General features: G+C 42.7%; 4 protein-coding genes and 1 pseudogene across 8 annotated transcripts; all 5 read left to right on the top strand.

The window, feature by feature from the left end:
* The first annotated feature begins 23,168 nt into the window (after positions 1-23,168).
* On the top strand, positions 23,169-37,695 carry LOC117530140 (glutamine synthetase-like). The gene is made up of 7 exons (XM_034193104.1): positions 23,169-23,273; positions 25,704-25,881; positions 26,041-26,202; positions 26,288-26,434; positions 33,491-33,618; positions 33,731-33,930; positions 37,161-37,695. Exons 1-7 carry the CDS (start codon positions 23,184-23,186, stop codon positions 37,468-37,470), a joined length of 1,215 nt encoding a protein of 404 aa, XP_034048995.1. The 5' UTR covers positions 23,169-23,183; the 3' UTR covers positions 37,471-37,695.
* Positions 37,696-60,459: 22,764 nt separating this feature from the next.
* On the top strand, positions 60,460-80,681 carry LOC117529098 (glutamine synthetase-like). The gene is made up of 4 exons (XM_034191799.1): positions 60,460-60,477; positions 79,886-80,063; positions 80,226-80,387; positions 80,473-80,681. Exons 2-4 carry the CDS (start codon positions 79,892-79,894, stop codon positions 80,679-80,681), a joined length of 543 nt encoding a protein of 180 aa, XP_034047690.1. The 5' UTR covers positions 60,460-60,477; positions 79,886-79,891.
* A 28,740-nt stretch (positions 80,682-109,421) lies between these two features.
* arrdc1b (arrestin domain containing 1b) lies at positions 109,422-188,132 on the top strand. Of its 2 annotated transcripts, none has more exons than XM_034193102.1 (8): positions 109,422-109,626; positions 151,622-151,732; positions 167,362-167,412; positions 177,740-177,894; positions 178,262-178,444; positions 179,712-179,888; positions 181,621-182,089; positions 186,977-188,132. In XM_034193102.1, exons 1-8 carry the CDS (start codon positions 109,509-109,511, stop codon positions 187,039-187,041), a joined length of 1,329 nt encoding a protein of 442 aa, XP_034048993.1. In that variant the 5' UTR covers positions 109,422-109,508; the 3' UTR covers positions 187,042-188,132. The 2 variants fall into 2 exon arrangements, with proteins under 2 accessions (XP_034048993.1, XP_034048994.1); XM_034193103.1 differs by lacking the exon at positions 109,422-109,626 and adding an exon at positions 150,429-150,457.
* Positions 187,175-188,494, top strand: LOC117530141 (annotated as a pseudogene).
* A 9,476-nt stretch (positions 188,495-197,970) lies between these two features.
* ehmt1b (euchromatic histone-lysine N-methyltransferase 1b) lies at positions 197,971-280,465 on the top strand. 4 transcript variants are annotated; one of them, XM_034193099.1, is made up of 26 exons: positions 197,971-198,037; positions 229,398-229,488; positions 229,580-230,082; positions 235,317-235,713; positions 235,851-235,999; positions 248,786-248,947; positions 249,234-249,299; positions 249,481-249,583; positions 253,024-253,188; positions 260,197-260,465; positions 262,461-262,687; positions 263,748-263,963; positions 265,691-265,773; positions 266,761-266,867; positions 267,008-267,130; positions 267,385-267,486; positions 267,693-267,797; positions 267,882-268,036; positions 272,532-272,702; positions 272,866-273,010; positions 273,097-273,174; positions 273,624-273,739; positions 274,101-274,187; positions 277,235-277,313; positions 278,966-279,141; positions 280,008-280,465. In XM_034193099.1, the coding sequence occupies exons 1-26, from the start codon at positions 198,017-198,019 to the stop codon at positions 280,168-280,170; spliced, it is 4,059 nt and encodes a 1,352-aa protein (XP_034048990.1). In that variant the 5' UTR covers positions 197,971-198,016; the 3' UTR covers positions 280,171-280,465. The 4 variants fall into 4 exon arrangements, with proteins under 4 accessions (XP_034048990.1, XP_034048988.1, XP_034048989.1 ...); XM_034193097.1 differs by having other exon boundaries at positions 229,398-229,500; XM_034193098.1 differs by lacking the exon at positions 197,971-198,037 and adding an exon at positions 218,535-218,802.
* Positions 280,466-288,358: the final 7,893 nt, after the last annotated feature.

The following is a 288,358-nucleotide window of genomic DNA, read 5'->3' as shown; positions in this document are numbered from 1 at the left end:
GGTGTGAATGCCAGGTATCATGTTTAAAGGAAACCAGGCACCATCCCTACAGTGAAGCATGGTGGTGTCAACATCATGCTGTGGGGATGTTTTTCAGTGGCAGGAACTGGGAGACTAGTCAGGATTGAGGGAAAGATGAATGCAGCAATGTACAGAGACATCCTGGATGAAAACCTGCTCCAGAGCGCTCTTGACCTCAGAATGGGTCAACGATTCATCTTTCAGCAGGACAATGACCCTAAGCACACAGTCATGATATCAAAGGAGTGGCTTCAGGACAACTTTGTGAATGTCCTTGAGTGGCCCAGCCAGAGCCCAGACCTGAACATCTCTGGAGAGATCTGAAAATGGCTGTGCACCAATGCTCCCTGTTATGGAGACTAGGATTTAAAGGACTCTACAGGGTTGGCTCGTGATGGTAATAAGCCTCTTTCACCCCCGGGGCGTCGGTCAGGACACAATAACAGGAGATAGTGGTTCAGTTTAGGCAGTTTACAGTTTAGTTTCTCTAAATGGACCACAGACTCTACGTGGGAATGAAACACACATTATTGAACTGAAGAATACACTTACATTCAACAATGACGCACACTGGCACTGCACAATGAAGAGTTTAGTGAAGAAATGAAGCTGACTTGTCTGTGGTTAACTTCTCCGGCTGCTGTTATCCCACAATGCAAACCATCGCTCTCTTAAGGTGGCACCGGTAAACATTGCACCTCCGCTCTTAAGGTGGACTACTGAGGCACGTAATACAACAAACATAAATATTGAGAACCTTTCTAACAGCCGCCCCCGAATATACGAAGTATATTTGCTCCAGAGAAAGGTGACAAAATTTTTAGCGTCTCTCACTAAGAGGTGACGTTCACTGCAGTGCTGTCTTCCCCCTCACCAGTCGGGACAGCTGGCAAAACGACCAGCCTGGCAACTGGCCTTGTATAGTCACGATCTCCGATCTTCACATCCGCTGACCTGATATGACCATCAGCACTGGGGTGGACTCTTGTGACACGTCCAATGGGCCACAAGGCCCGGGGAAGCTGTGGGTCCATCAGGTGCACAACTGAACCATCCATGAGGTCAGCTGGCGTAGAGTGCCATTTTGGACAAATCTGCAGGCTAGGCAGATAGTTCTGCAGGAAGCTGGACCAGAAGAGGTCTGTCAACACTTGGGAGTGTCTCCAGTGACGGCGGCTCAAGAGTTCAGACTCAGGGTAGACAATTTGGGGCAGGGATCCATCTAGCCGCCCCATGAGAAGGACATTGGGGGTCACTGGATCGAGGTCGGTGATGTTAGACGAGGCATACCCTAATGGTTTTGAATTAAGAATGCCTTCCACTTCAAGCAGCACAGTTCGCAGGGACTGGCTGGGATCCCACTGTAGTATACAGGGCTGCCTTTACGGAGCAGATCTCCCGTTCCCAGACTCCTCCAAAAGTGAGGTGCTGCGGGAGGGTTGAAGTGAAAGCTGATCCTTTGTTTGGCAAGTTGCTGCTGTAGATCTGGGGACAAGGTAGCAAACGCCTCTTGCAGCTCCCTTTCTCCTCCACGGAAATTTGTTCCCTGGTCAGAGTATAGCTCAGCTGGTGTCCCTCGGCGGGCGATGAATCGCCTCAGGGCCATCAAGAACGAATCAGCATCGACTGCGTTCAGGAGATCTAAGTGGACACCTCAGGTGGTGAGGCACTTAAATATTATGCCCCACCTCTTCTCCATGCGCCTTCCGACTTTGACTTGAAATGGCCCAAAGCAGTCCATCCCTGTTGAGAAGAAGGCCGGCTTGAAGAGACGTAAACGGGCGGGCGGCAGGTCTGCCATCTTGGGAACAGAAGGTCTGGCCTTCCATCGCCGACACGCAGGTGTGCTGGTGGCGGCGTACGGCTTCACAGCCCTGCAAGATCCAGTATGAACGATGGCTTTCAGCAAACACCCTCTCAGGTCCTAGATGATGCAGGCAACTATCAAAGTCCTGAATTAGGAGCCTGGTAGAGGGGTCAGGAGGGTCTAGCACAATGGGATGCACTGCTGTCTGTTCAAGGCCTACAGCCCGACGAAGTCTGCCGCCGACACGGATAATGTCGGCGGCAATGATTCTTGTTCATTCATCTCAGGTGACAAGGTGAGCAGTCGGCTGCTGGGTGAGATGGGTTTGCCTGCCTTAAGGAGCTGCAACTCATTCGGAAAACTCTCCTGCTGGGCTTGCTGGAGTATGAGGATCTCCGTCCTGCGGTAATCGTCAGCAGTACAGCTGTCAGTCTGACCTGCCGCCCCTTGCAACTCCTGTACAGTAGCTTCTAGTAGTTCCTGCCAGGTAGTATATGCTTCGTCGCCTTAGCTACTGTGCCGGGTGCATCGGAGATGATGCCACAGAAGGTAGACTTCCGGTGTTCGTGCCATCATCAGAGGTCTCGATATTGCACTTGACAAGCCATTTCTCTGGGGGTTGCAGGAGGAATGGAGGGCCCTAAGTCCATCTGTTGGGCTTCCTAAGGTCTTGCAGTGTCTTCTAGTAATGTCATCCGCAGGGTTACTCGCTGAATCCACATAACGCCAGGCACTGGGGCTTGTTAGTTCTTGGATTTCTGCTACTCTGGTGCCAACAAAGATCTTGAAGCGACAGGACTCTGACTGCAGCTACGTCAGCACTGTTGTGGAGTCTGTCCATAGGATGGTCTGGTTCACCTTCAGCGTAAGCTCCCTTTCCAAGAGTTTAGCCAGCTGAGCTCCAGTGACCGCTCCACACAGCTCTAGTCTGGGCATAGAGAGAAGTCGCTTGGGTGCCACTCTGGATCTGGCTAGCAGGAAAGATAGATGAACTTGGCCTCGACCATCTACAGTCCTCAGGTATGCCACAGAGCCATACGCTTGTTCAGATGCATCTGTGAACACATGGATTTCACGGATCACGGAGGACTGATCCACCTCAGCAGGCACATATGCTCGTGGCAGGATGACTTGAGGCAGGAAATGTAGTTCTTCCTCCCATTTGTCCCAGGCTTGTAGGAGGTCTTGGGGGAGGAGAGGATCATCCCAGCCTCTGTTTTTCTCCCAGAGGCATCTGACCAACATTTTGGCTCAAGTGGTGTAGGGTATGATGAACCCCAAAGGGTCACACTGACTCACTAAGACCCGACAGATGGTGGGCATTGTGGGAACGTCGTACTCTATGGGTCGGCGCTTGTAACCTATGACGTCAGTTTGACAGTGCCAGCTAAGTCCAAGTGTAGATTCGGGGGAATCAACTCTGTCTTGGGCGAGCCAGAGCTCAATGCTGTCTGACCTGGCCTCCTTGGGTAGGTGTTCGATGACACTTGGCACGTTACTTGCCCACTGGCGCAATTCAAATCCTCCAGATGCAAGAAGCTCCCAAAGTCTGTCTACTAGATGTCTGGCGTCTTCAGGCTTAGGAAGGCTTTGCAGTAGATTGTCTACATAGAAGCACCTGTCGATTGAGAACCGCACGGCGTCTCCTGGCTGGCTGTGATCAGCTACGTGGTGCTACAGGGCAAATGTGGCACAGCATGGACTGCAGGTGGTGCCGAATGTTAGAACCTGCCACTCAAACACTGCTGGAGGGTAGTCTCGGGTTACATCACACCACACAAACCGCAGGAGGGCACGGTCTTCGGGCAGGAGGCGGACGTGGTGGAACATTGCCTTTATGTCGGCACTTAGGGCAACAATGTGTTCCCGGAAATGCAGCAGCACTCCTAGAAGTGAAGCCCCAAGAGTGGGTCCAGGCAGCAACGACTCATTCAGGTTTTGGCCCCTGTACTGATAGGAGCAATTGAAGACAACCCAGTTCTTGTTGTTGTGATTCACCATGTGGTGAGGGATGTACCACTCTTCTCCCTCTCGGTTGACCTCTCCAGGGTTTAACCTAGTGATGGAACTCGCATCCACTAACTTCTGGATCTCGGTGTTGTAGGCCTTAGCCCGTTCTGGATCTTTAGCCAACCGTCGTTCAGTACTCCGCAGACTCGACATGACTGCTTCTTTGGTGGCATGAAGTAGAGGCATATCTACCTTGTGTAAAAGGGGGGTGGCATAGCGCTGGACTCCTGCTACTTCTACATGAATGGTTTTTGCTTCCAACAGAGCCACAGCTGCCTGGTCTTGCCTCAGCCTGGTTATGACCTTCTCACTCTTGTACGGGAGGGTGTCCAGCTGCCATAGCCTCTCAACGTGCTTAAAGAGCTCTGATACGTGTGGGGGAACAGATGTCACCAGACACTGCTAGTGGCGTAGAGGTTGCTGGACGGATCTTGCTGGTCCCTGAAGAGTCCAACCCAATCTGGTCCGAACAGCAGCGGGCCCACCTGGAGGACCTATTCTGACTGGCTCAATGGAGGTGATCAGATGTGGGTGATCAGAATTGATAAGCACCAGGGGTCTGACCTGAAAGGACTTGATAGGCAAGCCACCTAGGTGGGTGTACCTTTTCTGGAGACTCTCTAGTGGGTAGGACTGGTCGGCTAGACCAAGGTGGGATGAGGTGAAGGCCTTGGATATGAGGAATCTGGTCTTATGTTGATCAGCGGGAGAGACACGCTAGAGCCATGGAGAGTCTGGACATCCTGCCGGATGGTCCTCAGGGGCTGGTCTTCTTGGTTGCCTTGGAGGCCAAGCTCTTGAGCTGCTGCTGAGAGAAGCATAGTCATCCAAGATGGCGTAGGTATTTATTGTGCGACTTCCATGATGAAGGAGCACCTGACAACCTTCAGTAGGACCCGGTGGTCCTCTGGTGGTCGGTCAACATAAACGATCTCAGTGGTCAAAATCACTAGACAACTCTCTTCTTTGTTGTCCAGTCTCAATGAGCTATCATTGACTTCGTGTAAGACCAGTAGATGTTTCCCTTGACATAGGCTGCAGGACTTCTTTAAGTCACACTGGGCTGCCTGGTGAGGCCTTGCACAGCACCAGCACCTCCTGTTGGGCTTTATCCACTCTGAGCTGTTCCCTTGAGATCTTCTTCACTTCAGTACACTGACTGACAGTACACTGATTTTCACAGAAGGGACAGTAGGGCTTGGCTCTACCCTTCTTCCCTTTGGAGCGTCTTGTAGGAGCACTGTTCCGTTCGGGCTCCTGAGCTCCATGGAGGACTGCCACAGACTTCCACCTTTGGTAACCGTCTGATCTGGGGATGTGTTTCTCACTCTGCCCTCCGGTTAGTCTCTGCCCATCAAGGTCTTGACACCAGGATTCATATTGTAGCCACTGAGCAAGATCGTTAAGCGTAGCTACAGCACCGGGGTGTTTAAAGGTGCACCGACGGAAGTCAGCTCTTTGCTCGGGAGGTAGTTTGCTTAACAACCTCACTACATGTGATCCGCAGCAAAGTTCCACGTCCCCTTCCGGGCCTAAGGTCTTCAGAAAGCCAACCAGCGACTGTACGTGGAGGGCGAACCGCTCAAATGCTGCAATGTCACCACGGCGGATATCAGGTGAATCTAGGATACTGGTTATTTTCTTGAGGGCTATTTGGTGTGGCTGACCAAATTTATCATTAAGGGCTGACATGGTGTCATGGTAAGGCATAGGGGAGTTCAAGTAGGAGTCTTGTATCAACTTTGCCTCTTCCAACTTCAGGTGATCGACAAGAATCTGGTACTTGAACAGCTCTGTCCCCTCGACAGGCAAGATGTTTTCTAGGGCTATTTTTAATCCTGCCCACTCACACGGGTCACGGTGGCTGAAGTTAGGGATGGTTGGGCGTGGATCCCTGTATACCTGTTCAGTGGCTGGTGCTGAGTTATGGTGCAATGGAATAGGGGTATGCTGGTCATGACTCTGCATCCATGGAACTTGTTGGGTGGAAAGTGGAAAGGTGGCAGGCTGCTGTGGTGTATAGGCTGCTGCATATGATGGTGCTCGTTGGGGTAGAGGCTGTGAGTATGCAGGCTGGTGGAAGTTTGGAGGCTGGCTAGGTGCATAAGCAGTGGCATATGATTTAACTGTGAGGGCAGGAGGCGGAGCTGCAGGTTGATATTGGTACTGAGGCTGCTGAGGTGTAGAAGCTGCAGCGTGGATTGTAGCTCTCTGATATGGAATGTATGCAGTTTGTTTAAAGTGGTCAGGAGGAAGTGGAGGTGAATATCGAGCGGCATAATTTGAACTGCTGGATGGAAGAGGCCGTGAGGTCAGGTCCTCCCGGTATCGGCAGTGTTCAGGGTAAGTGGCTGCTCTCTATGCTGGGTACGTCTCCTCTCTGCCATTATCTGGTGCCCCACATAATTGACTAGGCTCAAAATGCAGAGGTGGAGGGCCACGGGCTCTATGCAGTGATGTCACATGACTCTTCGCTGACATGGCCTGATCCTTAATTAGCTGGAGCTCCACCATAAGGCGATCCAACCTTTCCACCATTGGTTGCTCTGATGGCTCCTCGCTGACTTCCATGTCAGGCCACGGTGGGGGGTCAGACCACTCCTCTTCATCCTCAACACCAGCAGCCTCAGCACAAGGTGGTGTATCCTGCTGAGGACTATTCACTGTGCCAGTTAGCCTCCCCATTTCCGCTTGAACATCACAGGGTCTCTGCACATTAGTATGTGTGATGCGCTGTGACTGTAGCATGGCACTCTTGCTGTATTGCTCGGCTTTCCTCCCTCAAGGTGCGTTCTTGGCTTGGGTGGGGCAGTGTTAATGGATCTTGTATCCTTTCCCTTGGTTCCCTCTCTCTGCACCATAGTTGGGCTAGCTGGGTTTCCGGACTGTACCTCTGCCACTCTCTGTAGTACAGGTCCACCTCATCTGGAGTAGCATCCCTCTGGTGGTGGTCGATATAAGGATTTTAAGGGGAATTCAGGGTGATCATTGTGGTCACTCCCTCTTCATTAGATGACTGCACTCCCTCTTGCCCATGCCTGTCTCGCTGCCTGTGCCCGGTGTAGTTGACCTCATAGTCATTGAGGTGGGCTGGTGGACATGTCAGACGCTTAGGCCGTGCTCAGTAATAATGCTCTTCAATCTCCATGTTGTCCAGGGGTAAAGGGAGCTATCCGGCTTGAAGGACCATAAATGTTATGGAGACTAGGATTTAAAGGACTGTATAGGGTTGGCTCGTGATGGTAATAAGCCTCTTTCACCCCCGGGGCGTCGGTCAGGACACAATAACAGGAGATAGTGGAACAGTTTGGGGAGTTTACTGAACAGTTGCAGGCACAGGTGAGTTACAGGCATAAAAGGGTAACTGGGGAGGAGAGTGCACGTGGGGGTCTGTGTGTGTGTGGTTCTAAGAATACAAACAGAAAATAGCAATAATGAGTATAACAGATTCTATAACTTCCGCCATATAATATGCAATGCTGTTGCATTTATACTCCCCAGGTTAACATGTAATCAGAACTCAATAATCTAAACTAGTGAAACAGCTGAACAATAAACCCCAATCAACCATTTCAGCATCCTTACAAACTACATAATGATGTAAACAATAAACCATGGAGGAAAAGTGATCTCCACAGCCGTAAATGGTGTTAACAAGCGTAATTGCACATCAAAGGAACTGCGGCACGTACCTGTCAATCAAACACACCATTCTAACGCACTCACAAACGCATGTTATATTATCTCTAAACGGACCACAGCCTCTATGTGGGAATGAAGCACACATTATTGAACTGAAGAATACACTTACATTCAACAATGACGCACACTGGCACTGCACAATGAAGAGTTTAGTGAAGAAATAAAGCTGACTTGTCTGTAGTTAACTTCACAATGCAAACCATCGCTCTCTTAAGGTGGCACCGGTAAACATTGCACCTCCGCTCTCAAGGTGGACTATTGAGGCACGTAATACAACAAACATAAATATTGAGAACCTTTCTAACACTCCCCATCCAACCTGATCAAGCTTGAGAGGTGCTGCAAAGAGGAATGAACAAAACTGCCCAAAGATAAACTTTCCAGTTAGGCTTTGACATTTAGTCATGAGTGTTGACCTTTGATAGTGACTGTTTGACTTTTATGCTGATCAGTGCTATTTCGTCAAAATCACTAAGCTTTAATCCTTATTACTGACATTTTAATCTGATTGATTACTGATCGGTTTTTCTTCCTGATAGGTGAGCATTGATCTTGATTGACAACCTATTATCATAAGTGTTGACCTGTGATTCCGATTGTTGGCCTTTCATCCTGATCAGTGGTATCCTCCTAATATATATATATATATATATATATATATATATATATATATATATATATATATATATATATATACACTCAACAAAAATATAAACGCAGTTTGAACATAATAGTTTTGAGTTTGTTGCGTCAACAGCAGACGCTACTATTATTGTGAACACCCCCTTTTCTACTTTTTTTTACTAATAGCCCAATTTCATAGCCTTAAGAGTGTGCGTATGTTGTACCCAGGATATGGGGTAATATGCTGCAGTACCTCTGAAAATATGAGAGAAATGATCACGAGAGTTATTTCGGGTTGTTTCTCCCACGCAGAGGTTTATTGCAATGAGGAGAAACCCCGCGAAATCACTCCAGTGGTGTGGGAAGACATTACAAGTTGTAAAAATAAAGGATCCCCCAGGATTACTAGACGATTTCCGAGAATGCGGTCACAATTCCTTTGAATAGAATTACAAAACATTTAGAAAAAATAAAGAATAACATACTTTACATACTTTTAACCAACTCTTAACTGTATTTATATTGTTCTGAAGGCTTTTATGTAAATGTATATTTATTACAACCCTTTTTAACATTTTAAGAACTTTCCTATTTTTAACTATTTTTAATATGACATCACCTTATGAGTTATCATTATTTATTGGCGCTGTCCTGAGCATAGTGTTTAAAGGCGTGCTATCCTTCTAACCTATCACACTCTCCCCCACTTGAAAAAAATGTCGTCCCGACATTATAATCAAAACATTTACTTTTACATGTCAAAACTATCAACATTCTATATTTACCCGTTAGTCCATAAACTTGAAAGCAAACCATATCTGTGGGCTCTAGCCATCACTTCACTACAGATCAGGTCTGAAGACTGAAGACTAAGGAGTCAGTAAGCAGTCTATTGTCTGTGTTTATAACCATAGAAGGAAAAGTCTCGATGGCAGTCTGTAGATGCATCACTGGAGAGTGTCGTACCCCTGAATATGGGGTAGTGTGCTGTAGTACCTGTTTACTGTAGTCCATGCATACCCAAGGGCTGAGTGTAGTATGGCTGCAGCGTAGGGAACCATGGGGCCAGACCTGGGTACACAGGCAGCAGAGGTGGTGCAGGCTGGACACTGTAGCAGGATGGGGTCCCTAGGTAGTCGTAGGTCATCCGTTTCGGCGGGTGTCTCTCTCGTTGAGGGCGCTGGGACGTGGTCTCCTCTGCTCCCTCAGATGCAGCAGGCAACGAAGGGGCTGGAGGATCGCCAGCAACTGAATCCATCTCCTCACGAGTTGCCTCCTCAGCCGCAGGGTGACGTGCTTCCAGATGGTCTCCACCGGTTGGCCCTGCTGGAACAGCAGCAAGGGCTGGTGCTGGAGGCTGATGTCTCACTGCAGCAGGTTCTTGTTTCGTTTCAGAAAGGTCTGATGGCTGGGAACCAGGCGGCTGAGGTGGTGCATGGTAAAAGCTGAACTCATCACCACTCTCATCATCAGACACATGAGTATCTGGGGCAGTTTTGTCTCTCCTCTTCTGTTTTACAGGGTTGTCTTTTTCTGGGGCTGGTTCAAAAGGTAAGTGGTCACATGACATGAGTAGGTTTCTGTGTAGCACCCTAGAGCGTCCTTTGCCTCTCTCTGGTCTCACTTCATAGATTGGGAGGTCAGGCCCCATTTGTCTGTCTACCGTATGAATAGTGTCCTCCCAATAGTCTCTGAGTTTCCCTGGGCCTCCCCTTGGAGTCAGGTTTTTGACCAAGACTCTCTCGCCAGGCTGTAACACAGAACTCCTTACTTTCGTGTCATAATGTCTTTTGCTCTTGTCAGCTGTTTTCTTGGCATTCTCATTTGCAATGGTATATGCTTCATCCATGCCCTTTCTCCATTTTTCAACATAGTCTTTGTGGTTACTAAAACCAGGGTCTGAATATAGTCCAAAGAGCATATCTACTGGCAATCTGGGTGAGCGCCCGAACAGTAGATAAAATGGAGAGTAAGCAGTCACATCACAACGAGTACAGTTGTAGGAGTACACCAGCTTGTTGATAGAGTCCTTCCAGTTTGACTTTTCTGTTTCAGTGAGTGTCTTAAGCATTTGTAACAACGTCCTGTTCATGCGTTCGACTTGACCATTCCCCATTGGGTGATAGGGTGTTGTTCTTGAGCCGGCCATGCCACTGAGTTTCTTAAGTTGAGTGAATAACTGATTTTCAAATTCACCGCCTTGGTCATGGTGAATGCGACAAGGAAAACCAAACTTCAGGGCGTAGTCATTGAAGATGAGGTTTGCAGCAGTTTTCCCTGACTTTGAAGTAGTGGCATAGGCTTGTGCAAAGCGTGTGAAGTGATCAACAATCACTAAAATATATTCAAAACCACCTTTGCATTTGTCAAGATGAAGAAAGTCTATACACACAAGTTCAAAAGGCTGTGTTGTTACAATGTTGGTCAAAGGGGCTCTTGAATCGCGACTGGGTTTTTTCTGTTTGACACAGGAACACACACGGGTCACATAATGTTCGATGTCTGTCTGCATGTAAGGCCAAAAGAAGCGGTCACGTACTAAAGACACGGTGCGGTCGACACCTTGATGGCCCATTTTATTGTGCAGTTCGTCAAGCACTGTTTTCTTAAAGTGTTCTGGCAGTACCAGCTGTTTGCGGACAGAAGTGGTTCTGTACAAAATGCCATCACTATCTAGCACTAGCTTGTCCCATTCTCTGAATAAGCATTTTGTTTTTGGACTGCAAGTTCTTAGCTCTCTGGTCAGTGGCTTTGAGTCTGACATTTTGCTCTGTAATACAGGGCCAATAACAGGATCAGTCTTTTGTGCTTGGCTTAGCTGTTCTTTTGGGATGGGTGTGAGTGATGCTTCGGCTGACACACCTTGTGCTGTGACTGACAAAGCTGTGGCCAACATAGACCATGTGGCAGGGGTCTCCTTTTGTGCCTCTATGGCCTGGATAGCAGCTGCAATAGAGTCAGGAGGGAGTTCCTCAGAACAGTCTTTCATTAGAGTCTCTACATCAAGGGGCATTCTCGACAAAGCATCAGCATCACCATTTTCTTTTCCTGGTTTGTACTTAATAGTGAAATGAAAGTCAGCGAGCTCTGCGACCCATCTTGATGTTGTTGCATTCAGTTTGGCAGTGGACAAAATATAAGTTAATGGGTTGTTATCACTAAACACAGTGAATGACGGGGCATAATATAAGTAGTCTCGAAATTTGTCTGTGATCGCCCACTTTAAAGCTAAAAACTCGAGCTTGCCTGCATGAAAGTGGTAGTTTTTCTCAGCTGCTGTTAATGTGCGCGAGCCATAAGCAATAACTCGCAGCTTATCATTTTGTCTTTGGTACAGCACTGCACCGAGTCCCTCGTGTGAGGCGTCAGTGTGTACAATAAATGGCTGGGTGAAATCTGGAAAGCCGAGCACTGGTGGGTTCATCAGGCAGTCAATTAGTTCCTCGAGTGCACTTTGGTGTTTGTCAGTCCACATTATTTGTGTGGATGAGGGCACAACGGGACTCGTCTTCTTTTGCTTTGTGACTCTCGTGGTCAAATTTTCGTTGTCCTTGTCTGCTTTTAACAGTTCATATAGACAGTTTGCTTTTCTGGAAAAGTCCTTTATGTATTGCCTGTAGTATGATAGAAGGCCTAACATCTTTCTGAGCTGACCAACAGTTTGCGGTTTAATGTCCTTGGGTGCTCTTACAGCTTCAAAATCAGCAGGATCAACTTTGCTGCCCTCTGCTGACACTCTCCTACCCAAGTAGCGCACTTCAGGTTTAAAAATGTCACACTTACTTGACTTAAGTTTAATACCAAAGTCTCTTAGCCGCTGGAGCACTTTTCTCACATCCTCCACATGACTTTTGAAAGTTTTGCTGTAGACCAGTGTGTCGTCCAGGTAGGGGATGCATATGTTGTCGCGAAGTCCCTCCAAGCACTCCTCCATACAGCGTTGAAATGCTGCAGGGGCATTCATGAGTCCAAAGGGGATGCGTACCCACTCATACAATCCCCAGGGGGTCACAAAAGCAGTGAGTGGGCGGCTTTCCTCTGACATGAACCCCTGGTGGTATGCTTTTCCCTGATCTAATAGTGAGAACCAGGAGTTACCACCTAAACTGTCCATAATGTCCTGGACACGTGGGATGGGCTGGCGATCTGGATGGGTTTTTCTATTCAAGTCTCTATAATCTATACACAGTCTCAAAGTGCCATCCTTCTTTCTAACGCATACGACTGGTGAGGAGTATGAGGAGTTTGACTTCCTGACCCAGCCTTGTGCGATTAGGTCATGCAGGTAACTTTTCATCTCCTGATAGAGAGGGCGTGGTACTGACAGATATGTGCGTTTGACAGGCTCATTGTCCTTGAGTGAAATAGTCATTTGCAAGTTTTCAATGCAGCCTATGTCATTGTCTGTTATAGAAAAAGAGTCACATTCTTCTCTGAGCATCTGCTTAACTATGACCCTCTGTTCTTCACTGAGGTGGCCAAGATCTACAGGAGGATCCCACTTCTCATTAGAGCGAGATGAGGGCTGTGTGCTGGTGGGATTAATTGTAGCTACAGTGGCTTTTTCAAACATCTGGGCAGGTAAAACAGCCGTTATAGTCTGTACCGTTCCAACTAAGGTACGACCTACCAGAACAATGTCGTGGTCAGTGGGGTTAGAGACATCCACAGTTATGACAGGTAAAGTGCCCTTTTTAACTCTGACCAGAGTGTCGAAGAACTCGAGATTGTCTGGCCACTGAGGGTTTAAATCTGGCTCAAATAACATAGTCATGTCTTGTTTAAATGGCTGTGCTGCTACACGGCATTCCACTTGGATATGCCTTTGTTTAGGAACAGTAATACAGTCTTTTTTTGTTTTCACTTGAAACTCATCTACTGTATTCGCACTGACAGCCTGAATGAAAGCTTTCACCTTGTTCCTTTTGAGGCTGGGGAATGCTTTTCTCACTGTACTGAATGCTTTAGCTCTTTCAGTCCTTTTCAAGATGCATTCAATGACATTGTAACCTATAATGGGGTGCGACAGGTAACAACCTTTCATTACCAACATGGGAATGATCATTTCCTCAGGTGGTTCTGCCCCAGAATCAAGTTGGAATGTAGTCTCAATCCACCCGAGGTATGGCATGTTGGTCCCATTGGCTGCAGTGAGGCTCAGTTCAGTGGAGTCCATCATCTCGGCAACATCTCTCAGCTTTAGGTGTGGCAAGTAGTCCTCTTTCCATCTCTCGTCAATGATTGACACTTGTGAGCCTGAGTCCCACAAGGCCTGAAGTCTGTGGCCATCCAGGAGACACTCGACCAAACACTGTCTGCCCACCAGAGATGTGACCTTGTGAGGGGTGTTCACCTGGACTGGTGGCAGTGGGATGTGGACCATCTCATTTTCATTGTTTATCTTTAACTTGTTGTATTGTCTCTTATGTTCAATCCAGTTTTGCTTCTGACATGCTTTAGAACAATAGAATGTCTTTTTACACGCTGAACACCGTCTCAAGTTCATGTCTGGATCTTCTTGTTTGCAGTGGGCACATTGTTGGGACCTGTTGCTGTCAGCGATGGTTAACACTCGTCCCTCAGTGGTAACCGTTGCCCGTTTAAATGTCTCTCTCGAGGTGATTTTGTGCCTCTGTTTTTGCATCCAGCTCGGAAGTGTTCCTCACTCCCACAGAAGAAGCAGTGGGTGCAGCGCTCATTAGTTACGGACTGCTGGCAGGCATGGCACCTCCTTTCTGGACGAGCTGGGTGACCTTGGTAGTGCTGTGGTGAATACTGAGAGGGTGGTGGTTTTTGGCGGGGGCCCTGATAGAAGTGAAACTGCTGTGGGTCCCGGTCGTACTGCATAACTGGCGGCTGAACGTACAACTGAGCACTAGACACTGGCTGTTGTAGTGTCTCTTTAATTTGCGCTATCTCTGCACTGAGACCTTTCAGGGAGGCTACGTCTGTCTTTAGATCTGCTAGTTCTGTGACTAGTTCAGGAGGGATTTTAGCTTTAACTTCCTTTACTAAATTTTTGACAGGCCCGGCATCTACTGACTGAACTGCGCTCACACTAGTGGCTGACTGTGAGGCTAAACACCCTTTCTTGTGCTTCCTCTCTGCTTCATTAGCACAAGCTATGTTTAATCTTTCTAGCAGGAGCTCATCGGGAGTATCATTGTCTAAGAGCAGTGGCTGCATGTCTATCCTGACACTGTCACTCTGAAGGCCTGTTAGTATGGTGTGCAAGCACATACGCTGCACTAGTGCTGGGTCATACTTAAGACCTGACTCTGACTCCTGTGATGCAAATAAGACTTTCTGCTTTAAATCGAGGACCCTCATCAGGAAATTCTGGGCAGTCTCTTTGGGGTTCTGTACCTCTGAAGCGAGTTGTTTGTAGAGTTCAGTGGCACTCTTCTCCTGGAAATGAGAGCGAAGAATGCGGCGTAGAGTGGGCAAAGTGAGCTGGGCCTTCCCCTCCAGGTAGCTGCGTAGTTGTAGACCTGGCAAGATAGCCCTGATGACAGCATCTACAATGTCAAACTCTGAGTAACCTCTGCTCAGTCCATTTTCGATCTGATGGGCAAGACTGGAAAATGTCAGTTTATCCTTCTGGCCTGGCTCTCCTATTTGGCCTGATATTTTGAAATCTTTGTGCCAATAGGCGCCTGGTTGCTGTTGACTGGGCACACTACTCACAGGGCGGTTACTTGTTTGGGACTGAATATTAGCCACTGCGCTTCTCACTGTATTAACTGTCTCTGCTACCCGTGGAGTAGTAGTTGGCTGGTCTGTTCGCCCTGAGTCTCCTCTTTCATTTACATTTTCTCCAGGTAAGTCATTTTCAACACTTATTATTTCAGCAATCTTATTCTTCAGTGACAATAGTTCAGACATCCCTTCATCCTCCAATTCTTTCATTTCTTCTCTTTCAATATGCATCTGGATGTGCGTCAGCAGGGACAGGCGTGTTTTTGTGTCAGCCTTTATTTTCCCTGCTATACCAAGAAACTCACAGATGGACACTAACTGTTCTTTAGGCAAAGTGTGCACTCCATGCACGATTTGTTCTTGTTGCTGTTCCAGCAGTGACATTTTGGCAGTAGACAGGAGGAACTTTTGCAGGTACAGGGGAGACCAAGCTGTGGGATCCGTGCAGCTCCTGGTGATCTCTGGTCGGCCTCAGGATGCGTGGACTGGAGCACAGCTGCCAGCTCTCCTTAACCGCAACACCTTCCTCACTGTAGGCTGCCTGGGTGATGTGGGGGATTTAGCAGGCTCAGACTACGACGTACAGGCTGTGGACATCGGACATCTAAGCAGCAATCCCAGCGGTGCCTCCAAATGTTGTACCCAGGATATGGGGTAATATGCTGCAGTACCTCTGAAAATATGAGAGAAATGATCACGAGAGTTATTTCGGGTTGTTTCTCCCACGCAGAGGTTTATTGCAATGAGGAGAAACCCCGCGAAATCACTCCAGTGGTGTGGGAAGACATTACAAGTTGTAAAAATAAAGGATCCCCCAGGATTACTAGACGATTTCCGAGAATGCGGTCACAATTCCTTTGAATAGAATTACAAAACATTTAGAAAAAATAAAGAATAACATACTTTACATACTTTTAACCAACTCTTAACTGTATTTATATTGTTCTGAAGGCTTTTATGTAAATGTATATTTATTACAACCCTTTTTAACATTTTAAGAACTTTCCTATTTTTAACTATTTTTAATATGACATCACCTTATGAGTTATCATTATTTATTGGCGCTGTCCTGAGCATAGTGTTTAAAGGCGTGCTATCCTTCTAACCTATCACACGTATCATGAATGCTTGGTCTTGTTGGATTTGTGAGAATCTACTGAATTTACTGGTACCTTGTTTCCCATGTAACAATAAGAAATTACTCAAAACCTGGATTTATCTTTTTAGTCACATAGCACTACTATTATTCTGAACACTACTGTACCAATAAATAAATAAATAAATAAAATTGCAGAATAAGTAACTGGTAACCAACTTCACTCTGGTTGTTGAGGCCACACACTTGGTGGGTGGTTGTTTTGCCACACTGATGTGTAAATCCTTGCATTCCTGAGTGTGCATTTTGTTTGGGTGTGTGAGCTTTGTGTTACCAGCACTCTAGAGGCCACACACCCAAGTGCAGCATTAAGTCTGAAGCCTGGGGAGATCGGTCCCCTTGGACAGGTCCTGCCACTCCGGGCAGTGACGCAGACACACACACACACACACACACACAGTGACTGTTGTTGGTTTTGTGCCCTGCAGCTGACTGTGGGATGAGCAGCCTGATGGAAAGTGAAGTCTCTAATTGTGCTTGCTGAGCTGCGAGACTCAATGTGTTCAGCAAACAGCACGCAGTCACCATCAGCAGATGGCCTGGGACGCACAGGTGGGTGTTTCTTATTTCTCACACGATGGAGAGTTTATGTCCGCCTCAGCTTTACTGCTGCACTCATTTGAGGGCTGTTTATTCTGTCTTTAAAATAATTTTCACTGGCCTCCCTCGTATGGCTTCACTGGATTATAATCTCTCTGCAGATTAAGAATATACGTAATGTGAATCTGTCTGATTTTCTTTCAAGATTGAGGTGTTGAAGAAAATGGGGGAATGAATGAGAGTGTGTCTTAAATGTATTTCATTAAAGTCTGACTTATAGTGACTGTATTTGTAATGAAATGAATTTATTCTTAGTGAAATCTCTGTCAGAGACAACAGCATAGTGGCTCAGCGGTTAGCACTCTTGCCTTAAAAGGTTCTGGGTTCACATTCTGTGGGGGGGATACACACACACACACACACACACACACATTTGTATATAATATCAATTCAGTTTGTACAACGCAAAATAGCTGACGTGCTGAAGCAGGCACATTTGATCAGTTTTTAAAACTAGACTTAAGACTCTTCTGTTCTTGAATCTTTTTATTATATATATATATATATATATACACACACACAGTGAGGAAAATAAGTATTTGAACACCCTGCGATTTTGCAAGATCTCTCACTTAGAAATCATGGAGGGGTCTGAAATTTTCATCTTAGGTGCATATCCACTGTGAGAGACATAATCTAAAACAAACAAAAAAAATCTGGAAATCACAATGTATGATTTTTTTTTTTTTTTTTATAATTTATTTGTATGTTACTGCTGCAAATAAGTATTTCAACACCTGTGAAAATCAATGTTAATATTTGGTACAGTAGCCTTTGTTTGCAATTACAGAGGTCAAACGTTTCCTGTAGTTTTTCTCCAGGTTTTCACACACTGCAGCAGGGATTTTGGTCCACTCATCCATACAGATCTTCTCCAAATCTTTCAGGTTTGGAGTTTCAGCTCCCTCCAAAGATTTTGTATTGACTTCAGGTCTGGAGACTGGCCAGGCCACTCCACGACCCTGAAATGCTTCTTACAGAGCCCCTCCTTAGTTGCCCTGGCTGTGTGTTTGGGGTCATTGTCATGCTGGAAGACCCAGCCATGACCCATCTTCAATGCTTTTACTGAGGGAAGGAGGTTGTTTGCCAAAATCTTGCAATACATGACCCCATCCATCGTCCTTTCAATACAGTGCAGTTGTCCTGTCCCCTTTGCAGAAGAGCACCCCCAGAGTATGATGTTGCCACCCCCATGCTTCACGGTTGAGATGGTTTTCTTGGGGTTGTTCTCATCCTCTTAACATGGTAAGTGGAGTTGATTCCAAAAAGCTCTATTCTGGTCTCATCTGACCACATGACCTTCTCCCATGCCTCCTCTGGATCATCCAGATGGTCACTGGTGAACTTCAAACGTGCCTGGACATGTGCTGGCTTGAGCAGGTGGACCTTGCTGCCCTGCAGGATTTTAAACCATGACAGCATCATGTGTTACTAATGTAATCTTGTGACTGTGGTCCCAGCTCTCTTCAGGTCATTGACCAGGTCCTCCTGTGTAGTTCTAAGCTTTCTCAGAATCATCCTTACCCCACAAAGTGAGATCTTGCATGGAATCCCAGACCGAGGGAGATTGACAGTCATCTTGTGTTTCTTTCACTTTCTAATAAATAATCATAACAGTTGTTGTCTTCTACCAAGCTGCTTGCCTGTTGTCCTGTAGTCCATCCCAGCCTTGTGCAGGTCTACAGTTTTGTCCCTGGTGTCCTTAGACAGCTCTTTGGTCTTGGCTAGGGTGGACAGGTTGGAGTGTGATTGATCGAGTGTGTGAACAGGTGTCTTTTATACAGGTAACAAGTTCAAATAGGTGCAATTAATACAGGTAAAGAGTGCAGAATAAGAGGGCTTCTTAAAGAAAAATTAACAGGTCTGTGTGAGCCAGAATTCTTGCTGGTTGGTAGGTGTTCAAATACTTATTTGCAGCAGTAACATGCAAATAAATTATAAAAAAAAAATCATACATTGTGATTTCCAGATTTTTTTTTTTTTTTTTTTTTTTTTAGATGTCTCTCACAGTGGACATGCACCTAAGATGAACATTTCAGATCCCTCCATGATTTCTAAGTGGGAGAACTTGCAAAATTGCAGGGTGGTCAAATACTTATTTTCCTCACTGTATAAACGTGCAGTGAAAAATGACAGTAATATTCATGAAAATGCACAGCGTAAAAAATACTCATAAGTCAAGTTATACTAGGCCTATTAACAAAATCTAAAAAGTGCTATAAAGGTTGAAGTCTCCATGTTCAACACGCACTCAAAGGGAGCCTCAGAGTGCAGCAGACTGTCACATCTGCTTTATTAGGTCATGTGACTTTTTATGCGAGGGCGCGCCATTTGACTCCAGAGGGTTAAACTACAGCTGTCCTCCCCTTAAATGAGGCCTGCCCACCAGTGTACACATTTAGTCACATTCCTCGTGATGCAAAGCAAGGCAGGGGTGTTGCTCTTCTTTATAAATCTAGGTTTAGTTTATTAGCTGTTGGGGGTCACAAATATAACTCGAGTATTACACAAATATAACATCTGATTCTCCACTCTTCCCACAATGCTATGTATTGCTGAGGTCAGAAGAAAAAAAAAAATCAGACGTATTACTTTGTCACTGTATATAGGCCCCTGGGCCCATACTCTGAATTCTTAGATGAATTTGGTGCATTCATCTCTAACTTGTCAACTACTGCAGATAACATTCTGATTATTGGTGACTTTAATGTTCATGTAAATAAGCCTTCTGATCCCCTCTGCAAATCATTTATGGAAATTGTGGATGCATTAGGATTTCAGCAATGCATTGACACACATTACTGGAAATATCCTGGATTTGGTTCTCACACGTGATATTGCTGTCATGAATATTGACATCATGCCTCTTGCATTGGTGATCTCTGATCACTCACTTATTAGGTTTACAGTTTCGCTGCCATGTTTAGTGGAACAACAACATTATTTATCACTGCGACGACGCATCAATGCAACTACGACTGAACTCGAAGCTAGACTGCCTGATATCTTTGCTTCACATTTGGAAAATGCCCAATCAGTTGACAGCTGGGGGAGGTGATGGTCTTGTGGTTAAAGTGTTGGGCTTGAGACCAGAGGATCCTTTGTTCAAATCCCAGCCTGACCAGAAAATCACTAAGGGCCCTTGGGCAAGTTCCTTAATCCCCTAGTTGCTCCCGGTGTGTAGTGGTCACCTTGCATGGCAGCAGACTGACATTGGAGTGAATGTGAAGCATTCATGTGGCTCTACTCTCTCCTAAATGGCTCAACTCTACTCTTTTCTACTCTCCTATTTTACTCTTCCTTTTTAGATATTTAGATATACCTTTGTATACTGGCATAGTTCCACCTTAGAATTGGAATATAATATATAAGATATACCTTACTGAATTTTCATGTGTAAAGCGCTTTGAGCATCTGATTCAGATGGAAAAGCGCTATATAAATGCAGTCCATTTATTTACCATTTAGACAGTCTTGTGGATAGTTTAAACTCAGCACTCAAAACGACAGTCGACGTGATTGTGCCACCTTTATTAAAACCATGCCCCCCAAAACACAGTCACCTTGGTTCAGTAATGACTTGCGTGACCTCAAGCATAAGGGTAGAGGTCTAGAACAAAAATGGCGTAGCTCAAAATTAGAAGTATTCCACCTCCTGTGGTGTGATGCCATCTTACACTATAAGCATGCACTAGTGGCTACAAAGTGCACCTTTTACTCTGATTTGATCAACAAAAACAAGCATAACTCAAAGTTCTTGTTTGACACGGTGGCAACACTTAATCATGGACAACCACCTGTAAGTTGCTCTCCTTTTACAGCACAAGTTTTCTTGGATTACTTGGAGAAGAAAATAGACAACATTAGGTCAAACATATCTCAGCATGCCTTAACCAAGCCGCTACGTCCTGCTATTGAGGTGGGTACCATTACTGAGGTATTACCTAGATTTACAAAATTTAATAGTATCTCACTAGGCATGCTGACGAAACTCGTAACAGCTACAAAAAGCACAACCTGCTTATTTGATCCTCTACCAACAAAACTGTTTAGTGATTAAGCCATTACTTAAGAAATCTAATCTTGACCCTAGCGTATTGAAAAACTATAGGCCGATATCAAATCTATCATTTTGCTCTAAAATTCTGGAAAAAGTGGTTTCACGGCAGCTCGTGGACTATCTTACTGAGAATAATCTTTTTGAGCGGGCCACGACCTCAACTTTATCTAAATTCTGGGTCTTTTAGTTAAGCTTAGGGCTAGTGGCCAGTGATCACCTTAGTATTTCTTCTGTTTTTCTTGTTGCTTAATGCTGACTAATTATACTGTATTTGTTGTCTTTCCGACGTCTGATTCTGTTTTTTTTTCTCTCTGTTTGAGGTGCGGCTCCATCCAGGGATGGGTGTGGTGTCTGTTTCTCTAACTCCCCTATCCTATGCACCGGCAAAATTTCCTATATATTCGTTTTGTAAATTGTTTTGTAAATTGTGTCAGTAGCATGGCCCAAGCAGAAGGTCACCCCTTTGAGTCTGGTCTGCTTGAGGTTTCTTCCTCAAATCATCAGAGGGAGTTTTTCCTTACCACTGTCGCCTGTGTGCTTGCTCTGGGGGGTGGTAAGGTTAGAACTTACTTGTGTGAAGTGCCCTGAGGCAACTTTGTTGTGACTTGGTGCTATGTCAATGAAAATAAATTAAAATTAAATTAATTAAATTAATTAAATTTGCCGTTTAGTATGCTTATGTATGTTGGGTTAAGGATGAAGGCCGTCAAAACGTAACATTGATAGGACTAATATTTTTGGAGAAACTACAGATACATATTCAGTAACAACACAAGCGTGCGTGCGTGCGTGCGTGTATGATTTTATTTAGTAAGTTCAATGAAAGTACATAAGATAATTGTAAATGCGTTAAAAATACATAGATGACACGAGAAAGTGAAAACTCTAATTTCAGTTATGCTTCATTTGAAAATCAAATGACAAAATAGAAGTAAAAGTAAAATAATAATAATAAAAATACTGACAATGATGATAATGATAATAATAATAATAATAATAATAATAATAATATTACTAATAATACTGTATATATGATCACAGAATATCTGAATAATTTATCAATACATTAATTTAGTAAATTAACATGAAAAATTACATAATTAACAAGCTGTCTCTGAGAAAATCAGGTGGGTGGCCATGTAGGTGTCCGAATGGCCCGACTCGGATTTTGATTAAATTTTCACCAATTACTCTTCAAATAGACTGATTAAGCATGGTAAAATTTGTTTGTTTGTTTTTTTTCATCAGACAAAATTGTACCCCATTTTTGGTCAATTCAGAATTTAATATCAAAACACCCAGAGAATCCATTACATGGCCAAATATGTATCTGTGTTAAAAATTTCTTCAAAATCCATGAAGTAGTTTTGACGTAATCATTCAAAGCCTATATAATGTGAATCTTGATCCAGAATCCAGACCTGGATCTGGATCACCTCCAAAATTCAGTAGAGTCTTCCATGTCCTAATATCTGTCTGTGTTGAAATTTGGTGAGAATCCATCAAGTAGTTTTGACGTAATCCCTCAAAGTGTATATAAAGTGAAACTTGATCCAGAATCTGGATCTGGATCCAGATCACCTCCAAATTTTAATGGAGTCTTCCATGGACTAATATGTATCTGTGTTGAAACGTTCGTCAAAATCCATGAAGTAGTTTTTGCGTAATCCTTCAAAGTGTGGAAAAGTGAAATCCGGATCAAGAATCCGGATTCGGATCCAGATCACCTCCAAATTCAGTGGAGTCTTCCATGCCCTAATATCTATTTTTGTTGAAATTTGGTGAGAATCCATGAAGTAGTTGTGACGTAATCTTTCAAAACCTATATAATGTGAATCTTGATCTAGAATCCAAATCTGGATCTGGTCACCTCTGATATATGAGGAATTTCAAGTTTCCCACTCACCAGGATTTGGCCCTAAAAGTGTCTGCCTATAAAATTCAAAACGTGTTTATTATTGAAATATAAGGAGAAGTTCCACCACACGGGCAACGGTTTACAGATGTTTTGAATTGACCAAAAATGGGGTAAAATTTGGTCTGATGAAAAAACAAACTTAACCATGCCTAATCAATCTATTTGAAGGGTAATTGGTGAAAATTTCATTAAAATCCGAGTCGGGCCATCTGGACACACCCACTTGATTTTCTCAGTCAGCTCGTAAATAAGGGTTGAGTTCATCTTCTAAAAACTGTTGAGGTCTAAGGTTCTAAAAACATTCTGTACTCACACGCCATTCCAACTCATTATACAAGCTTTGTATAATTTGTTACCACCCTTGAAAAACATCAGATACCTATTTTATAAACACCACCCAATCTCGAGCCCATGGATCCCCACGGACAACATGATACTTTATCTTTATTTATCTTTACATGAATGATGTGAATGTTTCATTGACTCTGCCTCTCTGGTGTTTGACGTGATTACCTGTCATGGATATCTTCATGACACATGCACACGTCCACAGAGAGCTGGAAGAATGTGCACGTGACCCAGTGACATGCACACTCATTTGCATAAGCGTTTAAAGAAGACAGCTGACAAGTTGAGGCAGGAATCTGAGCCCGGCTTCAAACAGAAACTTCACACAGTAAGTTCACACTTTTCTCACTCGCGTTCTTACTTTGGGATCAATTCTATAAGTATAACTTCTGTTGAATTAGTAAAAAAATAAGTAATAATTTCTGAGTCATCACACCAACAGCAGCACAATTATTTGAAATAATTTGTTCTGTATTTTAAAGTTAAAGCTGCTCTGAGAAGGATTGAAAAGAACTTTTTTGTTATGGTTCCAGTTCAAATTAAAAAATTCTGTGTAAAAACGTTTGCGTGATGACGAAATTGATTTTTATACATTGAAGAAGTGGGATCTCTAATTTTATAACAACGCTGTAGTGGAATTTTAATATAGAAATGAATACATGTGAAATAATGATGCTAGGAAACCCTTCATTATCAGCAATGTAAGTTGTCAAGTCTGGGAGTGTGTACTGGTGTCACGCTTTGCCACATCCACAACACGCCTTGGGGGCTGGATGGCAGCCACCATCGCAAACAACACACATCTCTGAAGTTTTTAGTTTAACCATTATTTAAGCAGATTAGTCCCATTGAGATTGAGATCTCTTGTCCAATGGAGACCTGGACAATTCTAAAGTTTCCAATTCAGCTCGTCTTTAAATTAGTGCAGCGGCTAAGAGGATATTTAGAGCAAAAACATGCAAATGGTGATGCAAGCACCAAAGTTGGCACAAATACTCCTTAGACATTACTCTTCTGAACAAACCGACTGGCCACTTGAATTTTCAATAGGCAGCCAGGTAGGGGTCATTTGAAGAATTACACAGGGGTCAAAAGAGCAATGTCTAAGGAGTATTTGTGCCAACTTTGGTGCTTGTATCATCATTTGCACGATTGTTTCAGTTTTCTGCTGCGCTAAATGTGGGAGGAAACTGCAGCACCGGAAGGAAACTAATGCAAACACGGGGAGAACAGGCAAACTCCACACATAAAGGCCACAGGTGGGAATCAAACCCATGACCTTCTTGCTGTGAGGCAACAGTGCTAACCACTGAAGCGAGGGCGTCCCCTTGGCCTTCTTCAGTCACCATGGTCTTCAACACTCTGGCATCTGGGTGCTGGATCGTGCAATGTCAAAACTGACGCTCCCTCAAAATGAAAGTGATACTCCTCATCCTAGTCTCCCTCAGTAACCAGTCCTTTGACACAAAGTCATTCCAGCAGTATCCAAGGATCCTCTGAAGAGACCTGGCACCAAAGACTTCCAGCCATCACTATAGGTCACTGGTTAGCATCCAGATCTCACAACCATGCAGACAGGTACCACCAGGACCCTAAAGACTTGGACCTTTGTTCTGCCGCAAAGATATTGGCATCGCCAGACACGTCTGTCCAGTCACCTCATGACTCCACAAGTTCTTCCCAGGTGCCTCTTGTTCGCAAAGGTCAAGGATCCAGAGATATGAACGTCCCTGCTGAGATAATTGAACATCTCCACAAGTTCAACACTTTCACCACATGCTTCTGATGGCCAAATCCAGGAAGTCATTACTCTTGATCCAGGACAATCTCAAACGCAGACACTCTGATTCCTTACTCAGCTTCTCAACTGCTGCACGATATCCACTGATTCTGCAAAGATCACAGCATCATCTGCAAAGTCAAGGACAGTAAACCTTTCTTCAACAACAAAAGCACTCAAGTCACTGAATTCCACAACCCTACCCAACACATAGGCCATGCAAGCGTGGAACAGTGTTGGAGCCAAAACACATCCCTGGTCACGAACTTTGGGTAATGACTGGAAGGGTATTCTTGCAAGGATAAAGAGCGGGTCTACTGTTCCATGACCAGGATGGAACCCGCATTGCTCCCACTGAATCTGAGGTTTGACCAACGGTCTAAGTCTCCTCTCTCATACCCTGGCATAGACTTTCCCAGGGAGGCTGAGAAGTATGATTCTTCTATAACTGGAACGCACTCTCTGGTCCCATTTTTTTAAAGATGGGGACCACCACTCTAGTTTGCTAATCCAGGGATAATGTCCCTGACTTCCATGTCACGTTACATAAGTGTCAAGCCATGACAGCCCAACAACATCCAGAGACTTCAGCAACTCAGGATGAATCTCATCTGCCCCCGGCGACCTGCCACCGAGGAGTTTTTTTTACTCCCTCTGTGACTTCTGCTCATGTGATGACACCAGATCCACCAGAGTCTTCCAATCCTGTCTCCCTGATGGAGGGGATGTCAGTAGGGTTGAGGAAATCCTCAAAGTGTTATTTCCACTGTCTCATAGACCTGCTGAACTGAGGAAGTGATGTGATGTAAAAAAGTGTGTCAGCGATCAATATTTTCAAATAAGAATTCAAAGTCAAATATGTCTGTACTCATCAATATGGAAACTCTGTAAAGATATTTGGAATATGACATGAAGCTACAGCAGTGATAATTCAGTACCTTTGCTGACTGATTGATTGACATGTCTCCTTGCCTGAAGGAGAAGATGACCTCTTCGGTGTCGGTCAGCTCTCGCCTCAACAAGGCGGTACTGCAGCGGTACTTGAGCCTGCCACAAGAAGGAAAATCCCAGGTCACCTATATCTGGATCGATGGCACCGGAGAGGGACTTCGAAGCAAGACACGAACTCTGGACAGTGAGCCAAAAAGTGTAGAAGGTAATTTTTTTTATGTTTTGCTTTGAGGCTTTATTTCAAGATAATTCTGAGATGTGTCTCTAGAAACACACACCCTGCTTGATAGATGCAAACAAAAAACTACAATAAACATGAAATCGGACTGGAGGAAATCTTGCTGCTAAACGTCTGTTCTTTCAGACATTCCTGAGTGGAACTTTGATGGTTCCAGTACGTACCAGGCCGAAGGTTCCAACAGTGACATGTACCTCATTCCAGTGTGCATGTTCAGAGATCCCTTTACACTCGACCCCAACAAACTGGTTCTCTGTGAAGTCCTCAAATATAACCGCTTACCCGCAGGTGAGTGAAGCTTCTCCTCCTTCCTTCTTGGTTTTCTGGTCCTGACCAAATTTCCAATAGGCTCTGGTTCTGGTTGTCTGTGTAGTAACTAACCATCGCAACAGCTGCAACAAAGTGATGGAGGCAGTGAAGGAGCACTGTTTGTGGTTTGGCATGGAGCAGGAGTACACACTGTTTGGTACAGATGGACATCCCTATGGGTGGCCCGCCAATGGATTCCCGGCACCACAAGGTGGGTCAGTGGCATCTGTGTTTCAAACTTATCTCTCAGTTAGTCAGTCTACAGGAACATATTTAACAAGGAAAGTAAGTGATTAACAATCCAACAAAATCAATCAAAGAAAACATTTTTGATTTGTTCCATTTTCTCACATACATAGTAATTTGCTCTGTCTTTTAGATTTAACTGGTTTAAAATTGTTGTACATCAGGGATGAACTCACTGAATCTACTTTAAGCCTCATCAAATGTGTTCAAAACTGGTTTTACAACACACTTATATATGTTTTTCATAGTCAAAGGTTTTTGAAATGGAGAAATCTCTCCACCTAGTGGACAATTCAATTTATTTCCTTTATATAGCGCCAAATCACAACAGAGTTGCCTCAAGGTACTTCACACAGGTAAGGTCTAACCTTACCAACCCCCAGAGCAACAGACCAGAAACCTCAAGCAGACCAGACTCAAAGGGGTGACCCTCTGCTTGGGCCATGCTACAAACATAAATTACAGAAATAATTCACAGAACAATTCACGGACGAATATACAAGAATTGCTGTTGGTGCACAGGACAGGAGGGTCGCCAACACAAACACAACTCCCATCTCTGGATGGAGCTGCACCTTAAACAGAGAAAAACAGAATCAGGCATCAGAAAGACAAAAAATACTGTATAATTTGCCAGCATTAATCAACAAGAAAAACAGAAGAAATACTAAGGTGATTGCCAGCCGCTAGCCCTAAGCTTCACTAAAAGACCCAGAATTTAGGTGAAGCTGAGGCCGCAGACAGTTACCATGAATGCAGATCTAATACATTTTTGCCAGGAACTCCATTATACACACACTTTATATATACAGTAAACACACACACATATACAGTCGGGGAAAAAGTATTTGATCTTTGTAGGTGGGAAAACCTGCAAAATTGACAGTGGATCAAATACTTACTTCCCCTACTGTGTATACACACACACACACACACACACACACACACACACATATATATATATATATATATATATATATATATATATATATATATACGAGGTCTATTAGAAAGTATCCGTCCATCCATCCATCCATTTTCTTCCGCTTTATCCAGAGTCGGGTCGCGGGGGCAGCAGCTCAAGCAAAGCCACCCAGACCTCCCGATCCACACACACCTCCCCTAGCTCCTCTGGGGAAACCCCAAGGCGTTCCCAAGCCAGCCGAGAGATGTAGTCCCTCCAGCGTGTCCTGGGTCTTCCCCGGGGCCTCCTCCCAATGGGACGTGCCCGGAACACCTCTCCAGCGAGGCGTCCAGGGGGCATCCGGAAAAGATGCCCGAGCCACCTCAACTGACTCCTTTCGACGTGGAGGAGCAGTGGCTCGACTCCGAGCTCCTCCCGAGTGACCGAGCTCCTCACCCTATCTCTAAGGGAGCGCCCAGCCACCCTGCGGAGGAAACTCATCTCGGCCGCTTGTACTCGCGATCTCGTTCTTTCAGTCATGAGCCAAATCTCATGACCATAGGTGAGGATTGGAATGTAGATCAATCGGTAAATCGAGAGCTTTGCCCCCCTACTCAGCTCTCTCTTCACCACGACGGTCCGATACAGCGACCGCATCACTGCAGATGCTGCACCGATCCGTCTATCGATCTCACGCTCCATCCGTCCCTCACTCGTGAACAAGACCCCGAGATACTTAAAATCCTCCACTTGATGCAAGGACACTCCACCGACCTGAAGAGGGCAAAGCATCTTTTTACGGTCAAGAACCATGGCCTCGGATTTGGAGGTGCTGATTTTCATCCCGGATGCTTCACACTCAGCTGCAAACCGCCCCAGTGCACGCTGAAGGTCCTGATTTGAAGAAGCCAACAGAACCACATCGTCTGCAAACAGCAGAGACGAGAGTCTGTGGTTCCCAAACCAGACCCCCTCTACACCCTGGCTGCGCCTACAAATTCTGTCCATAAAAATAATGAACAAAACCGGTGACAAAGGGCAGCCCTGGCGGAGGCCAACGCGCACTGGAAACACGTTTGACTTACTACCGGCAATGCGAACCAAGCTCCTGCTGCGGTTGTACAGGGACCGGATAGCCCTTAGCAAAGGACCTCGGACCCCGTACTCCCGGAGCACTCCCCACAGGGTGCCCCAAGGGACACGGTTGAACGCCTTCTCCAGATCCACAAAACACATGTGGACTGGTTGCGCGAACTCCCATGAACCCTCAAGCACCTGATGGAGCGTGTAGAGCTGGTCCAGTGTGCCGTGACCAGGACGAAAACCACACTGCTCCTCCTGAATCCAAGGTTCGACCATCGGTCAAATTCTCACTCCAGTACTCTGGAATAGACCTTACCGGGGAGGCTGAGGAGTGTAATCCCCCTATAGTTGGAACACACCCTCCGGTCCCCCTTCTTAAACAGAGGGACCACCACGCCGGTCTGCCAGTCCAGAGGCACTGTCCCCGATCGCCACGCGATGTTGCAGAGGCATGTCAGCCAAGACAGCCCCACAACATCCAGAGACTTAAGGTACTCAGGATGGATTTCATCCACCTCAGGAGCCTTGCCACCGAGGAGCTTTCTAACCACCTCGGTGACTTCGGCCTGGGTAATGGATGAGTCTGCCTGTGAGTCCTCAGTCTCTGCTTCTTCTTCGGAAGACGTGACGATGGGATTGGGGAGATCCTCGAAGTACTCCTTCCACCGCCCGACAACATCCCTAGTCAGGCTCAACAGCTCCCCACTTGCACCGTAAACAGTGCTGGTGGAGAGCTGCTTCCGCCTCCTGAGGCGTCGGACGGTTTGCCAGAATCTCTTGAGGCCGACCGATAGTCCTCCTCCATAGCCTCCCCGAACTCCTCCCAGACCCGAGTTTTTGCCTCTGCGACCGCACGGGCTGCGGCACGCTTGGCCTGCCGGTACCTGTCAGCTGCCTCTGGGGTCCCACCTACCAACAAAGATAAGTAGGACTCCTTCTTCAGCTTGACGGCATCCCTCATTTCCGGTGTCCACCACCGGGTTCGGGGATTGCTGCCGTGACAGGCACCAGAGACCTTGCGACCACAGCTACGAGCAGCCGCATCGACAGTGGAGGTGGAGAACATGGTCCACTCAGACTCCATGTCTCCAACCTCCCCCGGGATCTGGGAGAAGCTCTCCCGGAGGTGGGAGTTGAAGACCTCGCTGACAGAGGGTTCCGCCAGTCGTTCCCAGTAGACCCTCACGATACGTTTGGGCCTACCAGGTCTGACCGGCTTCCTACCCTCCCAGCGGATCCAACTCACCACCAGGTGGTGATCAGTCGACAGTTCTGCCCCTCTCTTCACTCGAGTGTCCGAGACACATGGCCGAAGGTCAGATGATACGACTACAAAGCCTATCATCGACCTCCGGCTCAGGGTGTCCTGGTGCCATGTGCACTTATGGACACCCTTGTGCTCGAACATGGTGTTCGTGATGGACAAACTGTGACTAGCACAGAAGTCCAACAACTGAACACCACTCGGGTTCAGATCAGGGAGGCCGTGCTTGCCAATCACCCCCCTCCAGGTCTCACTGTCGCCGCCCACGTGGGCGTTGAAATCCCCCAGGAGAACAATGGAGTCCCCAGTCGGAGCGCTATCTAGTACTCCTCCCAGGGACTCCAGGAAGGTCGGGTACTCTGCACTGCCGCTCGGTCCATAGGCCGAGACAACGGTGAGAGACCTGTCCCCGACCCGTAGGCGTAGGGACGCGACCCTCTTGTTCACTGGAGTGAACTCCAACACTTGGCGACTGAGCTGGGGAGCAATAAGCAATGCGACCCCAGCTCTCCGCCTCTCCCCATGGGCGATGCCAGAAAAATGAAGCGTCCAGCCCCTCTTCAGGAGTTGGGTACCCAGGAGAAAAGTATCCGACCTTATTATTTTTTTCCAAAAACCATATGGATTTGAATCACATGTGATTGCGTCGTCCACGTCTTTTCACAATTCCTGTGCTAGTCAGACGACGTCCCGGATAAAACACAGCGTCCAGTTTGGAAATGAACGGCACATTCCACTGTTACAGGAGTTTTTGTCATGGAAAGAGGAGCGGAGGCATCGCGTGTCGTGGCGGTGCCGCATGGCGCAAAGCAGCGCCGTGATGAAGCCTCACAGGACATGTTCTGGCATGTCCAGTCACATCCACAATTTCTCGGCTAATCAATCCATGGAAAAACCACAGACAGCTGTCTGAACGCCATCTCAAAGCCATCCTGTGAGACCAAAACGGAGGTGGTTTTGTCTCGCTCCAGTAGCGAATCCATCGTGATGCGCGAAGCCTCCGCTCGGCTTTCCATGACAAAATCTCTTGTTAAAAGTGAAATCTGACGGAAAATGGTTGATGTCCAGCTCTTGTGATAACCAGAGAAATGGCACACGATGGTCACGGATCCAGACAGCCATCCGTTTAGAAATGAAATGGTCGTTCAGCCTGTCGATGGCGGCTTCGGAGTGTGGCGCGCCCCACAGCCGCTGGGGGCCATCCTTAAAGCGACAGTAACACTCCTTATTCTCTGCCAAGCCGGTAACATTTTCACTGAAAGCCAGATAAATATTTCTAATGTTACCAGTTGCCAGTCTCTAACAGTTTCTGAAAAAATTCTGATGGAAAAAAAAGCCCAAATCATTCCGCCATTTCCTGGCAATGAAAATCCGCCTAGGGGGCTGGACCACTGTTCACTCAAAGCCTGCTCACAGGCGAATGACGCAACTGACAGGCGTGGAAAAACTCACGCATGCGCAAGAGGGTTCAAGCTTGTCTGACGCAATCACACGTGATTCAAATCCATATGGTTTTTGAAAAAAATAATAAGGTCGGATACTTTTCTAATAGACCTTGTGTGTATATATATATATATATATATATATATATATATATATATATATATATATATATACACACACAACCCCTGACAATAATTATGGAATCACCGGCCTCGGAAGATGTTCATTCAGTTGTTTAATTTTGTAGAAAAAAAGCAGATCACAGACATGACACAAAACTAAAGTCATTTCAAATGGCAACTTTCTGGCTTTAAGAAATATTTTTTCCCTCTGCTTGGTCTAAAAAAGTAACCGTTACTGACTGCCACAATTTTTTTTTTCCTGATTTCTTATAGTGTTTCTTAAAGCCAGAAAGTTGCCATTTGAAATGACTTTAGTTTTGTGTCATGTCTGTGATCTGCTTTTTTTCTACAAAATCAAACAACTGACTGAGCATCCTCTGAGGCCGGTGATTCCATAATTTTTGCCAGGGGTTGTGTGTATATATATATATATATATATATATATATATATATATATATATATGTATACACAGTAGTGTTCAGAATAATAGTAGTGCTATGTGACTAAAAAGATTAATCCAGGTTTTGAGTATATTTCTTATTGTTACATGGGAAACAAGGTACCAGTAGATTCAGTAGATTCTCACAAATCCAACAAGACTAAACATAAACATTCATGATATGCACACTCTTAAGGCTATGAAATTGGCTATTAGTAAAAAAAAAAAGTAGAAAGGGGGTGTTCACAATAATAGTAGCATCTGCTGTTGACGCAACAAACTCAAAACTATTATGTTCAAACTGCTTTTTTAGCAATCCTGTGAATCACTAAAGTAGTGTAACCACAGTTATTCATGATTTCTTCACATCTGCGAGGCATTAATTTTGTTTGTTTGGAACCAAGATTTTGCTCCTTTACTAGTGTGCTTGGGGTCATTGTCTTGTTGAAACACCCATTTCAAGGGCATGTCCTCTTCAGCATAAGGCAACATGAACTCTTCAAGTATTTTCACATATCCAAACTGATCCATGATACCTGGTATGCGATATATAGGCCCAACACCATAGTAGGAGAAGCATGCCCATATCATGATGCTTGCACCATGCTTCACTGTCTTCACTGTGAACTGTGGCTTGAATTCAGAGTTTGGGGGTCATCTCACAAACTGTCTGCAGCCCTTGGACCCAAAAAGAACAATTTTACTCTCATCAATCCACAAAATATTCCTCCATTTCTCTTTAGGCCAGTTGATGTGTTCTTTGGCAAATTGTAACCTCTTCTGCACATGTCTTTTATTTAACAGAGGGACTTTGCAGGGGATTGTTGCAAATAAATTAGCTTCACACAGGCGTCTAACTGTCACAGCACTTACAGGTAACTCCAGACTATCTTTGATCATCCTGGAGCTGATCAATGGGTGAGCCTTTGCCATTCTGGTTATTCTTCAATCCATTTTGATGGTTGTTTTCCGTTTTCTTCCACGCGTCTCTGTTTTTTTTTTGTCCACTTTAAAACATTGGAGATCATTGTAGATAAACAGCCTATAATTTTTTTCACCTGCATATAAGTTTTCCCCTCTCCAATCAACTTTTTAATCAAACTACGCTTTTCTTCTGAACAATGTCTTGAACGTCCCATTTTCCTCAGGCTTTCAAAGAGAAAAGCATGTTCAACAGGTGGTGGCTTCATCCTTACATAGGGGACACCTGATTCACACCTGTTTGTTCCACAAAATTGACGAACTCACTGACTGAATGCCACACTACTATTATTGTGAACACCCCCTTTTCTACTTTTTTTTTACTAATAGCCCAATTTCATAGCCTTAAGAGTGTGCATATCATGAATGCTTGGTCTTGTTGGATTTGTGAGAATCTACTGAATCTACTGGTACCTTGTTTCCCATGTAACAATAAGAAATATACTCAAAACCTGGATTAATCTTTTTAGTCACATACTAGCACTACTATTATTCTGAACACTACTGTGTATATATATATATATATATATATATATATATATATATATGGCAGGCACAGAAAGGGATTGTTGCTTCGAGACCCAGAAAAAGAAATGAAATGTATTTCAGATGCATCATTTCAATGGCTACGTCGTATTTTCAGATGGAGACTTCAAAATGTATTTATTTATTTATTATAAAACACCTGGTGACCTATGTTACATTATTAAGGTGAACATTTTCACCCCTTTAGCGAGTTTCCTGTCTTTGTCTCACTTTTATCCGGTATTTGTCCCACTTTAAGGCCCCTACTACTGTGGCGTGGGTGCGAGCAATGCTTATGGGCGTGACGTAGTGGAGTGCCACTACAAGGCATGCTTGTATTCAGGGATCAAAATCTATGGCACAAACGCTGAAGTCATGCCATCTCAGGCAAGTACCTTTACAATGCATGGGGGGCGGGGGGTGTTCTGTGTTCATGCTGGCAGGGTTCCTGGCACACTTTTTGTTCCTTCACATTCCTGTTTTTGGTTTCTGATATCAGTGGGAGTTCCAGATCGGCCCCTGTGAGGGCATCGAGATGGGCGACCACCTGTGGGTGGCACGTTTCTTGTTGCATCGAGTGTGTGAAGATTTTGGCATCATCGCCACAATGGACCCCAAACCAATGACGGGGAACTGGAATGGTGCTGGCTGTCACACAAATGTGAGCAGCAAAGAGATGAGGGATGAGGGGGGACTGCAGTAAGTAAACTTTCCAAAAAAAAAAAAAAAAAAAATCCACAAAAAACGTTTTTCAGATTCCATCCACTCCTGTCCTGAATTAATTATGCCTCAGTTCAAATCTTATAAAGCTGTTAGCACATTTTGCCATTTTTAAAGGTCATGTAATTTCTATTTTGCCAGGCTGCCAAGGCACCACATTCTTATGGTTCAGTCTTTTATGGGTTTTTATTTTGACCTTTGACCTCAGATAAATTATATCATTATTCATTCTCATGTTCCCCTTTCCATTCTGGGCATAGTTACCCACGATGCCTTGCAAAATACCATTTTGTTGGGCAAACCAAAAGCCGAAGCAGAAACGTTCAAAATATCTTTTAAAAACACGTAAGCACCTACGTTTTGATGTGGCACGCACACTACTGCGATTCTTTGGATGACGTACCATTTGCTCGCTACAAGTACAGAAGCTAAAGGCGTTTGACTGCATCGACCTTTACGATGTAGAACCTTGTGACTGGAGTTTGGACGTTGTTTTTCGTTATGACAAAAATATTTAAAGCTTTATAAGCAATGTGTTTTACAGATAATGTTCAATAGTGTTTAATATTCCCAACAAATATTACTAGCTCAAATAAGTCAGAAGAAAATATCACATTATTTTTCAATAGGTTGTGAGTCACATTGCATCACAGAAACATCGACCCCTGAACACATCGCCTCATCGTATTATCAACCCACAACCACAGTTAAAGTGTGACGATTGAAATCAGTTCATCCATTGTGTTAAAGAAATGGTTGTGTATATTCTTGATGAAATTTGACATTTAAGGTTTGGGTTTCGCCGCGGAATGGTTAGCGGGTTAACCAGTTAGCTGAGTTAGTGGCAACTTCACTCCACTATATTTCTTTAAATTAAATCAAGCTAAGTTTCACAATATCTCTAAAGCTATTCAGACACACTGTATTATTTGTGCAAATGCATCTGATGATCACAAATAGGTGAAGAAAAAAAAAATTAGGGTCCGCAAAATGCAATGGTAAATAGGAGGGACAATTGACCAAATTTTACTGTTTTTAGAGCTTGCAATCGTTATATTATTGCATCTTATAATACTTTACTTGTTCCAGAATTATCCACCAGAAACTAGAGGTGGGCGATACTGGGAATTTTGGTATTGATCCCATACCAAGTAAATACAGGTCCAGTATCGCCAATATTCATACCGATAACAATACTTTTTCATATTTAAGCTTCATAGATCCAAAGGATCCAAAAGACCTAGGATAGAATTTCACCAAACATTGTACGTGACAACAAAATACTTTATTATCACAGTCAACAGTTTTGTTTAAAAAAAAAATATCACTTAACACAACTTAAAAACAAAATCTCCTGAGGTAGAGGAGAGCACTGAGTGGGCGGGCCAGGCTGAGCCTACCTGCAAGGCTGTTGGCTGGTGCTGCTGAACCACATGACGGCACAACAACAAAAGACCAGAGGGGGGAGGGTGCGCTGCTCTGTGTTGTGTAACACAGCGCAGCCCTGCTCTTACAGACAGAGAGTAGACGTTGATGAATCTGCATGCGCAGCAGTCAGTGCGTGCAGGAGAGAAAAAAGCTTGAGTATCATCTTTTTACACAAGGATCGTTCAATATCAATACCAGCGTTGGTATCGATATTATTGATATTAGCCCCTTAACGCCTGAATTTGTATAGCTATATATAAAAAAAATGTTTTGTGTGTGTTTTGCCTTTAAGTAGATGGTAAATAATGTTGAGATTATTAATTTCACTTTTGCACAAAAAATAAATAGTAATTTTGTTATTTTGGTAATAATTTATGTTATAATGTTATAATAATAATACTGGTATGTTGCACATATGCGACAACAGGCATACTGGTCAATTTGGTATGTTGCATATTTGAGTCAAATATTGTAGCATATATGCGACAATAGGCGTTAAGGGGTTAAGATCGATCCGCCCACCTCTACCAGAAACACTTATGTGAGATGAAATGCTCAGAGCACACTTTGTAATACCATTCATTCGGTTTTGGTTCATTATTGTCCAGCGGCAAACTCCAGTGTTAAAACATGAAGGCACAGCAGAGTGAGATAATGTGTCTTGCTGTGCTGTTGTGTGATCAGTTACAGGATGAACCCAATAGACGCAGGCAGTAACCACACAGGAAGTAAAGGGAAACAAAGGTGCTTTATTTAACGATGCAGAGGTCCAGCCCAGCAAACAGAAACGGTAACAATGGGAGGTGTCAAAGAATAATTGGCAAACTCAAAGAGGAACAGTGCAGTACTAAATAATGACACAAATGAACAGATGAGCGACAAGTGGTATGATTGGTAAAGTGCAGCAGCCGTGGGGAAGACCGGGTGACAAAGACACGCCTACAAACACACAGAGAAACTGACAAAGACCAAGTGCCAAGGAACCTCAAGGAACCCTGTGGATGAGTAGAAAACAAACTAAAAGGTGAACCACAAGTTTAAAAAAATCCACAAACCAAAGAACAAAAGCAACAACTACGGTAGTACTCAAAAGGGGCTGAAGTGTGCAAACACAGAAAAATAGCATGACTAACAGCTAAAACAGAGATAGCTAACACAAGGACAAAGGATGCAGACAGGGGACAGTTCACAACATGTGCAGTTGATTGTACAAACAGACCATCGAAGATGTCTGTTCTCCATTATTTCTATTGAGTGAAATTTCATTTTTGTATTTGTATGCGAGCACTGTTAGCACTATTTAGCAGATATTAAGCACTTGATGAAGTTATCTCGATTGTTACTCTGTTCGTGAAGCAATATACTGGTTATCTATTTTAATACACATACATAAGCCAGCCTTAATGAAAACCACTGCTGTGCCCACAAAAATAAGCATTTGTCAAACTTCTGAACCAAACTTAGCCTGTTAGCATTAGCCTACTTGGTAACTATGAGATAGGTGGGTGTCTTCAGGCTTCATTTGTCCCACCTAGGTTCCGCTAGTTTGGCTCACACTACACCCATTTACCGATTTATGAGCTGGCCAAGAGTAACGTGGAGTTAAGTACTGCCAACATGGCGACATCTACAGCTGTGCCAGCTTTAAACTCGCTCTGCAGAAAACATAACGGTGAAGTCACAGAGGATTTTACAGCAGCATTACCAATCTGGACAAAAATGAAAATAAAATGCAAACCAAAAACAATCAAATATCATTCTGCCTTTTTGTCCTCTGACAGATACATCGAGCAGGCCATCGAGAAGTTGAGTAAAAAACACGCCGAGCACATCTGCATGTATGACCCCCATAAGGGCCAGGATAACCTCAGAAGGCTCACGGGGAGCCATGAGACCTCCAGCATCCATGACTTCTCTGCTGGTGTGGCCAACCGAGGTGCCAGTATCCGTATCCCTCGACATGTCGGGCAGGAGAAACGAGGTTACTTTGAGGACCGCCGCCCTGCTGCAAACTGTGACCCATACGCCGTCACCAAGATCATCGCAAGCACGTGTTTTCTCAGCAATGACAATAATCCACAGTCCCAGTAATAACAATAAAGGTTAAACCATAGTCTGTAACAAATTTGTCTTCAGTGTTTGATGAAGTATAAAGATAGCTGTTTGGGAAATAAAGCTCTGTGATTGCTTTATTTATTGATAACTGTGGTAGTAATTCTATTTATTGATCAGACTGTACCAGGTCAGGTCTGGGAGAATGCATATGCCTCATGTTGCCACAATGAACACACTATGGAACAGCCCTGGACCCTGGTTGGCAAACACCCAAGCAGAGACCCGGTCTATCCTCACCTCCTCAAGGTTGCCAGCTACTACGGCAAGGGCGGTCACATCTCCTCCTCCTCTCTCCTCTCCTCTGTGTTTCTCTATCTCTGCTACAACCTTCAAAGTCCCTACTTCACCAGACTGTGAATTCTTCAGACTGGAATAATCATGGAATTGATTTGCTGGTCTCTGAACACTATTGATACCATTTATTCCAACAAGGAAATCAGGGCTACATGGGAGAACCTGCATGCCCAGATGGAACCTACCCTGCAGGCTATGTTCTTGACGCCTGGTAGAAGTGGCGCGTCGCGTGCTTGGCTCCACTCTCTGTGGAGGATGTCGAAGATTTATTTTATCTCCTTTTATAGTAGGAGGGCTGGTGCTTATTGGTTTATGTGCTGCCCGGACCTACCCGAGAATTGGCAAGACGGCTGCTACCAGAACCATGACCCTTCACCTGTCCATCATGATTAATGAGGTGGGCAAAGCCTTCCAATCTCAGACTGTATTAACCCTTGAACTCAGACGCAACTTGGAAAACATCTTGGAGCAACTGTCTGCCTTGCAAAGGAAGATATCAGAGACCAGGGAATACTCCTAAATTGGATTTGGTCGGTCAGAGGAGCCGTAAATGTAATTTTTGCATTTCTCTGCTTAACCTTAAACAGGGCAGGCTTATCAGCCACCGAAGGTCAAAACGCCCCATTTGTTTTCCTCCCGAAGAATCTCTATGGCCTTGGTGAACCATTCAGCTCCCCCTCTTATTATTTCTGCTTCCCCTACAGATGTTGTCAAGGCAACTCAAGACATTATGCACACACACACGGACAGTAACTGATTTACTGTCGTAAACTTATCTGCACACTCAAGCATGACACACGCCTCCCCTACCAAGATTTCTACCAACTGCCCCCTTGTGTCTCTGACCCACCCCCCCACCCCCCCCACCCCCACACACACACACTGATATTGCCTCAATTCAGATGACAGACTGTCTTAAAGTTTAGCGTAAAATAAACAAATTATGTGCAGTGTTTTAATTCTGATGTGTGCCATTATTACATTCAACTAGTAATAACTGTGGATTAATTGCTGTATTTTTGGTCTGAGGTAATTGGGTGTGATATGAATTGCCCTTTTAGGGATCAAGAAAGTTGTTTGAATGTTGAATATTGAATCTTGCCACTGTGTTGGGTTCTAGCTGCTGCTCTGTTCCATGCTTGCATGGGCTAGTTGTTGGATAAGATTTTGGAGCCCAGCAGCTTTGTGAGGAATGACTGAACTTGACTTTGTGAATGTTGCTGTGATATTTGCAGAATCTTTGCAGCACTTGGGAAGCTGAGTGATAGTCTGTAGGTTTTGATTGCCCTGGATCAAGACTAAAGCCCCTTTCACACCAGAGCCAACAGAGGGTTACCTATTGCAGCGTACTGACTACGGCGAGCTATGGTAAATGGTAAATGGACTGCATTTATACAGCACTTTTCCATCTGCATCAGACGCTCAAAGCGCTTTACACATCAGTGTCTCACATTCACCCCGATGTCAAGCTGCTGCCATGCAAGGTGCCCACGACACACCAGGAGCAACTAGGGGATTAAGGACCTTGCCCAAAGGACTTTTGTGATTTCACGATCAGGCTGGGAATTGAACCGAGGATCCTCTGGTCTCAAACCCAGTGCTTATCCACAAGACTGTCACCTCCCCCTATGCAGCTCTACACTGTATTTAAGAAGCTCTACGTCGGGTTTTTGCTCCCCTATGCAGCAGTATGCTGTGGGCTTCACGAGATTGACGCAAAAAACAAACATGTTTAATTTTTCTCAGTGTAGAGCACTTGACACAGAAAGTATGCAGTTTTAAAGCGAGTCTACATAAACCTCCACAATTGTATGTAAATCTACACAACAATGCGCTACTGTACACCAAGCCTCCACAATTCTACACAACCCTACACCAGGGCAAAAAACCTTTTGTCAGTACATATGCTACCTAGATTGATAGATTTTATTAATCCCGCTGGAGTTTGCTGGCAGTGAAGCTTCAAAACCACGGAAGAAGAGGCGGGCCAAGCTTCCACATTCAGAGGACATGTCCACATCCACTCTTCATGGACAGATTGCCAGCAAGAGGACATGTCCACGTCCACCGTTCACTTCTCATGGATGGATCGAGCGTACAACCGCCGGACTCAGCTCCGCTTTGCTTTCACTTCCTCCAGTTCTCTCAAGATTGTGGTAAGTTAAATAAAGTCCATTAATTCCTGCTCATGGACAGATCGTCAATGAGAGGACATGTCCACATCCACTGTCCACTTCTCACGGACAGATCGCGTGCGCCATTGCACTGCAGCTTCTTTCACCTCCAAGTTCTCTCACGATTGTGGCACATTAATAAAGTCCATTGACTCCTGGAAATAAAGTATTCTGACTTTTTACAATGTATCAAATCCATCTGCATGTCCAGGCAGCATCATCAAGCCAAGCTTCTCACTGCACACAAGTCTCTCTCTTACATCTTTCTCTCTCTCGCTCTCTCTCTTTCTCTCTCTCTCAAAATATTGGATTTATATTTGTTTATGTGTTTCCCCAAACCTCAATGCAATACATCATATTTGGGACAGGTAATGAATGCTGTATCGTAACTAACGAATGCTGGGAGACGAAGTCTTGTGTTTTGTACAGAATCGGGATGGCTTTTGAGATTTTAGATTTTAACATAATTTATGTGTTCTCCATCTTAATTTATCATTAATAAAAAAACTCCAAGAAATTTGGTTTTGGGTACATTTTCAATTTCAGCATAATTCAATAATAAATTTCTACTTATGTTCCTGGGCTTATTTCGAAATATAATGCACTTTATTTTACCAAGATAAAGCAATAATTTGTTTGAATCAAACCATTGTTTGAAATTTAATAGTTCCCTCTCCATCATGTCCAAGAGCCATCCCAAATGATCCCCACTACAAAACGCAGTCGCATCATCGGCAAACAAAATATAACTCTCAGACTTGGAAACCAAACCTATATCATTAATATACAACAGAAACAACAGCGACCCAAGGACTGAACCCTGGGGCACCCCACATGTAATCCTCAAAAATTCAGACTTTATCCCACCAATATGGACATACTGATACCTGTTATGTAAATAGCTAGCTATCCGATTAATAGCTAATCCTCTAATCCCATACTTCTGTAATTTATCCAATGGTAAAGTGTGACTTATAGTAGAGATAGACCGATATGGGTTTTCAGGGCAGATACCGATACTGTTGTCAAGGAGGCCGATAACCGATATTTGGAGCCAATATTCATTTGCAGTAAAAGTAAAAATATTGGCATCAAAATTTTGAATTATACAAACTCCAACACTTAACTCCATTTAAATGCCTTTAAACGTATGTTTATTAAACAGCTTTTCAACATGTTTTTTAAAAAAAATCTTAGACAAACATCTTTGTTTTAAAATTCTCACAAAAAGTGCGGGGAGCTCCCAGTTAGGAGCATGTCTTGCAATGTTAAATGAAGTCTTCCTAAAGTTTTCTACAGCAAATATACTGGTATACAAATATTTAGAAGTTGTCTGCTTCAGAAAATGTGCTATTTATTATGGATTTTGGCATGCTAAATTCAAATATGACAATAACAATGGCTACTGTTCCCAAGATATACAAGGTTTTACATTTTGCGTCTACATAATTATATTAACAGTAGAGTTTTCATGAAAATCATAAACATATGTCTTTTTTATGTTTCTCTGACTGTATAATATTTCACCTGTTCTCTTTTTGTAACTGTCATGTATTGTGTTTTGTCTTATATTGTACTGTTGGGTTTTGTTTTTGGATTATGTTATTTTTCTGGCTGGGTGTGTTTTGCTTGGGTTTTCTGGTCCCCATTTCTCTTGTCTACCTTTCTTTGAGCTTGGTGGGGGCGTTTTGCTCCGGTTGGGTCACGCCCTGTTTTGGATCTTTCCACACGTGTTTTCCTATCTACAGCTTATCACTGGGAGTATTTAAACACCACTGGTTGCACTGGTTTTTCGCCTGATCGTTGTGCGCTGTGCCATCGCTTCTAGCTCTGTTCCTTGTTCATTCTAAGTCCTGTTTCCACGTTGTGTTTTGACCACCTGCCTGTTATATCGACCATGCCATTGCCTGATGTTTTTGATTTGTTTGCTTCTCTTGGACTGCCTCTCTGTGTACTGAATCCTGCTGAACCTTTCAGTAAATGCCTCATTGAACCAGAGTTACACTGTTGAGTCCTGCATTTGTCTCCAACCTTCTTTGTATGACAGCCTTGATAGAACGATCAGACCAACAACGGAGCCAGCGAATCTAAACCCGTTCCAGTCGGCGGTTCGTCACCATAGCCGCCAACTGGCGGAACAAGAGGATCGTATCACTGCATTAAGCGCCGGAATCTCAGACCTGGCCAAGAGACAGGACGCCTTCATGACCTCAGTAAGCACGCAGATCGACCAGCTTATTACCACCCTGACACATCAGGCTCCGTCTGCCGCGGCTTCCACCAACCAGCTGCTTCCAGGACCAAGTGCTGCCCTGCTGGCACTTGCAGCTGCCCCTGTTGTCTGTGACCAGCTGTCTCGACCTGAGCATTTCTACGGAGAATCCGGAGATGTCAAGACCTTCCTTACATAATGTGACCTACATTTTGAGTTAATGTCAGCAATGTTTCCATCCGACAGGAAGAAGATAGCATTCATCATAACTCACCTCACCGGCCGGGCAGTGGCGTGGGCCTCGGCAGAGTGGAGCAGGCAATCTCCAGCGTGTGGCTCACTCCAGGCGTTCAAGACTGCACTCCTCCAGGTCTTCCAGCACACGTCACCGTGTAGTGAGGCAGCCCGTTCCCTGATGCGTCTTCGGCAGGGAAGCAGATGTGTCGCCGACTATGCCATCGATTTCCATAGAGCGAGTGGAACCCGGCAGCACTCCATGATGTTTTCTTCCAAGGGCTTTTGACGCAGATCCAGGATCAGTTGATAGTGGTCGATCTCTCGGAACAGTTGGACAAGCTAATCGCGCTAGCCATCCGCACCAATCACGGGCTGGTGGAGCGGCCCTGACGAGACGTGCGCACCTCGTCCCAGTGCTCAGAGACTTCGTCCGCACATCACACCGGATCCTCCTCCTCCGGCTCCAGCTCCTCTAACTCAGCTTCAGAAGAACCCATGCAGCTGGGACGAACCCGGCTATCCACCAAGGAGCAGCAGCGCCGGAGAGACCAGGGCTTGTGTTTCTATTGTGGTCAGGCTGGTCATGTGGTCACTGAGTGCCAAGCCAGGGGTGCCCCTACACGGTCACAACCGGTACGACGGGTGGGTCAAAATTCTATTACTTCTGTTACTCCTCAAAATGTGATCATGGCCAGCTTTATCTCCGATCATTCATCATGCTCCGGTATTTATTGATTCAGGTTCAGACGTTAATTTATTGCAATCCTCTCTCACCAGGTCTTTACACCTTAAGCTGTACCGTCTCTCACGCCCGCTTGTTATGCATGCCGTTGATGGACATGTGCTCGGTCACATCACTCACCGCACTCAGTCTGTTCAGCTGATCATAGCTCACTCAGAAACAATAAGCTTTCACGTATTTGATAAAATGACTCACTCCACCATTTTGGGGCATCCCTGGTTAAAACAACATAGTCCACAAATAAACTGGTCCAACGGACAAATCAATTCCTGGGGCTCCACCTGTGCGGGGTGCTGTGTCGTGACGTCTGCGAGGATCGCTAGTTCCCCAAATCCTGATCTGACTGGGCTTCCTACTGAGTATCACAATCTCACAGAAGTATTTAGCAAAGCCAAAGCTAAATCGTTGCCTCACAACATGCTTATGACTGCGCAATTGAGCTACTTCCAGGCACCAGCCCCCCATGGGGGAAACTGTTTTCTCTGACCGGCCCAGAACACATCGCCATGAATGAATATATCCAGGAATCCTTAGAGACTGGTTTGATTCGTCCATCCTCATCTCCCGCAGGGGCAGGGTTTTTCTTTGTAGAAAAGAAAGATAAATCACTCCGTCCCTGTATTGACTATCATGGGCTAAACGACGTCACTGTTAAAAACCGTTATCCCCTGCCACTGATTGCTTCTGCATTTGAACGACTAGAGGGCGCCACAATCTTCACAAAGCTCGATCTCCGCAATGCCTATCATTTGGTGCGGATCAGATGGGGAGATGAATGGAAGACTGCTTTCAATACTCCTACCAGCCATTATGAATATTTAGTCATGCCCTTTGGCTTAACCAATGCACCCGCAGTATTTCAGAACCTGATCAATGACGTTTTACGTGATTTTTTTGAATAAGTTTGTATTTGTGTATCTAGATGATATCCTAATCTTTTCCCTGGACACAGAAACACACTCTCGACATGTGCGTACAGTGCTTGAGACCTTGTTACACAATCAGTTATTTGTTAAAGCGGAGAAATGCGAATTTCACAAATCTACCGTATCGTTTTTGGGATTCATTATTGCACCAGGGTCGATCCAGATGGACCAAGTCAAGTTAGCCACTGTGCGTGATTGGGCAACCCCAAAAGACCGCAAGGAGGTCCAAAGGTTTCTGGGATTTGCAAACGTTTACTGAAAGTTCATACGAAATTTCAGTTCGGTTGCAGCTCCTCTACATAACGTTACCTCATCCCTCCAGCCCTTTTGCTGTACACCGGAGTGTGACGAAGCTTTTCAGGTCTTAAAGAAATGCTTTACAATGGCCCCTGTACTACTCCTCCCTAACCCCACCCAACAGTTCATGGTCGAGGTGGACGCCTCCGAAGTGGGGATCGGAGCCGTTTTGTCTCAGATCCATCCTACTGATATGAAATTACATCCCTGTGCTTTTTTGTCCCGAAAACTAACTCCAGCTGAGCGTCATTATCACATCGGTGACCGCGAACTGTTGGCGGTCAAAGTGGCCTTGGAGGAGTGGCGCCACTGGTTGGAAGGGGCACAAGTACCGTTTTTGGTGTGGACCGATCATAAGAATCTCGAAAACCTGCATTCGGCGAAACGATTCAATTCCAGGCAAGCTAGATGGTCAATTTTCTTTACTCATTTTAACTTCATATTATCATACTGGCCCGGAACTAAAAATGGTAAACCCCATGCTCTCTCCCGACGGGAAGAAAGGTCGGAAAAATCGTCAGAACCTACGTCCATCTTGCCTTCATCCTGCTTCCTTTCAGTCTTTACCTGGGACATTGAGACCAAGGTTCGGTCCGCAGCATGCAGCATTCCTGTACCTCAGGACTGTCCTCCGGGGAGGCTGTACGTGCCAGATGCTCTTAGGGGAAGTGATTTGTTGGGCACACAACAGCCGTTTTGCTTGCCATCCAGGCATCAGAAAGACCGTCACTATCATCCGAGAAAGGTTTTGGTGGCCTCGATTACTCACAGACGTAACGGAAGGCTTTGGTCGTGTACAACTTGCGCAATGTTCAAATCCTCCACTGGACCACCTACCGGCAAGCTCCATCCATTACCCGTCCCCACCCAACCTTGGTCACACATCTCAGTGGACTTTGTTACTGGATTGCCTCCCTCCAAGGGACATACTGTGATTCTCACTGTTGTTGATTGACTATCCAAGATGGCCCATTGTGTACTGCTACCTAAGCTGCCAACAGCCAAAGAAACCGCTGAGGCCTTGTTAAACCACGTGTTTAGATTGGACATAGTGTCTGATCGAGGTCCTCAGTTTATCTCTCAGTTTTGGGGGGAATTCTGCCGACTGTTGGGAGTCACCTTCAGCCTTACCTCCGGTTATCACCCTCAGGCGAATGGACAAACAGAGAAGGTCAATCAGGAGTTAGAGAAGGGCCTTCGGATTCTCGCCTCACAGCACCCTGTCTCCTGGTCATCCCAGTTAGTATGGATAGAACTCGCACACAGCTGTTTGACAATTGCTTCTACCGGTTACTCTCCGATCCACGTATCACATGGTTATCAACCTTCTCTGTTCTCATCCACAGACTTAACCTCACGGATGCCCTCAGCTCTTTCCCTTATCCTCCAATGTCAGCGGACCTGGGAGCGGGCCTGTTGGGCTTTACTACGATCTTCGGCGGCCAACAAGGATGCGGAAGACAAGAAGAGATCACAGGAACTGGTCTATTCCCCAGGACAACGAGTTTGGCTCTCCACCTGCCATCTGCCCATCCGTGGTCTGCCAAGGAAGCTTTCTCCCAGGTTTGTAGGTCCGTTTTCCATCGCTAAGGTTGTTAATCCAGTCTTGGTCTGCCTGCAACTGCCCAGATCTATGAAGATACACTCCACCTTCCACGACAGCCATGTCAAGCGTGCCCGGTCCAGTTCCTTGTGCCCTCCGGCCATTCCCCCGCTGCCTGCCTGGTTTGTGGACGGGGGGCCGGCGTTTACGGTGCGGTGCCTCATGGGGTCTCGGCGGCGTGGGAGGGGGATGCAATACTTGGTGGACTGGGAGGGGGGCATGGGCCAGAGGAACGCTCTAGGATCCCCTCCCGTTTCATCTTGGACCCTGAACTTATCACGAACTTTCATGCTTGGCATCCTGATTCCCCTGGGCCGTCAGGTGCTGACAGTTGAGGGGAGCTCTGTTCCTTGTTCATTCTAATGTTTCCATGTTGTGTTTTGACCACCTGCCTGTTACAGTGAGGAAAATAAGTATTTGAACACCCTGCGGTTTTGCAAGTTCTCCCACATAGAAATCATGGAGGGGTGTGAAATTTTCATCTTAGGTGCATGTCCACTGTGAGAGACATAATCTAAAAAAAATCCGGAAATCACAATGTATGATTTTTTTAAATAATTTATTTGTATGTTATTGCTGCAAATAAGTATTTGACCCCCTACCAACCAGCAATAATTCTGGCTCTCACAGACCTGTTAATTTTTCTTTAAGAAGCTGTCAGAGTTGAAATCTGTAAAAAGCAACTCAGTTAACTAACACAGAGAATGATCACGCCAGAGACTGAATTTCATTTCCTGATCAGGGAGAGCCAGCGTGACACCTCGTCACTGTCCGTCAGTCAGCTCTGAAGGGCCCGCCCACTTTGCTCCTGAATTTATTACCACACAGACATATTACAGAACAATATACAAGGCACAACTGTGTTTCTTCAGTCATTTCATTTTGTATCACTTCGCACCTGGAAGGCACCCTGCAGTCTTGCTCAGACAGATAGTAATTGTTCTTCAAATTGAAACATTACAGCGCCAGCCTCGAACTAGTGTATAGGCTGTTATTCTCTGCTCAAGGCCGAAATATTAATCTGTGCTCGACAAAAACTTAGCTTTAGCAAAACAATCTGCAAATTCATTCACCAACAAATGTTACTTTTCTCTGTGTTCAGCATTCAGCAAAAGAACAAGTGTTATTTTCTCATGGGAGCAGTTGTAATGATTACTCAACAGTTTAGTTTATATTACTGTTTTAACAATGAGTGATTATTTAGAAGAATAGTGGTGCACACACACACACACATATATATATTTATATATATATATGTGTGTGTGTGTGTGTGTGTGTGTGTGTGTGTGTGTGTGTGTGTGTGTGTGTGTGTGTGTGTGTGTGTGTGTGGAAAACAACAGAATCAAAACAAAATGAAAGGCAGCATCAAAGTAAGGGCATCAAAGTAAAGACTCCCTCAGCCCCAACCAGTCCCAGCAGAAGACTGCCCCTCCCTGAGCCTGGTTCTGCTGGAGGTTTCTTCCTGTTAAAAGGGAGTTTTTCCTTCCCACTGTAGCCAAGTGCTTGCTCACAGGGGGTCGTTTTGACCGTTGAGGTTTTACATAATTATTGTATGGCCTTGCCTTACAATATAAAGCGCCTTGGGGCAACTGTTTGTTGTGATTTGGCGCTATATAAAAAAAAATTGATTGATTGAAATTGATTGATTGACAAAGACATTTATATTTGATAACAAAACAGCTTTAATTGCACAGAACATCAAACATGCAGGATCACTGAAAGTGAATTGAAGTATCTTTTAGCAATTTATCCCAGAATAGATTTGTTGGATTAATCAATGCTTAAACACCAATAATAAATAGAAATGATGACAGAATCTGATACATGATCAATGTTTGGTTCACAGGAATAACTATGGGTCAGGATGGACAACAATCATGTGAAAAGTTGTCCAACAATCTCTATCCTTTAAGGCCTAACTTAATCTGCATACATCAACTGATAATTAATAAGCACTTCATTGGTCATCAATGCTTTATGAAAGCCTGCAGCTTCTTGTTTGATTTGCAGCATGGGTTAGTTGCATCTCATGAGAGTTCACATTATTTCAATCGGAACACAGGATGATCAAAATATTGAATTATTATTATTTGTTGCTTCTACATTGCTGTCAATTCACCCTCATCAACATTAACGCTTTCAACAGGAGCTCTATAAACATGTTACAATAATCAACATAGTCTCACTGTTCACGCACTGTACAACCTTCTGCTTTGCTCTCCGGCTGGAGTGATAAATTACACTTTGTTCCCAAAACAAACCACGCTTCAAAAAATAGAACACTGAATGTCAATGCAATGTAATGCAAAACAACATTAAAGCTGGAATTGATTACATCAAATAAACAATATCTCTCTAAATTTAACAGTAACAAACACTTTTAAAACACTAGTATCAATTATATGTAAGCAATTACATGTAAAACCCCTGTATCTTATGTGTTAAAGCACAACAAAATATCCCTGCAGTGTTTCTCAATTTCTCAAGTTGTGGGGGTGTGGAGCGGCAGGGAGAGGAGGAGGGAGGTGAGCATTTAGAGCTTCCCTCAGCAGCTGTGTGTGTACACGCTCCTCCTCCAACACCCCAGACCAACACCACACAAAAATATATCACACATCAATAAGTCCAATCATTAATCACTCTACTGAAATATAATCTTGATCAGCTTTGCTTAAAATCTGTTAAGTAGGTGAAACTAACCAACTTTTACACCTTATCCAGTGTACAAAAATCAACCATATTTTAACCACTTCATCCCAGTTACATGATCATTCAATATGGAAAGTAGGAAGACGATAGTATTTATTGTCTTTGAGTTATCATCTTAACAAGATGAAAAGTTTTATTTCATCAACAGATCTATTTCAGAATTCTCCCTCAAAATACTCTATCTTTTACCCTGGACACCAACTCACACTCATATACACGTACAAAATTGATTAATGTGCACTTATTTCTCAGTATCTTAACTCCACACTTTAAAATATTTGAGGAGCCAGCAACTATGACCTTGACAGTTTTATCTAAAACAATTCACAATAATTACACACAATGTGTCTATATAGCGACAGCAGAATAAAAGTAAGGAAAAATTGATAACAAGTATAATCTTCTAGAAAAGAAAGAACTGCAACCTTATTTGTACATAAACAAAATTCATGTTGAAAATGCAGAACTTTTATCTTTGCGAGTGTGTACATTCACGCGCAAAGTATCCATTCTTCCCACACTTCCAACATGTCAATTTCCTCTTTATCTCACGCCCACGGGCTTTGCCTCTGGCCGCTCTGCGGCGCTGACCTTTGCCCTTTCCTGCAAAATACACTTTTTCCTCACACATCATTATGACTGCTCCGACAGGTTTAAAAACTGCTGTTTGGTGCAAAAGCATGGTCTGGTGTATTTTTCACTCCACATCTCTCTTGCCCTTTTGTAAAATCACTGGTGTTCTCTTTTATGGTATCAAATACTTTGTTGTGGAGTTTAACTATAATTTTCCCGAGAAGTTAACTGTCTCTCGCCACATTTTTAAGTGTTCAGGTGATGCTGGATCTTTGGTCATCGTCTGTGGTCTGGTGAGTGTAGGGAGGTGGAGGAGGCACACTTGCTGTAGCTTCAGCATTATCTGCGGCTGGGTAAAGGGCTGCGCCTGCATTCAGTGGAGGGGGCCTCTGGCTCCCTCCAGGTGTCTTGTTATCAATTTCATTTTTATTATAAAAGACACTCTTAAGGTCGTCTTGTCCCTGCTTCAGTTTGTTTTTGACTTTATTCTCAGCCTCACGCCACTTATAGGCTTCACTTTTCCACTTTAGTGCATTTTCTAACCCACACTTTTTTTTTTTTTTTGGCTTTTTTGCAGAGTCCTTAACTTTCCTCTTTATATTATCCACTAATTCTGTTGTTGTTTAGATGACCCGGGAAATTTAACCTCCATACGAGGTCTATTAGATAAGAAACCGACACTTTTATTTTTTTTTTAACTATATGGATTTGAATGACGTGCAATTACACCAATCATGCTTGAACCCTCGTGCGCATGCGTGAGTTTTTTCACGCGTGTCGGTGACGTCATTTCCCTGTGGGCAGGCCTTGAGTGAGATGTGGTCCCGCCCTCTCGGCTGAATTCCTTTGTTTCACACGCTGCTTGAGACGGCGCGCGTTGCTTTATCAAAATTTTTTCTGGACCTGTGAGGAATATCCGAGTGGACATTATTCCAGAAATTTAGCTGGTTTTCGGTGAAAAGTTTAACGGCTGATGAGAGATTATGGGGTGTTTCTGTCGCTGTAAGGACTTCCCACGGAGCGGGACATCGCTCAGCGCTTCCAGGTGCCGACGTCGGCCTGTTTCGACCTGAAAACATCCTAATTTAAGGCTTAATTCACCCAGGACGTCGTGAGAGAACAGAGAAGATTCAGAAGAGGCCGGCATGAGGACTTTATGCGGACATTCCACTGTTTAAGGACATTTTTTAATGAAAGACGTGCGCGCACAGATTCGCCGACAGATTCGCACACAGATTCGCCGAATCGTCACGGAAACGACTCGGCGAATCTGTGTGCGCCGCGACAGGAAAAACACCTCCGTGTTGAAAACCATTTGTAAAATTCAGGCGGCTTTTGATGGCTTTCAACAAGTGAGTAACTGAGAAATTGTTTAACAGCTTGGGCATGTTCCAGCTTGCCCGTTAAGGTTTCCAACGGAGGTGTTTTTCCTGTCGCGACCCCCCGCGGTCGGGTCCGGCCCGACATGGACTCTGCCCGCACGGTCTTTCATTACAAAATGTCCGTTAACAATGGAATGTCTGAATAAACTCCTCATGCCGACTTCTTCTGAAAGATCTCTGTTCTCTGACGACTTAGTGGGTCAACAGAGCCAGAAATGTGGAAGTTTTCAACTTGAAACGGCGAGACGCTGCCGCCTCGAAGCGCAGATCGCCATCAGGTGCCGTGGGCCGTCCTTAAAGCGACACTACCAGACCAAAATCTTACCCATTTCAGCTGTTCATGGAGTTATCTCATAGGGAGATCTAAACGAACAGGCTGTTGTTCTTTTTTCACTGTTTGGTCACCGATCAGTTTGAAAAGTGTCACCACTTCGACCTCTGAGAGGTGGGTGACCTTGCTTAGGGCTTCTTTTCAGACTCGCAGCTTCACAAACAGGTGTGGTGCATATAGAACGCTTACAACCTACTTCACAGACAGGGCTTCGTTTCTGCCAGTGGGTTAAAACTGGTGACAGGCCCCCGCGATTTAGTTGCGTACGTCCTCAGTCATAAAAACACACATTCACACAAACACATTCACACTGCTGCGCTTCAGCTGTTATCACGTTTTAGCTCCGCTGTTATCACGCTTTCTGCGCCAACCAGTTTTTATATCAGAATTTATATAATATATTTATATATAATACATTGGAATTTTACGGCTCGCCCACCGAAGGTTTCACCAACTTAACACTGTACAGTTTTTTACGCGCTGTTCCGGACCCGAAAGTGGTCTTTTAATTGTCTCTTGCTTCTTTTAATTGCCTATTGTAACCGCTGCCGGCTCAATCTGGAGCCAACAGCCACATCAGGTGTTTGACATAGCGGGAAATGCAGCGCGTGCACGCGGCTCCGTAACAGATGGTCTTTAACCGCTGTGCAACCTGACTTTTCTCTTTTTCTCTCAGAGAGTAAAATTCAATGCTTTACAGCCAGGCGTTAGCCTCACACCTTACGGTGTTTAAGCCAAGAGACAAATCAAAAAGACATTACGGGGTTTTTCCTCGCGGTGGTCCCGGCCACACGCACACACGTGCACGTAAAGAAAAGCAGTCTCACCCGTGATCACACTCTGTCACCACCGCTGAAGTCCGTATGCCTTCACCCCATTAGGCGCCAACCCGTTAGGGAGGAGACCCGTCCCCCCGGAAAAGGGTCTGCGGGAACTAGTCCCGGCTGTGGCCACGATCTCCACGGGCATCCTCCGTCACAGGCCGACCACCGTTCTGGTCTGTTGGCATCCGGCTCGAAGGACCAAGATGTCAGAGTTGAAATCTGTAAAAAGCAACTCAGTTAACTAAACACAGAGAATGATCACGCCAGAGACTGAATTTCATTTCCTGATCAGGGAGAGCCAGGGTGACCCCTCATCACTGTCCGTCAGTCAGCTCTGAAGGGCCCGCCCACTTTGCTCCTGAATTTATTAACACACAGACATATTACAGAGCAATATACAAGGCACAGCTGTGTTTCTTCAGTCAATTCATTTTGTATCACTTCGCACCTGGAAGGCACCCTGCAGTCTTGCTCAGACAGATAGTAATTGTTCTTCAAATTGAAACATTACAGCGCCAGCCTCGAACTAATGTATAGGCTGTGTTATTCTCTGCTCAAGGCCGAAATATTAATCTGTGCTCGACAAAAACATAGCTTTAGCAAAACAATCTGCAAATTCATTCACCAACAAATGTTACCAGTCAGTATCTGGTGTGACCACCATTTGCCTCATGCAGTGCAACACATCTCTTTCGCATAGAGTTGATCAGGTTGTCAATTGTGGCCTGTGGAATGTTGGTCCACTCCTCTTGAATAGCTGTGCGAAGTTGCTGGATATTGGCAGGAACTGGTACACGCTGTCGTATACGCCGGTCCAGAGCATCCCAAACATGCTCAATGGGTGACATGTCCAGTGAGTATGCCGGCCATGCAAGAACTGGGACATTTTCAGCTTCCAAGAATTGTGTACAGATCCTTGCAACATGGGGCCGTGCATTATCCTGCTGCAACATGAGGTGATGTTCTTGGATGTATGGCACAACAATGGGCCTCAGGATCTCCTCACTGTATCTCTGTGCATTCAAAATGCCATCAATAAAATGCACCTGTGTTCTTCGTCCATAACAGACGCCTGCCCATACCATAACCCCACCGCCACCATGGGCCACTAGATCCCCAACATTGACATCAGTAAACCACTCACCCACACGACGCCACACTCGCTGTCTGCCATCTGCCCTGAACAGTGTGAACCGGGATTCATCCGTGAAGAGAACACCTCTCCAACGTGCCAAATGCCAGCGAATGTGAGCATTTGCCCATCAAGTCGGTTACGATGACGAACTGGAGTCAGATCGAGACCCCGATGAGGACGACGAGCATGCAGATGAGCTTCCCTGAGACGGTTTCTGACAGTTTGTGCAGAAATTCTTTCTTTATGCAAACCGATTGTTTCAGCAGCTGTCCGAGTGGCTGGTCTCAGACGATCTTGGAGGTGAACATGCTGGATGTGGAGGTCCTGGACTGGTGTGGTTACACGTGGTCTGCGGTTGTGAGGCTGGTTGGATGTACTGCCAAATTCTCTGAAAGGCCTTTGGAGACGGCTTATGGTAGAGAAATGAACATTCAATACACAGCTCTGGTTGACATTCCTGCTGTCAGCATGCCAATTGCACGCTCCCTCAAATCTTGCGATATCTGTGGCATTGTGCTGTGTGATAAAACTGCACCTTTCAGAGTGGCCTTTTATTGTGGGCAGTCTAAGGCACACCTGTGCACTAATCATGGTGTCTAATCAGCATCTTGGTATGGCACACCTGTGAGATGGGATGGATTATCTCAGCAAAGGAGAAGTGCTCACTATCACAGATTTAGACTGGTTTGTGAACAATATTTGAGGGAAATGGTGATATTGTGTATGTGGAAAAAGTTTTAGATCTTTGAGTTCATCTCATACAAAATGGGAGCAAAACCAAAAGTGTTGCGTTTATATTTTTGTTGAGTGTATATACAAGGTGTATTAGAAAAGAAACCGACAGTTTTATTTTTAAAAAAAACTATATGGATTTGAATCACGTGTGATTACATCAGCCAAGCTTGAACCCTCGTGCGCATGCGTGAGTTTTTTCACGCCTGTCGGTGATGTCATTCACCTGTGAGCACGCCTTGTGGGAGGAGTGGTCCAGCCCCCTCGTCGGATTTTCATTGTCTGAGAAGTTGCTGATAGACTGGCGCTGTGCTTGATCAAAATCTTTTCCAAAACTGTGAGGCACATCCGAGTGGACATCATTCGAGAAATTCAGCTGGTTTTCGGTGTAAATTTTAACGGCTGATGAGAGATTTTAGATTGTTTCTATCGCTGTAAGGACTTACCACGGAGCGGGACGTCATGCAGCGCCGATGCGACGTCGTCATCCTGTTTCAAGCTGAAAACCTCCAAATTTAAGCCTCTGTTGACCCAGGACGTCGTGAGAGAACAGAGAACTTTCAGAAGAGGTCGGAATATATATATATATACGAGGTCTGTTAGAAAAGTATCGTAACTTTTTATTTTTTTCAAAAACTATATGGATTTGATTCATATGTTTTTACGTCAGCCAAGCTTGAACCTTCGTGCGCATGCGTGAGTTTTTCCACGCCTGTCTTCGCCTGTGGGCAGGCTTTGAGTGAGCACTGCTCCACCCCTCTCGTCGTTGTTTCATTGCGAGGAAATGGCGGAATGATTTGGGCTTTTTTTCCATCAGAATTTTTTCAGAAACTGTTAGAGACAGGCAGCTGGAAACCATTCGAAAAATTTATCTGGCTTTCGGTGAAAATTTTACGGGCTTCACAGAGAATAAGGAGTGTTACTACAGCTTTAAGGACGGCCCACAATGGCGCATGGTGCGCCGCACTCCGAGCTGTCATCGAGAGGCAGAAACCAGCAGATCATTTCTAAACGGATGGCTGTGTGGAGCCGGGACCGCCGTGTGCAATTTCTCTGGTTATCACAAGAGCTGGACATTAGCCATTTTCCGGCAGATTTCACTTTTAACAAGAGATTTTGTCATGGAAAGCCGCATGGAGGCTTCGCACTACCGATTCGCTGATGAAGCGAGACAAAGGAACACCTCCGTTTCGGAGTGCCAGAGGACAAGTTGGGACAAGCCCAGCTCTCCACAATTTCTCTTATACTCACTCGACTGGTAAGCACTGTAAGCCGAGATAGGCTTGATGATGACTGTCAATCTCCCTCGGTCTGGGATTCCATGCACGATCTCACTTTGTGGGTAAGGATGATTCTGAGAAAGCTCAGAACAACACAGGAGGACCTGGTCAATGACCTGAAGAGAGTTGGGACCACAGTCACAAAGATTACATTAGTAACACATGATGCTGTCATGGTTTAAAATCCTGCAGGGCAGCAAGGTCCCCCTGCTCAAGCCAGCACATGTCCAGGCCCATTTGAAGTTCACCAGTGACCATCTGGATGATCCGAAGGAGGCATGGGAGAAGGTCATGTGGTCAGATGAGCCCAGAATAGAGCTTTTTGGAATCAACTCCACTTGGAAACATCATACTCTGGGGGTGCTCTTCTGCAAAGGGGACAGGACAACTGCACCGTATGTATTAGTCGTCCTGCACCAATACAATACACCGCCCTTTGTATTGCAAGATTTTCCAGCATGACAATGACCCCAAACACACAGCCAGGGCAACTAAGGAGGGGCTCCGTAAGAAGCATTTCAAGGTCCTGGAGTGGCCTGGCCAGTCTCCAGACCTGAACTCAATAGAAAATCTTTGGAGGGAGCTGAAACTCCAAACCTGAAAGATTTGGAGAAGATCTGTATGGAGGAGTGAACCAAAATCCCTGCTGCAGTGTGTGCAAACCTAGTGAAAAACTACAGGAAACGTTTGACCTCTGTAATTGCAAACAAAGGCTACTGTACCAAATATTAACACTGATTTTCACAGGTGTTCAAATACGTATGTGCAGCAGTAACATACAAATAAATTATTAAAAAATCATACATTGTGATTTCCGGATTTTTTTTTTTTTTTTTTTTAAGATTCTGTCTCTCACAGTGGACATGCACCTAAGATGAAAATTTCAGACCCCTCCATGATTTCTAAGTGGTAGAACTGGCGAAAATCGCAGGGTGTTCAAATACTTATTTTCCTCACTGTATATTGACCACGCCATTGCCTGTTGTTTTTGATTTGTTTGCTTCTCTTGGACTGCCTCTCTGTGTACCGAACCCTGCTGAACCTTTCAGTAAATGCCTCATTGAACCAGAGCTACGTTGTCGAGTCCTGCATTTGTCTCCAACCTTCTTTGTCCGACAGCCTTGATAGTAACACCTTAAAAATCACCAAAAGGGTTATATATTAATTAGTAGCACAGTAGTAGCATTTCTTAAAACTACAGCCAATCAACAATTTCAAATAACATTTTCATTCTCTTGGCCCAAAATTAGTAAAGTTGATTATGTTTATTTCAAAGCATTATTATTTCAAAGCTGTGCGAACCCATCACACCCTCTTGCGGCAGGTGCCGGCCAAATTCCAGGTGACACACACAAACATCTAACACCACTTGCATGGCACTTAGAAAATGTGTGGCCAGTTGCGCTCTTCACACGACAGCAGACTGCAGACGACCACTGTTGTACTGGCAGAGAAATTTGTCTAAATTCCCCATGAGTGTGGCTTTGGTGTTTGCGCTGAGAACTGACAGGAGGTGTGGCTATGACAGAAGCAGCTGTGGTGATCTGTCATTCTGGACATCCCAGCTAGACAACACCTACTGTGTTTGTTCGGACATGGACTAACACCTGTCCACTGTGAGGTGCATGTGTCTGATTTCTGTGCTTACGTGGACATAAATAAAAACATATACTGCCACGGCAACAAGTTGCAGCAAGCGTGCGCGCGCACATGGAGCGGACACTGACAGCCTGCCAGGTTGAAAAGGACCATCAGATCAGAACACGCAGCGGGCGATCTGATCGTCACATCACCCACTTGAGCTCTGTTCCACATGACGCGGTGTCTGTACTGTGGAGCACCGTCCACAAGACACACGTGTTGGGCAGAACACACACGCGGCCGACTGGACACACCTGACCAGTACATGTGGACATCAGAGTACCCTGCTTCTCATTCATGTCATTTCATGACTGTATGTCTGTGACCATGGGTCATCACCAGAGGAACAGACGGATTATATTTGTATTTCTCACTTCATAAATGCAGTGCTTTTATATATTGGGATTTTAATTTTTTTTGTAATACTTCCATGTCCTTCCTCATATGAGGCAGATTCCCGCAGTTTTCAAAGAACAGCTCCATAGCTCAGTGGTAAAGTCTCTGACTGGTAATCAGAGCTTTTGGAAGGCACAAGTTTGCATCCCATGGGTGGTATTTTTTTCTTTTTTTTTTAATTCCACATGAGCGGCGCATTGTGGTCCCACAGGTACCAGCTGGTTTTTAATTTTTATTTATTCTACATATGTGGCGCAATCATGCGGTGCATCTCGCACTGTTCATGCTCAACAGACACGGTCGCGTGCACGAACTCTTGCACCGGGCTCATGCACGCCTGCCCGTCGGTATAATGTTTTGTGGTGCACAGATTCAAAGTGATTTGCGCTGTTTCGCCGTTTTCGACCAGACATTGACCAAACTTCGCACTATTCGCACTACTTTTTTTTTTTTTGTCAGGTGTTGGTTGATGTACACGTCTGTTCCTCTCAGCTTTTTTGACTGCCGCAGCAAATCATTCTTAATGTTTCTGTTTACGAATTGGATAATAATGGCTGGTTTGGACTTGTCTTTCTTTTGGAGTGAGTGACAGTCTGCAATATCATTGTTGTTAATATAAATGTCATTTGAGGAAAATAAGTTGATGATCTCCTGGTCCAGGGAGTGGGTTTTTTCCCGGCGTTTCATCCGTTAACGCTTTTGCTGCTGGATGGTGCCCTGGCGTATGACCGATGTCTGGTAATTAACAGAAAATAAAAGGGTTGAGTTTGTCTTCTAAAAACTGTTGAGGTCTAAGGTTCTAAAAACATTCTGGACTCACACACTATTCCAACTCATTATACAAGCTTTGCATACTTTATTACCACTCTTGAAAAACATCAGCTACCTATTTTATAAACACGACCCAATCTCAAGCCCATGGATCCCCCCGGGCAACACGCTACTTTATCTTTATTTATCTTTACATGAATGATGTGAATATTTCATTGACTCTGCCTCTCTGGTATTTGACGTGATTACCTGTCATGGATATCTTCATGACACATGCACATGTCCACAGAGAGCTGGAAGAATGTGCATGTGACCCAGTGGCATGCACGCTCATTTGCGTAAGTGTTTAAAGACAACAAACAAGTTGAGGCAGGAATCTGAGCCCCGTGTTCTGTCGAGACATGCGGTCTTGTCCAATTGTGCGTGTCGTTGCATAAATCGATAGTTCCGTGTCCCGACTATATTGTGCTGTAAATACAGCGTACACATGTAAATTTTAACATTTTAAAATTGACAAGACACTTACGAGGTCTATTAGAAAAGTATCCGACCTTATTATTTTTTTCAAAAACCATATGGATTTGAATCACGTGTGATTGCGTCAGACAAGGTTGAACCATCGTGCGCATGCGTGAGTTTTTCCACGCCTGTCGGTTGCGTCATTCGCCTGTGAGCAGGCTTTGAGTGAGGAGTGGTCCACCCCCTCGTCGTTGTTTCATTGCCAGGAAATGGCGGAATGATTTGGGCTTTTTTGCCATCAGAATTTTTTCAGAAACTGTTAGAGACTGGCAGCTGGAAACCATTAAAAAAATTGATCTGGCTTTTGGTGAAAATGTTACGGGCTTGGTAGAGAATGAGTGTTACTGTCGCTTTAAGGATGGCCCCCAGCGGCTGTGGGGCATGGCGCGCACCGAAGCCCCCATCGACAGGCTGAACGACCATTTAATTTCTAAACGGATGGCTGTCTGGATCCGTGACCATCGTGTGCCATTTCTCTGGTTATCACAAGAGCTGGACATCAACCATTTTCCGGCAGATTTCACTTTGAACAAGAGATTTTGTCATCGAAAGCCGAGCGGAGGCTTTGCGCATCATGATGGATTTGCTACTGGAGCGAGACAAAACCACCTCCGTTTTGGTCTCACAGGACGGCTTTGAGATGGCGTTCAGACAGCTGTCGGTGGTTTTTCCATCGAGTTATTATCCGAGAAATTGTGGATGTGCCTGGACATGCCAGAACATGTCCCATGAGGCTTCATCACGGCATTGCCTTGCGCCATGCGGCACCGCCGCGACGTGCAGAATTCCTCCGCACGTCTGTCTCAATGTGCCGAAAAAGTGCTGATGTCCACGTCTTTTCACAATTCCTGTGCTAGTCAGACGACGTCCCGGATAAAACACAGCGTCCAGTTTGGACATGAATGGCACATTCCACTGTTACAGGAGTTTTTGTCATGGAAAGAGGAGGCATCTGCTGGAGGTTTCTTCCTGTTAAAAGGGAGTTTTTCCTTCCCACTGTAGCCAAGTGCTTGCTCACAGGGGGTCGTTTTGACCGTTGGGGTTTTACGTAATTATTGTATGGCCTTGCCTTACAATATAAAGCACCTTGGGGCAACTGTTTGTTGTGATTTGGCGCTATATAAATAAAATTGATTGATTGATTGATCCACAATTTCTCGGATAATCACTCCATGGAAAAACCACCGACAGCTGTCTGAACGCCATCTCAAAGCCGTCCTGTGAGACCAAAACGGAGGTGGTTTTGTCTCGCTCCAGTAGCGAATCCATCGTGACGTGCGAAGCCTCCGCTCGGCTTTCCATGACAAAATCTCTTGTTAAAAGTGAAATCTACCAGAAAATGGTTGATGTCCAGCTCTTGTGATAACCAGAGAAATGGCACACGATGGTCACGGATCCAGACAGCCATCCATTTAGAAATGAAATGGTCGTTCAGCCTGTCGATGGCGGCTTCAGAGCGCGGCGCGCCCCACTGCCACTGGGGGCTGTCCTTAAAGCGACAGTAACACTCCTTATTCTCTACCAAGCCCGTAACATTTTCACTGAAAGCCAGATACATTTTTCTAATGGTTTCCAGCTGCCAGTCTCTAACAGTTTCTGAAAAAATTCTGATGGAAAAAAAGCCCAAATCATTCCGCCATTTCCTGGCAATGAAACAACGACAAGGGGGCTGGACCACTCCTCACTCAAAGCCTGCTCACAGGCGAATGACGCAACCGACAGGCGTGAAAAAACTCACGCATGCGCACGAGGGTTCAAGCTTGTTTGACGCAATCACACGTGATTCAAATCCATATGGTTTTTGAAAAAAAATAATAAGGTCGGATACTTTTCTAATAGACCTCGTATTGCTGTTGTATTTTCATGTTAAGACAAAACTTGTGTATTTCCTTCAGTGGATACCTCACCTCCAAGTGTGAATGTTCTGTTAAGCTGTCAAGTTCAGCGTCCCAACAATATTGTCCTGTAAATACAGTGTGCACATGCAAATTTTAACTTTTTAAAATTGAAAAGACACTTATGGCTGTTGTATTTTCATTGCTCGGTCGCTTGGTAGGGGAGTTCAACGTGGTAAAGAGAGAAACATCAACCCGACGGGGGGAGGTGTGAAAGTCTGGGTAGAGAGAACTGCGCATGCAGAGGGTTGGACTCTTGACAGGAATGACATCTTGTCAGAACACTGGCTTCAAACAGAAACTTCACACAGTAAGTTCACACTTTTTTTCACTTGCGTTCTTACTTTGGAATCAATTCTAAAAGTACAACTTCTGTTGCGTTTGTAAAAAAATAAGTAATGATAATTTCTGAGTCATCACACCAACAGCAGAGATATTAACACAATTATTTGGAATAATTTTTAAAGTTAAAGATTTTAAAGTTAAAGATGCTCTGAGAAGGATTGAAAAGAACTTTTTTGCTGTGGATCCAATTAAAATTACAAAATTCTGTGTAAAAACATTTGACTGATGGCCAGATGGCCTTATCTGTCAAGGGTGGTCATTTCTGGAACACCAAACCATCAACTGTTAGGGAATGCCCCACTCTGAGTATTTTTAACAAAGCATCTGAAGGGATGGTTAATGTCCACCCAAACTTGCCCTCACAGTTAGTAGAAACTTGGACATTGTGTAAAGGGCTGGGAATGTGACGCTATCTCTGTGTTGTAGCAGCGTTGTTGACTCCACTGTGTTTAATATGATTTTATGTGTTTTTTATGATTTTATAATGTGTTTTTTGTTTTATTATTTTAGGAATTTTCTGTACCATCTGGCAGGGGAACCGACAATGGAAATCAGCCTATGCCTGCAATTGTGTACATTTATGTTTTTATTTTTATTTCTTTTAAAAAGAAAATGTTCGTTAATGTACATTGTCCCTCTTAGCAAATAAAACTGAAATTGAAATTCATCATCAGCAATGTAAGTTGTCAAGTCTGGGAGTGTGTGCTGGTGTCACGCTTTGCCACATCCACAACACGCCTTGGGGGCTGGATGGCAGCCACCTTTGCAAACAACACACACAGAGGGAAAAAAAATATGGAATCACTCAATTCTGAGGAAAAAATGATTGAATCATGAAAAACAAAAGAACACTCCAACACATCACTAGTATTTTGTTGCACCACCTCTGGCTTTTATAACAGCTTGCAGTCTCTGAGGCATGGACTTAATGAGTGACAAACAGTACTCTTCATCAATCTGGCTCCAGCTTTCTCTGATTGCTGTTGCCAGATCAGCTTTGCAAGTTGGGGCCTTGTCATGGACCATTTTCTTCAACAACTTCCACCAAAGATTTTCAATTGGATTAAGATCCAGACTATTTGCAGGCCATGACATTGACCCTATGTGTCTTTTTGCAAGGAATGTTTTCACAGTTTTTGCTCTATGGCAAGATGCATTATCATCTTGAAAAATGATTTCATCATCCCCAAACATCCTTTCAATTGATGGGATAAGAAAAGTGTCCAAAATATCAACGTAAACTTGTGCATTTATTGATGATGTAATGACAGCCATCTCCCCAGTGCCTTTACCTGACATGCAGCCCCATATCATCAATGACTGTGGAAATTTACATGTTCTCTTCAGGCAGTCATCTTTATAAATCTCATTGGAACGGCACCAAACAAAAGTTCCAGCATCATCACCTTGCCCAATGCAGATTCGAGATTCATCACTGAATATGACTTTCATCCAGTCATCCACACTCCACGATTGCTTTTCCTTAGCCCATTCCAGAAAGGAATGGGCTAAGGAATATACACTCAACAAAAATATAAACGCAACACTTTTGGTTTTGCTCCCATTTTGTATGAGATGAACTCAAAGATCTAAAACTTTTTCCACATATACAATATCACCATTTCTCTCAAATATTGTTCACAAACCAGTCTAAATCTGTGATAGTGAGCACTTCTCCTTTGCTGAGATAATCCATCCCACCTCACAGGTGTGCCATATCAAGATGCTGATTAGACACCATGATTAGTGCACAGGTGTGCCTTAGACTGCCCACAATAAAAGGCCACTCTGAAAGGTGCAGTTTTATCACACAGCACAATGCCACAGATGTCGCAAGATTTGAGGGAGCGTGCAATTGGCATGCTGACAGCAGGAATGTCAACCAGAGCTGTTGCTCATGTATTGAATGTTCATTTCTCTACCATAAGCCGTCTCCAAAGGCGTTTCAGAGAATTTGGCAGTACATCCAACCAGCCTCACGACCGCAGACCACGTGTAGCCACACCAGCCCAGGACCTCCACATCCAGCATGTTCACCTCCAAGATCATCTGAGACCAGCCACTAAGACAGCTGCTGGAACAATCGGTTTGCATAACCAAAGAATTTCTGCACAAACTGTCAGAAACCGTCTCAGGGAAGCTCATCTGCATGCTCGTTGTCTTCATCGGGGTCTCGACCTGACTCCAGTTCGTCGTCGTAACCGACTTGAGTGGGCAAATGCTCACATTCGCTGCCGTTTGGCACGTTGGAGAGGTGTTCCCTTCACGGATGATGCAAAGGAGATGTGTTGCACTGCATGAGGCAAATGGTGGTCACACCAGATACTGACTGGTATCCCCCCCCAATAAAACAAAACTGCACCTTTCAGAGTGTCCTTTTATTGTGGACAGTCTAAGGCACACCTGTGCACTAATCATGGTGTCTAATCAGCATCTTGATATGGCACACCTGTGAGGTGGGATGGATTATCTCAGCAAAGGAGAAGTGCTCACTATCACAGATTTAGACTGGTTTGTGCACAGTATTTGACGGAAATGGTGATATTGTGTATGTGGAAAAAGTTTTAGATCGTTGAGTTAATCTCATACAAAATGGGAGCAAAACCAAAAGTGTTGCGTTTATATTTTTGTTGAGTATATATTTGGACATAAACTCTCTTGAAGCTTGTCACCCTCTCCCTACAAAGAAAGGCGCTCCTCCTGTGCTTATCATGAGGTTTTTCAACAGAAAAGATAAGGTTACATTGTTGAGGCATGGAAGAAAACTGAAAGGTACGAATGTTTACTTGAATGATCACTTAACAAAAACAAATGCAGACATTGCTAAAAAAAAAGCCAGATACTTAAGGAAAACAAACAAAATTCAGAATACATGGGTCAGGAATGTAAAGTCTTCATTAAACTGAATGGGTCTCCTGAAGTAGCTAAGGTGCTGGTTATTAAGGACATAAAAGAGCTGGAAAAATATGAAATATGAGTCAATAATGTATGGAGAAATAAAAAAGTAAAAAAACAAAACAAACAAAAACTAGTTCTACTTCATAAACCACTGAATCAAAACCCAAAATCTCTACTTCAGGAGATGAAATAATACAACAGCGGATAATAAACCAGGAATTATTGGAATTAAAAGCAACTGAGTATACTGAACATAAGATAATGGATTTGGAAAACGAAATAGACCCTGATAATATGTTTTTTCGACTGATACCGTTCATTGCAACTACTATACGGAACAGGATTACAATAATACAGTTAAAACAGAAGGTAAATTATCAATCATCCACTTTAACAGCAGTAGTATGTACACAAACTTAACAGTATCAAACAGTATCAAAGAATATCTCCAGCAGTTTACAAAACCCTTTAGTATAATAACAATTTCAGAAACATGGTTCAATGCGCAAAAAGGAATACAATTTGAGTTGGATGGTTATAATCTAAACTACATCAACAGAGTGAATAAAGGAGGTGGAGGTGTTGCTATATATGTGCATAAAAATATTAAATTTAAGGTAATAGAAAGTATGACATTAACAATAAAAGATGTGTTAGAATGTATATCAATAGAAGTTTATAATGGAAACAAGAAAAACATTATTATAAGTTGTTTATATAGGGCGCCAGGCTCAAATATGGCTATATTTACAAACTGGGTGGACAGAATGTTTTCATCAATAAATAACAAAAAAATATTTATATGTGGAGATTATAACATTGATCTAATAAACCCCAATAGACACATCAACTGACGAATTTATAAACACAATGTACAGCATGAGCTTATACCCAGTTATCACCAGGCCAAGCAGAATTACATTGAATAGTGCAACTCTAATAGATAACATCTTCACAAACAATATAGAAACTAAAAATATAAGTGGTTTATTGATATGTGACATAACTGATCATCTTCCTGTGTTCACTGTGTATGACTCCAATTGTAATTTTCAAGTAAAACCCCAATACTCTGCATTTAAATGAGTAAGAACCCAAAAAGCAATAGATCAACTCAATAATGACTTAACAAAACAAGATTGGCACACTGTGTACAGGGAGAATGATGTGGATTGTGCCTTCAATAAATTTCTAGACATTTTCAGTTCATTATATGAGATAAACTGTCCAATACGCCAAGTCAACAAAACAGTACTGCCACCAAAAGTCCATGGTTAACAAAAGGTCTACAAAATGCTTGCAAAAATAAGAATACATTATACAGACAATTTGTTAGACTAAGGACAAAAGAATCTGAACATTGATATAAATTATATAAAAACAAACTAACTAATATAATTAGAGCCAGGAGCAGGAATCACTCATAAAAATCAATCCAAACACACTGTTTCTCTCCAGTGTTAGTGAAGCTGAAATTGTTGTGTGGGCCGCCAGAAGAGGAGGTACTGCTGGCCCACCACCAAAGGGCGCCCTGCCTGAAGTGCGGGCTTCAGGCACGAGAGGGCGCTGCCGCCACGGACACAGCCGGGAGTGACAGCTGTTACTCATTACTTCCTGACAGCTGTCACTCATTCTTCATCATCTCACTCCATAAAACCCAGACGTCATCTCCACCTCATCGCCGAGATATCATACTTCATTGGAGGTAATATCCTCAGCTGTTTTTGTGTTACAACATTGTTTGTATATTGTGAGTGTTTGCAGGAGTACCGGTACCGTTGTCAGTGGAAGCTGAGAGAGCACTAGAAGGCACTCTTTTCCCCTGAGGAATCTACAGTACTCTGCAAGTTATAGAGTGAGAGGTGGAGGTGGCATTCCCACCGTTATTGTTACTGGGTGTGCACACACCTACACTTGACTGTCTTTGTTCTCGCCAGCAGTACCAGATCCGACAGTCGGGGACGGTGATCACCTGGGAATTCGGGACTTGGCGGCTCCAGTATTCACCAGGTTCGGTGGTGGCGGAAATCGTGTGGTTCCGGCTCTTCTCAGGACAGATGTCTTCTATCCTCGAGCCTGCCCACACGTCACCTTTGTGATTTGACTGTAATTATATTCTGAGATTGTCTGTATTTCATTGTGCACATTTCACAACATTAAATTGTTACTTTTTGGCTCATCCATTGACCGTTCATTTGCGCCCCTGTTGTGGGTCCGTGTCACTACACTTTCACAACAGGATATCTCGGCCAGCGTCATGGACTCCGAGGGGCGTCACCCGGCTGTTGAACGACCAATGGGAGAGCAGGGAGCGCAGGCGTCTGCAGGAGGCGTGATTGGTGAGCTGCAGCACATTCTCACCGCCTTTACGGCTCGGTTGGATCAAATGACCAAGCAAAACATCCTCCTGAACCGCAGGGTGGAGGCTCTCTCCGCGCAGATGGCGGCGAGCGCTCAGGGCGCTGCTGCAGCTCCTCCTCCTGCCGACCCTGTGCAGGATGTGAACGTTCCAGTGGTGGTTCAACAACCCCTCCCACCATCCCCTGAAGCATACATAAGCCCTCCTGAGCTGTACGGAGGTTGTGTGGAGACGTGCGCGGACTTTCTCATGCAGTGTTCGCTCGTCTTCGCACAACGTCCCGTCATGTACGCGTCAGATGCTAGTAAAATAGCTTATGTGATTGCTCTGCTTCAGGGTAAGGCACGCGCCTGGGCTACGGCGCTCTGGGAACAGAACTCACGGTTGTTATCAGCATACACTGGGTTTGTGGGGGAGTTCAGAACAGTGTTTGATCACCCTAACAGAGGAGAGACCGCTTCAACAATGCTGCTGTCAATGCGACAGGGGCGCCAATGTGCAGCCGAATATGCAGTCGACTTCCGCATCGCGGCTGCGAGGTCCGGCTGGAATGACGTTGCGCTCCGCGCCGCCTTCATAAACGGACTGTCGTTAATCCTGAAGGAGCATCTGGTTGCTAAGGAGGAACCGCGGGATTTAGATGGGCTTATTGATCTCGTTATACGGTTAGACAATCGGTTGGAGGAACGCCGTCGGGAGCGAGGCGAAGGACGTGGCCAGATACGCGCCGCCCCTCTCCCTTCCGGTTTCGAAAAGGGGCCGCCCTCCCCACGCTCCACAGCCGCAGCGCTCTGTGGGGCAACAGCTCCCCCTGCTGACGTTGTTAGGGAAACGCACAGGGCCAAAATGAGGAGGCTGATCCGCGGGGAGTGTTTTCTCTGCAGCTCAAAAGAGCACACACAGAAAAACTGCCCCAAACGGCCACAACAACAACCGCCCTCAGAGACTGGGCTAAGGGGGGGTCAAAACATTCACGTGAGAGACACACAGATTGCCACACGACTCCCAGTTACAATCCTGAGCGGGGATTTAACCCTTCAAGCCCCAGCACTGGTGGACACGGGGTCAGAAGGGAATTTGCTAGACAGCAGATGGGCAAGGGAGGTAGGGCTCCCTCTGGTGGCGCTTCCTTCGCCATTGCAGGTTCGGGCACTAGATGGCACCCTCCTCCCTTTAATCACACACAAGACACAACCAGTAACTCTGGTGGTGTCTGGAAACCATCGGGAGGAGATTGAGTTTTTTGTAACTCCTTCTACCTCCCGTGTGATTTTGGGCTTCCCATGGATGTTGAAGCACAATCCCCGGATTGATTGGCCATCTGGGGTGGTGGTTCAGTGGAGCGAAACCTGCCATCGGGTGTGTTTAGGATCCTCGGTTCCTCCAGGTTTACAGGCTAAGGAGGAGGTCAAAGTCCCTCCCAATCTGACGGCAGTGCCGGTTGAGTACCACGATCTTGCTGACGTCTTCAGCAAGGATCTGGCACTCACCCTTCCCCCGCACTGTCCATACGATTGTGCCATTGATTTGGTTCCAGGCGCTGAGTTCCCGTCCAGCAGGCTGTACAACCTCTCACGACCTGAGCGCGAATCAATGGAGACCTACATCCGGGACTCATTAGCTGCCGGGCTGATCCGGAACTCCACCTCCCCGATGGGGGCAGGTTTCTTTTTTGTGGGCAAGAAAGATGGCGGACTCCGTCCATGCATTGATTACAGGGGGCTGAATGAGATTACGGTTCGCAACCGATACCCGTTGCCATTGTTGGATTCCGTGTTCACCCCCCTGCATGGAGCCAAAATCTTTACTAAGCTGGATCTTAGAAATGCGTATCACCTGGTTCGGATCCGGAAGGGAGACGAATGGAAGACGGCATTTAACACCCCGTTAGGTCACTTTGAGTACCTGGTCATGCCGTTCGGCCTCACCAACGCCCCCGCGACGTTCCAAGCCTTGGTTAACGACGTCTTGCGGGACTTCCTGCACCGATTCGTCTTCGTATATCTGGACGATATTCTCATCTTTTCTCCGGATCCTGAGACCCATGTCCAGCATGTACGTCAGGTCCTGCAGCGGTTGTTAGAGAACCGACTGTTTGTGAAGGGCAAGAAGTGCGAGTTTCACCGCACGTCTTTGTCCTTCCTGGGGTTTATCATCTCCTCTAACTCCGTCGCTCCTGATCCGGCCAAGGTTGTGGCGGTGAGAGATTGGCCCCAACCAACAAGCCGTAGGAAGCTGCAACAGTTCCTCGGCTTCGCTAATTTCTATAGGAGGTTCATTAAGGGCTACAGTCAGGTAGTTAGCCCCCTGACAGCCCTGACCTCTCCAAAAGTCCCCTTCACCTGGTCAGATCGGTGCGAAGCCGCGTTCAAGGAGTTGAAACGACGGTTCTCTACTGCGCCAGTTTTGGTGCAGCCCGACCCTAGCCGCCAGTTCGTGGTTAAAATGGACGCCTCTGACTCAGGGATAGGAGCCGTGCTGTCCCAGAGCGGAGAGACCGATAAGGTTCTTCACCCGTGTGCCTACTTTTCACGCAGGTTGACCCCGGCTGAACGGAACTATGACGTCGGCAATCGAGAACTCCTTGCGGTGAAAGAGGCTCTTGAGGAGTGGAGACACCTGTTGGAGGGAGCGTCTGTGCCGTTCACGGTTTTCACTGACCATCGGAACCAGGAGTATATCAGGACCGCCAAGCGGCTGAACCCCAGGCAAGCCCGCTGGTCACTGTTCTTCGGGCGTTTTGACTTCCGGATCACCTATCGCCCCGGGACCAAGAACCAGAGGTCGGATGCCTTGTCCCGGGTACACGAAGAGGAGGTCAAAACTGCACTGTCGGATCCACCGGAGCCCATCCTGCCGGAGTCCACTATCATGGCCACCCTCACCTGGGACGTGGAGAAGATCGTCCGGGAGGCCCTGGCACGGAGCCCGGACCCAGGAACAGGTCCGAAGAACCGTTTATACGTCCCACCAGAGGCCAGAGCTGCAGTCTTGGACTTCTGTCATGGTTCCAAGCTCTCCTGTCATCCAGGGGTGCGAAGGACCGTGGCAGTTGTCCGGCAGCGCTTCTGGTGGGCGTCTATGGAGGCCGATGTCCGGGAGTATATCCAGGCCTGCACCACCTGTGCCAGGGGCAAGGCAGACCATAAAAGGTCCCAAGGACTACTCCAGCCGTTACCTGTGCCTCATCGCCCCTGGTCCCACATCGGCCTGGATTTCGTCACGGGCCTCCCGCCGTCCCAGGGTAACACCACCATCTTCACGATAGTGGACAGATTCTCCAAGGCGGCCCACTTCGTGGCCCTCCCGAAGCTCCCAACAGCCCAGGAGACAGCAGACCTCCTGGTCCACCACGTCGTCCGTCTGCATGGGATACCCACCGACATCGTCTCTGATCGTGGTCCCCAGTTCTCCTCACACGTCTGGAGGAGCTTCTGCAGGGAACTGGGGGCCACCGTCGCGCACCCGACGGCCTGGAGTAACCATCTGGCCTGGATCGAGTATGCGCATAACAGCCAGGTGTCTTCTGCCACCGGCCTCTCCCCGTTTGAGGTGTGTTTGGGGTACCAGCCCCCATTATTTCCCGTGGTGGAGGGAGAGGTCGGTGTGCCCTCGGTCCGGGCCCATCTTCGGAGGTGCCGTCGGGTGTGGCGCACCGCCCATTCTGCCTTGTTGAAAGCCCGGACGAGGGCCAAGACCCATGCAGACCGCCGGCGGTCCCCGGCCCCTGCATACCAGCCCGGGCAGGAGGTGTGGTTGTCGACGAAGGACATCCCCCTCCAAGTACAGTCTCCTAAACTGATGGACAGGTTCATCGGCCCATTTCGTATCCTCAAGGTCCTCAGCCCTGCCGCAGTGAAGCTCCAGCTCCCAGCTTCACTGCGGATCCACCCGGTCTTCCATGTTTCAAGGATCAAACCTCACCACACCTCACCCCTCTGTGCTCCCGGTCCGGCGCCGCCTCCTGCCCGGATCATTGACGGGGAGCCGGCTTGGACAGTGCGCCGGCTCCTGGACGTCCGTCGAATGGGCCGGGGGTTCCAATATCTGGTGGACTGGGAGTAGTATGGACCCGAAGAACCCTCCTGGCCGACTTCTACCGCCGACACCCCGATAAACCTGGTCGGGCGCCAGGAGGCGCCCGTTGAGGGGGGGGTCCTATTGTGTGGGCCGCCAGAAGAGGAGGTACTGCTGGCCCACCACCAAAGGGTACCCTGCCTGAAGTGCGGGCTTCAGGCACGAGAGGGCGCTGCCGCCACGGACACAGCCGGGAGTGACAGCTGTTACTCATTACTTCCTGACAGCTGTCACTCATTCTTCATCATCTCACTCCATAAAACCCAGACGTCATCTCCACCTCATCGCCGAGATATCATACTTCATTGGAGGTAATATCCTCAGCCGTTTTTGTGTTACAACATTGTTTGTATATTGTGGGTGTTTGCAGGAGTACCGGTACCGTTGTCAGTGGAAGCTGAGAGAGCGCTAGAAGGCACTCTTTTCCCCTGAGGAATCTACAGTACTCTGCAAGTTATAGAGTGAGAGGTGGAGGTGGCATTCCCACCGTTATTGTTACTGGGTGTGCACACACCTACACTTGACTGTCTTTGTTCTCGCCAGCAGTACCAGATCCGACAGTCGGGGACGGTGATCACCTGGGAATTCGGGACTTGGCGGCTCCAGTATTCACCAGGTTTGGTGGTGGCGGAAATCGTGTGGTTCCGGCTCTTCTCAGGACAGACGTCTTCTATCCTCGAGCCTGCCCACACGTCACCTTTGTGATTTGACTGTAATTATATTCTGAGATTGTCTGTATTTCGTTGTGCACATTTCACAACATTAAATTGTTACTTTTTGGCTCATCCATTGACCGTTCATTTGCGCCCCCTGTTGTGGGTCTGTGTCACTACACTTTCACAACAGAAATAATAGATATTGTTAATAAATGTAAAAATAAAAAATCAACTGTTATGACATAGATATGAAGCTAGTAAATACAATAATTAAAAGCATATCAAAAGCCCTGACTCATATATGTAACTTTTCATTTCAAACTGGGACATTCCCGAACAAAATGAAAATGGCAAAAGTTATTCCACTATACAAAAATGGAAATAAACACATCTTCACAAACTACAGACCGGTCTCTCTACTCCCACAATTTTCCAAAATTTTAGAAAAGCTTTTGAACAACAGGTTAGAATCCTTTATAGAAAAATATAACATAATTAACGAAAGTCAATATGGGTTTAGTGTTGTGTGGGCCGCCAGAAGAGGAGGTACTGCTGACCCAACACCAGAGGGCGCCCTGCTCTCTTTAGCCCCTGAAGGCGGGCTTCAGGCACCAGAGGGCGCAGTTGCCTCCCCAGAGCAACCAGGAGCACCGGGATGACAGCTGTCACTCATCATCCTCAAGGTCCTCAGCCCGGCCCTTACCCGACAGGTAAGCTGATATCTCGGCAGGGAGGTGGAGTAGAAGCAATAGAAGAGATCACAAACACCTTAGATAGTAAAAACTATATAGTTGGAATATTCATTGATTTAAAGAAAGCGTTTGACACAATCACTCAATTCTACTCAATAAACTGGAAAGATATGGTATCAGGGGAGTGGCTTGGAACTGGATTCAAAGCTATTTAAGGGAGAGATACCAGTTTGTGCAGATGGGTGCATTCAAATCTGGATGTTTGGGCATCGCTTGTGGGGTCCCACAGGGATCCATACTGGGTCCACATTTTTTTAATCTTTATATAAATGACATTTTTAATGTGTCACAATTATTAAAATTATTATTATTTGCAGATGACACCAATATATTCTATTCCTGTGATAATTATAGCAAACTTATTAATTTGTAAATAGTGAATTAATTAAGCTGAAAACCTGGTTGAATATTAATAAATTATCCCTAAATATAAATAAGCTTAAAGTCATGTTTTTCAGAAATCATAATGACAATTCTAATTTACCAATAAATATAGACGGTGTCGAAATAGATAAAGTGTCAGAAATCAAATTTTTAGGGATAACCATTGATAGTAAAATAAGCTGGAAGTCTCATATCAGCCACATACATAAAAAAGTCTCCAAGAATGTCTCTATTATGTACCATGCAAAATATTTTCTCCATCATAATGCATTATATTTATTGTATTGTTCTTTAGCCTTATTTAACATACTGTATAGAAATCTGGGGCAACAGTTACAAAAGTTTGCTACATCCCCTCTGTATACTCCAAAAGCGTGCAATAAGAATCATCTATAAGGTAGGATATCTCGATCACACAAATAGTCTATTTTTGCAATCCAAATTGTTGAAAATGCCAGATTTGGTTAATTTCTACACTGCACAATTATTATGTAAAGCCAGTAAAAACTCATTACCTAGTAATATTATGAGTCTCTTCACTCAGAGAGAAGGGAGCTATAACTTTAGGGGATGTGGTAACTTTAAAGTCAAGGCAGTGAGAACTACCAGGAAAAGTTTCTGTGTGTCCGTGTGTGGCATTAAGCTGTGGAATAGTTTGGTACCTCAGCTCAAGCAATGTCCAAATATCCATCAATTCAAAAAAAGATACAAAGAAATGGTTCTGCTGAAATACATGAATGAGGAGAGAGGTGCGTGATCATTATGTCTTTTTAATTTATTTCTACTTAATTTACCTTTGCTTTTTTGCCTTGTCAGCAATAGAAGGGGTCTCGCTAGGACTTTCATAAAATACCTAGAATTATACTGTACATCAATTTAATTATATATATCATACCCATAATTGTAAATTATATTATTAAAAAAGAAAATAATAATAATAATAAAATCTTACTATACGAGGTCTGTCAATAAAGTAACGGTCCTTTGTATTTTTTTCAAAAACTATATGGATTTCATTCATATGTTTTTACGTCAGACATGCTTGAACCCTCGTGCGCATGCGTGAGTTTTTCCATGCCTGTCGGTGACGTCATTCGCCTGTGAGCACGCCTTGGGAAGGAGTGGTGCCGCCCCCTCATCAGATTTTCATTGTCTGTAAATGGCGGAATGAAAAGGACTTTTTTTCCATCAGAATTTTTTCAGAAGCTGTTAGAGACTGGCACCTGGAAACCATTCGAAAAAAATTTTCGAAAAGCTCTCCACAATTTCACTGATACTTACTGGACTGGTAAGCACTGAAAGCCGAGATAGACATGTCCAAACTTGTCCTCTGACACGCCGAAACGGAGGTGTTCCTTTGTCTCGCTTCCAAAGCGAATCAGTCTTTACGTGCAAAGCCTCTGCGCGGCTTTCCATGACAAAATCTCTTGTTAAAAGTGAAATCTGCCGGAAAATGGCTGATGTCCAGCTCTTGTGATAACCAGAGAAAGTGCGCACGACGGTCTCGTATCCACAGAGCCATCCGTTTAGAAATGGTCCGGTGGCTTGTGCCGCATCGTCGCAGCTCGGAGCGTGGCGTGCTGAGCGTCCTTAAAGGGGTCCTTAAAGCTGTACTAACAGACCTTATTCTCTGTGAAGCCCGTAAAATTTTCACCGAAAGCCAGATAAATTTTTCGAATGGTTTCCAGGTGCCAGTCTCTAACAGCTTCTGAAAAAATTCTGATGGAAAAAAAGTCCAAATCATTCCGCCATTTCCAGACAATGAAAATCCGATGAGGGGGCGGGACCACTCCTTCCCAAGGCGTGCTCACAGGCGAATGACGTCACCGACAGGCGTGGAAAAACTCACGCATGCGCACGAGGGTTCAAGCATGTCTGACGTAAAAACATATGAATGAAATCCATATAGTTTTTGAAAAAAATAAAAAGGACCGTTACTTTATTGACAGACCTCGTATGTTTGTTAATATAATATATGTTAACATATTTGCATAATACCTGTTATTGCTGGTGTCGTAACCATGGTCAAAAGTATTATTTTTATACATCAAGATCCTGTAGTGGAAATGCTAGTCAAATAGAAGTATGGTGCCGATGGTAATAACTTACAGAGAGGTGGGAAACATATGTATGTATGTATGTATGTATGTATATATATATATATATATATGTATATGTGTGTGTGTGTGTGTATATATATTTATATTTATATTTACATTTATATAAATGTGTACATATATAAATTAAATAAAAATACTTTTCTTTTTCTTTCCTCCATGTTTCCCCCACTTACATCAGTTACATCACTATCACCAGATCTGGGCCGGCAAGTGGTGGTCTGTTGCTCGAAGGTCTCCCCCTTCTGTCAGCAGACTCCAAAACCTTGTCTTTTAATGCAGAGCCTAGGACATTCAGCAAAGGGTGGACCTGTGTCAGGGGGCGACCCCTCTCTGGCAGCAGGTTTACAAAATACTTTGCATCGTTTAATGCACCACACACAAGATGTATGGGGAGGGAGGGGAAGGGGGGAAAAATTAATAAAAAAGTTAAGGTAATAAAATTAATAAAATAATAAGATAAATGAAACATATTTGTATACATATGTGTGTATGTGTATGCATGTGTGTATAGGTGATGTATGTGTGTATTTTGTGTATGTACGAGGTCTATTAGAAAAGTATCCGACCTTATTATTTTTTTCAAAAACTATATGGATTTGAATCATGTGTGATTGCGTCAGACAAGTTTGAACCCTCGTGCGCATGCATGAGTTTTTTCACGCCTGTCGGTTGTGTCATTCGCCTGTGGGCAGGCTTTGAGTGAGCACTGGGCCACCCCTCCCGTCGGAATTCCTTTGTCTGACTTCTTGCTGAGAGACTGGCGCTTTGCTTGATCAAAATTTTTTCAGAAACTGTAAGGCACATCCAAGTGGACATCATTCGAGAAATTCAGACGGTTTTCGGTGAAAATTTTAACGGCTGATGAGAGATTAAGGATTGTTACTAATGCATTAAGGACAGCCCACAGCGCCGGATGGCGCGTGGCGCCCCGAGCCGCCGCCGTCAGCCTGTTTCGAGCTGAAAACTTCCAAATTTAAGCCTCTGTTTCAGAAGAGGTCGGCATCAGCAGTTTATCCGGACATTCCACTGTTAAAGGAGATTTTGTAATGAAAGACGTGCGGATGGATTCGCGCGTCGCCACCCAGCCGCTCATCGCGCGGCGCCACAGCAAAACACCTCCGTTGGAAGAATTACAGGACAAGTTTGAACATGCCCAGCTGTTAAACAATTTCTCGGATACTCACTCGACTGAAAGCCATCGAAAACCGCCTGAATCTTACGAATGCTTATCAACACGGAGGTGTTTTTTTGTGGCGCCACGCCATGAGCAGCTGGGTGCCAACGCGCGAATCCGTCCGCACGTCTTTATTGCTTTATCAAAATTTTTCTGGACCTGTGAGGAATATCCGAGTGGACACTATTCGAGAAATTAAGCTGGTTTTCGGTGAAAAGTTTAACGGCTCATGAGAGATTATGGGGTGTTTCTGTCGGTGTAAGGACTTCCCACGGAGCGGGACGTCCTGCAGCGCTTCCAGGCACCGTCGTCGGCCTGTTTCGAGCTGAAAACATCCTAATTTAAGGCTTAATTCACCCAGGATGTCGTGAGAGAACAGAGAAGATTCAGAAGAGGCCAGCATGAGGACTTTATGCGGACATTCCACTGTTTAAGGACATTTTTTAATGAAAGACGTGCGTGCAAATTCGCAGAATCGTTTCTGTGACGACTCGGTGAATCTGTGTGCGCCGCGACAGGAAAAACACCTCCGTGTTGAAAACCATTTGTAAAATTCAGGCGGCTTTTGATGGCTTTCAACAAGTGAGTAACTGAGAAATTGTTTAACAGCTTGGGCATGTTCCAACTTGCCCGTTAAGGTTTCCAACGGAGGTGTTTTTCCTGTCGCGACCCCCCGTGGTCGGGTCCGCCCGATATGCGACTCTGCCCGCATGTTCTTTCATTACAAAATGTCCGTTAACAATGGAATGTCCGAATAAACGCCTCATGCCGACTTCTTCTGAAAGTTCTCTGTTCTCTGACAACTTCCTGGGTCAAGAGAGCCTGAAATGTGGAAGTTTTCAACTTGAAATGGCGAGACGCTGCCACCTCGAAGCGCAGATCGCCATCAGGCGCCGTGGGCCTTCCTTACGGCGACACTACCAGACCAAAATCTCTCATCAGCCGTTAAAATTTTTACCGAAAACCAGCTGAATTTATCGAATGGTGTCCACTCAGTTGTGCCTTACAGTTTTGAAAAAATTTTGATCAAACAAAGCAGCAGTCTCTGAGCCATTCCTAAACAATGAAAAAATTGATGAGAGGGTGGGCCACTCCTCACTCAAAGACTGCCCACAGGCGAATGACGTAACCGACAGGCGTGAAAAAACTCTCGCATGCCCACGAGGGTTCAAGCATGTCTGATGTAATCACACGTGATTCAAATCCATATGGTTTTTGAAAAAAATAATAAGGTTGGATACTTTTCTAATAGACCTCGTATATGTATGTATGTATGTGTATATGTGGGTGTATGTATGTATATGTGTACGATATATATATATATATATATATATATAAATATGTGTGTGTATAGGTATGTATGTATGTGTAGGTATATGTATATATATATATATTTATTTATGTGTTAGTGGGTATGTATATAGGTATATATGTGAGTGTGTATATGTGTGTGTATAAATGTATATATATATATATATATATATATATGTGTGTATGTTAATGTATATATGTACGCATGTAGGTATATATGGCATGGCCCAAGCAGAGGGTCACCCCTTAGAGCCTGGTCTGCTTGAGGTTTCTTCCTAAGAGGTGTTTTTCCTCACCACATTTGCCTAGTGCTTGCTCTGGGGGTCGGCAAGGTTGGTCCTTATTTGAGTGGAGTGACTTGGGCCAAGTTTGTTGTGACTTGGCACTTTATATATATATATATACATAATATACTTATACATGAATTGAAGTGTAATTGAATATTGAAGCGTATGTCTGTGTGTTGATATGTAGTGTGTTGTGAATTTGTGTTTATGTTATTATGACTGTTATAATTGTTGGACTTGTATTAGCAGGGGTGGGCGTAGATAAGCTATGCTTCTGCCCACACCCTCTCGGACTCACAGGCTTTGTTTATATAACATTCATGTTATTTGTATGTTTCTGTTCTTTCGGATTTGTGTGTGTGTGCTGAATAAATCCATTCATTCATTCATTGTAACCTTGTTTTTTTCTGTTTAGGTGTTAATGATGGCTTTCGTTTAGCTTTTCTGTATGTAAATGCCATTTCCTTTAGGTGGTTTCTTACAGTTCAGTCACAGATGTTGACTCCAGTTTCCTCCCATTCATTCCTCATTTGTTTTGTTGTGCATTTTCAATTTTTGAGACATATTGCTTTAAGTTTTCTGTCTTGACGTTTTGATGTCTTCCTTGGTCTACCAGTATGTTTGCCTTTAACAACCTTCCAATGTTGTTTGTATTTGGTCCAGAGTTTAGACACAGCTGATTGTGAACAACCAACATCTTTTGCAACATTGCGTGATGATTTACCCTCTTTTAAGAGTTTGATCATTCTCTCCTTTGTTTCAATTGACATCTCTCGTGTTGGAGCCATGATTCATGTCAGTCCACTTGGTGCAACAGCTCTCCAAGGAGTGATCACTCCTTTTTAGATGCAGACTAACGAGCAGATCTGATTTGATGCAGGTGTTAGTTTTGGGGATGAAAATTTACAGGGTGATTCCATAATTTATTCCTCAGAATTGAGTGATTCCATATTTTTTTCCCTCTGCTTGGTCTAAAAAAGTAACCGTTACTGACTGCCACAATTTTTTTTCCTGATTTCTTATAGTGTTTCTTAAAGCCAGAAAGTTGCCATTTGAAATGACTTTAGTTTTGTGTCATGTCTGTGATCTGCTTTTTTTCTACAAAATTAAACAACTGAATGAACATCCTCCGAGGCCGGTGATTCCATAATTATTGCCGGGGTTGTAGTTGAACCTTTATTTAAATCAGGTTAGTCCCATTGAGATCGAGATGTCTTTTCCAATGGAGACCTGGACAATTCTAAAGTTTCCAATTCACCTAACCTCCACGTCTTTAAATGTGGGAGGAAACCGGAGCACCCGGAGGAAACTCACGCAAACACGGGGAGAACATGCAAACTCCACAGAAAGGCCACAGGTGGGAATTGAACCCATGGCTTTCTTGCTGTGAGTCAACAGTGCTAACCACTGAAGCGAGGGCATCCCCTTGGTCTTCTTCAGTCACCATGGTCCTCAACACTCTGGTATCTGGGTGCTGGATCGTGCAATGTCAAAACTGACGCTCCCTCACAATGCAAGCAATACTCCTCATCCTAGTCTCCCTCAGTAACCACTCCTTTGACACAAAGTCATTCCAGCAGTATCCAAGGATCCTCTGAAGGACCTGACACCAAAGACTTTCAGCCATCACTGTAGGTCACTGGTTAGCATCCAAATCTCACAACCATGCAGCAAGACAGGTAGCACCAGGACCCTAAAGATTTGGACCTTTGTTCTGCCGCAAAGATATCAGCATCACCGGACACCTGCCTCTCATTCTCCAAGGTCAAGGACCCACAGACATGAACATCCCTGCTGAGATAACTGAACATCTCCACAAGTGCAACACTTTCACCACATGCTTCTGATGGCCAAATCCAGGAAGTCATTAGTCTTGATCCAGGATAATCTCAAACCCAGACACTCTGATTCCTTGCCAACAAAAGCACTAAAGTCACTGGACTCCACAACCCTACCCAACACATGGAACAGTGTTGGAGCCAAAACACATCCCTGGTCACTAACTTTCAGTATTGATTGAAAGGGTATTCTTGCAAGGGTAAAGAACAGGTCCACTGTTCCACAACCAGGACGGAACCCACATTGCTCCCCCTGAAGCTGAGGTTTGACTAACGGTCTAAGTCTCCTCTCTCGTACCCTGGCATAGACCTTCCCAGGAAGGCTGAGAAGTGTGATTCTTCTATAACTGGAATGCACTCTCCGGTCCCCTTTTTTAAAGATGGGGACCACCACTCTAGTTTGCCAATCCAGGGGTACTGTCCCCAACATCCATGTCAAGTTGCAAAAGTGTCAAGCCATGACAGCCCAACAACATCCAGAGACTTCAGCAACTCAGCATGAATCTTATCTGCCCCCAGCGACTTGCCACCGAGGAGTTTTTTACTCCCTCTGTGTCAGGGCGGGTGGCTGCCCAGCAACTGTAGTGGTTGGACCCGCAATACAAACTCCCAGACTAGGCTTAGGTGTAAGAGAAAACATGGTCTTTATTCCAGGCTCTGGTTTGGTACACGTGTGATCAATCAGCGGAGCAGAGGTACAATCAGGATCACGCAAAAACGCAGTCATGGTTGAGCAGGGGTCAGAGACACAAGCAAACACAGACATCCGGGATGAGGCAAGAGGCATGATCGAGGAATACAGAGCAAAAAATATGGTGCACAGAAGACAAAAATCAGGACTGAGAAAGAGAGCTGGAATGTGTACAAGACAACAAACTGGCAGAGTGGTGGCAGGGAGGTGTTTAAATAAGAAAGGATTTAGCAAGGTGCATGTGAGGAACAATCCAGAAAGGGGTGTGGCCAGTGAACAAAGCTTATGCATGGTGCAAGATAATGAGGGAGGACAACACAAGGTGGAGTGAAGAAAAGACAAAGATATGTGAACAGGTGCCAAGAGCGTGATTGAATGAAAACACAAAACAGACAGAAACAAAATGAGAGACAAAGACATGAGGCAGGTGCAGTGATGTAGAGTGAGAACATAAACAGTTAGGCGTGAGGGAAACAGGGAACTATGAACCGTGACACTCTGTGACTTCTGCTAAGGTGCTGACACCAGATCCGCCAGAGTCTTCCATCCCTGTCTCCTTGATGGAGGGCATGTCAGTAGGGTTGAGGAGATCCTCAAAGTGTTCTTTCCACCATCTCATAGACCTGCTGAACTGAGGAAGTGATGTGATGTAAAAATGTGTGTCAGTGATCAATATTTTCAAATAAGAATTCAAAGTCAAATATGTGTGTACTCATCAATATGGAAACTCAGTAAATGTATTTGGAATATGATATGAAGCTACAGCAGTGATAATTCAGTGATAATTTGCTGACTGATTGATTGACATGTGTCTTCATGCCTGAAGGAGAAGATGGCCTCTTCGGTGTCGGTCAGCTCTCGCCTCAACAAGGTGGTTCTGCAGCGGTACTTCAGCCTGCCGCAGGAAGGAAAATCCCAGGTCGCCTACATCTGGATCGACGGCACCGGAGAGGGACTTCGAAGCAAGACACGAACTCTGGACAGTGAGCCAAAAAGTGTAGAAGGTAATTTTTTAAAGTTCTGCTTTGAGGCTTTATTTAGAGATAATTTTGAGACGTGTCTCTAGAAACACACAACCTGCTTGATTGATGCAAACATAAGACTATAATACACATAAAATCTGACTGTTTGGAGGAAATCTTGCTGCTAATCTTCTGTTCTTTCAGACATTCCTGAGTGGAACTTTGGCGTTTCTGGTACGTACCAGGCCGAAGGTTCCAACAGTGACATGTACCTCATTCCAGTGTGCATGTTCAGAGATCCCTTTACACTCGACCCCAACAAACTGGTTCTCTGTGAAGTCCTCAAATACAACCGCTTACCCGCAGGTGAGTGAAGTTTCTTCTCCTTCCTTCTTGGTTTTCTGGTCCTGACCAAATTTCCAACAGGCTTTAGTTCTGGTTGTCTGTGTAGAAACTAACCATCGCAACAGCTGCAACAAAGTGATGGAGGCAGTGAAGGAGCATCGTTTGTGGTTTGGCATGGAGCAGGAGTACACACTGTTTGGTACAGATGGACATCCCTATGGGTGGCCCGCCAATGGATTCCCGGCACCACAAGGTGGGTCAGTGGCCTCTGTGTTTCAAACTTATCTCTCACTTCGTCAGTCTACAGGAACATAATTAACAAGGAAAGTAAGTGATTACATAGTAATTTGCTCTCTTTTAATTTTAACTGGTTTAAAATTGTTCAGCTGATTTTAACTGGTTTAAAATTGTTCGACATCAGGGATGAACTCATTGAATCTGCTTTAAGCCTCTTCAAATGTGTTCAAAACTGGTTTTGCCAACATAAGACATAAACACACACACACACACACACACACACACACACACACACACACACACACACACACACACACACACACACACACACACACACATATATATACGAGGTCTGTCAATAAAGAGATAGGTCCTTTTTATTTTTTTCAAAAACTATATGGAATTCATTCATATGTTTTTACGTCAAACATGCTTGAACCCTCGTGCGCGGATTGCAGCGTCGGCTCGCAGCCGCTGCGACGCTCTGCCACAGGAAAAACACCTCTGTTGGAAGCCTTAAGGACAAGTTGGAACATGTCCAGCTGTTAAACAATTTCACATATACTCACTCCACTGAAAGCCATCAAAAGCTGCCTGGATTTTACAAATGGTTATCAACACGGAGGTGTTTTTCCTGTGCTGCCGCACCGCGCCGGCTGCGTCCCGACGCGCGGACCCGTCCGCATGTCTTTCATTTAAAAAATCTCCTTTAACAGTGGAATATGTTGTGTGGGCCGCTGAAGAGGAGGTACTGCTGGCCCACCACCAGAAGGCGCCCTGCCTGAAGTGCGGGCTTCAGGCACGAGAGGGCGCTGCCGCCTCAGGAACAAGCCGTGGTGACAGCTGTCACCCATCATCCGTGACAGCTGTCACTAATCATCACATCTGGTATAAAAGCAGGAAGACACCTCCACCAAACTGCCGAGATATCATCTTCATCTGGAGGTAATACTCTCAGCCTTTTTGTGAGATTTATAAATCTGTTATTGTGAGTGTTTGCAGGAGAACCGGTCGTTTTTGCAGTGTGTTCACACACCCACCCTTTGACTGTCTTTTGCTTTCTGCCAGCAGTACCAGATCCGACACGCCGGGAAGGTGGCCACCTGGGGACTCCGGGACTTGGCGGCTCCAGTATTCCTCGGGTTCAGGTGGCGGTGGAAATCGTGTGGTTCCGGTTCGTTTCCAGACGGGCGTCTCCTATCGTCGAGCCTGCCCACACGACACCTTTATTAATTGACTGTTGCACATTCTGAATCTGCTGTGTTTGGTTATGACATTCACAACAGTAAAGTGTTATAATTTGTCTCCTTCCATTGTCCGTTCATTTACGCCCCCTGTTGTGGGTCCATGTCACTACACTTTCCCAACAGAATATCCGGATAAAATGCTGAAACCGACTTCTTCTGAAACTTCTCTGTTCTCTCACGACGTCCTGGATCAATAGAGCCTGAAATGTGGAGGTTTTCAGCTTGAAACAGGCTGACGACGGTGCCTGAGAGCGCTGCGCGACGTCTCGCACCGTGGGAAGTCCTTAAAGCGACAGTATCACCTCAAAATCTCTCATCAGCTGTTAAAATTTTCACCGAAAACCAGCTTAATTTTTCGAACCGTGTCCACTTCGATGTGTCTCACAGGTTTAGAAAAAATTTTGATCAAACAAATTGCCAGTCTCTCAGCAACTTCTCAGACAAAGGAATTCCGACGAGGGGCTGGACGACTCCTCCCACAAGGAGTGCTCACAGGCGAATGACGTCACCGACAGGCGTGGAAAAACTCACGCATGCGCACGAGGGTTCAAGCATGTCTGACGTAAAAACATATGAATGAAATCCATATAGTTTTTGAAAAAAATAAAAAGGACTTATACTTTATTGACAGCCCTCGTATATATATATATATATTTATATATATATATATATACATACAATGTTGCCACAGTAAATTTGAGAAGTTACTTTATACAGTTACATTACACAGTTACTTCATTAGCAGCTGAATGTAATTAATAAAGTACCTAGTAATCGAACTTCCTTATTTTTAAGATTGATTCCTCAGCTGCCGACAAGTTGTCAGCTGCTAATAAAGTGTGTAAAGTAACTTGTAACTTTTATATATCTATCTATATCTATATCTATCTATCTATATAGATATAGATAGATATATAAAAGTTATAAGTTACTTTACACACTTTATTAGCAGCTATATAGATATAGATAGATATATAAAAGTTATAAGTTACTTTACACACTTTATTAGCAGCTGACAACTTGTCGTCAGCTGAGTAATCAATCTTAAAAATAAGGAAGTTTGATTACTAGGTACTTTATTAATTACATTCAGCTGCTGCCAACAAGTTGTCCACAGCTGCTAATGAAATAACTATAAAATAACTGTGTAATGTAACTGTATAAAGTAACTTCTCAAATTTACTGTGGCAACATTGTATATATATATATATATATATATATATATATATATACACGATCATTCCCAATTTGCTTTTACGGGACAGGGAATAAAAATGTAGGTAAAATTAAGAAACGTCTGTGTACCCAAACGTATGTTTTATCAAATAATTTAAGCCTAACCAAAACATAATATGTGGATGGTACTTATCTTCATCACATTGGACGGGGATGTAATTATACAGGCTCCTGTCCATGGGGAACGGATGAATCATGTGCTTATGTTAGTAAGTTTTTGCTACCACCTATAAATGGTACTCCGGTGTATGATGACATCTATTGGCTTTATGGTTCCAGACTGTACATGAGTCTCCCACCAAATTGGGGTGGTGTGTGTGCACCTACCCAGGTGACTGACCATACATATGTGGTAGGACCTCCACAGAGAAGAATGGCAGCACCAGACGGAGGAGATTGATATACCCAGATGTGTTACCACATGATCACATGTGGGGCTCGGATGTACTAAAGGACCAAAAAATTGTGGTCTGTAGGAGATAAAATAGCACATTCATTGTTCCCCTGGATAGGAGTGGGAAAAAATTCATTGATTGAAACTCTGAATTATCGATTGGGTCTGTTCATGAATGTAACTAAAAAAATAGTAGCAGCTCAAAACACTGAAATAGATGCTTTACGTACCATGGTGATGCAAAATCGCATGGTTTTAGACTTGCTTACTGGTTCACAGGGAGGAGTTTGTGTTCTGCTGAACACAACATGCTGTACTTTCATCCCAGACTCCATTCATTCAGTGGATATGCAGGACGCATTGGAAGAGCTGAATAAACTTCGTGATGCAATGCATAAAGACACCCTAGCCGTGAACCGGTGGAATCCCTGGTCCTGGTTGACTTCAGGACCATGTTGGCAGTTACTATTGAAAATGGTGACACCAGTTATTATAGTCCTAATTCTGATTGGACTTTGCATGTGTTGTGTGATCCCTTATATCAAAACAATGGTTGGCAAAATGGTGTCAAATACATTTGTACAGTGTAATCTGGCCTTCCAACAAACTATGCCAAAATATCAAGCATTGAAACAGTCAGACCTTAGTGGAGAAAACTGTAATGACTGTACTGAGAATTATGATGATATTGAAAAGCTCACAACTCCAGTTCAAGCTTGAACTGTTGACGTGATGAGTTAACACACTCTTAGCCTATGAAGCTTTAGCTGAAAAAGTAATAAGACAAGTGGTGTAGTCGAATAATACAGAAAAAACAGTTCATTTATACCAGTCGGTAGGAGTGATGTATGGTGGTGGTGTGGTGATAACAGAATCTTTGACAGACTGCCACGAAATGTGTCAGGTTATTGTGCATTAATATCATTATTGTTACCCATGACCCCTGAAGACGTTACGACATATGCAGCCTCTCTTATTCCTGAGGATTGGCAGAAAGGCATAGCCAGACATAGAGTAAAAAGAGATTGGAAAGGAGTAGGAAATCCAACATATATTGACGCAATAGGAGTCCCCAGAGGAGTGCCTGACGAGTATAAACTGGTTGATCAAATAGCAGCTGGATTCGAATCTTCCATCTGTTGGTGGTGTTCAATTAATAAAAACGTGGACAGAATAGATTAAGTTAATAAACTAACTAACTAAGCTGGGTGATGCCTACTGTATGTTTAACAGGTGATAAACAGGTGGGAAATGTTAAGGATTTTATTTATATATATATGTATATATATATGTATATATGTATATATATGTATATGTATATATATATATATGTATATGTATATATATATATGTATATGTATATATATATATGTATATGTATATATATATATGTATATGTATATATATATGTATATATATGTTATCACTGTTAAACATTTGTACCTTCGTCTTCTTTCTCATGAGAACGGTGTTGTGCTGTTTTGCACCTGTCTTAACCAAGCCTGAGAATTCAATTTTGTTTTAGCACTCTGGGGTCAATCTGAGCTGGGAATGAAGGGCTGGATGTACTTATTATTATAATATAACTTTGTTTTCGCAGCCTCTTAACGACTGGGAGTAAGAGAACGTTTTGACTGTTGTGATGTGGTGCTTAGTGTGAAGGAGTGTGAAGGACAGGACACTTCAGGCAGATGCAGAACAGCTGATAACTGCAACAGACGAACGAGATGTGCTGACCTGTGTAAAAGAAAGTGTCCTTCCTTACAGCTGCACTTATTGACGTATGCGTTTATGTTACGGGAAGAAACTTGTCTTGCGTCATCACCCCCACCCTTAGGACAAGTTTTTTGTTTATGTGATGAGGGCGTCTCTTAATAAAAAGAGCGGAAAAGCAGGCCAGACTTTAGTGTAGCCTTGGTGTACAGCCTGGCCGCACTCCGCGCGTAAAATTTGACTTTCTGTCTCACTGGTGTTTCTTGACTCTGTTTGTCTTGTTAAAGGTTTTAAAAATGTTTGGAGGAGAAAATACCCAACAACAATAGTCAAGCAGGTTGGTGTGAATAAATCAACTGTGGGAGCAAGTGTAAGAAAATGGAAGACATATAAGACCTTTGATAATCTCCCTCAATCTGGGGCTCCACGCAAGATCTCATCCCGTGGGGTCAAAATGATCATGAGAACAGTGAACAAAAATCCCAGAACTACACGGAGAGACCTTATGAATGACCTGCAGAGAGTTGGGACCAAAGTAACAAAGGCTACACACTACGCAGAGAGGGACTCAAATCCTGCAGTGCCAGGCGTGTCCCCGATAAGCCAGTACATGTCCAGGCCCGTCTGAAGTTTGCCAGAGAGCATATGGATGATCCAGAAGAGAATTGGGAGAATATCATGTGGTCAGATGAAACCAAAACAGAACTTTTTAGTAGAAATTCAACTAGTCATGTTTGGAGGAAGATGAATGCTGAGTTGCATCCCAAGAACACCATATCTACTGTGAAATATGGGGGTGGAAACATCATGCTTTGGGGCTGTTTTTCTGCAAAGGGAAGAGGACGACTGATCTGTGTTAAGGGAAGAATGAACGTGGCCATGTATCATGAGATTTTAAGCCAAAACATCCTTCAATCAGTGAGACCTGGGTCTTCCAGCATGACAATGATCTCAAACAAAGTAACTAGAATGAAAGTATTTTTTTCAGAGCTGCGTCAGTCACAGTCAGTCAGAGCTGCGTGTCGTCAGAGTGAGCTGCAAAAAGTTTGTACCTGAGTTTTCAGAGGTGGTGTTTGTAGTTGCCATCTGCCACGCCGGTGTTTGCCAACCCGGACAGTGGGAATACCACCTCAACCGGCAACTTAGCCCCGCGACTGGACAGCAACAACGTCCGAGGCCCGCTCAACGTGGTGAATTCACTGAGGCCGCGCGCTGCGTCATTAGAGCCGCGCGTCACGAGTGCCGCTTCCCCGAGGCCTCGTGCAGCCACCGCGGATCCATCAGCGCGGAAACACCGAGGCCGCGCGGCACCAGCGCAGTGCAGATCCATCCCGGTGACAAACAACACAGGCTGTTAACATCGGCGATCGACAAGCTGCTCATAAACCGACCATGGGGCCTAAGAAGGTTCTGACAGCGGAGGAAGGTGACGATATTAAAAAATCTCTGGACTTTTTATCAGAGGAGATTTCTGTTGTGAAGCAGCAACAGAAATCAATCATGGATCTGGTGGAGGAGGTGAAGGCATTACGGCTCCAGAATGCCGAGAAAGACCGGCATCTGGTGCAGCTGGAAAATAGAGTGGCTGAATTGGAGCAGTACACCAGAATCAACGACGTCATCATCACAGGTCTTCACATCAAACCACGGTCCTACGCACGGGCGGTAACAGATGAGAGCGGAGGGGAGCCCAGTGAACAGGAGGTCAGCTCTGTGGAAAAACAGGTTGCTGATTTCCTCCTATCTAAAGGTATAGAAATGGATTTAAATAACATTGAAGCGTGCCACCCTCTGCCCCGGAGAAATGACGGTGATAAACGAACCGTCATCATGAGATTCATCAACAGAAAACACAAAACAGCACTGTTAAAACAAGGAAGAAAACTGAAAGGGACAAACGTATTCATCAATGAACATCTCACCAAACGGAATGCCGACATCGCCAGGAAAGCACGCTTCTTGAAGAAACAGGGAAAAATCCAGCACACATGGACTTCAAACTGTAAAATATTCATCAAACTGAACGGATCACCAGAACAAGCAAAAGTCATGGCAATAAGGAACATCGAGGAGCTGGACAAATATGAACAATAGTGTTTCTTAAAGCGAGGATCTGGACAGATATGACCAATAAGGTATGAGGACACAAACACATCACAACACCATGACACAGACCAGAGGAACCTATTCATCTACTACCTATTCATCTACATCTGGAGACAAGAAGGATATAACTCAAAGGATTGCTGATCATGGAAAAGTAGAACTGAGAACATTTAAATACACAGACCACAATGTACTGGACTTGGAGCACGATATAGACCCAGACAATAATTTCTTCTCAAATATCAATGACAGTTGTTGCTATTATACAGATGAACAGTTTAATCGGATCATTAAAACGGATAACAAATTATCAATAATCCATTTCAACAGCAGAAGTCTATATGCAAACTTTAACAACATTAAAGAATATTTAAGTCAGTTTAAAAAAATATTTAACATAATTGCTATATCAGAAACATGGATCAATGAAGATAAAGGAATGGATTTTGAACTGGATGGATATGAATTTAATTGTGTAAACAGAAAGAATAAGAGTGGAGGAGGAGTGGCTGTGTATGTGGATAAGAACATGGATTATAAAATAGTAGACAATATGACAACTGTGATTGATAACTTATTAGAATGTATAACTATTGAAATATGTGAAGAAAAAAGCAAAAATGTATTAGTCAGCTGTATATATAGAGCACCAGGATCTAGTATTGAAACATTCACTGACTGTATGGGAAAAATGTTCTCAAAAACTAATCAAAAAACTGTGTTCATTTGTGGTGACTTAAATATTGATCTGATCAATCCAAATAAGCATAAAATAACAGATGAATTTATCAGTATAATGTACAGTATGAGTTTATATCCAAAAATCACCAGGCCAAGCAGAATTACATCCCATAGTGCTACCTTAATTGATAATATATTCAGCAATGATATTGAGAATAACACTGTGAGTGGATTATTAATCAATGACATTAGTGATCATCTACCAGTTTTCATCGTTTATAATAGAAACCATCGGCGGAATCAGCCAGAGGAGAAAATAAAATACAGGCGAGTGCGGACAGAGGAAAACATGAACACACTAAAGAAGGATTTACAGGAGCAAAACTGGGAAAAGGTATACAGTGAAAGTGATGTTGATAGTGCATATGAAACTTTTTTACAAATATTTACATCATTATATGATAAAAATTGTCCAATTAAACAAGACTACAGAAAACAAAAATCCAAGCTCGACCATGGATGACGAAAGGGTTACGAAATGCATGTAATAAGAAAAATACACTGTATAGAGAATTCATAAAACTAAAGACTAAAGAGGCAGAAAATAGATATAAGAAATACAAAAATAGATTAACTAATATTATACGGGTATGTAGGAAGGAATATTATAGTAACATATTATATAATAACAAAAACAATATTAAAGGAATATGGGATATATTAAATAGCATTATCAAAAATGGTAATAAAAAACAGAGTTACCCTCAGTATTTCATTGATAATAATGTCAAGAAGGAAAATAAGGATGAGGTAGTCAACGGTTTTAATAATTTTTTTGTAAATATTGGACCAAGCTTGGCAGAAAAAATTCCCGATTCCCAACCTGAGGATTGGGATAATAATCTCATAGAAAGAAATCCCTGTTCAATGTTCCTCACAGCAGTGGATGGAAATGAAATTATAGACATTGTGAATAATTGTAAATATAAAACATCTACCGATTTAAATGAAATTGATATGGTGGTGGTAAAACAGGTCATTGAATGGATTGTAGAACCATTAACATACATCTGTAACTTATCATTTCAAACCGGTAAATTTCCCAATCAAATGAAAATAGCTAAGGTTGTGCCGCTGTATAAGACTGGGGATAGACACCACTTCACAAATTATAGACCTGTTTCTTTGCTTCCACAATTTTCCAAATTATTAGAAAAGTTATTCAATAATAGATTAGACAAATTCATAAATAAACATAAATTACTTACTGATAGTCAATATGGATTCAGAGCACATAGTTCAACATCACTTGCATTAATAGAATCAGTTGAGGAGATTACAAACGCCATAGACCACAAATTACATTCAGTTGGAATATTTATAGATCTTAAAAAGACTTTTGATACAATTAATCATGACATATTAATCAATAAACTTGAACAGTATGGGATTAGGGGGTTGGTGTTGCACTGGGTGAGAAGCTACTTAAGTAACAGAAAACAGTTTGTGAAGTTGGGGGAATATACATCATCATGCTTGGACAATGCTTGTGGCGTCCCACAGGGGTCAGTATTGGGTCCAAAACTGTTTCTAATTTATATAAATGATATTGTCAATGTTTCCAAAATATTAAAATTAGTATTATTTGCAGATGACACAAGCATTTTTTGTTCAGGGGGGGATTTGCAGGAGTTACTGAGGAGGATCAGTATAGAAATGGGAAAATTGAAAATATGGTTTGACAGAAATAAATTATCATTAAACTTAAGTAAAACAAAATACATGTTATTTGGCTATTGTAATACAGACATACAGGTTCAGTTACAAGTCGAGGGGGTAGATATTGAAAGGGTACATGAAAATAAGTTTCTGGGGGTGATAATAGATGATAAGATAAACTGGAAGACTCATATAAAACATATACAAAGTAAACTGTCAAGAAGCATTTCAGTTCTAAACAAAGCGAAACATATTCTGGACCACAACTCACTCCGCATTCTTTACTGCTCACTGGTTTTACCATATTTACAGTACTGTGCAGAGGTATGGGGTAATACTTATAAAGGTACAACACAATCACTGTCAGTAATGCAGAAAAGAGCTATAAGAATTATTCATAATACTGGCTATAGAGATCATACAAATCCACTATTTTTACAATCCAAATTCTTAAAATTCACAGACTTGGTTCATTTTCAAACAGTACAAATTTTGTATAAAGCAATAAACAATTTACTTCCAGCAAATATTAAAAATATGTTTTTTAACAGATCAGGGGATTACAGTCTGAGGGGGAAATTTAATTTAAAGCATCAGTGGGCACGAACAACATTAAAAGGTTTCTGTATTTCTGTCTGTGGGGTGAGGATGTGGAACAGATTGGGAGTGGGGCTCAAGCAATGTCCAAGCATGAACCAGTTCAAACAGCGGTACAAAAATATGTTTTTTTCTGGGTATAGGGAGGAGGAAGGGTAATGAGGGTTAGGGTGTTTTTGTTGTTTGCTTCGGCTTGTAAATATATAGTATTTTGTATGTAAGTAGGTATGTGTAGGTGTATATTTATGTTTGTGTATATATATGTGTATATATGTATATGTGTATATATGTGTATGTTGATGTGTATATGTATGTGTGTGTATATATATGTATATATATATATATTGATATCGGTTTAGGTGTGTAGGAATTTATGTGTATATGTGGCAAAGGGTATTACTGGTTGTGGGGAAGAAGGGGTAGGGATAAATAAGCTGATGCTTCACCCTACCCCTTTTCGGACATGTTGGGTACACAGTAGGAACTTTTTTGTTGTTGTCTTTACTGATCTATCTTGTAATTGTTGTTGTATCAAATGTTCGAAATAAACAGTTTTCATTCATTCATTTTCATTCATTCATTCATTCATTCAAACACACCACTCGGGCAATGAAGGAGTGGCTCCGTGAAAAGCATTTCAAGGTCCTGGATTGGCCTAGCCAGTCTCCAGACGTCAACCCCATAGAAAATTTGTTGAGGGAGTTAAAAGTCTGTGTTGCCCAGTGACAGCCCCAAAACATCATTGCTCTAGAGGAGATCTGCATGGAGGAATGGGCCAAAATACCATCTTCAGTGTGTGCAAACCTGGTGAAGACTTACAGGAAATGTATAACCTCTATCATTGCCAACAAAGATTATGTTACAAGGTACTGAGTTGAACTTTTGTTATTGACCAAATACTTATTTTCCACTATAATTTACAAATAAATTCTGTAAAAATCCTACAATGTTATTTCCTGGATTTTTTCTCATTTTGTCTCTCATAGTTGAAGTGTACCTATGATGAAAATTACAGACCTCTCTCATCTTTCTAAGTAGGAGAACTTGCACAATCAGGGGCTGACTAAATACTTTTTTACCCCACTGTGTTGTGTGGGCCGCTGAAGAGGAGGTACTGCTGGCCCACCACCACCAGAGGGCGCCCTGCTTGGAGTGCGGGCTCCAAGCACGAGAGGGCGCCAGACCCAGAGGAAGTGACAGCTGTCACTCATCACACCAGCTGTCACTCATCTACACCAGTACTTAAGCCGGACTGCAACTCCACCTCCCCGCCGAGAAATCGACTACCGAGAGGTAACTTCTCTGCTGACTCATATCGTTGAGTGAATTCTGAACTTCTGTTGCAGCCGGTATCCTGTGGTGTTCGCCCTTATCTGGGGAATTGGCGTGTGGCGTGACGACGACGACTGCGCTACAGATAAGTGGTTACACAAGGAGCTGCACGAGTGTGTGATTCGGAGGTGGAGGTCCTCCTCCTGACTGTGTACAGACTGTAGACCACTGAGTGTAAGGACTTACACTCATTCATCTTGTCTCTGCTTTTTGCCAGCAGTACCGGGTTCGACAGCCGAAGACAGAGGTCACCTGGGGACTCGGGACTTGGCGGCTCCGGTGTTCTTCAGACCGTTGGTGCTGGAGGCCGTGTGGGACACGGCCTCTCTCTCGTCGGGGTCTTCTATCTTCGAGCCTGCCCACACGTCACCTGGTGTTAATTGACTTTGCAATTTCTGTATATTTAGTTGTGTATTGTCACAACATTAAATTGTTACCTTTTGGCTTACTCATTGTCCGTTCATTTGCGCCCCCTGTTGTGGGTCCGTGCTACGACACCTTCCCAACAGGATTTCTCGGCCATCGTCATGGATTCCGAGGGGCGTCAGCTCGAGCGTGAACGGCCAATGGAAGAGCCGGGGGCGCAGGCGTCAGCGGGAGGCGTGTTGAGTGAGCTGCAGCAGATCTTAACCGCCTTCACGGCTCGGTTGGATTTAGTGACCGAGCAGAATGTCCTCCTTAATCGGAGAGTGGAGGCTCTCGCCGCCAGGGTGGAAGCGCACGATCAGGACGCTGCTGCAGCTCCTCCTCTGGCTGGTCCTGGGCCTGAATCAGACGTACCACTGGTCGTTCAACGAACCCCCCCACCATCCCCTGAAGCATACATAAGCCCTCCGGAACCGTACGGGGGCTGTGTCGAGACGTGCACGGACTTCCTCATGCAGTGTTCGCTCGTCTTTTCACAGCGCCCTGTCATGTACGCATCAGACGCTAGCCGGGTAGCTTATGTTATTAATCTGCTTCGAGGAGAGGCACGCGCATGGGCTACGGCGCTTTGGGAGCAGAACTCACGGCTCCTGACGTCTTATACTGGGTTTGTACGGGAGTTCAAACAAGTGTTTGATCATCCCAACAGAGGCGAGACCGCTTCAAACGTGCTGCTGTCGATGAGACAGGGGCGCCGTAGCGCAGCCGAGTATGCAGTCGACTTCCGCATCGCGGCAGCGAGGTCCGGCTGGAATAACGTTGCACTCCGCGCCGCCTTTGTAAATGGACTGTCACCGGTCCTCAAGGAGCACCTACTGGCTAAGGAGGAACCGCGGGATTTTGACGGGCTTGTCGATTTGGTTATACGCTTAGACAACCGTTTGAATGAGCATCGTCGGGAGCAGGCCGGGGGGCGTGACCGGGCACGAGCCGTCCCTCCCCCTTCCGGTTCCGACAAGGTGACGTCGTCCCCACGCTTCACTGCCAGAGAGCCCCGTGGGGCTACAGCTCCCCCTGCTGAGGAGGCTATGGACACGAGCAGGGCCAAAATAAAAACAAACGTCAGACAAAGGAGGCTGGCCCGCGGGGAGTGTTTTGTCTGCGGCTCTTGTGAGCACATGCAGAGGGACTGCCCTGAACAGTCAAACTACAACGCCCGTCCTTAGAAACTGGGCTAAGGGTGGGCCATAACACACACGCGGAAAGACCCCGCAGATCGGCACAAATCCCAGTAACAATCCTTTGTGAGGAGTTAACCCTTCACGCCCCAGCACTGATAGACACGGGGTCAGAAGGGAATCTGCTGGACAGCAGATGGGCAAAGGAAGTAGGGCTCCCTCTGGTGGCTCTGCCGGCACCAGTGCAGGTGCGAGCACTAGATGGCACCCTGCTTCCATTAATCACACATCAGACACAACCAGTGACCTTGGTTGTGTCTGGGAATCACAGGGAGGAGATAGTGTTCCATGTAACACCGTCTACCTCCCGAGTGATCTTGGGTTTTCCATGGATGGTGAAGCACAATCCCTGGGTCGATTAGCCGTCCGGGGTTGTGACGCAGTGGAGCGAGACCTGCCACCGGGAGTGTTTAGGATCCTCGGTTCCCCCCGGCACTACAGCTAATGAGGAGGTCAAAGTCCCCCCCAATCTATCGGCGGTGCCAGAGGAGTACCATGATCTTGCTGACGTTTTCAGCAAAGATCTGGTGCTCACTCTTCCTCCGCACCGACCGTATGATTGTGCCATCGATTTAGTCCCGGGCGTTGAGTACCCGTCCAGTAGGTTGTACATCCTCTCACGTCCGGAACGCGAATCAATGGAGACCTACATCCGGGACTCCTTAGCTGCCGGGCTGATCCGGAACTCCACCTCCCTGATGGGTGCTGGTTTCTTTTTTGTGGGCAAGAAGGACGGCGGACTCCGTCCATGCATTGATTACAGAGGGCTGAACGAGATCACGGTTCGCAACCGATACCCGTTACCTCTGTTGGATTCAGTGTTCACGCCCCTGCATGGAGCCCAAATCTTTACGAAATTGGATCTTAGAAATGCGTACCACCTGGTTCGGATCCGGAAGGGAGACGAATGGAAGACGGCGTTCAACACCCCGTTAGGTCATTTCGAGTACCTGGTCATGCCGTTCGGCCTCACTAACGCCCCCGCGACGTTCCAAGCTTTGGTAAATGACGTCTTGCGGGACTTCCTGCATCGGTTCGTCTTCGTATATCTGGACGATATACTCATCTTTTCCCCGGACCCTGAGACCCATGTCCAGCATGTACGTCAGGTCCTACAGCGGTTGTTGGAGAACCGGCTGTTTGTGAAGGGCGAGAAGTGCGAGTTCCACCGCACTTCTTTGTCCTTCCTGGGGTTCATCATCTCCTCCAACTCCGTCGCCCCTGATCCGGCTAAGGTTGCGGCGGTGAGAGATTGGCCCCAACCAACAAGCCGCAGGAAACTACAGCAGTTCCTCGGCTTTGCAAATTTTTACAGGAGGTTCATCAAAGGTTACAGTCAGGTAGTTAGCCCCCTGACTGCCCTGACCTCCACCAAGGTCCCCTTCACCTGGTCGGATCGGTGCGAAGCCGCGTTGCAGGAGTTGAAACGCCGGTTCTCGACTGCACCAGTTCTGGTGCAGCCTGATCCTGATCGCCAGTACGTAGTAGAAGTGGACGCCTCTGACTCAGGGATAGGAGCCGTGCTGTCCCAGAGTGTGGAGGCTGATAAAGTTCTCCATCCTTGTGCCTTTTATTCCCGCAGGTTGACCCCAGCTGAACGGAACTATGACGTTGGCAATCGGGAACTTCTTGCGGTGAAGGAGGCTCTTGAAGAGTGGAGACACCTGCTGGAGGGGGCGTCGTTGCCCTTCATGGTTTTCACTGACCATCGGAACCTCGAGTACATCCGGACCGCCAAGCGGCTGAACCCCAGGCAAGCCCGCTGGTCTCTGTTCTTCGGGCGCTTTGACTTCCGGATTACATATCGCCCCGGGACCAAGAACCAAAAATCAGATGCATTGTCCCGGGTGCACGAAGAAGAAGCCAAAGCGGGGCTGTCGAACCCCACCGAGACCATCATCCCCGAGTCCACTGTCGTGGCCGCCCTTACCTGGGACGTGGAGAAGACCGTCCGGGAGGCCCTGACCAGGAGCCCGGACCCGGGGACTGGCCCCAAGGACAGACTGTACGTCCCACCAGAGGCAAGAGCTGCCGTATTGGACTTCTGTCACGGGTCCAAGCTCTCCTGTCATCCCAGAGTGCGTAGGACCGTGGCAGTGGTCCAGCAGCGCTTCTGGTGGGCGTCCCTGGAAACCGACGTCCGGGACTACATCCAGGCCTGTACCATCTGCGCCAGGGGCAAGGCAGACCATCGGAGGACGACGGGCCTCCTCCAACCCCTGCCAGTGCCTCATCGCCCCTGGTCTCACATCGGCCTGGATTTCATCACGGGCCTCCCGCCGTCCCAGGGCAACACCGTAATCCTCACGATAGTGGACCGGTTCTCCAAGGCGGCCCACTTCGTGGCCCTCCCGAAGCTCCCGACGGCCCAGGAGACAGCAGACCTCCTGGTTCACCACGTCTTGCAGCTGCATGGGATACCTTCGGACATTGTCTCAGATCGTGGTCCCCAGTTCTCTTCACAGGTGTGGAAGAGTTTCTGCAAGGAGCTGGGGGCCACCGTGAGTCTCTCGTCCGGGTACCACCCCCAGACCAACGGCCAGGCAGAGCGGGCCAACCAGGAGTTGGAGCAGGCCCTTCGGTGTGTCACCTCCGCACACCCGGCGGCCTGGAGTCACCATCTGGCCTGGATCGAGTATGCCCACAACAGCCAAGTTTCGTCTGCTACCGGCCTCTCCCCTTTTGAGGTGTGTTTGGGGTACCAGCCCCCATTGTTCCTGCTGGTGGAGGGAGAGGTCGGTGTGCCCTCGGTCCAGGCCCACCTCAGGAGATGTCGCCGGGTGTGGCGGACCGCCCGCTCTGCCCTGTTGAAGGCCCGGACGAGGGCCAAGTCCCATGCGGACCGCCGACGGTCCCCGGCCCCCACGTACCAGCCCGGGCAGGAGGTGTGGCTGTCAACAAAGGATATCCCCCTCTGTGTGGACTCAACCAAGTTGAAGGACAGATACATTGGACCATTCCCTACCCTCAAGATCATCAACCCGGCCGCAGTGAAGCTCCGTCTCCCGGCTTCGCTGCGGATCCACCCTGTCTTCCACGTGTCCCGTCTCAAACCGCACCACACCTCGCCCCTCTGTACACCTGGACCCACGCCGCCTCCTGCCCGGCTCATCGATGGGGAACCTGCTTGGACGGTCCGCAGGCTCCTGGACGTCCGTCGTAAGGGCCGGGGGTTCCAATATCTGGTGGACTGGGAGGGGTATGGACCTGAAGAACGCTCCTGGGTGAAGAGGAGCTTCATCCTGGACCCGGCCCTCCTGGCCGATTTCTACAGACGTCACCCGGACAAGCCCGGTCGGGCGCCAGGAGGCGCCCGTTGAGGGGGGGGGTCCTGTTGTGTGGGCCGCTGAAGAGGAGGTACTGCTGGCCCACCACCACCAGAGGGCGCCCTGCTTGGAGTGCGGGCTCCAAGCACGAGAGGGCGCCAGACCCAGAGGAAGTGACAGCTGTCACTCATCACACCAGCTGTCACTCATCTACACCAGTACTTAAGCCGGACTGCAACTCCACCTCCCCGCCGAGAAATCGACTACCGAGAGGTAACTTCTCTGCTGACTCATATCGTTGAGTGAATTCTGAACTTCTGTTGCAGCCGGTATCCTGTGGTGTTCGCCCTTATCTGGGGAATTGGCGTGTGGCGTGACGACGACGACTGCGCTACAGATAAGTGGTTACACAAGGAGCTGCACGAGTGTGTGATTCGGAGGTGGAGGTCCTCCTCCTGACTGTGTACAGACTGTAGACCACTGAGTGTAAGGACTTACACTCATTCATCTTGTCTCTGCTTTTTGCCAGCAGTACCGGGTTCGACAGCCGAAGACAGAGGTCACCTGGGGACTCGGGACTTGGCGGCTCCGGTGTTCTTCAGACCGTTGGTGCTGGAGGCCGTGTGGGACACGGCCTCTCTCTCGTCGGGGTCTTCTATCTTCGAGCCTGCCCACACGTCACCTGGTGTTAATTGACTTTGCAATTTCTGTATATTTAGTTGTGTATTGTCACAACATTAAATTGTTACCTTTTGGCTTACTCATTGTCCGTTCATTTGCGCCCCCTGTTGTGGGTCCGTGCTACGACACCTTCCCAACAGGATTTCTCGGCCATCGTCATGGATTCCGAGGGGCGTCAGCTCGAGCGTGAACGGCCAATGGGAGAGCCGGGGGCGCAGGCGTCAGCGGGAGGCGTGTTGAGTGAGCTGCAGCAGATCTTAACCGCCTTCACGGCTCGGTTGGATTTAGTGACTGAGCAGAATGTCCTCCTTAATCGGAGAGTGGAGGCTCTCGCCGCCAGGGTGGAAGCGCACGATCAGGACGCTGCTGCAGCTCCTCCTCTGGCTGGTCCTGGGCCTGAATCAGACGTACCACTGGTCGTTCAACGAACCCCCCCACCATCCCCTGAAGCATACATAAGCCCTCCGGAACCGTACGGGGGCTGTGTCGAGACGTGCACGGACTTCCTCATGCAGTGTTCGCTCGTCTTTTCACAGCGCCCTGTCATGTACGCATCAGACGCTAGCCGGGTAGCTTATGTTATTAATCTGCTTCGAGGAGAGGCACGCGCATGGGCTACGGCGCTTTGGGAGCAGAACTCACGGCTCCTGACGTCTTATACTGGGTTTGTACGGGAGTTCAAACAAGTGTTTGATCATCCCAACAGAGGCGAGACCGCTTCAAACGTGCTGCTGTCGATGAGACAGGGGCGCCGTAGCGCAGCCGAGTATGCAGTCGACTTCCGCATCGCGGCAGCGAGGTCCGGCTGGAATAACGTTGCACTCCGCGCCGCCTTTGTAAATGGACTGTCACCGGTCCTCAAGGAGCACCTACTGGCTAAGGAGGAACCGCGGGATTTTGACGGGCTTGTCGATTTGGTTATACGCTTAGACAACCGTTTGAATGAGCATCGTCGGGAGCAGGCCGGGGGGCGTGACCGGGCACGAGCCGTCCCTCCCCCTTCCGGTTCCGACAAGGTGACGTCGTCCCCACGCTTCACTGCCAGAGAGCCCCGTGGGGCTACAGCTCCCCCTGCTGAGGAGGCTATGGACACGAGCAGGGCCAAAATAAAAACAAACGTCAGACAAAGGAGGCTGGCCCGCGGGGAGTGTTTTGTCTGCGGCTCTTGTGAGCACATGCAGAGGGACTGCCCTGAACAGTCAAACTACAACGCCCGTCCTTAGAAACTGGGCTAAGGGTGGGCCATAACACACACGCGGAAAGACCCCGCAGATCGGCACGAATCCCAGTAACAATCCTTTGTGAGGAGTTAACCCTTCACGCCCCAGCACTGATAGACACGGGGTCAGAAGGGAATCTGCTGGACAGCAGATGGGCAAAGGAAGTAGGGCTCCCTCTGGTGGCTCTGCCGGCACCAGTGCAGGTGCGAGCACTAGATGGCACCCTGCTTCCATTAATCACACATCAGACACAACCAGTGACCTTGGTTGTGTCTGGGAATCACAGGGAGGAGATAGTGTTCCATGTAACACCGTCTACCTCCCGAGTGATCTTGGGTTTTCCATGGATGGTGAAGCACAATCCCTGGGTCGATTAGCCGTCCGGGGTTGTGACGCAGTGGAGCGAGACCTGCCACCGGGAGTGTTTAGGATCCTCGGTTCCCCCCGGCACTACAGCTAATGAGGAGGTCAAAGTCCCCCCCAATCTATCGGCGGTGCCAGAGGAGTACCATGATCTTGCTGACGTTTTCAGCAAAGATCTGGTGCTCACTCTTCCTCCGCACCGACCGTATGATTGTGCCATCGATTTAGTCCCGGGCGTTGAGTACCCGTCCAGTAGGTTGTACATCCTCTCACGTCCGGAACGCGAATCAATGGAGACCTACATCCGGGACTCCTTAGCTGCCGGGCTGATCCGGAACTCCACCTCCCTGATGGGTGCTGGTTTCTTTTTTGTGGGCAAGAAGGACGGCGGACTCCGTCCATGCATTGATTACAGAGGGCTGAACGAGATCACGGTTCGCAACCGATACCCGTTACCTCTGTTGGATTCAGTGTTCACGCCCCTGCATGGAGCCCAAATCTTTACGAAATTGGATCTTAGAAATGCGTACCACCTGGTTCGGATCCGGAAGGGAGACGAATGGAAGACGGCGTTCAACACCCCGTTAGGTCATTTCGAGTACCTGGTCATGCCGTTCGGCCTCACTAACGCCCCCGCGACGTTCCAAGCTTTGGTAAATGACGTCTTGCGGGACTTCCTGCATCGGTTCGTCTTCGTATATCTGGACGATATACTCATCTTTTCCCCGGACCCTGAGACCCATGTCCAGCATGTACGTCAGGTCCTACAGCGGTTGTTGGAGAACCGGCTGTTTGTGAAGGGCGAGAAGTGCGAGTTCGACCGCACTTCTATGTCCTTCCTGGGGTTCATCATCTCCTCCAACTCCGTCGCCCCTGATCCGGCTAAGGTTGCGGCGGTGAGAGATTGGCCCCAACCAACAAGCCGCAGGAAACTACAGCAGTTCCTCGGCTTTGCAAATTTTTACAGGAGGTTCATCAAAGGTTACAGTCAGGTAGTTAGCCCCCTGACTGCCCTGACCTCCACCAAGGTCCCCTTCACCTGGTCGGATCGGTGCGAAGCCGCGTTGCAGGAGTTGAAACGCCGGTTCTCGACTGCACCAGTTCTGGTGCAGCCTGATCCTGATCGCCAGTACGTAGTAGAAGTGGACGCCTCTGACTCAGGGATAGGAGCCGTGCTGTCCCAGAGTGTGGAGGCTGATAAAGTTCTCCATCCTTGTGCCTTTTATTCCCGCAGGTTGACCCCAGCTGAACGGAACTATGACGTTGGCAATCGGGAACTTCTTGCGGTGAAGGAGGCTCTTGAAGAGTGGAGACACCTGCTGGAGGGGGCGTCGTTGCCCTTCATGGTTTTCACTGACCATCGGAACCTCGAGTACATCCGGACCGCCAAGCGGCTGAACCCCAGGCAAGCCCGCTGGTCTCTGTTCTTCGGGCGCTTTGACTTCCGGATTACATATCGCCCCGGGACCAAGAACCAAAAATCAGATGCATTGTCCCGGGTGCACGAAGAAGAAGCCAAAGCGGGGCTGTCGAACCCCACCGAGACCATCATCCCCGAGTCCACTGTCGTGGCCGCCCTTACCTGGGACGTGGAGAAGACCGTCCGGGAGGCCCTGACCAGGAGCCCGGACCCGGGGACTGGCCCCAAGGACAGACTGTACGTCCCACCAGAGGCAAGAGCTGCCGTATTGGACTTCTGTCACGGGTCCAAGCTCTCCTGTCATCCCAGAGTGCGTAGGACCGTGGCAGTGGTCCAGCAGCGCTTCTGGTGGGCGTCCCTGGAAACCGACGTCCGGGACTACATCCAGGCCTGTACCATCTGCGCCAGGGGCAAGGCAGACCATCGGAGGACGACGGGCCTCCTCCAACCCCTGCCAGTGCCTCATCGCCCCTGGTCTCACATCGGCCTGGATTTCATCACGGGCCTCCCGCCGTCCCAGGGCAACACCGTAATCCTCACGATAGTGGACCGGTTCTCCAAGGCGGCCCACTTCGTGGCCCTCCCGAAGCTCCCGACGGCCCAGGAGACAGCAGACCTCCTGGTTCACCACGTCTTGCAGCTGCATGGGATACCTTCGGACATTGTCTCAGATCGTGGTCCCCAGTTCTCTTCACAGGTGTGGAAGAGTTTCTGCAAGGAGCTGGGGGCCACCGTGAGTCTCTCGTCCGGGTACCACCCCCAGACCAACGGCCAGGCAGAGCGGGCCAACCAGGAGTTGGAGCAGGCCCTTCGGTGTGTCACCTCCGCACACCCGGCGGCCTGGAGTCACCATCTGGCCTGGATCGAGTATGCCCACAACAGCCAAGTTTCGTCTGCTACCGGCCTCTCCCCTTTTGAGGTGTGTTTGGGGTACCAGCCCCCATTGTTCCTGCTGGTGGAGGGAGAGGTCGGTGTGCCCTCGGTCCAGGCCCACCTCAGGAGATGTCGCCGGGTGTGGCGGACCGCCCGCTCTGCCCTGTTGAAGGCCCGGACGAGGGCCAAGTCCCATGCGGACCGCCGACGGTCCCCGGCCCCCACGTACCAGCCCGGGCAGGAGGTGTGGCTGTCAACAAAGGATATCCCCCTCTGTGTGGACTCAACCAAGTTGAAGGACAGATACATTGGACCATTCCCTACCCTCAAGATCATCAACCCGGCCGCAGTGAAGCTCCGTCTCCCGGCTTCGCTGCGGATCCACCCTGTCTTCCACGTGTCCCGTCTCAAACCGCACCACACCTCGCCCCTCTGTACACCTGGACCCACGCCGCCTCCTGCCCGGCTCATCGACGGGGAACCTGCTTGGACGGTCCGCAGGCTCCTGGACGTCCGTCGTAAGGGCCGGGGGTTCCAATATCTGGTGGACTGGGAGGGGTATGGACCTGAAGAACGCTCTGGTGAGGCTTCATCCTGGACCCGGCCCTCCTGGCCGATTTCTACAGACGTCACCCGGACAAGCCCGGTCGGGCGCCAGGAGGCGCCCGTTGAGGGGGGGGTCCTGTTGTGTGGGCCGCTGAAGAGGAGGTACTGCTGGCCCACCACCACCAGAGGGCGCCCTGCTTGGAGTGCGGGCTCCAAGCACGAGAGGGCGCCAGACCCAGAGGAAGTGACAGCTGTCACTCATCACACCAGCTGTCACTCATCTACACCAGTACTTAAGCCGGACTGCAACTCCACCTCCCCGCCGAGAAATCGACTACCGAGAGGTAACTTCTCTGCTGACTCATATCGTTGAGTGAATTCTGAACTTCTGTTGCAGCCGGTATCCTGTGGTGTTCGCCCTTATCTGGGGAATTGGCGTGTGGCGTGACGACGACGACTGCGCTACAGATAAGTGGTTACACAAGGAGCTGCACGAGTGTGTGATTCGGAGGTGGAGGTCCTCCTCCTGACTGTGTACAGACTGTAGACCACTGAGTGTAAGGACTTACACTCATTCATCTTGTCTCTGCTTTTTGCCAGCAGTACCGGGTTCGACAGCCGAAGACAGAGGTCACCTGGGGACTCGGGACTTGGCGGCTCCGGTGTTCTTCAGACCGTTGGTGCTGGAGGCCGTGTGGGACACGGCCTCTCTCTCGTCGGGGTCTTCTATCTTCGAGCCTGCCCACACGTCACCTGGTGTTAATTGACTTTGCAATTTCTGTATATTTAGTTGTGTATTGTCACAACATTAAATTGTTACCTTTTGGCTTACTCATTGTCCGTTCATTTGCAAATCAAGAGAATTAAAAAACAGCAAAATACTATATACTGAAGATTTTAAGCAGTATATGTATACAGCATATGCAGTGGGTAGGGTAAGTCCGGTGTGTATACAGTAAAACAAATTTAACAAAAGTATTACACAGTTTGTTGGCCTGGGATATACATAAGTAAATACTTACCGGGAGCAGTGCAGTTTGCACAGTGGAGGGAGGGAGAACATGCCAAACCTGTGCTACAAACACTTCAGGTGAATCCGTGTGTCACTGAAGGAGCTGCTCAGTGCTGTGATGGTGCCCTGGAGTGGGTGAGACTGGCTTTTCACTAGAGATGATAACTTAATGACAATCCTCATTGTCATCAGTATAAATGTTTTACAACAGAGTTGTTTGGTAAATGTGTGTTTTACCCTAGATGTGATAGGGTCTGGTTTTTCTTTGTCATTTCCATTCAATTAATTTGTACAGTGCCAAATCATCAAAGTGCCAAATGAGATAGTAAAGGAGGTAGAACTACTGGGGGACGGGAGCCTGGGGGTGGTTAGGTCAGCTGCCAGGTCCAGGTGGGTGTCAGTGGACCAACAAAGGTGGCAAAGAATCTGGAGGCAAGAACAAGTGGAGAATTAGTCCACACAACACAGTTCTTAAGGACACACCACTTTGAAAATGCCTGATCTCAGAAGCTAAGTTCAAGAGGTGCACAATTTGTCCAAGAGGAAACCAGATTAGGTGGACAACAATGCCAATTCAGGAGACTCAATGCTCTGGCAAGGTTGGGTTGAAAGACCAGGACTGATACATTGCTGGGATAATTAGTTGCAGGTGTTGAGCTGCCACAGTTGTTTCCAATTACAAGTCCAATGACGAGGTCAAGAGAGAGAGAAAACAGCCGGCAAAAATATAGGAATTAACACAGTGAACAAGCACATTGGGCACAGTGGTGATGGAACACTGCTTCAAGTCTTTATTTTGTGATTTATTTATTTTTTTTTGTTTGTTTTATTTACAGGAAGACACCTCAAGCAGACCAGACTCAGTGGGGTGACCATCTACCATGAGATGCTACCTTCTTCTTCTTCTTTGTCTTTCAGCTGTTCTCGTTAGGGGTCGCCACAGCAGATCAATCGTTTCCATCTCACCCTGTCCTCTGTATCTTCCTCTGTCACACCAACCACCTGCATGTCCTCCCTCAGCACATCCATAAACCTCCTCTTTGGCCTCCCTCTTCTCCTCCTGCCTGGTGGCTCCATCCTCAGCATCCTTTTCCCTATATACTCTGGGTCCCTCCTACCCACACTGGGGGACCTTCATGGCTCTTACTGTCTCAGCAGAGCCAACATCATCCTAAAGAACTGATCCCACCCTGGACATTCTGTGTTTGAGCGACTGCCATCAGGCAGACGGTACAGGACCATTAAAACAAGTACAAATAGAATGAAAAACAGTTTCTACCCAACTGCTGTTAGAGCTTTGAATGCCACTGGAACCAAACAGCCAGGTCACATATCACATTTGAAATGAGTGCAGTATTTGTTTATGTGCAGTATCCACTGCCATGTGGCCAAGTGGTTCATGCACTTGATTTCAGTGTGGACAGTTCCTGGTTCAAACCCCATCCCTGCCACATCCCTCCATGTAATGTGGAGTTGCGTCAGGAAGGGCTGCAGGGTAGACCTTGTGCCAGTTCAACATGCAGATCCACCTTGGGTTTGCTGTGGCAACCCCGAGTGAAAAACAAGACTGCAGCTGAAGGGACTTACTATCCACTGCCACTGAAATGTCCACAGTTTTGTACATACTTTTCTCTTTTTTATATATGGTCTCTTTCTTACTAATACGTACTTATATATATTTTTTCTATTTTTAATTTGTGCTTTGAACACATCTTTTTCACTCTGTTAAATTTTATGTTTCTTTTCTTCCCAAGACCTTTAACGTCTCTGTGTGGTTTACTCAGGTTGATATTTGCACTGAAAGGCTTACACATTACCTTTCCTTATACTTGTTACAATGACGATGAAGAATCTGAATTTGATGAAATTCCTGTCTGATGACACCAGCTCTCAGAATTTATACAGATTTTAGACAGATGTAGATTTGGATCTCTGACTCTGACTTGTACCTCTGCATCTTAATAGTGGTACAATGCCCTGCTTTCATATTTGCACGTCTCGCCTTGAACAAGCTGTGTATGATGCTGTTCTTGTCTCAGTTCATCCTTTCTCCACCAGGTGGTGTCGCTGTTGACCCATCAGATCTGAAAATGTCTATGCACTGTGCACACCTCTGGCCCTCCAACCGTTTGCATTCATTGCCCAGTGTGAGACTTTTGGGACTTTGCACACCAGATGCATCTGAAATCCAGTTTTGGACGTGGATCTACTCATGCTGCAGAACTAAACTACTACTGTGTGTTCAATAATCATATTTCTCATATTGCACATGAAAGCTTGAGGCAGAAAGTTGAAAACAGTGTATTTATTGACCAAGATGTCATTTAGCCACTGAGACAGTAGAATCTATTTACTGGACAGAGGTCACATACCTCATGGTTCTAAATTTAAATTTATATTCATATCTGTGTTACAACCATTAAGTGCATGTGTCTTCTAGGAGGTAATTCAATTTACAACCACATATGTCTATGAAATTACTAAATTTTTACTGTGAAAACTAATAAAACCACAGTGGTGTTCAAAGTCCATACTTCTGACAAGGTCAAACATTCCAAAAGTTCTGTCGTGAGATTTACATCATTGCTTGTTATTCATGGCCACCGGGACCTTGTAATCAGCTTCACATCTTCATAAACTGCATGTAAATAAGGCTATATTCCTGCCTGAACAAGCCCAGACATGTCCTACTGTGCCAGCATTACAATTGAAATGATGCATTCCTTGTGCGCTCTACACAATACAAATGTACAAGTAAATATATGTCTTTAATGGGGATTTTGACTACGTAGGATTGAAGTAATGCATACCAATCAATCTTAGTGATCAATATCCATCCAGGCTTCTTGGTTGTTGAGATATACAGAAACAGAAGGTGTTTTTTGGATGATATTTTCCAAAATCTAATGGCATGTAGATATCTATCCAAGTAATATTCCTTTCACGTTTGATCCATCTCGGCTTCTTGGTTGTTGAGATATTTAAAACAATTTCTTTTAAATTTTTGGACCATGTTTCCATTGACCTTGAAATCTAATCATCTCTCGATAACTATCCAAGTAATATTCACACCAAGTTTTAAGAAAATTCATCCTGCCGTTTTTGAGTTATCTTGGCCAAAGACACAAATTTACATGGCAGTGAAAACAATTCCCTGCTTCGCCACTTTGTTGGCATGCAGGGTAACTAATATAGAAAGGAATAACAGCAAATTTTGTTAAGAGATGCCAACATGACCCAAAATAGGAAGTTTACTGGTTCTCATCTGCCATAATCTAAACCTTCAAAGCTGAATATGTAGTAGTTTGTTCAGAATTACTGATGGAATTTTTACAGACTGACTAACTAAGTTAGTCAGACACCTTATCCATTAGGCCATGTGGTCCCCACTAGAGGTGGGCGGATCGATCCTAATATCGATAATATCGATACCAACGCTGGTATTGATATTGAACGATCCTCATGTAAAAAGATCAATACTCAAGCTTTTTTCTCTCCCGCACGCACTGACTGCTGCGCATGTAGATTCACCAAAGTCTACTCTCTGTAAGAGCAGCGCTGCGCTGTGTCACACAACACAGAGGAAGCACACCCTTGTATTGTGGTTTGTCAGTCCTCTACCTCAGGAGATTTTGTTTTAAGTTGTGCTGAGTGATAGTTTTTAAACAAAAATGTTGATTGTGTTACATACAATGTTTGGCGAAATTCTATCCTAGGTCTTTTGGATCCTTTGGATCTATGAAGCTTAAATATGAAAAAGTATTGGTATCAGTATCGATATTGGCGATACTGGGCTTGTATTTACTTGGTATCGGATCAATACCAAAATTCCCGGTATCGCCCACCTCTAGTCCCCACCCCATTTCACAAAAACAAAAAACAATAAAACAAACCTATAGTCCCCAGCCACATCATCATTACCATTTAACAGTTTCCTGATCAGATGGATCAACCAAGTTCCAAGGGCACTGACACAGACTGTATTTATACTAGGCAAAGGCTGCTAGAGACCTGGAAGAGCTGAAATCTCATGTTCACAACAGCTAAATAACAAACTCATTAATGCATAAAGGGGCGGAGCGTGAGTGGCTCCATGTGTGACGAAAGATGCCTGAACATGCCCCTCTTGTAAGGTGCAAACTGCCTAACCTCAGTTTGGGTGTTTATTAAATCATATTATTGGAGACTGCACATTGGCTCTCCTTACAGTTTACTTTGTTGTGGACATTAAAAATTATGAGCTGTGTATTTTCTCAGTAATTATACATTAAGTGGAGCTAACGGATGAAGCTACTGACTGCTGCTAAAAGTGCTAACACCATTAGCATACAACATTAAATCCGGCAAAAATTTCATTCACTGCAAATATTGTTTCAGGAACGTCTTAGATGAGCCATTAGGAAGTTTAACCACACAACAAGCCAGATTATTCCAGGTGTTTATAATAAAATACGTCAAATAAGCAGACACAGCCTACTAACAGCCGCATCGAGCGGACAATGAGCTAAAGACAAGACGCTGATCACGCTCCCAAATTTATAGAGATTTATGGCTTAAAACATCTCAAAATAAGAAGCTAGAAAAAATTACGTGCAGACTATCGACACTGAAACTGTTTTTTCTACTCTAAAGTTGGACATTTTAACCAGGAATCTATGGGAAAGTGCGTTTTGGAGCCAGCCTCAAGTGGTCACTCTAGGAACTGCACTTCTGTGTTGCTCCATTTCACACGGTGTCAGGTAGGTGGATGAAACATTTTTGAAACAGTTTGTGTAAAAGTAAAAATAAATGAATAAATAATAAAAAAGATTTTTTTTTAAATCACAATTATATTAATGATAATATTTCTCATTACATCAGATATTGTGAAGATAATCTGGACACATGTAAATACTACAGACAAACATAACAATCTTCTCACTGGTGAAGTAAATAAAAAATAAATTAAGAATCATAAAATAAGAAAAAGCCAAAACATGCTGATACTACAAGTTAAACCTGGTGTATTTTCCTGACATGAATAAGTTTAAAAAAAGGTGAGTCTTTGATCCTTCCATGCATTAGATACCATGCACCACATTTCCTTGGATACCAACAGTAACTTGGCAACTGTGGTGTTTGTGTGTCACAGAAACATCTGTCTCTGAGCTTTTGTCCTTTGTCAGACTGGACTGTTATTTTCTGCAAATTGTAATATATAACACCTATTATTGAGTGCTTTCTGCAACAAATCGTATCTTTCATGAGGGGATCCACGTCTGCTCGATGTTCTAATAGGGTGCAGGATCTTTAAGTAAGCTTGGACACTGGTGTAAAGTATTTTTTTTTCTCTCTCTCTTATCCATATTAATTTCTCATTTTCAATGTATCATGAATATTATCACTGACTCTTCTGAGTTTGGAAATTTCTTGACTCTTAGTGTAAAAATGCTTTTTTGGGATGGTCTCTGATCTCAATTCAGATTAGTTGAACACAGTATATTTAGTGCAGTAGATAAGTGAAACAATCATGCAAATGGTGATAAAAGCATCAAATTCGACAGAAATACTCCTTAGACAATCCTCTTTTGAAAAAAACGATTGGCCACTTGACTTTTCAATCGGTAGTCAAGTAGGGGTCAATTGAAGAATTACACAGAGGTCAGAATTAAAAGATGCTCCAATCATATTGAAAAATATTCCACATTATTTGCCTGATCATAAAGATTCCAAAAAGGTATAGTTTGGACTATCTGTGACTAAATTCTATGGAGTTACGGGATAAAAACAGCAAGAATGGTGACAAAGGTCATTGTCATTTTATACAGGGGTCAAAAGTTAAAGTTGCTCCAATTTTGGTAAAAAAGTGATGCAAATTATTGGTTGAGCTAATGAGATTAATAAATGGAATAGTGTTGACAGTGTTGAATGCTTTGTCTTCAAAGTAAAGGTCAAACAAGGTCTACGTCTATTGGATTCTATGACATGTGACATATGTTACCCCGTAACGTGATAAGTAAGGATGATACATGGTCCAAACTATTCCTTTCTAAAACCGTGTTAACTCACTGTTAATATATATATATATATATATATATATATATATATATATATATATATATATATATATATATGTGTGTGTGTGTGTGTGTCAAATGGAACAGATGAAGACGAAAAAAGAAAAAAATGTAATGTATACTGTACATTCATTTTATAATTGAATCCAAAATCCATTTTATTATTTAAATACATTTTGTGATGACCAAATGTATATTATTATTATTGTTATTATTATTGAAGGCAATATTTTGGAGATCTTGTAAGGTTAGGGGTGGTGGCCAAGTGGTTAATGCGTTTGGTTAATGCGTTTGGTTTCAGGACACAAGGTTCTCGGTTCAAACCCACCCTGCCATGTAATGTAGAGTTGCGTCAGGAAGGGCATCTGGCGTGAAACCTGTGCCAACTCAACATGCAGATCCACCTAGGATTTACTGTGGTGATCCCGAGTGCGAACAAGGCAGCTGCCGAAGGGACTGTTTTTACTGGATGTGTAATGTGGAAATTTTTAAATATACATCCCGTCGTCCACTAGGTGGCAGCAAGAAATGATGTGACAGAGTCAGTAATCAATATAATATAATATATTTCACTTGACTGAGTCAGATAAGTTCATCAAATTCTGATCTGCTTATCTATATATTACTATTAATTACACTGCCAAATTGCACGTTTTTATTGTGTGTCTTTTTAGCGAGTTGTGTTACCAAACTTGCTGGACTGACTGACTGACTGACATCGAACCGCTGGTTGGGATGACGTCACTGGGGGCGTCTAGCGGCAGGTGAGCGCGCGCCATCGCCTCCTTCCTCGTGGCGCTGCAGAGCGGAGCAGCGGAGAGGAGCAGAGCGGAGGAGTCATGGGAAAGCTGCAAGAATTTGAAATTATCTTCAACAACAACAAGGTGGTTTACGGTCCGGGAGAGTCCATCAGCGGGACCGTGCGTATCAGAACCGGCACCTCGCTGCAATATAAAGGTCAGTTTCCGCCGCTGTGTCCTTCTGTCTGCTTCACTGACGCTCCGGAAAATCCAACTTTTTTCTTGCGCGGTGTTGAAGACGAGACTCGGTTCGGGTGCGTCTCTGTGGACCGGACCTGCTTTTTAGTGCCGTTCCTTTTCACTAAGGCGCAGCTTTTTTCTTGTTCGGTCGGTTCAGCTTTTAAAGCCACATCCTTCCTGTTCCAACATGTTGCTTCCAGCTATTGTTTTGAATAAAGCGTAAAATAACAATTTGAGGATGATTTAAAAAAAACATCCGTAAAGCTTAAAGTTTTATTATTAAACCTGAAACCTTTGGTACTAAGATAACAAAAGGTGAATCAGGTTAACAAGGCAGTTTGTGGGGTTGCCATGGAAACGCACAAAGACGCCATTGTGTGAAAGTGAACCTTGAAGGGTATTCATCTGATAACACAGCTGCTATCAACTTTAAACACCAACAAAGTCACATTACACCGAAAAACAATCAATACATTGTTCAAAGTCACGTGAAGAAAAAATTGCTCTTATTCTCTTTTTTGTGTAGTTTTATTTATTTATTTTAACTTTTACAGAAGTTATTACTTTTTAGCAGAAAGATGAACCAAAGCATTGAGGCTTATTTGAGAAAAGGGAAAAATACTCAGACACAACTAACTGAGGCAAAAGGGAGAAAACAAGAAAATCCGGAAGTAACAGGAAGCAAAATGGGGTTAAACGTAGGTTCATGTAACAACCCAACAAGAAATTGAGAAGAGAAAGAGGCTTAAACTGATACACAAGAGGTGTGTCTGATTGGCATTGCCAGGTAATGGAAGGAGTGAGGTGTGAGTTCATTTTACAAGGGATGCCTTCAACTTTATTGATAACTAGCAGTTTAACGATGGTCGCTATGCTGCACATGTGCAATTTTCAGTTGATTTATGGACTTAAATGAATTGAAAATTGTATCTGGACTTAAGTTGATATGATGTTCCCTGCATTGTTAACCGCTTCAAGCTTGTACAGCAAAAGTGTTGATAAGTGGTGGTTGAGTTAGTCCATCCCAGCTCCTCTAAGTAATAACTCATCAACAGTCACTGTCATGTTGCAGTTCATGAAATTAAAATTGTACATAATGAGAAAGAAGTGATTGAGTGGTGGCTATCTTTGATAGGCCAGATCAGCTGAATAAAGCAACTTTGTTTTGCCTGCATCATATCTTATGTGTTAGTGTGATAGAGGCCAGCAGGAGTCTATGTGCATATATGGTAGTCAGTAAACCTCACTCCCCAACACCTAAAGATTCTGGTCACAGATGCCAGGCACCATGGGTTTTGTCCTCCTAAAGTGCCTGCCTCCCATCCAGGAGATCGTGAATTTATGTCCTTTGATGGAGTGGAGATGACACATACACAACCCAGAGGTTGAACATCCTACATTTTGGTAGTCTCTTGCATTTCATGGAGCCCATGCTATGACAAGCTATGTCAACATTGGGATGGTTTGCGGAAATGCCAAAATAGTGGTAAAGTTCAACTAATCCTCATGATTCCTTGCTTATGATATCAAACTAATTGCAGCACTTGAGAAGGTGAGTGAGGAATCAGTGTCTGGGTTTGAGATTGTCCTTCATCAAGACTAAAATCACAGAAGTGTTTTTGAATTGTTTGTTCAATGTTCACATGAAGTTCACATAATTGATAGCAGAGATTTTGAACATTTCAAAACTAGGTATCTTCAAAGGATCCTTGGGTACCACTGGAATGATTTTGTATCAAATGAGTGGTTACTAAGAGAAACTAAGATGAGGAGTATCATTTGCATTGTGAGGGAGTGTCAGCTTCACATCTGGCAATGTAGCCTGTTTCTCGATGCGTGATCCAGCACACATGTGCCTGAGTGTTGAGTACCGCGGAAGTTGGAGAAGGCTAACGGGGATGCCCACATTTCTCCTGGCTGTGGCAGATAGATGGTTATTTTAGACATGTGGGAATGGACCGGCTGTCTGCTTGTGTTGTTGCCATCCAAGACACAGGGTGGTTCCATGTTGTTGTGGATGTGGCAAAGCACAGCACGTGCTCCCAGACGTGGCTTGAAACTAAAATTTAAATGCAGTATTTTGTGCATATTTTTATGAATTTCTGCACGTAACATGCATTTTGCATTTGTGTTTCGCATTTAGCTTTCAGAAACATTAGTTACGTTTAGAGTAAGAATAACAATAAGTTTCAAAACTAATTTCCATTGTTTTCCCTTGTTGCCAGTAATGTGATCACAGACTTCTGGCTGAGGAATATGTGAGATATATATGAATTTGGCCGAAAAATGTATATTTTTTGGAATTCTTACTATGAAACTTTTTAAACTGTAAAGTTATTTTCCGGACATGCTACAAATTTAAAAATTCAAATTTTTTCATTTATATAGCGCCAATTCACAACGGGGTCACCTTAGGGCGCTTCACACAACACAACTTAAAAAAACAAGACAAATTAAAAGATTAAAAAACAGTAAAAGAATAAAAACATAAATGAGCAAAAGAATAAAAGAAGACACGCAGTAACATAAAATACTAGCAGTAAAACAGGGAAAAAAGATATGTCTTCACTCTTCAGTTTAGATTTAAAACTCTCTACAGTCTGACTGTCGTATGTGCGTGGACAGATCATTTCACATAGCTACATATGTTTTTACAAATATCATCATTCATTTATTGTTTATGTCACATGTTGCTACTTTGGAGATAAGCGTTGGCACCAACTGCACTCAGGGACTATACAGGAAAAACTCTGGCAGTTACATCAATTCGTGGGCAACAGTGGTCTTCCCATATGGTTTGTCTGAGTTTCTGTGACGCATATTGGTAGACGTAAGAACTGAGTTTTAGTCAAGAATTTTAAGTGTCTTCAGTAATATAACAATATTAGCAGAACTTTCTTTGGTAAGTTTCTAAATTTGCATTTTCCACATGTCTCAACTTTTTCTAATTTGGGGTTGTAGAGCAGCTGAATATGTTGGGCAGGACTCATAGCTCCACATGGACGTTCAACCTGTTGAGATTAATGTGTGTGACCATGGCTTGACCTGAGGCGGACAGATTCAGCAGAGGTCAGCTGTGCTGTGTTGAGGTCACAGTGTTGAGGTCACAGTATCTCACACCACAGTCTGTTCCCAAATTAACCCCTGTGATGAGCTCACAGATGCCACAGAAACAGATTTCATGGCTGCATGAAAGTGTCGGTTTGTTTTTAACTCCAGCTCTCTGTCAGCGACTGCTGGTAGCTGCTGAAACTTTTAATTCCTAACATACAACCACAATTCCAATGAAGTTGGGACATTGTGTAAAATGTAAATAAAAACAGAATACAATGATGTGCAAATCCTCTTCAACCTATATTCAATTGAATACACCACAAAGACAAGATATTTAATGTTCAAACTGATAAACTTTATTGGTTTTGTGCAAATATTGGCTTATTTTGAAATGGATGCCTGCAACACGTTTCAAAAAAGCTGAGACTTCTTAATGTAAAAATGTTTTTTGGGATGGTCTCTGATCTTAATTCAGATTAGTTGGATCACAGTATTTTCTGTCTCCTTGCGGTTCCTGCCTATTTGAGATATATAGTGATCCTTCACTATTCTTCAAATTATTGCCATTTGAATAAGGGTGTAATGGTACATGTATTTGTATTGAACTATTTCAGTACGGGATGTTCGGTTCGGTACAGGGCTGTGCATGGGTGAGTTCGCGTTGCGTGTGTTTACATTCAGTGTTGCCAACTTGGCAACTTTCTCGCTAAATCTGGCGACTTTCCAAACCCTCTTGATGACTTATTTTCTCAAAAGTGACTAGCAACACATCTAGCTACTTTTCCTGGAGTTACCGAAGACTTTTCTGATGTTTGACGGCTGAAAGTGAAAGTCTCTGTTGTCACCGAGCAGCAGCGGGTCTCCCTCCTCCTCTGACCGCTGCAGCCTGTAAAGCACTGAGTGGAGGGATATATACAGTCCTCCTCACTCGGACTCGCTCAGCCCACTGACCTCGTTTGCTGTGCTGTGATTAAGACTTTAAGAAGCCCTGACCTTGAGAAGTTATTTTATTTTAATAAGTGATGGCCAATTTTAATGGCAAAATAAATAAACAAACCAATAATCAAGTTTATTTGTGGTTCTAAATATTTTAAAGGTGGTTTTACTCACTTATTTGCCTCTCCCACAATGTTTTTGTTTTCAAAACTTTATTTAAAAGACATATTAACAAACATTAAACAAACAGTTAATAAAAAGAGATAGAAAATAAAATCAATCAATCAATCAACTTTTTTCTTATATAGCGCCAAATCACAACAAACAGTTGCCCCAAGGCGCTCCATATTGTAAGGCAAGGCCATACAATAATTATGAAAAACCCCAACGGTCAAAACGACCCCCTATGAGCAAGCACTTGGCCACAGTGGGAAGGAAAAACTCCCTTTTAACAGGAAGAAACCTCCAGCAGAACCAGGCTCAGGGAGGGGCAGTCTTCTGCTGAGACTGGTTGGGGCTGAGGGAAAGAACCAGGAAAAAGACATGCTGAGAAGGGGGGCAGAGATCGATCACTAATGATTAAATGCAGAGTGATGCATACGGAGCAAAAAGAGAAAGAAACAGTGCATCATGGGAACCCCCCCACAGTCTACGTCTAAAGCAACATAACCAAGGGATGGTCCAGGGTCACCCGATCCAGCCCTAACTATAAGCCTTAGCGAAAAGGAAAGTTTTAAGCCTAATCTTAAAAGTAGAGAGGGTATCTGTCTCCCTGATCTGAATTGGGAGCTGGTTCCACAGGAGAGGAGCCTGAAAGCTGAAGGCTCTGCCTCCCATTCTACTCTTACAAACCCTAGGAACTACAAGTAAGCCCGCAGTCTGAGAGCGAAGCGCTCTAATGGGGTAATATGGTACTACGAGGTCCCTAAGATAAGATGGGACCTGATTATTCAAAACCTTATAAGTAAGAAGAAGAATTTTAAATTCTATTCTAGAATTAACAGGAAGCCAATGAAGAGAGGCCAACACGGGTGAGATATGCTCTCTCCTACTAGTCCCCGTCAGTACTCTAGCTGCAGCATTCTGAACCAACTGAAGGCTTTTTAGGGAACTTTTAGGACAACCTGATAATAATGAATTACAATAGTCCAGCCTAGAGGAAATAAATGCATGAATTAGTTTTTCAGCATCACTCTGAGACAAGACCTTTCTGATTTTAGAGATATTGTGTAAATGCAAAAAGGCAGTCCTACATATTTGTTTAATATGCGCTTTGAATGACATATCCTGATCAAAAATGACTGTTACTGCTAAAATAAATATGATAATATGTATTTGTAATTAAGGCCAACCGGAGCTGTTTAAAACAGTGAGTGATAAGATGTGGTTTAAATCAGGGTCTCCCACAATTGAAGCTATTTGAAACTAGTTTAATACTGTCTTAACTTTTCTGAAGAACATTAAACCCATTTTATCTCAACTTCAGTTATATGTAAGCAGTGGTGGGCACAGTTCCGCGAATCCGCTAACCGCTAATTATTGAAGCTAATGTTTTCATTATTGGATTAACTTTTCAGATAACTTTGAAAACCATCATCAGATAATTATCTTCCGATAAGTTTTGGTCCGATAATTGTAAGACCACTAACATATTTTTGCAGGTATGGTGAATAAAGCTTAACAGTTATAAACATTAATTAAATCTAAAAGCAGCTGAGTAGCTACCTGTTAAATGTTTTGTAGTAGATGTGCAGTTCTATCCTCTGTAAACAGAGGAGAGCTAGTTCCAAGAGAAACCGCTCTATCCTCTGCAGACAAAGGAGAACTGGTCACAGAAAAGAAAAAAGCTCATTTATTTTGACCCCATACTGATATGCCGGCAATATCACCCAAGTCATCCAGAGGCATACAGTTTTAAGTTATCGTTACAGTTTTAACCAAAGTAATTGGTTAAGGAACGAAATTCAGCATTTAAATCTGGGGACATTACTGCTTACAGACAATCCAGATATTCTCTTGAGCGGTCAATTAAAGTGGCCAAACGGTCATATGGAGAAAGGATGGAAGACTACTTTAAAGAGGATAATCCCCGGCTGATGTGGAAAGGACTCAATTCCATCACTTCATGGAAACCTAAAGCAGGGAACATAGTATCCACTGATCAGGCCTTGCCTAATGATCTGAATAATTTCTATTGTCGTTTCGAGTCTGCTGATCTTGAGCCTGTTGTTTCCTGAAAGCTTGGATTACAGTGGTTTGACTGTGTGGCAGGAGGATGTGCAGCGTGCTCTATCTAGGATCAAGGTTCGTAAGGCCCTTGGCCCTGATAATGTCCCTCCTCATGTCCTCAAACTATGCTCGGAGCAATTGGCTCCTGTTCTTACAGATCTTTTTAATATGTCACTCAGGAACTGTACTGTCCCAGAAAGTTTTAAGAAATCTATCATCATTCCAGTACCAAAGAAAACACCTGTGACATGTTAGAATGATTATAGACCGGTGGCACTCACTTCTGTTTTAATGAAATGCTTTGAACGTTTGGTGCTGGATTTTATCAAAGGCCAGATCCCAGTGTCTGTGGACCCACTCCAGTTTGCGTACAGACAGAATAACAGCGTTGAGGACGCAATCTCCTTTGCCTTGAACTGTATTTATAGCCACCTGGACTCTAGTAATACTTATGCTAGAATGTTGTTCATTGATTACAGTTCGGCTTTTAACTGTCTTGTACCATCCAGACTTGTTCAAAAACTTAAGACTCTTGGTTTGGGTGATGCCATTTGCAAGTGGATTTTTAGTTTTTTAACCAACAGATCTCAGAGAGTGAAAATTAATGGCCGTCTTTCTGATGAAATGTTTGTGAGCACTGGTTCCCCTCAAGGATGTATCCTTAGTCCCATCCTTTTTACACTGTACACTCATGACTGTGTGGCTTCCCATGACAGTAATCACATAGTTAAATACGCTGATGACACAACTATCATTGGTTTGATCAGTGCAAATGATGATTCTTGCTACAGAGCATAGGTACAGAAAGTTGTGGATTGGAGCAAAGGAAATAATCTGCTCCTGAACACTTCTGAAACTTGTGAACTTGTCGTTGACTTCGGTCGAAATAACAGCCATTCACCTCTTGTTATTGAGGACTCTAAAGTTGAAATTATGGAATAATGTAAATTTCTTGGGCTGACGTTGTCTAACGATCTTAGTTGGAACAAAAACACCACAAATATTGTTAAAAAGGCTCGTCAGCGTCTCTTCTTCTTGCGGAAACTTAGAGAATTCACCATGAACTCTAAAATCCTTGTGAATTTTTATCGGTGCACGATTGAAAGTCTTCTTGTTAGCTCCATCACTGTCTGGTTTGGAAACATTACTGTCAAAGATAAGAGAGCGCTATATAAGGTGGTCCGCTCGGCCAAAAAAACTGTGAACTATGACCTGCCTGTGCTGGAGGCTCTGTACAAAAGTAGACTCCTAAACCGAGCTCTTCAGATCATAAATGATCCTTCTGGCCACCCTGGAAGAGACACGTTTGAGCTTCTTCCCTATGGAAGAAGGTACCGCTCTATTAAGTGTAAGACCTCTCATCATGCAAGGAGCTTCTTCCCACAAGCCGTGATCAGCCTGAACAGTGCACTTTAAGCCTGATTACAGCACCTTATCTTATTTTATTTATCTAATCTTAACTTTTAACTTGATCTCTGTACTTCGTGTTTCACATTGTCAATGTGTCTTTATGTGATTATTTGTTCTATGTCTGTCTAATGTTGTTTTCTTTGTGTGTGACACACTGAGCTTTTTGCACATTCATTTCCTATGTGGTTTTTAACTACAAATGGCAAACTAATCTTGAATCTTGTAATTTCGGACAGGTTATTTAAATTAATGTCACGTCTGAAGTTTTATAAAGTGAAAATATCAGATATATGTTTTAGTTTTCAAGTAATGCACTTTGAAGATTTTAGTGTGGACATGTGTCCAGGTGCGTTATGTGTAATCTCAGTACATTCACGATAGAAGAAATGCATTTGAGATGCTCTGATCAGGCTCCACACAGACAACAGCATTAAACTCTTTGTATATTGTGTCTAAAACTCTCGTGAATATATTCTTTGGGTTTATAGACATTGTTATTGTGTTTGCTTTATGTGAAAATGCCAGAAGCAGCCCAGGTTGCTTCTCCATTATTTTCAATTGGAATCATTGCAGTCAATTCCTGTTTGCTATTAGAGTCCTGTTTATGTCAGACACAGTCTTTTGGCTTTGTTCCAGAGTAATATATGATGTCTGAAATTCAGTTTGCGTTTATTAAATTCCATGCATCTTAAACGTAGCGGACATGGATTATCTGGAATTTTGTTTTGGCAAGTTTTCACGGTCTCTGCTGCCATCTACTGGCCAGTAGTGTTCAGTGTTCATGGCAGTATGAGCGTCTGGACGCTAGTAGATGGCAGTGTTCTATTTATTTTGACCCTGGATATATCAGACGGTTGTCAAATCACAACTTGAACTTTTGGCTTTTTGCAAATGGCTTTTTTTCTTTTTCTTTTTTCTTCTTTTTTTTTTTACAAATAAAAAAGGCATATTTTACAAAAGCACATTTATATGCAAACACCAATACACACACCTCACATTAACGTGTTGGTTTTTACATAGAATGAATGAGTCAACCAATCAGTGTTAGCGGAGGCTCATTTACCCCTAATCCCATTGGCATCTGTCTGTGTTTGTTACAAAACTTCTGAATTAGTCCATTATTTAAAATTAAAAGATATGTGTTATATTTTAACTTTGTACAAATGACAGAATTGACATTAATGGAGTTATTCTATCTGTATTAATTTTATTTTTAAATCAAAACCATAAGTCAGCACTGCTTTATTTTCCAAGACCTCCTCCTCACGGCGACACTACTACTGAGTAGAGAGTTGGGCTTCGCGGCTCCTCTCAACTGCTTCACTTCTACAAGCTATGTAGTAAACAGGAGCTTCCAGCAGTGGGCAGGGCGCTCAAAGACAGAAGTGCTGACTCATTGTTTGGGTCTGTGGTCGCTTTTAATCCTACCAGAAGTGAGCTTGGTGTTAAAACTCAAAATCAGCTTATTAGTAGTTGCAAGTGTACTGAAGACAATACTGAAAGTTATTGGTTAACTGTAGCTTCCACTAAATTTTTGGGTGGTTTATCGGTTTAACTTTATAAAAGATAACTTTTCAGTTAGCTGATTATCTGTTATCGAATCTAACTTTTTGGTTAGCTGTCCCACCACTGTATGTAAGATATACTGCTCTTTAAAACCAGTGACAGTATCTGATTTAAACCAATTTAAAACATATTTGAAGCTGTTTAAAACTAGTTTAAGATTGAATTGGAACATATCTCTACGTTGACACATTTAAGATATACCACTGGTTTGGTCCTGCTATATGTAGATCATATTAAAACACAGTTATCTTAACTTTAGACATGTTAAGATATACAACAGTTTTACAGACATTTAAAACCAGTGGCATATAAAACACCGTCTGGTTTAAACCAGTTTCAGTCAGTTAGTCTTGATACAGAACAGATTATAACCAGATTATCGCTCCTTTAATCATATAATATAAAGTGGTCCATATAAGGGCTTGGGGTGTTTACTCCATGTAGTTGCTGGAGAGCAGGTAGATGTTTGTTTCTGACCTATATGGGAAAGAACCCGTCATTTTCTATCAGCCTATAAGAATATCAGCCGTCTGAAAGCAGAATTTTCCTTTGTCTCTCGCTCAGAGAAGGAGGCTCCATTCCAGGCTTTTAGAATGTCCGTTAATGTTCTGTGAATGCTGAGGCTGCATTATATGTCCAGTAAAACCATCAGTGCCTCCACTCGTCAGGAAGCTTGATCCCTGCTAATGCAGATGAATGAATGCACACCTACTTTCTTTGTGCATGTCTTCATAGAGACAAGAAGCTTGTTTATTTCTCTGACTTCTGCAAATTTTATACTGGATGCCCTTCCTGACACAGCTCCAGTTTTACCCCGGAAAACACACACAGCCCCTCCAAGTACTAATGAGGACCTACACTGCTTAGCGTCTGAGATCTGATGGGATCAGGCTTACACAGGGCAGACTGGCTGCCCTTAAGAACATCTGTAAAGATGGTAAATTATCCTCAAGGTTTTAAAGCTGCAGTGTGTAGCATTTAGTGCCAACTAGTGGTGAGGATACTGGCTGCATTATGCAATCGCTGGTCTTTCCTTTCTTGTCTTTGCTTCTTTGGTGAGGGGGATTCATGCTCCCTTGTGAAAGGCGGAGTCGTTATGTCCCTTTTGGGCTGCTATATCAACATGGCTCTGCAACATGGCGGTATCCATGAGCTGGCCTGCTCCCATGTAGATATGAAGCACTCATTCTCAGCTTCTGACAACATATCGAATCATTGTTGCAGATAATTTTACACTAAGGAACAGATGGTTACAAATGCTCCATTTCCACTAATAAACGCCTCTAAATCCTACACACTGTAGCTTTAAAAAAATGTGCAGTAACTATATTTTTTCATAAATACAGATTTTTTTCTGAAGGTCATATTATACTTTTCATGTTCAGGTGTTTAAGAGTCAGCTACAGTGTGCATGATGCAGACTGAGAAGAATTTCCAGTGCAACAGTAAATATATGACTGTTGATTTTTGAAATTTATACCTGCAGTATGTGTTGAACTCTTCTACTTGTTGGTGCTATTTACAGCACATGTGGCACTTGTGACCAACCAAATTCCCCAAGATCTTATGTATCGACAATACCACTATGTCCGCCTCCTGTACCTATGACATCACTTCCTGTGACTGCAGCACAAACCAGAAAACATAACAGTGACTCAGTCAGTCTAAAGGAAGCAGCTTTACCATCTCAGAAGATCCAGGTTTGGTGTCTGATCACAAACACCAACACAGACCCTGGAGTTGACCTCTTGTGACCTGCATTTCTAATTCTGTAAAACAGGATTGACCTGGATGGATTTACTTTTCTGGGAGGGAAACTGCAGCAAAATGCAGGACAGATTTGTTCAGGCTGTAAAAAATCTGGAGAGAAAAGGTGAAGAATTTATATGATGAGCTGCACGCTGGGCCTGTTGAAATGTCAAGACTTCAGTTATAAAGGATGTGTGCACAAATACACTCAGGAACTAGGATTTACAACAAGTGGAGAATGTGCACACCTCACACATACTTTGAGCCATGCGTACACGATTTTCAGAGGAAGTCAGGCCTGATCTTGTGAAGTGAATCAAAAAATGACAGAAAACAACAGAACAAATATTTCTGTTCACACACACACACACACACACACACACACACACACACACTGATGTTAACGGGTGCCATTCACAAACTGCAGTATGAATAATGCCTTAGCGTACTCATTTATATTATGCCTCTTTTTAGTTTTGTTTATTCATTTTGTGACTTGTGGGTGCTGTAAATAGTTGCAGCTGTGCTCTGTGGCTGCATTATTTTCCTTGTTCACTGTTTTGTTTTGTTTTGTTTTTTTTTGTTTTTTTTTTCAGATTCCAGAACCGAGACCTCCAAATGACATTAATTCTTTTCTCCTTCTGCACAACACACCTCATCACCGGCCTTTTCACAGGCACCGTGACTGCTGTGTTAAGTGGGGGCAGAGTCTCTGCCTTCTTCACCTATGCTTTCTGGCGTTTGTCAGGGACGTGTTCTGGCAGCTACCCTGTTCAGTGCTGGCATGGACTGGGTGTTGGTTAAGGTTGTGCAGACTAGCAGTTTGGGTGCCCTTTTTTGGGGGGGGGCGAGGAAGAGTTGACTGAGGATGCTGTGATCTCTGCAGATTCCCGCACTTGAGAAACTGAGCATGGAGCCGGAGTGCCTGGATTTGTGATTGTCTTGCATCAAGACTAATGGGGCTTTCACACTGAAAGCGTCGGAAACGTCAGAGGCATCAGGAATCGGTCTAAAAAGCATTATTTTCAATGAGACGCGTTGCTTTTTAGAGGCGTCAGAAGCATCGTGTCAAAAGCCGAGCTAAAGCAATGCTTCTGATGGGAGTGCGCATTACAGCTTGTCGGCAGGCTGACACGGTCAAAGTTCAACCCAATCCAGAAACCACTGATCTCTACAAAATAGAAACGTGTCACAGGACTGCTCATTTATAGAGCAGTTTTCTGAAGAAAAATCTTTGGAAGTGTTTTTGTTGTTGTTGTTTGTTACCTCAAAATTTCTGATTACTGTTAAAAAAAGTTTAGAACACTTGTACTTAAAATAGCTAAATAAATTAATAAATGGTTCTTTAGAAACCTTTCATCTGTAAATTAAAACCACCTCTTAATTTCTTGTTTAACATAAGGAACCTTGGACATTTATTTTTAGACAAATAAAATAACATGGAAATTTGTACATTTTTTAACTCTGGTAGATTATTTATATCTCATTTCAACCAGAAAAACAGACACTGTAAATAAATACAGATGTTTATTATAAATGCAACAGGAGATAATTTAAGAATGGTTGCAGTGTGATTGTAATGTAGGATTTCTGTGACATAAACATAATGATGATTTTTTTTTTTTTTTAGTCATTTCAACTTGTAATTACATCAAGATATGTAATTGCCTTTAATGTTATCAGGACAGAGTAATTTCTAAAATATGAATTTGAGCACAATAAGTGGAGAACTTCAACCTGTGCAAATGTCTTTTGACTTTGATTTCGTGGACATTTTTAATGATCCATTCATTTATTGTAAAAATATAAAATGAAACAGCTTTTTAAAAAATAATAAAATAGTTGCTGTTTAAAGATCCTTTTATTTAGAAGCAGGTGATGTTATGCTGGAGTCTCGGGACCAGATGAAGGTCTCTTCTGCAGCTTTGAACTCTGGTGATGTTGCTGAAGACACTTTTCTCCTATTTTGAAGTGCAGAGATGTTTTCTTTTGACTGGACTTCATGGTGTTCAGCTCAACAATGGAAGGTTTTGAAGTGCATCTGTGTTTAGGTTGTCTGCACAGCAAATGTTCCTGATTGGGACAAATAAAAATATTTCTTAAAATACAAAGAAACACTAAACAGTTTATATATAAAAAAGAAAGAAAGAAAGAAAAAAAAAACGATGGAAAAAAAAGCCTGAAAAAAAAGCTTTTGTGGTCTCTGAAAAAAGCTGTAGCTTTATTTGGTAAAAATAAAAAAGAGTGAACCATTTGCAAATTAAAGCGTTCACTCAGATCAACTGTGCTAAAAGGCTAAGCTAACGTTAGCCAATCATTAAACCTTCACAGCAGTGCAGTAAACGTCACGTTTTACTTTTATATTATTCTCACCTCGATAAAGCTGCAGACAGGTCAAACTGGGACTTCACATATATCCAAAAAGTGGGAGATTTCGGACTGAGTGGGTCTGCTCCATCACCCCGGCTGCCTGCCTCGCTCTGCCCAGGAATGATGCCTGAAGGCCGGCTTCTTTGTGCGGATTGGCTCGCTGTCGCGGTTCGATCGATATCCCACCAAGTCATCAGTCCTCCCTCGGTCGGCGTCACTCTGAAAAGTAGCTGGAAAAAAGCTTCTCCCAGCAGGGTGATGGGAGAATCGTTCTACTGCTGTTTTTTAAAGCTTTTTTGTGGTTCAAGCGACGGAAATTCAAGAAGGCGATCGCTGAACTTTTTTCAGGTTGTGGAAACAGCCAGAGTGTGACGTAGCAATCCCGCCCCCTTGCCGCTTCCGAAGCGACGCGTCTGACGTCAAGAGTCTTGGTACACGTTGACGGATTGGCCTGATGAAAGGCCCTTAACTCGTTTCACTCGATTATATGAGTTTGGAGATCGTTTGATACAAATATTGATATCGCTATAGAAATTCGGTTAATTGCACAGCCCTATGTGGGCATGACCGCTGTTCAGGTGAAACGGTGTGCTCTGAAACGCTCGCCAAAGTTTGACGAACCCTAGCAGCCACGCCTTTTGACCTACAGAAATTCTTTTGATAACTTTGGATCAGCATGGGGTCATGATGATGTGTATCAAATTTGAAGACGATTGGATGAAATCCCTAGGACGAGTTCATTCAAATGTAAGTAGTGGAAATTGCCAAAAATGGCCAAAATTACCTCAAAATTTAAACTTAAAATTAAAATGGCCGACTTCCTGTAGACATTTCACCATGACATTAACAGACTTTTTTGTGCGTCCTGGCATGGTAAATATGTGCACCGAATTCCATGAGGCTACGATGAAAAAACCCCAATGCAGAGGGTTTTTTTGAAAATTTCTAAGGGGCGCTATTTCGCCATTTCACTGTGACCATGTGTGAGACCCCTAAAATATCAAATTTCGGATCCGGACGGACGACTTTGCTGGTGAGTGAGGAAAAAGGCCGAAATTTGGATTTCAAAAGTGTGAATAATAATAATAATAATAAACAGCTCGATTACAATAGGGTCGTCATAGGACTTTTTCCTACTCTGACCTTAATTAAAGAGCTGCATGGGAAAACAAATTAAATATTTCATATATTTTTATTGTTGAGTTTCTAACGCTGTCTGTGTTCATCAAATAACATTCAGTATGTTGTCGAACATGTTTATTTTTGTAATTTAAAAGTTCCTTTGGTACACACCGACAGGCTGAGGGCTTCCTGAAAAAATCCACTATTCATGTATCCATCCATGTCTGTGTGACAATTCGTTTTGACAAACTCCCTCAAATAACATCCTGTGTGTTGTCCATCTTTCTTATTTGTGGAATTTAAAAGTCTTTATGCTAAGTAACAGCACATACTGTGGTGTGCACGTGTTAATGAGTTCATTTCCATTGTAACTAGCCTGAGATCTACTTTATAGCTGAGTTCTACATACAGAATACATAAGTGTGACTTATACTCCAAAAAAACTCTTCCTTGCCTTTTGAGTTTTATAAAGGAGAACGATTCATGCCATTCATTCCATCATGTCTACACCAGTGTGTCCACATGCGCAGAATGTGCACATCCAGTCAGGACTCTTCAGCCCCTGCTTTGTGCTTGAGTCAAGACTTTAGAGTCACATTAAATACTTCAGGCACAAACTCTGTCTACATCAGTGATCTCATTGTTCACTGTGATCGGTGAAGAAGCTGCACTATCATATCAGCAGGTGATTTCACCGAAGTCCTCTCTGCTCAGAGTGGTGTTAATCACCACTCTGAGCAGAGAGACGTAGTCTGAGGTTGAAGTTTACACCTGCACCTGCTCAGATTTTAATAGAACACATTGAAGGCTACTGGACAAAACCACATGTGTGGATTTTGCCCTTGTTTAGCCTTCTTATTTACCTGATTAGAGATTGTTATTCATAAACAGCCTGTGTTTTCTGAGAGGCTGAATGTTGTTGAAGTCAAAGTCTTAGCTTCACTCTATTATTGATGATGGAGGCCATTAGATGAACTTATCCATCGATTGGCATCCTTACAAAGAGTGAATAAGCCACTTACACATAATGTGGGTCATGCGCTGCAGCCTGTTTTGAGCCTCTTCCAGACTGCACTTCAGTGCACGGTGCCAGCCTGCAGTGGACTCGACGTGATACAGGGAATGCAGTTGTAACAACTCAGTGCCTCGTCTTGTTTGATTTCACAAGACATTTACCACTATGCCTGCACTTTACTTCTCACTCTTAGAAATAAGTGTAGAAACCAGGGACAAATTCAGAAAGTCAATATTTGGTTGTCTGGTGTGAAAACGGGGATTTGAACATGATTTGAACTCTGAGAGGAATGTCTCTGCTGGTAACAAATGAAAAAATGATTAACTTAATAATCACTAGATATGACAGGTGTATTTTGCTGCACTGTTTCAGTCTTTTTCAGACTCTAGTTTGTTGTCTTGGTTCTGCATCAGGAGTTAATGAATTACTTTACTGTTTAGCATGAGCGAACCAAAACGTAAGTCACCACACGCCATCTTTGGGCAAAAAAAAAAAAAAAAAAAAAAAAAAAAATTTTGGCCAATCCTAAAGACCAGTTAGAATGCACATTTGTGCTAGCATGCCAGTTTTGCATGAAAGTAAGGCTTCTGTTGGTTTAGGTGGGAGGAAAAATGGCATTTGCTAGCGAGTGTTTCTCTGCAAAAGATGTGTAGTTAATGTCCAGTAATTAATGTCCAACAATGTGATCATGTACCCAAAGTAAGGAAGGTGCAGCCTTTTCCAAGGCATTATATGATGAGGCAAGTGTTTGAGGAGCACACCATCATTCAGTGTGAAGCTGTACCAGGTTACAGCACACTATAACAGCGTTGAGGTATCACTGAATGTGGTGATCGCAGAGGGTGATGCTACAGAGGGGGACTAAATAAGTGCATAATGGTAGGTGAAAAGGGTTAGTCCTGCCAGAAGGATGATCAGAACCATATTGAAGGTGGCTTTGAGCTGAAGAGTTTCATTCTGATACCACTTAAGTTGATGGGTGTAATTAAAATTTTTTTTTTAAAAAACCCTCTCCTACCTACGTCCCCCTGAAGGTGTATCTGAATGTTTTTTTCTGTTTCTACCTATTTCACTTGGAGTCACCACAAATCTCTGAATTTTTTTTTTTTTTTTTTTTTTTTTTTGGAGAATTGTGGTCCTCTTCCTGTGGCTTACTGCAGTGTTGATTGATTGACAGACAAACTGTACAGCTCATCATTAATAAACCTACTAAACAAATCAAAATACAGGTTGAATGTTTTGTCCGTTGGGTTGTCTTGCATTGTCAACATAAATGATGCTACAAATAATTATATCCATTGTAAATTTGTTTGTTGATTATTTCAAATAAAATTTAAGGAGGTCATTTTCACTTTCCAGAATGTACCATGGCCCCAGCAGAGCACCAGCGTTTTAAAGCCATGTAAACAATGGCTCGTGACAATGTGGATGGCACCGATTCAGTGAGTTCACGAGCGATTATGATGATGACACAGTCTCTGAAGTTGAGAGGATTATCTAGAGAAGGTGTAGCACCTTTAATGAACTTCTGCTGTGCCCCGATGTTGTCTTGTTGTCCATACTTCACGAGGGGTGTTTACATTGCACCCTAAACCGTAACCCTGCTGAAACCGATCTCTCGCGTGAGTCACGGACCGTGAGACAGCATGAGATTCACAACTGCGGAACAGCGAATGATTCCATCACATCTTAGAAGCTAAGCAAAGCGGGTCTTGGGTAGTACTTGAATTGGAGGCCTCTTTGGAAGACCAGGGACTGTGTTTCTCCAGGTAAGGCTGGAGTTGCAATAGGAAGGGCATCCGGCATAAAAACCTGTGCCAACGACCAATGCAGATATGTGGTGACCCAGTTAAAAAGAACTGGACCAGCCGAAAGGCGAACAACAACAAATTTAAGGCAATCATGATCAACGCCCATCACTGCATCATATCCAGAAGACCAAGATGCCTTTTTGTTGTCTCACAAATAAATGGTAAATGGACTGCATTTATATAGCGCTTTTCCATCTGCATCAGACGCTCAAAGCGCTTTACAATTATGCCTCACATTCACCCTGATGTCAGGGTGCTGCCATACAAGGCGCTCACTACACACCGGGAGCAATAGGGGATTAAAGGCCTTGCCCAAGGGCCCTTAGTGATTTTCCAGTCAGGCGGGGATTTGAACCCATGATCTTCTGGACTCAAGCCCAACACTTAACCACTAGACCATCACCTCCCCAAGCAGACAGCACAAGCAGTCAAAGAAGCAGATCTTCATTTCTGAGAAGGTGGTCTCACAGAATAATTGTCATTTCTGGTTTAGCTATTAAAATATAATTTTGATGCTGTTTTGTTTATCATGAATGTACTGTAAAATATATACCTTTGGCTTTTGGATTGTTTAGACTACTAAGTCAAACATGTGGGCTCTGTCTTAGACCCGCTGCACAGTGTTACTTGTAGTGTTCATGCCATTCCTGTTATAACACCGCTTTACAAGGAGAATGGACACAGGTGGACTTGCACTGGGAACCTTCTATTTTGGAAGCAAGTGCAACACTTGAGCCACTGCACTGCCTGATGTGCTCCTCTGTGCAACTAAAAATGAGTTGTAGTGATGCACAGTGATAGTGCATCGGTATGACGTAGAAGCAAAAGACCACAAATCTAGCTCCCTTTGTCATATTTTATTCTCAGATTACTGACCCTCTAAATGGCAAAAATGTGTTGGACACACCTAAAATGAATTTGTGCAATGTGGCAAATTCTGTGCACCATAGTCTGTGGGATCAGACTCCAGGAAATTGCTTTGTGGATTTGTTAGATGTATTGGACATTTTATAGACCAAAGAATTTACGGACAAGTACAGAAGGTCTAAATACGAGGTCTGTTAGAAAAGTATTGGACCTTTTTATTTTTTTCAAAAACCTGATGGATTTGAATCACGCGTGCTTGCATGAGCAAACCTTGAACCTTCGTGCGCATGCGTGAACGTTTTCATGCCTGTCGATTGCATCATTTTGTGGTAAGCAGCCTTTGTGTGGGACATGTCGTGCGCGCTGCGTTTTTTCATTCCAAGGAAAAAGACGGAACGACTGGAGCAGCACTGCATCAAATTTTACCAGAAACTGGGCGCCAGCCAGGTGGAAACCATTTGGATGATTCAGACGGCTTTCGGTGACTTGAGTCGTGTGACTCCGAGAAATTGTGGAAGAGGTGGGCGTGTCACAACATGTTCTGTGAGACTTCAACACAAAGGCGCTTTTGCTCCACCGTCAGCTTCGTGCTGAAGCCATCGGCATGATTTTCTCCGCCGCTCTTTTCATGGCCAAATCTTCTATCACAGTGGAATGTTCCGAAAAAGTGCTGATGTCTACCTCTTCCGCAGTTTCTCGGATAGTCACACAACGGTCCCGCATCACCACAGCGTTCACTTTGGAAATGATCTGGTCATTTCAGCATGTTGATGGCCACCCGAAGCGTGGCTCGCTCTCCACCGTTGTGCGGACGTCTTTAAACCAGTTGTACCGCTCCTTAATCTGTGTGATACCCATAGCATCATCACCGAAAACCGTCTGAATCTTCCGAATGGTTTCCACCTGGCTGTCACCCAGTTTCTGGCAAAATTTGATGCGGCGCTGCTCCAGTTGTTCCGTCTTTTTCCTTGGAATGAAAAAACGCCGAGCGCACGACACACACCTCACACAAAGGCTGCTTACCAGGAAATTATGCAATTGACAGGCGTGAAAAAGTTCACGCATGCACACGAAGGTTCAAGGTTTGCTCATGCAAGCACACGTGATTCAAATCCATCAGGTTTTTTGAAAAAAATAAAAAGGTCGGATACTTTTATAACAGACCTCGTACACTGAACAAAAATATAAACGCAACACTTTTGTTTTTGCTCTCATTTTTCATGAACTGAACTCAAAGAGCTAAAACATTTTCTATATACACAAAAGACCTATTTCTCTCAAATATTGTTCACAAATCTGTCTGAATCGGTTAGTGAGCACTTCTCCTTTGAAGATATGATTCATCCCACGTCACAGGTGTGGCTGATTAGATAGCATGGCTATTGCATAGGTGTACCTTAGGCTGGCCACAATGAAAGGCCACTCTGCAATGTTCAGTTTTATCGCACAGCACAATGCTACAGATGTTGCAAGTTTTGAAGGAGTGTGGAATTGGCATGCTGACTGCAGGAATGTCCACCAGAGCTGTTGCCTGTGAACTTAATGTTCATTTTTCTACCATCAGCCGTCTCCAAAGGTGTTTCAGAGAATTTGGAAGTACATGCAACCAGTCTCACAACCGCAGACCACGTGTAACCGCACCAGCCTAGGACCTCCACATCCAACATATTCACCTCCAAGACCGTTTTGAGACCAGCCACCCAGACAGCTGCTGCAACAATCGGTTTGCAAAACCAAAGAATTTCTGCACAACTAACTTGAGTGGGCAAATGCTCACATTTGATGGCATCTGGCTGATGATCAACTCTATGCGAAGGAGATGTGTTGCACTGTGTGAGGCAAATGGTGGTCACACCAGATACTGACTGGTTTTCAGATCCCTCCCCCAGTAAAGCAAAACTGCACATTTCAGAGTGGCCTTTTATTGTGGCCAGCCTAAGGCACACCTGTGTAATAATCATGCAGTCTAATCAGCATCTTCATAAGACACACTTGTGAGGTGGGATGGATTATCTCGGCAAAGGAGAAAGGCCTGGTCACACGGCGATTGCTGAACGAAGGAAAAAAGTCTCAAAGTCACAAATCGTCAAGAACAAGTGGACAAATGAGCCGGCACTTTTCCCATCACTGAAAAGCCTGTGAGTGCAGACTCATAAAAGACTGAAACTAAACCGAAACTAACAAAAAAAAAAAAAACGAAGTGAATGGCGACCTTGACGCTTTGCAGCTGCGAGAGCTAGTTGTCCGTGCACATGCACGTTGCAGCCAGAGATGGCTGCAATGTGTGTAAATTGTTAAAGTCATTGATCAAACATTCTTGCCGCTATTGTTTCTGTATGAAAACGTCATTGATGTCGGACAAGACGTCAGCCTTGGGAGGTTGGATGAAGTTGGATGGCAATCAAATGGAATGCTGACAATACGGGAAAAACGCAAATGATGAGGAACTGTCAACACAGAAAGCAAAACAAATAAGGATGAATTGAGGTTGTCGTCAGGATTCGTTCACATTTTTCAACAGTTTGAAATTTCTGAGGAAGTACCAGCTACAAGAACGAAGCTGGATGACGGTTAAACGATGTCTCAGAAAGTCAATGTAAGTACAGATTTCTTGTTTTGTTTTGGCTTCAGTGGCCTTCATTAGTTGAACTAACTTGTGGCTGTCTGTTAAGACAAGTCCGAATGGTGTTTCTCAACACTCTGGTTGTGTGGAGCATTTGGTTGTGTAACACTTGCATTTTGAGTGACAGCAGTGGTGCTTGGGTTTGCTTTTGTCTGAGCTCAAACATTTCCCGATTGTCATCTGTGGTCGAAACCTTGCCTTTATGTAAACAAAACCCAATGTCCCTTCAGGTTCTCGTGAGCCTGGCCATGAGGGTGTGTGGACATGCAAACGCACTCTGCAGACACTTTATGTTTTCATTGTTAGTCACATGACACACATTTCAATGGTGTCTAATGTACCTACATAATTACAAAGTAAATTTGTTGCACAGTTCCAGTATTAATGTAATGTCAGCAGTAAGTTTTCATCTGTCTTTTTGTTTTTTTTGGGGGGAGGGGGGGGGCTCACATTATTTAATAGCAAGCTGAGTCTTACGGATTTTACCAGTTAGATTAATTTCTGGCCCCACTGTTTACAATGCTTGACTTCCACATTTTATTTTTTGCAAGAGTGTGGCAACAAAGGCTTGGAGCCGAAAAGATGTTGCATTAGGAATCTCAGTGGGACAGCTGTGGTACCGACACAGATTTGCAGCTAACTCGTAGCTGTTTGCGACATCTGTGTTTTTTGTCCTTGTTTACGGCGCCTGGACAAATGAAAAAACAAGAGCAATCGGAGGTTTCTGACGTCCACCAGTCAAGATCCGGATCACCTCCAAAATTTAATGGATTCTTCTATGCCCTAATATGTGTCTGTGGCAGTGGTGGGCACACTTCCGATAATCCGATAACAGATAATTATCGAAGATAATGTTTTCATTATCGGATTATTTTTTTAGATAAATTTAAAAACCATCATTGGACTAATTATCTTCCGATGAATTACTGTCCGATAACTTTTAGACCGATAACGTACAAAACTAAGCTGAACAGTGAAAAACATTTTTAAAACTGTTAAAGCTGTTGAGACCTACCTGTTAAAAGTTTCCTAATAGGCATGTTGTTCTATCCTCTGCAATCAGAAACCACTCTATCGTCTGTAAGCAAAGGAGAACTGGTGACCCCCCCCCCCCCCCCAAAAAAAATTTCCTTTAACACCATACTAATATAATCGCAATGTCATCAAGTCATCCAGAGGCATACATGTTTAACTTATGGTTCAAATTTTAACCACTCATTTTAGACAAGTTATTTAAAATTATTGTCATGTCTGAAGTTTATAAAGTGAAAATATCAGATATATGTTTTCGTTTTAAAGTAATGTGCTAATTTTTAAGGTTTTGTGAGCACATGCTGTGCCAGGCAGCAATGCATTATGGGTAGCATAAGGTAATCTCAGACGTTCACGACAGGGCAAATGCATTTCAGACACTCTGTTCAGGGTCCACAGATAACAGCATTAAACTCTAGTGCCTAAAACTCTCGTGAATATATTCTCTGGGTTTATAGACGTTAGTGTATTTGCATTTGTTAAATTCCACGCATCTTAAATGTAGCAGACACGGATTATCTGGAATTTTGTTTGACATTTTTTCAAGGCCGCTACTGCCATCTACTGGCCAGGAGTGTTCATGGCAGTATTAAACGTCTGGGTACATGGCTGCTGTCAAAGTGTTGGTATTGTCCATTGTCCAGGCGCTTTTTGTGTGCATATATTTGTTAACTTTGTATTCTAAAACTACGGTTAGAAGTAATTCCGACTCCTTATCGGTCCACACGAACGAGGTTGGCGCCATGTTTTTAGTTTTTGTGGAAGTGACGACAAGAGAATAAGGCTCCTGATTGGATAGAATTTTAATCAGTACCGCCACCCAAAGGTTTGGCAGACTAATTACAACACATTTATACGGTTCGATGTGGATGGATTTTTTTTTTAAATGACATAGTGTGAATGAAGTTTTTTCCTCAAACTGAAAGGGTAAGATATTCGGTTTTACAAATACCCAACAACGTGTGTACATGGCCTTATGTCTGCGAAAGGCACTATATAAATAAATTTACTTACTTACTTACTAATATTGAGTGCACGTTTTACAACATCATAAAAGTTTTAAAACATGCAATTGCGATGACGCTTCCATGGCTCCGTAAAAATGCCTGTTTTTACAAATAAAAATGGAATATTTTACAAAAGCACATTTATCTTTAAACCAACACACGACACACGTCACATTAACGTGTTGGTTTACATAATGGATTACTGAACCAATCACTGTTTAGCACTTTTACCCAGAATGCTTTGCGGTCTGTGTTTGTTACAAAACCTCAGAATTAGTGCCTTATTCATCATTAAACGATATATGTTATATTTTAACTTTGTACAAATGACAGAATTGACATTAATGGAGTTATTCTATCAGTATTTTCAAAAAAACATAAGTTAGTATGACTTTATTTGTTGTGTGTTGGGGGGGTGTGGCTGGACATTTTGGTGTTCTTTTCTTTTCTTTGCTCTCCAGGTGGTATGAAAACTGATTTGTCTGTGGAGAAGGTGCTGGCTGAAGAGTCCTTCACCCTCATCAACATCATGTGCAGCACCTGTGGATGGTGCTCACATGCAACCTTAAAGACTTTCAGCTGAAGCAGATAATTAGATGGCGTTCTGCATTTAAGCCATGTGTGATTCAAGCAGAATTGCCGGGAACTCGACCTTGTGATGTTCGTTTGTGAGACGCTGAGGACCGCGCCTGGGTTTGACACATCGTGCCTGTGAAGCAGGAAGGGTGAGGGACACATGCTGTCAGCACACATCAGAGGTGATTAATTGTTTGACTACTTGTTGATAGTAACTTGGTATTTTGTTACGCAGTAGATTTGAAATGTGATGAGAATTGTGCAGCTCGCTTCTCACTGCTGTGGCGTGCGGACAAGTGATCCTCCACCTGTTGTGAGAAGCTGCTCATTTGCATAAAGCTTAAAATACAGACCTGAATGTGTTGCTGATGGTGTGTGTCTTTTGAAGGATATTGGTTGTAACTGCTGACTTACCTCACCTCTTCTATCCTTCGCAGAGAGTCGGTTTGTCGTTTCCACCTGGGGGGTGATTGGCGGTAACAGTGAGTCCAGAAGCACCGGGCTTCAATCCTTTTTGGCGCTGGAGAGCGTGCCAGCCTTCACTCCACCAGAATGACGCTGTTTTAGTTTCTACACTTTGTTTAGCACCAGAGGGTGACTTAATAAATTGTTTTTGTTATTGGAACCGCTTTCTGGTTATTTTAGCGCTGGGTTCCGTCAGACGCAGGTCCGCTCCTCAACCCGCGTCGACACATAACAGTAGTTCCCGGCCAGTTCATAATGGACCCAGCGGCAGAGGCGGTTCCTTTCGCCGAAAAAGTTCAAGAACACTTGGAGAAAATATGGGAGCAATTACAGCTTCTCGCAAATCAAATTAAACAAACAGACGCCCGTGTTATGGAGCTTGCAGCGCAAGCCGTTCCGCTTCCTGCTGCTCCAGCTGCGGCACCATCGATACCGGTGCAGATAACTCCGTCACCCAGAGATTCGGCGTCCGAACCGATTTTTTGTCATCCAGAGCCTTATGCGGGAGACGTTGAAGCCTGTGCTTCGTTTTTGATGCAATGCTCTCTGGTTTTTGCTCAGCGACCGGCTTCCTTCTCTTCTGATGGGAGCCGTGTTTCATATGTGACAAATTTGCTCCGAGGTGATGCCTTAGCTTGGGTCACAGCGTTGTGGAGTAACAACTCGCCATTGTTAGGATCCTTTAAGGATTTCTCCCGGGAGTTCCGACTGGTTTTTGACCATCCGATGAAAACGAATACCGTTGCCCAACGGTTGCTGAATCTCAGGCAGGGGAGGCGGAGTGCGGCGGAGTATTCCGTGGACTTCCGGATTTTTTCTGCTCAGTCAGGTTGGAATGCCGCAGCTTTACGAGGAGTGTTTGTAGATGGGTTAAATGAGTCATTAAAAGACGAGCTGGCAGTCCGTGACGAGCCAAACGATTTAGATGAGCTAATATCATTGGTGATTCGTCTAGATGATCGGATGAAGGAGCGTGGACGCGAGAGAGGGCGGCCATCAGAGCGGGTTTTTTCGTCTCGGGGCTTTCCCCGACACAGATCTGGGCCGCCTCTTCTTCGCCCCACTGAGGCTCCTCCGACGGGACCTCTGGCTCCTCTTGCTGACGAGCCCATGCAGCTCGGACGAGCGGAGACCACTGTATTGCCCCGACATATAAGCGTCAAGAAAAATAATGGTGACGTATCTCCAGGTGTTCTGGGACAGGCAAAATAACACACACACACACACAAAAAAAAAACTTGTATGGGTTAATGTTTTGTTTTCTTTGAATAGGGGTTATAATTTGTTTGGGGAGTCAGAGGCGTGTCTGGTGGAGTGAACGTTAGGCGGTTAGAAGCCCGTCTGGGCTCACTTGATCGTTATTTTTTATGTGTTTTTAGGTATTTTCTGTTTGGGTTTTTGGGTCGTTTTGTTGTTTTTTATTTCCCTACATCCCTAACCCCAACCTCACTTGCCCCAAGACCGTTCGTCTTGTGGGTTGTGGGGTGGTGCAGGTTGGTCACGCTGAGCGTTCTCAGAAGACCTCTGCACCTGGGGGGGGGGGGGTGTTAGGGGCGTTTTTCTTGGTTTGGTAACAGTGAGTCCAGAAGCGCCGGGCTTCGATCCTTTTGGGCGCTGGAGAGCGTGCCAGCCTTCACTCCACCAGAATGACGCTGTTGTAGTTTCTACACTTTGTTTAGCACCAGAGGGTGACTTAATAAATTGTTTTTGTTATTGGAACCGCTTTCTGGTTATTTTAGCGCTGGGTTCCGTCAGACGCAGGTCCGCTCCTCAACCCGCGTCGACACATAACATTATTTTTCAAGACCTCCGCCTGACTGGAGTGTTGAAATTGATAAGAAGCTGGCCTTATGGCTGCTCTTGGTTTGTCTTTGTGGTGGGAGCGCTGTTGTAAACCGGGTCTGGATTGGTGGATGTCAGAAATCTCTGATTGCTCTTGTTTTATTTCTTTCTGTCTTGATTTGCTCATTAAAGTTGCTGTGATGAACTGACCATCAGTCTTGTGTACAATTAAAAATAACTTTTTTGTTGTTGTTGTTTTCTCATATGATTGTTTCTTTTGCAGTAACTCCAGTGGAAGTCTGTTTTACGTGTTTGACCTCTGAGGACATTTTGTCATATTCTTTGATCTCTGGCATGCTGCAGATAACAGCACGGCACACCCATCTGGAACACTGACCACCAGATGGATTAGTGCTGCAGTGCTGTTTTGACTCCGGCTGATTTAACCATTTCACGTGAGGTGAAACTGATACAGATCAAATCAGTGAATCTGCTGTGTGTGCTGTTATGTCTGGGCCTTAATAAAGTCCCTGCAGGCAGGGTCGGGGTTTCAGTCGGAGCTTTGTGTGTCTTGACTCGGTACATGATGACGTCACTACCCCGAGGGCGTCTAATTAGACAGCTCAGTGGAAAAAGAGGAGTGCTGCGCTAAAGCCAGAATATTCAGCATCCAACACACTTCTTTTTGTGAAATGTCAAATATTTGGTCCGTCACATAAGATTCAACTTCCAGCATCAGTGGATGTTTATTTCTGCATCACAGGACAAAGTGTTTTCTCCTGTAGTGTAAAAGGTGATTCATGGTTACATGGTGGCAATCACCCACTGGGTATTTTGTCTCCATCTGCTCCCTTGACTTAGTTAGTCATGTTAATATGAATTATCCTTTGACCTCCATAACCAGCTCAGTGTCTCACCCAGTGGTCCAGTTATTTTTGACTGTCATAAGAGGATTATTTCTCACTCACCCTCTCTGATGAGTACAAACATCCCTGAATCATCTGCTCCACCCACTTGGCACTCCCTCACTTCCTCTTTCCGAGAGGTGTCGATGTGAAAAACTGCAGAAGCGGTTCGTACAGAGGAAGTCACCCTTCTCCGGAAAAGAAAAACGTCTCTATCGACTCACAATAAAACAATTTTTTTAAAAAATCAGCTTTTTACATCTGAAAAAGGACAAGTTAATCATTTTTATGTAGAATTTAGGGTTCATATCAATCAATCAATCAATCAATTTTTTTTTTATATAGCGCCAAATCACAACAAACAGTTGCCCCAAGGCGCTTTATATTGTAAGGCAAGGCCATACAATAATTATGTAAAACCCCAACGGTCAAAACAACCCCCTGTGAGCAAGCACTTGGCTACAGTGGGAAGGAAAAACTCCCTTTTAACAGGAAGAAACCTCCAGCAGAACCAGGCTCAGGGAGGGGCAGTCTTCTGCTGGGACTGGTTGGGGCTGAGGGAGAGAACCAGGAAAAAGACATGCTGTGGAGGGGAGCAGAGATCGATCACTAATGATTAAATGCAGAGTGGTGCATACAGAGCAAAAAGAGAAAGAAACAGTGCATCATGGGAACCCCCCAGCAGTCTACGTCTATAGCAGCATAACTAAGGGATGGTTCAGGGTCACCCGATCCAGCCCTAACTATAAGCTTTAGCAAAAAGGAAAGTTTTAAGCCTAATCTTAAAAGTAGAGAGTCATATGCTACTTTTTCACCTGACTGTGTTTTTAGTAAGAAGATGTAAGTCCTACATTGGGCCTGAGGTTTCTGATGCTGGTGGTTATTACATGATTCTGTTCCTGTTTGTTAGTGGGAAAACTTATCACTAACACAGAAACGTGAAAGAAGATTTTGCCATGAAAAGAGTTGCAGCGAAATTCATGCCGATGGCTTTGGCACGAAGCTGATGGCGGAGCAAAAGTGCCACCGTGTTGAAGTCTCACAGGACATGTTGTGACATGCCCACCTCTTCCACAATTTCTCGGATAATCACATGACTGAAAAACCACCGAAAGCCGTCTGAGTCTTCCGAATGGTGGAAGAGCTGCGCGTGTCACAACATGTCCTGTGAGACTTCAACACGAAGGCGCTTTTGCTGCGCCATCAGCTTCGTGCCGATGAATTTCGCTGCAACTCTTTTCATGGCAAAATCTTCTTTCACAGTGGAATGTACCGAAAAAGTGCTGATGCCCACCTCTTCCGCAATTTCTCAGATACACACGACGGTCCCACATCACCACAGTGTTCACTTTGGAAATGATCTGGTCATTTCAGCATGTTGATGGCTGACCAGAGCGCGGCGCGCTCACCACCGTTGTGTGGCCATCTTTAAACTGGTTGTGCCACTCCTTAATCTGTGTGATGCCCATAGCATCGTCACCGAAAGCCGTCTCAATAATCCGAATGGTGTCCACCTGGCTGTCGCCCAGTTTCTGGCAAAATTTGATGCAGTCGCGCTGCTCCAGTCGTTCTGCCATTTTCTTGCAAAGAAAAAACGACGAGAGACAACACCCATCCTCACACAAAGGCTGCTTACAAGCAAATGACGCAATCGACAGGCGTGAAAAAATTCACGCATGCGCACGAAGGTTCAAGGTTGGCTCATGCAAGCACACGTGATTCAAATCCATCAGGTTTTTGAAAAAAATAAAAAGGTTGGATACTTTTCTAACAGACCTCGTACATTTTAGTGTTCCACTGCTGCTAAAGTAAACACAAACTGGTGATGTTGTGCACTGACTTCGTACTTCCAAAAAAAAAGAGACTCCATGTAGTTCCTCAGTCCAGCGAAAAATCATGTCAGCTTTTCATCTGAACAGCTCTTCATTGCATCCAGAAGGCTTACAATGGAGTGGATTTTTCTGCGCACGCACTCACACAAAAAGGACGTGCTTGTGAGAGTGTCTACTACCAAAAAAGGACTGTGTATTTCCTCAGTGCAGTGAAAAAAAAAGAGAAATTTGTCTAGCTTTTCATTCTAACTTCCTGCTAACAGCCTCCAGACGGCTTATAGTACAGTGGATTTGTTTTGTGTGTGCGTGTGTGCGCTCGCGTTGTGTATCTTGTGCGCGTAGGTGTGTGTGTAGAGTGCAATGGTACCAAACGTATGGAACCAAATTTGCACTCTAAATGGAACCAAATCGCACTATAAATGCAATGCAACACAAATGGAACAAATAATCCATGTCATGTGACGTACAAAGCGCCAATCAAATGACAAGGATCCACTCAGCTGTTATATAAAGCGAAGCTAGAGGGCGGAGTCACGTCTGGCCGTATGCCGACAATCCTATCCCAGTGATCATGCTCTGGGACTGCTGGGATAGGCTCCTTAACTGGTATACAAAATGAGTGAAAGAAAATGAATACTAACAACTGCCAAATCCAGGTGGTTGTGTTAGAAAATATAAATACACCTGTATGTAAATTGTGCAGTCAGTTCCTTTGTTATGTTCATGCACAATGACGTCCTGCTGGAGCACATTGAGAAAAGCTGTTGAGCTGTAATCTTAGCAGAGGATGTGCTGTTTGCTCACAGAGCTGCAGGGCTCTGAGGTTTTGCTGTGATGTGAGAAACCACATTGAATAAGTCACTGCAGGACACACAGGGTGTCTTTTTTCCTGTTTTAAAAAATCTGTTAATCTGCAGAGGGTTTATTAAATCTTTTATAAGATTTAAGGCAGGGGTTTTTTTTTCTATCAGAAGCATCCATATTGACAGTAAATGTTGGCTTCACTCCATGTGGGCATGTCTTCAAGCTACGTGGTGGCTCTTGGACTCACCCAGGAGAAAGATTGTTCCTTCATTATTTTTCAATAGTCTCCCATAACGTGAATGCACTTACACCACTGTTCAAGCTTCGCTATCTCTTTGCAGAAGAAGCTCACATTTTGACCCTCCGCATACTGTTTTTTGTTTTTGTTTCTTTGTTTCTGGTTGATGCCGGGAACTTTTTGTTCCTTGGAAAACAATATGTTGAACTTAGTCGCATAAATGGAAAGTAAGATATAATTTAAATCCCATGACTGTTTTATTACTTAAAAAAAACAAAACATATTTTTGTAAAATATAAAAATTGAAAGTCTTTTATTTAATGACCTCTCATGGGCCTTCTGTAGTTGCTGCACTGTAAGTGTAGAGGCATTATAGAATAGAATTTACTTTTAAACACAGGACTGTCTTTAAAAACAAGAAATCCAGTGGAAACTCCAGAGAATCAATAAACACTGTGGTTGTCTTCATGTCTCGATGGGCTGGTGCTGAGTTTGCACAATGGCCATCTTGTGCAGAACACAAATCTCATGTTTTTTTTTATCTGTTGTTTCATTTTGTTGATAGATAAGCCTTGTTGCAGAGATAATCCTCTTACATTTGTGGTCAGACGTGCAGGGATTTCCGTAAACGGTACATGCAAATTTCTAGCCACTATGGGAAGTAATTCTCTTCTTTCTTTTGTTGAAGCTCCTCTGTCTGACTGGCCTGAAAGGAGACGTTAACATTTTACAACATTAGCCATATCAGAACATTGTGAGCCATCGAGTGTCTTTCTTCACGTCTGACAGTTGTGTCATTTGAGAGGACTTCTGTTTTCTGTAAACTGCCGTAAATGAAGTACAGTCAGATACATAATTATTTAGACAATGACTGTGTTCCTCTCCTCAGTGACACTGTATAGCTGGTGATGCAACAGCCAAAAGTTGCATGATGCACAATTTCTGAATTTTCAGTCACAGAAGGGTCCTGGTTCAAGGCCACCCCTGCTCACTCTCTGTGTAATGTGGAGTTGAGTCAGGAATGGCATCTGGCATCAAATGTATGCCAGATCAACATGCAGATCCACCTCGGATCTGCTGTGACGACCCCGAGTGAACACAAGGGAGAAGCTGAAGGACCTTACTTTAATTAGTTTGAAATATTTTATGGTGCAGTAACTTGTTGCTGCGTTCACTTCCTGTCTTTTTCTGAATGTCTTGCACGTCTTTGAATGTCAGTGCCTGTTGCCAGCCTGGACTTGAACCAGTGTCTTCCTGTACAGAACATCAGTACTCCAACCACAAGATACCACACCTCATTATTATTATTATAATTATTGTCATTATTGGTATTATCAATATTATTGTTGTTGTTGTTAATATCATTATTATTAATCAAATCCATTTCTAACATTTTGTTTGCTGATGTTTTCATGGATATATGTATTATAATAATAATAATAGTATTTCAGATATTCCTTTGTTGCAGCATCACAAACAGTGATATAGAATTGTGCGCAACAGTAGCGCAAAGTAGAATGTGCAAATAGAAGGCAAACAAATACCTAGGCATGACTAATCAAGAGAATGAAAAATGAAGAAACACTAGGTACGGGAAATACGAGGTCTGTTAGAAAACTATCCAACCTTTTTATTTTTTGCAAAAACCATATGGATTTGAATCACGTGTGATTGCATCAGCCAAGCTTGAACCTTTGTGTGCATGCGTGAGTTTTTCCACGCCTGTCGGTTGCGTCATTCACCTGTGAGCAGGCTTTAAGTGAGCACTGGTCCTCCCCCCTCGTCGGATTTTCATTGTGAGGAAAATGTCTGAACGGCTGGAGCAGCACTGCATCAAATTTTTCCAGAAACTGTGAGAGACAGCCAGGTGGACACCATTCGGAAAATTCAGGTGGCTTTCAGGGACGATTTTATGGGTATCACACAGATTAAGGAGTGTTACAGCCGGTTTAAAGACGGCGCACAATGGCGGAGGACGCGCCGTGCTCCGAGTGGCGATCGACAGGCTGAAACGACCAGATCATTTCCAAACTGAACGCTGTGTTGATCCGGGACGTTGTCTGACTACCAGAGAAATGGCAGAAAAGGTGGACATAGCACTTTTTCGGCACATTCCACTGTTAAAGGAGATTTTGTCATGAAAACAGGAGCGGAGGAATCGCCACGGAGCCGCTAATGGCGCGGAACGAAAGCACTTCCGTGTTGGTCTCACAGGACATGTTGTGGCATGCCCAGATCTTTGACAATTTCTCGGATACTCACTCGACTGAAAAGCCACCCAAAGCCGTCTGAATCTTCCGAATGGTGGAAGAGCTGGGTATGTTCCGTGAGACTTCCAACACGGAGGTGCTTTTTGTTCTGTGCCATTAGCGGCTCCGTCCTCATGCGCGAATTCCGCCGCACGTCTTTCATTACAAAATCTCCTGTAACAGTGTAATGTGCCAAAAAAGTGCTATGTCCACCTCTCTTGCCATTTCTCTGGTAGTCAGACGACGTCCCGGTTCAACACAGCCTTCACTTTGGAAATGATCTCTGGTCGTTTCAGCCTGTCGATGGCCGCTCGAAGCGCGGCACGCTCTCAGCTGCTGTGGGCCGTCTTTAATCCGGTTTTAATGCTCCTTAATCTGCGTGATGCCCATAAGATCTTCACCGAAAGCCAACTGAATTTTCCGAATGGTTTCCACTTGGCTGTCTCTCACAGTTTCTGAAAAAATTTTGATGCGGCAAAGCGTCAGTCGCTCAGCCATTTTCCTGACAATGAAAATCCGCCGAGGGGGCTGGACCACTCCTCCCACAAAGCGTGCCCACAGGCGAATGATGCAACCGACAGAGGTGAAAAAACTCACGCATGCACATGAAGGTTCAAGCTTGGCTGATGCAGTCACACGTGATTCAAATCCATATGGTTTTTGCAAAAAATAAAAAGGTCGGATAGTTTTCTAACAGACCTCGTACTGTGTACTAATGTATGTACTGCAGTAATGGTAATTGCTCAGTCACTGATAACACAGATTAAATGCAGCCATGATGTCATGAGTTTCTGTTTGTCAAACATGAATCTTATCTCACACAGTGTTTTGGGAGTTTCCCTGCCTCGTTCTTCTGGAATGTATCAATGACGTCTTACTCATTTATGGTTCAAATGAGCTTTCTTCATCTCATTCATCTTCACAAACATTTAAAGGACTTGAGATGCCATTCTTACTGGTATTTTGTCATATTTCTTTAGCCTATCATGTTCTTATAAACTCCAGACCATAAACAAGTGGCAGCTCTTTTCTGCTTCAGGCCGTCCACTGTAATCGGAGCAGATAAGGAATCATCATCAGCCAAACATGCTTCCCCACCAGCTGCCACGCTGACTCATGGAGGACATTAAACTCTGACTTGCTCCACTTTTATCCCAAAGATGCACTTACGCCTTTTTATTTCATCAGTGCCTGCTAATGCTTTCCACGGGGCCGTTTCTGTTGTTTAGCGTGCGGGTGTCCTGACAATTTTCTTGTCTTAAAGGAAAATGGCTCTTTGTTTGGAAAAGGTTGTGGCAGTGCAAACAGCGATGTTGCATAAGTGTCACACGCATGGAGCCAGAAGATTTGGAATAAATTCAAAGAGTTTGAGCGGAGCAAGGGAAGAAACATCCCCTGTAAAAGGCGTCACCAAGGACATAAACAAATGGATATTCAGCTTTTCACATTTACCCAGTTTAAACCAGTTTGTCACTGGTACAGAGCTGTGGTTACATGAATGTAGACTATTTATTCATTCATTCATTTCAAACAAAGCTATCCATATCTACAGCATTCACATGTTCACATTGTCATGCTTGAGAAGGAGTAGGCAGAAGTATAAACTTATATTACCCTACCCCATTTCTACAATACATTATAACACATTTATCCTATAACACAATTCTGTCTTCTTCACAAACTATTTAACCCCCCCCCCCCCCCCCCCCATGCACACTCACACAAGAAAGCTGAAAGCTTGAAGACAGAAAGCTGTATAAAAATAAGATTTTCAAAAGGTATGTGGATGAAGGGGGTGTGGCCAAGCACCAGATGTTATAGGGGTAAATGTCTAGTTAGTATTATTGTTATTATCATTTTTAATTTATTTATTTATTTTTGTTTTTTTTTGTTATTTCTGCTCAGTTCTTTTCTTTCCTTGCTTTGGCTAGCCTTGCTAGTCTTTTTTGTGGTGTTTCTTTGTATTATGCTTATATGGTACATGTGGATTTATATGTGGGACTATACATGTGCTGATAGATGAATGTATTTGATTATGTATGTATGTTTATATGTATTAATGCATATATCTTGTGTATAACTTAATTATGTTATTCACTTAAGGACAAGGGGTTTTACTTCTCTTTCCTTTTCGAATATCCATTGATTTTGGTTTTCTTTATATTTTATATTATTATTGTTGTTATTTATTTTGTGCCTTGATATTTGAAATAAACATTTCAATCAATCAATCAAAGAGATAAAAAAGACAAGTAAAAAGAAAGTCACAAAAAAGTTGAAACATAACACCACAATTTTTCTGGCTTTTACACTCCATCACATCATCATTACCGTCCTGGATTAACCTGTTGTTCTTGCCTATATTCATTTAACAAGTCCTGGGCTTTGTGCAATTCTGCACAAAGCCCAGGACTTCCTAACTCAACATGCATTGACCACTTTATATCATGCATTACTTGTTCCATATATGACATATTGTGTCGAGGTTTGGGGAAATACATATAGAACTAATACTAAACCAGTTTTTCTGTTGTAAAAGAAAGCTATAAGAATTATCAGTAATAAACCATATCGAGAGCCAACAAATTTGTTATTTGCTTGGCTGCAAATTTTAAAATTCTGGGACTTGGTTGATTATAGTACAATACAGATTATGTATAAAGTTAAAAATAAGCGTTTGCCTCTACATGTCCAGAATCTGTTTAAAATGAGAGACTCCAGCAGTTTGAGAGGAACATTATTATTTGAGAAATTGAAGATCCGTACTACTGTTAAAAGTCATTGTGTTTCCATCAGGGGTGTTAATATTTGGAATAACTGTCCTGATAATATTAAAATACTTGGTACACTGGTTGGTTTTAAAAGGCTTTACAAAAAGAATATATTTACCCATTATAGGTTGAAGGTTTACCATTTTGTCACTGTTCATTCTTACTTGTGTGGTTGTGTTTTGAAATTTTGTGATTAAGTTGTTGAGGCTAACAACTTAAAGATGAATTGCCTTGTGTAAAGGCAGAGACGGGTAACCCGTAGCACAGACCTGGAATTGAACCCTGGTTTTTGTACTATTGGTCATTCAACTCCTACCCTACAAAGCCAACTGTGCTAATGAGGGCAGTTTTTTTTTATTTTATTTTATTTTGTTTACCTCTTTAATTATTTGGGTTCAGGTAGGATTGCAGTAAAAAATACACAGGCTCATACTGAGGGAGAGACGGGTGGCAAACTATAGCGTTACTATCTTTGGACATCTTTGCTTGTTTATGCTGGTGATGGTGCGCTTTCTTCTACAGCTGTCGTCTCTCGCATTGCAATTCTACAGTCTGGCTGGTGAATAGTAGCGCCAGGATTGTGTCCTGAGCTGTAGAGATAATCTGGATTCAGTCCAGCCTGGGTGCTGGTAAACCTTCCAGTCAGCCGCTGTGTCATTGCCCCGATCCTGCACATCCTCCCTCCGGCTGTTTTATTCTGTGCAGAGATGCTTTTCCGTCTAAATGTGGCTTACATTTGTCGAGTGGTGAACAGTTACTGGAGTGTGAACAAGTTTGAAGCTATCAACCTCACAAAACCAGAACAGGGTTCACTTTATGATGCAGGATTTTGCTCTTCAAGTATGTGAAATTTGTGAGTGACTAGTTAATGTTGACACTAAAAATGATTTTGTGTCTGACTGAGGCAGTATATAAAAAGAACATGTGATCAAAGACTGACGCAAACAGGCTATCGAACATTTATGATTAGGTGTTTAAACAAAAATGGATGATCCTGTCCTATTAGATAGTACAGTGGTCCCTCGCTATAACGCAGTTCACCTTTCGCGGTCTCGCAGTTTTGCAGATTTTTTTTTTTTTTGTCCAATTTTGCATGCTTTTTTTTTTTTTTTTTTTTTTTTTTTTTACAGCGTATTGTGTTCTGCGTCCTCATCAAGCAGACCGGTCGCGGCACCGCAAAGGGAGTGTTGTATGGCTGGGGGCCTGGCTGCCTTTTTGTTTCTGTCTTTTGTTTTTCCTTCCAGGTGGCTTGCATTTGGGACTGAGTGGCTGTGTTGCTGAGGTTATCAGGACCTCACCCTGATCACCTGCGGCTCGTCAGGACTCACAGCTGAGGTGCATCTATATGGATTGGAACATGGTGGCATTTAAGACTGGAGTATACAGTGTGTATTTGCCAGAGACTCGACCTTGTGACCAGACGGGTGAGATCGTCGTCTCGGGAGCCATCTCATCATCAGTGGATGCAGAGAACGTCCAGGGTTTGATGCACGGTCTGTGAAAGAGGAGGGGGTGAGGTCTCACGCTCGTCAGCACACTTCCTGAGGTACGTTAGATTTTGTGACTAACATTTATACAGTCAGTAAATGTGGTGTCCCTCACACCTTTTTATATTGAGCTGTATGTTAGTCATGTATCGGCTTCCACTGCAGTGGAGTTTTGTGAACTGGATGTTCCATGCCTGCAGGTTGGGAAGCTGATTAGTAATCAAGCCAGGAAGTGTTTGCTGTTTGTACACCTTTAAGTGTTCTCTCTGTGTGTAGAGTGTGGACTCACATAATGGTTCCTTCTTTCACAGACTCGGTTTGTTGCGGCCACCTGGGGGGTGTCGGCGGGGTCCTTGGGTCCGAACAGCTTCTGGCTCCGGACCGTTAGCGCTGCTGGGAGCGCACCACGCCAGACCGCACTTTCTTTTGTTATTTTTTGTATCACTGTTATGTATTAAATTCAGTTAGCCTTTGTACCGTGCTCTGCTTATTTCATACTGGGTCCTTCAAACGCTGGTCAGTTCTCCGAGCTGCGTCCGACACATAACAGGGAGAGTACGCGCATTGTGTTCTGCATGTCTGTTTATAAGAATCTTCTCGCCCAGAAGAAAAAAGAGTGCCAACAACTACCCATAACCTTGTTCTTCACTCGGAAAAAGACACCTGCACCGAGGTGTGACTCAGTGGAAAAAGGCGTGACAGCGGTGCGGCGCCAGAACGAAGAGGCGTGATCAGAGGAACTGTGAAATGCTGGTCAGTCACTATTAATAATTTCTTATGTGTCCAACCTTGTAGGTTGATCGTTAAAATTAAGTTTGTTAGTTCTAAAAGCCATCATAATTATTTGTAGGAAAATGTTCTATTTTTATTTCTCAAAAAAATGTTTGGGCCTGAAAACAGGTTGGTCTTATTTTTCTACTAAGGTGTGAACTTCGAGAGCGTTTACACACGAGAGAAAAGTGAGAAAATGTTAATGCCTGTTTGAGAAAAGTGTATAAAGTGTGTAGTGAGGAGTTTTACAGCCTTAAAACGTCTATAATCATTGTAAAAAATAACACTGACTACTTCGTGGATTTCGCTTATTGCGGGCTATTTTTAGATGTAACTCCCGCGATAAACGAGGGACCACTGTACACATACAGTAACATGTGAGTACATGTTTTTGGATTGTAGTAGTAAAGTGCAATTTTGTGGTAGCAGAATTGCAATGACAGTAAAATCTGGCCATATTTTAGTTTACCATTAAAATGATCTCTCACTCTAATTCAGTTAATGTAGAATTGACCAAAATTGTTATACTCAGAGGCAGTGGTGGGCACCGTTCCGCTAACCGCTAATTATCAAAGCTAACGCTTTCATGAGCGGATTAGCTTTCCACATAACTTTGAAAACCATCAGCGGACCAATTAGCTTCCGATGAATTTAGTTCTGATAACGTTTAGACCGCTAACATATTTTTGCGGGCATAGTGAATAAAGATTAACAGTTAAAAACATTTGTAAAGTCTGAAATCAAAGATTTTCGTGTCTCTGTGTTTTGTAGCAGACAGACAACCATGAATGGTAGAGCTCTATCCTCTGCAGGCAGAGGAGAGCTGACTACCAGAGGAAGTAAAAGGGAGGGAAGAAAAAAAAAAGATAATTTCTCTTCACACCATACAGACCTGCCAGTGTATTTGGGTTGGTAGGTTTATCCAGTGGCTGTTAGTAATATGATGTGACACCAACATGTCATGCCAGCAAGCTGATGAGACAATCATGATGAGAAATTAGTAACAAACCTTTAAGTTTGCCAAAGAAATAAAACCTAAAATTGAAAAGGAAAAAAAGAAGAAATATGTCAAATTAAGTGTCTTTCCCTGCACTTTAACTCGGCTAATGGCAGATAAATGGAGTGTTAGGTGTTTGAAGGCGTGTAGGCGATACATAACCTCCAGTGATCCATCTTTTAGTAGTAAGATCTCGGATAGAATTACTTTAAACTTCTGGGAAGACCGGGTTTTTTCTGGTGGAACTTTCTTGTTAACATTTGAGACACAGAGCTGTATGTCTTTGTCAGACGGGCTTATACTGAAATCGAGAAGGCAGACTTTATTTTTCCTATTGCCAATAGGTCTTCACTGTACTGTGGTAAATGACACGATTACCAAAGTGTGACACTGACATCTGCTGACTAGATGATGAAAAAGTGTCCCTAACTGTCAGACTTGTAAATTCAGGAGATTTACTCTATGTAACCACCTGTTTCCTACAGTATTGCTCTCTGCTGGTGTTATATGGCTGGGGGGGCCTGGCTGCCGGTTTGTTTGTCTTTTGGTTTCCTCCCAGGTGGCGTGCGTTTGGGACTGAGTGGCTGTGTTGCTGAGGCTGTCAGGACCTCACCCTGATCACCTGCGACTCGTCAGGACTCACAGCTGTGGTGCATCTGGATGGATTGGAACATGTTGGCATTTAAGACTGGAGGGCACAGTGTGTATTTGCCAGAGACTCGACCTTGTGACCAGACGGGTGAGATCGTCGTCTCGGGAGCCATCTCATCAACAGCGGATGCTGAGAACGTCCAGGTTTGATGCACAGTCTGTGAAAGAGGAGGGGGTGAGGTCTCACGCTCGTCAGCACACTTCCTGAGGTACGTTAGATTTTGTGACTAACAGTTATACAGTCAGTAAATGTGGTGTCCCTCACACCTTATTGTATTGAGCTGTTTGTTAGTCATGTATCAGCTTCCACTGCAGTGGAGTTTTGTGAACGGGATGTTCCATGCCTGCAGGTTGGGAAGCTGATTAGTAATCAAGCCAGGAAGTGTTTGCTGTTTGTACACCTTTAAGTGTTCTGTGTGTAGAGTGTGGACTCACATAATGGTTCCTTCTTTCACAGACTCGGTTGTTGCGGCCACCTGGGGGGTGTCGGCGGGGTCCTTGGGTCCGAAACAGCTTCTGGCTCCGGACCGTTAGCGCTGCTGGGAGCGCACCACGCCAGGCCGCACCTTTTTGTTATATTATCACTGTTATGTATTAAATTCAGTTAGCCTTTGAACCGTGCTCTGCTTATTTCATACTGGGTCCTTCAAACGCTGGTCGGTTCTCCGAGCTGCGTCCGACACATAACAGCTGGTGTTTCAGCCTTCAGAACAAAGGTACTTATTTTCGTCATCTTGTGTGTTTATCTGTATAGCCCAAATTGTAGAATTGTACAACTCCAAATTTGGAATTAAGGAAATATGTCATATCTTCCAATATTAAACGCGACATTTTTTTCAGAGAAATCTCATTCTTATTTGACTGGACAGGCTTCCCAAATTATGTTTAAATGCATCCATTGTTTTTTGTATTCTAGGGATCCTTGATTATGCAAAAATCATAGTAATCACGATAAAGCATTGACTTTCAAAACATAAAAATGCTTGTATTTTATCAATGGATTTTCTTGAATTAACTCCAATTTTAAATAGTGAACTGAAAAACAAATAAGTAAAAATATATAGTCCTGCCAAACCAATAAATGGGGGGATGAATGATCACCTCGTAGATACTAACCAAGCTAAGGCTAACAGGCTCACTTTTGTTCGGGTTTGACTGTCTGATTTATGTTTGATTAACGCTTATTTATGCGGAGTGGGTGCTAATTTTTATAATGGGTAGCTTGGTTTTGGGTATTAAAAACTATGACCGGCATGTTGCCTCAAGAACCATGACACCATCAGCGGCCTTAGTGTCACCAAGCTATCGATGCCTGCTAATTTGTGCTAACGGTGCTAATGTGCAAATTAAATAAAACAAAAATTTCACTCAGTTGAAATATTGGAGCACCAACTTGCATGCTGTTGGAAAAGAAATCATGCTCAAGTCCACAGCAGCTAGCGGCCACCCACTACCCTAGGAGAGCCTGCTGCTAGCAATGGCTGGCTGCATCCGACATTTGAGTGCGCGCGCGCACACACACACACATCAGAGACTGCTGCTTTGATTTATCAGACATTACAAATGGAGAGCGTCATTACAAAATGGAATGCAGATTAACAGTTGTTTTATTTTTTATGTTTTATTTTCATAATGGTTAGAAGCCAAAAACGTAATGGAAATCAAAATTTGATTAATTGCTCAGCCATATCAGGTACACAGACAGGGAAGATCCTTCATCCTTCATTGGCTGACAGAGATAAATCATCTGTGAGGTCTTCAGGTACCGTATAGCCACGGCTTACTTTTTTCATATTTCTGTGGTATCTGTGAGGGAATACCATTTAAATACATTCTTGTTTCTTGTCTCTACTTGTTAATCTTGGCTCTGTGTGTGGGTGTGTGAAGAATCTGGTCCATTATTTAGCCACAAACACTCTGCCAAAGTGGTGTCCATCTCGAGCGATAGACCCACTCGTCATCATTCTTCTGCAGTCTGGAAAATGCATGATTACCTCCACTGACCCTCTCACTTCACTTTTCTGCAGTAGACTGTGAACAGTTTCTCACCCTGTAATGTTTCCTTCACTCTCATGTTTGTGTGCTTCATGATTACATGTTACGACTGCAGCAAGCATGTTGAGAGTGAAAAGCAAAAAGGCAGAAGGCTGGAGATGCAGATTGTAGGGTTTAATTAACGGCTGTATAAATGGCAGTTGTTGTGTATGGACGAAGGACGCTGCACATTTTAGGTTCTTTGTTTTTAGAAACCAAACAGTGCCAGCAGTCCTGCCGGTGTGGCCATCACAGCCATCTGTCACTTCCAGTGTGTGCCATGGCGTGCCTTTGTGCATGAGCTGTGTTAGCACAGGATCCTCTACAGGTCTGAGCGCTGAATCTGATCAGATCTGAAAGGAAGAAAATGTCACGTCTGCTGCCTGGTCACTGCAACACTGCAGTGTATGAGATGAATATTAAAAAGAATCAGGGAGAAATGAGCTAGGTTGCAGGTAAGCCACAGAGACGGGGACGAAAACTGATAAGATTTTATCTATCAGTTCTGCTTTTCTGTTTGATTCTTTATCGGTTCCCCTATCAATTCCTGATCAGTTTTCTGTGTGGGAAAATGTAGGCCTACATAGGTTTTCAGTTTCATTGCAGCAATTTTCCTTGTGGCTAGATGCAGCATTTGGAGTCGTGATGCACAAGTTTTGATAACATCTGAGGACTATGATTCCGATGGTTTTAAAAAATTGGAACCAGTTTTCTACTGGAACCGGCTCTCAGTTACCATCCCCACATAGGGAGCATAGAGTAAACATAAGATGAAGAACAAATAAGTATTGTTGTGCCACAGGCACAAGCTACCATCCTTTAGGTTTCATGTCTGTTACGTTAAAGGTTTTCAGATGTGACATTGGATTTCCTCACACATTACATGATGAGTTTTGGGTACTGAAACCTGATCATCAACCAGGTTGTGGCCAACAAAATGTGCATTATTGTTATTATTATTAAAGTTGTCGTTATTTTGAGGTGAAGTTCAAATGTGCATTTTTATATCTTGCACCCCAGGAACTAGATGTTTTGTTTCTGTAGTTATTACAATACCCATTAGTGGGCTTCCCTCACTAAGGTGTTAAGTAGCACTTGCAGGGGTATTTTACGTCCGTGTGTGTGATCAAAATTACTCATACAGTTTTTATCTGAGCTTGGGGAATATGGATTAAACATAATGGAAAGGTCACGTATTCCTCATAAACAAAGTTTCAGATTTGGACAGAATTGATCAAAGATCAAGGTTGCACAAAAACATAATGAGGTGAAAAGACAGACAGCAAGAGATGTATTATTTAAGTGCAGAGAGTACCCCCATTTTAATCAGGTAAACATGAATATTTTGCTTGATATTACAGAGAGTAATTAAAAAGTAATTGAAAAAAGTTTACTTTGTTAGCTACTATCCGAGCGAGGGCTTCCTGTACAATATAGCACTCTGCAAAATGATAAATGCTGTTGTACAGTATTAAGTAAATTGTTGTCACTGTTGCGGATGACAGGGATTCTGCTTTGATGACGGTTTTTCTACCGCCAATATGAACGCAGCACTGAATCACAACAGATGTATTTGTGTTGTTTCTGTTCATTTATTTGTTCTGTCCCTTTTTCTACAGCTATCAAGGTGAACTGTCAGGGATCATGTGGGATCTCCAACAAAATGAACGACACATCATGGACTTTGGAGGAGCAGTACTTCAACAGCACCTTATCTGTAGCTGACAAAGGTAACAAAGGATAACGGGTTAATCACCTCAGTTGGAAAAACATTTCACATGATCATTGACCATAATAATTAAGACCTTAATGATTGTACTTTATATTTTTATTCTGAGATAACTCATAAAACAATAAACAATCATAACAATCATAAAATGACAAAACTTAATGTGAGTCATCAACCACATGGGTTTGTTTTTGTTCCGAGTCCATCGGTCGGTTATCTGCTGACGTTCTAAATACAGGCTTGTATCTTTCCTCTGTGAACATGGAATGTCAGACCCTCCACATCGCTGTCACAGCAGCACTGTGTGACGTGGCTGAGCACTTTCACCTCATTTAGTTTATTAGAATCTTTGAGAGCAGCCTTAATCTTACAATGAATGAGACAGCACCAGCTGGTTTTTGCAGCTCAGCCATGCAGAAGTAAAAAACTCAATCACACAGAATACAAACAGTCCCCTGCAGGCTCGTTCCAGCCCGACTCTCTGCAAGTGAGACATTTCCACCAGTGTCTATCAGTCACCGATAAGAAGGCTGGACATGCTTCACAGAGTGCAGGTTTAAATTTATGTCCTCTCCAGCCACAGGGTTCCACCCTGCTGTGCTGCACCGATGCTCCACCACGAAAAAACACAGCTTGAGACAATCGTTTTAGTCATGAGCGTGACCTTCTGTCGTTTGTGCTGGTGTTGTTGCCCTTATTGCCCCCAACCAGCAGATTAAATGTACCAAGTATGTGTGAAATCTGTTTAAAATGCAAACTGAAATGGGAAGGTCATTAGAGGGTATAATCTGTGCTTTTTAAGACCACCGGAAGCAGTTCAATGTTTAACTCAGGCTGCGTGCTCTCTGGACAGCTTTGTGTTTCCACCATTAGGTTTAGTCAAGTGGAATAGAATCCAATGTGGAAGGTGCTGCTGTGATCAGACTGCAGAGGTTTTAATATGTCGAGGTACTCTGACGTTTGATCTGTACTGTGCATCGAGTGATTTTTGAAGGTCAATCTGGGGTTTATGAACTGGTCCCCATACGATCTCGTGAGGTATTTACATGATGACTGCAGCAAAAGATGATTTATTTTGCTGCCCTGTGACAGGCATTATGTTGTTATTATTGTGCACAGCACTTTGATAACCTTTGAAAAATAACAAGTTCCCCCAAAAAGTGATTGTTTAAAGCTTTCTCTGTCTTCTGGAATAATTTCTTATTAGTTCAGTCAATCAGTCAGTCATCCTTTACAACATCCAAAAGGTGATCAGAGTGCTTTAAAATCAAGAAATAAAATTTGTGGCAATAACAGCAATAATAATAATAATAATAATAATAATAATAATAATGACATTTATTGTCATTGTGCATACATACAGTGAAATTTGTCTTCTGCATTTAAAGGACATGTCACACCTGTTAGTGACCATCCAATGATCCACTGGGATTACTTTGTGCACTTCTGTGACCGGTTTCAAAGTATACGGCATTCGCAGCAAACAGCTATGGAAGCGTTCAAAAACAGAGTGCTCGTGTGTTTCCGACAACTGACATCGCAGCTAGAAGTGTCCTAGCGTGTGCTTCAATGGAATGCATCTGACAACGTTAAGAACGGAGGCACAGATTAATTCCAAAGTTGACATAAGTGTGATGTCGTGTTATGATGACTTGTTTTTAACAAGTCATCATAACTGTTCATTTGTTACAGTCACAGTAAAAGCTGCAGCTCTGTAAAGGTTTCTGTGCACCTGCACTGCCATGAGTCAGAAACGCAGCCTGTCAGTAACCATCTCTGCTCCAGGTTCAGCTTTGTACATGATTAATTATGAGTGTTGGTATCAATAAAATCTAAAAAAAATACATCTGCTGCCGGGGAAAAACCATCTTTTCACACGCGCGTGCACACACACACACACACTCCAGCTCCTCAAAGCAAAAAAAAAAAAAACAAAACTGCCACAAAACACAACAAAGGGGTAAAATGCTGAACATGCCAGACTCTGTGTTATATTGTTTCCCAAATTTAAACTCCACACGAACAACAAAGAAGTGCACATCGCACGTGTGCGCGCGAGGCTGGCTCCAGCCTCTCTCATGAACATGGCCCGTAAAATAGTGTCCATTAATTCCTGGAAATAATGTACTCTGACTTTTTCCAATGTATCAATTCCATCTCTGTGTCTACGCAGTCTGTTAAAAACAGTGTCATATGTCCCACGTCCATGTACACAGCTTCAGTAACCAGCAAGTCTCCACACTTTGGCCTTCAAAATCCAACACTTTGAAAAGGTTAAGAGTTTTGGGGTGAAGCGGGTCGTCTCCTCTCTTTAAATCCCAGCCATTGCGTTCAAACAGAAGTTCAAAATCTTCATTTTCGGACAGAGCAGGCTCTTTTCCCTCTGTCTGTCAGTCATTGAAAGGTTTCTGTTTTGCTAATTAGGATGTCACACACTGAAAAATGTAGAGGATTGCAGAGTGAAACATTTTCCAGAAGTGCACCTGCTAACGGTCAGAGAGAAAGGAATAAAATACATCATAGTGTTGGGAAAGTGTAAGTACACAGACCCACAACAGGGGGCGCAAATGAACGGACAATGGAATAGGTCAAATAACAACACTTTACTGTTGCGAACGTGCACAACAAACACAACAGATTACACAATAGATCAAAGGTCAGATTACAAGGTGTCGTGTGGGCAGGCTCGAAGATAGGAGACGCCTGTCCAAAGCAGAACCGGAACCACACGATTTCCTCCGCCACCAGACCCCGGGAATACTGGAGCCGCCAAGTCCCGAACTCCCAGGTGGCCACTGCCTCCGCGTGTCGGACCTGGTACTGCGGGCGAGGAACAAAAACACAATTAAACGTGGGTGCGTCTGCACCCAGCAATCTGCACGGCAGGGAAGCTACCTCCACCTCTCGTTGGAGAAAAAGTCTGTTATCACTCACAAAAATCACAACAAAAAGGCTTTCTATCAAGCAGTCAGGCTGAGGATATTACCTTTCAGGTAGAACGATATCTCGGCAAAGAGGTGGAGATGACGTCTTGCTGATATACCGATGCAGATCAGATGAGTGGTGACAGCTGTCACAGGTGATGAGTGTCAGCTGTCACCCCGGCTGCTCCTGTGAGGCGGCAACGCCCTCTGGTGCCTGGAGCCCGCACTCCAGGCAGGGTGCCCTCTGGTGGTGGTGGGCCAGCAGTACCTCCTCTTCAGCAGCCCACACAACACATAGATCACTAATTATTAACACGTGTGCAGAGACACTTACAGTCATGAGTACTTTTATGTTGTCTTACTAACTGGAACGTTAAAAAAACGTGAGACATTTCGTTTCACCATCTTAATTAAAGTTAGACACAATCCAACCACTAGGGGCAGTGGGTAGCCACAGTCTGGTGCCTGGGGACCAACTCCAGATGTGGAGACACTGCCTTGGCCAGGGGTAGAGAAAGGACCAGACCCTAAAGAAGCATGTCACAGTGCAACTAGGTGTTAAAAGCCATTTTAAATAAATAATTCTTGAGCTTTGACTTACAGTGCTAGGTCAGAAATAGTGCATAAATCACGGGGTAACTTATTGTACAGTTTGGGGCAAGCTACTGCAAAAGCATAATCACCCCAAAGTTTATATTTTGACCTAGGGACATTGAAATGGCCGTCTGAAACTTAATCTATTATTTTCTCTTAAAATTATATTTTCTCAAAACATTTAGATTTTAATCAATATGATTTTTTACCACCATCCTTTATTTTTGCACCTTATCTACTCTTTGCTTTTAATTTTTTCTTTTTATGGGTATGTGCCTCAACTGGGGAAGGAACCTGCTTACATCCATCCATCTGTCCACCCATCTGTGCTCAGCATAAGTCCAGTCCTTTTACTGCCAGAGTGTTGAAATTCACAGGGAACATTGTTGGGACACAGAGCTTGGACAAGTTCAAAGATGGCTAGCCTTGATGTATTTTAAGAGATTAAAAAGTCACATTCTGTTTAAATCTGATGTGTTTTGTTTTTGAGTGACACGGGTGACAGCCAAGGAGAGTAGAGCTACAACCGCTTCGAAGTGTTTATATACATGTTTCTCATAAATTATGTAAAAGCTAGTGAGAAATAAACACTTCTAAAACTGAAAACGCTGTTTTTGGAACCTATTAACACCTCTGAGCTTATTTATAAGACATTTTACGGAGGTTAGCATGGGGACCTCACTTCCTGGTTTATCTACTTGCTAACTGCTTCGTTTCTGGTATATTATGTAAAAGGTAGTGAGAAATAAACACTTCTAAAACTGAAAATGCTGTTCTTGTAACTCTGGTGTTATTTACAAGATATTTTGTGGACATTAGCTTGCACGCTAACTTTTGCTAACTCAAAGCTAACTTTCTATGGCATTAAATTTGTCTCATTACTAACACATGCAAATGCACAGAGGGTGATCTACAAATATTCCTTGATTTGCACAACATGAACATGTTGATTTGATTTGAACATGTACAAATTGTACGTAAGACAATACGATCTTAAACAAATTCAATTAAACAACTCAGAATTATAAAGAACACAATGCTGATAAGGCCGAGGGTATTTTAGATTACATTATTTTTTAGATTATGGAAAAATGTACTCACATGATCATAACATACTGTATTTTCTGGAGTATGGGTTTTTTACTAGTTTGAGAGGTCCTGTAACTTATTCTCCAGTGTGACTTATATGTGGTTTTTCTCTTAAGCCCCGGTCACACGGCACTAATGAAGGACACCGAAGCCAAAACGAAACAAGAAATCTGGACTTACGTTGACTTTTGGAGACATCGTTTAACCATCGTCCAGCTTCGTTCCTGTAGCTAGCGCTTTGTCAGAATTTTCAAATTGTTGAAAAATGTGAACGAATCCCGACGACAACTTCAATTCGTCTGTATTCCGTTTTGCATTCTGTCTTGACGGGTCCTCATTGTTTGCATAGTCCATGTACTGTCAGTGTTCCGTTTGACTGTCGTCCAACTTTGTCCAACCTCCCAAGTCCGACATCTTGCACGAACATTGACGATATGGGAACAGTTCAATAACTAAAGGTCCGATGAGCTGAACGCGACTCATCTATGTGTGGGAAGAAAAGCAACGTTGTCATACAGAAACAATAGCGGCAAGAATATTTTATCAACTACTTTAACTATTTCCGCACGTTCCAGCCATCTGTAGCTGCAGAGGCTGTGTGCCACAAACGGCTGTGCGCACGTTCGCATGCCGTCTGTGGCTGGAACGTGCGTGTGCACACGTTGTTGTGAAGACAAATCTGTTGTCAAGACAACCAGATCTGGCACCTGCATGTGCTGTGGAGAGCACAGAAATGATCACAGGCTGGCGCTCAGTCTGATACCTGCTGTCAAGTCACATCATCATGAATGTATTGTTTTGATTTTGTTTAAAGTGTCAAAGTTGCCATTCACTTTGTTTTTCTTTTGTTAGCTTCGGGTTTGTTTTGTTCTTTTATGCGCTCTGGACTTGCAGGGTTTTCGGTGATGGAGAAGTACAGGCTCATTTCTCCACTTTTTCTCAACGATTTGTGACTTTGTGACCTTTTTTTCCATCGTCCAGCTATCACCATGTGCCGTGTGACCGGGCCCTTCAAGAGGCATTTTTGAACCAATGCGACTTATACATTGACATTGACATTATACTCTTTAAAATACAGTAATCCTTCTAAAGTCTGCATTTTTCCCCTCATCATTTGATGTGATCCATTTTTCTTCCTTTTTTTGTTCAGTGTACATCCACAGAGGTGTGAAAAAAATTAGCATCTAAGATGTATTCTTTGTGGTTCCTTTGTTGGTCCATGAGGGAGAACTATTCTGATATACAAACAAGGTCTGTCAGTTTAGCTTGTGACTGAGAAGCAGCCACCTGTTGCTGAGATGATTTGCTTATTAGCCGTCTAACCAGTTAAATACAAATAGATGAAAAAAGTAATCAGTTTAAATCCCCAAATGAATAAATCAAAAAATCATCGCTATTTCAGAGCCTTTAGTGTTACTGTAATGATGACAAACGTATCCTTCTACATCATCATGTGACATAAGGAAATGGAATTTCCACATCATTGGGAATAGTAGATGTTTGTTTAATGTGATTTAATTTTTTTTTTTTTTTTTTTTTAACCATCATTATAATGTCAGTATATCAATCACTGCACAATTCCATCAGAATGAGCGCATTGGTTGACTTTGGCTAACAATCTAAAAGGTCAGTTTTGCATGTTAGATGTCATCTTTTACCTTATAAAACATCCCACTTAAAATCCATGTGGATGTCCAATTTGAAGTATATTTGGAATGGCCACATTTTCATACTTTTGACAGATGTGATTATGCGCACAAAGGAAAGCTCAATCTTTGGGTCAGAGGACTTAAACTTGTTCAACACTTGACTACATCTACACAGTGTTGTATCAAACAGCACAACACTGCACACACAGGAAGACATAAATAATTCATTCCACATCCTGCTCCCCTTTATCTCTGTCAACTATTTTTATTTTTTTCCCTGTTCCCTATTCTCTTCGGAAAATGGGTGACTTTGCCCTTGAGGGCTGAGAGGCATGGGGAGGGTGAGACAGGAAGGGTTACAAAAGGTTGGCATGCAAACACTCGTGTGCATCTGGCTGTAGCTGACTGATAATGCAGTATGCCACTCATGTCTAAGTGATAGACCAATGAAGAGCTGTGATGTCAGCATCGCTCTGTCACAGTTCAAATTTAATGATCATCAGCAAATGAGGATCTCCCACCCGCTGCCTGCCTCTTCATGGAGCCACTGGAGGCTTGTTTTACAAACTGACGGCTTCATAATTGGCTCGCCGGTGCTCAGCAGACAGGCAGGCTCACTCTAGTGTTTCCTGTAGTTTCTTATTTTTAAATACCCAATAGGTGTAACTTGATATATAATAAATGTTTTTGCTGTCTTTGATGTCTTGGCATAGCTGGTCTGGATACCCACTTAGTTCACCTTCATGGAATCTTTGATGTCACAGTAACATATTCAGGTTTCATTGCGCAGAAGCTTAAAGGCTATCAGAGAACGGCGTCGTCATCATTTTTTGCTTGTACATCCGTTGTTTTAGAGTTATTTTTTCTTCTTTTTCAATTCTAAATTATTAAACGAGAATTAAAATTGTATTGTACCTTGGGGTGTGTCAAGGAAAACACCCAACCTGATTTAGTTTCAGGGTACTTGCTGTTGGAGTGTAAGTTGGTGTTTTCTTCTGCATGCCCCCTGTCTTGTGCAATAGCATGGACTCCCAAAATCTCCCCAAATTTCCTGTATAATTTCCTGTATTGTCTATTGTGTCAGTAGCATGGCCCAAGCAGAGGGTCACCCCATTGAGTCTGGTCTGCTTGAGGTTTCTTCCTCAAATCATCAGAGGGAGTTTTTCCCTTACCACTGTCCCCTGTGTGCTTGCTCTAGGAGTTGGTAAGGTTAAACCTTGCTTATGTGAAGCACCATGAGGCAACTTTGTTGCGATTTGGCACTATATAAATGAAAATAAATTGAAATTAAGTGATTTTCTTTAAGCACTGCTGATCTGCATAGTTCATCACTAGTGTCAAGAAAACATAGACTGTCTAGAGATATTCACTTATCTCTGCACTAGCGTTCCTGTCTATGGGTCCTTATCCTCTGAGATCAGTAGACGCCTGTGAAGGGCGTATGGAATCATGAGGTTACTGGATAAATGTGTTTGGCGAAATGGTAGTCCATGGGCCAAGGAGGTTTTTGGTACCAGTTAAGGGGACAAAACAACACTTAAAATCCAACCTCAATATGTCATGGCCTACACAAAATGTATGGTGTATTCCGTTCTCGACTTTAAATAGTCGACCTATAAGTATTCTACCTGTGTTAGGAAAAATTATGGAGTCTGTTGTATATGAGCAAATTAGGAACTATTTTTCCTTAAATAACTTAATCTCGGATTTCCAACAGGCAAGAGTCACTCCACTGCCACGGCGTTGACTCATACGATCATCGTATGTACGATGATTGGCTCGGAGAGGTTGAAAAGAAGAATATAGTCGGCAGTGTTTCTCTGCTGCTTTTGATATCATTGACCATGATTTGTTATTGGAAAAACTTGCTGGTTATGGTTTTGAGCTATCAGCTCTTACCTGGTTTTATAGTTACCTATCTAACAGAACACAGACAGTGTTTTTTAATGACAGCTTCTCTAGCACCAGGAGTGTAGTATGTGGTGTGCCACAAGGGAGTTGTCTTGGTCCATTATTATTTACTATTTTCACAAATGATTTACCATATATTTTTGATAACACTAGTATAGTGATGTATGCAGATGATTCTACCATTTATGCATCAGTATGCTCACATAATGATTTAGAAACGGTTTTAAATATGGAACTGCACAAGGTAGTTGACTGGGTAACATCTAATAAGCTAGTGTTAAATATAGTAAAGACTAATTGTGTGATTATTGGCTCCAGTTGCGTTATTATGAAAAACCCTGTATTAAACATCAAAATTAATAATATGATAATAAATCAAGTATTTGAGACTAAGTCCGGGTTCACACGGCAGGATAATTAGGCCGACAATCTTAAGGATTAAGATTACGATAATCTTATCAGATATTCCTGCCGTGTGTGGTGTGTTAGGAGTGCTATGATCTGCTCAGAAGGACGTCAGGAGCTCTCCGATCGCAAATCTGGGATATTGAACATGTTGGATTTTTTTGGCCCGATATCGCAGCGTGTGTGGTGTCCTTCGACCACAAACAAGCACGCAGCCTGCTGAATGTGACATGCAGCCGATCAGAAAGCGAGGTAACGGGCGCACGGAGCGGAAAATAAAATCAAAACAGCTGTTCTGACTTACTAGAAAGTCCGGTGGTCGCGCTGTCCACTCCTTTAAAGAACGCCTTTTCTTTTTCTTTCTGTATCGTTTTTTTCCCCTCTGTTTTAAATAGTCCACAAAGTATCTCCGTTTGTTTACTCTGAAGTCACGTTTAATCTCGACAGATTTTGCGAGATTTCCTGTCTGTGCTGGGAATGTCCGTGTGTGAAATCTGTTCGTGTGTGGTGCTGTTGTCCTTACCGTTTGGCCGAACGCCACATACTGTACGACCAACACTGTTAGATCTATGATTTTTTATCTTCACGTGTGTGGTCTCTCAGGTTTTGGAAATCTAAAGATAATTTTAAAATCCTGTCATGTGAACCAGGCTTTAAATGTAAAGCAGCTGCTGTTTACCTCTCTGAAGGGAGATGGTGTGACTCTCCATCTCTCCCCCGCCAGCCCATGTGGGTGTACAGTAGTTTGCTTCAGTGGACATGTCTCCAAGGAGTCCAGGCTATTGTCTTCTGTAACATGAAAATTCAGTAAGGTATATCTTCTATTATACATTCCAATTCTAAGGTAGAACTCTACTAGTGTATACTAAAGTATATTTAAATGTCATGTTACATGTCACAGAATGTTGACACCTACTTTTCTGGTGTTCTTTCTTCAGTTTTTAGAGTTTGGAGTTTTAGGCTTGTCTGAACAGTGGTCACTTTTTAGATGCAGAGCCTTGCTTAAATTCTCTGAGCTATTGTGTGCCAGTGTCATAGCAACAGCCAGAGTCTCCGGAGACTCAACATGCCTTCATGGATTTTTCAGTCACGGTTTGACTCTCAGGAGTCAACATGTTGTATCAGCTCGGTACTCAGTTCTGTCCAGTTGTGCTGAATGTGATGTAGCAGGACAACACCAGAAATGACACGTGTAGTACTCAGCACGCATCAACACTCAACTGAAAAAAGAGGGCAGAGGTCATGTGATCATCTCTTCTGTTTGTATAGAATTCTAAAAGTGCCTTACACTTCTTACTATGAAATTTTGTGGAGTGATTGTTATTGTCTTTTATATTGCAAGATAATTTTCATGTTTTAATATTCTTAAATCAGAAACTGTGGCTGCTGTTTTTTTTTTTTTAAGCTAACACAATCACAATAAGTCCTTCCTGTGAGGAAATTAACACCAACACAAATAGTTGTTCCTGCATGTAATAAGGCAAGGCGTGTTGGTGTCTGGAAGGATTTAATTGTTTTTCAGCTGAGGTAGAGAGGTAATTAATAACCTATTTGGTTCAGCTTGCTTGCAGTCTGACAGTAACGAAAAATCCTTTAATGGTGTCTAATGATTTTGTCAGTATCACAAAAATATCTTCACAAACATGTAGTTTATTAAAAATAACCAAAGCCAGGATGGTTGTGTATCATATTTTCCAGAGTGTAGGTCAGGCTTTTTTTTTTTTTTTTGCTAAATTGGGATATCCTACAACGTATATACAACAAAAAGTCATACATTTGTTATTAATAATAATAATAATACTGTACAGCCTTTCTCAGGAATCAAAGCATGAAACTAAATAAACCCCAATAATAAAATAAATAATAGAGGTACAATACAGCAATGTACAAAAATAGAAAAACAACTGACAAAAAGTGAATATACTCATTTATTTATTTTAATGACTCCAACGCTGTCCATGCAATTCATCTTCATCTGACAATTTATTTTTTTCTCAAACTGGATCAAATAACATTTAATTAATGTTATGTGTCGACGCGGGTTGAGGAGCGGACCTGCGTCAGACAGGACCCAGCGCTAAAAATAACCAGAAAGCGGTTCCAAACAGAAACTATTTATTATTCACCTGTGCTTAAAAGTGTAAAAACATAAAAACAACGTCCCTCTGGTGGAGTGATTCGTGGCTCGCTCTCCAGCGCCCGCAAGGATTAAAGCCGGCGCTCCTGGACTTCCTACCACCGCCAAACACCCCCCAGGTGGACACGACAAACTGATTCTCTGTGAAGCAAAGAGAAGGTGAGGTAAGGCAACAGATACAACTATATCTTCCAATAAACACACGCTATCAGCAACACACTTAGGTCAGTGTCCTTTTTTTTACTTTATGCAAATGAGCAGCTTCTCACAACAAGTGGAGGATCACTTATCCTTCACGCCACAGCAGTGAGAAGCAAACTGCACAATTCTCTTCACAATTCCAGTATACTGTGTAACAAAACACCAAGTTACTATCAACAATTACTTAAACACTTAATTACCTTTCGTGTGTGCTGACAGCATGTGTCCTCACCCCTCCCTGCTTCACGGGCTCGATGTGTCAAAACCCAGGCGCGGTCCTCAGCGTCTCACAAACGAACGTCACAAGGTCGCGTTCCCGGCAGTTCTGCTCGAATCACACACGACTTAAATGCAGAACGCCATCCAATTATCTGCCCCAGCTGCAAGTCGTCCAGGCCGCACGTGAGCACCAATCACAGGTGCTTTCCATGATGTTGATGAGGGTGAAGACTCTTCAGCCAGCACCTTCTTCACAGACAAATCAGCCCTCATGCCACCTGGAGAGCAAAGAAAAGAAAAGAACACCAAAACATCCAGCCACGCCCCCCCAACACACAACAATTAATTTATGTTAATTTGTCCATCTCACTTATTTTTGGAACTTTAAAGTCCTTATGTTAACTAACATAAGCACAGGACAGGCTGTGGTGTGCACATGTGCTACAGCGAGTTCCTGGCTTTGTGTGTGTGTGTTAGTGCTGGGTTGGAAAGATCGATTTGCAGATTTGTAATCTATTGTCATTTTAAATCCCACAGATCGATTCATACATCCAAATATATATATGTGTGTGTGTGTGTGTATAGGCACACTTCACACCAGCATTAACGACGTTGCTGAAGAAATGATGCTGCAGTTGGTTTGTTCCGCTGTTTCCAAGGTTGTGAAAATGATCATTTCTGGGACTTCCAGGAAGATGGCGGAGTGAGCGGTAACGTTTTCAGCAGGCTCTGATACCTGATTTAAAATAACCTTTAAGCATCTAAAACTGGTAGTCGATGACAATTTAAAAACGCTGTTTATTTTGAACGCTGTCTTTTTGACTGAAAGGATTAGTTCTGGTCCTGCACAGCATGTTTTTTCCAAGCTAATAAATAAATATGTTAAGTGCTAGCAACGGACATAGCTATTCTTTAGCCGCTATTCGGCAAACGTGACGATGATGATGTTGCATTAATGGAGGAAGAAATTAACAACTCGAGTCCAGCCAGAGAACATACTCCTTTAAAGAGAAATCCAAAAAATGCAAAGAAGACAACAATACAAGAAGAAGAGTCATCCAATAGCGTCATTCTGAACGCCATTCACAACCTGTCACGTAAGTTTGATACCCAAAGTGAGCATTTCCAAGCTCTGGAATGGCAGCTGAAAGAAAACACTGATGCTGTAGTGAAGGTGAAAGAATCGGTGGAAGCTAATACGTCAGCCTTGAAAGGAATAATTGAAGACGTGGACAAACCAAAACTACAAATGGCTGCTATTCAGAAGGAGAACGTAGTGCTCCGTGAAGCTTGTTTGGAGCAGGAAAGATACAAGCGGAGATGGTCATTAAGGCTGAATGGGTTACCCGAAAAAGCGGGTGAAAATATCAGAGATGAAGTGATCAACATCCTGGCTAAAATCATGCCCCTCTTAGCGGAAAAACGACAGAACGCTGTAGACATTATGCACAGACTTAGTCAGAAAACGAGAGCAGAAAAGCCCAAGCAAATTATTTTGCAATTCTCCATGAGAGTTGGCCGCGACCATGTTTGGAACGGGAGGATTTCTGCAAAGAGGACAGAGAAGCACACACTCGTCTCTGGCCATAGGTGGAGGAAGCAAGGAAAAGAGGTCTCAAAGCTTACCTGAGGGATGGATATGCAGTCATAGACGGCCGTCGTGTGACCGGATGAAGAAATGTACCACTTTCTGATCCACTCAGCTGAGGTGCCCAGTGACTGTCGGGCGTTACTTCTGTATAATTTATACAGAAGCTTTAAATCCTTCACGTTTAGGACGGCGTTTACAAACAGTTCTACTTGTTAAAGTTATAAAACTGTTCAGTAAGCAGCATGTCTGCATTAAACTTTGTTCATTTAATTACTTTAGATGTTAGATGTTTGACTACCACCAGTTTCTTCTTTACATAAATCCTGTGAGTTTTTACATGGTCATAAGGTATTCTGTATGGTAATTTCTTTATCTTTAAATGTTAGAGGTTTAAGAAATAACACAGCGCAAAGCAATTTTTCTTTTTTGCAAGGAACAGCCAAGAGTTAATTGTTTATTTCTACAGGAGACACACTCTACTAAAAATCAGTGTTAATTTCTGGAAATCCCAATGGGGTAGTGGCAACACTTTCTTGTCCCATGGTAATTCACACTCGGCAGGTGTAGCAATGTTTTTTAAACCAAATGGAATGCAAGGTTATCTCACAAAAATGTGACATAGAAGGGCATTGGATAATTATTATTATCGATTCAAACGGTCAGAAATACATTCTGGCAAATATCTGTGGGTACAGTAATAGGACAAAAAATAAAAAACTAATACATGACTTAATTAAAATGATTGATGAATGGAGAAATATATACTTAGATAAAATCATTGTGGGAGGTGATTTTAATGTGGTCCCTGATGAATGGTTAGACAGCACTCCCACTCATTTTATCACCCATTCATATACTCTGCTATTAACTGATCTTTCCCAATTTCTAGACCTTGTTGACATATGGCGTAAAAACAACCCAGGTGAGAAACAATATACTTGGAGCAATAACACTGGAAGGACACAATGTTCTAGACTAGACTTCTGGCTAATATCAAACAACTTAGTGGACTTTGCCTCTGATTGCACTATTGGCCATTCTCCTCTTACGGATCACTGTGCTATCACTCTAAGTATTTCATCCTGTAACAATTTAATCTCAATCTCGAACTTGTAACTGGGAATTTATTAGCTCTCTGTTAAATAATAGGTTTTTTGTAATCAAATTCTTGCACTAGGATAGTTTTATTTTATTTTTAGCTTTCTTTAAAGCTTTTGACACCCTAACATCCTTTTCTCTTTAAAACTTTAGCAGTGTTTGGGTTTGGGCCAAAATTTTGTAATATCATACAAGTGCTTTACAAAAACATTTGCAGTAGTGTATCTATTAGTACTGGCTCAGTTAACTGAGGTATTCGTCAAGGATGTCCAATTAGTCCTTTATTATTTATTTTAGCCATAGAGTTATTGGCAATGTATGTGAAAATGAACCTAGACATCCAAGGCATCGAAATGCTGGAAAGGAAATTCATGTTAAGTCAGTTTGCTGATGATACAGCATTATTCTTAAAGAGTCAAGACATGATTCTAAAAGCTATTAACAAAATCAGTCTTTTTTCAAAAGCTTCAGGCTTAACATTGAACCTCAAAAAATGTGAAATTTTTGCTATTCATAATAATAATGTAAATGTGATAGCTAATATCCCTGTTAAACATGAAATAAAATATCTTGGGCTTGTAATAACAAGAGCCATGCATAGAAGAACTGAGTTAAATATTACTCCCACAATGAAAGATGAAAGAAATGAAAGAAATTACTTAATCACTGGTTAACAAGAGATTTATCACTATTTGGCCGTATTCTCTTAACTAAAACATAAGGCTTATCAAGGCTTATTTATCCATGTCATTCTCTGTACATCTCCTCCAAAATGATAAAGTCCTTTAACTCATTATTGTTTATGTTTATTTGGAAGAATAAAACACACTATATTCGAAAGTCTCAGCTAGTTAAACATGAAAATGGGGGGTTAAAAGTATTAGAATTTTGCAGACGAGGTCTTCAGATTTTGACACAAACATGTGTGTAATATACACATTTATTATATATATGGCTACTGCTGATTTCCAGTCTGGTTACCATGACAATCGGTCCGGAACGCGTATCACATTTGCGACTTTGTTTAAGATGAGACGTTGAGGATGAAGCTGAAGCCAGGTGGCAGTCCACGGAGCTGACGAGGTGCGGGATCTCTGAAGGTGAGGACTGAGTTTCTCACGAAGGAAAAAAAAAAGTTCCTATATACTGCCAGTGATGATGAATGACAGCTGTGATGATAAGCGCAGAGGCAGAACCAAGGTGACACAACATTTCCCTCATTAAACAAGAAATCAAAGACCAAAATAAAACAAAAGGTGTATAAAGAAATTATGAGGCCATGAATCGGACCATTCTCTGAGCAAATTTTATTATGCTGGCAAAATGTTGATACAGCTACAAAAACAGCCATTTAATAAACAAATTATTAACCTTGCTTGGTCGATTAATAATACTTTAGTACAATTGTGTTTATGACTTACCATAACTACTTATGGACATTTATGTGAGTTGTGGGAATGTTTCTGTTTAAGGGTTTAAGAGATGTTAGAAGTTTTTACAAGCCAGGCACAATTAAAAAATGTTTAATGATTTACGTCTTGTGCTCGTAACCACGAGTCTAGCCCTGGCACACATGCAGATGACCTTGAAAGTTTGCAGAACTGTGAACTGTTTTAACAATTCTGTGCCATTAAAATTAATACAGACACTTGTATCTTGACTAAAAAACATTTGTGGGTGTGACTGTCCACAAATACACTGAAATCAGATTGAGATTTCTTTTTGTTTGTTGTTTTGTTTTGTTTTGGTTTGGTTTTTTTTGCTAGATACTCTGTCATTTTTCTGTAATTAATGAATCTTCATCTTTTTCAGGAACATTGGCGGCTGGTGAACACAGTTTCCCATTCCAGTTTCTAATTCCAGGTGAGTGCGGGATTAGACCATGTGACCTGCATGCAGGAGACACGCCCACAGTTACTTTAAGAAAATGCTCTGTCAGCCAGATGACGTAAATCAGGTGCGGTAACCTCTGTTAACGTGGCTTTTTTATCGTGTACTTATGAAACTTTCAGCATGAAGCATTTTGTCACAGACACAAAGCAGACGCACGTACGTTTGTGATATGGATGGCATGTGGTGGCTCAGTACACAGATTTGAGAGGAAGCCAGTACCAGTAATTGTGATTCCTCAGTGAGATAATAGGTCTTTATGCCTCAGGCCACTTCTTAATAAAGGAGGGTTAGTTTTCACCTCCACCTGAGTTATATTTCCAAAAAAAAAAAAAAAAAAAGTAAGTACTAAAAAGTAAGTACTAGTAGAAACTGACAGGCACATCAGGTGTGCGCGTCAGCGTGTGCGCGTTTGAGTCCAGAGCACAGATTGCCCCCTTTTCAAACTCCAGTGTCCTCTTCCTCAGCAGGGTGCAGATTCAACCTGTCATCTTTTATTTTTTAGTTTTTTGTCTTCTAAACTTGTTTTATGTCACTGTCAAACACGGCACTTGGTGTACCCCTGCATACGGCGGTAGAGGACTCTACATCTCCTCCCGGTGTACAGCTGCATTCCATCTTACTTTCACCCCTTTAAAATTATTCAGTAATTTCTGGACCAAATTGAAAGAAATCTGAAAGCACTACATTGGAATTTGGAGTATAAAATAGTCAAATTAATCTCACTCATGTATATTCTTCTATTAGTAGCAGAATGTACAATGTCAAAGATGAATAGACAGTCATGTCACCCACCAGATTTAGAGAAAAAACATTTCTGTTCTATGACTTTGCTCTTAGATTGACACAAAAAAATGAATCATTTTCTAACCTTTTTTTTTTTTAGAAATTTTAGTGATTTCCCCACATCATTAATATTACATATAATACTTATGAAAGCTTACTCCATAATCCTTTGTCAGCTTGTTGCTGCACCCGAACGCTGTGCAAAACGGCATTTTGAGATCACCTTAACCCAAGTTTAAGTCCCTGCATCATCGATTTCTATGTAATCTAACGCCTGACAACTCATAACGCTAAGCGAGATGAAGGCTGCCTGGCAACAGCCCATGGGCTGCATCCGCCATCTAGTGTATTAAATAAAAATTGATGTCTCTCATACAGTACTACCGTAAATGGGTGCAAACTGCCATAAAACGGCCAAACTAAAAAAACTAAAATAAACAAACAAAAAAACCCCAACATGCTTCGTGATGGTCTCAAACCGCAGCTAAACAAAATGAGTCAAAATCTGCAGAAAGACATAATAGAAAGGGGATGAAACGTGATTTTGATGCCATGAACATTGACAGAGAAGCAGGCATCATGGGATTGGACATTGTGTGAGTTGCTCTCTGCTTCTTTCTTCAGTAAGTTAGTGTTTAAAGGATATCACACGTTGCTTAGTGTCCCGGTTTGTAACACATCAACGTATTAATGAATGTAAGTCTATCTGAGCACATGCCATAATAATTAGTGGTCACTTATTGCTAATTATTAGTGACTGAGAAACTGAAGCGTTTTGAACCCATCAATCAATATGAAACAATTGTGTTGAAATGGCTGTGTATTGAAGCATTTGATACAATAAATTTGGTGACATCTGCTGGCCAATCTTTAACATAGCACTTGCATGGAACAATAAAGGGCAAGATGTCATGAAACAGGCACTGTAACGTATGTTTAATAATAAGGTTGTACGTGCATCTTGAAAATTTTGACATTTTCATTTAAAGACATTAATAATACACTTGTTATAATGTGATTGTGCCATCATAAAATACTGTATGTAATAGAGATATAAATTGTGAAATGCTTGTGCAACTAGGGACTGTTATGACCATAGTTGTACAAAATGAAGGGAACTTGGGGGCTTCAAAGATTTTTAATGTAAAAACAAGATCATTTCAGCTGTATTAGGCTTGAGTCTGTTCCTTTTCTTTGTTACTAACTCTCCAGTTTTGGAGAAAATTCTCACACGGCACAGACGGTGGCATATCAATATACATTTTTGTCCAGCTTTTAAAGCATTAGATAAACAGCTGCCTCCTATCTCTCCTTGCAAATTCTCTGCAGAAAATGGTTCTGGAGAGCATTAGCATGACTAAAACCCTTCAGCTTCTGGGGGGCGATGACGCTTCTCTTGACCCTCTGCCAATTTAAACATTTTTCTTTTTTGTCCTCTCACATGCCTGTATCATATTGTTCAAATTGGGTTCATTTTGTCAGTTATGGACCTTGATTAACAAAGCTTGACTTCATCACTTATGCTTGCAAGCAGCATTCTGAAATCAACTCCTCTCACACTTTGAGAAGGAATTTCATGTAAATTGGTACAAATTCTTGTTATAGGCTCATAATAGGCATATTGTAATATTATACAAGATTGACACATTTTTGGCAGAGTTATGGCTCTCGATTACCAAACCATGACACTGGCAGTTTCATGAGTTTGTGTCTGCATTTTTAAATAAACTCCTAACATATTTAGGACGAATTTTGTGAAACTTGGTACAAGTCCTTGAAATGCTATCAGCTCTCAGAGCACTCTTGTTATTGTTGCCATTTGTTTTGTTTTTTTTGTTGTTGTTGTTTTGTTTTTTTTTAGAGATTATTTTCCCTATGACCCAATCCCAGATCAACAGTTGATGTATGTATGTATGTAGAGTTTATTTTGTTCGTACTTTGATTCTTGGGAAAGTCCTATATAAATTGTCATTGTAATTATTATTGTTAATTGTGATTTTTTATTTTATTTTATTTTTTTTTGGTATTTAAGTCGCACCAGAGTATAGGTAAGTCACAGGGCCTCCTCCCAAACTAGTAAAAAAAAAAACAAAACACCAACAACAACAACAAAAACAATGTGACTTATACTCTGGAAAATATGGTATTCATTTTCTAGAATTAACTTAAGTGAGACTTAAATCTGAATGAAGTATTTAATTGTTAAGATTTAAATTTTGTTCAAAGAACAAGATTGAGCTCAGAGCTCTATCTTAACTTTTGGAAGTATGTTCCCTGTGCATTCAGGCAGGTGTTACTCTCAGACTCTTATGGAGTTTTTTTTTTTCCCCTCACTACAGCACATTTTTTGTTACTTGGAAGTCGTTATCTGACTGCCATACCAATAAGAAAAACCACAGCCATGAAAATAAGGCACAAATAAGCTGAAAGCCAAACTATGCACCTGTGATGAAGCAGCCAACAGCTGTGATGACTCTTTCGGTAGGTCACGGGCTGGAGCACACAAGGAAGTTCAGATTGTTTTCAGCTTCTGCTTCCTTGCGCTGCACCCCTACCCAAAAAAAGCATGGCTGTTGTGAAAGTGTAGGAACACGGACCCACAACAGGGGGCGTAAAAGAACGGGCAATGGATAAGCCAAACAGTAACAATTTAATGTTGTAAATTGTGCACCACGGAATACAGACAACAACAAGTTTGGAACTACAGTCAATTACACGTTGGGTGACGTGTGGGCAGGCTTGAGGATAGGAGACGCCCGTCCAGAACCAAGCCGGATCCCACACGGCCCTCACCGCCAACGGATCTGAAGAACACCGGATCCGCCAAGTCCTGAGTCCCCAGGTGGTCACCGTCTCCAGCTGTCAGACCTGGCACTGCTGGCAGAGAACAGAAACAGCACAGGTGAGTGTGAGTACGCACACTCAGTAATCCCACAGTCTGTGTTCTTTTGGGAGGGAGCACCTCCACCTCCAGTCACACACTCGTGCAGCTCCTGTCTAACCACTTATCTGGTTGGGGTGTGAAGCGAAGCTGTCGCTGATCACACCAAACGCCAATCCCTCAGATAAGGCAACACCACAGGAAAACGGCTGCAAAGAAGTTCAGACTATTAGTCAGCGTTAAATACAGCAGAGAATATTACCTCCAAGGTAGCTGATTTCTCGGCGGGGAGGTGGAGTTGCAGTCCGGCCTTTAAGGTGGTGGTGATGTGGATGAGTGACAGCTGGTGCTGATGACGAGTGACAGCTGTCACTCCCGGTTGCTATGACGCCCTCTCCTGTTTGAAGCCCGCACTTCAAGCAGGGCGCCATCTGGTGGTGGTGGGCCAGCAGTACCTCCTCTTCAGCGGCCCACACAACAATGGCAAGCGTTTTTCTATTTGCTGGTGTTTTCTTAAGTTCTTAAGTAAAATTTATTTAAAACCATGATGGCACAGTGGTTCAGAGATCAGATGAGTGCTTTGACTTATCCTTCATTAAGATGTTGGCATGGTGGTGAGAGTGGTTATTGCACCTGTCTCTCAGGTTGAAAGCCCCTGGTTTAAGGACGTGTCTAGAGTTGCATCAGGGAGGGCATCGAACACAAAACTTGTGCCAAATTCCCATGCAGTTTCATACCACATCCACTGTGGAGACCTGAGGAAACAACAAGAACTGCCACCAGATAGGTAACTTGGTTTAAAAAAAGAACAGACAATGCCGATTGGGAGTGAATGGAGGTGACACCAGCGTTTTAAGACTGTATGTCAGTTCTGCATTAAAGGTGCTCTTGCTAAGCATTTAAATATTGATAAGAGGTCTGTCCGAAAACTAACGGACCTTTTTATTTTTTTTCAAAAACTATATGGATTTGAATCATGCGCTTGCATCAGCCAAGCTTGAACCTTTGTGCGCATGCATGAGTTTTTCACGCCTGTCGGTTGTGTCATTCGTCTGTGGGCAGGCTTTGAGTGAGCACTGGTCCACCCCCTTGTCGGATTTTCATTGTCAGGGAAATGGCAGAGCGACTGCCGCTTTGCTCCATGAAATTTTTTTCAGAAACTGTTAGAGACAGCCAGTTGGAAACCATTCGAAAGATTCAGATGGCTTTTGGTGAAGATTCTGTCGGCATCACACGGATTAAGGAGTGTTAAAACCTTTTTAAAGACGGCCCACAGCGGCTTAGGGCGCGCGGCGCACTGAGCGGCCATCGACAGGCTGGAACGACCAGATTATTTCCGAACTGAACGCTGTGTTGATCCGGGACATCGTGTGACTACCACAGAAATGGCAAGAGAGCTGGACATAGTACTTTTGTGGCACATTCCACTGTTACAGGAGATTTTGTAATGAAAGATGTGCGGAGGAATTCGCGCGTCGGCACGGAGCCGCACATAGCGCACAACAAAAAAACACCTCCGTGTTGGAAGTCTCACAGGACATGTTGTGGCATGTCCAGCTGTTACACAATTTCTCGGATACTCACTCGACGGAAAAGCCTTCGAAAGCCGTCTGAATCTTCCGAATGGTTTCCAACACGGAGGTGGTTTTTTTGTTGCACACCATGAGCCTCCCAAGGGAGGTGTTCCAGACACGTACAGCTGGGAGGAGACCCTGGGGAAGACCCAGGACTAGGTGGAGAGATTATATCTCCACACTGTCCTGGGAACGTCTCGGAATCCCCCAGTCAGAGGTGGTCAGTGTGGCCTGGGAAAGGGAAGTTTGAGGTCCCCTACTGGAGCTGTTTTCCCCATGACCCGAACCCGGATAAGCGGTTGAAGATGAGTTCTCTATAAAAAAAAAGTGCCAAAACTTGAATATTCCACCCACAGGAGCCACAAAAATGTTGGATTACAGCCTACATACATCTGGCTTTTCCAACACAGTGAATTGTTAGACCTGTTAAGATTCCAACTGCCATTCCTTCTGCTCCATGGAGGGAGGGACAGGGAAGGGCCGATTGAGAAGGGAAGCTTTGTTTGATTCCTGCAAATAGAAATGATGTGACATCTAGACTAGTGGCAGAAAAATCATTCAGGGAACATTTAACATTGTTAAGCCGCGTTCACACCGGGCGTGACGCAAGCGACAGCGGTGACAGGTTGCCATGTAATCCCTATGGAAGGACACGCGAGCGAATCGCCCGTGAAGATTATTGTATTTATTAACTACACAGATGTATAATAAAACAAATGGTGACTGGTTTATAAACACAATTATGACAGAGAGCGAGCAGCAGCACTGCAGCAGCACCGCAGCAGCGGCAGTGGACAGTTTTTTTTATTGTTTACATGTGCGCGCGTGAACGGGACAGGAGGTCCTCAAACTGGGTCCTGCAGAGGCAGAAATACCGCTGAAAGCGGCCGTCATCCAGACGCAGCTCCTGCAGCAAATAATGATACTCCTCAAATTGGGAACGTCTCATGAGGATGTTGTGAACCCAGGGACGGCGCTGCTGGCGACATTTGTCAGCTTTCCACAACAATTAAGAGCACAGCAACTCGCTCCGTGTGATCAAGGTCTGCCATGTTAACTTGACTGACAACCGGAGCCAGGCGAGTGGAATGGAAGCTCCTCCTATTTGATGACGCACTGGGGCGAATTTTCGCAGCGAAAGCAGAGCGACACACCAGGCGTCGCGCCCGGTGTGAACGCGGCTTTAGGCTAGGAATCAGAAATATACAAAAATGACTTGATCAAAAGATGTAGCTTTGGTTGTTCTCAGATTTTAATTTTTTAAACAAAGGACTGACAGGAAAAGATTATGAAAGAGTCTCATCTCACCTGACCCTGTTGCGTGAATCTGCAGCTTCGAGGCATCAGGTGTTGTGGCCTGATCCATTTCTCACGGGGAACAAAGAGAGGAGGAAGGCTTAGGTCGAGATAACCTCAGCGCAAGGACACTTAGAAGAATGAATAAGATCTGATGAACTAGAGGACAGCCTCATTTCAGCGACCAGCTGAAAAGAGTGAAGGGAAATGTGAGACTAGACCAAAAGATACGTCTGTGATGTATGCACACGTCAGCTTGTTTCTTTTCAGATGCACCGAATAAAACACAGTGTGCACCTGTATCATATACTGCAATATGAACTTATATAAATACTACTTTAAAAACAATACTCAACCAGTGCATTCTAACCACAAGTGACAGCTATTTTTTTTTCTCAAGAACTCTATTTTAAGAATAAATATACAAACTTAGTATATACATTATTACTGACACCCATTTTTCTGCCATATTTATGCTTTGGAGTGTCCAGGGCTTTCTGCACAAAATTCTGCCTGAAGAGGGGGTGGGCCAATGCATGAACACGGCCAATATTATGTTTGTCAGAACATCCATTTCAATAACATGTCTGATTACATCACAGATAACTCACCCATTTGTGTCCATTTTTGTCCGTTACAAATCCTTTTCTCATTCATTAAATGTGTTTCTTGTTAGCTGATGTCTGGCGAGTGTGTTGGAAAGTTAATTGTGTGCATGCTCAAAACTTTGAGTGGACATCAGACAGAAAAGTTTCCCAATGCACATTTGTTTTGTCCTGTCCTTGTTCATAGCTTGCAAGTGAATGTCCAGTTGACGTTAAGCTACTTTCATGTCAGCAGCAGGAGAAACCTTCACAGCAGCATTACATCTACAGCGGCAGACTGCAGGAGGTGACGTGAGGCGCAGTGCACAGTAGCAGTGCCATTGTTCCGCACATGCTAATCACGCACTACGCGTAGGCAGTGGTGGGCACAGCTAATCAAAAGGTTAGCTTCGATAACCACTAATCAGCTAACTGAAAAGTTAACTTTCGTAACGCTAAACCGATAAACCACTAAAAAAAATTTTGCGGAAGCTACAGCTAACCACTAACTTTCAGTATTGTCTCCAGTACACTGACAAGCTGGTTTTAAGTTTAAGCATGCTAATGCTTCTGATTCGAATCAAAGACGATCACAAACCCAACACAATGAGTCAGTGCTTCTGTCTTTGTACGCGCTGCTCACTGCTGTAAGGAAGAGTCATTTACATTCACAGCATACAGCGGTCCAGACGTGAGGCCAAAGTCCTCAAAACGAAAGCAGGTTTGACTTATGGTTTTGATTTATAAACCAAATTAATCCAGATAGTTTACATTAATGTCAACACTGTCATTTGTACAAGGTGAAAATATAACACATATCTTTTAATTTTAAAATAATACACAAATTCTGAAGTTTTGAACATTAACACACGCAGATGCCAAAAGGCATTATGTGTAAACTGAGCCTCCGCTCATCACTGATTGGTTGATTCATTATATGTAAAAACCAACACACAACAAGTTACTGTAACGTGTGTTGGTTTTTACAAATAAATGTGTATTTGTAAAATGTCATTTTTTTCTTTTGTAAAAAAAAAAAGCATTTGCAATACTGAAAATTCTGTTTAAGTTGAGATTCAGCAACAACCGTGTGATATAACCAGGCACCATCCACTCCGACGCGTGAATACGGCAGTTAGAAAAATGGGTGCCAGTAATAATGTATATGTTAAGTTTGTAGATTTATTCTTAAAATACAGTCCTTTAGAGAAAAATAACTGCCACTTGTGGTTAGAATGCACTGGTTAAGTATTGTTGTTTTTAAAGTAATATTTATGTAAGTTCATATACCAGTATATGATACAGATGCATAATCTGTGTTGCTATAATTGAACATGAACATATCTGGTAGTTTGTGTTATTGAGTCTGTTCTCTGTCAGTAGTTTTTTTCCATAATTTGTTGAATCACACCATAAAAGTCAGAAAGTGTCCTTATGTCTGATGATGGCTCAGATCGGGAAGGGTTTGGCTTGTTCTTCACCTCTCTGCTGTTCACTAAAGTCTGTGTTCATTTCACGACAAAATAATTGTGCATTTCCTGCACTGCACTGTAATTCTGTTGTATCTGTTCATTTAATTGTCAACATTGGCTTTTTATTATTCTTGTGCACATTGAATTGGTCACATTGGAATTTTTATTTTAAGATTATGTAAGATTAATTGTAGACCTGAAACCAACATTTATTGTTATTGTTTTAATGGGGCATTATTATCAATCATTTTAAAAATAACCTCCTCCGATATCTTTAATCTTTTGGTTTTGCGTTTTCCATGTCTTCCTGCTCTCCCCAAACCATTTATTCTGTTTTTGGTGTCGTCATTGGCGTCTTTGATAACTCTTTACAGCATTGGCAGATGGGTAATGTGAAGGCAACACTGCACAATCAGGATTAATTGCCCATAGTTTATTCTGCGCAATGTCGGAAAATAGTAAAAATTTCATGATGCGTAACGCACGACTGGCGTGGGACTGAGAGTGCATACATCTACCAAAGGACAACGTATTCCCCTGAAGCAATTATTATGGTATCTGAAAAGTTAAACATGATATTTTGTACATAATATTACACTATGTTTTACACTTAGTGTTCAGAAACACAGCATTAGGGTTAGGCATATAATGAGAATAAGAGGAATATCTGCTTTTTTTGCAGTCACAAGATTCACCTTTGGGGGGGGGGGGGGGGTGACATTTTCACAAAGTCCTAGCTGACAAATACATGGGATATGTGCGCATTTTATTTTGAAATACTTTTCAAACATTTTATTTTGAATTTCGTGAGGATAATCTGCAATGACAAACAACCTCTGTGACAAAGACAAAATAAAGATGAATGAGAGAAAATGAAAGAAAGTATTGACTCAGAGAAAAGCAGAAAATTCCTCATATTTGAATCTGGACATTTGAGCTTGGTAAATGACTCCAAGTGTGCTCTTACTTTGCCAATTTTGGAAAGATAATAAGTAAAAAAAAAAAAAAACACAAACAAACCAGTCAGAGCTTGACATCGGGTGCAGTTGGTAGTGGAAGTAGCATTGTAGAACATTGCGACCAATCGAACAAGTTTTAAACATGATTTAAAAAATTTGTGACGTCAGGTGATCCAAAAAAGTGAATAATCAGATTTAATTGTTACAGGTCAGGGTAAGCTTGTGTATAAGTAGGTGAAAGTGGAGAATCAGGTACAGTAATCAGGACCTGTCGTTCTGATCCTCCTCCACAACAGGAAATCAGTGAAAAGCCTGTCATGCTCTTCAACAGAAGACAGTTTGGAAATGTTAACAGTGAACTTTTAGCTTTTTTGCAAAAGTGTGGGGAAAAATGCAGTAGTGTTTTGCCCGTGTACTGGTGCATGGACAAAAACAATTGCGTAATTTGAATCATATATAATCAGGTGGACTCTGCATTGATTGGTTACAATTGCATGTATTCGAATATACAAGAGTACTGTGATTACATAATAATTTTGGCTACCATTGTGTAAAAAAAAAAAAAAAAAAATCTGACCTAATTTCCTCAATTTTTAAATTGGGATGGAAATCGGGGCTAAAAATCAGGAAATGGCCGTAATGTCAGAAAAATCGCAATGTAAAATTTTGCCTCATGTTTACCCACTGATGTTTTGTCACGTATGTCAAAGTAATGTCTCAACTTCTCTTATCTTACTGATCGACCCAGTTGCTGCACCGACGTCCTTTGAGGGGCCTTTTGGGAAGATTGTTTATCGCGTAAGGGCGGTGATTGACACACCTCGCTTCTCAAAGGACTACAAAGCCCAGAAGCCCTTCTACCTGCTGAACCTGCTCAACCTCAATGAGGTGCCAGACATCGAAGTGAGTGTCTGCTGTCTCCTTTGTCTCACCCTGACCAAAGTTCACCAAAGCATGACAGTGTCGTTTGATTGTTAATCCTTGTTGCTCTTTTCATTGTTTCATGGATTTACCTTCACAAACGTAAAGCTTGTGCAGCGCTGTGCTTTCTGAGTTAGAGTAACAGTTCATGTGACCTGGAGACCACATGAAAGCCGTAATGTATCTCCTTATTCAATCAGTCTTCCTCTTGTTCAACATTTATTTGATTTCATGGTCGAGAGCTAATTCACTTCCTGCTTTTGCTTGCACACGCTCTAACAGTCAGTTTCCTGTTATTTTAGAGCTCATCGGACTCGGCAAACACTTACCCGTTGCTTTGTTTCTACAGCAACTAAGTTACGCTGTGACCACGAAGAAGTTCAACTACCTCCTGGTGAAGACTGGGACGTTGATGCTGAAGGCCCGCAGTGACCTGAAGGGTTACATCCCCGGGCAGGTCATCAAGTTAGCCACTGAGATCCACAACAAGTCTGGAAAGGACACGGGATGCGTACTGGCCAGTCTGATCCAGGTGACTGCTGGATTTCTGATTAGTCATCAAAACACTAATTAAAAAAATAAGGCTGTATGATATGTCCTAAAATTTATATCATGGAATAATTTGAAGCACGAATGATAACATATGTGTCATGATATATTATTACCTTTTTTTAAATCTTATGGCAGCTTTGACTCAACTCTTAACTGTATCACTAAAGTAGGTTTCACATAGTACAGAGGTATTTTAAGAATGTTTATTGTACAGAATTGCAAGTCAAATCTTTGAGAATGCACTGATGCTGCGCTTTGCCACATCCACGACACCACAGAACCATCCCAGGTCCCAGATGGTAACCACCCAGACAGACAACCAGTCTATTCCCACATCTCTAAAACAACCATCAATTTTCCACAGCAAGGCGAAAGGTGGATGTCCCCTTGGCCTTCTCCAGCGACTGGGGTCCAATAGCACTCATACACCAAGAGAGAGACTGGCCACATGACCGAAACATTGAAGATGACTCACAGTGCAGGTGATCCTCCTCAGCTTAGTCTCATCTTTTGAGGACCCCAGTTGCTGAAGAAGACCAAGGGGATGCCCACATTTAACCTGGCTGCTGCAGATAGATGTATGTTTTGGAGATGTGGGAATGGACCTATTGTCTGTCTGGGTTGTTGCCATCTAGGATCCAAGGCAGTTCCATGGTGTCATGGATGCTGTAAAGCACAGCACCAGTGCATGCTCCCAGACTAGACTTGCCTACTGTCTGACTTCTTACTTCCGAACAAAAGTCCATACAACATCATCGCGGTCTTTCATTGTGTGTAGTCCCTTTTGACATTTGAGAACTCACATGTTCCAGATGATTCAACGGGTTACAAGAGAACTTGGGCCCCGGGAGAACTCGGCCTGGGTTAAGAACTTCAACTCGGGTTGGGGTAGGATTAGCCCCGGGCCTAGTTCACGCCTCGGGCCAAGTTTGCACCGAGCCAAGTTCTCTTGTATCCATCCACTCACCGGTGCAGGCTGATGATATCGACCCCTCCTCTAGTGGTTAAACCACTATAAACAAAATCCATACACCATAAAACAGTATCATTTAATTCAGTGGATTTGTAGGAAACTATTTCGTTTAAGGTTTAGTATAAAGGGGCGGAGCCACCACAACATTGATAACGAAATGTGCACGTTTGTTACTGTAGGTTTGCTGATACAGGTTTTACTGGTTTGTGTTTACACATAGTCACATGATGTTGACGTCTTTGTGTGTACTGTGATGTATGTTTTTCAACACCAGAAAGTAACCTACAAGACCAAGCGGCCACTGTTTGACCTGCGGGCCATAGCAGAGGTGGAGGGAGCTGGAGTGAAAGCAGGCAAACACGCAGAGTGGAGGGAGCAGATCATCGTGCCTCCTCTTCCTCAGTCCGTGCTAGCTGGATGCAGCCTCATTGACATTGAATATTTCATTCAGGTGGGAGCACATTTTGTTCACCACAGTGTGCAAGAGTAATCTGAGATTGCAGTGCCTCACAAATCACCAGTAGACAGAGTAGGTCTATAGGTCTGTTTCCACTGCCAGAAATGAACGTACTTCCCAGATGTTGGGAATGTTTCAGGAATGGCCCCATAATTTTCCTCCTCAGCCGCTGATTATCTGTTACGGTAAAGACCCGCTGGGCTCATGCAGCTGCATGACAGTTTCGGCCTCAATGTAAATTCAGAGTATACCTGAAATCAACAGTTATTGCAGTCGAGGGAACTGACATGGTGCTGCTTTTCTGTTTGATGATGGAAGCCACTGTACTCATTGGGACCTTCAAAGCAGCACAAATGTTTCTGTACCCTTCCCCAGATTTATGCCTCAAGAGAATCCTGTCTCTCGAGGCACAAATGTCATGCTTGGTTTGTGCTCTGACATGCACTGTCAACTGTCCAATCAACCGAATTTACCTCAGGTGGACTCCAGTTAAGCTGTAGAAACATCTCGAGGATGATCAGTGGAAACAAGATGTATCTAAGCTCAATTTTGAGCTTCATGGCAAAGGCTGTGAATGCTTATGTACATGTCATTTCTTAGGGGTTTTTTTTTTTTTTTTTTTTTTAATAAATTTGCAAAAATCTAAAAAAAAAAAAAAAAAAACTTTTTTCACATTGTCATTATGGGGTATTGTGTGTAGGAATGGGCAAAACTGCCCAAAGATATGTGCACCAAACTTATGGCATCATATTCAAGAAGACCTGAGGCTGTAATTGCTGCCAAAGGTGCATCAACAAAGTATTGAGCGAAGGGTGTGAATACTTATGTACATGTGATTTCTTAGTTTTTTATTTTTAATAAATTTGCAAAAAAAAAAAAGCCTAACGCCTTAACCACTAGACCACCTCCCCCAAATTAGGCTGTAACATAACAAGATGTGGGGAAAAAATGAAGCACTGTGAAGACTTTCTGGATGCACTGTAGGGTCTGCTCCTTTCCCTGCTCCTGACCAAGGCAGCATCTCTTCATCTGGAGTTGGTGCCCGGGTGCCAGACTGTGGCTGCCCACTGCTCCTAGTACTGTGGGTTAAATGCAGAGGACCAATTTAGTTGTATGAATGTACAATGACAATAAAGGCTTTTATTGTTATTATTATTATTATTATTATTATTCATCAGTGCCACGTTAATGTTGCAAAACTTACTGTGCAGACTACAAATGTTTTCTTATTTATCAGATATTTGCACATTAAATACCTAAGTGAATGATGGTACGATAGTTTTCATAAGGCCAGTGTCGAATAAGTTGAACCCTAGTGAGTTTGAGTTCATGACTGTATGAACACCAAACTCTGGGCACCAAAGGGGCGAAATTATCCAAATCGGTCTTGATCCAAAAATAAATCATGAAAGTTAGCATCAAGAAGGTTATTCAGCTGTTTGCTAAACCATACAGGATGAGATGACATGCCACAAAATGTTGTTGGGAAATGACTGAAAGCATCTTTTGAAGCTGGTTTGATTCTGCTGTCACTTGGTTGAGTGAAGAGCCTGGTTTGGTCAGGTTTGGTCCCACAGAGCTGAGGTTTTACGGGTCAGGACGTTTGTTTGTTTGTCCACTGCTATGAGGACACTTCTGAAGTAAGAATAATGGAATTGTTTTTTTTTTTATTATTATTATTATTTTAAAATGTAATTTCAGTCCTGCGGTTCCTTCTTTGTTACAGGTGTCCCTAAAATCTCCAGACGCAGTCGTGACTCTGCCCATTTACATCGGGAACATCGCCGTGAACTTGTCCCCATCGAGCACTATTCCTTCTACTCCACAGCAGTGTGGTTCATCCTCCACTGTCGCATCAGCCACTGCCACAGGGGTGATGCCCAGCGCCCCGCCGGCAGAGGAGCTTGGAGAGGAGATGTGTGCAGGCGGCCCAGCCAATGAGGAGATCCCCACCAAGAGCCACTCTCAACAGGATCCCTCCGGCCAACCCGTCACCATGTCGCCAAGCGCCTTCAGCCACGCCCCAGGTGCCGCTCTGCCTCCCGCCCACTGGCAGCCTGACGCCTCTGCTCCCCTGTTCTGTGTGTCAACAGGAGCCACGATCCCGTTCTTCACCGAGGGGAACGCCACGCCTGTCCCCACTTCCTGTTCTCTCATCCTCCCGCCAGAGTACAGCAGCTGGGACTACCCACACGGTTTGTTCTTCAAACACATATGATTATTTGCAAACTTCAGTAGCATTTCCCATCAAAGAAAAATACTTTTATTCAAATAAAGGGGTGTTACAGTAGACTATTCTATTTTTATTATGATGTGGAGAAGAGATGTATACTTTTGTGGAAACAGGGATGTCATTGCAAACATTTAACACGTTTCACTTTTCAATTCACATTTTCTGCTAAAACATATGCAAATGTATTAGAACTTATCATAACTGCAGTGAAAATAGATGGAATTATAATTTATGACAGCTGTGATACATGCTGACAGATATCAAGTCTGTTTTCAGCTTTACAAATTGTGTCATTGGGCACCGTCTGCCGTACTGGCTTGTTTAAACGGTCCTCTCATTACCTGAGGTAATCGGGCTGTGTGGAGTAATGCTCAAAGTAATCAGTCAGCCCATATACCGCCTCTATTATTACCCAAGGTTACAAATTTAATTTCTGTTCAGTCACAGCAGATGAAAGTTAAAGTAGACCTGCATTGAAATAAATGTGGTCAGATCTCAGAAAGAAATAGCTGATATGTATTTATAAGACCCTTATGAATGCAGTAAAGTAAATCTGCAAGCCCAAATTTGTAATTCAGCGGAGAAATCATTTAAAAATGACAAATTTGCAGCTAAAATTTGGCCCTCAGCGAAACTGTTTGTACATCCGGGTCATTGCAGTGACGTCTGGCAGAAGACGGAGCGCTCCCACCTTAAGTCCGATCCCACATTGAAATTGATTTTATCTGTTAGTAATGTTACTGCTATACACAACATCCAAAAGTAAGCAGCAATGAATGTGAGATACAGCTCTGCATACTCAGATTAGCGGCGACATCGACAGCGGGCGACGTTCTTCCCCTACGCCTCGCTCTCTGCATCCGCTGCGCTTACTGAGTCTGCGTGCGATAAACGCCGAAGCGGGCCACTCACATCGCCCCCGTGTCTGCTGTGCAGCCGGCACCATGTCCTTGTCTACTGAATGGAGGTGCAGCCAACTTGGCAAAAGTCCAGAGACTACGCTCACTGTTTTGATGCGGAGCGGCCGGTGACACCTGTTGCTGCAAGGACAGACTTTCCGCAGCACCGCACGTCTCGGTAATCAGAGCCGCAGAGCTCCGTGGCCGCTGAGAGAGGTTTATATCTTTTTAATGACTTGGATTCTTTGCGGGTCCCGCCTCCGTACCCCGTGACGGTAACACCAGAGGTGAAAGACAGTAGATTTTCAATGCGACAAACGACAAACTCAATCAAACAGGCGTATGAAAAAGTCCCCCAAAATAATTTTCAAGCACAAATAAAACAAATGTGTACTCACCAAACGTGCCGCAAGACAATATGAAGTTTTAAAAAAAGTAGATCCTTCCGTATAAGACAAGAAAAAGGTGCAGATGCAAACTGACGTAAATCCACAAATTACAGTTGGCGCGCGCAATGCATGCTGGGATAGGGTCTTTTCCCTGACGTCTCGGCAGCGTCCCGGATGTGCTGACAGTTTGGCGGAGGGCTAAATTTTAGCTGTAAATTTGTCATTTTTAAATGAAGATTTCTCCATTGAATGACAGATCTGGGCTTGCAGATTTACTTTACTACATTCAGAAGGATCTTATGTGTAAATATGTCATTTTTTGGTCAAAAGATCTGACTGCATTTATTTCAATGCAGGTCTACTTTAAGGTTAAGTACAATGACTGGAAGTGAAATGGGCCAACACACTTGAACCTGACCTACGTGGGCTGACCATATACAGTCTCCACTTCCTGTTACTTCCTGTTTTTGCACAGTGGTGCTCCATGGGATTTGGCAGTGCTACGGATAATGATTCGATCCACTGACATCAGTAGCCTTTTTGCTTAACGAATCCCTTATTAGTGCTTCAGAGTGGCTGTTTTTTTTAGGGTGTTTTATTGTGAAAATGACCATTTCTTTATGCTGATTACAGATCCTGTAGCGTGTCTGTAATCAACTGCTTCTGTAACGGCTCAGCTTTTGAAGCTTGAAACAATGAAACAGTGCTCTGATCCACTGCTTCATTGGTTCATTGCTTCGCTGCTTTTCAGAAGCAACAAGTCTGCTTCTTAACCCCTCTCAGAGCCATTTAAAAATGCCAATCGTGAGTACCTTTTGTGCAGATTAAAGTCATTAACTGGGACTCTTGTCTTGTTGCATACAAAAAATGAGAATCATCCTCTTTTCCGTTCGCACAGCTCCAAACGCTGTGCCACTCTCTGCCGAGTCAAGTTAGAGTCTGGTTGGAATTAATAACTTCAAAGCGAATCGCCGTATAAATCAAATGACACCTCTTTACAAACGTTGTAACACAGACAACAAATTACAACAGACTAAAACATTTTTTTTCCTCCCAAAATGAGAAGTCCTGTGTTCTTTATGAATTACATTGATGTTGGCTTGGAGCTCAGCCGGCTGTAAGAGTTCAGCCCAGAGGTATGGAGTTAGATTTGTGCCATTAATGTTTGAAAGGAAATGCTTTTGAGAAAAACTACAGATTTTATTCTTATTTATGCCCAGAGATCAAGGATCCAGTGACTAATTTCATATTTATTTACTTTAAGACTCAATATAATGTTATTGACATAGAAAACCTGTAAAGCCTACTTTTAGTACACAGAAAATTCACAGGAGGTATTGGTAAGGGAATCGATAAGGAATTGGATCGATAAGCTGAATCGATAATGGCATCGATATTGATAAAATCTTATCAATACCCATCCACACAGAGATGTTTAAATGTTTAAAAAAGATGTTTAAAATATAACAAAAGATAAAAATAGAAGAATAGAAGTTCTTTAAAAACACATGTTTGAAATGTTTGAAAAGGGTGTAAAATGTGTGAAAGAATAGAAAGATCTTTAAAAACATGTTTAAAATGTTTAGAAAGTCTGTAAAATGTGTAAATGAATAGACAGTTCCTTAAAAATGCACAAATACTTTTAAAATGTGTTTAAGATGTGTAAAAGAATAAAAAGAAACACACGAAGATGTTGAAATTGTGTGTATGCGTGTTGCGGGGGTAGGGGGGGGGTGCAGCTATTCATTTGTTCTCTGGGGGGCTCACTCTCCCACACTTTGAAAACCCCTGCTGTGAAAAGTCGTATACCGTATCCATACCCATAGCCGTATCCACAGTGACTTACGGTACAAGTCAGGAAAAGAAAAATAATATTCCAGATCAAAGGGTAACCGCTCAACCCACTGATCTATAACAGAGACACACAGCTAAACCAGTGCACCTGGAAATGGTACGGGGTGCTTTCATCTCACATTCTACACCATAAACGCTTACTAAAATAAAATTAATGCATGAGCCATGCAAAAATATGTGGGGTTTGAAAATAAAATGCAAGTTTGTATAACTAATTTGCAGGTTGGTTGAATTTAATTAATTTCTGCAAACCAAAAATAGACTGAACACTCAAACTGCTCAACATAAGAGGCAACACGCTGCTGTATTGCTTTTTGTTCTACGTGTTTGCTTGATTAGCGCGTAAGATCTGGCAACTGTACTCTCAACGCGTTCCGTTCAGTTAGTTCTAGCGTCGCTGGTCTTAGAACACCAATATTTTGCAGAAAATGCTGTGAAACGACGTCGGCATAATCACTGAATTAGAGGTGAGTATTGGCTTTGTTCCACTGGTAAATAATCACGACTTCTTTGAATACACGACGGTGCCAACTGGCTAACAGTGGTTAGCCAACCAACGCAGCGATAATTCAATATAAATAATAATTAAATTAGGCCTATTGAAGGCTGTTTTCCAGAATGACAGTTTATTTGTAGACTTAATTACCTGTCGATTATTACTGTTTTCTTATAAAATATTAGGCAGTAGTAAAAATAAGTTACATCTCAAAGTTCAAAATCTTCTGATATGTGGACCATTTAACAATCAAAAGTTCTATCATAAAACCGCCTTAAAGTACATTAAACCCAACTCTAAACTCTTGAAGTTATTTAAATCTTTTATTCATGCCAAAATACTAACGTGAGGTCATTTTTTTCTTAATAAATGAAAGTCCCCTTTATTTATTTATTGTTATTTTTTTAATCATTTAACTGAAAGGATTTTCTTTGGCATCACTATAATTTTATTCCTTAACATTCCAAATAAAAATTTGCAGTCTTATTTGCCAAAGCTTGCCCGGTCTAGAAACAGTTTAGGATTTGGCAGTGGCGATCTGTACGTAGCCATCTTTCTCATTGGCCAGTATAGGTCACATGATCATGAGGCTACATATTTGTACATGTAGATTACAAAACTACGTTAACCACAACCGCTAATCCTAACCATAACAACAACCACTAACTATAACAAGGCTGTGCTACGTAGGAAGCGAATTATTAATACACTACGTACAAATAGCCACTTCCTTAGGAGTTTGACTGGCATGGATTAAAGTATAGCGTCAAAACACCATGATACCATTTCTGTGGCCACACCATGGACCGAATCCAAAATGTCAGAGAAGGTGGATGATAATTAGTTATATTCTCTGATAAATTCTGGTGAACTGCGTGAAGTTTATTGAGAATTATTTGTTAGACATCTACAAATAATTCTCAATAAACTTTATAATAACTAGATATCAGCATGAGGTTGAATCAACTTTATATCTTAAATTGTAAGGAGTTAAAGATTGTTGGTAATTGGAATTTTGAGTAGTTACAATTTAACATCTGGTATCTGGATTTAACATTTCAAACTGACCCGTGTAGTTGACATGTAGTGACACATGTCTTAATTTTTGTTTTTGAAGTGTAATAAATATGTTTCAGCTATCATATGTTGTACTGACTGCTCTGTTTAACATGCTTTTTTTTTTTTTTCTTTCTTTCTTTCTTTTTTTTCAGAGCCTCCACCCACATACGAGGAAAGCTGCAGTAGCGGCGACTCTAGTTTCAACAGCAGACAGTAGCCGACATGTGCCAGATTTGGGTGAAAAAGTTTGAGCCGAAATGATGACAGAATGATGTTTGAGATCAACGAAATGTGGAACACTTTTATTCTAACCTTTGAGTGTCATTAGTTCCATGTTACTGTTCGTGCTTCCCATTAGATGCAAGATTTGTGACAGTTGACAGGAGCCAATGTTTGCGAAAATGGACAAAACTGAGTATCGTGCCATTATCAAATACCTGAATTTGAAGGGATTAACTCCCACACAAATCCATGCGGATATGGTTGGGACTTTAGGAGACAATGCTCCTTCATTTGCAACTGTGAAAAGGTGGGTAGCAGAATTCAAGAGGGGCAGAGAAAGACTCGAAGATGACCCAAGGTCTGGGCGACCTTCCACTGCCTCCACCCAGGCGAATATTGATCGTGTTCGGTGAATTGTGAGGGATGATAGTCGACTGACTATTCGCCACATAGCTGCTGCTGTTGGAATCTCCCACGAGAGAGTAGAGAACATTCTGTCTGCAGAACTTGGAATGGCAAAGGTGTCCACTCGATGGGTGCCGCGTATTTTGACTCCTGATCAAAAGCGAGCAAGACTGATTGCATCACAGGAGAACTTGAAGCGTTTTGAAGCAGATCCAGCTGATTTTGTGGAACGTTTTGTAACGCAGGTGGAGTGTTTGCTCCATCACTTTGAGCCCCCTCCTAAGAAATCCAAAGACCTTTCATCTACTGGGAAAGTGGGAGTCTTGGTTTTTTGGGATGCAAAGGGGCTTGTGTTTGCAAAGTACCTGCCAAAGGGGCAGCCTGTTAATGACGAATATTACGCCAGCTCACTAAAGCAGCTACGTGAAGCTATCAAGGTGAAACGCCCAAGCATGTTGACAAAAGGTGTCTTGTTTCATCAGTGTCCCTCCTCACAGGTCAGTTGTTGCCATGGATACTGCTGGACTGCAGCTTTGAATTCATTCCACAGCCGCCTTACTCTCCTGATTTGGCACCGTCAGATTTCCATCTGTTCCCCAACTTGAAGAAACAACTGACTGGAAAACACTTTAAGGATGAGAATGATGTGAAATCTGCCATTGAGGACGTCTTTGACAAGCACAATGAAGCCTTCTACACAGCGGGCATTCAAGCACTGCAGCACCGCTGGCAGAAGTGCGTGGACCTCCAAGGGGACTATGTTGACAAATAACTCTCAAAGAAACTTCTTCCAGAAGAGGGTGTTGTAGTCAGGCTCAGAACCTTTCACCCAGCGCATCGTGGCCAGCAAATCCGAGCTGCAGTCGCTGCTCGACCAATCAGGACAGATATGCCTGTGCCACTGGTGATGACATCATCCCCTCATGCGCCCTAAAGGTTTATTTGTCCTGTGATGAGTGAAAAGGGATTTTATTTTCTGTTTTTGTTTGAATTTTAAATTCTTTGTGCCACCCGGTAGCATTGTACAGAATCACTGTGCCTACAAGAAGTTTTACAGAACTTCATACATCATCTAGATGATTGGATGTGTGCGTGCGTGCGCGTGTGTGTGTGTTTTCAGGGATAAAGCATTCTGAAAATTGCTGGATTTGTGGAACCTGAGCATTCTGCAGTTCATTATCATATGGTGCATTTGACTACTGAGGTAGCATATTTAAGAAACGTCAAATTGTGGTTGGTTTTAGCATATACATTCTCACATTGGCATGTGTGGTTATCATGTAGTCATGCTCACCGTGGTCAACAATAATAGTTACTGGTCACTGCTAATCATAGTAGTCAAAAGTACTACATCCAGCACAACAGTATCTGGGAATCTGGTCATTCCAAGTGAGCTTTCCTCCCTGGTTTTTAAATAATTTTAGCATCTGTGATGCCTTGAATATGATTTTGGATCTCCCGAAGAGTCAAATGTACAAGACCGAAACTTTTATTTTTTAAGTTTGTTCCAAGTTTGTTAAGTTGTCCATGACTCTTTGTCTGTTTGTGTCTAAAGCCACCTTGACACTTCCATGAATTTGATTCCCGCTCTGGCACGCAATGTTGTGTGCCACTTGCCTGAACTACTCGTGAACATTGCGCAACCTATTCACAAACACTGCATGACAGTTTGCGCCCGACAAATCCAAATCAAAGCAAATCCAAGGTGGATCTGCATGTTGAATTGGCACAGGTTTTACGCCAGATGCCCTTCCTGATGCAACTCCACATTACATGGAGAAATGTGGCAGGGGTGGGATTTGAACCCGGAGCCTTCTGAACTGAAACCAAGCGCATTAACCACTGCGTTACGTTCCTTTGTAAATATTGTACATAAATGTTTTTGAAATAAGCCAAAATAAAGGAAGGACTTTTTTTATTGGATTTCTTTACACAACAAATTTAAAGATTATTTAAAATGTGTTACTAGATATTCATGGTCCACATTTGTGATCACTGTGGGTCAGGGTGTGATCATTCTGTCTTACCAAGGAACAGTATCAGCAGGAGACAAGTAATAGTGTAGTAATAATAGTGTGAATATGTGTGTGACAAGTATTCATGCTGTTCTTTGGCCTCTTTCTGGCTGTGGTGTCTAGACAGATGCACCAGCCCTCCATTTGATGTCCTTCCCTTCATGCACCAGGTATCAGATGATCTATTGCTGAATCTTCTTCATGGTCCACATCTGTCGACACCAGCGGGTATCTGCTGAGGATGTGTAAAACACAGGCGCACATAGTTATCAGATTGATCGTCTCTGGGTGCTGTTACATCGTAGTAGAGAAACATCTGAGAGTGAAATTAGATTATGACGAGGTGTTACATCTGTAATAAACATAACTTTACAGATACATTATCTAATTTATGAGAAGGAATTTACCTAGTCTCTTGGATCTTCCTTGTGAATTTCTGTCAACTGGTCATTTTGTTCAAAGTGATGTCTTCTAGTCAACCGTTCCTTCACTAATTGCACGCATTGGTGCGACGAATTGCGTGCCAATGTCAAGGTGGGTTTAGCTCCAGTTTGAGGCTCCGGCTCTGTCAGACATTCAAGATGAAGTTGGAGCTGATGTTCCTGCTGAACATCTGGAATAAAAATACACCTTTTTCCGTTAATATTCAGATCAATACAAATCATTGATGAACGCATTTCAGTGTATGTTCTTTTTTTACTGCAGCATTATTGATAAAGATGAGGTTATATCGACAAAGTTGTTCCTCCGTGTGCCCACTTACACGAAGACTGTCCACGTCTTAAATGTGAGGTTGATTTTGTATTTGCTTCTATGAAAGAGAAATCAGCCACTTTAGTGTCCTAGAAAAACAAATCCAATTTGATAATGCATGAGGGTAGCTAATTACCCCATTTTAAAAACAATAAAAATAAATAAATAAATGCAGAGTTGCTCATTTGCTAATGTCCTTTATAAAGGCGTGGTGGGACGTGAGGCAGTGGTTCTTTTTTGCATGTCACAATGGGAAGACATCAAGGGAAAAACAATGTGAATAAATGTAGCCCGAGTACAGATTTCAGCGCCGCACCAGCTGAGGTCTGTTGCAACAAATTACTGAAACTTGCATCAGATTTTCTTGGAGCTAAATGTTTTCACCCAACCTGTGAGGTCACACGTGGTGTGCATTTTAATACTGAAGAGCCATAATTTGCTCTGAGGAAACTGCACCAGATCATGATGTGCTGGAGTTTGTGTCAGTTGAGATGTGATCCTGATGCAGATGTCAGCTTTCAGTCAAACCCAGTGGTTTCAAAGTGAATACTGTTTTGACTTTTTCTTTCTCTTGAAGAATTGCAAACATATATATAGTTTTATGGGAAATTCAGCACAACCGTTGTACAACTTTCAGACAGCCTCAATTCTTGTGTAATTTTTTATTTTGTTGAAAGTCTTAATTGTGCTACATGATTTCCGGAATTCTCTGCATTATTTTGGATGTGATATGAATACATGCCTTAAAAATCTCCCATCATGCCGCTGGCATCCTTCAGGAGCCTGTGATGGTCTTGTCTGTCGGGAAGGATGGTGGGATGAGATGTGTCCACGTGTGGACTGTGCCAAATTTAGTGTTTAAACAAACAAACATGAAACAGTACATCACTGGGCCTGTTGATCAATGTTTTATGCTCATTTTGGGAAATACAAAAATGTGCAGTTCTTCACAGCAGCATCTTGGCTTTCTGAATTCTTTTCGTGTTGCCTTTTTAATCCTGAGTCTGGATTGTTCTCCTAACGGTACTATAGCTTTATGAGGCCTCTTGTTCTGTCATTCCCCCCTCACATTTTGATGGGTGGTGTCTAGTTTGCTTTTACTCAAACTGTTTACAGGTTAAGTGTGCAGAAAGTCGCACCTCCATAAAAAATGTATCCTTTTTGGTACAGTGCAGAATCAAAGGTGTACCGTACAGAATAGAAATAAATTATTTGATGTCACATTTGTCATTGTGAATAACGAGCCGCTTGTTTCCAGAGCTTTTTTTCGTTGTGTGAACTGACGGCAGGAATTGCACCATTTATCCAGGTGTGGTGTCAGATTAGCAAATGAATTTTCAGTTACCGTAAAGTCAAAAGTAAGTTAATTTTTGCTTTGCATTTTTGGCATTGAGATGAAAACACATACACTGTAAAATCCAGTGAGTGACTGAATTAAAAAGGAGCCTTTCCCCCTTCAGCTTAACACAAAAATAAATGTTCTTATCATGTACATCTCCATATTAAAAGGGTCTATAATGAAGATAAGATGATTAAAATGTGGTTAACTTTGATGCACAATAAAAAAAAAAAGCAACTTTGTTTTGCCTGTATTTTTTTTTATTTAACCAGGCTAGTCCCATTGAGATTAAGCTCTCTTTTGCAAGGGAGACTGAATAATTTTGAATAGTTTCCAGTTCACCTAACCTGTATGCCTTTGGATGATGTACGAGTATATATAGATATATAATATCTCATTGACATTTGTGCCACCTACTGGACAGATTATGGAAAATTAGGAACAGGTATTTAGGAAACTTGTTTCCTACCTTTTAGTCGTGGAGCTTTTTTTCTGAATTTAACTATGAAATGAAAAACAAGTGGAGGAGTGAGGGCAGGGGAGAGAATTCATACACAGAAATATACTAAATTCTGAGAAATGAAGTTATTTTTCTGATTGTTTCACAGCAGTATAAGTCAAACCCACACAACCCTGTGGAAAGGATTTTGAATGAATGTAGCTGAAGCAGATGCTTCTTTCTTCTCTCAGCATGTGTGTGGTTTTGAAGTTACCTGTAGCTTCCAGGGCGTTCAACTGTTTCATTTACAACCCCTGGCAAAAATTCTGGAATCACCGGCCTCGGAGGATGTTCATTCATTTGTTTAATTTTGTAGAGAAAAAGCAGATCACAGACATGACAAAAAAGTCATTTCAAATGGCAACTTTCTGGCTTTAAGAAACACTATAAGAAATCAGGAAAAAAAATTGTGGCAGTCAGTAACGGTTACTTTTTTAGACGAAGCAGGGGGAAAAATATGGAATCACTCAATTCTGAGGAAAGAATTATGGAATCATGAAAAACAAAAGAACGCTCCAACACATCACTAGTATTTTGTTGCACCACCTCTGGCTTTTATAACAGCTTGCAGTCTCTGAGGCATGGACTTAATGAGTGACAAACAGTACTCTTCATCAATCTAGCTCCAACTTTCTCTGATTGCTGTTGCCAGATCAGCTTTGCAGGTTGGAGCCTTGTCATGGACCATTTTCTTCAACTTCCACCAAAGATTTTCAATTGGATTAAGATCCGGACTATTTGCAGGCCATGACATTGACCCTGTGTGTCTTTTTGCAAGGAATGTTTTCACAGTTTTTGCTCTATGGCAAGATGCATTATCATCTTGAAAAATGATTTCATCATCCCCAAACATCCTTTCAGTTGATGGGATAAGAAAAGTGTCCAAAATATCAACGTAAACTTGTGCATTTATTGATGATGTAATGACAGTCCCCAGTGCCTTTACCTGACATTCAGCCCCATATCATCAATGACTGTGGAAATTTACATGTTCTCTTCAGGCAGTCATCTTTATAAATCTCATTGGAACGGCACCAAACAAAAGTTCCAGCATCATCACCTTGCCCAATGCAGATTCGAGATTCATCACTGAATATGACTTTCATCCAGTCATCCACAGTCCATGATTGCTTTTCCTTAGCCCATTGTAACCTTGTTTTTTCTGTTTAGGTGTTAATGATGGCTTTCGTTTGGCTTTTCTGTATGTAAATCCCATTTCCTTTAGGCGGTTTCTTACAATTTGGTCACAGACGTTGACTCCACTTTCCTCCCATTCATTCGTCACTTGTTTTGTTGTGCATTTTCGATTTTTGAGACATATTGCTTTAAGTTTTCTGTCTTGATGGTTTGATGTCTTCCTTGGTCTACCAGTATGTTTGCCTTTAACAACCTTCCCATGTTGTTTGTATTTGGTCCAGAGTTTAGACACAGCTGACTGTGAACAACCAACATCTTTTGCAACATTGCGTGATGATTTACCCTCTTTTAAGAGTTTGATAATCCTTTGTTTCAATTGACATCTCTCGTGTTGGAGCTATGATTCATGTCAGTCCACTTGGTGCAACAGCTCTCCAAGGTGTGATCACTCCTTTTTAGATGCAGACTAACGAGCAGATCTGATTTGATGCAGGTGTTAGTTTTGGGGATGAAAATTTACAGCGTGATTCCATAATTTATTCCTCATAATTGAGTGAGTCCATATTTTTTTCCCTCTGCTTGGTCTAAAAAAGTAACCGTTACTGACTGCCACAATTTTGTTTCTTGATTTCTTATAGTGTTTCTTAAAGCCAGAAAGTTGCCATTTGAAATGACTTTAGTTTTGTGTCATGTCTGTGATCTGCTTTTTTCTACAAAATTAACTGAATGAACATCCTCAGAGGCCGGTGATTCCATAACTTTTGCCAGGAGTTGTACAAAGACCAGCTCTGGTGGCCACCAAAGCTGCTGCTTTGAAAGTATTAGAATGCCAATGTAGTTTATGTTGTTTTTGCTGTCCAGTGAAGATGTTTAAGTTTCAGATCCAAATATGAATTTATGACAGCAGTTGAGGATGTCAACATTTACAGAACAAAGTATATCTGGTGTCGCATCACCCAGTTTGTAGACAGTAAGCGGGAACCTGTTAGCACGTACCTAATGGGTGTGATCCAGGTATTTATTGTCACACTGAATGTTGAAAAGTAGGTTTGAATGTCCACATTGAGTTTTAATGTCAAATTTCACCTTCCACGGTATTGTAAGGTGAAACAAATTGGACATTTTGTATTTCCAGAACTAGCTGCCACTTCTGGGAGTGTGCTGTAAGCTGGACTCTGAATGAGGCCCCAATGTTATGTCTTGCTTCATGACCTTTCAAGATGCTTGAATGGTTTAGTTCCTCTGAAATGCACACATTTTAAAGAAAAAGTCTACAAATTTGAACTGTACTTCCAGAATTATGCAACAGCTTTATGCACGCTTAGATGTTGAACAGAATTCCAAAGTGGATCAGGTCTGTATTTGGTTGTTGAAACCTTCCCAGACTGAGCAGAACATGTATTCCAAAAAGGTCAAGCCACCGCGAAGACGAGAGAGCTGCCTGTTGTAATACAGGCCTTTTTGAAGATGTGAGGCATTGTACAAACACAGGGCATAGGTAATATGACCGTTTTAGAATGTACTCAAAGAAAAACCACTGGTTTCTAAGCAACAGGCATCAAATGGGTCAACCAAAGGAAACAGTAATGGCTAATACAGAAGCATTATGGGAACTGTGAAGAAAAACAACAGTTGGTGACATCAACAATAATCCACTATTCGAAGACCTCCAACTCAGAAACATCAAGACCACACCTCAAGATACTCAGCAGGACAAGTCACCAAGCCAAATGAGAAAACACAAAGAGAACAAATGGTGGATCTGAACTGCTTCCATTTATAGATGATGGAGACCAACTGTGCTCACTGGGACCTTCAAAGCAACAGAAATGTTTCTGTACCCTTCCCCAGATTTGTGCCTCGAGACAATCCTGTCTCAGAGGTCTACAGACAATTCCTTTGACTTCATGCTTGGTTTGTGCTCTGACATGCACTGTCAACTGTGGGACCTTATATGTAGACAGGCGTGTGCTTTTCCAAATCATGTACAATCAATTTATCCCAGATGGGACTCCAATTAAGCTGTAGAAACATCTCAAAGATGATAATTAGTGGAAACAGGATCCACCTGAGCTCAATTTTGAGCTTCATGGCAAAGACTGTGAATACTTCTGTACGTGTGATTTCTTTTTTGTTTTGTTAGTTTGTTTTTCTTTTCTTTTTTTTTTTTTTTATAAATTTGCAAAAATCTTTAAAAAAACATTTTTTCACATTGTCTTTATGTGGCATTATATGCAGAATTCTGAGGGAAAAAATGAATTTCATCCATTTTGGAATAAGGCTGTAGCATAACAAAATGTGGAAACAGTGAAGCACTGCGAATTCTTTCTGGATGCACTGAAAATCAGGAGGAACTTCGTTTTGTAGGATCACAGCGGAAAAACCCAGGACCAGCTGGAAGAATGTTATCAGGCAGAAAAAGTCATTTAAAAGTCAACAGTCTGTTTAAGGATGCATTTCACCTTCTGAAGTGGAAGTGATGAAGAATAAGTCTTAAAAAAATTACTCAGAAAAAGTGCAATTAAACAGACTTTGTCAAATAAAATCCAGTAAAAGAAATACTTTTCTATACTGTTCTTTCAAACTATGGAATGATCTGTCTCCTTTAAGGTCAGATGTAAACAGTTCTTGCATATGAAAACAGAAAAAAGAGGAAAATTAATTTACTGTGTAAGCTGTCTTATCAAAAATCTTATTTTTCTTTTGGCTGTTCCCGTTAGGGGTCCCCACAGCAGATTGTTTCCATCTCACCCTGTCCTCTGTATCTTCCTCTGTCACAACAACCATCTGCATGTCCTCCCTCAGCACATCCATAAACCTTATGTTTGGCCTCCTTCTTCTCCTCCTGCCTGGTGGCTCCATCCTCAGCATCTTTCTTCCTATATACCTTGGGTCCTTCCTCTGCACATGTCAAAACCATCTCTCTTTGTCTCCAAAGTGTCCCACCTGAGCTGTCCTCTGATATGTTCATTCCTATTCTTGACCATTCTTGTCACTCCCAAAGAGAATCTCAATATCTTCAGCTCTGCCACCTCCAGCTCTGCCTCCTGTCTTTTTGTTAGTGCCACCATCTCTAAACCGTACAACATAGCTGGTCTCACTCTCACTACTGTCTTGGAGACTTTCTCCTTCTGTCTTGCTGATATTCTTCGGTCACAAATCACTCCTGCCATCTTTCTCCACACATTCACCCTGCCTGCACTCTTTTGTTCATCTCTCTACCACACTCTTCATTACTTTGGATAGTTGACCCCAAGTATTTAAACTCATCTACTTGCACCATCTCTACTCATTGTAGCTGCACTATTCCACTAGGTTCCCTCCCATTCACACACATGTACTCAGTCTTGCTTCTACTGACTTTCATTCCCCTTCTCTCCAAAGCATATTTCCACTTCTCCAGACTAGACTCAACTTGCTCTCTACTCTCACTACAGATCAAAATGTCATCTGCAAACATCATAGTCTATGGGAACTCCTGTCTGATCTCATCTGTCAACCTGTCCATCACCACTGCAAACAAGAAAGGACTCAGAGCTGATCCTTGGTGTAATCCCACCTCCACCTTGAATAAGTCTGTTATTCCTACTCCCCATCTCACCGCTGTCCCACTATTCTTGTGTATGTCCTGCACTACCCTAACATACTTCTCTGCCACTCCAGACTTCCTCATGCAATACCAGAACTCTTCTCTTGGCACCCTGTCATAAGCTTTTTCTAAGTCCACAAAGACACAATATAACTCTCCACATCATCCAAACGTTTCTCTTTTTCATTTTCTTCATTCATCAGCTCCTCAAAATATTCCCTCCACCTTCTCAACACACACTCCTTGCTTGTCAGTACATTACCATGTGTATCTTTTACCACCCTAACCTGCTGCACATCGTTTCCAGCTCTGTCCCTTTGTCTGGCCAAATGGTACAAGTCCTTTTCTCCTTCCGTACTACGTATTCAGCTTCTTGTACAGCTTGCAATATGCCTTTTCCTTAGGTTTTGCCACTTCTCACCTCACACCACATCTCCTTGTACTGCTGTCTACTTTCTTCATCTCTCAAACTATCCCAAAACGTTTTTCGACAACCTCTTTCTCCTTATGATTCTGTGGACCTCTTCATTCCTCCATCTTCCACTGTCCAGATGCCACATCCCGTACCTTCCCAGCTGTCTCCCTCACCACATCTCCAGTACTTTGCCAGTTGTCCAAAACCTCTAAAGTCATCCTACAGCCCACCTATGCTGTCTAACTACACTCTCTCCTGCCACCACCTTACAATCTCTGATTTGTTTTTGCTTGCGTCTCCAATAAAGAATGTAGTCCACATGTGTGCACCTTCCTCCAGTCTTGTCACCTTGTGCTCCTCCCTTTTCCTAAAGTAGGTGTTCACCACAGCCATTTACATCCTTTTTGCAAAATCAACTACCATCTGCCCATCTACATTCCTATCAAAAAATATGGGGTTTATTTATTTTGCTTAATTAGTTTGTAATTTTTTTCGGGGGATTATGGTGTATACATTTTGTTTAGAATAATTTAATGTTTATATTATATGGTTTACTAATTTTATTGAATAAATGTATTATAACAATGCTTTATGCTCCACTGTGGAAATGTCACAGTTTTACGACTTTCTAGGGTTCCTTGCTAAGATGACATTAACCAATAAATATGTGAAATTTGTTTTAGCAATGAGATTAAAAATTCGAAACGTAAACATTGTGTGCGTGTCATATTTCGTCATACATCTCAGGTGAGGCGTCACTCCGGGCGTGACTATAAATATGACGTAAGCACAGTGGGCGGAGTTTACGTCCAAGCACCATGGCTTCGGTTGGAACAGAGGTAAGTGAGTCTGAGTCTGCTAAACTCGCTTTACGTTCACACAGTTTCTGCGCTTTTTATAAACGGGGCTCCGTTGTGGGCGGCAGCTCCTGCGCCCTGACCGGGAGACGTGTTGGTGTCGAACGGTCTGTTTGTCGTCATTTGTCCACTGCCAGTCCGGACTATCTGGCTTTTGTGCTGGTCCGGAGGGTAACTGAATGTGCAGGAAGATGCTGCGCCCCGGAATGTGAATGATCGATACGCGGCATGGTGGAGGCTTTTCACAGCGCTTTGATCATACACGTTCCGGGTTTCATGTCACCGTCCTACTCCTGTCCACAAAATCAACCACACATCGCGAACTACAAAGCGGTGTTTTCACATTATAGTCTGTGAGTTTGTGACCTGCTCACTGCCGGCTGATTTGGACTACGTTTCATAGTTAGCCGCTAGCAGCGATGCTAGTTAGCACGCTCTGAAATCTGATTAGATTTAATTATCTTTATTGTTGTTCTCTTCAAGCTACATATACCGGTCTCTACAAACTTCGGATTAAGAAAAACGACGAATGTTGTCGTCCTGGTTGCCTTGTTGTCCCACATGGTTATTGATGCAGTCCAAAGAATAAGACTGCGACGACCCGCAACCTCCCACTGTAAACATATGGCGCGAGACCCGGTGTTGCAAAAAATTCTATGACCCATCACATTCTGTGACATCACGATTAGGAATTGTAGGGGATGGCCAGTTAAGTGTTTTTCTTGTACATTTTAAGACCAATACTGGACGTTTCAAAATACTGTTACAAGCAACTACTGAAATATAATACTGTTGTTTATATTTATCTGATACAAAAAAAAACAATAATGCAGATGAGTTTGTTCATCCGTCCCAGCCAACTTGTGTGGACGACTCAAAAACAAGGCGTCCAGATTACTTGTGGGGCTAGCAAATGAAGTCATGTGATGACATTTGTTGGCCTCACAAGAGCAGAAGTCTACATCCAAAACTATGTTTCAGTTTTTCGTCTCATTCCTAAGATAGGATCATTAATATTTTTTAGGCTATGGCCTCTGATTTGGAGTTGACCTTTGACCTTTACATGACCTGTGCTGCCAGAGGACTTTTCACTGACTTTGTCCAAGTTTGACTGTAGTTGCTAATTGTGTTTTGGTGATACTGTTGCAGACAGTAGTTGATGACCTCTGATTTGAACTTGAAATTAGAACTGTGACCTTGAAATGACCTGTGTTGCACAAAGACTGTCTGCTCAGTATATTCACCAAGTTTGACTGAACTTGCTAATTGCACTTTGAAGATATTGTAGCAGACAGTTAATGATCCTTGATTTGAGCTTGATATGATAAGTATGACCTTGATATGAAGTGTCTTGTAAGAGGATCAGGGGTCGAAATACATTTTTTAACCTACTTGCACTGGTGCTAGTAACAAAAAAAATTACTTGCACCAAAAAAAAAAAGTTGCTTGCACAACCAGGGCTTGACAATAAGGCAATTTATGCACTGGCCCACAGGGCCAGTAGAATTTGAAAGTTACTGGCCCGGATGAAAATATCACTGGCCCATACTTTCACGCCCGCGCCGAACCGGGGGGTAACCGATATGAATTTTTTAAATCAACACTCAGACATTAGAATTGGGTTTCCTTAACGCAAAAACACTTGAAAACAAACACAATAATATTCTTATACTACATGATAAAAACCTTAAAGTGAGTCAACTTTGAAAAAAATGTCGGTAGGTAACTGATAGGAATTTTTTCAACACTCAGACATTAATACAAAAATAAATTTATTTCTTGATCATTTACAAAATTAATATGTTAAATTTCATATACCAAGCTCCCTTGCTAATGTTGTCACTGTGGGGTTTCCACAAGGGCATACTGATTAGACTTTTAAACTGGCGTATGAAATCATACCAGATGTCTACCAGGACTTGGTATATTTATACGAGGGCTGTCAATAAAGTAACGGTCCTTTTTATTTTTTTCAAAAACTATATGGATTTCATTCATATGTTTTTACGTCAGACATGCTTGAACCCTCGTGCGCATGCGTGAGTTTTTCCACGCCTGTCGGTGACGTCATTCGCCTGTGAGCACTCCTTGTGGGAGGAGTTCGGCACTTCGGCAATGTTCCGAACATTACGAAGTGACGCAACATGTCCTGTCTCTGGTAGCAGCCTGTAAGCAGGACTTATGTGTCTTTTGTCCTTTATTTTACAATTATGACAAGAGTTTTTGGAGTGAGCAGCAGCCCCACAGCAGCGGGAGCGGAGCTTCTTTCTTTTTTTAAATTTTTTTTTATTGTTTACATGTGCGCGCGTGAATGGGACAGTTGGTCCTCAAACTGGGTCCCTCAGAGGCGGAAGGACCACTGAAAACATCCGTCATCCAGATGCAGCTCCTGCAGCAAATAATAATACTGCCTGAATTGGGAATGTCTCATGATGTTTGTCAGCTTTCCACAACAACTCGCTCCGTGTGATCAAGGTCCGTCATGTTAACTTGACTGACAACCGGAGCCGGCGAGCTGAATGGAAGCTCCTCCTATTTGATGACGCACTGGGGCGAATTTTCGCAGCAAAAGCAGAGCGACACACCCGGCGAAGGAGGCGCGTCCATTGCCACGCGATCCCCGCGAATTTATAGCGTCTGATCGCGCCCGGTGTGAACGTGGCATCAGACTAATAAATTTGCCCAAAGCAATTTTAATTCTTATTGGCCCATACGGACCAGTGAAATATGAACTTCACTGGCCCGTGGTGGCCCGGAACGTGTAAAAAAGGCCGCCGGGCCATCGGACCAGTGCTATTGTCGAGCCCAGACAACCAAAAGTCAGTCTTATATCAACCTTAAAACTCCTCCTCTGATGTGTCTGACTTTTCCTTTCTGGGGAGAGTTTGTGGGAGGGCAGCAGCAGCGGCAGACAGTTTTTTTTTTTTCTCACGTGCACGCAAACGAGTCATCCGTGAAGATTATTTTATTTATTAATGACACAGATGTATAATAAAACAAATGGTGACTGGTTTATTACACAATTATGACAGAGTTTGAGGGGAGAGAGAGCAAGGAACCGCAGCGGCAGCCAGTTTTTTTTTTTCACGTGCACGCGCAAACTAATCGTCCGTGAAGATAATTTTATTAACTACATACACATGTAATCCCTATGGAAGGACGCGTTGTAGCACCACAAAAGTTCAAGCCACGCAACGTGACGCGAATGAAGTGCCGCAAATGAAGTGATTGGCACGATATCGTGTCGCGCCGCCCTCCTCCCCAAGTTGAAAAATCTGAACTTTTTCGTGTTGTCGCGCCGTGATGACCAATCAGGGACTGGATGTGTAGTGACATGAAGATGTCTGGAGTTTATACTTGATGTGGACATGTCCTGTGTCTGACAGCCAGCCTGTGAGCAGGAGGGGAGAGCGAGCAGCACCGCAGCAGCAGCTAGTTTTCGTTTATTTTTCAGATGCACGCGCGAACTAATCCTCTGTGAAGATCATTTTATTAACTACACAGATGTATGATAAAACAAATGGTGACTGGTTTATAATACAATGATGAGAGTTTGAGGGGAGAGCGAGCAGCACCGCAGCAGCAGCTAGGTTTCTTTTTTTTTTTTTTATGTGCGTGTGAACGAATCCTCCGTGAAGATCATTTTATTAACTACACAGATGTATGATAAAAAAAATGGTGACTGGTTTATAATACAATGATGAGAGTTTGAGTGGAGAGCGAGCAGCACTGCAGCAGTAGCTAGTTTTTTTTTTTTTCATGTGCACGCATGAATGAATTGTCCGTGAAGATCATTTTATTAACTACACAGATATATGATAAAACAAATGGTGACTGGTTTATAACACAATGATGAGAGTTTGAGGGGAGAGCGCGTAAAGAACTGCAGGGGCAGCCAGTTTTTTTTTTCTTTTTTGTTTACATGTGCACGCATGAACAGGACAGGTGGTCCTCAAAGTGGGTCCTGGAGAGGCAGAAGTACCGCTGAAAGTGGCCGTCATCCAGACACAGCTCCTGCAGCAAATGATGAAACGCCCCGAATTGGGAACATCTCATGAGGATGGTGTGAACCCAGCGACGGCACCGCTGGCGACGTTTGTCGGCTTTCCACAACAAATACAGCACAGCAACTCGCTCCGTGTGATGAAAGTCTCCCATGTTGACTCGAAGGCAAGCGGAATGGAAGATCCTCCTATTTGATGACGCAGGCGAATTTTCGCAGTGAAGGTTTCCGCCAAAGCACATCGACACACCGGGTGATGGTGGCGCGTACATTGCCAGGTGAAGGAAGCAAATTTGTGGTGTCGCGTGCGGTGTGAACGCGGCATAATAAAACAAATGGTGACTGATTTATAACTCAACGATGACAGAGTTTGAGGGGAGAGAGAGAGCGAGGAACCGCAGTGGCAGCTTTCTTTTCTTTGTTTACATGTGCGCGCGCGAACGGGACAGGAGGTCCTCAAACTGGAGCTCCTGCAGCTCCAGTTATTTGCTGCAGCTCCTGCAGCAAATAATGAAACTCCCCGAATTGGGAACATCTCATGAGGATGTTGTGAACCCAGGGACGGCGCCACTGGCGACGTTTATCAGCTTTCCACAACAAATAGAGCACAGCAACTTGCTCCATACATGAGTCATAAAACGCAGGGAAGATGAAGACAACACACTGGAAATTGTTTTTTTCCTTATTTATTCCTTTATTGGTTCATTCTACTGGTGCTTATAGTTGATAAAACTTGGATAAAGTTACTTGCACCAGTGCTAGTGTAGTATAAAATTACGTGCACCGCTCGAATAATACCTGCACAAACTAGCACATGCACGTACTAATTTGACCCCTGAGGATAGTCTCCTATTTTGCTTGAAATTGTGTCATAGTGGAGCAGATATGTGCAATATTTAACGTGAATCATGACTTTGATGATAAAAGCATGAAATTTGGCACACAGTTAGAGCATACGAGTCAGTTAATTTTTGGCTATAGGGGCGTCGCGGAGGTGGCCATTTTCCAAGATGGCTGCCACGGGTTGTTGTTTTATCAGTTGCTCAGCCTCTAGACCAGGGGTGCTCACACTTTTTCAGCATGCGAGCTACTTATAAAACGACCAATTCAAAATGATCTACCCCACTACAAAAATGCAAAACATATAATTATTTTCAAATGTATTGAGGATTCTTTGTATGTACAGTGTATGTTGATGTACCTTGCATAACCGAATGAGCCAATATTGTACAACACACATAAAACTATTAACATTTTTTTGTAATTACCTGAGTTTACTTTGATGACTTGCACTGAATTGAATCAGCCAGGGATGCGTAGTCTGGACAGTAGCTGCTGACAGCCAGCCTCAAGCACACTTCCAAATGTTCATCAGTCATGGTGGAACGGTATTTGGACTTAATGATCTTCATGTAGGAAAAGGCTGACTCACATAAATAAGTGGAGCCGAATAATGCAGTCAAGGAGGTAGCACATTTCCTCATGTTGGGGTACTTTTCCTCTGTGATTAAATTCCAGAACTGTCCATGAGCTCTCGACTTCAGCTCAATGTCGGTTTGTAGAGTCAAAATGTCATTTTCTACTCCAGAAGAGTTCACATGAAACAGTGCTGCAATGTTTGATGCGAGTGAATCAACCTCAACATCTTCCTGAAAAGGATAGCACATGAATGTAGCGACTGGCTCAAGCAAAGAAAAGTCTTGAAAGCGTTTGTCAAACTCTGACAGACAATCGTCGATCTGCTCCATGTAGCGTGCACTGTCAAGTTGCTCACGGGCCTTCCCTTGCGTCTCCAGCTCTGATGCCAGGTTCTGGAAATTTGCCAGATCATGGCGCTGCAGCTTTGAGGAGAAATGTTGCATCTTTCATTTGAAAGCATTAACTGAGCTGATCATATCGGTCACTTTTTTGTCTTTTCCTTGCAGCTCAAGATTAAGGTCATTCAACCAGTTTGTCAGATCGGTTAAAAATGCCAAGTCTAGCAGCCACTGACTGTCATTTAGTTGCTTGTATTCTGCATGTCCAGATACACGGAAAAACTCCTTAATCTCCGGACAGAGCTCTCGAAATCTTTGGAGGAATTTCCCACAACTAAGCCATCTCACGTCAGTATGTAGCAACAACTCAGAGTGGTCGCAGTCAGCCTTCTCCAGATGTGCACGGAATAACCGTCTTTGAAGAGATCTGGCTTGAAAAGAACAGGCAATCTTTGTTGCCACATCCATGATCTCTTTCATGTTGAGCATTTTAGTGCATAACGCTTGTTGGTGGATTATGCAACGATAGTTCAAAAAGTCTGGGAACGCATCGTCCTGCCTGCACTTGGCAATAAATCCATTCACACGCCCAACCATTGCAGGTGCTCCTTCTGTGGTGATAGACACCAAGCTGAGTTTTCTCAATAAAGTTTTTAAACGTCTGAAATGTGTCCTCTCCTCGCGTCTGTTCTTTCATGGGAAGTACTGTTAATAGCTCCTCTTTTGCAGTGAGATCACTAAACACCATACGAATGAAAATGCACATTTGGGCTGTGTCACTCACATCTGTAGATTCGTCCAACTGCAGTGAGAAACACTCACAATCTCTGATGCCCTTCCACATTTGCCGTCTTAAATCCTCAGCCATGGCTTCACAGCGCCGTGTAACTGTATGTCTTGACAGCTGCAGAGCTTTGACTGAAGATAATATCTCTGCCTTATTTTTAAAGTCTTGGAACAGTGAATCAGCTGCTTCAACGAATGCCTCTTTTACCATCTCTCCGTCTTGGAAGGACTTATTGTTTTTAATGATGACGTGACTCACCCGGAACGATGCTTCGGTGGCGGCTTTCGCTTTTGAAGTTTGTTGAGTGAAAAATGACTGCTGTCCAGACAACTGGGATTTTAGTTCCTCCACCTTTCTCTTTCTCAGCTGGCTTTTCGGCGGGAAGTCAGTGTCCTATTTTCCATGAAGTGTCCGAAAATGCCGCTCCACATTTCCCTTCTTTGGTATTGCGATGGTAGACTGGCAGATGAGGCAAACGCACTTCGAAAATGACATTGTGAAAAAAAATCCACCTCCCATTCCGTATGAAAGTGATATGTTTTTGCCTTCTTACTTGGTCCAGCTTTCTCACTCATTTTGATGAACTTTAGCAAGGGCTTATCGGAGGTAATTCGCTGACTAGCTTGTAGGTTTTGCTGCGCTTCATGCAGTTATTTACGCATGCGCGGCGACCTAAAGGTCAAAGTTCAGTTCAGTTCATCTGACTGGTTGCCCTGTATGTCAATTAAGTGACAGGATGGATAATAGGCTGACATCTATTTTTTTTAATGTCACGCCACGGTCGACCGGTACTACCTCCGCGATCGACCAGTAGATCGCGATCGACGTAATGAGCACCCCTGCTCTAGACCATAGGTGTCTAACTGATTCCAGAAAGGACCAAGAGGGTGCAGGTTTTCTTTGTAACCACCCACTGCACCAGGTGATTTCACTGATTAACATCACTTTGAGCAGATGGAATCAGTTAATCAGTGAAATCACCTGGTGCAGTGGGTGGTTACAAAGAAAACCTGCACCCTCTTGGCCCTTTCTGGAATCAGTTTGACACCTATGCTCTAGACGATAAAGGCTCTTAATTTTGGTGTCTAATCCTACATATTCAAGGATGAGGAATGCAGTAGTACTATTTACATGTTAGCACCTATGTAACAACATATGGCTATCATTCAAGTAACTAAATAATTGTAAAACCATTAAAATATGTAATATCATATGATACATGTTTTCGAACTGTGCCTAATGAGAGTACAACACAGTACCCTGCTTCTCAGTGTTTCATTAATTGCTGTTCACAAGAATTATCCAGTAGTGGGAGCTCTAATAATAATCTGACATGCAGCAGCTTTTTGTTATCCACTGTTCTCTGCATTAAGACTTGTTGATACAGATTTGATTGCTGCAAGGTATGAATAGTTTTTCCTCAATACTCAACAATGAACATGTGAAAGTTTTTAATTAAATGCATTTATACAAGCATGATGTTTATTAATCCTCATTCTTAAGCAAGCTAGCTAGCTAATATATTTGGCTAACATTAGCAATCTAGCTGAGAAGCAAGCATCACCCTGCTCAGCGTGCCGGTCTTGTTGGCACAACATCTCTGCTATTTTGGCATTGTGGGAGAGCTCGCCCACAGATTGAGCTTGCCGGACTACTTTCGCCACACTGCTCAGCGTGCCACTCTCGTTGGAGCAATAACATACAGAACATGTCTCTTCCCAGATCTCTTTCAGTGCAGCTTCTTGTTCTGACTTTAACTCGAAGTTAACACCCAAGTCTTTCATCGCCAACTGTAAATGGTAATCGAACCATTCCAATTGTATCTTTCTGAACTCTTCCACATCAAACTCCATTGTGTCAATGTTTACAATGTGCTTGAGCAATAACAGGTGAAGTTGCTCATAAACTTTAAGTTTCTTAAGTATTTATTATTACGGCCACTCTTAAAACTTCAATTATCTTTGTAATTTTATTACTGATAAATTTTAGAATTAATTTAGATGAGGTATACTCATTATCTCACAGCAATGTATCACAATTATCTGGGACCTGCTTTTTGCACAGGAATTCATGAAGCACGTCGGCCGCAGGCGCGTACTAACACAGAATATCCAGAAACTGGATAGTTGTTCGGTCAAATCGAGAGCGTCCACTTTTAGCTTGTCATAAGTTAAGCTAGTGGAACACGTGAGAGTATGAGCAAGCATTTATGAAGGGGGTGTGAGTACATACGCACCATATTTCAAACTGATTTGAAAATGTTATTTCATTGGTCAAAACGTCTGTATTCAGTTTGTTTGGGTCCCATGCCGGTCTCAATTTTTGGGACTAACCTGTATGTACATTTCTATGCTTTAGCTGACCTTGACTGACTGGCCTGTTGCAGCTAAAGGTGCCCTGACACTTGTACAACTTTGATCTGCACACTTGAACATACTTCATTGTGAAGATACCACCTGCTGTATTCCCAGCTGGATGCCGCACTTTGTTCTGCTGGACGCTGTGCTTTAGTACACTGGACGCTGCTTATATAAAATAACTTTTGTGGCGGATCAATCATTTTCTGTCAGAGTTGGCTGTTGAAAATGCCTCTGATTGCTTCCTGAATCACAGAGGACTGTTGCAGCTGGACCTTTTTTCTCTCTGTCACTCTCATCCTCTGTCAATGAAACAGTGTTTGAAGTGTGTATTCATTGACCCCCAACTGTCATGAAGCAGTGCTTCATATGACCACGTGAGGACAGATAGTGGAGTCACAGTGACAGCTAGCTAGGATGCAATGTTTCGTGGGTCCTTTTTCAAATAAAAAGTCACAGATAGGGATGGGTATTGATAAGATTTTATCTATCGATGCCATTATCGATTCCGCTTATCGATCCGATTCCTTATCAATTCCCTTATCGATACCCCTTGTGAATTTTCTGTGTACTAAAAGTAGGCTTTACAGGTTTTCTATGTCAACAACATTTTAAATTGGTCACTGGATCCTTGATCTCTGGACATAAATAAAATAAATAAAATCTGTAGTTTTTGTCAAAAGCATTTCCTTTCAGACATTTTGGCATGAATGTCTCTCCGTACCTCTGATCTGAGCTCAGCTGGCTGCTGCACGTCAGCGCAGGACGTCTCGTTTTGGGAGAAAAAAAACATTTTAATTGATTGCAGTTTGTTTGTATTACAATGTTTGGAAAGAGGTGTCATTTGATTTACACGGCGTTTCGCTTTAAATTTATTAATTCTGACTGGACTCTGTCGTTCTAACTTGACTCAGCAGAGAGCCGCACAGCGTTTGGAGCTGTGTGAACAGAACGGAGGGGTGACTCACGATTGACATATTCAGGGATGAAAGTGGTGAAACCCAAAATTACCCCCCAACACCACCCGCACGAAAATGTTTCAATTCTAGAAGCTCTGAAATGCAATCTGGGACTATTCCAGACAATAAACTGCAGTGAGTGCATCACCATTTAGGTGAGGAAAACCAACTTTCCTTATTCAGATTCATTCCAGTAGTATTCTGCTCTTACTAGGGTGCAGCAGTTTTCTAACTTGGCATATAGTTCTGGAGGAAATCACTGAAGAAATTAACAAATTGAAAATATGGCTTGACCGAAACAAATTGTCATTAAACTTAAATAAAACAGGGATGAAGTGGAGGTGTAAGAGTCGGTGTTCACAGGAAACACATTTATTTCTATATGTATTTATTTATTTTCGTTGTTAGGTGGTTTTATCTTTTCTGATGTGTTTTGTTTCGTTAGGTTCTTTTTGGCTCTTTAAAATTGTATTGTAACATTAGTATTCTATTATTATTGACTATTATTGTCTATTATGTAGACTATTATTGTTGTTGCTATTATTATTATTATTAATATATGAATAAAAAAAAAAAAAAATACAATTTGACTCTTTTACGACAATGAACGCTGAGCCATTAATTATACAGAAAACAAATCAACACAAACGTGCTGAGATGCGAACAGCTTAATGCTAACTTTAACATTGAAAACGCCATAGACATGCTAACACGTTAGCATCGGCCTTGTTTTTAAGTTATAAAATACTTCTATCAACTGTTTCAGAAGACCATAACAGGTCGATTTAATATAAAAGTATTAAATATTACTCAGACATATGCTCTTCAGGTTTTTAGCGGGGAAAAATTAGGATAAAGCAAAATAAAACAATGAATCCACGAATCAGTAGATCTGCTTCAGTCTGCGAATCACTGCTTCGATTGGTTCAAGGTTCAAAGCAAAGCCGTGCTGCAGAAAAATTGATTACAGACCCGCTGCAGGTCTGTAATCAGTGTAGAGAAATTAGCATTTTCCTGACAAACACCCCCCCCCCCCAGCCCCAAAACAAAGCAACAGCCACTCTGAAGGACCAATAAGGGAATCGTTAAGCAAAATGGTGATTGATGTCGGTGGATCGAATCATTTCTGAACGATACCCGAAAGGAAGCGGTTCTCGATACCCAACCCTAGTCACAGAGCAGTGTTAGATTAAACTCTATTTTGTTGAAGTGTCAAAGTGAATTCACAGGACACACACTGTCTTTCAGCCACTGATGTGCGCAAATAGTTGTAGCAACAGGTGTACGAGGTGTTGGAGACAGCTCCGATTTTACACGTATTGCATACGATTAATGCTTCATGCACAATTTGACCACATTCATACTATGTGTGAAGGGACCCTTTGGGAGAGCCCTGGGCTATTGATGTTGTTTAAAAACGCAAAGGTACTTTTTATCCAATTACTCGATTAATCACCAGAATAATCAGTAGAATACTCGATTACTAAAATAATCGATAGCTGCAGCCCTAACTATGAACATGAACCATATTGGAGGTAAGGCGGGTCCTGACAGGAAAGCATTACACAGCAGCTGCACGTGCGCCCCCCCCCCCCCCCCATCTCTCTCTTAAGCCCAGGTTACACATAGACGGTTTTGTCGGCAGGTAGTATGTAGACCGAAGTTCGCGGTAGTTCCGGCTGTTTTCTCAGTGGAAAGGGGCGCAGCATTTCGCCAGCGTTTTGAGCGCCGTACTAGCCGCAAATACGTGGATAAAACGCCGCTAATCCGCCGAATAAAGCGGCGTTTTGACACCGTAGCATCCAGCACACGTCAGGCAACGGGGGTTAATGCCCAGTTCTATCCTTTACAATCGCAGGTTAAGACGTGCGTGAGAACGGCAGTGTTCTGCTGCCACCGATAATGCCCTGTGTACCACTGCATTTATCCAGGCAAATCCTGCGTTACTCCAGGAACTTTTGCATATAGGCACCGCCCCAGAGTATAATAGGCTGAAGCAGCTGTCACTGCAGGGGGAGGGAGCTCATCCTCAGCCTTTTCTTTTCCTCTCCTTTTCCCCTCCTCAACGTGTTGCTCGTCTCCACCACAGGCCTCTCCTCTGCTTCTGAACCAGACCTCTTGGTAAGTCCTTGCCGCTGCCAATTTTGTAATTAGGAGGCATACTGGAGCTTCTCTGCAAAAATATCTGGAGCTGGCCGCGACTGAGAGGTCCCACATGCAGCGCGCTAGCGTTTTTATACTGACTGCCGCCTATCGGCCGTTTGGAACGCCGTTAACCGGGAGGTGGCGTTTAGAACGCCGTACTGTCCGCTAGCGCTGCCGTTTTGTCTTCCTCTGTCGCCGGTTAAAACGCCTTTGAGGATGCCGATGTGGGCTCTATCGCTGTTTTACACGCCGTTGGTTAGGGATACAACGCCGGCCGCCAATTACGGCAGTGTAAACTGCGGCACTACAGGAAGGGGCAGGATGAAACGGCGATTAAAAAGTGTCAAATGCCGTTGTTTGCGTTGTCTCCGTCGTCACGCAAATTCTCCGGCAGCGCTCCCGGAATTATTCCACATGTTGAATAATTTTTTCAACGATTCCCGGTAAAGCCGGAACTAAGCCACGCCCCCAAGTGCCGGCGTTAACAACGGCGTGTGATCCTTAAGACGGCCAAAAACTCTTCCAGGACGCTTCCGGGAGCTTTTACCGTCTATGTGTAAACGGGGCTTTACTCTTACTCTATCCAGGAAATCAGCTCTGCAGTGGGCAGTAGATCGCAGCGATCAGACAATACAGCATCACACACAAGCAGCAAGGCGATCACGTGATATGTATTGTAGCTGAACGTTCAGGTCTTCTCTTTAAGAAAATCCTCCTGTATGCCACTTCATCATGTAGCTGTATAACTGGGGATACAATATATCCTCCTGTTAAATCAACAGTACTGTCAGTAATAATATTAAAGCAAACAGAATCTGGAATTGGAATAGTATCAGTATCGGCAGATATACAAATTCAGGTATTAGGATCGGAAGTGGAAAAATGTGGCTCGGGGCATCCTTGTTCCAAAGATGATTTTCTATTTTATTTATATTGTAATGGCTTGGCAATATAGTTGGAACATCATTCCTCAGAAAGAGTTTGATGGTATACATGTCATGATGTGTGTTTCAGCTGTGACACGCTGTTCGACGTTCAGCTGCACTGTGCCGCGCCGCACCTCTGAAATGCATCGACTCGCCATGGGGCAGCAGAGCGGCACATCTGCTTATGGTGTTACAGCTATGATGATCATAATATTTCACATATATTATCTGACCCATGGGAGGGAATGACAATGTATCTGTAATATAAGGTTTATTGTGGTTATAACACCCCCTTCAGATGTGTGCACTGCTCCGCAGCTCTGAGACACATTGACTTTCAGTGACACACAGTCATAAGATGTCTAGTTCATAAGATGAACGCATGCCACAGACATTGCAGATAACATTTCCTTTGCGCATCGTGAACGGGATCCATTGAAGGTCCACATACGACTCATCTGTGGCACAGTTGAGACACGCCTGCAGGATTTGACATGCCTGACCATGGTGAATGCGATCAGACTGTTCCGAATACTGTTTTGACACTGTAAGAATATTTAGAATGCAGTCACATTGCAGTCAGACAGCACTTCAACTGCGCCTCGAATGTTTTGAACATGGGCAAAACATTCAGGGCACCTGCACGACTGTGCCCATCTAGATCAGGGGTGGGCAATCATGTGCCATGAAGGGCCAAGACACTGCAGGTTTCCCTTTCTACCAATCACCTCAGCAGGTGATTACATTGATATTCAGGTGTCTCAGCAGGTGATTTCATTGATGCTCAGGTGCTTATGTTCAGGGGAGAAGCTTATCAGCAAACCCACCTGCTGAGTTGATTGGTTGCAAGGAAAACCTGCACTGTCTCGGCCCTCCTTGCCCACCCCTTTAGACTGTGCTCAGAATGCCGTCTGAAAATTTCGATCATTCTTTATCACAATATTAAAGGATTATTAACTGAGTGTGAGGTCTGTATGGGAAAATATCAGATCGAGGTGTTCACAGTATGGTCCGAGCATTAGCGAGGTTAATAATTTGTTTATTATATGGTATTACATATAAACAAGCAAACATACGGTATCACTTGAATATGAAAGCTGCTGATGGTTTTGGGCTTGTAGTCAGACTTGTTCCCTTTACCTCCATGAAGAACTTGCTAACAGATGGTCCAGTCATTAGGTGGTAACCGTTCAATCTGTGTGTGTTTTTCTATGCTGTATAGATATTTATGGAGTATGTTCATGTCCGACTTGGTTTTTATAATCGTGCTTTTACCGTTCTGGTTTGTCGCGAATGTGATACGCAATCCGGACTGATTGTCATGGCAACGGTCTGATATGGGAAAATATCAGACTGGAAATCAGCCAATCAGAGCATGCGCGTAGCGTCATAGCCATCTAATAAAGAATTTTAATAATGCTGTCAGTTTGAAGAGTATCCTGATAATGACTGAAGCCTGAAGAAACAAGAAGGTTCATTTGTTGAACGTTTGTCTTTTGTTGTACTTTATTTTGAGAATCACTTTTTGCATTCATTCATTTTCTGAACCCGCTTAGTCCTGTTAGGGTACACCCTGTACTCCCTGGGCTGCTGCAGTTACACACACACACACACACACACACACATACACATATGTAGTGGGGGGGGGGGGTCAGAGAATATCAATTATAACACAAAACTCATTTTCACTCATGGTTGTGTGAAACCATTTATTGTCAAGCAACTGTTTATTCTTTTTAAATTATAATAACAACAGAATCTAACCAAATTACCGTAATCAAAAGTTTATTTACCCTTGTGATTTTAGCCTGATAACATGCACACAAGTTTGAATGGCTACAAAAGGTAACCATCTTCACCTGTGATCTGTTTTCCTGCAATGTGTGTGTGTGTGTGTGTGTTTAAAAGGTCAGTGAGCTTTTGGGCTCCTGAAAGACCCTTGCATCTTTCATCCAGTGCTGCATTGACATTTCTGGTTTCTGAGTCACAGGGAAAGCAAAGGTCACAGAAATTCTTCTTCAACTGGCTCATAAAAACACATCAAATACGCACACAAAAATCCACTGTACACTATAAAAAAAGAAAGGTAATTGAACTGTATAAAAAGGAAAGGGATATAAAAAGATATCCAAGGGACTGAGAATGCCAATCAGCAGTGTTCAAACACTAATTAAGAAGTGGAAAATGAGGGATTCTTTTGGAACATAACCACGTGTCAGGTAGACCAACAAAAATTTCAGCAATGACTGACAGGAAAATTGTTCAGGATGCAAAGAAAAACCCACATATAACTTCAGCTGAAATACAGGACTATCTGGAAAAAAAAATGGTGTGGCTGTTTCAAGATGCACAATAAGGAGGCACTTGAAGAATAATGGGCTGCATGACCGATTTGCCAGAAGAAAGCCATTACTATGTAAATGCCACAAAGTATCCCGCTTACAATATGTCAAACAGCATAGAGAACATAGTTATTTGGAATGATGAGTCAAAAATTTTACTTTTTGGCCATAACCATAAACGAACATTTGCAGAGGAGTCAATAAGACCTATGATGAAAGGGTACACCCTTCCTACTGTGAAGCTAAGCTAAGCACAGGGGTGGATTGCTGATGCTTTGGGGATGTGTGAGCTACATAGGCACAGGAAACATGGTCAGAATTGATGGCAGGATGATTGCAACATGTTATCAGAAAATACTGGAGGAAAATTTACACCATTCAGCCCAGAAGCTGCAGACAGGACGTACTTGGACATTCCAACATGACAACAATCCAAAACACAAGGCCATGTCGACCTGTCAGTGGCTACAGCAGAATAAATTGAAGGTTCTGGAGTAGCCATCTCAGTATCCTGACCTCAATATCATTGAGCCACTCTGGGGAGATCTCAAACATGCAGTTCATGCAAGACAGCCCAGGAATTTACAGGAACGGGAGGCTTTTTGCCAAGAAGAATGGGCAGCTTTACCATCAGAGTAAATAAAGGCTCTTGTCCATAGCTACCACAGAAGACAAGCTGTCATTGATGTTAAAGGAGGCAAGACACGGAATTAAGACCTGGGGTATGTAAACTTTTGATCAGAGTAATTTGGGTAGTTTCTGTTATCATTATAATTTTAAAAATAGTAAACACATTTGTTTGAAAATAAATGGCTTCAGGCAACCATGAGTGGAAAAAAGTTTTTGTGGTATCATTCATATTCTCAGAAAAATGGAAAAAATAAATAAATAAAAAAAACAAACAAAGCAAAACAAAACAAATTCTGCTAGGGTATGTAAACCTTTTAGCACAAGTGTATGTAACATTAAAAAAAATTGCTGTGATTTTAAGGAAGCCCTGTTTGTGTGTTTGTGCAGCTTGTCTCTGTGATTGCACTCCAGATCAGGAATTTCATGGCCGCCATTGCCCCTCTCCGCCTGTAATGCCTTGAAACATTATTGCATACCTGTGTTCCTGCTAGTTTGCGTGATTCTGACTGTGTCGTTTTGTGAACGTCACACGCTGTCACGTGATTCGAAGCAAAGGTTGTTCTGTGAAGCAGTCTGGAATCTTTAAAGTGCTTCTTGAAGCTTTTGAATCAAAACTTTATGGACTAAATAAGCTGCGAACCCCGTTATCAATTGATAATCTTCGGTAAATCCATTGTGTTAGCAAACCTATAGCCTATATGCTTTAAACTGTGCTGCTAGCCAGAAACAGCCGATGATGCGTGTGGACAGCTTCATCAATCAGTGAGTTTTAAAGCATTTTTATGGTTCAACTACATTAGCTTAACATAGTAATAATAACACACTCAAGGGCTGCCTGAACAGTTTATAGCGGTTATGTCTGTGATCATTAAATACATCGATTGTAACTCATCCAACAGATGAGGTTAATAGTGTGTGGAGAGAGAGCGAGAGGGACAGGTGGGGGTGTCAGTGTTGAATTGAAGCCCATTTAAATGCTTGGTTATTGGTTATAGTACAAGTGCTACTAAAATAATGTGCACACAACAACAGCAGAAATGGCACCCCTGACCCCCAAAAAAACAGCAGATAATGTTCTCATGTTTATCTTCTATGTAATCAGTTCTTCAATCTGTCCATATTGATTATACAACCCCAATTCCAATGAAGAGTGATTTGCAAATCCTCTTCATTACTCAATTGAAGAGGATTCAAAATTCAATTTAGTACACCACAAAGACAAGGTTATTGCAATTGGTCATTTCACCCAGATTAGGATGATATACATTTTCTGTTTTTTAAAGTCCAGAAGCATCAAGCAGTGCAAGCTTCAGGTGTGTATGACATTTCTTCCTCCACCCAAACACAAAGTTGTGTGTATGGAATATTGTTTGAACCACAGACACAATAGGTATAAGTTCTTGGATAGAAAGTATTTCCAGTAAAAGCTGTTCAGAGCCAAGTCTGTGGCTTATCCTTATGTCTTTTTTTATGACTGTACAACCGTAATTCCAGTGAAGTTGGGACGTTGTGTAAAATGTAAATAAAAACAGAATACAATGATTTGCAATTCCTCTTCAACCTATATTCAATTGAATACACCACAAAGACAAGATATTTAATGTTCAAACTGATAAACCTTATTGTTTTTGTGCAAATATTTGCTCATTTTGAAGTGGATGCCTCCAACATGTTTCAAAAATGCTGGGACAGTGGTATGTTTACCACCGTGTGACATCACCTTTCCTTCTAACAACACTCAATAAGCGGTTGGGAACTGAGGACACTAACTGTTGAAGCTTTGTAGGTGGAATTCTTTCCCATTCTTGCTTGATATACGACTTCAGTGTTCAACAGTCCGGAGTCTCCATTGCCGTATTTTGTGTTTCATAATGTGCCACACTTTTTCAATGGGCGACAGGTCTGGACTGCAGGCAGGCCAGTCTTGTACCCACACTGTTTGACTACAAAGCCACACTGTTGTAACATCTGCAGAATGTGGCTTGGCATTGTCTTGCTGAAATAAGCAGGGATGTCCCTGAAAAAGTCGTTGCTTGGATGGCAGCATGTGTTGCTCCAAAACCTGGATGTACCTTTCAGCATTGATGGTGCCATCACAGATGTGTAAGTTGCCCATGCCATGGGCACTAACACACCCCATAACATCACAGATGCTGGCTTTGAACTTTGCACTGGTAACAGTCTGGATGGTCATTTTCCTCTTTTGTCCAGAGGACAGGACGTCCATGATTTCCAAAGACAACTTGAAATGTGGACTCATCAGACCACAGCACACTTTTCCACTTCGCATCTGTCCATTTCAAATGAGCTCTGGCCCAGAAAAGGCGGCGGTGTTTCTGGATGTTGTTGATGTATGGCTTTCACTTTGCATGGTAGAGTTTTAACTTGCACTTGCAGATGTAGTGACGAACTTTAACTGACAGTGGATTTCTGAAGTGTTCCTGAGCCTACGCGGTCAGTTATTAATGCAGTGCTGCCTGAGGGATTGAAGGTCACGGGCATTCATTGTTGGTTTTCGGTCTTGACGCTTACGTGTAGAAAGTTCTCCAGATTCTCTGAATCTTCTAATTATATTATGGACTGTAGATGATGGAATCCCTAAAATCCTTGCAATTGAACGTTGAGAAACGTTTTTCTTAAACTGTTGGACTATTTTTTTCATGCAGTTGTTCACAAAGTGGTGATCCTTGCCCCATCTTTGCTTGTTAATGGCTGAGACTTTTGGGAATGCTCCGTTCATACCCAGTCATGACACTTGCCTGCTTCCAGTTGGGTGTTCTTTGAGCATTCATCAACTTTCCAAGTCTTTTGCTGCCCTGTCCCAACTTTTTTGAAATGTGTTGCAGGGATCCATTCCAAAATGAACAAATATTTGCACAAAAACAAAAAGGTTTATCAGTTTGAACATTAAACATCTTGTCTTTGTGGTGTATTCAGTTGAATATAGGTTGAAGAGGATTTGCAAATCATTGTATTCTATTTTTATTTACATTTTACACAATGTCCCAACTTCATTGGAATTGGCGTTGTAACTGTCCAGGGCTCATCTTTATTATAGGCACAGATTTTAACGCAGTACATAATCGTTTTATTGTTCAACCCTCCAAAAGACTGAAACGATGCTGAGGTTATGCATTGAATAAAAACAAAACAAAAAAAAAACTGATAGCTTGCGGCTGTCCCTTTTGCTCTAAATACAAAAGACCTGTTGTCAAGCATTTTGGTCCCACAACTGTACTGCTCAAGAGATGGTCTCCCCCCTTACCCAGACTAAAAGCCTCATTTGGTGGATTTCCATTACCCCTCAAATTGCGTAGTTTAAAACGGAATTGAAAAGTTACTTAAAAGAAGCATGTGAATTTCTGGACCAAAAAACTCAAATATTGTTCAAACTTTTGTGTGAGGTGGTTTTCCCAACAGTTCGAAAAAGCTGTATTTGGCAAAACTGCAATGAGAACATTGTTTTTTTTTTTTTTTTTTTTACAACTGTAGAGTCACTTGATGTACAGAAATAGTAATGACATTCTAAAAAACATGGCGCAAAGATTTGATTGGGAGCTTCTTAAACCATATATAGCAAATAAGTTATGACTACATTGATTTCAAGTAAATAAATGCTCGTATTTAGCAGGACACAGCCATTGCCATGGCTGCTGGAATGACAGCGCTAATGACAAAACTCATTAGTCACATAACATTGTTCAGTGGAAATGTTGTTTGGTTGACATTTTGAAAATATCGGTTCAGTTTTAACAACTAGTCTTCATCTTTCCCTCTTCACACACATGCACGCAGAAACCCATAATTCTTCAGAATTGTCGTGGGTGTTGTGGTAGCTTCCCTCACTAGTTTTCTTCTTGCACAGTTAATTAGTTTTTGAGAACTGCCTGCTCCAGTCTGGTGCACCATAATGACTGTTAATGAATTCTTCAACATATTCAGTGATTGTAAATGTTCACATGTTTATCCCCTGACTTTCCCAGAGAAATCTGGCTATGAAAGTGCTGATTTATGTCAACAATATAGTTGCTATATTTAGATTGTCTAATTATTTATGGACTCAAAACATGCAGGGACTGTCTGTTTAAAAATGGTCGAAATTCCTAAATGGTGAAACTGATATTTGAAACTTTATTTTTTTTATAAACTAGGTGAATTAAATATGAAGATCTACACTATAAACACAGCTTGATTGTTTGATGTCATCTCCATTGTGGTGGCGTACAAGGGCAAAATGGCAAGAATTGTCTGTGTCTCGTATGGACCTGCTGGTATTCATCTTAAATGTGAAATGCTTCCCATTCAACTTGACTTGTGATTGATTATTTTGTTCTGAATGTCAGAATTAACAAAAACAAAACAAAAATCTGGCTGCTGTTGTGGCAGTTTGAGGCCATCCACATCTTTCTGGTTTGCAGTCAGCAGAGTGTTTGCCACCGTGTGGCTCAGTGGAGACAAAGGCCACTCCTGTTGAGATCCAGTTGTGCCTCTGGTGAAGGCTGACAGTCCTCACCCGGCACTTGCTCCCTGTCCTTGATGCTCCTGATGCGGTTGTGCTGATTGCGAGGTGGTCTTTAGAGAAGCGGATGTCGTTCCATTTTGAATGGCTGAGCATGCTCTGTGGAGACCCTCCGAAGAGGAGGACCGACAGAGGGAGCCACCAGGTCACATGACAATCGAGGTGAATGTGCATGCAGGGGGAAAGAAAGGGAGAAGAGGAACAATCTGCCTGACACGTTCTCGCTCTCCACCTCCTCTTTGCCTTCCTCTCTTCTCTCTCACTGGCACACTCCCTCTCTGACGCCTTCTTCTCCTCAATGGAGGCCATGAGAAGAAAGCAGGTATGATGCTTCCTGGAGGCACACAAGCAATAGATGTCTTAGTTTGTCTCTTCACTCTTGGTTGGTTCAGGCAAAGCTTAGTTGTGCTTTTGGTTTCTAGTGTTTTTTGTTTGTTTTTTAGCCATTTTCTGTCAAAGTTGCAATCATTTGATTTGGGCTCTGCTGTCTTCTTGTGAAATTGTTTCTCGGCTTGTTTAAAAAAAGCAACTTCTACTTGATGCAGCCGCATTACCGATATCTCCTCATCACATAGCTCTTGATTCCTGAGAATGAGGAATTCTCTGAAGCAGGGGTGGCTTTGGCTCTCTCTATCAGTTTTCGTTAACTGTAACTCCAGAGAGATTTCAGTCTGGTATTTTGTTCTCGTTTAGAGAGCACTTCATAGATTAGCACAGACTGCATTTAGAGCAAACCTTGCACAAGGAAAAGAATGCCTCTTCTGATGTAGAAGGATACATCTGACCTTCAGGATATGGACACTACTTGAACAACTCTAGTCCAGGCCTGCTTTTTTTATTCCCTTTGTTGATCGGTATTATGATCTCTGCAGGAACAAGATCTACAGCCAACATGATCCACAAAATGCTGGGACAACAAAGCAGCAGCTGATTATCAGTCAGTTTGAAGTTTGCTTTTCAGAACACTTTTTTGGGTCTGAGATCAGTTTGCACGTTTAGTCACTAGATAGTTAATTACATTTTAGTGCTGACGTTTTCTTAGAAGACCTGACAGAATGGAATGCAGTTGTCCTTTCATCACTTTGGGGTTTTACTGTTGTGTCACGTGTTTTATTTTAGTTTTGGTAGCTTTGGTAATTACACTTTTCAGGATTGTGTTAGACCTGAATTACAGGTCTCATTCAAATAAGATAAGTTTTTTTTTCTTTTTTTCTGTTGTTCTGATTCCCTCTTTACAGTCGGGGTTTTCAGCATGAGGCTCCAGACTACAGCTTACTATTGATCAGTTGATTAGCCAATGGGACATATAGGATCATCTTTCCAAATGTGCGGATCTGCTTGGTTTTTTTTTTTGTTTGTTTTTTTTTTTTTATATCATTGTAAATTAAATGCTCGTTTTGTTTAGGATTTTTGGTCAAACAGACATAAAAATTATTTCAAGATGCATCCAGCCCTTTTTCTCAGTTTTCTGGCATTTTCTGAAGTGAAGATTAATCTTTTACATAAATTTTAAAAAAGGACACGTTACAAGCTCAACCAGTCACCAAACCTCTACATTTGGTGGCCAAAGTACATTTTTGGTGGCCCAAAGGTTTACTCATTCCTCAGCTTTTCAGCAGCCTCAGAAACTGCATTTGTGTTCAAGTAAAAGGGAATATATTGAGGGCAAATTTATTAAACTCTGAATTTTAATGCACCAGATCAGTCCAAAGTGCAGCAATGTCTTTACTGTGCAAAATTCCATAAACATGTCTGCCACCTGCTGGATGGTTAGTGGGTGCATGATTGATGATGGATTAGGAGCAGGAATAGTCATTGAGACACATTGACTGTTCCAAATGTGCTAAATCAGAGAACGAAATTGTTGCTATGTTTACAGCAGGGTGGACACAGTGGCCACCTACGGGGGACATTTGGTGGCCACAGGCATATGAACGTTGTAATGAATGTTGGATGATTCTCTGCAGTTGTAGTCTATACCCTTGCAACTTGTTAGCGCTTTCATGGTTTACAGCGTCTTACAGTGATGCCTCACAAGGTGACTGGGATTTGAACAGAGGTGCCTCTGGTCACAAGCCCACAACGCGACCACTTGATGATTCCTCAAGGGATCATTAACTTGGTCTACTTGGTTACATGATGATCACTTGATGATCACTGCGGCAGGAAGTAAAAAAAAAAAAAGCCTCATTAAAGTGCTATCTTTTCTGTGGTCTTACCAAGAAATGCTTCTTTTGGGAGCTCATAAGTTTGAATTTCTTGTTTTCTTGTCAGCAATCCAAAGCAACAGTATAGTTGCAGTTTTTGTACACTGAGAAAACCTGCAAATCTTTGAATGTCTTTTGCGGTTTGCTTCATAAATGGCTTCACCATGGACGATACAAACGATTGAAGGTTATTCTGTGGATTGATGAATCTGCTGATCACTTCAGTATTTGTATTGTAGGAATTTATTGAAGAAAAATGTTAGTATCCAATGTATTAATGTAGTCAGGGTGGGGAGTGACGTAAGCAAACCTTTGAGGAGTACAAATACAAAACACATTTTCTGAATGTTCAAGCCCCTTTGCTGACTCACAGCTCAGGCACAACTAAAATACAAGGTCTATACAATACACAACTGCAGTCTTTTGAAGCCTTTATTTTTTTTTCCTTTTGGAACTTATTTAAGGTGTTTGTTGAGGCTCTTTCGACCTCATGTCAGCAGCCTCCATATTCTCTTCATTGAGGCTCTAGGATCGTCTCTTCTCCATCTAGTGGAAAACTGCTGCAATGGCTGCATTGGCGCAGTAAACAGTCTGGTTATGAAATGGCGGAGATCTGCAGGCAGTCTTTTTCTGCTTCCCTTCCCCCACCCTTTTCTGACTGTTATCTTCCTCTTTCCACCACTAGGGGGAGGGTTGAGGCATGTGGATTTTTTTTCCCTTTTGACTGGCTGTCTTCAAACCATGAATAAAGGATCTGAAGGACTCATCTGTCCACGGTCACATTCCTTGCCGTCGTACACCACAGAGGTTTGTCCCATGCTAGATGTTCTTTGGGAATCACCTCGGCCATTCTGCTGACATTCTGGCCTCTTGGTCTGAGCCTGCTGCTTCTTTGACAATGTGCCTGTTCCCCTTTGAATCTCAGTCAGAAGGAAATCTGTCTTCATGTAGTTGGGTTTCAGTTGCTGCCGGCTTTCTGTGAAGCAGCTGTTCAGTTTGTGGATTTGAGTGTCAAGAGCCAAAACTGTCCACTTTCTGTAGTGTGCTAGAAAAGTAAAGGCCTTTGGACTGGACAGGCTTGCAGTAACTGTGTTCTTTCTCTGTTTCCTTTGAGAAATACCGTTCATTACCTCCTGTCTGCTCCACATTTGACATGATACAAGAGGGTAAGAAACAAATACGCCTCTGTTATCTACATTACTGATCACTCTGAGGAGGGTTTACCTTTCCTGTGCATTGCTAACACTAAAGAGGCCAACTGACAAAAAACAAAAACCCAACAGCCCTGTTGGTTAGGGTTTGGGGAACTTTGCTTTGACAGGATGTTCTTCTTAAATTTGAAAGCATGGAGAATGCATGAAGATGCAATTTGAACATACTTTGATGGTTTCTTTTCTTGAATAAGCACATGACTAACGGTGTGATGAGAGTCAACACTTCTTTATATTACAGAGAGTTCAAGCTGATCTGTTCTGAGAGATGTATAGGCAGTCGGTGAGTTGTGGGGATTTAAAAAAAAAAAGCACACTTTTTTCTGAAATCTTCACTTCCTCTGTTCAAAGGTAGAGTAAGAGAAGTCAGATAATGAAAATGCACTGACCTCCTTCAATTAATTTCTGGCTGAAGTTTTATTTCCAGAATTGCTTTTCAGTAGCTTTCCAGTAATTCCATAATTGAAGTGCAGTCTCTGTGTGTTGTTGTGATGAAAGAACTCATGAAATATGAATTTCAACCTTCGCGTAGGCTGTCAATCACTGTGCCTTTCATAACCATGTCTGTAAAATCAAATACAGCCTTTATACCCCCTTCAGACTGACAAGGTGATACAGGTCAAAGCTGTGCTCCTGGCCCATCTAAAATTGACTCACTTTAAGGATTCTCACCTCAGTCTGACTATCCATTAGGCAATTTTGTGTTGAATCACTGCTCCTTCACATTGAAAGGAGCCTGCAAAGGTAGTTCAGTCATCTGGTGAAGATTGAATCTGGTTGTCTTCCTTGGGAGGTCTGCAGACACGTCCAAGTGGGAGGAAGACTCAGGACAGACCCCTTCAGCCCTGCTCCTGGAGGGCACCTGCCCAGCATGCTTTACAACTCTTGCTACTCCACCCACAGCTAATTAACTCAGTGGATAGCCAGTCAACAGCTGAAAAGCACCAATGTTAATTGACCAGGTGTCACTAGAGCAGGTAGATATGGAAAATATGCAGGACAGGTGCCCTCCTGGAGCAGGGTTGGAGAGGCCTAGCCCAGGACATGTTGGCGGGATTACATCTCTAAGCTCGTTTGGAAATGCCTAGGCATGCCCCAGAAGGGGTTAGAGGGCCTGGCTGAGGATAGGGAAATGCTGACTTTATGATATGCTTTTGGAAATGTATGCATATAAATGAAATAATAATGAGTAGATTCATTTTTTTTTTATTTTACAATAATTGGCAGCGTAATGAGGCATCTCAGCTGGCTTTTTTTTTCTTTGCCAAGTACGCGTAGATGTTGCTTGGCTACATTTGGAGCAGCTTAGTCATACCATTTTGTCAGGAAAAGTCGGTGGGACGGGGCGGGGAGGTGGGGTGTTTCTGAGTTGAATACCGCAACAAACCTTTTAATTTTTTTTCTGTGCTCTCCCAAGGGACGATAAAGAGATGCAGAATCCCATGGCACACTCTACTGAAGCTCGCTTCGAGGCTCTGTCTCGTTTCAGCCCGTGGACTTCTCATGATGGCCTGATGTATCTCCAGACAGTAGAACTCTTCTTGATATCTCTGATTGTTTTTTTTTTCTTTTTTTATTGTGTGTAGCATTAAAATTGAATTTCAAGTTGCACCCGGGAAACTCTGGATTGTCTATCTCATTTCAGCCTCCGCTCAGCTCAGGACTACTCAGTGCAGTCTTGGTGCTTCTCAGCTGTTTTGCATACAAATAAAAATTTACCACCATCTGTCATTTGAACACTCCGGCTGACACTCCTTAAGCCCCTTTCACAATGGGCCTGCTTCAAGTTGCATCATGCAGCAAATGGGTCAGATAAGTTTACCATTTAGCATTGTGAGGGAACTTCAGCTGTGACATTTTGTCCATACTGCACACTTCTCTGGGCATGTTCCAATGTAGAGGCTTATTGATGAGGACCCCAGCAACTGGAAAAGCTCAAGGAGATGCCCACTTATCTCCTGGATCTGACGGATAGATGGCTACTTAAGGTTCTCCCCAGAAATTTTTAGTATAGCAATGCTGTTGGCAACTATAACCCAAAGCGGCGCGCAAGGCTTTCACTCGGGGTCCTATCTGACTTTGTGCCCTAAAGTCCAAAGACAGAAATGGAAATCTTTTTTAGTACTGTTTCTGGTCTGACTCTGTGATGAATTGTTGATTCATGAAATGAATCTAAATGCTTGTTTCATTGACACACTGTATGTTACTAATGTGCAATAAGTTTATTTGAAATAAAAATAATGTACAGAAAGATAATTTTAAATGTGGCAGATTCCACACTTTTTTACACAATTCCACTGCATATTTTTAATTTGAAAAGTTTGAATTCCCAATTAACAATATCACCAGGCTGGGGGCATTCACTTCAGAGTGTCAAAATCTCACTTTGTCCTTGTGATTCAGATTCTGACACCCCTCTGTTGCACCCCCGAAAAAAAAAAAAATTTCAAAAATAAAAGGTCCAGCTTTCCTCCCTGGGTCAGCAGGTGCATTCCTGGAAAACGTCTTACTTTGCATTTCTCGGTGTGTGATGTCCATTTCAGGAAGAGCAGAAACATCCCAATGGCTGACAGACAGTGAAACGAACACTGCTTCATCTGACAGCGAAGGTTCTGAGCTTTCATTCGAAAGTGAAGGTTACAGAGGCTGTACAGAGAGGCAGGAGGTGACACAGTTCACCTTGAAACTCTTAATTTTTTCATATTTTGGATCCTAACGTGTGGTGACGCTGCAGTTGTTTTTAGCTATTTTAGTCCCACCATGAATGTGCACGCAGAATGTTTCCACGATGCTGTTTTTATAGGCTGCCTGGACATGCAGATGAATTTTTTACTTTGGGAAAAAGTCGGAATATGTTGTTTTCTGGAGATAATGGACTTTCTATCTAATCGTGAGAGAACTTCGTGCGGAGCTCCATGACTCTGGCTGGCGGTCGCGTGCGACTCCGGCTGGCGGTCGCGCGCGATCCATGCATGGGGACTTCCTTGGTGGAGTGGACTTTGGAAATCACAAGTGGATGAGTGGCCTTTTCTGTTTATTTTACTTTTTATTTTTGTATTTTGTTCTTCTCAGTGGAGCTGGTAGGCTTTATTTTTATTTTACTTTGAGTCTGTCTTGACGTGATCTGTTCTGTAACAGAGAGAGCAACAAGCACCTCACTCGTGCAATGTGCACACACACTAAGCTTTAGCACAGTGGAAAGCGGCTGTTTTTACCGTGACTGCATCAAAATTAACAGTTATCACTTAAAAATGAGTCATCATAAAACAACATCACACTTATGTAAACTTTGCAACTAATCTGTGGCTCCGTTTTTAACATTAGCAGTATTCCATTCAAGTGCGCGCTGGGACGTTTTCCTCAAAGAAACAATGTCGAAAACACTCAGAAATGTTATAACTTCAGTGTGACATGTCCTTTAAAATGTAGAAGAAAGGAAATAATGCATGCCGATATCCAGCACCAAAATCTCAAAGTGTCTCAGTACCTGAAGAATTTCAAATTCTGTTCTGCTGTTTTCTTCATAAAAGCCTCCCTGTCCACTGTCACAGGGGCTGCAGCATCGTTCTCAGCCTCTGATCAGATTGATCTTGCGGCAGACAGTGTCGATCAAGTCGGCTGTGCACCTGCCTCCGTACCCTCAGTGCCGGTGTGCCTCCTCCCCGGACGGCCCGGCGATCGCTGTGCCCTGCATGGGCTGTGGTCACCGCCAGGATGAAACAAAAAATGCAGAGAGCATCCTATGATCATCGGACTTTGTGTAACACTTGCGTTTTGTCATGGTTTGTGTCATTTGGATGTAAACAAGATGAAATAAAGAGCTGAAGTTGTTTATGTGAAACTCCAACGCAAAAGTGGGTTTGTGCGCGGTCAGATTCCCAACAAGTCTGCTCCAAAACATCATGAGATGACACCACTCAGTATAGCAGCACTAGATGGCAGTATAACGGTGCAGCGCCATTATTCCATTGTCTGGGGAGAACCCTGCTACTTAAGGGTGTGGCTGTACTGTTGTGTGCTTGGGTGGTTGCCATCCAGGACCCAGGGTGGCTCTGTAGAGTGGTGGCTGCGGTGACATGCGGAACCAGCAAATGCACCCAGCTTTGGCCTGATCTGCAGGGCTCCTGTTAAAATTGTTGGTATCACTTGATCGCTCTTCAACCTCACCAGGATCATCATTCCTGATACTTGTGAGCAGAGCTAAATACAGCATGGAATGGTGTTCCAAGCAGATCCACAGGATTGGTACTGGGCCATTGTATGTCAGATTGGCGTTGTTGTTTAATCCTCATTTGCTTCTGATATGTTTTTGGGCTATATTGTGGCATTCTGCTATTGACTCAGTTGTTGAATCTTAAATCCACCTCTGGATTATTTGGTTTAGAAGTCATCAGGGTTCAAAGGTCATAATTATTTAGGTGTAATTTTTGTTTGAACTCTTAATCAATCATATACACAAAAAATGATCAGTTATTTCTCATAGCTGAAGATGATGTATGTCTTATTTTGTCTAACCAACATGTGACAGCCCAAATATAAACACAGTGGCACGGAGACGGGAGAAATCAACAAGACCCATTTGAGAAGCTTGAACCAGTGTGGTTTAAGCTTACGCTTCAGGCATGGTTCCTTGATAAATGACTTTATCATAGGTAGTCAAACGTAGATAGGTTGTTTTCCCTTTGCTTGAAAATGGATTAACTGATTCATTCAGTATTTATTGGTGCTGAAGAGTTGTTGCAGATTGGGACCTACTGCTTTAATCTAGTCAGTATAGGAAGTGAATCTTATGTGTAACTCAATAGAAACTTTTCTAGTACAAGCTCAAATCCCTTCACAGGCTCAGAGCTCAGGCATATCTGGAGTACAAGGTTTGAACAACTGTTTTGTTTTGTACTGTCCTTAAATTCCTGTTTTTAAGGTGTTGAGGCTGTTTGGACCTCATGTCAGCAGCCTCCATATTCTCTTCATTGAGGCTTTATGATCGTCTCTTCTCCATCTAGTGGAAAACTGCTGCAATGGCTGCATTGTCGCAGCAAACAGTCTGGTTAGGAAATGGCGGAGATCTGCAGGCAGTCTTTTCTGCTTCCCTTCCCCCACCCCTTTCTGACTTATCTTCCTCTTTCCACCACTAGGGGGAGGGTTGAGTCATGTGGATTTTTTTTCCCTTTTGACTGGCTGTCTTCAAACCATGAATAAAGGATCTGAAGGACTCATCTGTCCACGGTCACATTCCTTGCCGTCGTACACCACAGAGGTTTGTCCCATGCTAGATGTTCTTTGGGAATCACCTCGGCCATTCTGCTGGCATTCTGGCCTCTTGGTCTGAGCCTGCTGCTTCTTTGACAATGTGCCTGTTCCCCTTTGAATCTCAGTCAGAAGGAAATCTGTCTTCATGTAGTTGGGTTTCAGTTGCTGCCGGCTTTCTGTGAAGCAGCTGTTCAGTTTGTGGATTTGAGTGTCAAGAGCCAAAACTGTCCACTTTCTGTAGTGTGCTAGAAAAGTAAAGGCCTTTGGACTGGACAGGCTTGCAGTAACTGTGTTCTTTCTCTGTTTCCTTTGAGAAATGCCGTTCATTACCTCCTGTCTGCTCCACATTTGACATGACACAAGAGGGTAAGAAACAAATACGCCTCTGTTATCTCCATTACCGATCACTCTGAAGAGGGTTTACCTTTCCTGTGCATTGCTAACACTAAAGAGGCCAACTGACAAAAACCAAATCACTCCATATCCTTTGGTATTTGATCAGATGTGTCTGCTCATTGTTTTTAGTCAGCTGTAGGTTTGAACGAAAAGATGGCCCTTCACAAAGGAAAGTGTGGATCTCTAGATGACGAGATTTGACATTGGTCTGTTTTAAAGGAATTTAAAGCGTATTCAGTTTCTTGGTAATACTGATTTACTATGACATGTACAGTCTGCGGGTGGTGGAGACTTCCCTGAGGCATTTACAGTGTTTCTGGAAGCTAAACTTGACAGTGCATGCGAGTCATCCTCCTTGTCTGGACTGATGTCTGATTCTGAAGATGAAAAACTGTTCAGCCTCTTGTGTATTTATGAAAAACATTTAACATACTGAACATAGTCATGTTTGGAGTTTCTTTTTTTTCTTTTCTTTCTTTTTTTTTGTCCATGTACATCAGGACTTGCATTTGTAATGGTGACCTGTGTAAAAGTTATGCCAGATCAGCATGTAGATCCATGTTGGATCAACTAAACAAAAAATAGAAGCAGCCAAAAGACAACCAGTACATTTACCAGCAACTTTCTGAAAGAGATGCTGAGGATGGAGCCACCAGGCAGGAGGAGAATATGGAGGCCAAAGAGGAGGTTTATGGATGTGGTGAGGGAGGACATGCAGGTGGTTGGTGTGACAGAGAAAATTACAGAGGACAGGCTTAGATGGAAACGATTGGTCTGCTGTGGCACCCCCTAACAGGAGCAGCCGAAAGAAGATGATAGCTATATCTGCATCTGGTTCAGCTATACTATATGCTCTCCCTTCTAATGTTTTTAATTTTATTTTTAATTTTTTGCCTCTTTCGCAAGTGGTATTCTCATTTAGTTGAAAATCTAAATGACATTACATTTCCATAGTATTACAGTTATGTTAAGTCCAAATCAGGCCTTGTTTTGTGTGATATTAATGGTACATGGACCTCATTTATATAGCACTTTTCCATCTGCATCAGACGTTCAAAGCACTTTACAGTAATGCCTCACATTCACCCAGATGTGAGGGTATTAAATTGTCATATTTCCACTTGTCCCAGCCAAGTGTAGAAAACCTCAACAAATTCAGTCAGTAGAGCTGGACACTGTTCACTTCTGTCTCTAAGTAATATGTAAAGGTTGTGTACATTATATGTTAAATTCAGTTACCTTGGGCACTTTCCAAGGCATGTGCTGTTGTCTATATTTTATTCATTACACATATTTATTTTCTGTACTGCTTGAGAGATATCAATATTTTCAAACAAATTTCTTGTATGTGTGCCATCATTCTTTGCCAATAAAATTTCTTTCTTATTATTCAGGCTCTGAAGGGATCAAAAAATTAATCCTGCATATAACATGAAAAATTTACAGGTGGTAAAGTATTACTGTGGCTGTGTTGTCCTACTCAGTGAGCCAGATTTAGACTGAGCTCCTGATTTGTGAGAATTTAAAACTAATTTTTGATTAAATTATCCATCTCAAATGCCCGTTCACTGCTTTGAAATGCGGAAATGATCTGTAGTTGTCATAAAGTGCAGTTGTCTTCATACATCCTTTTCTTTAAATGCATGAGCTGTTCAGCTGTATTATTCATAAGAATGTACCTAAAATGTAGTCAGATTCAATATATACTGCTTTTGAAACAAGTCACCTTGACATTTGGTCAATGTGGATAAGACATTACAATATTCTACAGTTTCATAAAAATTGGTCAAACTATTTATGACCACTACCTGGAAATAATTTTCACCTTTCTTCTCTTTCTTTTTTTTAATCAGCCCACTGGTCTATCCAGGAGCAGTGTGGAGAACGGTGCATCTTCAAAAAAAGACATAATTGATTCAGCAGTCAGCGGAGAGGAGAAACCGGGTATAACTCAATGTAAACACATTATTATTATAATTATTATTATTATTGGTCATGGTCTGTTGACATTATAATAAACATTTGTTTTTGGTAGATGGCGATAAAGGGGGTGCATCCAGACTGACGTGTTCCCCTGAAGCACAGGCCATGCTAAACGGCACTGAATGTGATGATGCCAGATGCAAGAGTCTCACGCACAACTTCACAACAGGCCACAAGTCATTGTCATTAGTGAATGAGAATGGGACAATGGACATGGAGCCCCCACATGGTTCTGTTACTGGAAGCAATGGATTCATTCTCACGAAGCAACAGCAGGAAGGAGGCACAGCAGTAATGATGAATTCAGGAGTTTCCCCACATAGGACTCACTGGTCACCTTTGGGCTCTGTGACAGGGTGCCATGGTGCCAAATCCCCCCCTGCCTTCACACATGGTTCAGATTCACAAAGGACTGACCCCAGTACAGGGACTAACACATCAGGGCAGGGGTCATCAGGCAGTAAAAATGGCACTTCTCCTGCCCCAGCGCCACCCATCACCATACACAGAGCGCGCAAGACCATGTCTAGACCTGCCGTCAGCCCAGCACAAAAGGTAACGATAGCCGAGAACTATGTCTCCTTACATTTGGTTTGAAGACAATCTGTGAATGGATGAATAAAGTGTGGAATTTGTTTGTTTTGAGTTTAAATATAGTAAGTCCCTTCGGCTGCTCCCTTGTTTGCACTCGGGGTCGCCACAGCAAATCCAAGGTGGATCTGCATGTTGAATTGACACAGGTTTTACGCCGGATGCCCTTCCTGACGCAGCTCCACATTACATGGAGAAATGTGGCAGGGGTTTAAATACATCAGTGGAAAAAGGTTAAAATAATTAAGGGAACACTGTGCTGCAGCTTGTGAATTATTTCTAGTTTAGCCATGTATTTTTATATACATACAGGTGCTGGTCATATAATTAGAATATCATGAAAAAGTTGATTTATTTCAGTAATTCCGTTCACAAAGTGAAATTTGTATAATGTATACATTCATTCCACACAGACTGATATATTTCAAGTGTTTATTTATTTTAATTTTGATGATTATAACTGACATCTAATGAAAACCCCAAATTCAGTATCTCAGAAAATTAGAATATTGTGAAAAGGTTCAATATTGAAGACACCTGGTGGCACCTTCTAATCAGCTAATTAACTCCAAACACCTGCAAAGGCCTTTAACTGGTCTCTCAGTCTAGTTCTGTAGGCTACACAATCATGGGGAGGACTGCTGACTTGACGTCTTGCCTGGGCTAAAGACAAAAAGGACTGGACTACTGCTGAGTGGTCCAAAGTTATGTTCTCTGATGAAAGTAAATTTTGCATTTCCTTTGGAAATCAAGGTCCCAGAGTCTGGAGGAAGAGAGGAGAGGCACAGAATCCACGTTGCTTGAGGTCCAGTGTAAAGTTTCCACAGTCAGTGATGGTTTGTGGTGCCATGTCATCTGCTGGTGTTGGTCCACTGTGTTTTCTGAGGTCCAAGGTCAATGCAGCCGTCTTCCAGGAAGTTGTAGAGCACTTCATGCTTCCTGCTGCTGACCAACTTTATGGAGATGCAGATTTCATTTTCCAACAGGACTTGGCACCTGCACACAGTGCCAAAGCTACCAGTACCTGGTTTAAGGACCATGGTATCCCTGTTCTTAATTGGCCAGCAAACTCGCCTGACCTTATCCCCATAGAAAATCTATGGGGTATTGTGAAGATGAAGATGCGACATGCCAGACCCAACAATGCAGAAGTGCTGAAGGCCACTAACAGAGCAACCTGGGCTCTCATACCACCTGAGCAGTGCCACAGACTGATCGACTCCATGCCATGCCGCATTGCTACAGTAATTCAGGCAAAAGGAGCCCCAACTACGCATTGAGTGCTGTTCATGCTCATACTTTTCAGTTGGGCAGCATTTCTAAAAATCCTTTTTTTGTATTGATATTAATATTATAATTTTCTGAGATACTGAATTTGGGATTTTCATTAGTTGTCAGTTATAATCATCAAAATTAAAATAAATAAAAACTTAAAATATATCAGTCTGTGTGTAATGAATAAATATAATATACAAGTTTCAGTTTTTGAATGGAATTACTGAAATAAATCAACTTTTTCACAATATTCTAATCATATGACCAGCGTGTGTGTGTGTGTGTGTGTATATATATATCTATATATATATATATATCTATATATATATATATATATATATATATATATATATATATATATATAGATAGATATATATATCTATATATATTGGGCATATATTTTAATCTCATCACTCACAACGGTTTGATACGCATCTCGATACACTACCAGAGATACGATACATATACATGACGATACTGACAATTCACTCCGTTCCCGATTCGATGCAATTCCTTGCAATGCAATACGGTGCGATTCAACATGATGCAAAGAAATTATACCAAAAATTTAACTAGAAAATAAGAAGCTGCAATTCAGTATGGTACTATGGTAGTCTTCTGATTCTGATACAGACAGAGAATTTGTTTTACTCCTTATAAGCAGCAAATTTACCATATCTAACATTCAGGAACAGGAATCAGTTCTGCCATATTTGGAACCTGTTTGATCACACTGTCAGAACTTAAACAGTAAGACAACATCACTCTCAATGAGTGACTTAAAGTGAGCTACTCAATGGCAGAGTACCACCTTGGCAAAAGTAATTTGAGATACTTTTTTTTTTTACCAGTTTTGCAAGTTAGGGGGCGCAGCGGCAGCCATGGCATTCTTTCTACACGACCTGCGTCTTTTCAAGTTTTCCTTCTTTTAAAAAGAAAGCCAAAATAATACAGTACAAAAAATCGATGCAAGCACGCAGCAAATAGTCATCACAGTTTCATCCGTCAGTTGAATCGATGCACACTGAATGAATCAGTACACTCACATCACGCTCACTGAGTTGGGTTTAGATACGGATTCGTATCATTTAATCTCCACATCCCTAATATATAAGGTTTATTTTCCTTGATTTGTATTCACAAATTTGTTAAAAGCTATTCATTCACTTCACCTTTGCAAAGATAATCCATGCCCCTGACAGCTATGGCATTCTGACTGTACAGTGTGATTAATGCACATATGTATTGCAGTAATGTATTCAGGATTCAACACATACTAGTGGAAATACCCTTGATCTGGTACTCACATGTGGCCTTGCCGTCACAAACATTGACATTTTGCCTCTTGCCTTGGTGATCTCTACCACTCATTTGTTAGGTGTGCATTTATGTTGCCGCGCCTAGTGGATCGAAAGCCTTGTCTTTCTTTGCGGCGATGCATTACTCCTTCAATTATGATAGAACTCGAAGCCAGATTGCCTGAAATTTTGGCCTCGGTGTTAGAGAATATTCAATCAGTAGATAGTCTTGCGGATGGCTTGAACTCAGCGCTCAAGGCCACACTGGACAAGGTTGCGCCTCCTCTCTTGAGGACACACCTTCCCAAGGCATACTCACCTTGGTTTAATGGTTACCTGCGTGACCTTAGGCAGAAGGCTCGAGGTTTTGAACGGAAATGGCGTAGTTCTAAATTAGAGGTGTTCCATCTTGCATGGCGAGATGCTGTTTTGGATTATAAGCAGGCACTACTGGCTACAAAGCGTGCCTATTATTCTGATTTGATTAATAAAAATAAGCATAATTCCAAGTTTTTGTTTGAAACTGTAGCACTTCTTATTCATGGACAGCCACCTGTTATTCACTCTCCTTTCTCAGCACAGGACTTCTTGGATTACTTCGAGAAGAAAATTGAGGATATTAAGTTGAGTATATCTCAGCAGGCTTTGGCCCAACCACTGCATACTGCTGTGGAGGTGGATGCGCCCACTGAGGTGGTATCCAGATTTACAGATTTTGATGGTATCTCGCTAGGCGCACTGACGAAGCTCGTGACATCTACTAAAAGCACAACCTGTTTAATTGATCCTGTACCAACAAAACTGTTTAAGGACCTGTGGCCGATTCTTGGACCAACTGTGCTGGAAATTATAAATCTCTCATTAACTTCTGGATCTGTTCCTAAGTGTTTTAAGTCTGCAGTGATCAAACCATTACTTAAAAAATCTAATCTCGACCCTAGTGTATTGAAGAATTATAGACCGATATCAAATCTGTCATTTTGTTCTAAAATCCTGGAAAAAGTGGTCTCGCGACAGCTCGTGGACTACCTCACTGAGAATAATCTTTTTGAGCCACTGCAGTCTGCTTTTAGAAAATTTCATTCCACAGAGACAGCACTTACTAAAGTAGTGAATTACCTTTTGCGAGCAATGGACTCGGATATCACTACGGTCCTGGTGCTGCTGGATCTTAGTGCTGCATTTGACCCTGTGGATTACCATATTCTACTCAATAGGCTGGAGAATCACTTTGGGATTACTGGAACTGCTCTTGCATGGTTGACGTCGTACCTGTTCAGTCGTTCCTGCTGTGTATTGTGTAATGGAACCTCCTCCGATCGTAGAGACATGAAGTTTGGGGTTCCTCAGGGATCCGTTTTGGGCCCCTTGCTTTTTTCTCTTTATGTAGCACCCCTCGGGAATATATTGCAGCGTTTTGGGATTCCCTTTCATTGCTATGCTGATGACACTCAATTGTATATGCCAATAACTGCTGGTAATCTTACTCACATAAAATCCTTGGAAGATTGTCTTGCATCAGTAAGAAGTTGGATGTCTAGTAACTTCCTACTTTTAAATTCTGATAAGACTGAAGTTATGGTTTTTGGTCCAGTGAGATATCGGCATCAATTTGATCAGCTAGCATTTAGCTTAGGTCCATGTGTTATACATCATACGGATAAAGTGAGGAACCTTGGAGTAATTTTTGATCCTGCGTTGTCCTTTGATCTCCACATTAGAGACATTACAAGGACTGCCTTCTTCCATTTGCGAAATATAGCGAGGATTCGTCCTATTCTGTCTATGGCTGATGCTGAGACTTTGATTCATGCGTTTGTCTCTTCTAGATTGGACTATTGTAATGCTCTGTTCTCTGGCTTACCGCAGTCCAGGATCAGGGGTCTTCAATTGGTTCAGAATGCTGCTTCCAGACTTTTGACACGGAGCAGAAAGTTTGACCACATTACGCCAATCTTGGCGTCCCTGCACTGGCTTCCTGTTTCTGCAAGATCGGATTTTAAAGTACTGATTTTAGTTTATAAAATTGTTCATGGACTTGCACCTCCCTATCTGGCTGACTTGATAAGCCCCTATGTACCAGCTCGGGCCCTGCGTTCTCAGGGTGCAGGACTTCTGTGTGTTCCCAGGGTGAATAAAAAGTCTGCCGGTCACAGAGCTTTTTCCTATCGTGCCCCAGCTTTGTGGAACGATCTGCCGGCACACATTCGGCAGTCGGACACTGTGGAGACCTTTAAATCATGTTTAAAGACTCATTTATTTTCCCTGTTTTATCATTAGTGTTATGATGTGTTTTTAGTCTTGTATTCTTTTACTGCTGTCTTTCTTTTATGGTTGTTTTTATTGTTTTAAATTTTTAATTGTTTATGTTGTGAAGCTCCTTGAGACGATTTTGTCGTGAATTGGCGCTATATAAATTAATAAATTTGAATTTGAAATTTGAATGTGTCTTGAGCCTGTTGGCCTGTTTAATTTCATGCTTTTACATGGCTTTCTCAAGATACTTATCATATGGAAAAAGTGGAGTATTGTCAAAATAACCATGAAGAACTCTGATCAGGATCTCACTTTGTGACGTAATCATGTTAAGGTTTTTTTTTTTTGTTTGTTTCCTGTCACCAACAGCTACTTAACAAGGAATTGAGAGACGCAAAGATTGCAAGAACAGAGAGTTGTGTTGCAGCTGACGCTTTGAAAACCCCAGAACAATCCTCTCAGCATCCGCTACCTCAGACTCCATCACAAACACCAGCATCAGCACAAGTAGCTTCAGCAGCTTTAGCAGTATCTCCAACGGCTCCATCGTCAGCTCCGCCTTCTCCATCTACTGCTCCACCTTCGCCACCTTCAGCTCCGGGGCCACGTTCTCCACCTTCAGTTCCTGGGCCACCTTTGCCACCTTCAGCTCCGGTGGCACCTTCAGCTACAAGGCCACCTTCTCCACCTTCAGCTCCAGCGCCACCGTCAGCAGCTTCACCTCCACCTACAGCGCTGCCTCCATTTAAAGCCAAACTCCAGTTAGGTCAGAGAACATCAAATATCTTACAAACGCACTGTACTGAAGGAAAATTGTCTCTGATGAAATGGAGTCATTTGAAGCACCATTTCTACTTCCTGTCTTACTTTGTATTTGTGTGCTGTTCTTTTTTGGTGTTGTAGCATCCCTCGCAGGACTGTTGTCGTCACGCAGAAAAAAAAGAAAGATGGGAACATACAGCCTGGTTCCCAAGAAGAAAGCAAAATTGCTAAAGCAACGAACTGTGCTGGAAATGTTTAAGAAATTACAACAATCCACCCAGAGCCCAGAGGTAATTTGCATCCCATTTCACAATATAAACAAAATTTATATCTTTATTAAGCCTCTTGGCCAACATCTAGTCGGTCTGTTAATTTGCCACATTTGAGAGTACACTCTGGCTCTTGTACTTGTGTGACTCGCTTTGCATTGGCACAGCGCAGTGGTTATTAGTAGGTACAGTAGTGTTCAGAATAATAGTAGTGCTATGTGACTAAAAAGATTAGTCCAGGTTTTGAGTATATTTCTTATTGTTACATGGGAAACAAGGTACCAGTAGATTCAGTAGATTCTCACAAATCCAACAAGTCCAAGCATTCATGATATGCACACTCTTAAGGCTATGAAATTGGGCTATTAGTAAAAAAAAAAAAAAAAAAAATGTAGAAAAGGGGGTGTTCACAATAATAGTAGCATCTGCTGTTGACGCTACATACTCAAAACTATTATGTTCAAACTGCTTTTTTAGCAATCCTGTGAATCACTAAACTAATATTTAGTTGTATAACCACAGTTTTTCATGATTTATTCACATCTGCGAAGCATTAATTTTGTTGGTTTGGAACCACGATTTTGCTCGTTTACTAGTGTGCTTGGGGTCATTGTCTTGTTGAAACACCCATTTCAAGGGCATGTCCTCTTCAGCATAAGGCAACATGACCTCTTCAAGTATTTTGACATATCCAAACTGATCCATGATACCTGGTATGCGATATATAGGCCCAACACCGTAGTAGGAGAAACATGCCCATATCATGCTTCACTGTCTTCACTGTGAACTGTGGCTTGAATTCAGAGTTTGGGGGTCATCTCACAAACTGTCTGCGGCCCTTGGACCCAAAAAGAACAATTTTACTCTCAGTCCACAAAAATTCCTCCATTTCTCTTTAGGCCAGTTGATGTGTTCTTTGGCAAATTGTAACCTCTTCTGCACATGTCTTTTATTTAACAGAGGGACTTTGCGGGGGATTCTTGCAAATAAATTAGCTTCACACAGTCGTCTTCTAACTGTCACAGCACTTACAGGTAACTCCAGACTGTCTTTGATCATCCTGGAGCTGATCAGTGGGTGAGCCTTTGCCATTCTGGTTATTCTTCTATCCATTTTGATGGTTGTTTTCCATTTTCTTCCACATGTCTCTTTTTTTTTTTGTCCATTTTAAAGCATTGGAGATCATTGTAGATGAACAGCTTATAATTTTTTGCACCTGCGTATACGTTTTCCCCTCTCCAGTCAACTTTTTAATCAAACTACACTGTTCTTCTGAACAATGTCTTGAATGTCCCATTTTCCTCAGGCTTTCAAAGAGAAAAGCATGTTCAGCAGGTGCTGGCTTCATCCTTAAATAGGGGACACCTGATTCACACCCGTTTGTTCCACAAAATTGACAAACTCACTGACTGAATGCCACACTACTATTATTGTGAACACCCCCTTTTCTACTTTTTTTACTAATAGCCCAATTTCATAGCCTTAAGAGTGTGCATATCATGAATGCTTTGTGAGAATCTACTGAATCTACTGGTACCTTGTTTCCCATGTAACAATAAGAAATAAATATTATATAATATTAGTCACATAGCACTACTATTATTCTGAACACTACTGTACATGCATATTTTTGTTCCCACAGTAATACACACAAGAAATCTCCACTTCTGTAGAGGGTACGTCACCAGACTCATTGTCATAAAACCCAGGTTTGAGCCTTGGTGGGAACGTTTTGCATATTCATAATAATTTTGATGGAGCATTCATTTGTCCTGAAAACAACACTGTTTGCAGATTGGTTAAGATGATCTTTGACAATATGATGTGTTGCATTTTGGTGAATTGTGTCTGTGAAGATACTCTGGTTCAATGTGTTGGTATTGTTGTATTGTCCATTCAGACTGCTGTAGCTTCTCTTGTTCATCTTGGGTAATTAATTGATGTTCACTTGGTTTGTGTGTATCCTTAGAGTGGGGCATAAAGATGCACACTTTCACACCTACAGCCTTAGCCTTCACATGAAGGATTACCAAAGCCATATTTATCTACTGCTCTGGTAATACTTGCAGGACAGGACTGGGTGATTACCAGTTTGTTAGTTTTTTGTGGTCTTACTGTGGTTGTTGTTATATTATGATGGACTTAAGCAGCTGTCACACTGTGATGGATTTTAATAAACTTATGAGCAATAGAAATCAAATCAAATCAAATTTTATTTATATAGCACCAAATCACAACAAACAGTTGCCCCAAGGTGCTTTATATTGTAAGGCAAAAGCCATACAATAATTACAGAAAAACCCCAGCGGTCAAAACGACCCGCTATGAGCAAGCACTTGGCGACAGTGGGAAGGAAAAACTCCCTTTTAACAGGAAGAAACCTCCAGCAGAACCAGGGTCAGGGAGGGGCAGTGTTCTGCTGGGACTTGTTGGGGCTGAGGGGAGAGAATCAGGAAAAAAAGACATGCTGTGGAAGAGAGCAGAGATCAATCACCAATGATTAAAAACAGAGTGGTGCATGCAGAGCAAAAAGAGGTGAATAAAAAGAAACACTGGGTGCATCATGGGAAACCTCCCAGCAGTCTAAGTCTATAGCAGCATAACTAAGGGATGGTTCAGGGTCACGTGATCCAGCCCTAACTATAAGCTTTTTCAAAAAGGAAAGTTTTAAGCTTAATCTTAAAAGTAGAGAGGGTGTCTGTCTCCCTAATGCAAATTGGGAGCTGGTTCCACAGGAGAGGAGCCTGAAAGCTGAAGGCTCTGCCTCCCATTCTACTCTTGCAAACTCTAGGAACTACAAGTAAGCCTGCAGTCTGAGAGCGAAGCGCTCTTTTGGGATGATATGGTACTAAGAGGTCCCTAAGATAAGATGGGACCTGATTATTCAAAACCTTATAAGTAAGAAGAAGAAATTTAAATTCTATACTGGAATTAACAGGGAGCCAATGAAAAGAGGCCAGTATGGGTGAAATATGCTCTCTCCTTCTAGTTCCTGTCAGCATTCTAGCTGCAGCATTTTGAATTAACTGAAGGCTTTTCAGGGAACTTTTAGGACAACCTGATAATAATGAATTACAGTAGTCCAGCCTAGAAGAAATAAATGCATGAATTAGCTTTTCAGCATCACTCTGAGACAAGACCTTTCTGATTTTAGAGATATTGCGCAAATGCAAAAAAGCAGTCCTACATATTTGCTTAATATGCGCATTGACTGACATATCCTGATTAAAAAATGACTCCAAGATTTCTCAAAGTATTACTGGAGCTGGGTATCATCTGCATAACAATGAAAATTTAAGCAATGCTTTCTAATAACTGCCTAAGGGAAGCATGTATAAAGTGAATAAAATTGGTCATAGCACAGAACCTTGTGGAACTCCATAATTAACCTTAGTCTGTGAAGAAGACTCCCCATTTACATGAACAAATTGTAATCTGTTAGATAAATACGATTCAAACCACTGCAGCGCAGTGCCTTTAATACCTATGGCATGCTCTAATCTCTGTAATAAAATTTTATGGTCAACAGTATCAAAAGCTGCACTGAGGTCTAACAGGACACTGTCTGAGGCCATAAGAAGATCATTTGTAACCTTCACTAATGCTGTTTCTGTATTATGATGAATTCTGAAACCTGACTGAAACTCTTCAAATAGACCATTCCTCTGCAGATGATCAGTTAGCTGTTTTACAACTACCCTTTCAAGAATTTTTGAGAGAAAAGGAACGTTGGAGATTGGCCTATAAATAGCTAAGATAGCTGGGTCAAGTGATGGCTTTTTAAGTTATGGTTTAATTACTGCTATCTTAAAAGCCTGTGGTACATAGCCAACTAATAAAGATAGATTGATCATATTTAAGATCGAAACATTAACTAATGGTAGGGCTTCCTTGAGCAGCCTGGTAGGAATGGGGTCTAATAGACATGTTGATGGTTTGGAGGAAGTAACTAATGAAAATAACTCAGACAGAACAATCGGATGAAAATAACTCAGACAGAACAATCGGAGAGAGTCTAGCCAAATACCAGCATTACTGAAGGCAGCCGAACATAAAGATATGTCTTTGGGATGGTTATGGATAATTTTTTCTCTAATAGTTAACATTTTATTTGCAAAGAAAGTCATGAAGTCATTACTAGTTAAAGTTAAAGGAATACTCGGCTCAATAGAGCTCTGACTCTGGGGTTGTTCTTATTTTCTTCAATTAGTGATGAATAGTAAGATGTCCTAGCTTTACGGAGGGCTTTTTTATAGAGCAACAGACTCTTTTTCTAGGCTCTGATTTAAGGCTCTCTTTTTCAGAGGAGCTACAGCATCCAAAGTTGAGCTCAATGAGGATGTAAAACTATTGATGAGATAATCTATCTCACTCACAGAGTTTAGGAAGCTACTCTGCACTGTGTTGGTATATGGCATTGAAGAATATAACAAAGAAGGAATCATATCTTTAAACCTAGCTACAGCGCTTTCAGAAAGACTTCTACTGTAATGAAACTTATTCCCCACTGCTGGGTAGTCCATTAAAGTAAATGTAAATGTTATTAAGAAATGATCAGACAACAGGGGGTTTTCAGGGAATACTGTTAACACTGGAACTCCCAAGGACCTGCCAAATGGCAGTTATACCTTTAAATCCCAAGGACCTGCCAAATGGCAGTTATACCTTTAAATCCCAATGCGCTGCCAAATGGCACTCCCTGGATTTACATCTCAACGACCCCCTTTCATGAGCTAATACACAGTAGCACCTTATTCAGCTTGCACATTTGTCCTCTTTGTGTCAGCAAAATAAAAAAATAGTTTCAGTTGCATTTGTAAGAAGTAACTCTAAAGACAGAACCCAATACATAAGAAAAAACAGATGTTTAGTTATAAAGAATAAAATAAACTTTTCAACTTGATCAGATTCTTTGACCATAAAGACATACCCATAGCTTTAGGATTGATATTTGTACCACTATTACTTCAATAGTTATTATGCTAATGTTTTGTTATTTCTATATTCTTATTATTTCTATTGTTACCAGGTGACATTTGACCTAGTTGGTTTGAACGCACCTGGCACTGCCACATCTCCTTTCTGTGAACTTGTTACAAAAAACACAACACTTAGTAGAAGAAATTTAGATTCAAGATTCAAGATTCAAAGCTTTATTGTCATATGCACAGTACTTTGCTGCCCACACTGGATGTCCAAAATATCTTATATGCTCTGTGCTATAAAGCTTAGCCATCTCTGCGTCTCTCAGTCAACAGAGTGAGTATGTGTTGTGAGCTGGCTTTCCAGCACTTGCACATTCTGATCTAATGGCCCCCATGTACATAACAAAATGTGGCCTAATGAGATGTAAAAAAAACACAACACTTAGTAGAAGAAATTTAGATTCAAGATTCAAAGCTTTATTGTCATATGCACAGTACTTTGCTGCTCACACTGGATGTCCAAAATATCTTATATGCTCTGTGCTATAAAGCTTAGCCATCTCTGCGTCTCTCAGTCAACAGAGTGAGTATGTGTTGTGAGCTGGCTTTCCAGCACTTGCACATTCTGATCTAATGGCCCCCATGTACATAACAAAATGTGGCCTAATGAGATGTAAAGTACCCCAGTGCTGCCATTTGGCAGCGCTTGGTAGATAGAGGAGTAGTGTAAAAATGCTGGTAATCCCAGTGTTAAGTCTTCAGTTTCTATGCCATATGTCAGAACAAGATCTAAAGTGCTGTTAAAATGGTGGGTGGGCTCATTTACATTTTGAGCGAAGCCAACTGAATCTAATAATAGATTAAATACAGTGTTGAGGCTGTCATTCTCAGCATCTATGTGGATGTTAAAATCACCCACTATAATTATCTTATCTCAGCTAAGCACTAAGTCAGACAAATGGTCTGAAAATTCACAGAGAAACTCACAGTAACGACCAGGTGGACGATAGATAATAACAAATAAAACTGGTTTTTGAGACTTCCAATTTGGATGGACAAGACTAAGAGTCGAGCTTTCAAATGAATTAAAGCTCTGTCTGGGTCTTTGATTAATTAATAAGCTGGAGTGGAAGATTGCTGCTAATCCTCCTCCTGGACCCGTGCTACGAGCATTCTGACAGTTAGTGTGACTCGGGGGTGTTGACTCATTTAAACTAACATAATCATCCTGCTGTAACCAGGTTTCTGTAAGGCAGAATAAATCAATATGTTGATCAATTATTATATCATTTACTAACAGGGACTTAGAAGAGAGAGACCTAATGTTTAATAGACCACATTTAACTGTTTTAGTCTGTGGTGCAGTTGAAGGTGCTATATTATTTTTTCTTTTTGAATTTTTATGCTTAAATAGATTTTTACTGGTTATTGGTGGTCTAGGAGCAGGCACTGTCTCTACGGGGATGGGGTATTGGGGGGATGGCAGAGGGAGAGAAGCTGCAGAGAGGTGTGTAAGACTACAATTCTGCTTCCTTGTCCCAACCCTGGATAGTCACGATTTGGAGGGTTTAATAAAATTGGCCAGATTTCTAGAGATGAGAGCTGCTCCATCCAAAGTGGGATGGATGCCGTCTCTCCTAACAAGACCAGGTTTTCCCTAGAAACTTTGCCAATTATCTATGAAGCCCACCTCATTTTTTGGACACCACTCAGACAGCCAGCAATTCAAGGAGAACATGCGGCTAAACATGTCACTCCCGGTCCGATTGGGGAGGGGCCCAGAGAAAACTACAGAGTCCGACATTGTTTTTGCAAAGTTACACACCAATTCAATATTAATTTTAGTGACCTCCGATTGGCGTAACTGGGTGTCATTACTGCCGATGTGAATTACAGTCTTACCAAATTTACGCTTAGCCTTAGCCAGCAGTTTCAAATTTCCTTCAGTGTCGCCTGCTCTGGCCCCCGGAAGACATTTCACTATGGTTGCTGGTGTCGCCAACTTCACATTTCTCAAAACAGAGTCGCCAATAACCAGAGTTTGATCCTCGGCGGGTGTGTCGCAGAGTGGGGAAAAACGGTTAGCGATGTGAACGGGTTGGTGGTGTACAGGGGGCTTCTGTTTCGAACTATGCTTCTTCCTCACAGTCACCCAGCCGGCCTGCTTTCCCGGCTGCTCGGGATCTGCTGGGGTACAGCTAACGGTGGCTAAGCTACCTTGGTCCACACCAACTACAGGGGCCTGGCTAGCTGTAGGATTTTCCAAGGTGCGGACCCGAGTCTCCAATTTGGAATAACTAAACATTTCACACAGAAAAAAGCGCAGAAAAGTGGGGGAGAGACAGGAGAAGCCGCCATGCTAAACCGGTTAAGCGCTAATAGCTGCGCTAAGCTATCGGATTCCTAAAAACACACAAAGTGAATAATGTGTGAATAATTTAGAGGTGATTCATCAGAGAGAGTGCTTTAATTAAGGCACGTGAAGATTACACTGTGAAATAAATTGTTATCTAGATCAGTCTAACTACACAGATTAAACAGCTAACAGATACAGCAAAACACCGCTGTGCTCCGGAACAGGAAGTGATGCAATACCGCAGTGAGAGCCAACCACCAGTAGAGGCCAGCAGAAATGAAATTTAGATATCAGTTTGTGTCCATTTTTGTCCTGTACAAATCCTTTTCTCATTCATTAAATGCGTTCCTTGTCAGCTGATGTCCAGCGGAAAGTTTTGTGTATGCTAAAATCTTTGCGCGACCCTCAGACTGAAATCTTACCCTGTGGCTGCACGTTTGTTTACTGTTTTGTCCTTTACTTCTTCCTTAGCTTGCCAGTTGACATCTGGTAGATGTTAGTTTTATCCGTAAACACTGCAAACCCACATTTGGAGGTTGTCCACTCATTCCATCAAAGCCCCAAATCCACCGGAGACCAACAGATTAGGGTATTTTTGCAACCGGGCAAATTATTTCAATCTGTTATGATGCGTTTACACATAATGACTGCAAGTCACGAATGTCATGAAGTATACATTCTTGGCCGCTGATCATGATTTCAGGCAGAGGCATCAGGTGTCCTCGGGAACTACTGGAACCTGTTACCACGCGTTACGATTAATGGCACGTGTTTCTGGAGAATTATCAAGAACCATTACGCACGGACAAGAATAATTGTTGTGTTGTTGCGCATTATCACGCATAACAGTGCATTAAGTTCTGTCACATTGTGAATAAGGCAAATTATCTCCACACACACCCCCATATTCATCCAACCGTCAGTTGCTGAACAATTCAGATCGCTCCAGTTTGCTCCTCAAAATCCACAGCAGAACTTTGTGACTGCACACTTAGTTGGGCTTTGTGCCATGGAGTGGTGCAGAAAGGAGGAGTAAATGGAGAGAGCCATATGTGTGGCTCCACGTGGCTTTCGTCTCGCTCGTTTTCCCAAACATCAGACACATGCAGCAGGTGGAACACCTCCAGGAGCGTGCTGAGGAGCATTGGAAAGAAACTTTTAGCTGACTTGGCGTCACTGTCTTTCTTCAGCTTACTGCAGCAGTGAAACTGAATGCGGTGCAGCAGGGTTTAATTGTGAGAGAACGCTGTCACGCTCTATTAAGGATCACCACTAATCAAGACGGATCAACACGCTCAATTGCGACCTCCACGACATGAGGTGAAATGAGGGCGTGTGACATTCGTGGAAGATTTTTTGACAGCCAAAAACATGCTCCACGAAAATCACGAATATCATGCACCAACATGCATAAGAACAGAATAGAATAGAATAATTATTTATTGTCCACCGATCTGGAAAATTGTCTTTGGCTCACCATCACAAAAAAGACAAAAAAACAGTCATAAAACATTCATACAAACACACGAATAAAACAAAAATAAGATACATAAAATACATGGAAGTAAAAGAAGAAATAGAATAAGACCTAGTAAGATAAATAAAACGTACAGTAATATCTAATAAAATCAAATAAAACAGAAGTAAAGCAGTTCAGGTTTAATTTGTGGAGTGGTCACTTTTTTGAGTTCATTATGGTGACGGCATTTGGTATAAAAGATTTTTTGAAAGAACCTTTGGCCAGAGGAGCTCTGTAGCGCCTCCCAGACTTCAAGAACTCAAACAGGACTCTCTCAGCTTTCCTCCTCATCCTGTCAGTGTAAAAGTGGGCCAGAGTCTTCTGGGGTTTTCCCACAATTTTCCCCACCATTTTTACAATTCTGTTTAATTTGTCCTTACATTTACAACTCAAGTGACCAAACCAAACACAAAGATGAAATGTTAAAATACTCTCAATATGTGCAGAATACACAAGCTCTAAAATCTGCGGATTAACACCAAGACAACTCAATCTTCTGAGAAGACTGAGTCGCTGTGAACATTTCTTAAAGATAAAATCAGTGTTTTCAAAGAAGCTCAAGTGACTATCAAGAACTGTACCAAGATATTTAAAAGTTTCAACCGTTTCAACAAGCTGGCCATCGAGTGAAACTGGCTGCACGGTCAGTTCTTGCTTTGTGTGAAAAACAAGCTCCTTTGTCTTAGACACATTGATTTCCAGCTGGCTGTCGAGACACCAAGCTTCAAGAGCCTTAATGTGAGCGAGATAGGAGGCTTCGCCAGAGGAGTCACACTTCTGTAGCAGGCCGACTAGGGCCATGTCATCCGCGTATTTAATCAGTTTAAAGTTTGTGTCATTAACTGCAAATTCGTTTGTAAAAAGAGAGAAGAGCAGAGGTGAAAGAACGCTACCCTGTGGGCAGCCAGTGCTTATGCTTATGATGAGCTCTCCTGACAGAATGTTGTTAGCACAAACTCTTTGAGGGCGACAAGACAGAAAGTCTCTGATCCAGAGCATCAGGCCCTTTTCAACATTTAAATCAGCCAGCCTTTTCAGAAGAATATGTAATTTCATAGAATTAAAAGCTGCACTGAAGACTACAAACAAAACCCGAGCATATGCTTTAGCAAGTGAGAGCTGCTTTGAGATCATGTCCAGCAAGATCAATCCGGCATCATCAGTACCTCTGTCCCTCTTATAGGCAAACTGCAGAGGGTCTAGTTCACTGACCACTGTGGTGGTCAGGATGTCAACTAAAACTCTCTCCATAGTTTTACATAATATCTTCAAGTTTGCTTGCCCCTGGCTTTTTTGGTATAGGCCTTATTATGGAGAATTTCCAAGATTTGGGCACTCCTGTGACAAGAAGGGAATTAAACAATCTGGAAAAGACTCCTTTTAATTGAGGAGCACAGTCTTTGAGTAGACGGGCTTTCAGGCCATCTGGGCCAGTGGCCTTGTTTGGCTTCAGTTTAGAAAGACTTTTAGCCACGTCATCCTCAGTGATAGCTGTGGGAGCTCCTGCTGGAAGATTTTTACAGATCTCATCACATTCCTGTTTATCATCCACTTTATCAAATCTACAGAAGAAAAGGTTTAACTCATCAACAAAACATTGATTAATGGTTGTAAGAGCATCACATTTCTTACTGGATTTGCCCATCAGTGTATTTAGACCTTCCCAGGCTTGTTTTATATTGCCACTGAAAAATTTACTTTCTACTTTATTATTGTACTCAATTTTTGCCTTAAATATATTCCCTCTCAGCTGTCTCCTTTTTTCCTGCATTAATTGCACATTACCAGAGCAGAAGGCTGCCTTCTTTTCATTAAGACAGATTTTCAATTGTTTAGACACCCAGGGTTTGTTATTTGGGAATATTTTCACAGTTTTAGTCTCTGACACGTTATCCTCACAGAACTTAATATAAGATGTGATGGTGTCAGTGAGTTCGTCTCCATCCTGACAGGATTAAAAAAAAATGTCCCAGTTTGTTTCATCAAAACAGTCTCTGAGTTGCTCTTTGCTTTCCTCGGACCACACCTGTACCTGCTTATTAACTGTTTTAATTCTTTTGACCACAGCTTTGTATTTAGGCAAAAGATGAATCACATTGTGGTCAGATTTTCCAAGAGGCGGTCTGCATACCGCTTTATAAGCCTCTGGGATGTTGCCATAGCAACGGTCAAGCGTGCGATGCAGACGTGTAGGACAGTCTACATATTGCTGTAGAGTGGGCAGGTGGTCAGACAGACTGCAGGAGTTAAAGTCACCCAGAATGAAAACGGGCTGGTCAGCAGAGCGGGTGAGTGCATTATTATAGCTCTCTGCTATTCTCTCTCCTGCTGCGTCGTCATCTGGACCGGGCACGTATACGAGAATGACAGTGATCTGTCCGAACTCCCGCGGAAGATAAAAGGGTCTAAAAGATACAGTCAGTATCTCATAGTCAGGTGTGCATACTTGCTCTCGTATGCTGTATTGAGTGGCCCAGCTGTTATCCACAAACAAACACAGACCCCCTCAGATGGATTTGTGCGCAGTGCGCGCGTCCCTGTCCGCTCTGACAGCGGTGTAGCCTGACAGGCTCGGTGTATCGTGATGATCTTTAAGCCATGTTTCCGTCAAACACACAAGATTACTCTGTCTAAATTCACTGTCATGCTTGGCTCTCAGCACAAGTTCATCGAGTTTATTGCTTACCGAGCGGACGTTAGACAGAGTGATGACAGGCAGCGAGAATCTGCTGCGGCGTCTCCAGAGTCGGTGCCTCACGCCTCCCCTGGAGCCACGCTTTTTCCTCTTCCCCAGACATTTAAGAGGCCGTCGGATTTCCTGACAGTCCGCAGGTAGACAAACTGAAGGAACCCCACCAGGTGAGCGAAGTGACAAAAGATGCTCTCTGGTGTAAGTAAGGAAGCTTTGCTGGCTTGTGAGGCAGCTCCCGTGCGCAAACGCTGATAGGCAGAAAATGATCCACAGCAGTGCGATTTTCATTGCGACAATAAGGTGCAAAGTGCAGTGAAGTTCTGACAGGTCACATCCACATTAAACCAATGAACTGCTTAAAAAAATACATTAAAACAAATTTAATAACGCTAACAGACAAACAGTGAAACAAACAGTGAGCGCAGGGTCAGCAGCAGGCCGCGCCCCCAGAAGTAAACAGGAACAAGTACGGAACAAGTATAAGAAACCTGTTAAGATGCGTTAAGTCATGTTAAGAATATCAGGAATGTGCCAAGAATGACACAAATATGACGCATCCTGCCTATGTGTAAATGCAGCATTACTAATCAGTTTACTGAATCCATCACAGCGTGGCTACACCTTTAGTCATACACAAATGAAAGTGCCAGGTTGAGGGTTTTAGAAGATTCACCAACTGGATAGAGCCTTGAAACTGCATGCTAAATAACCAGGTGGCTTGGCAAACCACTGTTGCAAGCGAGCTAGTCTTGTTGGCTAGTTTGGTTCATCTAGGCTTATAAGTTAACAAATACTCCAAGAGAACGTATTACAATTTCTTTATACATTGCCAAATCATAAGTTACCTCAAGACACTATGCAAGAGTCAGAACTAGACCTTACTCACCTCATGACCAAGCACATTGGCAACTGGGGTAAAGAAAAGCTCCCCTGTTTTTTTTTTTTTGAGAAACCTCAAGCAGATAAGAGTAAATGGGATGGGCATCTGCTCTGACAATTCTAAGACTAAACAAAAAGCATGAGATTTTCAGAACATGCAGTAACAGAAATGTTGCAGATGAACAGTCACATGCAGTCCAGTGTTCACACTGATGGGTTTGTTGAAAAGGAGAATAGAGTCCTGGTACTGTTGGATGATTGACTGACTCCCCAGTTATGTCCTACAGCTGATGACTGCATGCTAATCTTGGTTTTGTAACATTTTATAATACAGTTAACGCAAAATTTCATAAACCGGATATCGTGAAATGACTTTCTAGTATGGCAGCAGGCCGCCAAATTGTACACACTTCATTTATCGTTTCTTGTCTTTTAGACTAAAGAGGTACCAAATGTGAATGGAGAGAATGTAGAGAATGCCTCTGAGGAGGAGGACTCTGAAGAGGTGGAGGAGTCTGAGGAAGAGGAACGACAGCGGCCAGTAGAAGGTGCTTCTGCCATCCAGGAAACAAGCAGAACATCTGAAGCAATCTCTCAGGTTGGAGCACATTCTTCCTCCCATCTTATCCTGTCAGTTATAGTTAATGTTTTTAATATTTAATGCTTAATTGTGTTAGATGATGCGCATTAGTCCAAGACTGCTCAGTGTTTCAACCGATGCCCAAAATGTGTAACAGCAGAGTCATGTAAATGTTTCTAAAAAGATAAAATTGTGAAAGAAGAGCTGAGTTTACATTTAAATGTCTGTGTCTGTTTTTTTATTATGTATTATATATATATATATATATATAAAATATATTTATTTATTTATTTATTTCTTTGAGGTGGAAGATGAGCAGGAGTCTGAGTCTGGAGAGGAAGAGGGAGAGGAAGACACAGAATCAGACTTGGTACAATCCATGCACTAAAATATTCAAATTATCTCAATCTGTCAAATCATATCTCACATAGCTACTTCACTGCAGACTGAGCAGCAGTGAGTGTGTGAAAACAGCATGTTCTGTTTTTAATTGTCTTGTTTGTGGTTTGCTTTTTTAATCAGTATTGTGGGTTTAACTTTGTCTTCCTCAGAGCACAGGATCTAGTGTCAAGAAGAAGTGGAAAAAGAAAGCTAAAGGGGACAGTGCATGGCTCAGGCCATCCAGGAAACGTAAAAGGAGAATAAAGGCCAAAGGTGATCACTGGTCATGACGACGTCACCTCACGACACACTGCTGTGTTCGATTGACTTGCCAAACTCACTGAGGCTCCATTAAAGATCATACGGGCTGTTATTGATTGACTAATCCCAGTTACAGTAGAGATTAAGGAGCCAGTCGTACTGCAGTGGCTTCTTGCTTCTAAACTTGCAAACCCGCTCTTACACCTTTCTGGATTTGGCGACACGTATTCTGCATTGTATTTGTCCACCCAGCAATAAGTGGGTGCCCACTTTGGCTGGGGAAGTACACCATATTTTCCATATAAGTCACACCTGCCAAAAATGCTGCTTGAAGAGGAATAACCAAAAAAAATACAAGTCATACCTTTTTACCTCCGCCAAGGAGGTTATGTTTTCGGTCGTGCTTGTTTGTTTGTCTGTTTGTCAGCAGGATAACTCAAAACGTTTTGAAAGGATTTTGATGAAATTTTGTGGAGTGGTTGGAAATGACAAGAGGAACAAGTGATTAAATTTTGGTGGTGATCCGGATCTCGATGCTAACGCGTTAGCATGTCTATGGCATTTTCAATGTTAAAAGTTAGCATTAAGCAGTTGCAGCTGTCATCACGTTTGGGTGCATTTCTTTTCAAATTGTAATATTTCTTAAATTTATTTTTGTTTATATATTAATAATCTAATGATTGTTATATCCAATTTTAGAGAAAGAGACAAAAAGAATTAGATCACTGTGCCAAGGAGGGAATCTCTTTAGGGTCAGTGACCCTATGGCCTTGTTTAGAGAAGTGTTTCATAAATGTTAAAAATTCATATATTTGCAGTTTAGTTGAATAATAAATTGAATTTTGTCTCTTATTTGTTTTTGTCTATAAGCACGTGCAATATCAATATCAGTGCTCAGATGACATTAGCTTCTGGGAAAGGTGCAAGTTGCATTAAACTGTGATGTCAAGCGCTAAGGATACATGCTATCCAGTCACACCAGATGAAACTTTTTTTTACTACTGAGCAAACACCATTGTTAGACTTTTTTAGGTTCAATGATTCCACGGCGTGTAGATGTTATGGCGTCAGTGACCCTGTGGCCTTGGCGGAGGTTTGCACTCTCTGAGTGCTTCTAGTTTTCTATTATCAGCTCTTTAATTTGGGATTTTTATGCATTGTTGTAGTGTACTTTCACAGTTGTCATTTATTCTTTTGTTACTGGAGTTTATTTTGTTTAGTGCTTTGATTTCTGGTAAAGTCTTTTATAAATTTTTTTTGTTATTATTAATGAATACATGATTTTTCAGTTTATAAGTCAGATCAGAGTATAAATTGCAGGATATCTGAATCTCGGAAAAAAAAAAAAATGATAATAATAATGGTTTCCTCTGTGTAATACGTTTGGTGACTATGAAGAAAATGTTATTCCAGATTTATGCTAATTTTCATGCCCAAATGATGCCCCCAGATAGGAAGATCGATGCACAATAGAGGGAAAAAAGCACTCAATGCAAATATGGTATGCACAATGTGCAAAACTGAGTAAAGAAGTAAAAACGGGCAACATGGATTTCAATGGAGACAAATTTCAGGGTTTTGTTTTTCATGTCTTACTGACGCAAGACATGTAAATACAATCCCTGGCAAAAATTATGGAATCACCGGCCTCAGAGGATGTTCATTCAGTTGTTTAATTTTGTAGAAAAAAAGCAGATCAGAGACGTGACACAAAACTAAAGTCATTTCAGATGGCAACTTTCTGGCATTAAGAAACACTATAAGAAATCAGGAAAAAAAATTGTGGCAGTCAGTAACGGTTACTTTTTTAGACCAAGCAGAGGGAAAAAAATATGGACTCACTCAATTCTGAGGAATAAGTTATGGAATCATGAAAAACAAAAGAACGCTCCAACGCATCACTAGTATTTTGTTGCACCACCTCTGGCTTTTATAACAGCTTGCAGTCTCTGAGGCATGGACTTAATGAGTGACAAACAGTACTCTTCATCAGTCTGGCTCCAACTTTCTCTGGTTGCTGTTGCCAGATCAGCTTTGCAGGTTGGAGCCTTGTCATGGACCATTTTCTTCAACTTCCACCAAAGATTTTCAATTGGATTAAGATCCGGACTATTTGCTGGCCATGACATTGACCCTATGTGTCTTTTTGCAAGGAATGTTTTCACAGTTTTTGCTCTATGGCAAGATGCATTATCATCTTGAAAAATGATTTCATCATCCCCAAACATCCTTCCAATTGATGGGATAAGAAAAGTGTCCAAAATATCAACTTAAACTTGTGCATTTATTGATGATGTAATGACAGCCATCTCCCCAGTGCCTTTACCTGACATGCAGCCCCATATCATCAATGACTGTGGAAATTTACATGTTCTCTTCAGGCAGTCATCTTTATAAATCTCATTGGAACGGCACCAAACAAATGTTCCAGCATCATCACCTTGCCCAATGCTGATTTGAGATTCATCACTGAATATGACTTTCATCCAGTCATCCACAGTCCACGATTGCTTTTCCTTAGCCCATTGTAACCTTGTTTTTTTCTGTTTAGATGTTAATGATGGCTTTCGTTTAGCTTTTCTGTATGTAAATCCCATTTCCTTTAGGCGGTTTCTTACAGTTCGGTCACAGACGTTGACTCCAGTTTCCTTCCATTTGTTCCTCATTTGTTTTGTTGTGCATTTTCGATTTTTGAGACATATTGTTTTAAGTTTTCTGTCTTGACGCTTTGATGTCTTCCTTGGTCTACCAGTATGTTTGCCTTTAACAACCTTCCCATGTTGTTTGTATTTGGTCCAGAGTTTAGACACAACTGACTGTGAGCAACCAACATCTTTTGCAACATTGCGTGATGATTTACCCTCTTTTAAGAGTTTAATAATTCTCTCCTTTGTTTCAATTGACATCTCTCGTGTTGGAGCCATGATTCATGTCAGTCCACTTGGTGCAACAGCTCTCCAAGGTGTGATCACTCCTTTTTAGATGCAGACTAACGAGCAGATCTGATTTGATGCAGGTGTTAGTTTTGGGGATGAAAATTTACAGGGTGATTCCATAATTTTTTTTCTCAGAATTGAGTGAGTCCATATTTTTTTCCCTCTGCTTGGTCTAAAAAAGTAAGCGTTACTGACTGCCACAATTTTTTTTTCCTGATTTCTTATAGTGTTTCTTAAAGCCAGATAGTTGCCATTTGAAATGACTTTAGTTTTGTGTCATGTCTGTGATCTGCTTTTTTTCTACAAAATTAAACAACTGACTGACCATCCTCCGAGGCCGGTGATCCCATAATTTTTGCCAGGGGTTGTATTCACGTCATATGTGATTAAATTATTCTTGTTTGAGGTTCTACTTTCTGGCATCTTTTATGTATTCATGAGTTCATTGAATGTGACTGTAAATAGAGTTGTTGCTTACAGTTGATCTCAGTGTGGTTTCCTGTCGCACCTGCTCAGAACAAGAGCCAGTGGGTCAGCCTCAGACTTCAACTCAGCTCCAGGTGGATGAGGAGAAGATGTACACAGATGTTCCCTCCTCTGACTGTGTCACCCTCAGTCAGGAACCTTTGGTTTCTTCAGAGAACTGTGGTGAGCTGGAAGCCAAATCAGTGGCGTGCCCAAGTATGAGACTCCTTTATTATAATACAACTAAACCATCATTTTACAGCCAGTTTTATTTAGACGAGGCAGGGGATAGGTTCATGAAGAGTGCTAAATTACTGAATGTATGTTTGAGTTCATTTACCTATCAGCTACTCATAGGGTGAAAAAAAACAATTCTCAGTCAACAATCCTGCAACACCCACCCAAATAACAATGGACTACCTGCCCCCCGGACACCCTCTTCTCCCTCCCTCTACACCCTCATCCGCACTAACGATCTGTGAAGAGTAAGTGTCTAGCAGTTTTGCAGACAAAAGATCAAGAAGGCTTCAGGATCTGATGGTGTCTCTTCCTCATGTCTGAGAGCCTGTGTTATTGTTTTAGCTAAGCTGAGTCAAGATAGGACCCCAAGATGCAGGACAGCCAGGACACAAAGGGTAAAATTCGAAATCCAAGGTGTTTAATCTTTGAGTGCGATGGTGATATCAGTAACAGTGGTGAAGATGATCCAACGTGACAATAACCCCCAAAATAACAAAAGACCAAGGGGAAGAGACCAAACGCAGGACTAATCAACAAACCACTGACAGAAAAACACAGCAGGGTGCATACACTTACAAACCGGATTAACGAGGTGGAGACTGTCCTTACGCATGGCAGAAGACAGACAAACGTAATTGACAGGCAAATGAGGAAGCAGACGGGTGTGACTTACAAGCACGAGAACTGATTGACAACAGGTGTGGTCACTGAGTGCGGGCGGGAGAACACGAGAGGAATTATAGGAGCACAATGAACAACATAACACGAGGAGCCACAGACAACATGACAGATAATTAACTCAACCCTGACTACAGACAAACTGTAAACAAATGTAAATAATGAAAAAAGACCTCAAACTAGAACAGAGTGAAAACCTGAAATCAACCTAAGAATAAGAACTGATGAACAACAGAGACAGACAGCGGACAAATGACATGGATCAGAACACGATGAGTACACAGTTAACGGGGGAACAGACAAGCCCTGCATCAGCAGGAGAGAACCACGCACACACCTAACCAACACAGAATACAGATGGGGACACACACAAGACCTGCACACTCAGGAGGGAGCTGTCCCAAAACTCGCACGCTCATGCACACACACCCAGCACGGATACAGATGACAATGAGCAGACGGAGAAGCATACATGTACCCACATACCAAAACACATCCGCATCCTGGGAAGCGTGCTCACACACAGTTGCACACGACTGACAGAAGAGACATGCCCCCACATAACCAGGAGACAAGAGGAAGAGCAATTGGAAGACAGGCATAACCAACAGACATGACGGATGGTGAGAACTAAAAAAAGGCTAAGACAGGAACCAATGGCGTAAGCCCACAACAGCCCCCCCCCCCCCCCAAAAAAAAAAACCTGACAGGACAGGCACACAAAAACTATGGAAACAGAACAAAAACAGGAACCCCACCCAACGGGACCAAAAACAAAACCCTCAACCCCAAAATGACACACACCAGGCGGGAGGAGGAACGGTACGCACACCGCCAAACCAGAGCAAACTGCCCAGGGGACAACGATTTACATACAAAGACTGGTGCAGAGACGGAAAAGTCAGATCAGCTCAGAAAGCAGAGACTGACGGCTGGCAGAAGCTGAATGTGGAGGCCAGCCGTGTGGCCGGCTGGAGGTCACAGACGCAACGGGGGAGCCAACCCATTAGTCCATTGAAGAACCAGGACGCCGGCCCGTTGGTTGGTAGGAGTCCAATGTAGAACCAGGTGGTCAGCTTGTTGGCTGGCAGAAGTCCAACAAGGAACTAGGATGCCGGCCCTTTGGCCGGTAGGAGTCCAATGTAGAACCAGGTGGAGTCCACGGCGGAGGTAGAAGTGCGACTCTGCAACCCCCTTCCAGAGTCAGTAGGGTGGCTGCACGGCCCACTGCAGTTCGTTGTTTCAGGGACAGCGACGTTCGGCCCCACCCCGCCGATGTCTTCTAGCACGAGAACAGACGGATCTCCGGAGATGTAGTCAGCCGCGGAGGTGGCTGTGTCCGTGTCCATGTCTTCTAATGAGGGGGCTGACTGTTCCTCCATGATGCTGTCATTTGCGGAGCCCCCTGGGTCCATGTTGACATGTCCGGGTGAGGGAGCCGACTGCTCCCCGGGGACATATTCTTCTGCAGAACCAGTTAGGTCCATGTCGTTATTATGAGCTGTGGGGCCTGAAGGCACCCTGATGACATCTGCAGTTGCAGAGGTGACCGGTCCCCCGTTGACGTCTCCTGGAGTAGGGGATCTTCGGCTGTAGAGGTGGCTGGACCCTGTCGCCCTCAGGTGTGAAAGCGATCCACCCTGCCGCAAAGTCAGCATCTGCTGGGACAGACTGGTCCCCAGTGATGTGGCCGGCTGCGGAGGTGGCCACTTCCTCGGCGGCGCCTTCAGGGGCCAAGACTCAGGGCCCCTCGGTGATGTCTGCTGGAGCTGGACCAATTGTCTCTGCTTCTTCCAGCTTGCCGCCGGATCCACCCACAGACCTACAAGAGATGGCATACGGATTAGCAGTCCCTGCACCCACTCTGGAGCCAGGAGGCGGCTCTGTTGAGGAGCCCGGCGGCTCCTCCAGGATGCCGTCAGGGGATGGACTCGAGTACCCCTTGGTGGTGTTGTCTGGACTGTAGGCGTGCTCCACCATGACATCATCAGGGGCCAGGGTGGGGATCCCCTTGGTGATGTCTGTGAACGCACAGCTGATTTCTTCTGCCTCCAGTAATGTGCAGTTGGACTTGTCCAATGGTCTGCAAAATAAATCACAGCCGTTAGGCATCCCCAGAAGAACACAGCAGGGTGCATACACTTACAAACTGGACTAACAAGGAGGAGACTGACAGGACGTATGGCAGAGGACAAACACAAACGGAATTGACCGGCAAATGAGGAAGCAGACGGGTGTGACTTATAAGCATGACAACTGATTGACAACAGATGTGAAGACTGAGTGAGGACGGGAGAAGACGAGAGGAATTAAAGGAACACAATGAGATGACAGATTAAACAGACAACACAAGGTACGTGTTAATAAAACCAGATCATAAAACCAAGTGCACCAAACTGCAACATCACATGAGGAGCAACAGACAACATGATAGATAATTAACTCGGCTCCAATTACTGACAAACTGTAAACAAATGCAAATAATGAAAAAAGACCTAAAACTGGAATAGCACGGACACACCAAACCAGCACAGAAGACAGACAGGACACACACACACAAGACCTGCACACTCAGGAGGGAGCCGTACCAAGACATGCATGCTCATACCCGCTCTCTCTCACTCACACACACACACCATGGACACAGATGAAAACGAGCAGGCGGAGAAGCATGCACACAGCCACACGTGCAGCTCGTCCACACACACTTGCACATGACTGACAGAAGAGACACACCCCCACACGACCAGGAGACAGGAGGAAGTGCAAAGGAAAGACAGACATGACAGATGATGAGAATGAAATGCACATAAAAAGGCTAAGACAGGAACTAACAGGGTAAGCCCACAACAGCCTGTGCTAATCAGCTGGAGCCCATCTTCACCTGAATTTTCACCAGGTCTCTGGAGCTGTGTGAGGTCCACTCCTCCTTCAAACACTCCACTGTTATCCCAGTCCCAAAGAAACCCTCTGTAACAGGACTAAATGATTACAGGCCCTTTGCGCTGACGTCTGTAGTCATGAAATCTTTTGAACGGCTGGTGTTGAGCTACCTGAAGGACCACAGGACCCCTGCTGGACCCCTTGCAGTTTGTCTACAGGGCAAACAGGCTAGTTGGGGATGCAATCAACATGGGACTGCATTACATCCTGCAGCACTTGGGCTCTGCAGGTACGTACATGATGATCCTGTTTGTGGACCTTCAGCTCTGCATTCAACGCCATCACCCCTGACATTTTCCACAAAAAACTCTCCAACCTCTCTGTGCCAGCTTCTACCTGTCAGTGGATTTCCAACTTCCTGATGGACAGTACACAGCAGGTGAGGCCAGGGAGCATCACATTTAGCACACGGACAGTCAGCACTGGTGCCCATGAGGGTATGTGCTCTCTCCACTGCTCTTCTCCCTCTGTACAAAAGACTCTGTTCAACTCCTGAAGTTTGCAGGCAATACCACCATCATTGGTCTCATCCAGGATGGTGATGAGACTGTATACAGACAGGAGGTGGAACAGTTGGTCCTCCGGTGTGATCAGAACAACCTGGAGCTGAACCTGTCCAGACTGTGGAGATGATCGTGGACTTTGGGAGAAACGAAGGGGGGAAAAAGTTTTTAAAAAGTCACAAATCGAAAAAGGTGGACGAATGAGCTTTTGACTTTTCCTATCACTGAATAGCCTGCGACTCAAGAATGGAAAAAGAACAAAAGAGGAATAAAATGAAACCGAAGCTAACGTTGATCTTGATGCTTTAAATAAAACCTGCCTGGAGCCACTGCTAGAGCAGTGCATGTCTGCATCCTGCTCTGCATTCCAGGACTCAGCGCTGGGATGGAACTCTGTAGTGCCTGAGTCCTGGAGAAGCTACAAAAAGAAGCATGCGATCTGACCCACTATGGAGATCTTTGGGCACGTCGGGGGATCCACCTGCTCTGGTTGCTCATCCAGAACAAAAGAGGGATCATCTCCTTCATCATCAGAATCCTCACTGTCTGGTTCAGACTGACGACGTGCTGTGCGCTCTATCTTGCTCCAATTTAAAAAAAAAAACAAAAAAAAACTGAAGTGCTTGCTCAACATTCATAAGACACTTCATTTTTACAAAACAAAAACAAACAAAAAAGCCACCACCACACACGCTAAATATTCCACCAAAATAATACACACTCGAAACACACCAAATATTTCTCAAATCTCTCAAATACCAAAACTCTAATTGCAGTCTGCACATCTGAAATACACGCGTACTCAACGTTTTTCACGTGTCGCTGCGTTCATAGATTTGCTTGCAGCTGCATATGTTTGCTTTTAATGTATGCATACTGTTGTGTGTAGCCCTTGCCGCACTCCTGCCTATGTTTTTTTTTTTGCATTGCAGAAATGTGCTCCGTTCTCAAAACAGTAAAACAAACCGCATTCAAGTTTCCAGATGTACAGTGGGACACACTGCTTCCTTGTCAGCGCTGGGAACATCAGATTGCAAAGTTCAGAGTCCTTCTGTGTCTCCCCCCCAAAAAAGTAGAAATGTTGCCATTTAAAGTCACAAGCAAACTTAAAACTTCCCGCCTCTTGTTTCAGCATTAAGAGCGAAACAGAGGGAGAGATAGTTCTCTCTCTCTCTCTCTCTCTCTCTCTCTCTCTGCCTTTTTGTTTCAAAACCCTGGTGTTTCTGATCACCGATCAAACCTGTTCACACGCGAATGTCCGCTGCTGCTGAAACCTTTTTCAAAGTCACGCTTCTGTAAACTGCCGCCTGGTTTGCACAAACCGAGGCGCAGTTCACTCAGTGATCACCGCAGATGACATAAAATATTATTACGTCGTGATGACCCTCCCCCCTGCTGCGAACAAATACAAAGCCATTAAGGACTGTCTTGGCCCTCAGCAGCTCCATGGCAACAAGGCTGATTGTGCTCATGCAAAGCCCCCCTGCTGCGAACAAATACATAGCCATCAAGGATCGTGTCAGCCCTCAGCAGCTCCATGGCAACAAGCTGAAACTTTTTCCACACTTGATGCTCAAAGTCATGCTTCTGTAAACTGCCTCCTGGTTTGCACAAACCGAGGCGCAGTTCGCTGTGAGAGATCACCGCAGATGACACAAAATATTATTACGTCATGACGGCTCTCAGCAGCTCTACGGCAATGAGGCTGATTGTGCTCCTGCAAAGCCAGCCCCCCCCCCCAATTGCTGCAAACAAATAGGCAGGAATTAAGGATCACATCCTCAAAACATTTGAACTGCCAGACTGAGAGGGCCAGCAGGATCTTCTCTCTGCACGGGCTGGAGGACAGCAAGCCCTTCAGAGTTCATGGACAGAATGCTGGAGCTCCTGAGTGGACATCGGCCAGACTTTTTGTGCAGCAAACACCATGATCCCGGACTGCCGTGTGCTGGTGGAGGAGGCCGACAAATTCTTCCTGGTCGGCCAGGCATGACAGCAGCTGCACTCGCCTCATCACACGCAGTGGCAGAAGCCCCACACCACACACCAGCACTGCCGCAGAGGAGTTGCATCTCTTCTCCTCTGCAGCGCTCACAAACCGGCTTCTGCACTGTATGAAAACATTTAGCTGGTCGAACAAAGTCGAACTAAACGCTAATGTTACAAAAACTAAGCAAACAATAAAAAAAAACATAGAGAACTACAGCAAAATGAATACGGACGAATTGAGGTTTTTGGCGGCATTCGTTCAAAGTTTTCAACAGTTTAAAAATCCTGACAAAGCGCCAGCTACAAGAACAAAGCTGCACAAAGATTAAACGATGCCAACGAAAGTCAACAAAAGTCCAGATTTCTTGTTTCATTTGGGCTTCATTGTCCTTCATTAGTGCCGTGTGCCTTTAACCTGCCAAGACCTCACTACTTCATATACCTTGTGTACAACCTCAATTGGTTTATCTGTTTCTCCTTTACATGCCTTTTTTTACTGCACATTTTTGTATTTGTGCTTTTTTAAATTGTGAATTATTTAGTGTTCAGTGTATATTTATACATGCTCATACAGAGAGAGTTCACTTCAAACTGGAGTCAAATTCCTTGTATTCTTTGAGGAGAATTGGTGAATAACTGTTATTCTGATTCTGATTGTGCGTAGGTAGCATATTTAAAGTATCTTGTCATTTATTTTTTCTGATATTGTATTTTTCTTTTTCTGGTATAGGACTTTAAAAATAAATTAACCGTTGTTCATTGCTGGAGTTGAGTCCAATCTGTGCACGTGAGCACTGTTTTTTTTTTTGTTTTGTTTTTTTTTCTGGTTCATTAACGAAAATTTCATAAGTCTTCTTTGTGGATCCTTCAGGCTCGGCAGTTGAGGAGTCTCAGGAGCTTCCGTTGTGCAGCTGCCGCATGGAAACACCAAAGAGCCGTGAGATTCTGATCCTGGCAGACAGAAAGTGCATGGCCACAGAGTGTGTCGACGGACTTCTCACATGGTGCCAGAGCGCTGTGCTGAAACACGAAATGATGCGCCCCTCCAATTCTGTTCAGCTGTTGCTTTTATGTGAGGACCATCGAAACAGCATGGTCAAGCACCAGTGCTGCCCCGGCTGTGGCTTCTTCTGTCGGGCTGTGAGTAAACAGTCACATGCCCAGTTGTGGATGGATGTGGTCACTTCAGTCTGTTTTGTGACAGCAGATGCTTATTAAGGATTTTTTGTTGTTGTTTTTAGGCCTAAGTTTGAGATTTGAGCTGTTGAAAATTGTAAGATTTTGAAGATAATGTGTCTTGACGCTTGTACAAATCTTTTACGTTATTATTCCCTTTTTATTGGCAGTGCTTCTTTTCAGCCAATGTAGATTTTTAACAAATCAGTTGATTGACCTGCTCTCTGGGACACCCTGAGAATTTATATGATCCACAAGGAGTTGCTGGACTTTAGCTGACTAGCCTATACAGAAGTACTGTAGAGAGTTTACCGGTGAAAACTGGTGTTTCTCAGGGATGTGTTCTGGTTCCTGTGACGATAGTGCTTGCATGGACTGGTTATTGGGTAGGGTTGTGGAAACCAGCAATTTTGGTACCCTTGTTACAGAGGAATGGTTTTCGTGACCTTGATTTTGTGGATGATGCTGTGGAATCAAAGGATGCTCTGATTGCAGCACTTGAGAGGCTGTGCAAGGAGTCAATGTGTCTGGCCTTACAGTTATCCTGGATCAAGACTGAAATCCAGGCTTTTAATGCAGGCTTTCAGTGACTTCCTGGACTCTGTCATCAGAACTGTATCTGTATGTGGTGAAAGTGATGAACTTGTAGAGACTTTCCCCTATCTTAGCAGTGGCATTCATGTCTCTGCATCTTCTGCCTTTGAGTTTGAGACACACCTGAGAAGAGCTATGGAGTCATGAGGTCACTGGACAGAGGTGTTTGGTAATGGCAATATCTTTGCAGGAGAACAAAGGTCCAAGTCTTTAGGGTGCTGGTGTTTCCTGTCTTACTGTATGGTTGTGAGACTTGGACGATAGCCAGTACCCTAAGGCGCTAACTGGATGTCTTTGATACTATATTTCTTCAGCGGATCCTTGGGTACCTACCACTGGAATGACTTTGTCAAACAACAGTTACTCTGGGAGACTCGCATAAAAAGGGTCACTTGCTTGCGATGGAACATCAGCTACAACATTTTGGACAGGTGCATTTTTCTGTACATCATTCAGAATGTCACAGAGTGACATGGACCCCAGAGAACCCCCACATTGCTGTAACAGATACGCGTTTATTTTGTAGAGGTGGGGATGGTCCCGTTGTCTGTCCGGGGCAGTTCTGTAGTTTAGTGCTCTATGCTGACTTAATACCCCATTGTGAGAGTTTGGGCTTTTTTTTTTTTTCTCCGTTCGTTCGTTCATTCATTCATTCATTTTCCGGCGCTTGTCAGGTCACTGTGGCAGCAGACCAAGCAGCTCGTTCCATCGTACCAGTGCTAGTATAGAAATGTAAAGCTCAAGGGAGGATGACATCATGTTTTCAACAGCCCTGTCTTTATCTGACCTCCAATCCCCCTCCCCACCCCCACCCAGGCCTTAGAAGTTGACTAAAAGAAGAGTCTTGTTAATCCGTATAATAAGATATAAAGAAGTTGAAGGCAACTGGATTATTTATTTATTTTTTATTTTATTATTTTTTTTTTTTTACATATTTTGCAACTTTTAAAATTTGGGGATTTATTGCCTGGGTCTGTTGGAGTCCCTGTCTGTAATTTCTTGAGTTGTTTACACAGACAATGGCACCTTTTCAATAATTTTGCATTACTTAGCAGATCATGTTGTAAATGGACAAAGTTGGTGACTGAGTCGCTGATTGAATTAGAAGCAGTTTTCGAGGAGATGTGATTATCTGGTGAATGTCTTAGGCCTGTGTTCAGTTTTAATTGTCTAAACCTGGAAATCTGGAGCCTTGCCTGGATTTTCAGAGGGAATTAAAGGTATTTTATGAGAGACCATTCACCACTTACCTTTTAATCATCTGGAGCGGGACCAAATTTAGTTTGTAATGTTAATCAGTTTTGAGTTTTTGACAAAAATACTCAAAATGTTTGTTTACTCAGATCTTTGCTTTTCACTATGTAGGGAACTTTCATGGAGTGCCAACCGGACATCAGTATCTCTCATCGTTTTCATCGTGCTTGTGCCTCGATGCTGAAAGGCCAGAGCTTCTGTCCTCACTGCGGAGAGGAAATCAGCAAGGCGAAGGAGGTCACTATTGCCAAGGCTGACACAACATCCACGGTTCCACTCGCCCATGGACCTGCCACACCTGGAGTGTCCGAGGGCAGAGCGGACACCACCACTGGCAGGTACACTGTTGGAGCACAGGCTTTAGATTAAGTGTGCCACAAAAACAAAAAGTGTCTCCATAATTCAATCTAGAGTTTCCATATTTACAAGCAGTTAGCAGGTTTTTGTCCAAGTCATCTTATTAGAGGACTTGTTAGCAGGAGTATGCAAAAACAAATGAAAAGATTTTCACAAAATGTGACAGGATTGTGTTCACCCTGGTAATAAATATTACTTTTGTGGTGAATCAACACAAAGGAGCGGAACCAGTAGGGTTGGAAATCGAGAACCAGTTGCACCTGAAAATCTTAAAAAAATTTTCATCCATCACATGTCCACTTCAGATGTTATCAACTCGACTTGTCAATGCTGTCATGCTTTTCTGACAGTTCTGTGTAGCAAGCTCATGTCTCACAATTTCAAATGTAATTTCATGACGTCAAACTCTGTGTTTATCAACCAGGAAAATGACTGCATTGACCATGAAAACCTTCTGTAGACCTTCATTTTTCACCACAGAAAATTTTAAACTGGTTACAACTCCAACAGTCTTTATTTATTTATTTATTTATTTATTCATTCATTCATTTATTAGAAACACTTTTAAGTTACTCATATACTCATAGACCATCAGGGGTCCACAGACCACTCTTTGAGAAAGGCTGCTCTATGCAATCTTACATTCTTTCTATTAAAATAGGAGTTATTGGTCTGATGAATAATGAAATGAAGAAATGCATACAGAGATGCAAATATAGCAGAAATATGTGCCAGATCCCCTTATTAGAACAATTATAAACAGGTTAACTATTTTAATGAAGTTAAATTATTTGGCAGATCATATGTTAGTTTTTTCAAAACTTTTTATAAAATGAGTAATAAACTACAATGACTCCTAAATGCCTCATTATTTCACAACACAAGCAACGAAACATCCATGTAGTTTGAGTCATGTCAACTGGACTTGTTTAGTCTCTGCAACTAACTCAACCTACTTGGATACCATGACCTGGCTGACTGAGAATATCCACAGATAAGTGAACAAACACCTTCACAAATGCTTGTTTGTTTGTTTTCCAGCTTATCCCATGTTGTTGTGAGCGCTGAGGTCAGCGGCAGGGCGGACAGCTCGCTGTCAGCTCATTCTGCACAAGGACTCGACACCGCTGTTACGCCTGGGAGGTCCAGGACCGGAACCCCTCAGGCTGGAATGAGTACAATGGTGCCATCTACATTCAGTCAAAGCCCATCAAAAGAAACTCTGGAGAATATTCTTGTCGCCCTTGACACAGAGAAGTACGGTGTAATAATGGAATAATATTTTTTTCAAACAGTAATAAGGTTATTGCAATTGGTCATTTCACCCAGATTAGGATGATATACATTTTCTGTTTTTTAAAGTCCAGAAGCATCAAGCAGTGCAAGCTTCAGGTGTGTCTGACATTTCTTCCTCCACCCAAACACAAAGTCGTGTGTATGGAATGTTGTTTGAACCACAGACACAATAGGAATAAGTTCTTGGATAGAAAGTATTTCCAGTAAAAGCTGTTCAGAGCCAAGTCTGTGGCTTATCCTGATGTCTTTTTTTATGACTGTACAACCGCAATTCTAATGAAGTTGGGACGTTGTGTAAAATGTAAATAAAAACAATACAATGATTTGCAAATCCTCTTCAACCTATATTCAACTGAATACAGCACAAAGACGAGATATTTAATGTTCAAACTGATAAACTTTGTTTTTGTGCAAATATTTGCTCATTTTGAAATGGATGCCTGCAATATGTTTCAAAAAAGCTGGGACAGTGGTATGTTTACCACTGTGTTACATCACCTTTCCTTCTAAAAACACTCAATAAGCGTTTGGGAACTGAGGACATTAATTGTTGAACCTTTGTAGATGGAATTCTTTCCCATTCTTGCTTGATGTACGACTTCAGTTTTTCAACAGTCCGGGGTCTCCATTGTCATATTTTGCGATTCGTAATGTGCCGCACATTTTTAATGGGCGACAGGTCTGGACTGCAGACAGGACAGTCTAGTACCCGCACTCTTTTACAGTGAAGCCACGCTGTTGTAACATGCAGAATGTGGCTTGGCATTGTCTTGCTGAAATAAGAGGGGATGTCCCTGAAAAAGACGTTGCTTGGATGGCAGCATGTGTTGCTCCAAAACCTGGATGTACCTTTGCGCTGGTAACAATCTGGATGGTCTTTTTCCTCTTTTGTCCAGAGGACACGACAGCCATGATTTCCAAAAACAATTTAAAATGTGGACTCATCAGACCACAGCACACTTTTCCGCTTTGCGTCTGTCCATTTCAAATGAGCTCAGGCCCAGAGAAGGCGGGGGCATTTCTGGATGTTGATGTATGGCTTTCTCTTTGCATGGTAGAGTTTTAACTTGCACTTGTAGATGTAACGACGAACTGTGTTAACTGACAGTGGTTTTCTGAAGTGTTCCTGAGCCCATGCGGTATGATCCTTTACACAATGATGTTGGTTTTTAATGCAGTGCCGCCTGGGGGATCAAAGGTCACGGGCATTCAGTGTTGGTTTTCGGCCTTGCCGCTTACGTATAGAGCGTTCTCCAGATTCTTTGAATCTTCTGATTATATTATGGACTGTAGATGATGGAATCCCTAAATTCCTTGCAATTGAGCGTTGAGAAACATTGTCCTTAAACTGTTGGACTATTTTTTTCACGCAGTTCACAAAGTGGTGATCCTCACCCCATCTTTGCTTGTGAGCAGCTGAGCCTTTTGGGGATGCTCCTTTTATACCCAGTCATGACACTCACCTTTTTCCAAACAGGTGTTCTTTGAGCATTCATCAGCTTTCCCAGTCTTTTGTTGCCTCTGTCCCAGCTTTTTTGAAATGTGTTGCAGGCATCCATTTCAAAATGAGCAAGGTTTTGCACAAAAAAAGTAAGGAGACACCTTTTAGATGTGACAATGTTTTGAAATTATTTGAATAAGTTGAATCTTTACTCGCCCTTATGTTTTTGTAATGTTTGTTTTATCAGACCCAAGAAACTGCGTTTTCACCCCAAGCAGCTTTACCTCTCAGCCAAACAGGGAGAACTCAAGAAGGTCTTACTCATGTTGGGTATGTTTGCTGCCACTGTGGCAAAACTCTTTACTTTTTGTGTCTGTGCTTTAAATGGATGGCTGTGTCAGACCACATGTGAAATAAATGGTTTTTAAACAAACATTTTTTCTGAGATGTAAAATTAAAAATCCCTTATTCTCTCTGTGAAGGTGGTAAAATGCATTCAGTGGAATTTCCAAAAGAGATTATGTATTTTAAAAAAATCAGATATGATTTGCTGATCAGTTTACACCCCTCTTGTACAACCAGAGTTATCACTTAAATCTCCATTCTCAAGTTCACAGAAGGTAATGGTCTAGACCTTGACAAACCGGTGCATGATTCATGATTGCTGAAGAATGTGAACCAGCATGCAGTTTTATGACGCACGCATTGGGTTTGCACCATGTGACGTGTTTAGAAACAGCTGGAGCACACCTAGTGTATCTTTAACATAACCTTGGGGCTTCCAGAAAATCTCCTATGAAGTCACTGCATGTTACCTGCTTCACTGAATTGGAATTCCCAAAGTATTTCAGAGCTCCCAATGGGGGAGAAAAAGAACTTTGGTCATCTTGAAAATCGTAACACAATGAAAACAAGATCACAAGACAATGGCGGATTGTCCTGGTTGAATATGGGTACCCTCCCAGACCCTCAAATGTTTCTCAAGGTGTGGGTCAGGGTTTCTGGATGCATATCTGAAAGTGTGAGCGGATGTTTTACATGGATATTGTTTGGGGGGGGGTTGCCATTTCCCAGAAATGTTGCACTTTCATCTTACACTTTGTAATTACAAAAGCAGCTGATGTCTTGATTGATTGAAAATAGTTGACAAGGACATTTATGAACCAAAAATTCCAGGTCTGTTTGTTCATCTTTGTGCAGTATCTGTGCATTGGGTTTCAGACGGTGAGTTCCCGGCTGTCCAAATTAAGCAGTTGTGGTAAGAAAAAAAATTTGCAATCAGGTGTGGAAAATAATTTTTATCCATTTATCTTCCAGTGGACGGGATAGACCCAAACTTTAAGGTGGAAACTCAGAACAAACGCACTCCCCTCCACGCTGCCGCCGAGTCCGGACACAAAGACATCTGCCACATGCTCGTGCAGGTAGGACTCACCCATGGCCTTCAGGCCTGCCTTCAGTGACTTACCGCTTTTTGGTGTTACAAGATTAAACTATCCCCAGAATGTGAACGTTGAGAACTTTGATGACCCCCTTTGGGTTCTGAAATGAAATTCATTTTCAGGCTGGTGCAAATTTGGACATATGTGATGAGGATCAGCGGACGCCACTGATGGAGGCCTGTGAGAACAACCACATGGAGACGGTCCTCTACCTGCTGAGAGCAGGAGCCAGTGCTGCACACAAGGTAATGTTTTCAACCAGCAAATATTGGGACAACACACCGGAAATATTAAGAATTTTACATTTCAGCATCGTAGCACTTTGCGTGTTTCTCAGAGTATGAAACCCCTTTGCTCAAACAGATTAAAAAAAAAAAAAAATTAGGTGAGAAGACCAGGTGTTTTTTTTTTTAATAATTTCCTTGCGTGCGCAGTTTTTATTTATATGCATTTATTTATTTTAGAAATGCTGTAAACTTTGATTTTCTATTTGTCTCAGGATGTTGAAGGGTTTACTTGTCTCCACCTAGCGGCAAAGAGTGGGCATTACAATATTGTTGAGCATCTTCTGGCCACTGGATTAATAGAGATAAACTGTCAGGTTAGTACGTTTTTGTTTTCAGTCATGGCGATAGTCGCGGGGGGGGGAGGGTCTTGCCTTTTGGTAGTTTGCATTGGAGTGAATGACAGGGAAGTGGGGGAGACAAAGAGATATGTAAGAAACGGGTCACAGGTTGTTAGTCACACTGGATGCTCTAGCTGAGCAGCAGTTGCTTTCCTCAGCTTACATGTTGAGTTTTTCCTCAGGATGACGGCGGTTGGACAGCCATTATCTGGGCGACGGAATATAAACACGTGGACCAGGTGAAGCTGCTTCTCTCCGAGGGAGCTGATGTCAGCGTCAGGGACAAGGTGGGTGCACATTGTGTTGAACACTTTCCTGCCTCTAACCGGCACGAAAAGAAACGGTTTTGGTCTGTATGTTTTTGCATTTAGGAAGAAAATATCTGCCTTCACTGGGCAGCATTCTCTGGCAGCGTGGAGATCGCGGAGCTGTTGCTGGATGCCTGCTGTGAACTCCAAGCCGTCAACATCCATGGAGACTCTCCTCTACACATTGCCGCTCGTGAGAATCGTCTGGATTGTGTCACGTGAGTGTTTATCTGTTTTAGTGAATTCACATTCTGTTCTTTTTGCAGACGAAACTGCTGTGTTTTATGGAGTACAAGTTGTACCTGTCAAACAAAAGCAGACAGAGATTTCTGACATCCACCAATCTGCACCCAGATCACCTCCAAAATTTAATGGAGTCTTCCATGCCCTAATATCTATCTGTGGTGCGAATTTGGTGAGAATCCGTGAAATAGTTTTGACGTAATCCTTAAAAGGCAATATAAAGTGAAACTTGATCCAGAATCCAGATCCAGATCCAGATCACCTCCAAAACTTAATGAAGACTTCCACGTCCGAATATGTATCTGTGTTGAAAATTTCATCAAAATCCGTGAAGTAGTTTTGACGTAATCCTTCAAAGCGTATATAAAGTGAAATCTTTACCAGAATCCGGATTCATATCTGGATCACCTCCAAAATTTAATGGAGTCTTCCATGGCCTGATATGTATTCATGGTCAAACCTTTTGCCTATATGTGGAGTTTTAGCATCATGCTTCCCTGGGAGTGAGTATAATATTGGGCAGGAGCTCAGTGTAGCACATGTGCACACTACAGCCTGTGCTGTTACTTCACATAAGGGCTTTTAAATGACACAAATAAGCAAGATGGACAAATAAACATGAGTTGGACAACATATTGGATTGGTTATTTCATGCAGTCTGGACAACAGAAAACAGTAGATGGACATGGATGGAGAAATGAACAGTGAATTTTTCAGGAAGCCCTCAGTTTGTGGTGTGGTTGCAGCACATAGATGTGGAAAACATCTCCAGGAGCAGAGTTGGTGATCTCTGATCCATATTATGGAATTTCCTTTCTAGCACCACAAATTGGTAGTAATACCAGACGTGTGGGTGTTGTGTGCCCCTACCAAAATGGAATGGCATAACATGCATCCAGTTCTTCAGAGCTGTGTAACACAGTCTTGTGCTACAGATATATTTGCTCTCTTCTTGTTTTTATTTGTTTTGTATTTTGCCATATTTTGCAGCATTCTTGTGCTTTGATAGTCCAAATATATACAGTAGTGTGTTGTGGGTTTGGATGGACTCCTGGTCAAGTAACCATCAGTAATCTACAACATGAGATTTGAGTCTCCACAAGAGTTCTTGAATTTTTTATTTGACAAAGTACCATATTTTCCAGAGTATAAGTTTCGGTTGTTTGTTTGTGTGCACTCTTTTTTTTTTTTTTCTTTTTTTTTTACTAGTTTCAGGGGCCCTGTAACTTAAACTCCGGTGCGACTTGTATGGCAGTTTTTAACAACAGACTTATAGAATCAGATTTATTGCCAAGTAACTTCTCACATACAAGGAATTTGATCTGGGGTCATTTGTGCATAAACAACAATAAAAGACTAGAAGCACTCGGAGAGCGCAAACCTCCACCAAGGCCATAGGGTCACTGACGTCACATGGAATACCCTTTGGCAAAGAGACTTATTCCATGTCGTTTCACGCATCTACCGTCATGTTTCAGATTCAGTGGTACCCTCTGGGGTCCGAGGGCTTTTTTGGACAGTTCACTCGCCTGACGTAAATGTTTTATTATTGCTGTTAACAGCTCTCCCTGCATCCCACAATCAAGTTTTATGTCTCTTTTTTTCAGGACAACCTGTACTTTCAAAATATATATGCTATAGTTGTGTTTTATAATTTTCCACACACATTTATTCAAAACACACAGCAAACTATAATAAACAACTGTTTTGACACTTTATAAAGGTAATTTGGTCTCTTGTGTGAAAGACTGTACAACAAAAGGTTCAAACAATAAACACAAATGCACATTTTGAATAATATATACAAAATGGTCTAAGCGTTTTGTTTGTCTTCATCTCAAATCAGTTTCTGTCTGCTATTACACAAAGGTCACATCACAAACTTCTACTATGAAGTTGACTGTGTGTTTGTTCTCTCCTGTTCTGAAAGCAACATTCACACTTCGAGGCTCATTCAGTTTGAGGAGCGGCCCCTCCCCCCTTGCTCCATTGATATGGTAAACAGTGCTTTACGCCGGAGCGAGAGAGCTTGCCACAGGCTTATCCAGTAACATTCACAGGAAAACTAGTTGAGCAGTTCTGATACTCACACACTGTTTGAGCATGTGAGATTGTATGAGAGGCTCGCCGTCTGCACCATCTGCTCACTTTCACTTTCGCTGTGCGTAATGGCGCAGGGTGCATTGGAGCAGCCAGGGGGCTATTCAAACGGGCCAACTAGTAACACATCACTCCAAAAACAATCTTTGGTGTGTCACGTGAGGTGAATCTGTCCTACAATTGGATTTTGGAAAACCATGTGACGGTGAACCAATGTGACGGTGGACACTCACATTGTTTACGTCATCACACAGCTTCTGTGAAGTGCAAAGTACGTGGACGGTGGCTTGAAAGTCTGTGGAGTTAACTTTCAGCAAAAAAAGTAAGTTTCTACTTCATATCATTAAAAAGTTATTTATAATTTAGTAAAGCTTGGTCTCAGCCGTCATATACGACGGCATCGGCCCCAGAGGATTAAACCCTTAGATATTCAGCAAATGTATTTATAAAGAGAAACTGCATGAACTACACAAGTTTTTTTATTTTGTAATAACAAGTTTATTCAATGAGGAGAAACAAATTCTAAATTATTGTTGTCATAACTTAATTTTTGTTCAGCCTTTGTGACCCATCTTCATGAAGTTAGATGCAAAAATGTTGAAATTGGCCCTGTCCTGCAATGATAAAGAATCTTTAAAAAATTACTGCATCCGGATCGTGTTACCAAAATGTAATGACTTCTAAGTTAGGCCAAGATACACCCCTGGTAAAAATTTCATTGAAATCTGTTGAGGGTTTTTGAGTAATCCTGCTAACAAACCAACCAACAAACAAACAAACGGACGTGACCGAAAACATAACTTCCTTGGTGGAGGTAAAAATACTTCTGTAAGAAGTAAAGGAGTCACATAGACAATTGGGCAAAGATAAGTTAACTGTCAAATAGATATGGTGGAATCATGGAATGGTGCTGTGCGGGCATGCAGATGATCAGTCAGTCTGTACTTTGTGGGAGTGGGGGGGGCAGGGTTAATGGGATCTGTGAAGAAAACAGACCAGGTTTTTATATATATATATATATATACAGTGAGGAAAATAAGTATTTGAACGCTCTGCGGTTTTGCAAGTTCTCCTATTTAGAAATCATGGAGGGGTCTGAAATTGAAATGTCCACTGTGAGAGACATAATCTAAAAAAAAAAAAAAAAGAAAATCCAGAAATCACAATGTTTGTTTTTTTTTATAATTTATTTGTATGTTACTGCTGCAATTAAGTATTTCAGCACCTGTGAAAATCAATGTTAATATTTGGTACAGTAGCCTTTGTTTGCAATTACAGAGGTCAAATGTTTCCTGTAGTTTTTCCACCAGGTTTGCACAAATCTGTCAGGTTTCGAGTTTCAGCTCCCTCCAAAGATTTTCTATTGAGTTCAGGTCTGGAGACTGGCCAGGCCTCTCCAGGACCTTAAAATGCTTCTCACGGAGCCCCTTCTTAGTTGCCCTGGCTGTGTGTTTGGGGTCATTGTCATGCTGGAAGACCCAGCCATGACCCATCTTCAATGCTCTTACTGAGGGAAGGAGGTTGTTTGCCAAAATCTCACAATACATGACCCCATCCATCCTCCCTTCAATACGCTGCAGTCGTACTGTCCCCTTTGCAGAAGAGCACCCCCAGAGTATGATGTTTCCACCCCCATGCTTCACAGTTGGGATGGTTTTCTTGGGGTTGTTCTCATCCTCTAAACATGGTAAGTGGAGTTGATTCCAAAAAGCTCTATTTTGGTCTCATCTGACCACATGACCTTCTCCCATGCCTCCTCTGGATCATCCATATGGTCACTGGTGAACTTCAAATGGGCCTGGACATGTGCTGGCTTGAGCAGGGGGACCTTGCTGCCCTGCAGGATTTTAAACCATGACAGCATCATGTGTTACTAATGTAATCTTTGTGACTGTGGTCCCAGCTCTCTTCCGATCAATGATCAGGTGATCAATTGAGTGTGTGAACAGGTGTCTTTTATACAGGTAATAAGTTCAAACAGGTGCAATTAATACAGGTAAAGAGTGCAGAATAAGAGGGATTCTTAAAGAAAAATTAACAGGTCTGTGAGAGCCAGAATTCTTGCTGGTTGGTAGGGGATCAAATACTTATTTCATGCAATAAAATGGAAATTAATTATTTAAAAATCATACAATGTGATTTTCTGGATTTTTTTTTTTAGATTCTGTCTCTCACAGTTGAAGTGTACCTACGATAAAAATTATAGACCTCTCCATTCTTTGTAGGTGGGAAAACCTGCAAAACTGACTGGGGGATCAAATACTTATTTTCCCCACTGTATATATATCGGTCTCCAAAGAACAGTTGACCACAGTGTGTTGTTGAAAAAGCTGATGATTTACAAATTTATTTATCTTCCCTCCCCCCTAGGCTTTTCCTTTCTCGGGGAGCAGATGTGTTTCTGAAGAACCGTGAAGGTGAAACTCCTCCAGACTGCTGCAGCCACAACTCCAAGGCTTGGGCGGCGCTGCAGGCGAACAAAAGGGAGAGGGACGCCAAAAAACTCAAGCTGGGCCACACCGAGGAGAAACTCCTTCACAGGTGTGTGCTGCCATGTGGAGGTGTTACCATGATGATGCATTTTCAAAGCGTTTTACATACTGCTTTTGGAATTTTGAGTCACACTTCTTGGTTGTTGTTGGTTGGTTGTTTCTCTGTGTGAGGTGACTTGTAGTAGACTCTAATAATTCTGCTGTGTTTGTAGTGACATCACTCTGGGGCAGGAGAGAGTTCCCATTTCTTGTGTAAACACAGTCGACAGCGAACCGTATCCAGACGACTACAAATACATCACCAGCAACTGTGTTACCTCCCCCATGAATATTGACAGAAATATAACACACCTACAGGTGAGTCTGAGCGTTTTTTTATGTGAGACAAAAGAAAAGACTGTTTCAATTTTGAATGATTTTGTTTTTCTGTCTGTGGTTGACAGTACTGCATTTGCAAAGAAGACTGTTCGACAAGCATCTGCATGTGTGGTCAGCTCAGTCTGCGCTGCTGGTATGACAAGGTGAAGACGGGCGTTCACAATTAAATAAAATTACATTCATGGCAGGATTCTGATCTCTAAACTCGCACTGTATGCTAATGCCAAATACTGAGCCAACAGCATTTTTAAAATCTGTTTAAATTCCATAAATCATGCAGCACTGAGTTGATTGGATGTTCTGCTCCGACTGGATTTGCAAAGCATTTTAATCTGTTCTGATTTTTATATGCACACATTCTTGCAAGGGTTGTTCACCTTGTAATGTCAGTATATTCCTCTTCTGGAAGATATATTACAATCAGGTTTTTTGATAAATGATTGTTTGAAGTTATTTGTTAAGTTAAATTGCCAAATTCTTACTCATTGCAGCTTCTCAAATGTGAGGATTTATACCTTTGAGCTGAAAGAAGGTGGAAAAATGTAGTATTAATTTCTGTTAATGTTTTTTTTAACCCTATTGTAAAATTTAGGGTGGTCGTCTTCTCCCTGAATTCTATCGCGAGGTGCCCCCCCTCATCTTTGAGTGTAACCATGCCTGCTCCTGTTGGAGGACTTGCAAGAACCGCGTCGTGCAAAACGGCCTGAGGTCTGTAGAAATGAATCTTACTGGAAAGAAATGCATTGTGGGATGTCAAACATCTGTTAGTGTTTGAATACATAAATGTTTTTCTCTGGTGCTTACTTATTTCAGGTTTGAAGTATTTTTGTTTTTATGAAAGTACTGATGTTACTGACAAATAGGAGCAGACAAAACAGATGATTGGGTCTCATTCTTGCTCAAGACACATTATCTCCGTTTGGGGAAAATTGAGCTTTTGGGGCACTATAGCATTAACCAGCTCAGATACTGTAGACGATTGTGGAGCACTAAAAGTTAGAACAAAATAATGTGGATTTTGTTTACCAAGTAAAATGTAAAGATCCTGAACTTGCTGTGGATTTTCCAGGACCAGACTCCAGGTGTTCAGGACCGCAAAGAAAGGCTGGGGTGTCCAAGCACTGCAAGACATCCCGCAGGGGACCTTTGTATGCGAGTAAGTCCACTGAACAAGCAAGACAAGACTGTGGGACAGTACTGAGGAAATATGGAATGGTTTATTTAAAGGACATCACTCACTCACTCATCTTCAACTGCTTACTCCATTTAAGGGTTGCGAGGGGCTGGAGCCTATCCCAGCAGTCATACGGTGCGAGGCAGGATACTCCCAGGATAGGACCACAGTCTGTCGCAGAGCCACTTATAGACAAACAAACACTTTCACATGATAACTAAGCATGACAGATGGTGCAAACTATTTCTTTATAGAACCCAATTAACCCAAACAATATTATGCATCATTATAAACAGTTTCTGCTAGATGCTCTGCTTTGTGCATGCTTATAAGTGTTGTCATCAATATAACTGTGAAAAATCTAAAAAAAAAATACATCTGTATGATCAGAAAGCCTGGAAAAACAGCGAGAGGTCCGCATGCACGTAAAAGCAGCATGCTGCTCCACACCCATCAAGATTCAAAATCTGACATACTCTCTCAAAGTACCCAAGCACAGATCGTGCATGCAATCGCCATCCGGAGAACAATGTCCAGGTCCACTGTAAGTCCTCATGCATGAATCGCACGCGATTGTTAGCCGCAGAATAATGTCTGACTGCAGCTTAGATAGAAAGTCTGTTATCTTCTGAAAATAATGGCTTCTGATGTTTTCCGATGTAAGAAATACATCTGCGTATACAGGCAGCCTGTAAAAGCAGTGTCATGGAGACATTCCACGTCCATGTTCATGGCGGCAGTAAAACAGCATCCTGTGACACAAACAGTAGCGTCATAACACGTTAGGTTCCAAAATCCGACAGCTGCTGAAAGTTAAGAGTTTCGGGGCGATGTGTGTCATCTCCTCTGTAAATCCGAGCCATCACTTTCAAATGAAAGCTCAGAAGCTTTGTTATCGAACATAACTGCATTTGTTTCACTCTGTCTGTCAGCCATTGGGATGCTTCTGCTTTTCCTAAAATGTACATCATGCTGAGAAATACCAAGAATTGCAGAGTAAGACATTTTCAGGAGTTGCACCCGCTAACTTACTCAGCAAGAAGGGATAATTAGCAGTAAGATACATCAGAGACCACTAATCATTAGCGCATGTGCGTGGATAGACTTGCACTCATGTATACTTTGATGTTCTGTTGCTAACTGGGACGTTAAATAACATGCGATATGTCCTTTAAAGGTAGCTCAGGTCTGTATAGAGATAAATGTTACTGTGACTGAGAGGTGGAACCAAGTTTCTCTCTGTTTCATTACAGTCTCAGATGTTGCTGTTTTTGTTTAATTCACAAATAATAAAAAAAAAAATTACTTTGTAAGACACACAGTGCCATGACTTTAAACTCCTTTAGATAAAAGTTGCTCATTGCCTTTTCCCCCACTTTATTGTATTTTGTTGCACACGTAACAAAAATCTGCTTTGGACATAAAGTTTACTGATTCAAAACATCTGTTATACTGAAAACGTCTGCGTCTCGTACGTTCACACACACGCAACTTATTTTAATATGCCAGCTTCTGGATTCCACGGGAAAAAAAATTTGTCACACTGTGACGGCTTGAAGAAACGTATGAGTAACATATCTGTTTGTGTCTGTTTTTGTTCAGTGCATGTCCTTTTCTCATTCATTAAATGCATCCCTTGTCAGCTGATATGTGTCGGAAAGTTTTTCACCCGCTCAAAATTTTGAGAGGACATCAGATAGAGAGCTGTCCCGGTGGTTGCATGTTTGTTTACAGTTTTGTCCTGTACTTGTTTGTTACCACTATGATACTCATGCATTTGTATCCTGTGATTGTGTGATGCTTCTGATTGGCCAAAGCTCCAGCACGGGGTGTGAATTCATCACCAGGGGAGATGTGCAGTTTTTCAGCACTGCTGTTAAAGCTGATTAAAAAGACAAGTGCGGCTGTGGGCTTTTTTTCTAGATGTCAGAGCGGATCTGGCGAAGGTGCCACAGAGTGCCAATGTCGCCAGCCAAAGGACCCCCCCCCCCCCTAAAAATTGGTCCGCATTGCCTTTACTGCCCATGCATCATTTCGGAGGTCAGCAGTGTCATTTCTGAGCATCACCAGCAATTCATTGATCATCACCTCGTTTCTGCTTAAACTGCACTCCATTCATCATCTGTCTCAGTGACACATATCTGAAAATTTGTACAACAATCGTTTCCACGTAAATTCAGCATTATTTCATAATAAAAGACGGGGGGGGAAGCAATCAGAGCGCCACAGCAGCACATTTGACTCTGACGTGCTGCGGTGTCTATGTCATTTCAGAGTGTCAGTAACAACTCACTGATTATTTCCTTGTTTCTGCTTAAAACTGATGTTAGAATGATTTACTTTGTCATCTGATGGTTAATAATCACATTATTCCCTTTGATAACTTTGGTATAGAGAGTCAGACTCAGATGTGCTACTGTGGTCTCAAATGACGTGGACCAAATTTTAGTGGGGACCATTCAGTCTGTGACACCGGCGCTGGGACAGTGTAGAAGACGCTGTCAGCACACAAACGTAGTGAGGAGGTATGACGTCAAGATCCCCAAATGTGGATTCTATCCACATTTGCATTCAGACCTTGGCGAATTCTGCTTAAATCCAACTCCTGTCAGCTCGCATATATGTCTTGAAACCAGGAAAATCCTTCTGCTGAATGCAGCTCTTTATTTCAGTGGAAATGTGACACCATCCATCAATTAGAACCTCAAATTCACCGGAGACCGACAGGTTAAGCGATATTTGCCACTGGACAAATTATTTCAATCCGTAACTGATCCGTTTACGCAATCTGTCAGTGTTGACTACACCTTTAACAAGTGATGTTTGCTTGAGGCTACACAGGCGGCATCTGCAACATCTAGCTTTTACAGTTTTACAGCAAAGTCCTTCTATCTAATTCTCAGCTCATCCAATGTGATGTGTCGTAAACAGTGTCTGTATGAAGAGTTCCCCCCTAAACAGTGTCTGTATGAAGAGTTCCTCCCCAGTGAAGCGTGACGCTGATGGGTGACCTGTGTGTGCGTGTGCAGGTACGTTGGTGAGATCATCTCTGAAGCAGAAGCTGAGATGAGGCAGAATGACGCGTACCTGTTCAGCCTGGATGACAAGGTTAACAAGAATGTTTGTGAAATGTATGCTGTGATCTGGAAGCAGGTGAGGGGAGGTGAAAATATTTCAAACTGACTTAATTTGTTTCTCTTACAGTCGATGTTGCCAGAGTTTTGGTTATTTCAGCTGACCAATTAATGATAATCAGCTGTGTGCATAGTTTACACATTAATTTGAGGGTTTTTCATTCAATAATTTTTTTTTGCCGGTTGTCCAGGTCATGAAGGCAGTAGACCAAGCAGCTCATCCCAAGCTTCCCTATCCTTGGCCATGTCCTCAAACTTCCTGAGGCATTTCTGAGACACCAGGGAGATATAATTCTTCCAGTATGCCCTGGGTCTTCCTCAGGATCTGCTCGCAGTTGGACGTGTCTAGAAGTCCTCCCTAGGGAGGCAACAGGGGGCATCTTCTCCAGACACCTGAACCACCTCGGCTAGCTTCTTTTGATGAAAAGAAGCAGAGGCTCTGCTCTGAGTCCCATATTCAAGCTTCTCACCCTGTCCAGGAGTGTAAGCCCAGATATCCCACAGAGGAATCTTGTTTCCGCCTCTTATATCTGCAAGCTTGTTCTTTCAGTCATTACCCACACTTCATGACTATAGGTGAGGATAGGAGTGTAAATCGAGAGTCTTGCATTCTGGCTCAGCCTTAGGGTTTTGAAATATGAGCATCACCCCCCCCCCCCCCCCCCCCCCCCCCATGTTTGCTCTGGTGACAACTCGAAAAACCTAACGAGCAAGCTCGTTTCCGATTACAATTAACACACCTGATATTTTCCAACGTGCATGTCATACGATTGATCACTGCAATAAGCCCAGACATGGCCAGCAGGTGGCAGGCAAGACACGTAAATGAAATCACTCCTGCTCCTAATTTCTATCATCCGTTTAGCATTCATCTTGGGATTTTCCAAAGCTGACTGCAGAAATAGAATGTCCACAGTAGATTTCAAAAGCTGCTTTGACATTTGAACTCTAAAATACTCGTACACGTTCAAAGAGCTGCCAGTGACGACGATGATGATAATTTAGGGCTGAAAAATCAATTCAGACCCATCAGAAATTACACAAGCATTAGGTTTGAATGCCTGAATGAGCACTGCAAGAAACAAGCCTAGTGATGGATAAAAGAATTCTCCTTATAAAGAAAAACCACTTCACAGCAATTGACAAGATCAAGAACACTCTCTGGGAGACAAACACCTAAAAATGGAGGGAAACTGCACTGAATAAATGTGTCCCAGTTATTTTTGTCTCCTACACAAATAGGGGATTGGTTACAAATACTGCTATAAGTCGTTTATGTAGAGGCAAACCATCAAAGTAAATAGTATGAAATTCAACAGGTGAAATAGTAAAACCTTCATTCATTTTCTGTACCTGCTTATTCCATTCAAGGGTGATGGGGGGTGGAGACTATCCCAGCAGTCATAGGGCATGAGGTGGCAAAAACATTCAATAAACAATCATTTATGGATGTAACTATATTTATGGTGTTTTTAGTCTTCACAGCTGTGTGAATGTTTTGCTTTTCTGCTGCTTTTGCTATTTTATTTAACCCAGTAGACTTTTTTTTTTTTAAGAAGACATCGGTGCATCAGATCTTTCAGCTTTTTGTTTGAGTTTGAGCCTTTCATGTGTTTTCCCTCACAGCCACAAGATCAATACTGCATTGATGCCCGTTTCTATGGAAACATCAGCCGGTTCATCAACCACATGTGTGAGCCCAATCTGTTTGCCTGTCGAGTCTTCACAACGCACCAAGATCTCCGTTTCCCGCACGTTGCCTTTTTTGCTAGTAAAAACATCAAGGCTGGTGAGGAGCTCGGGTAAGACTGTGCTTTTCGTTTGTAAACATTATGTGTTCCTCGTGTCTCATAAAGTGGACAACCTCTGTCTGATAATTCATAATGCCAGCTGGTCTGTCTGTCTGTCTGTCTGGGACAAACATCGTTACTTGCTATTGTCGGCTTGCAGAAATACACATTTCATAATATGCAAGCTGACCAATCACAGTGCACAACCACACTTTGTAAGCCAGTCTGTTGCCAGGTCTGCACTTTGTAAGCCAGTCTGCTGCCAGGTCTGCACTTTGTAAGCCAGCCTGTTAGGAGGCAGGCCGGATTAAGCTGTTTCATCCCGTTTTTGCACTTTTTTTTTTTTTTTAGATCGTGGGTGATCATAGTAGAATGGCGCTCTGTGGACTAGCCCTGTTACAGAGTGAGATGCTGCAGGCGACCACCCCCCACGGTTGTCTACTTGGTCACTCACTACCTGGCAAACTGACCACAGTTTTTCTGTCTGGGCAACGTTCAGTCTGAGGTGGCTGTCAGGGAGTTCCGCAGGGCACTCTGTGCTCTCCCTTCCTGTTTACACTGTACCAAGCTGACTTTCAGTATGATGTTGGGTAATGTCAACTGCTGAAGTTTTCGAATGATTCTGCAATGGTGAGCAGTGTAAATGATGGACAGGAGGAGTACAGAGTGCTGATGGGCAGATCCGTGAGGCTGGCTGAAGAAAATCACATGCTGCTGAACGTGGACCAGAGAGACGGTGACTGATGTCTTGACGAAAAGGACAGCCTGTCTGTCCTTCTGTTATTTAGTTTGAACCTTGTGGTGTTTTTCATTCCTTTGTTGGTGTGATGATTGGATTATTAAATGATTGTGTTGTTGTTTTCCGCCTCCCCTCTCAGATTTAACTATGGCGACCACTTCTGGGAAGTCAAAAGAACGGTGTTTAGCTGCGAGTGCAGCCTCTCGAAGTGTAAATTCTCCGTGTCAGCTGACAGCACACCGGAGGACCAGCAGCAGCCCAGAGCGTCTCCGGACACCAGCTCGTCCACTGGACAGTCCTAAAATACACACTGACCATCGCAACTCTTTCAGTTACAACGAAGACACGGGGGGGCACCTATACCCCCGTCTGCCATGAACTTTGACCTTTTATCAGTGAACTTGCACTCTGTTTTCATTAAAACGACGGACCATCAACTTTCATAAAAGCCCGTCAAATATTGTGATGCAGAGCCGAGGGCACAATCAAACATCGGAGCCCCCCGCCCCAGCAGGGGGCGACGAATTCACGCACAGCAAAATAGGATTTCCACAGACGCTTATTTTCAGTCACTGAATTGTTTTGTCAGAATGGTTCAGAAACACTCACTTGGCCGAAAAGCAAGTTTTGTTTTATTTTATTTTAAACATTTAAAAACTATTTCTGTGCTACTTTAAACCACTTCAGTACCGATGCACTTCTTTTTACATCCAGTTGGGTTTAAAGCAGTTTAAAATGTGTCCTGTTGCGACATAAGTGCTCAAAAAAGAGGGTGAAAGAACACAGATCATCTCAAATAATTCGGAAGATGCAAGCAGTGAGATTTTATTATTATTATTATTATTATTAAGATTTAAAACTGTTTCTGTGCTACTTTCAGTTCAAATCGAAGTAATTGATATTTCAAGTATTAGATTTCTTCCTTTTTACATCCAATTTGGGTTAAAGCAGTTTAAAATGTTTCCTGTTTGGACACATAAGCATTCAAAAAAGAGGGAAAAATACAGATCTCAAATAACTCGGAAGATGCAACCAGTGAGATTTTTTTTTATTATTATTATCATTATTTTTTTTTATTTAAAACAGTTTGTTTTGATTTGAATCAGCGTAATATTGAAGTAATCTATTTTGAGTATTAGATTTCCTCCTTTTTACATCCAGTTTGATTTCAGTTTAAAATGTGTCCCTTTGGTTGTACAACCCCTGGCAAAAATTATGGAATCACCGGCCTCGGAGGATGTTCATTCAGTTGTTTAATTTTGTAGAAAAAAAGCAGATCACAGACATGACACAAAACTAAAGTCATTTCAAATGGCAACTTTCTGGCTTTAAGAAACACTATAAGAAATCAGGAAAAAAAATTGTGGCAGTCAGTAACGGTTACTTTTTTAGACCAAGCAGAGGGAAAAAAAATATGGACTCACTCAATTCTGAGGAAAAAATTATGGAATCATGAAAAACAAAAGAACACTCCAACACATCACTAGTATTTTGTTGCACCACCTCTGGCTTTTATAACAGCTTGCAGTCTCTGAGGCATGGACTTAATGAGTGACAAACAGTACTCTTCATCAATCTGGCTCCAACTTTCTCTGATTGCTGTTACCAGATCAGCTTTGCAGGTTGGAGCCTTGTCATGGACCATTTTCTTCAACTTCCACCAAAGATTTTTAATTGGATTAAGATCCGGACTATTTGCTGGCCATGACATTGACCCTATGTGTCTTTTTGCAAGGAATGTTTTCACAGTTTTTGCTCTATGGCAAGATGCATTATCATCTTGAAAAATGATTTCATCATCCCCAAACATCCTCTCAATTGATGGGATAAGAAAAGTGTCCAAAATATCAACGTAAACTTGTGCATTTATTGATGATGTAATGACAGCCATCTCCCCAGTGCCTTTACCTGACATGCAGCCCCATATCTTCAATGACTGTGGAAATTTACATGTTCTCTTCAGGCAGTCATCTTTATAAATCTCATTGGAACGGCACCAAACAAAAGTTCCAGCATCATCACCTTGCCCAATGCAGATTCGAGATTCATCACTGAATATGACTTTCATCCAGTCATCCACAGTCCATGATTGCTTTTCCTTAGCCCATTGTAACCATGTTTTCTTCTGTTTAGGTGTTAATGATGGCTTTCGTTTAGCTTTTCTGTATGTAAATCCCATTTCCTTTAGGCGGTTTCTTACAGTTCGGTCACAGACGTTGACTCCAGTTTCCTCCCATTCATTCCACATTTGTTTTGTTGTGCATTTTCGATTTTTGAGACATATTGCTTTAAGTTTTCTGTCTTGACGCTTTGATATCTTCCTTGGTCTACCAGTATGTTTGCCTTTAACAACCTTCCCATGTTGTTTGTATTTGGTCCAGAGTTTAGACACAGCTGACTGTGAACAACCAACATCTTTTGCAACATTGCGTGATGATTTACCCTCTTTTAAGAGTTTGATAATCCTCTCCTTTGTTTCAATTGACATCTCTCGTGTTGGAGCCATGATTCATGTCAGTCCACTTGATGCAACAGCTCTCCAAGGTGTGATCACTCCTTTTTAGATGCAGACTAATGAGCAGATCTGATTTGATGCAGGTGTTAGTTTTGGGGATGAAAATTTACAGGGTGATTCCATAATTTATTCCTCAGAATTGAGTGAGTCCATATTTTTTCCCTCTGCTTGGTCTAAAAAAGTAACTGTTACTGACTGCCACAATTATTTTTCCTGATTTCTTATAGTGTTTCTTAAAGCCAGAAAGTTGCCATTTGAAATAACTTTAGTTTTGTGTCATGTCTGATCTGCTTTTTTTTCTACAATTTAAACAACTGAATGAACATCCTCCGAGGCTGGTGATTCCATAATTATTGCCAGGGGTTGTACAAGTGCTAAAAAAAAACCCCTCAGATCACTGGTCAACAACAACAACAAGTTTGTATTCTTGCATGGACTTTGAGAACTGATTTAGGGGAATTTTGGGGATCTGAATCTGCTCAGATTTCCTCTATTACATTTTTGCAGTCTGCATGTCCTGTATTGAGTACACAAAAGTTGCTCATTCACTCACGCCGTAATATTGTTTATGGCGCCAAAAAGGGCATGCGAGACTACAGCTTTTGTTTAATGTGTGATACGAGAAATATGTTTTCATATCTTAAAAATGTGATTGGCAAAAACTAACACCAGATTCAGATTCAGCACCCCCAATTTATCCAAAATCCATTGGAAAAACTCAATGCAAGAAAAATTCTGTCTTAAATAGTGAGATGTTTTTTGTTGTAAACCCATTTTAGGTTTCAAGCTGAGCTCATGCAGAACTGTGTGTGTTGTTTGTTTTGTTTTTTTTAAGGTGTGTTTATCTTCTTAAACGACCATTCATGAGTCACGTTAAAGGTTTTGTTTAAGAGTAAATGTCTCTGCAGCATACAGATGTATTTCTCTCATTTTTCATGAACCATTCCAGCAACAATCACCTAATAAATGCTCAGTTTAGTTCTTTAGTGGGTGTTGTTGTTGTTGTTTTCTCCCCCTCCTCATGTAAAGCTGATGGCTCTGGTGGTGAACATTTCTGACCAGAGTTGTAGATAAAATGGCAAAATTACAGAATGGAGTTGCACAAAAATTGTTTTAAATTTTATTTACGAGTAAATGAGGTTGTTCTGTAGTATGTTGCGGTATAATTCCTTGAACATGGAGCATGCTTATGGTTATCTTTATGCATTAAATATTTTGCCGCCGCTGTGGAAGAATTTGAAGTACAGTGTAGGAAAACGAAAAAGGAAACTGGTGCTGAAAAAGGTTTTAATTTTGTTTTATATTGCCCAAGTGAACATACTTTGTAAAATAAGATGAGAAATTTTTTTTTAAGTTTTTTCTTTTTTAACGTTTTAATTTTAATCTCTGTTTTTCTAATCGTAGTTAGAGTAGGTTGGTTAGTTTTCATTTTGTCTCATGATTTTATTTTATTTTTTGCAGACCGAAGCCAATTCATCTTTTTAAATGTTAGTAAAAGCAGTGACTGTTGTGCAAATTCCTGAAGGTATAAAAACAAAAAACAAGTTGATAAAAATGCACTTCCATTGCATTCTATTACATGTTTCTGAACTGTGAACCATCCATCGAATTGGTTGTCTTTTTCAATAAATTTACTACTAATGCATTTAATCTCCTGCTTTTCTTGCCATACTTTGTTCTGGCCGTTAAACCTGTCTGCTAAATTTAAATCTGACATTTCTGCTCATGTTTTCACATTTCTTTTAGCTCCTTATCTTTCTCCTCCACAAACACACAGCGGATATTCAAACCCGCGCCTCCTGCTGTCAGTTTGACCCTGTACAACACAGACAGGAGCTTTGGTTTTTGACAGACAGGATCAGGGCCCAGTGCTGAAATCCTCCTGCTCTGTTGAAACGTCACACTCCCTGACGGCTTTAATGAACTTACACCCTCAACAATGCAAGTTTGGGGTTTTTTTCTGTCCTATAATTTGGAGAGTTTCTGAAGAGCTCATTCCAAATGGGCATAAGATGAAACGGAGCTGTAAGATCTTTCAGAATTCACACTGTGCTCACATAAAGCTAAAGTACCAACAGGTAAATGAAGTGTAGAAAAATTTGCTTTTGTAGAACAGCTTGGTGTTTGTGCCTGTTTCAACCATAAAAAGAAACATTTAAAATTTTTGCCAGTAATTAACATTTGCATTTGTTGTTTATCAAGTTTTTTCAGTGCATCTGGAAAGTATTCACAGCGCTTCACTTTTTCCACATTTTTTATGTTACAACCTTATTTCATAATGAAATCCATATTTCCCTCAAAATTCTGCACACAATACCCCATAATGACAATGTGATTTTTTTTTGGGGGGTGGGGGGCAAATATATTCAGAAAAAAAAAATCACATAAGTATTAACACCCTTTGCTCAATACGTTGTTGATGCACCTTTGGCAGAAATTACAGCCTCAATCTTCTTGAATATGATGCCACAAGAGCCCTGGTAGATCAGAAATTCTTACATTTGTAGATGATGGAGGCCACTGTGCTCATTGGGACCTTCAAAGCATTAGAAATGTTTCTGTACCCTTCCACAGATCTGTGCCTTGAGACAATCCTGTGTTGCAGGTCTACAGACAATTCCTTTGACTTCATGCTTGGTTTGTGCTCTGACTATCAACTGTGGGACCTTATATGTAGACAGGTATGTGTCTTTCCAAGTCGTCCAATCAACTGAATTTGCCCCAGGTGGACTCCATTTACGCTGTAGAAACAACTCAAGGATGATCAGTGGAAACAGGATGCACCTGAGCGCAATTTTGAACTTCATGGCAAAGGCTGTGAATACTTATATACATGTGATTTTTTTTAATTTGTTTTTTCTTTTTTTTCAATTTCAATTTATTTTCATTTATATAGCGCCAAATCACAACAGAGTTGCCTCAAGGTGCTTCACATAAGTAAGGTCTAACCTTACTAACCCCCAGAGCAACAGTGGTAAGGAAAAACTCCGTCTGAGGAAGAAATCTCAAGCAGACTAGACTCAAAGGAGTGACCCTCTGCTTGGGCCATGCTACAGACGCAAATTACACAATTCACTAAACAAATATACAAGAAATGCTGTTGTGCACAGGACAGGAGGGTTTTCAGCACAAATACCACACCCATCTTTGGATGGAGCTGCACCTTAAACAGAAAAAAAAAAACAATCAGGCATCAGAAAGACAAGAAATACAGTATAATTTGCCAGCATTAAACAACACGAAAAACAAAATACTAAGGTGATCGCCGGCCACTAGCCCTAAGCTTCACTAAAATACCCAGTATTTAGGTAAAGTTGAGGCCGCGACACGCTCCGTTTCCTAATAAAATTAAAAGAATAAAAAGTGCAGAACTATACTATGCCAGTATGCTAGTCATATGAAAGGGAAAATAAGTGCGTCTTAAGTCTAGACTTGAGTCTCCACAAAATATAACTTTTATTGACGCATGGAGATCATTCCACAGAACAGGGGCACGATAAGAGAAAGTTCTATGACCCGCAGACTTCTTATTCACCCTAGGGATACAAAGTAGTCCTGCACCCTGATAACTCAGAGCCTGGGCCGGTACGTAGGGTTTAATTAGGTCAGCTAAGTAGGGAGGTGCCAGTCCATGAACAGTTTTATAGACTAGTAGCATAACCTTAAAATCTGATCTCACTGGGACAGGAAGCCAGTGAACGGATGCCAAAATGGCAGCAGAGACTTCAAATGTCAACGCTGTCTTTGAAATCAACTTTGGGCACCATTTCTCGGCTTTCAAGAAGCCTACGATGCATGATATTTTGATGATGGAAATTGGGAGCAGGTGTGGTTTAAGTTACATGTACCTGTCTGCCACCTGCTGTTCATGGCTGGGATTGCTGCAGGAATAATCTTATTTTGTCTGTTTTAAGATGCTGGCAGTTGTTCAGGGTCGCCACAATTAATCCAGTAGAGGTCTACATTGGGATTTGGCACAAGTTTTACACCAGATGCCCTTCCTGGTGTAACGCAGAGGAACACACACATTCCTAACCAGCCTCCCAGCTGAGACCTGATGGAATCAGGTGCACACACAGCAAAATGTCTCCTTAATATTACCATGAGGTGTATGATGGAAATTAGAAACAGGTGTGGTTGAATTGAGCTTGTCAGTTTCTTAAGTCTGGTGACCACCCAGACCACTGCTAAAAAACTAAAAGCACTTCTTTACATTTGAGATCCTGTTTTTGTTGTTGTTGTTGTTGTTTTACCATGTTAATTCTTCAAAAGTGGATTTTTCCAAACTGCAAAAAGAAGAAAATCCTCTACAGGCCTTTCAGGCCCCGTAAACGAGCTGATGATTGCTGGTTTCCTGATGACCAGGGCGACCAGCCAAAACCAGCCCCTAATTAAATTGGAGAATTTTCTCCTTCATGGGAAAACATGGATTCTGATAATCAGCTTCTTAGCTGGCAGTACAGGAAGCAGCTTTTCCTTTCTGCATTCCCAGGACAAAGTGCGAGGCCTCCTTTTTTGGGTAGTTTTCCCTCCTGCACGGCAGTCGCACCGCATCAGGGGTTCATATTAAACCGGATTGATCAGGGAGCAGGTATGAAGAGAGCGAGACCTAACGTGTCCAGGTGGGCGGAGAGACGATCCACGGTGGTTTACGGTATGTTCATCCAGCTGTCAGATGTGGACTGTTTATTAAAAGGAAGGCATCAGAGGCTCGAGGCCTAACATGCTCATTATAAATGTACAACTAAATATACATCTGTCTGTAACTGTTTTTAACTGTTACTTTATTATGAACTCATTCAAATCAGTCAGTCAAATATTATGCTGATCATTATGTGCTTTAGATCATCCATCCAGGCTGCTTGGCTGTTCAGACTGGAGCTCCTGGTGGAACCTGCATTAATGATAAATGTCCACCAGGTGGAAGTATTGCTCCATTTCAAGAACATTTAGTTTTGACTGCTGCGGGACACCACTAATGATGCCCCACCTGCTGCTTATATTAATAGATATAAAAACATGTTTGTCAGACCTTTTTTTCTTTCACCATGCTATCCTAAAATCGAGTCTCCTTTAGATATTGAGCTCATCACACTTGATCCATATTGGCTTCTTATTTGTTGAGCTGTACAACACGTGTTTAAAAAAAATCATAACAACCACCATGTTTTCCTTGACCTTTGACCAAACTACTCCAAAATCTAATCACCTGTCCTTTGAACCATGCTTCCACCAGGTTCAAAGGACATCTGTCCAGTACAGACACACACCAGTAAAAATAAATACATTTCCCTTCAAATGAGCTTACACATACACCCAAAGTGGTTTTTGATTATTTTCTTTTCATTACTTTTCAATAGCAGATGATTTTTTTTCATAGTTTTTATTTTTGTGTGAAATTACTTGAAATATATATATATATATATATATATATATATATATATATATATATATATATATATATATATATATATATAAACTTTCCACATTGTGTCACTGAAAATTAAAAGATTCAGTTACTTTTTTTACACTTCTCTCATTAGTGGAAGCATTTAACAGATCTTACCAAAATACACATTGGCCATGTTATCAGAGTCAAAGGTCAGAGCTGGTGTTTACAGTCAAAAATGTTTTTATTCAAGTAGAAATTTAGGATTTCTGGGTAATTTAACGCTGCATTTGATGAATTCTGATTTCCATCAACAGCGGCCACTAGAACTCTGTAATTAGTGCTCTTAGGCTCACCACTAGATGTCAGTGTTTCATCACCCTGCAGACAGTCCAGGCCTGTGTGTTTCCTTATTTTATGTGATGGTTATTTTTTGCACGTTTTAAAAGACGCCAATGTGACCCAGAATCGGAGGTTCGCTGCTCATCACTTGTATCAATCAGAAAAGTTCTCCTGAATTTCACCTGAATATTCAATAGTTCTACAGACTTACAGATGGAAATTTAGTGGACCCATTCTTTTTTCT

Source organism: Thalassophryne amazonica, chromosome 17, assembly GCF_902500255.1.
Source record: "Thalassophryne amazonica chromosome 17, fThaAma1.1, whole genome shotgun sequence".
NCBI lineage: Eukaryota > Metazoa > Chordata > Actinopteri > Batrachoidiformes > Batrachoididae > Thalassophryne > Thalassophryne amazonica.
The sequence above is the reverse complement of the archived record's forward strand: the minus strand, read 5'-3'. Positions and strand labels throughout refer to the sequence as shown.

Excerpts from the sequence above, each read along its gene's own strand:
- arrdc1b (XM_034193102.1), top strand. The coding sequence starts at position 109,509 with ATGGGAAAGCTGCAAGAATTTGAAATTATCTTCAACAACAACAAGGTG. Across the intron at positions 151,733-167,361 it reads CTTATCTGTAGCTGACAAAG|GAACATTGGCGGCTGGTGAA; the intron begins GTAACAAAGGAT and ends CATCTTTTTCAG. Across the intron at positions 167,413-177,739 it reads ATTCCAGTTTCTAATTCCAG|TTGCTGCACCGACGTCCTTT; the intron begins GTGAGTGCGGGA and ends TGATCGACCCAG.
- ehmt1b (XM_034193097.1), top strand. The coding sequence starts at position 198,017 with ATGGCTTCGGTTGGAACAGAG. Across the intron at positions 198,038-229,397 it reads TGGCTTCGGTTGGAACAGAG|CCCACTGGTCTATCCAGGAG; the intron begins GTAAGTGAGTCT and ends TTTTTTAATCAG. Across the intron at positions 262,688-263,747 it reads GCGGACACCACCACTGGCAG|CTTATCCCATGTTGTTGTGA; the intron begins GTACACTGTTGG and ends TTTGTTTTCCAG.
- LOC117529098 (XM_034191799.1), top strand. The coding sequence starts at position 79,892 with ATGGCCTCTTCGGTGTCGGTCAGCTCTCGCCTCAACAAGGTGGTTCTG. Across the intron at positions 80,064-80,225 it reads TGAGCCAAAAAGTGTAGAAG|ACATTCCTGAGTGGAACTTT; the intron begins GTAATTTTTTAA and ends CTGTTCTTTCAG. Across the intron at positions 80,388-80,472 it reads ATACAACCGCTTACCCGCAG|AAACTAACCATCGCAACAGC; the intron begins GTGAGTGAAGTT and ends TTGTCTGTGTAG.
- LOC117530140 (XM_034193104.1), top strand. The coding sequence starts at position 23,184 with ATGCACACTCATTTGCATAAGCGTTTAAAGAAGACAGCTGACAAGTTG. Across the intron at positions 25,882-26,040 it reads TGAGCCAAAAAGTGTAGAAG|ACATTCCTGAGTGGAACTTT; the intron begins GTAATTTTTTTT and ends CTGTTCTTTCAG. Across the intron at positions 33,931-37,160 it reads AGGGATGAGGGGGGACTGCA|ATACATCGAGCAGGCCATCG; the intron begins GTAAGTAAACTT and ends GTCCTCTGACAG.